Source organism: Periophthalmus magnuspinnatus, chromosome 9 (genome assembly GCF_009829125.3).
Source record: "Periophthalmus magnuspinnatus isolate fPerMag1 chromosome 9, fPerMag1.2.pri, whole genome shotgun sequence".
Taxonomy (NCBI): domain Eukaryota; kingdom Metazoa; phylum Chordata; class Actinopteri; order Gobiiformes; family Gobiidae; genus Periophthalmus; species Periophthalmus magnuspinnatus.
This window is the reverse complement of record NC_047134.1, coordinates 27,891,367-28,115,402: the sequence shown is the minus strand read 5'-3', so window position 1 is coordinate 28,115,402 and position 224,036 is coordinate 27,891,367. Positions and strand designations below refer to the sequence as shown.

Below are 224,036 nucleotides of genomic sequence, written 5' to 3'. Positions count from 1 at the left end.
GTTATTTAAATTCAAATTTCACAGGAAGTAGTGACGCTAACAGTGAGGTTGCTGGGAGCTACTGTGCACAGAACCACTTGGCATTAAAAGTATCTCCAAGAAAACAAGCGTGTGACACAACCAGACGCAGTTACAGGTAAGATCTATGTAGAAGCTACTCTGCCACGGTGAGAAGGGATGATTTTCCAGGTATTTTAGAACAACAACACCTGTAATAAAGTAAATGTGCCATAGATATGTTTAATGCCATACTGCGGAACATTGCTGGCAAAATATTACATCACCATGGAAAAGTTACATAGTGAAGCAGAACTCTGTAACTTTTTATTTAACTGCCTGGGAGTTCCTTACCATCTGTGTGTAAAAATCACACTTAAAAATATAAGCTTGCATTGCATTAAGTATTAGAAAGTATTCTATTTTGGTTAGCATGCTAGCAGTGGCTTTATTTTGGAAAACAAATATAAAATTGAGCAGGAAATTATGCTGGAGCCAACTGGGTAATTTGATATTGTTGACTGATATGTATTTTTATTGCACTATTATTCTGAAACATAGGGGGCGCTCCACTGAGGAAATTATAGCTAAAAAAAAGGACGTTTCCAAGATCGGCTTATCTAATTGTTGAATAAAACAATAATTTAACGCGATGTAAACAAAGTACTTTAGATCTTTAAGTGCCCAGTCCTCAGAACAGTGTAGATAGATAGATCATTTGAGTGCATTAAGTACATTATATCAATATCAAAAGCAAATGAGTAAGTATATAACATTTAATTAGTGAAAAATCTATTTTTTTCTACCAAAGACACATTGATTTTGTGCAGTGACTGGATTATATTGCACAGTATTCTTCCAGAACCATTATTTAGTGAGTACAGGGACACTCACAGCATCTGAAGGATGTTAGAGTGAGGTCAGATCCAGTTTTTCTTGTGGCTCGAAAGTCATAATAAAATTCATGCAATATAATTAGGATAGTTTTGTCTGTACGCTCCAACTTGATCACAATTTTGGCAATGAGCACAAATGTCTGTCAGTGGTGTAGTTCTTGCCTGGGATCCAGAATAGTCCCCGAGTTCAGACGGGCTCGATTGACAGGTGGATTAGGGACATGCATGGTCTGTCAGTATCAAAACAAATATAGCTGCTTACGAGGAGGAAAAAGGGGAAAACATAACACAGAGGACTGAAAAGCATTGCGGATTTCTGCAGAATCAAGAGAAACGGCATTTTATTAGACATGATGGGTGACCAATGGAATAAACAAATCTGATTGGATGGCCATGTTTGGTTCTGGCTCGAGGTGCGGCAGGATTGGTGACCAGACTGATATCCCTCTGCATAAAAAGTACAGGGATATCATTCTGGATTTGCCAGGCAAGTTCAGCTCCATAAGCAGCATATATTGATTGGTAAAAACAGTTTAAAAGGCCTATATTATGCTTTTTTTTTTAAAATTTGTGTCTATGTTATAATGTTGTTTCCTCATCAAAACATACCTGGTTTTGTGTTTTGCCCTGCACATTTAGGGTTAGATCCTCTCTGAAACTGAAAACACTCTGTTCCACCTGGTGATGTCATTACGTGCCAATACAGGAAGTGCTCCACTGTGTTTTTTTTTACGACATACACCTTCACTGGGATCATTTGAATAATTTGCAGCCCTGGAATTGCCAAACTTTGAAGCTGCAGCAATTGGTTTAGTCTCGTTAAAACTTCTTCGCATCTCGGTGCACCAGAAGATATTGTAGACTTTCTCTGGCAATCTCATCTGAAAAAGTTACACAAACATTTTCAAAACTGCAACAACTCATGCTTATTCTAGGGTATTGTAGAGTAAAGACGTTCAATTAAGCCTAAAAATAGCTATTAACTTTAAAACTATCACTAATGACATCACAAGGTGGACTTTGGAGATGTAGACTGTCCAATAAGTTACTCGAATGAAGCAAAACACAACTCCGGGTGTGTTCTTGAGGATGTAACAACTTCCTAACATGGTTTAAAGCTCGCAGGAGTCCATTTTGCGTAATATAGGACCTTTAATCTGGCTGTTTGGTGTAGATTGTGCAGTAGTCCCAGAGCAGTTGTATCATTGGGGGTATATTTAGGAGGGCACACACAGAGGCGGTTGTGTGTGTGACTGGAGCGTGCTCTTTGTGTGTGTGGGCGTAAGCACATCCAAACTGTCAGCGTGACAAAGACGTAGGAGTTCAGATCGACGGGTGAGTGCCATTTGGTGCAAACAGACTGATGTGCACTTACAAATAAATATACGTTTAAGAGAGGAAGAGTGGAGTGTACTGTAAAAAAAACACTGCAAATGACATGGATTGAGAAGAGCTGTCGACTTAATGAGTTTAAAGGTGGACTGTGTAACTTTTAAGGGTGAACGGTACGACATTTGACATTTGTCTTCAAGGAGATATTGTTACTTTGCCCAGAATGTTCTACGGTATGGCATTAAATATATCCATTTCGACGGGACAAACATCTGCAGAGAGGTGATCCAGCTTGACTGACTTTTTTTCTTTTTCTTTTTTTTTGGCAATGATACATCTGTAATTAAATGAAAAACAAAATAATGGATAAATAAGCAATGCCATACTGTGAAATATTCCAGACAAAGTAAAAACCTCTCCATGGATGCAAGCAAGATGTCATTATCCTACCAGAAACATTACATAGTACACCTTAGTAGTAGTTTGGACTAGTTTAGATCACGTCAGTTGGTCTAGTTAGTTGCTGATACAAACGAGGGTCATACGTCATAAATTGAAAGTTTTAAGGGAAATCAGCCATCTATATTGCAAGCAGCCTGTGGTACAGCCTTGTTAACTGTTGGGTCACTACTTGCGAATGTATATTTATCACACAATTGGAGTAAAATCAAGTAGTTCAAGTGCAGCATCTTAAATATCTTCTGGTTAATGATTAGATTTTGTGGGAATCCTGTGTTTTCAATCTAATCTAGCAATCTATGCCGCCGAAGTAATTCGATCCAAACAGTGGTGGAGCGTAATGAAGTAAAAGTACTTTACATACTGTACTTAAGTAGAAAATTTGAGGTATCTGTACTTTACTTGAGTACATTTTGACGTGGATGTGTTTTACTTTCACTTCACTACATTTGAGAGCAGATATCTGTACTTTCTACACTAAATTTTTGAGCAGGACAGAAAAGTAAAAGCGTTTTTCATTATTGTCTGAGACCTGCTGAAAAGGCTGAGTTTTTTTTTTTATCCAGTTCATAAATTGATCAAACAAAAAATAACACAAAGAGAAAAAAAAAAATCGATTCAATTGTTTCAGTTGAACAAAATTCAACTCAAATCTGTATCAACATCATCGCATTTGAGGCTTTATTAGATCTTAAAAAACTGAGCGAAATACTTGTACTTTTTATTCTTTAAGTACATTTTTAAACAGGTACGAATACTTTTACTAGATTTTTTCATGTGATATGTGTGACATGTGTTTATTTTTACTTTTTCGCTCCGGTATTTCTACTTTTAAGTAACAAAACTGCGTACTTCTTCCGCCGCTGGATCTAAAATCGTCCAAATTACTCAAGATTGATACAGCTAATCAACTACGCAAGACAGTTATTCTCAATTGTCAAGGTCGTTCTAGCTGATGCAGATAAAGTATTCGTTTCTTACAGCGCTCAGACTCTTAACTCCTCCCCTAAAGTATGATTGTATACGCATGGGGCTGACACAACCAGCAGCACTTTTTACTTGACACTTAAAAAGTCGGCGTTGGTTTGGCTAAACTACATCTGATCCGGCGTTTCCTCAACTGTCTCTCTGCGTCAGCGCCTGCAGTTCGGACGTCTGCAGAGAGTGTTGGAGGAAAACATTTTTGCGACTATAACTGTGCAGCGAGAGGGGGCCGCGGGGGGGCTGTCCTAATCGCCCGGTGAACGAGGATGAGGAGGAGGATGAAGAGGAGGGGGTGGGAGGAGGCGGGGAGCTATGGTCAGATGATGAAACGCTCCCTCGGCTGTGTAGACTGTGGAGGCTAGAGGAAGCGCTAGATCCGACCGCCCGTGGGATTTGGGATACCGGGGGGTGGGAGTCGGCTCTTCTCGCCCCGACGGAAAGGGAGGCGCTTTGGGTTAAAGATTCCACGGAGGAAGACACCACCTCCAGCGGTCGACCGCGCGAAAGCTGCGAAGGGGGAAACGTTGACGTGAGCATAGCGGCGTTTGAGGTGTGATTCCGGGTTGAAGGGGCGGCCAGGTGGTGGCGCTCTTCTCTGGCAGTGTTGGTGCGCCCGTGCGGAGGGTGGTGAGGTGCATGCTGGTTAACGTGGTCCCCTGCGTGTAGTGCTGCCATAGCTCGTGCCGCTCTTCGTTCCCTTGGGCCCAGGCTGCTGCTGTTGCTGCTGCTGCTGCCTGTTCCTGACCACCGGCCTGGAGGATTGGTCTGAAAAAAAGACAAGAAAAAAAGAAACGCAATTTAAAGACGCTGTACCTGATTTAAAAACAAAACAAAAAAACATAAAAACAGAATTAGTTCATTTTAAACGGTTTGGTTATTCCACAGTTACATTATGCATTCCAAGCATCCTGATTAGTTAGTTTCTAAGTGCTTTTCACAAATTTCAGAGGCCAGAGTCTTGCCAACATGCTAATGCTGTCACAACTAGCATGCAAACAGTGCACTTCCTCATTGTCGGACAGTAAAACGCTTAATAATTGCATGCCTATGTCTCACAACGGTGTCATTTTTACCTCAAGAGCTGCTTATACAATATCCACTGCCTGGCCAAAAAAAAGGTCACACACTCTAATATTTCGTTGGTCCACCTTTAGCTTTAATTACGTCACACATTCGCTGTCACATTGTTTTGATTTCGCTTCTGCAATGTCACAAGATTTATTTCCATCCAGTGTTGCAATAATTTTTCACTGAGATGTTGCACTGATGATGTTAGAGTCTGACGCTGCACAAAGCCTTTTCCAGCACATCCCAAAGATTCTCAATGGGGTTAAGGTCTGGACTCTGTGGTGGACAATCCATGTGTGAAAATGATGTCTCATGCTTCTGAACCACTCTTTCACAATCTGACCCCGATGGATCCTGGCATTGTCATCTTGGAATATGCCCGTGCCATCAGGGAAGAAAAAATCCATTGATGGAATAACCTGGTCATTCAGTATATTCAGGTGTCAGCTGACCTCATTCTTTGAGCACAGACTCTTACTGAACCTAGACCTGACCAACTGCAGCAACCCCAGTACCTTAGCTTAGTTAAATCCAGGTGGCAACTTTTTTTTTGGCCAGGCCGTGTATCTGTACTGGGATAAGACACATTTTGCTCAAATACATGGGGGAAAAAATGGATACATAAGTAGGTCTCTTGCCTGTCAGTGTTTTATTTATATCACCTGTTTTTCCAGATCCCTTTAGAGAGAAAGCTTGTCTTTGGGGAACAAGAGCGTAGTGCTGTCATGATACTAAGATTTCAAACTACATTTCGATACTGAGGAATAGACTCGATACTTGATACCGATTCCAATACCACAATGATATTAAGTCTTTCTTTAGACAACAGAATCGTCCACGTCCACGCTCAAAATCATCCAAAACTATTCAGAAAAAGTTCATTTCTGTGACACAAATGCAACTATTTTAGTATCGATACCAGCTCAAATGAGTATCTAGTTTCGTTACTAGTTTTAGTTTCGATTAAGTACTGATTTTTAACACTTTTGACAACCCCACAAGAGAGAAAGAAAAGAAAGGCAGGTGAAATAGCCACAGCTCGGATGAGGGGAGAGAGCAGCTGTGTAGTCAGTTTACGTTGTTAATTGCGTGACATTTGGAGAGTGATCTTTCCCAGCTCCTGCAGCTTGTTTTAATTGTTTCTAAACCAAGCAGAACCTGCTCTCTAACAAATACAGCTCTGCATATGCACTCAGACAGAAGACTACAAAGTTAGAGGAGGTAAGTGAACAAATGTACAGTTTATGGGTGGAAGATATTGAACAAAATCATATCTTGGTATATTTTATCCTGATGAGAATAATCAAATATTAGTTTTGTCCTCCAGAATATTGGGGTAAATGACTTGGTTCAGTTTAATGTACATGTCCAGCAGAGTATATTTGTGTGTATATCAGAATCATATGCTGCAAATTAAAAAATTAAAACTGAGCATTGATATTTCCAGCTTAATTAACTAAATAAAACCGCTAAAATGTAACTATTATATAATGACGATTTGATGTTTCTTAAAGCAGACCTATTCCGCAAAATCAACTTTTCATAGCTTTTAAACATGTTATAGTTGTTTCTTTCTCATTTATCCTCTTGAAGTTGTATGTGGAGTGATTCGTGCATGTTCGAGCAATCTTTAATCGCTTATTTTCTAGACGCCATATTGCCGATCAGTCCCCGCTTTCACCGCCACTGCTCTGTTCTTACTTCGTTCTCCAGTTTTATTTTCTTATTTTTGGTGATAGGCGTAGGATTCGGCAGCATCACTTAATCATTTGTTTCTTTTATGAAGTTGTTTTAGATAAACAATACATTAAAATCTGCAAATTAAAACATAATAATCCACGGGTGACATGGATTGTAACTATATAGCAGACACAAGCACAAAATGTCTTCTTTAAGCAACAAACTCAATGTTCAAACTCTGCACATTTTCTATATAAAACTATGACATTATCTGGTGTACCTCTGACAGCGTGTATGTATAAAGCCTGAATCCAACACCAAAGTCTGTGTCTCTCTCAGCACAGAACAGACTGAATGGGGAGGAGGCAGGAACAGAAGCCACCTGTTTCCTTTCACACTCCACTACACTGCCTTATGCAACATCTCCACTGTCCCCACGCGCTACACTGCTCCTCTCAACTACAGCACTACAACCAGATCCGCTCCCAAACCGCACCATTTGATCAAACACTAAATTTTACACAGAGGAGGCTTCGGTGACATTTGCAGATGTATTACGCAGAACAATATCGGCGAGAACTGGTAAAGTCAACAGGAGATGTCTGTATATGTAGCAAGGCGTTTTATAATTGGAGGGTTTCAGATGACTGCTCAGTGTTATACAGGTTTATATGGAGCTCAGCTGTGAACGCCAACTCGGAGGTTATGAAAGTACATCTTCCATTCATTTTTCCCCATAGACTTAAATGTAAATAAAAAGTTGGAACACTTGCTATGGTTTACACATTCAAAAGGCTCATATTACGCCATTTTCTGATCTGTTATAATGTTGTTTCCTCGTCACAAACAGAACTGGAGTTGTGTTTTGTTTGGTTCACACATGTTTAACGCACAAACCATGCATATTAAGTTCTTTTCTCAAACTCAAAACACTCTGTTCCACCTTGTGATGTCATGTGGTGATACAGGAAGTGCTCTACTGTGTTTTTAAACTCCATAAACCTTCACGAGAATCATTTGGGTGAATTTAGCGCTGGAATTACCTATCTCTACTGAACTAAAGGTAAAAAGTAGCTGTTAACTTGAAATCTACTGCTTCATGACATCACAATGTGGAACAGAGCATTTTGAGCTTTGAAGATGTAGAAAAACTAATAATAAAGGGTCTCTCAAACATGTGTGAATGAAACAAAACACAACTCCAGGTATGTTTTTTTTAATGAGATAGCAACATTACAACATCGCCTAAAGCTCATACAAGTCAACTTCGTGTAATATAGGACCTTTAATTTAAAGGTGTACTAGGGAACCTTTTTGTGGTGGAAAGTCTGCCACCTGCTTGTCTCTATGGAAATGTAATAGCTTTTCCTGGAAAGTCTCAGTGTGGCATTAAAACTTTGCTATCACGATATAGACGTGCATGTATTGTCATCAGGTCAAGGCACTGTTTAGATCTGCAGAAAGATGACCTGTTTTTAATGTATTTCAAAGCAATTGATAGATAATGTTAATGCCATACTGTGGAACATTCCAGGCAAGGCAATCATATCTCGGGCCTCCTCCAAGAAAAGTTACAAAGTGCACCTTTAAAATCTGTTATTATGTGTTGGAAGCTCAGCGTGCTACAAAGTGGGCGTTATTGTAGACATCCAGGTTTAAACGGCATTGGGGGAAAATTTCGATTATTCTGATTCTATCGTTATGGGAGGCAGCGGCTCAGTGGTTAGAGGGTTCGCCCACTAATAAAAAGGTTGGCAGTTGAATTTGAAAATAGACTGGATAAGTTATGAAGTTCTACAGCGAATGTATTGCAATTATTATTATTGTTTGTATTTTTTTCAATATATTTTACTGAGCATGTTTTGATATTCTATACAGTCAGGAGTGGAACGTAACTAAGTAAAAGTAGTAAAGTACTGCACTTAAGTAGAATTTTTTAGGTATCTGTACGTTACTTAAGTACATTTTACAGTGGATACTTTTTACTTCACCACATTTGAGAGCAGGTATGTGTACTTTCTACTCCACAATATTTTTGAACTGGACTGAACAGTAAAAAGTACTTTTCATATGAATTGAGCGATTATTTTTATGTTCCTGGTAACAGCGTGACTAAAGTTTTCGAGTTCAAGCTTTGGCTCAGAGTAAACAAAAATAAATGCACAACTTACAGGTACTTTAATACCTTTACTCAACCAAATATTTTCATGTGATACTTGTACTTTTTACCTCTGTATCTGTACTTTTACTTAACAAAATTGAGTGTTTCGTCCATCACTGCAAACAGTTATCACTTGAACAAAAAGATAGCATATATATATGTACTTAGAAACCTTCTACACCAGATAAAGAGTACCTTGCTCGTGTCCCTCACCACACACTGCAGCACTATAGACTGTTGTGATCTTATTTGCAACCGCGCGATATAGCAAAGATGTAATCATGCTCCTGTGTGTTTGTGTTGGCAAATTGATTTTAAAAGTAATGTTATTATACTGTTAAAGCCGTCAGCAGTCATTTACGTCCTTTCAAGATTATGGGATGTAATTATCCATAGCTGTACTGAATGAATGAGAGCTATCTATGAAAGAAAATGCTAATTTCATAAAATGCCGTGTTTTATGAGGTAACCCCATCAGGCAGAGATCAGGTTTAATATGAGAAGAAAGACAAGATGGAGGGATCGCCGACACCAAGAAAAACAATATGTGACTAATTATCCTTCATGTATATGGATGTGGCATAGTAACAGTACAAAAATACCCACAACAACGCCATATGCAGCACATTACTTGGGCTTTTAAAAACTTTTCGACAAGTTTGCAGTGATATTTTCAGGTCAATTAAAGGTTAGTTGTCATTAGCTTTTCTGTCTTGGCAAAACTCTACACTGGTCTGTGAGAGTTGTGAAATGCATATAAACTCATCGTGGTGAATAATTAGGATGCAATGAACGCATAAGGTAAGTGAGGAATAACTTTGCACCACCGCAAACTGTTTAAAATGAGAATCAACACAAGGCTAACAGATATGTGCCAAACAAACTGAAGAATGAATGTGAATGGTTGATATAATTTAGATTAGTGGGAGAATACATGCGTTATAAACATAATAGTTTTGCAAAAATTGAAAGAAAACTTTGAGAACATTGTTGACGTCAGACGGAAGGGTGTGTTCAAATTATAGGGGAATCACACTCCTCAGCATTCCCGATAAGATCTACTCCAGAGGAATGGAGAGGAGAATCCAACCGAGAGTCGAACGTCGGTTCTGGAGAAGGCATTCAACCGACATGAACATTATTAACAGACAAATCTCGCACTCTTACTGTATATTTCAAACATTACCAATTATTTATACATTCTATTTACTTACAAAACCTGTGAACACTGCCTCGTATTACCTGTTTTAATCCTGTTTTTTGCATTTCGAAGTGACAGAAGACACTACATGGGTTTAGATGTTGGCTCTATGCTAAGTTGCTAAGAACCAGAGAAAAACAAGGGAGCAATTTTGACCTTGTATTGATCGAACAACACATAAATTTGCAGGTGTTTTTTTTACAAGGAAGGTAACAAAGATAAATTGTGTAAAGTCATATAAATGAACCAGAGAAGAGGACGTTGTATTACAGGGCCAGGGGGTCTGGGACGGCAGGGACGAGGGGATGAGTGAGGAGGAGTGCTGGCCATGAAAGATCTCAGCACTGTAGAGAACTAGCACCGCTGACTATAGTAGCATGCTGTTACGTCCATTATGATTATTATTTGGAGGAAGAAATGTTATTATTTTTGTGATATATAGCTCAGAATAAAAGCCGAAATTATTTTTATGTTACAAAATGACAAAATAAAATAAAAAATTAAAATCAATATGAGACAAAAATTGAGCGCAAAGGCAACACAGATTAGGTCAAGTACAGAACAGTATTTTTCGGGCACATTCTTGTATCCTTGTGCAAGACACATAACCTGGAATGAATGTCATGTGTGGTATTTAGTCGACAGTGGGGTCTATAAATGGCACAGATTGGCAGCCTTGCTTCCATCAGTCTACCCCGGGGCAGCTGCGGTTATAGAAGTAACTATCAAAGCGCTTTACATCAAGAAACCACTAACACATTCACGCACACATTCATACAACAGTGTACGCAGATACAAGGGGCGAGGTGGGTTAAGAGTCCTGCCCAAGGACAGCATTCATCTGTGGGAACTGGAATCGCACTGCCAACCTGTGGGCCAGTGAATCTGACCGCTCAACCAACGATGTTTATGTCGAGAGCGGGATTCGAACCGCTAATCTTCGGATCAGTGGACAAACATTGAGCAAGCGTAACTCATATTCATAATCAGTGCATTTTTCTTATAGTACAGTGTTTTGTTTTGTTTTTTTATCAAAAGGAGATTTGGGTAATGTTTGCAGAGTTGAAGATGTTTTGTCATACAGCAGTAAACCCATAATCTGTCTAAAAGCACATAAGTAACGTTCCAGTCAATCCCCACACAGAGAGCACGCAGCACAGTTGTGTTGTCTGAAGCTTGTTTTTCCAATCTGTTCTTTTCAAACACGACCACACGAAGAGCCAAAAGTTCACAGCTTTGGAGCCAGCATGTCGTCTGCATCTTACTTAAGGAGCCGGGGAGGGCGGTGTGCTTCTAATGGCCCTAATCACTGAATCAACACTACACGAGCTCATGGAGATGTTTGACAATTAAAGAAGACATATTGTGCTTTTGTCTGCTGTCTAGTTATAATCTATGACACCCGTGGATCACCGTGTTGTATTTCAGACATTTTAAATCGCAGTATTGATCTAAAACAACTTAATAAAAGAAACAAGTTCACTGATTTCTGTGTTGCAGTTCCCAATGAGGCCACATAGACGAGTATATGCCCATGGACCACTACGCCTGGACGACTGAGGGATTACACAGATATAAGGCCACACTGTAATATAAAACACTACAATTTAATGCTGAAAATCACATTCCATTGTCTAAATAAAGACTCATGGTATGGACTTTGCTAAGGGCTGTCCGGTCCCTGTATGACCGGAGCAGGAGCTGTGTTCGCATTGCCGGCAGTAAGTCAGACCTGTTCCCAGTGCATGTTGGACTCCGCCAGGGCTGCCCTTTGTCACCGGTTCTGTTCATTATATTTATGGACAGAATTTCTAGGCGCAGCCAGGGGCCGGAGGGGGCCTGGTTTGGGAACCACAGGATTTCATCTCTGCTGTTTGCAGATGATGTTGTCTTGATGGCTTCTTCGAGCCAGGACCTGCAGCTGGCACTGGGGCGGTTTGCAGCCGAGTGTGAAGCGGCTGGGATGAGAATCAGCTCCTCCAAATCCGAGGCCATGGTTCTCGACCGGAAAAAGGTGGTTTGCTCTCTCCGGGTGGGTGGTGAGTCTCTGCCCCAAGTGGAGGAGTTCAAGTATCTCGGGGTCTTGTTCACGAGTGAGGGAAGGATGGAGCGTGAGATTGACAGGCGGATCGGTGCAGCGTCTGCAGTGATGCGGTCGCTGTATCGGTCCGTTGTGGTAAAGAAGGAGCTGAGCCGGAAGGCGAAGCTCTCGATTTACCGGTCAATCTACGTTCCTACCCTCACCTATGGTCATGAGCTTTGGGTAATGACCGAAAGGACAAGATCGCGGATACAAGCGGCTGAAATGGGCTTCCTCCGCAGAGTGGCCGGGCGCACCCTTAGGGATAGGGTGAGGAGCTCGGTCACACGGGAGGAGCTCGGAGTAGAGCCGCTGCTCCTACACGTTGAGAGGAACCAGCTGAGGTGGCTCGGGCATCTGCTCAGGATGCCTCCTGGACGCCTCCCTAGGGAGGTGTTCTGGGCATGTCCCACCGGGAGGAGGCCCCGGGGAAGACCCAGGACACGCTGGAGGGACTATGTCTCTCGGCTGGCCTGGGAACGCCTTGGGGTCCCACCGGAGGAGCTGGAGGACGTGTCCGGGGTGAGGGAAGTCTGGGAGTCCCTGCTTAGACTGCTGCCCCCGCGACCCGGCCCCGGATAAGCGGAAGAAAATGGATGGATGGATGGATGGTATGGAAATCCACATCGAGTATTGAGTATATTCCTTAGTATCAAAGTAAAGTCTGAATTATAGTATAACATTAACACAAACATGCATGAATCAGTCCAAATGAACCAGAAAACAGTTATAACATGAAAAAAAAGCTTTGAAAACTCAATTTTGCACAATATGTCTCTGTTTAAGAAACATATGCCAATATTCTTTCGCTTTTTTTCCTTTCGCCGCTAGGGATGGAGAAAGATTTGCTACTGTATTCATTTGTGTGGGTTAATTAGACCTAACTGAGCGAACTCGCAAATGGCTTTACTTTGCACCTCCAAACTACTGAGAAAAGAACAGAAGGTGTGGCAACAAAACGAAAACAAGCAAATAGTTTTTGGCAAGCGATGGAACTTTGAACGCGATAACGGGACGGCAGCTACAAAGAGACGTTTGAGGAGACATATGCCGGGAATCGAAGGGGCAGTGCTCACTAAACAGAGCAACAAATATTTGGAAGATGTATGCAAATGTAATGAATCAAACGAGAGGGAAAGTAGGGCAGATCTGGCAACAAGAGGACGTGTGAAACAGGTCAAGTACAGCGCTACTATGAAGTAAAACAAATACAGAGGAATGAGGGGATGGGGGATAAAGGAGGGAGAGAAAGAGGTGGAGAGGGAAAAGCATGTCCTCATTTACAAAGTCAGCAGTCCTTCCTCAAGTACAGAGGGAGGGATGAGGGAGGGAGAGAAAGGAGAAAAAGAGGGGAGAATGGAGAGAGAGAGAGGAGTCGTGAGAGAGAGAAAGATATGGGTTGGGTAGAGAGAGGGAGATGAGAGAGGTAGAGAGATAAGGGAACATGGAGATAGACAGAAAATAGAAGAGAGGGGTAGATAGAGAGACAGTGTAATAGAAGGGTGAAATAGTTCAAGGGAGTAGGGGAAGAGGGGAATACGAGATAGATAGGGAGAAGAGAAAGAGGGGCACAGAACGGGAAGACGTAGAGAGAAAATGAAAAGAGGGGGTAAAAGAAAGAGCATGGAAAGGGGGGATTAAATAAAAGAGGGTAAGGAGGAGGGTATAGAGGGAAAAAGAGAGTAGTGAATGAGAGAGGGAAGGAGGGAGGGTGAGAGGGGAGAGAGAGAACAGAAAGCGACGGTAAGCGTAAAATAGAGAGAGTAGGGAAAAAGGAAGATGAGCTAGACTGATCAGAGGAAGGGAAAGTAAGAAAGAGAGCAGTGAATGAGTCAGAGGGAGGGAAAGAGAGAGAGGGGAGAAGGGTGAGAACAGAAAGAGGCGACAGTAAGGGGAAAAGAAGGGGAATGAAAGGGAGAGAACGAGAAAGTAAGGAAGAAAGTACATAGTATAAGAGAAAATGAGAGTGTGAGAGAGAGGCAGAGGAGGGAGAGAGAGGAAGGGAAGGGAAAGTAAATATGTGTGAGAGAGAGGGATATTGAGAGAAGGAGGGAGGGGGAGAGTGCAAGAGAGGGAGAGGAAAAGATAGAGGAAGGAAGGAGGTACGAGTTACAGAGAAAGTAGAGAGGGATGAAGGGACAGAAGTGAAATATAGAGCAAGGGAGTATGGAAAAAGGAAGATGAGCTAGATCGATCAGAGGCAGAGAAAGCAAGAAAGACAGCAGTGAATGAGTCAGAGGAAGGGAGAGAGAGAGGGAAGGAGGGTGTATGAAGGGAGAGAGAGAACAAAAAGAGGCAACAGTAAAGAGAAAAGAGGGGGAATGAAAGGGGGAGAACGAGAAAGTAAGGAAGAACGTAAGTATAAGAGTAAGAGAAAGGAGAGTGGGAGAGAGAGGAGGGGGAAAGAGCAATACTGAGAGAAGGAGAGAGAGTGCAAGAGAGGGAGAGGGAAAGATAGAGGAAAGAAAGAGGTGTGAGTTAGAGAGAGGTAGAGAGTCTGTATAAGCACACACCTCAATCCAGGTAAACCACAATGATTTATTCTGCAGACACAGCCTTTATGAGCCAATGAAAACACGGCAAAGTAATAGACGAGTTTGCATAAAAGAGACACTAAAAAGCCCGAAACGTCCCCTTTAAAGTTTACTATGAACTGTCCCAGACTTTTGAACAGAGAGAAAAGAGAGGAGAGGAACGAGGGAGGGAGGGAGAAAGAGAGGGAGGTAGATTTATTTCATTATGTTGTCTGACCTCGGAGCAGCTCGTAATATGCAGCTAAACTGGAGGTGCTTATAGTCGGCCTATTCGTGTCACTGCCACTTCTTTAAGCCATCAGTCAGACCACATTCAAGTGTTGGCTGAGTTTTTACCTTGTGTTACAGAAGGAAAATTCACTTTGTATCACTATGGAAACAAAGCAAAACTCTACTGGATGAAATATAAATACATTTCAGCATCAACACCGAAAGTAAACAACGAAAAAGGGGGAAAAATGCATCACTTTCAAGGGCCTATGTTAAGCTATTTTCTGATTTATGTTATAATGTTGCTTTCTCATCAAAAACAGACCTGCAAACACACATTTAACACACAAATCCTGCATATTTAGGCTGAGTTCTTCTCTCAAAACACTCCACACTTCCACCTTGTGATGTCATGTGGTAATATAGGAAGTGCTTCACTGTGTTTCGAAACTCCATACACCTTCACTAGAATCATTTGGATAATTTCAGCCCTGGAATTGCCAATCTCTGCTGAACTAAAGATAAACAGTAGCTGTTAACTTAAAAACTGCCACTTCATGACATCACAAAATGGAACACAGCATTTTGATTTTTGGAGGTACTGATTGTGAATTAAATAAAACACAACTTCAGATATGTTTTTGAGGAGGTAACAACATTATAACACTATCTAAAGCTCACAAGAGTCTGTTTTCCCATACTATAGAACCTTTAAGATATTTGCAGAAAACGTTTTTTAGTTTGTTTTCATGTTGGTTTCTTTATTTTGCACTAAAAAACATGCATCCTTACTCTGTGTGGGCTTGCATCCCCACAAACATGACTCATACTCATCTCCAGAATGTTCCAAAGAGTAGTTTTTAATTTTCTGTCTAGATAGAATCATGCCAGTGACATCCCCTCTCCAGAATGTACCTTTAAGCACTTAAAAATCATCATTGCAAAGAAAGGATGCTAGCAGCCCTACATCCCTGCCTATTTCCTGTTACGTTACCACAATAATATAAGTAAAAAAACATTGAAAATCTTGCTTGCGAAGCTTAACACCATAAAAAAGAGAGTTTAAACATCTCAAATCTTGTGTTTCTCTGTCCTCTGAAGCAGTCATTAAATATTTACCAGCAGTGGGCGCTGGCTGGGCTCTCCTACATGAAGCGCTGTGCTAAGTCTTGTGCACACAATCAAACGCTCTGCTGTCTCAAGGCCAATGGTACACCTCAGCTTTCATCAGAACACTGGGCTCTTGTACTGCCTCCAGCCCCGTCCTCTGTTCCATATCTGATGTCTGCATCTGTCAAACACCACACGCTTTATTTTCAGGTCGTCCTCCGAGTCTTTCTAATGGGGTTGTATGATTTTGGAAAAAAAAAGGTAGTTTTAGAATTCAACAATTTAATGGCGTCATAGTTTCAGATGGACGTATATTAGAATAGCCATATATGTTTCAAAAGTAGGATTCTGTTCATGGTAAAATGGACAAAATGCGCTTCCGGCTCCACTGACTCACTTTCTCCTGAAAAAGTGTCGCCCATCTTTTCATAACTGCTGCCGTCATTGATGCTCATTGTTTTGGTCTTAAGATGTTCGTATTAACCCGCTCTACATGATCCTGGTGTTTTTATTTCACTATTGTGTCTGTAAATAAAGATATGAACATTAATAACGGACCAGTCCCAGTAGTGTTAGAAAAAAGTTTGATTGACAGCATTGCTAAGCGTCTGCCCCGGATTGGCTCTTTGGTTGCCATGATACTCACGATTGGGAATTCTAAATATGGAACTCAGCTCTAAATTCGCTCCTATAACTGCTAGCCTCAACGAGCTTCATTTGACTGGAGCTAAACACTTAGTCCGCGTCTTTATACAGTCTACGGCAAGGGTCTATCCATAGGTTTCAGAATGATGAAAAATTAGGCCTGTTGTCATAGCAATGCACAGTTTAAAACAAAATATTTTATCTTTTGAATGCGAAAAAGTCCTCAAATTGCTGTATATATAAAAATATCCAAATTAGAAAACCACAAAACTTGTCATTTAATCTAAAGGCTTTAAGTCCTTTCAACTGACAAGAATGACGTCTTTAGAGTTGCACCACTTTCTGAAACTACTGTGATAAAACCATTTGACTTTTGCTACTTTACACTGACAGAGAAGACGATGAACTTTGTGCCAGTTTTTGTTTCATGTGGACAGGCCCAGTAATTGCAGAGATATTAACCATAAACCATAAAGTCGACAAATCTGCAATCTGAATCAATAAAGAATCTAGAAGAATCTTGTTACGTCCGAAACTCAGCAATTGTGTTTTCTCTGAGGAGCGGCAATAGCTATTAGATTGGCCATATATGTTTCAAAAGTAGGATTCTGTTCAGAGCGGACATGGCAAACAACTCCAGGAGCATTAAGAGAAAACTGAAATATGAGCTGATAAACTAATAGAAGAAACTCATGCATTTTAGAAGATGTTTGTCTAAACTACAAATACAGCTAAAGTTTTCCATTACGGCGTTTCAGATGACATCACACTGGGCCAATGATATTTAATACATCTAAAATGGAGGGCAGCTAAAACGGATATTGTTAAAACAGAAATAATCAGGTTAAATATTTGCGAATTTACTTTACTTTTAGATAATGTACAGTGTAATCAATTGGCTCTGTGCACAATAGCGATCGGCAGCTACACTGTTAGCGTCACTACTTCCTGTCCAATTTGATCTCTATGAGTTTTTTGCTAAGTCGTGTAAAAATGAATACATATTTAAAGATCAGAAAGTAGACAGTGGACAGTTTGTTTATTTTATGTTTCCCGATTTTAATAAAAGTAACTGTTAGCTTTGAGACGCATTGAACTAGCTAGCGTGCTTCTGTCTCTTGCGCCCCACCTGGGAGTATGACATCATCACATTCCCGAATCGGAAAAAACAGCATTAAACACACTAGATATTTTGTTCTCTAGATTAATAATCAAAGCCTTTGTGCTTTGATAATGGCATCAACTCAAATCATAATTTTTATTTGATTACAATGTCTTCTTGAGCCTTTCTTTCTCCCTTTGTCTTCTGCCCGTGGACCTATGCATGAAAGTACAAATACACCCTCTGGAACTCATCATCTTAATCCTGGATGTTATTTTGGGGACAATGGGCGAGATACATGGGAACACTAGCAGCATATGTATGAGCAGATTTCAGCAAGAACAAAACTAAACACAACCAAGTCAGTTCATCTGTTTTCTCTCATTGTCGTGTCTTCAGTCATGAATTAATGAAGCTTTAGCCTAAATTCAACCAACGTGCATTTCTGTATTTCGCGATATTTGAACTCCTCTCCAGCAGCGAGCAAAGTGCCAGGAGGGTGTCAAGATGGCTGTACTTCACGTAGACTAATGCTGGTTGTTAGTTTCAACAAATGATGGTTTTCAGATTTTAAAATGTGGTGATGTCATACTCCCAGGTGGGGGTAAGAGCCAAATTTGATTATATTGTAAGAAGTATGTAAAAGTAAAATTTAGAAATGCTGAACCTGTGTTATGGTGTCATTTCAAGATCCAAGAACTCACAGTATTACAATGAAAATCTGCATTTTAAAGGTTTTATATTACACAAAACTGACTCTTGTGAGCTTTAAGTCATGTTATAATGTTGTTACCCATTTTGTTTCATTCACTCATGTATGTCTAACCCTTTATTATTAGTCTGTCTACATCTCCAAAGCTCAAAATGCCCTGTTCCACCTTGTGATGTCATGAAGGTGTACTTTTCAAGTTAACTGCTTCCTTTTACTTTTTGTTGAGTAGAGATTGGCAATTCCGGGGCTGAAATGATCCAAATGATTCTAGTGAAAGTGTATGGAGTTTAAAAACACAGCGAAGCACTTCCATGACATCACAAGGTGGAACAAAGTGTTTTCTGTTGAGAGAAGAACTAAATATGCAGGGTTTGTGTGTTAAACATGTGTGAATGAAACAAAACATAACTTCAGGTATGTTTGTGACAAAGAAACAACATTATAACAGAGATCAGAGAATAGTGTAAAATTGGACCTTTTACAGTTATTATTTAGCTGTTCTTCATCTGTATCAAATATTCTAGGCCTATAGAACGTTGTGGTGTCGCCTGAAACGCAGCAATAAAGCTGAAAGCACTGATTTGGCCCCGAGCCACTTTAAGGGCAAACATGTTTTATCCACAGGCTGTGTTCAAGGGTTGGTTCATGACATTGTAGAATTTGATGGTGTAGTATTAGGGGCAGTGCCCTACACAAATACATGAGTGATTCACTGTTTTTGAGAGACATTATCAAACAAAAAAGGTTTAGTTGATTGATAATAATTTTTACGGGTCACATAATTTTCGTTTAAAAAATTCAGAAAAATAATTGTGAGAATAATAGAAGCCAAAAGAAGTCATTTCAATTCAATCTGTGTTCAAAAAATTTGAATTACTGTATTTTCCGGAGTATAACTCGCACCGGACTATAAGTTGCACCAACCAAAAAAAATGCATAAAAATGAAGAAAAACACCTATATATTCCACATATAAATCGCATCTGAGTATAAGTCGCACCCCCGGCCAAACTATGAAAAAAAGTATGGTAAATGTGTATTGTTTTATGTAGCTGTCACTTTACTTTATCATTCAGAAAGTTTCACAAACGGGACACATAAGGGAGTGCAAAAGCAAAAATTCAATTCTGTCAACTGGACAAAAGTTTTAGAGTGAAGATGTTTCACTGCTCATCCAAGCTGCTTCTTCGGGTCTGGTCAGATTTTTGGTGGACACTGCCTTATATCTGTCTGAAGAGAGGAACTAACTACACTGGAAGTAAAAACACCAGTTTGTTTACAGTTTCTGTTTATTGGCTAGGTCTGTTGTTCTGCAGTAAGTGTGACCTGTGCCTGAGTTTTTACATAATCGTTCAGGCCCCTAATTTCTTTTGCTGTGGATCACACCTGGACAACTGAGGGTTACACAAACACAGACAGGAACGATTTTCAATTCGACCACGTGAATGAGGATTTCTGTGTTGTTTGGTCACAGTGTCAATAATCTTGAGAAACTGAAAAATCGTGGTATTACTTCTCAAAATAACTGTAACACAAAAAATTCATCTTGTGTCAACTCTAATAGGTGACTCACTGTTTTTGAGAGGCATAACTAAACAAGAAATCCACGTTTATTCACACTGGACTCGGGGGTTTCACCGACCAGTCATATGAATTTTAAGTTTTAAGTCATTTCAATAGATGTAATGGAAAAGAAAAAAAAATTTCCATCCACTTTCTTCCGTGTATCCGGGGCTGGGTCGCAGGAGCAGCAGGGGTTCCCAGACTTCCTCCCTCAAAATAGTCCACTTTAGTTAATTTAATGTGTTAATTGGATGTGGATAGGCCTAGTAATTACAGAGAAATTAACCATAAACCAGGTCAACAAAACTACAATCTGACAGATACACAGAAGTTTGACTCCTCCAGCTTAAAATGTGGTGACGTCATGTGAGCACAGCCCCTTCAGTTATTCACTTTTGGATGTCGAACCGATCAAACTGAGTCACTGCAACTTCTAAGATCAATTGTTCGAGCCAAATCCCGAAAAGTAAATATGATTTGTTTCTTTGACTGAGAGCGGAGATGGAGAAACAAAGAGATTTGACAGAGAAAATCAGTGACTCATAACCTCACTTCTCATAAATGCTAAAGTTTGGATTTTTGAAATGAAAAGTCAATATTTGCTTTCTTCTAAAAGGTTACAGGATAAAATTGCTCTGACAGATTGGAACTTAAAGTGCTCGATAGAAGTCTTAAGACGCAGAAGAAACGGTTTGCCATGAGAGGATTTCAGGTTTGAATCGATTCTACAGATTATTGTGATGATAGCTGGCGTAGTAATTGTGAGCATTTTACAAGCAACTGAGACAAACTATAGAAGCAAGATGAAAACACCAAATGTAAAAATCTGATTGTAAAATGATTGTTTTCTGAAAGTTTGAACAAATACAACTTTCCACATTGTGAGTTATCAAAAGAGTTTGTTTGCGGCGTCAACAATCATGGTATTCATAAATGTGCTGCTTTTTGGCTGCTTTTTTTCTTGTAAAGATGTCTTGTGTAACTTTTTTCTGGTTGGGCGTCTTGCCTTTATGGAAATGTTATGTTATGTAAATGTTCCCCTTTATGGCATTAAGCGTATCTATCGTCCATTTATTCAATAACAGGAGTTTTAATTGTAGTACCTTGAATTGTAGTAGTGTTTTAAGTGTAGTACCTTGAATTGTAGTAGTGTTTTAAGTGTAGTACCTTGAATTGTAGTAGTGTTTTAATTGCAGTACCTTGAATTGTAGTAGTGTTTTAATTGCAGTACCTTGAATTGTAGTAGTGTTTTAATTGCAGTACCTTGAATTGTAGTAGTGTTTTAATTGCAGTACCTTGAATTGTAGTAGTGTTTTAATTGTAGTACCTTGAATTGTAGTAGTGTTTTAAGTGTAGTACCTTGAATTGTAGTAGTGTTTTAATTGCAGTACCTTGAATTGTAGTAGTGTTTTAATTGTAGTACCATGAATTGTAGTAGTGTTTTAAGTGTAGTACCTTGAATTGTAGTAGTGTTTTAAGTGTAGTACCTTGAATTGTAGTAGTGTTTTAAGTGTAGTACCTTGAACTGTAGTAGTGTTTTAAGTGTAGTACCTTGAATTGTAGTAGTGTTTTAAGTGTAGTACCTTGAATTGTAGTAGTGTTTTAATTGTAGTACCTTGAATTGTAGTAGTGTTTTAATTGTAGTACCTTGAATTGTAGTAGTGTTTTAAGTGTAGTACCTTGAATTGTAGTAGTGTTTTAATTGTAGTACCTTGAAAAACATACATACAGTTAACTGTCAGTGAGGCTGCCTCTCCACAGATCTGACCTATAACTAGATCTGGTGACATACTGAGACAAGTTTAATGCAATAACATCTTTAAGGAAACGAAACATTCACTCCGAAGAATGTTTGTCCACTTTTACAGATTTCAATTTTTTCTTTTGCGTTGGAACATACCTGGACGACTAGTGGATACCCAGACATCTCCATGGAGACAAGCAGAGGCCAGAAAAGTTACATGACGCACCTTTAATTATTGTAACTCTCACAAATATGTCATTGTAGTGACCAAAAATGAAGGGCAAATGTTATCCAACCAGGAATTATCCAAAGAATGGGTGGCCAGATCCTACGACAAAGACCAGTTTGTAAAATAATACAATGTTTTTAAAGCAGTAGAAGCGCATGTTACTACTATTACCTTTAAAAACAGCAAGAAATACGTCCAACTGCGATCATATTAATATATTTATAAAGAACCCATTGGAGGGTGTTCATGTTTTCTGTCTAATGTTCTGACCCCGCCCACCGCTCGTACCCCTGACCCTCCATTCCCGCTCTGTACTTGAGCTTGTCCGTGTTGAGGAGTGTAACGCCACAGGACCTCTCGTTCTCAGCACGACTACGGCAATCCTGGCACCGGGCACGGCCAACGCCACGCTGTGACCGGGAAGCCTAACCAGCCCTTTCCGAGCACTTCTGATGACCCAATCTGCAATCTACAGGCCAACCAACAGGTCCGAGTGCACGGCCGTACACAGTGTTAGCTAGCTTGTATGCGCGTGGAGGCTAATCACGGCCAAACTCATCGACCACCAGCCTGGGCCAATATGGCGCCCGATCAGTGCCCAGAACGGAGCAGGGGAGAGGAAGGAGGAGGAGGAAGAGAAAATGGAGAAAGTGAAAAGCAGCAGAGAGAAAAGAATGAAGATGAGAAATTGAATCCTGTCAGTCAAGATTTGAGTAGAATTAAAACTGTCCAAATAGGAAGTGAGCTCGGGCGTGCTTCCAGCTCCATCGACTCCAGTTTGGCTCCAATTGGCATTCTATTGATAAACTGTCATCCCTCTTTCCGTAACTGCTGCTGTCAGACTTTTCATTTTGGTGTTAAAGTTTTTTGTATTAACCAGCTCTACATGATCCTGGGGTTTTTATTTCTCTATTTTGTCAGTAAATCAAGATCCCAACACTCCTTTCCCTGAGGACGCTCCCGCTGGCGTTAGCAACAGGATTGATTGACAGCGTTAGCTCTGTGCTAAACCAGTGTTCCGGGCAGGAAGAGGCGTTAACTTCAACAGCCTCGCTCCGGATTGGCTCTTTGGTTGCTATGATACTCGGACTTCCAAATATGGAACACAATGGGTGACGTCACACTCACTTAGTCCACTTCTTTACACAGTCTAAGGGTGTAACCGTGCCAAGTTACAGGTCCAGTCACATCCCCTGCATTAGGTGAGCTCACTCATAAGGGTTTTTTATAACTGAATAAATTAATGATGGATAATTTAAATGCCATAGTGTGGAGCATTCCAGGCAAAGCAATAACACACGAACTGGTGGTATTTAAAATCACTGCATGAGGCTGAGCAGATTCATAGAAGAAAAGACAACACAGCTCAGGTAAAATAAAAGAGCAAGAGTGAGAAAGTAACAGAGAGAGTGAAAGAGTGAGAGAGACAGAGAGAGAGAGAGAGTGGGTGAAGTGAGAAAAGATTAAAACAGAGAAGAGAAAGAGAATAAGCAATAAGGATGTGGGGATAGAGATAAAGACTGGGAGGAGAGAGAGAAATGGAAGGCAGGAGAGAGAGAGAGAGGCAGAATGAGTGAGAAAAGAAGAGAATAAGAGAGAGAAATGGAAGGCAGGAGACAGAGAGAAAGAGAAAGAGAGAGAATGAGTGAGAAAAGAAGAGAATAAGAGAGAGAAATGGAAGGTAGGAGACAGACAGCGAGAGAGAGAATGAGAGAGAAAAGAAGAGAATAAGAGAGAGAGAAATGGAAGGCAGGAGACAGACACAGAGAGAGAGAACGTGTGAGAAAAGAAGAGAATAAGAGAGAGAAATGGAAGGCAGGAGACAGAGAGAGAGAGAACGAGTGAGAAAAGAAGAGAATAAGAGAGAAATGGAAGGCAGGAGAGAGAGAGAAAGAGGCAGAACAAGTGAGAAAAGAAGAGAATAAGAGAGAGAAATGGAAGGTAGGAGACAGAGAGAGAGAGAGAAAGAAGAGAATAAGAGAGAAATGGAAGGCAGGAGACAGAGAGAGAGAGAGAACGAGTGAGAAAAGAAGAGAATAAGAGAGAGAAATGGAAGGTAGGAGACAGACAGCGAGAGAGAGAATGAGAGAGAAAAGAAGAGAATAAGAGAGAGAGAAATGGAAGGCAGGAGACAGACACAGAGAGAGAGAACGTGTGAGAAAAGAAGAGAATAAGAGAGAGAAATGGAAGGCAGGAGACAGAGAGAGAGAGAACGAGTGAGAAAAGAAGAGAATAAGAGAGAAATGGAAGGCAGGAGAGAGAGAGAAAGAGGCAGAACAAGTGAGAAAAGAAGAGAATAAGAGAGAGAAATGGAAGGTAGGAGACAGAGAGAGAGAGAGAAAGAAGAGAATAAGAGAGAAATGGAAGGCAGGAGACAGAGAGAGAGAGAGAACGAGTGAGAAAAGAAGAGAATAAGAGAGAGAAATGGAAGGCAGGAGACACAGTGAGAGAGAGAAGAAGAGAATAAGAGTGAGAGAAATGGAAGACAGGAGACAGACAACGAGTAAGAAAAGAAGAAAATAAGAGAAAAAGAGAGAGCGAGAGAGAGAAAGAGGGAGAGAGGGGTGTATAATTGAGAGATAAAGCGAGACAGAGAAGGCAGGTGAGGGAGAAAGAAGGAGAGAGGAGTGCAGTGACAGAGAGAGGGGGGCAAGATAGAGGGATGGGCGATTAGAAAGAGAGGAGAGAGAGGGAAGCGATGATTAAAGGCTGTGTGAGGAGGAGGAGATCACAGGAGAAGTACCTATCCTCAGACAGGTACGGGGGTGGGGGAGGGGGGGGGGGGGGGGGGGCACAGGTGCTGATGTAACCCACAGCCCATCCAAAAGTCCCACCAATCTGCCTCAAATATCAGCCAACATCCGCTCCCGTCTCCGATCCAACTTAATAAAACATGATGGCGTCCACATTACACGCTTGTTTCGGTCGCTGTGGCTCCATTGGTTCGGCCGTCGCGTTTAATGTCTGCTTTATCTAATGAAAACTTAATTATCCACAGCAGAATCATGTGGTTATTAGCTGACAATCCTCTGCCTGCGTATAAAAACTGACAATTCTTACTTAATGTTCGGACATAAAATGAGATGGGATTCTGTAAAGCTACTCCGGATCATTACATACTAGTTTGCACCGGGGGGCGTCAAGTGCCAACTTTACCTATTGATTTTACATTGTACGCTCATGAAACATCAAGAAAAATAATGGTGATTTTTTTTTCCCCTAATGTCTAGATCTCAGAACCCACTGCTTTACTACAAAAAAAATCTGGATTTTAACTATTTTATTATTATACTATGATAGTTTAGCTGCTTCATCTGTATTAAAATGATTGGCCTGTAGAATGTTGTGATGTCAAGTGAAACCATAGACTGTATATAGAAGTGGACTAAGTGAATGTGACGTCACCCACAGTGTTCAGCTCCTGTCAAACGTAGCTCATCGTGGATAGAGCAGTTATAGCGGTGAATTTGGAGCCAAGATCCATATTTGAAATTCCAACCGCAAGTATCATAGCAAAAGAGCCAATCCAGAGCGAGGCTGTTGAAGGTAACACATCTTCCTGCCTGCCTGGTTTAGCAGGAAGGAGGCGCTTAGCAACATTTGGGTTGTTGTTAATGTTCATATCTTGTTCTACTGACACAATAGCAAAAATAAAGGATACCAGGATAATGTAGAGCGGGTTAATATGAATATTTTAAGACTAAAATGACAAGTCTATCAGCAGTAGAGAGAGGAGCGACAGTTTTCAATAGAAAGTGAATGTTCAATTCCTATTTGTAATGCAGCGGCCAAAATAGCTATGTCCATTTATATATACAGTCTATGTGTGAAATCCAGCAAAACATAATTGAATAGTGATCATTTGAGTTTGTTCCATCCAAGTTACCCATATATTCAGTTGACATGGCAAAATTAGGTTTCTATATAAAAATGGTTATGCAACTCGCTCAACTTTTTATAGTCCAAACTGAGAAGAAAGCAGAAATGGTTCAAGACTGATTTATATTTTCCACAATGAAGGTTTATTTAATACTATATATAATGGTACTACTACTTAAATTAGCAGAATCTGGCAACTTCTCTATTTTATTTATTAACTATGCAACCAATGACACAAATTTGTAATATTCACGAAATGTTTAACAAAACGTTATACTAACTTAGGACAGATTAAATATATTATTAAGTTAGAGACAGATTTTGGATTCAGGGTAGCTTCAGAAAAACACGCAAAGTTCACGAGGCTCACGCCAAAGGTCCAGTGTGGTTAGAACAGAGCTGAGATGCTAGGAGGAAGTAGCTTAAGTTTAGAACAAACTTTTTATTTTAATACTAGGAAAAGCCTCCACAACCAATACTGACTTCAATACCATCATAGTGATTAAAATACGCTACTTTTTGGACAGTACAAGTAGCAGTAATAGCAGTGTCTTTAAAGTGCATATGACAGGTTTTCATGTTTTTCTATTTGTTCCTTGGTTTGATGGGATATAACCTGTGCTAAATATTTATCACAGACTCACATTTAGCTGGCAGTTTGTGGACAACAGTTTGTAAAAAAGTAGCGCTAAGTTCTAAAACACAATCCCTCCATCTATGTCACCAGCACTGCAAACTCTGTCCAAAATTCAGTGGCAATTAACACACAAAGAAAACAGTTCTAAAAGAAAATACATGTATAGTCTTACCTACGCAGTATAATATTACAATGTAGTCTAATACTGCTTATACAGAACATTCATCTACTCAGGAAAGGACCAGATTTTTCCCATTTATGGATGTTTTTCTCACTATCAATACTTGTTCAAGTAAGTATCTCATTTCAATAGTAGTTTTAAAGGTGCTATATTTTGCAAAACTGACTCTTGTGAGCTGTAAGCCATGTTGTAAAGCCGTTATGTCTTCAAAAACACACCTGGAGTTTGTTTTTCTTCATTCACACATATTTGAGTAATCCTTTATTATTAGACTGTGAGATCTCCAAAGCTCAAAATGCCCTGTTCCACCTTGTGATGTCATGAAGCTATAATTTTTCAAGTTAAGAGCGAACTTTAACCTTTTGTTCAGTAGTGATTGGTAATTCCAGGGTCGAACTCATCCAAATGATTCTAGTGAAGGTGTATGGAGTTTAAAAACAGAGTAGAGCACTTCCTGTATTACCACATGACATCACAAGGTGGAACAGACTGTTTTCAGTTTGAGAGAAAAACGTAGCGTAAAAATGCAGGGTTTGTGTGTTAAACGTGTGAATGAAACAAAACACAACTCCAGGTCTGTTTGTGATGAGGAAACAACATTATAAAGCACCGTAATATGGGCACTCGGAAATGGGAACATTCCGGTACATCTTGTTACACTAAAGATAAGAAAAACAATAACTCTTTGCACTTAAAAAAATAAACTAAATCTTATATTGTTTGAACAAGAGAGAAAGACTTATTCCATTGGTAGATAATTGTACTCGTCAAGTAAACATATTACTTTTTGCAGTGTTCCTCCTGCTCTGTCCCCAGGTGAGCGCATGGTCCCGGTTGGTGCTGTCCCATTAAAGGGCGGCTCTGCTGGGTCTCGTCTGGGCCTGTGCTACACACTGTACAAAAGCAGCACTCCCCACAGCACGCATAGAGATGGTTTATTTGTCTCCGACTGTATTTAATCACCAAATGAATGTGAGGAGACAGGAGGCACGCGGGAGGTACAGGTACGGTCCTTAGCACTGTCGGAGAAGTCTGTTTACAATTAGTCAAGCGTTCAAGTGAAACAGAGCTTATCTGGGTAGTACGCCCCATTCACACATAGATCCCAGTGAATGTTCAGCAGTAACCTCCATTCACACAAGTCCTCAGAATGTTATCAATATACACGAAGCTGAAACAAACGAATAGCTGGACATTGGTATTGCGCTAGCCGGCATGTTCCAAATAGGTAATGATCATGGGTGCGCTTTTTGGCTCCAAATTCACTTTCTCTTAAAAAACTGTTGAACCTCTCTCGTCCTGTTCATATTAACCCGCTCTACATGAACCTGGTGTTTTTATTTGGCTATTTTATCTGTAAATCAAAATATGAACATTAATAACAGCATTGCTAAGCGCACGCCCCCCGTTAAACTCGTGGTGTTGGCAAAAAGGGGCGTTACCGTCAACAGCCTCGCTCCAGATTGGTTCGTTGGTGTTACGGCCCTGGGCCTTAAGTCCTTTTCTGTTGTGCATTATGTTTCTAGTGTGTGTCCCCGAGTCATCTTCCTCCCAGTAATCATGGCTATTGGATCCCTTGGCCGTGATTGGAGGACAATCTTCCAGCCTGGCCCACCTTCAGCCGCCTCCCACCCTATTTGAGAGGACTGGGGACACCTGTTTGGGGCTGCTGACCTGGAGTGGCCACTATGCCATTGTGTATGTGTCTCCTTTGGTTTAGTCACTACAGGGGTAGTGGCTTTGTGCTACGAGACACTGTGTTTGTCATCAAGATTCTGTTACTTATTGTGAATTTCATGTTTTAGTTACTTTACCTTTGTTTTTTGGTTTAAATCCTTGCAAGAAACCAGTGTATGTTTAGTCCCTTTTTGTTTAGTTTACCCCTACATTCCTGTTAATTAAATGACTTCTTATCTGACCATTTTTCCATCTTGTTTTTTCTTTTTGTTACTTCCCCTTCCCACATGAGCTGGGTCGTAACAGTTAGTTGCTATGATACTCGTGGTCAGAATTCCAAATATGGAACTCAGCTTCAAATTCGCCGCTATAACTGTCAGCCTTGACGAGCTTCATTTGACTGGAGACAAACACTATGGATGACGTCACATTCACTTAGGTCACTTCTTTTATACCTTGTGATGTCATGCGCTAAAACAGGAAGTGCTCTGCTATGTTTTTAAACTCCATACATCTTCACTAGAATCATTCGATAATTTCTCTACTGAACTAAAGTTTGCAAATTGCATAAGTCATCATCAAGTTTTTTTTTTTTTTAATAACTTTCACCAACAAAAACAGTATGATGGACAAATGAACATATCTTAGCAACACTGTGACAGCAAAGTTCTTCTTGTCCCGGCTGCCACTCGTCCTTCTTTTACAGATTTGCTGTCAACACTCAAAAATGCACCATTCTTTTAGATGTGTCACTTTTCTAAGCCTGTCGCAAATGCTTCATTTTCTCCCATCTCTCTCTCTTTCTACTAAAGTTGTCAAAAGTATCGAAAATCAGGTACTAATCGATACAAAAACTAGTATCGAGACTAGATACTCATTTTTGCAGGTATCCATACTAAAAAAGTCACATTCACAGGGCAGAATTGAACCTTTTCTGAATAGCTTTAGAATTAATTTAAGCTGTATCACAGCAAGTATAAGACCACAGAGACTCGTATACGACCATGGACCACTATGGAACTTGGAATTGGTATTCAGTAACAAGTCTCTTCCTTAGTATCAAAATCAAGCTTGAAATTTTCGTATCATGACAACACTACTTTCTACCATCACGGCTCCTCCCATAACCTGCCCCAAACTCCGCTCACTCTCCATCTCGAGCCGCTCAGCAGTCTGATATATTTCTCAATTATTTAAACTGCGTGGTTACATACATTTTTGTGCAGACTACAAAGTGCAGGACTCATCTCTCATCTAAACGGCTGTAGCCTGTCTATGTGCCCGGGTTTGCTCAGTGAGGAGACGGAGAGGCCTGGTGCAAAAGCAATACGAGTCCACACATTAACATTGTAATGGATCAACGCTATTACAGCAACCAGACATCTGTTCAAAGTGTTCTTTTCTGTGATGACAACACAGCCATGTAGAGTCAGACACCATGAAGTAAACACTTTGTAATTCGTATAGTGCTGGGATACAGACGTAGAATTATAGATGTGTTGACACTTGCATGCGCCGCACATCAAAAGTGGTGTTAAAACGTGACTAGACCGTGACTAGGACCAAGTCAACGTCCAGAATAAAGCCAGGAGTAAAGCCAGGACTAAAGCCAGGACTAAAGCCAAGACTAAAGCCAGGACTAAAACCAGGACTGGACCAAACTAGGACAAACATATAGTGTATTTTTCAAGAGTTGTCTACCACGCTATAATGTTGTTCCCTCATCAAAAACATGCCTGAAGAGGTTTTATTATGTCGTCCCTGCATGATTCAGTCGTCTAGCACAAGCTCTACCTGACAGTTTTCCATAAATATACAAAAGCAGGATATAAAACAATACACTGTTACTTCACAAACCTGCAGATTTTAATGTGATAGCGCTCTGAAGGGGGAGTGGCTTAGCTTAAAAATGAAAGTGAAACATATTCAACATGTTAATAGGTTGGCGAATATAGCATTTTCAAATTGATAAAAGGTAATATCCACTCTTTAAAATAAAAACTGTCAAAACATTGTGGAGTTTTTGGGGTTTATATCCAAAAATATAATTCAACACTGTATGGAAAAATGAGAAAAAATGACTTACCCAAAAACACAACAACAGTATGCACTCAGTTTTGAACCAGCTACCCTTTGGCTACCTGATAACATAACATTTTCAAGCAATAAAACTACAGTATATACAGTACATGGCAAGGCTTCATTATACACATATTTCTCCACACATAAAGAGTGGGGCTCATTACTCTACAGTCGTGTGGTTTTACTGTGATTTGTGTTTTCTCATTATGACAACACGGACATGTCGACGTGGGATTTACCATGTGGGCAAACCTTTACTATTATCTCTGGTAGCACTTTAAAATAGGGTGTGGGACTTACTAGGTACTTACAGTGGTAAATAGCATATACTTGACTGGTAGTTTGTGGTCGTTCTTGTGATACTTTGGCTGGGACTTATGCAGTATAACTAATAGTGGTACTTTGTGGTACTTAAAGCAGTACTTAAAGTGGTACAAGAAGTGGTACTTACACTAATAGTTATTGGTACTAGTACTGGTACTTACAGTAATATGTCGTATTAAGCGAATGGTTAATTATAGTGTTAGTTACAATGGCATCTACTGAGGGGTATAGTGATATGGTTTAGTGGTGGTGATATTGCAGTTAGAAAAAAGATTTAATACACAATATTAAAGAATATGCTATAATTAGACATATGGCAAGCAAAAGTACCACCGCAAGTACCACAGTAACTACCACAGTAACTACCGTAAGTCCCTAGTAAGTCCCTAGTAAGTCTGGAACCTATTTTAATCTCTGAAAGTCATGATTTGCGCTTATAAACTCATTGATGTGAATAACTAGGATGCTCTGAATGCATAAGGTAAGTGAGGAATAACTTTGGACCACTGCAAATTGTTTAAAAATGCAGTAGAGATCAGGGCCAGCGTCCCGTGGCTTTATCTTGTCACACTCAGATACACATCGGTGAAGAGGTCAATTTTCCATCCAGGACAACTTTTGAGCCAAATGCTTCTTTCATCGAAGAGAATGACCTGGGCAGATGGTTGGACATGGACATGGACAACTTCAAAACGAGTACCTCAGTCACAGCTGTCGTCTGCTCACACCAATATTTGATGAAGTAACATTAAAAAAACAAGGCTCTGAGGGGAGGAGGAAGCAGATGTTAAGAAAACATTCAGGGCCACGGCTGTATTTTTAGACTGTACGACTGGGCAATGGGGAGAGAGAGATGTAGTAAAATGCATGTTTCACAAGCTTGGAAGAATTAATTGCATGTAATCAAATTCTACATTCAAAACAACTGGGGCTGTGTCTGAAAGTCCACGGTATTCCCTAGTTAGGGCGGGATTTAGGGTCAGGCTGTTTTTAGTGCGGTTTGAAAGTCCAGCTGGTGAGAAAATAATGCACTCAAAATTTCCCATATCTTGAAAAGTAGTGGGCATCACAATTTTGGGATACATTGAGCAAAGAAATGGGGGAATTATTTGGGTATACACTTGCAAAACATGCATAATGATGTATTTTGGGGCTACTCACTGATGCATACATCCCAAAAAAAGCACCATTATTTAATCAAAAAAAGCCATTAAACGCAAATGGAATAAGGAAGACGCCCCTATGCTTGGCAACTGGAAGGACATTGTAGAAGAAAATCACGTTATGGGGAGACTTACACATATTCTAAGGTTACAAAAAGAAAAACAGGAAGAACACTGGGAAAAATGGAAATTGTATTTAAATGACAGCTGACTGATTGTTCATTGTTCTATTGTAATGTCTTTTGTAAACAATAAAACATAAGTTAAAAAAAAGAAAAAAAGAAAGAAAAGTAGGTAAGTAGACTGAGCAATGTAGACCACAATGCCTTGCGAGAGTTGGAAAAACGTCAGCGTGACAACAGGTCTTTAACTGGACACAACACTACTGAATGAAAGCAGGTAAAAGCGCTGGTTTATCGCACTGTTGAACCCTGATTATGAATAAAACACTCTCAAATAAGCCATTGCTGTATAAAGTTGCTAGCATTAGCCGCATACCTTGGCTTGAGCGATAATTTCCACATCTCAAATGAAAAAAAAAAAAGAATAATCCAATCGTTTTACGTGAGATCCAGCTTGACAAAAACATGTACGATTATTATAAGTCTATAAATATCTGTGTGTCTGTCCCATCTGATCATTTATGACAGAAATCAAGCTGTATCAGAGTCAAACGCACTAAATAGTCCAACTAAAAAGGGTTGAGGGCGATGTAGTGAACGAGGGGTTAGGGGTTGGGGTGGACATCCAGACAAAGCCGCAGTCACATGCATATAAAACAGTCAGATGGCCACAAAACCAGTGCTGTAGTCAAGGACGCACTAATCGAGACCTGTCTGAGTCCGCAGGGTTCAGAGACAGAGACAAAACTAATAACAAGACCCGTCGAGACCAAATCAAGACCATCTTTGACAAGTACAAAAGGACTTGCTCACTTTTATTAGCAGTATTTTTGCGCAGTGTGAGTTTGGATTTAGTCTATTTCTGAGTTTCGTTACTATAACAGCAACTAACGATTAATTATCATCATTATCAACCGAATAAAGAGAAAATATGGAGACGTAAAGTTTCAAAATAGAAAAGTTATAATTATTCTTTTATGTTTTGATTTGATAACTGCTGTCTTTGTTAAAAGAAGTTGTTTTCATGTGTGCTTTAGAGTCTGTATCGTCCAGTAAACGATAACAATGATCAAAAATATGACTACATTTATTTTATTTTGATTAGGGACTGTCCAAATGTCAGATTTTAAGTCCGAGACAAGAATCCAAATGGGCTTGAGTCCGAGACCAAACAAAACTACGACCATAAAAAATGTGTTTGCTGTAAAAATGCACTTAAATCTAACCAAAATGAATCTGAAGGTAAGAAAAAAAGTGTGGTATTCTACAGAAACTGACGGATAAGTACAGGATAGAGACAGTACTGTACATCCACTCAGATCAGAAAGATACAAGACTTTTCCCTGTCAAAAACCTCACACTGAAACAGCTCCAAAACACTGCACTTTTCTACAAACATGTCTACCCTACACCTGTGATTATGCTTCCAGTGTGAAGCAAAAAACCCACCTATACAAACCTCCCCTCTCCTCTTTTCTCCTCTCTCCTTTTCTCTCCCTCCTCTCCTCTCCTCTGTCAAGCCAGCGCAGCCCATAAGCCTCTCTCCCATTCCTCATCATGTGCGCTGTGACAGGGCAGGAGAGCTAAACATTACAGCAGTGAAGGAGGCCGCGGGATGGAGAGAGAGAGAGAGAAAGAGAAGGAGAGATTTTTCATCTGATGTCTGGAAGGCCTGATGAGAATAGTGTGGAGCTGCCACCTGTGTCAGCGCACTGCAACCCACACTCTGCTCGGTGACACAGAGGAGATGGGACGGAGAGGAGGAGGAGAGAGAGATAGAGAGAAAAGAGACAGAGAGAAACAGAGAGGGAGAAGGAGAGGGAGAGATATATCTAGTCTGGTACAAGTGGTCAAGATGTTAAAACTCACAACACAATAGCAACTGAAAGAAGGTTTTTTAACTTCATAAACTTCCCGACTATGTTATTTCCCACAAAAAACACATAATTGGTGACTGAAATATATGCAAAAATGACAGTATCCAATATATTGTTTATTGTACGAAACTAAAGTTGGGCGATATGACAATAATATCGTATACTGTATTGAAAAAGCATGATGTGTCTCCTTCAATACCGTCTGTTTCAAAAATACACTCTTTAAGTTTATATTTAACACTGCAGCCCATAAATGACTCCATTAAATCACATTCTCAGCCATTTGACAGATACTTAACCTTAATTATAATAAAAACTAGTTCACAACCGTGGAAAACATATAGCTAAGCGGTGCTGTAGTTTAAAAAGTTACGCAGCGTGCCTGAACTCATCATCACACCGGTAGCACACAGGGCTCCTTCTGCCTGTCAAAACAACTGTTGGGGCTCAAAAAGTGCTGTCTAAAAGAAAGAAGAATAGCACTTTTTTACAGGAGGATTTAGAGCAGTGTACAGGATGTATGGAGATATGTGCAGGATGTATGGATATGTCGTAGTTTCACGTCTGAATGTCTTTTTATTACAAGAAAAAGGTGATTGAACTTAAGCATCAGACGAGTCCTGGACAGATACGGTCCAGACTCAGCTTTGTGGGATTCCATAGAGGCACAGACCCCACTCAGACCCCACACAGACCCCACACACGCTGACCCCACACACGCTGTTGTAGGAGTAGAGGGGTTATTACTCAAATAAATACTGCAAGCATTTAATTTCTCTGAAATTGTGTGCACCTCACGTAAGAAAATCTGATTGCACATGTATGAGTGCTTGAAAAAAATACTCACACAGACTCCACAAATAGGGTCAAAATGTGACCCGGGCCAGATCAGATGGTACGATCCCCTTTAACTGAATGCACCGTCAGTTTACAAACAGTAGTCGCTGCAGATTTGTAGTTAGAACACGGATTATTCTCATGATTAGATGAAGGTCACTCCCTCAATGGACTAAAGGGAATGCTGAGTGGCCCAGTCAATACAAATGAGCTGGCTGCATTGTTATAAAGAGGTGCGAGACTTCATCTGGTCGTATCTACTCCCAGTTTCTGTTTGAATATCAACACCTGCAGCTCAAAGGACTTTATTAACCATCATTTGTGATTCTTCAGATCTCGAAATAATTGTAGCTATTAAAAAATAACTGCAGGGCTGTCGTCGACTAAACAAATTCTTGGTTGACTAAAGACATGTTCTACCAATGGATTAGTCTATTTAAAGGGGGCGCGGCAAAAGCAAAAAGATATATTAAACTTGTCAATCATGAGTTTAATGAGTCTTTTTACATGTAAATACCAAAAAATATCAAATCTTCAATGAACTCATTCACTCACTAGCTTCTCCTTTCTGCTGTTGTCCCATATAAATCCTTAACAGCCTTAAATAACATTCATTCATTTTTTATCATCATCACTCTCTTAAAATCTACATACATTTAAAGGTGCACTCTGTAACTTTTCTAGTGGAGGTCTGTGAAATGCTTCAGTTGTCCGGGTAGGTTCCATTTCAAAATAAATACAAGTTTTGGAACATCTGAGAGGCTTCTTTAGTTCTGAACTGAAGAAGTGAAGAAGCCTCTTGCTTTATATTGATTCCCTGGAAGGTTCCGGGGTATGGCATTACAAGTACATCTTGCATTTATGATTGTACAGGTGTTACTGCTACACAAACATCTTACTTTGAGAGGGCTTGTCTCTCTACAGATCCTATAACGTGGCCTGGGGTTGTCAACAGTTGGTTGTCTCCATGATAGATAAGTTTAATGCCGTACTGTGGAACATTCTAAACAAGCAGGAAACAAGCAAGCGGCGTACTTTCCACTTATTAGCATAGACTGTATAAAGAAGTGGACTAAGTGAGTGTGATGTCATCCATAGCGTTCGACTCCAGTTAAATGAAGCTCATCGAGGCTAGAAGTTATAGTGTTGAATTTGTAGTATCATAGCAACCAATGAGCCAGAGTGATTGTTATTGTGTTCACATCTTGATTTACAAAGAAAATAGCAAAATAAAAATACCAGGATCATGTAGAGCGGGTTGATACGAACATTTTCAGACCAAAATGACGAGCCTGACAGCAGTAGTTACAGAGGGAGAGGCGACAGTTTTTCAATAAAAAGTGAATTGGAGCCAAAAAAGCACCCATGCTCACTTCCTATTTGGAACACGGCAGCTAGCGGGTTAGCTCAGTCCATTTATATATACAGACTGTGTGTATAACCGTGGAACATGCTAGATAAACGGGAGACAAGGAGGCAGCGTACATTCCACTTGTTACATAGCCCCTTTAAATTATGCAAACTGACACGACTACAGCGCACGTTTCACACTATATACGTAATCTTTGTGTGTTTTTGATCAAAGAAGTGTATTGATGCTTCCCACAGTTCAGATATTCTCCATCGGCAATCCTGACACTTTTGATGTGGATGCCTGGCAGAAATATCCAATGACGTAGAGCTTAAGAGCAATATCGGAATAACGAACACTGCAGTCTGACTAGCCCAGCTCACTCAATTCAGAAGTAATTTCAAAAGCCAACGCGCGTGCTAACAGATGATACATGTAGACAGATGTCAGATATTATTATGGCTTCCTGCTTCACATGATGTCGATATTGTTCTAGTTTGAAGAACATGGAAAAGACATGTTTAATGCAGACAGTGAACCAGTCCCAAAGGCCCCATTATAATGCCAAGGCAAAACAGCGACGAGCATGTGAACAAAGTGTGTTTAGAGGCACCGCTCTGCAGTCTGCATGTTATATTTAGTTAGAACACAAGAATAAACATGTATATTTGAACAAGTGTAGCATCCCCCAAAGCATGAATAAGAAAAGCAATCCATCATTTCGAAAGGAGACATAACGCAAAATCGACTTTTTGGAGCTTTGATTCATGTTTTTAATTGTTCAACAGTTTTCTTATTTACCCACTCGAAGTATTTTAAAATAGACAGTCATCAAAACTAACAAAAAAGCTCCCCTTTATCTGAAATGTCCCTGACCTGTGGGGTGCCCCAGTGGTCAATCCTGGGACCCCTGTTGTTCTATCTCTACATGCTGCCATTAGGCCAGTTACTGAGCAGTAATAATGTGTCCTACCACAACTATGCAGATGACATTCAGATCTATGTCTCACTGCAGCAGGTGAATATGGACCAGTGGATTCACTCTGTCACTGCATCCAACAGATCAGTGTGTGGATGCAAAACAACTTTCTTCAGCTAAACTCAGACTGAAATCATCATCTTTGGCCACAGAAACATAGAGAAAGTGTTAGCAGTCACCTCCAGTCTCTCTAAAAACTTCAAATCAGGCTAGAAATCTAGAGGTAATAATGGACTCAGACTTGAACTTCAACAGCCACATCAAATCAATAACATCTGCAGCTTTTTACCATCTAAAAACATTGCAAAGATCAAATGTCTACTATCAAAGCCAGACTTAGAGAGAATTATCCATGCATTTGTCTCTAGTAGGTTAGACTACTTTAACCGCCTGCTCACTGGCCTCTCCAAATGTGCATTAAAACAGCTGCAGTACATCCAGAACACTGCTGCTCGGGTCCTGACTAGAACCAGGAAGTACGAGCACATGCATCCTGTGCTCAGGTCTCTGCACTGGCTCCTGTGGCTCAGAGAATAGACTTTAAAGCAGCTCTGCTTGTGAACAAGTCTCTCCATGGCCTAGCACCAAAGTACATCTCCAACATGTGCCATATGAACCATCTCACACTCTGAGGACTTCAGGGACCGGCCTCCTGCTGGTGCCCAGAGTCAGGACTAAACATGGAGAATCAGTGTTTCAGTTTGTGTGATTTTAATGTCCTTCTTATTCTGTAAAGTACTTTGAAATACTCTGTGTATGAATTGTGCTATACAAATAAACTTGCCTTGCCTTTACTGCAAAGAAAACATACAAATGATAAATACTGAGCCCCAAAATATATCTTTCTCGCTGTCATGTATTGAACGTTAAGTTGATATAGTAATTATCTTGACACGCCTAGACGCTGGCTCCCAATGGACTCGTTTCTTATATTAAGTCGTTTTAACTCAATATTGCAATTAAAAATATCCAAAATACAACATAATGATCCACATGTGTCATAGATTATAACTATATAGCTGAAAAAAGCACAATACGTCTTCTTTAAGCGGAGATTGATGGTAGAACTGCGCTTGGTTGACACAATCTGGGATAAGCTGTAGAAAAGGCTTTACACTGTTAGCTTGGAAAACCGCCAGCACCATTTTTCCAAACTAGACTAGACTCTTTCCAAAATGAGGTTGGGTAAAACGAGGGAATGAAAATGAGTTTGCACAAGTTATTTTGTTCTAATTACGCCTTAATGAACTATTTTTGCTGGGAATAATTGAATCTTTTCTCATATAAAAGCCACCGGGATCATTAGCCTACATTCTACATTGGTATTGTCATTGTTTCTATGGCCCATTTTAGCCTTTCTCTTATCAGCAGCTATGTTGAAAGCTGTGTTTAAACTCCGAGGGTGGACACATATGAGTAAACCTGAGCTTTATCTGCACAGACCAGCTGGCTGCAAACACAGACTACGAAAAAGGAAAAATACATTTATCTGAAATGTCAACTAATTCCTTATAGCCAATATGAGTTCACATAACATCACGACACTCTATAAAGCCTACAGTTTAAAATGTACACTATGGAACTTGGTGAGGGGTATCTGCCACCGGCTTGTCCCCATGGAGATGTTATTACGTTGGCTGGAATGTTCCACAATATGGCATTGCACATATCTATCAAAAAGGCAATGATAAACATGCTTTCTAACTAAGAGTGGGGTCACCTCCACATAGATCTGACCTGTAACTTGCCCTGGTGCTGTCTCTTCCTTGTCTCCACAAAGATAGGCAAGTTTAATGCTATACTGTGAAACATTCCAGGTAAAATAAGGACACAAGCAGTTTGCAGAACCTGTTTAACAGATCTGTTGATGATCTGGTTTATGTCTAATATCTCTGTAGTTACTGGGTCTATCCAAAAGAAACAAAAACTGTCACAAAGTTAAAAGTCTTCTCTGTCAGTATAAATAAACAAAAGTGAAATCATTTTTTTACAATAGCTTCAGAAAGTAGGGTCATCATTAAACTCCAAAAGACGTGATTGTTGTCCATTGAAAGGACTCCACGCCATAAGATTAATATGGCCAACACATATCTCAAACACATAATGATAAGGTTCAACATTTGTGGATCATAAGTTTTAAAAATAAGTGAATCCCCCATAAATTTACATAGGCCCTAGCCCTCCATATGAAATTATGTCATCATCTAATTCTAAAATATGAATGTAACCTATGGGTGTTAATGATTTTGGGCCAGAGACGGAGAGGTCACGTGGCCGTTTACATGGAGAGAGAATATACTGACTATTAGATCTGCATATTGTATAAAATCACTGTTAAAGCAACAGGAAACAAGGAAGACACACTTTAGAGTATATTTATGAAATTTTACCAGATTGAGGTAAAAGTAATATTTATAAACAAAATCACATGTCCATTCTTGTACCGTTTTGACCCAGTAACATCAAACTGTTCACCCCGCACACCTTTGTTTACTATTGTACTATTACTGATTTAAGCCCAGTTTTATAAAATTCATAAGAAAACACAATGTCATTTAATTAATAGAGGAAACCGTCTCTTCCCCCCATCTGGCAATCTGACATCATCACACTGTAGAATCTGAAAACCAACAATTGATACTTGCAGCTGATGTCATCAACATTCTCTGGGGGAGTGAAGCTAACTAACTAGAGGCACTGCTCTGTCTGAAGCTCTGTTAAAGACTTTAATCTGGCCTTTGTTTTAACACTGACCATACAGCTCTGACTTGGCAGGAAGTACAACACGATTTTGTACTGTCAAGCAACTCCCTTTCAAATTGACATCACAGTCACAAGCTAGCTAGTGTTAGCCAACAGTTTTTCAGTTAGTCACCCTCATCTTTTTTGTTGAAAACCAAACACCTTAACCTACCGTGAACACTTGTATCGATCACAGGTTGATGGTTTTCAGACCATCTAAAAACCTATTGCACATGCATTGTGTCGCTATAGTAACTGCTGAACATTCCGCCATAGACATACATGCAGTCCCCCAAAACGTCATGTCACTGCAAAGTATTACTAGAAGCCATTTTACTGTCCTTGTAAAAGAAAAAAAAACAAAAAAACTCTGTACGCTGTAAGCTTTAGTACTCCGTGTGTCTCTGGTACCTCACACTCGAGCAGAGAACAAAGATGAGAGGAAGTGAAAAAGCAACGCCAGACAGAGCGCTGAATGGATCCATATTCACACACAGAGATGGGGCACTATAGGCCTACATTGATTGTATGATTAATTATACTTATTGTAGCATCAAGACAGTGCAGGGAAAGACAGTGACAAATGTTCAATGGAAAAGCCCACTGAAGAAGCACCACCATCTAATTCTGAGCAAAGAAGTTTCATAAAACAGAACTAGTTCATTTTAAAAGGACTGCAGAGGCCCAAAGTTATTCCTCACTTACTTTATGCATTCTGAGTATCACAATTATTCACCGTGATGAGTTTATATGAGATTTCCACAGCTTTCAGAGGCCAAAGCAGGGTTTTAACGTCACTGTAATGCTAACGGCAACTAGCATGCTAGGGCACACTTCCTGATTCTTGGACAATGAAGTGCTTTATAATTAGACGCAAAAAGTACATCAGATTTATTTTGACAAGAGCTGCTTATACAATATATTTGTACTGGGGTAACACACATTGGACTCAAATATATGAAAAAAAACAGGTACAAGCCCTTTAAACATGCACTGCGTAACTTTTCTGGTGGATGGTGATGTTATTGCTTAGTCTAGAATGTTCCACAGTGCGGCATTAAACTTATCTATCCTGCATTTATTCAATTACAAGTGTTTTCATTGTTTATGTGAATGGGGTCACCGTTCCACAGATCTGAGTTTGTCTCCATGGAGATAACCAAGTTTAACGCCATGCTACGGAACATTCTAAGCAAAGCAATAAGATATTTATGGAGACACGCAGGTCGCATATCCTCCAGCAAAGTTAAAGAATTCACTGTTAAGGTTCATTAAGCAAAGCAAAGTTTTAAAAAATATACGGTGCCACAAAGGTCACTTCACTCTCTAGGACATAGACGGTACAACACAGGGGAAAGATCGGCTTAGTTACAAGTTTAGACGGTTAGAAATAAGAAAAAGGAAGACAATTTTTAGGTTCATTTACATCAAAGTAATTAGGTTGAATTGATCAATTTGTACCAGATGTCCCAAAAATGGTACATCTTTCATGCTGGGAAATTTATGAAGAGGTGATTATCAATGGAAAGTAAAGTAGAAAGGCTAACTAATTACCAACTATTAAAGCATGAATAAGGAATCCTGTCCAGCTGTCCTGACTCAATACAAAATTAAGAATGTCTACTTATTTTCATGATTATAACCCATTTAAATCCCGCAGTGAATCAAAGTCCTGAATCATGGTTAAGAAATTGCACTTCAAATTTGCCTCTAGTAAATTAGTCGAAGTGAATAGTCCTGTGGTGATTTGGCAACCCCGCCCCCCCTCTCCCAAAAAGCAAAACAATACAAAAAAAACCAAAAACCCAAACAAAACACCAGCAGAGGGCGCAAGGACTGCATCTGCTGGCACACTGAAAAGGGAAGTGTGCTAAAAATTGTTATTTAAAGTTAAACACCTTCATTTATTTTCATAATTATGGCCCATTTTTAACCCAACATTGAATCAAAGTACTTAAAAAATATAAGTACACACTAATGAACTGCGGTAAGGATATTGCACTTCAAATTTGCTTCTAATCAGTGAATGAGAGTGAATAGTTTTGTTATTCCATGATAATTTGTCTAAAAAAAAAAAAAAAAAACACCAGCAGAGGGCGCAAGGACTGCATCTGCTGGGACATAGAAAAATGAAGTAGTTTGTAGAATGTTAAAAACTCCTAAAAAAAAGTGCATTTATTGTTAAATAAAAATAAATAAAGCAAAATCTAAATAGTTTTGAAGAAAGTCAATGACTAAGAGACTAAATGTGCAGGATTATTAAAAGTTGCACCACTGCTTTAGGTGAGGTATAAGGTTAAAGGCTCAGTTTAGCATAACAGAGTTTTTTTTAGCCTATAGGGCAAAGCATTTGTCGAGGCAGTTAAATACATCCATGAAAGTGTTATTTCTGAAAGCAAATCCTAATATTTAACTTGAAAACTTCTCAATTGTGCCTGATATGACCACATAAGGTCTCCATTATGAGTCTGTCGGGTTGCGTAAATGGGCGAAGTTCGGTCGCTTAGAGGCGTAAATGCGAGGAGCCCTGACAATTTCAGATTTCATGTCGTCGATGAATATTCATAAGCAATATTTGTCAGTGAAATATTCCATCTTTGTTTTGCGTACTTGTATGTGTGTGTGTGTGTGTGTGTGTGTGTATGTGTGCGTACGTGTGTCTCGTATGTGAGTTTTGCCTGTGGGCTTTCCGCAATGTGCAGATTCCGAAAAAAAATGTCTCATCAATATTCATAAGAGTTGATGCTTTCATTAATGTTGCAGCAAATTGTCTGAGATCAAACTCACAAGCTCGTATCTCACACGGCGGAGGAGAGAGAATAAAAGAGGGAGGGAGGAGGGTCCTGTGAATCAGAAAGAGGCTAGAAAGTGGTTTAAGTGTAATAACTTAGGGTGCAACTCTGTCAGAATACTACTACTTTTATCAATATGATTATTTAAACAATATATGGTTTTATTGAAAATTGGTTAAGAAAATTGTTTATTTGCTTTCATAACTCTATAGTCCTATCCATTGATAAAAAAGCAGGATTGTTGCCATATATGCAAAATGAAAATGACACTTCAGGAAAGCTGTGTGGTGTTTGATATGTGTATAGTACGTGGGGTTGCACAAAACATATTATATACCAGAACTTAATGAACCTGGGACTAAACCAGGTCTAACAGAATTAAACAAAACCAGGACCTAAAGTAAAACTAATCCAGAAACAGGTTTAAACCAAGACTAACTATAGTAGATAAGAGAACATATTTGAAGATTTGGAAGGTGGGTCTTGGGCTGGATTATATAACTCAACTTGTATAGGACTAACTGTAAAGGTCACACAGATGATAGGGAGAAGTGGAGCTGTGAAGGTGCTACTTTTGTCCTACTTTGGTTTGACTAATGAAGCCACCATGCCCCGGCTCCCTCCTGAGGCCTGGAGGACCATAGTGCACGCCTGCGCCCGTCTGGACTCTGCCATTAAACCTGCGTCTGCTCTATATTTTAGCTGACTGAAAGTTTTTTTTTTTATTCTGCACTATTCTCTTTTAATGTTTTATTTGTCTGGATTGTGATTTTAATGTATTTCTTAATCTCTGCGTACGGATTATGCCTGACTCCTTGGCTGTTCTGTGTGGAGTTTGCATGTTCTCCCTGTGTCTGGGTGTGTTTCCTCCATTCACTCTGGTTTCCCCGATCAACCCAAAACATGCACAATAGGTAAATTATGTTTTAGTCCTGGTTTTGACATGGTCTAGTCCGGATTTAGTTCCAGGATTAGACCCTACAGTTTAGCCCCAAGTGGATACAACCTTATTGGTGGTTTTCAGATTCAAGAATATGATGATGTCATACTCCCAGATGAGCAGCAAGAGGCAGATTTCCCTATTTTTTCCCAATTTCCCGATTACACTATACATTGCCATGAAATATCCAAAAAATAACACAACTGCTGATCATTTCTATTAGTGACAAGGCCCAAGAACTCACTGTATTACAGCAAAAATCTTCAGTTTAACAATATTAATATATCTGCCCTGTGCTGTATTAAATATTCTTGGCCTATTGACCTTATTCTGCCCGCCCATGTTCACCTCTAAATGTTCCAAACTGTGCTTTCTTTGTGGTAGGACTTTCGGAGAATTTGGGAAATGTTTTGCCGCTAAAATCTGATATAGGGTAGGTCAATTTGTATAAACTGTTCAACGGCTTTGTAGTCTCCAGAGAACTTATTAGCTGTCAAGATCGGCAGCTCCATGAAAAAAACCCAACCCAAATGACAATGCGTCGCCCACGGCAACGTCCAGAATAAGGTGAATAGGATGTAGTGACGTCATCTGAAACCCAGCAACTGGACCAGGAAGCAGAAGTGATATTGTTATATTCGATTGATGAGAATCCCCAAAGGATATTTTTATGATAAACAGATAAACATAAAAAGGCATGTATTAAAATGTATGAAATTATAAGCAGTCTCTTCCCATAGACAAGCCTCATTCGCATTCACACTGCATAGGTTCTGTGAGAGTCATTTGACAATTTGAGTTGAAGCCAAAATCTTCGTTGTTGTTGTTGAGTAAACGCACCTTTTCGGAAAACATTGCCCTCTAGGGGTTGGAACTGACAGTCGTGCCAAATTTACTGACGCATTATAAGTATGTGGGCTGTGACAATCCTAATTAAACTCAGAATTATAGGGCTCCAAATGGATAGATCTATTTTGGCACATGAAAGCAGAGCACATGGGCCCTTAGTCACTCGGGTTGACATAAAAAAATGACTTGGAAACCCAAAACACACATTTACACCTCTGGACTTCATTTTGAAATATATCATGTTGTTTGGAAAAAGTGTAAAATGATGCCTGGGGAGCTGCAAATTCACAATGCGGGATTAAAATAGCTGGATCATCAGAAGTCACATCCGCAAACAGAAAGGAAAAAGCAGGGCCTCGAAAATCTTTAGAGCAGCAGTGTGTGGAATAAACATGGAGACTTTGGAACGTCCAAGACAATCAAGAATCTCAAATCTTATTCCTTTTGTTTACGGTAAAGCTGGTGCACGGTGTAACATTTCTGAGGTTCGAGGGTCCGACGCCTGCTTTTCCATCGAGGTTTTATTGGTGTGGAGGAGTTTATCACATTGTGGGGAGCAAAAACTGTATACACACTCCCTTATGAGGACAAAAATCAGGTCCCCATAATGCAAATCCTTTATTATTAGATTTACAACATGGTTTAAAGTTCAGATATGGGTTAAAATAGGTTAATGTTAGAGTTTAGGTTAAGTGCATACAGGTAGTGAGTATGGCCAAGTTTAGGATCTGGCACTAGAAAATAAATCTAAGTCGATGTAATGCCCCACAAAGCACGGAAACCTGACTTGTGTGTTTGCGTGTTTTGATGTGTGTCTTGGTATAATACATGATTAACAAGGTTTTAATGGGGAAGACGCATGTAATTAGCCTCATGTGCGAAAGAGGAAAATATGTGTCAAAACGCTGGATTTCATATGTTATGATCCAGACACTAATGTTATTCTCATTTATAAAGAATGTATTTGATTAGCTTTAGAGACTAACAAGTCATAATGTTTGCAGAAGGTAATGGGGACATATGCTAACACTACATTTTGTTTTTTTTATTTTTAATTTATTTGATGCTGTAACCGTGAAGGAAGAGATTGCAGACCAGGTAGAGAGTTGAACGAAGTTTATCTCATGAGATGAATGAAGTTACAGGCACATGCGTGTGTGTCTGTACGTATGTGAGTGTGTACGTGTGTATGTAAGAGTTTGTGTGTTTCCCCAGTTGAGTGTGTGTTGATTGTGTGCCGAGGGTGTGTTGAGAGTGTGTGTAGGTGTGTCCGTACAAAGAAGCCATCCAGTACTTATACACGAAGAAAGGTACTATCTATCTTATAAGGACTTAAACTAAATTTACACACTGTCCGTACAAGGTCATAAATGGATGTATAGGTAAAATACGTTGCTAAGAGATGCTTGCAGTCACAAAATAGATGAAAAAAAAGATGAATACCCGTATCATGTTACTGAAGTAACAGATTCCAGTGCCAGTGTCCATTCTTACAATTAGCATGTTTCACATTCATACAAACAAACAAGTTCACCTCAATGTTGTAACACACAGTATTCAACACCAGGTTTAAGAGTAAAAGAAGCAAAAAAAATCATGCTTTCAGATGTACTATTGTTTGAGCTGCTTGAATGTAAGAGGAAGAATGTAATGCCAAGTTACAGGTTAAATCTATGGAGAGACAGTAAGAAGGCGTGTTTTTCAAGAGATTTTCTAGCAATAAACAACAATAAATACAAGATGTATTTCCAGGTACAACCATAACATCTCTATGGAAGGAGCTGGCACATCCTCCATCAGAAAAGTTCCATAGTGCACAATTAAACTTAAACTAAACTATGTTATAACTATGTATGTATAAACTTGTTTTCCCCATAGCTAACGTATACATATAGCAAGGAAATATTTAAATAGCACAAAAAGTTAAATGTAAAATAAAAGTGCGTGTCAGAGTTTGGCTGGTATTTGAATGACCTGCATCAGTCTGTACAGCTCAGAACTCAACTCAGACTCACATCCGGTTGTGTGGTGTCAGCGGGTGCACTCCTATCTGCGTCAACGTTGTCATGTCAGTGAGATGAAATATATAGATTTTTGTGGATGCTGTAATCTCAAGACTATAGACGCATTCACTAACTCCACTTTCCTATTCGGTCTACAACATTAGGCCTAGAGGGCACAAACACGTATGCAAACGCAACCATTGTTTCCATATATTTGTGTAGCACATTTCTATAGAGCTTCGCCGGCAGTTTAAAAGGTTGTGTCCCCCCTCGCCGCTACTCTGCGCTACGTCTATCTCCCATGGCCCCATCCTGCTCAAAAACGAACCTGAAAACTAATTGCTTTTTTAATAGCTTGTAACATGGCTTATTGTGCGGCAGTTCGTCCCGTGTGGATAGGACTATATGAGGCCGCGTATGCTCTGCTGTTATGTGATTACAAAGGCTGCGCTCGCAATCCCTCCATTTTGTATTATGTTTATGTGTCTTACTGCAATGTCACACAGTGCAAATATGGGAATACGGTGTGCACAGACTTAACATAAACAAGCTACTGCAACGCCTACATTGGGTCACTGTTATAAAGGGAAGTTGTAGCTAAACTTTTGTAGCATTTTAAATTGTTATTTTATGAATCGCTTTTCACCGCAGCTAAACATGGAGGACAGTATAGACCGACTTAAACAGGCTAATATGCAAATGCAACACCTACATGATGTTAAAGAAGACATATGGTGCTTGTGTCTGCCATATCGTTATAATCTACGACACCCGTGGATCATTATGGTTTAATTTGACACCTGTGGATCATTATGTTTTAATTATTGGCAGTATTGGTCCAAAAAGACTTAATAAAAGAAAAAGAAAAATGTCCGCTGACTTACACGTTAGAAAACTGCAGTGCCCCAGGGAAGATGATGTCGCCGTGACAACAAAGAGCTGTGAAGTTCTCGGCGACTCCGATGTATAGCTGCACATCATGTTAGCAAGCAGAGGATTCTTCATTTGAGCCAAAATGAGTACACGACACTGCCAAATCGTTATCAATGTGTATCACCGATTAAGAAAATAAGATTGTAGAACGAAGCAAGTACAGAGCAGTGGGCGTGCGCTGATGGCGGTGAAAACGGAGGCTGATTGGCAATATGACGTCGTGAAAATAAGCGATTAAAGATTGCTCAAATATGCACCAATCACTCCAAATACAACTAGAGCGCATGTGTCAAACTCAAGGTCCGTGGGTCAAATGTGGCCCGCCATGTCATTTTATGTGGCCTGCGATAAAGTAAATTAAAAGGTATGACAGAGAGATACACAGTTACATAGCCTTTTTTCATATCTATGCAAATTCATGTGCAATATTTGTAACTTGAATAAGTAATAAATATATAAACGGTTAATTAACAAGATTAAAAAGGAGCTGCATTTATTTTACATTACATTTGGTTACATTTAGTTACATTTATCTTATAGTTACATCTGGCCCTTTGAGAGCAACTATTTTATTGATGTGGCCCTCTGTGAAAATGAGTCTGACACCCATGAACTAGAAGGTAAATTAGAAGGAAACAACAATAACATGGTTAAAAGCTTTGAAAAGTACATTTTGCATAATAGGACTGCCTACCTTAATGTTATAAACGAAAACAATATTTGCACATTACTAAAGTTGTAAATTGATAAAGCTCACATGCTTGTTTCCATGGAGATGTTTGTTCGACGTAGCGTGACATTAAACTTCTATATCGCCATGGAGACAAGCATGTATTGGCATCAGATCAAGTTACAGATCTGTGGAGATGCATGGCGACTCACAGCGACAACACTAGGTAACTTTGGAGAAGGGGTTGCCTCTTGAACTTGAATAAATGCAAGATAGATATGTTTAATGCCATACTGTGGAACATTACAGAGAAAGTAATAAAATCTCCGTGGAGACAAGCATGCAGGTGGCAGATACTTCACCGGAAATTTGCACCTTTATGTGATTTTAATGAGTTTTGAAAAAGGCTGAAAGAGAAAATTTATAGGTAGATATTAAAAAACAGAAGATGATTTTCAATAGTGATTTATAAAGGACGATAAACACCTGCTAAACCACAGCGCTGTGTTATTGTCTTATAACTCAAATGGAATATTCCCAGTGTAGCCCATTAGAAGATGCAGGGAAACGTGTTGGTTGTGTTGCTTGTTTCTTTACCTCAAATGTTCCACAGTATGGCATTAAAATATCTCCCTCCCAGGCCATATTTCTGGTCAGATCTGTGGAGGAGTGAGCTCACACACAGTAAGAATTAATGTTTTTTTTCTCTGTATTTTGGATGAATGAAAATACCTGTGACTGACTAAAGGCACGGTAATGTTCCATGGTATGCCACGTTTAATGCCATACCATGGAACATTACAGAGCAATCAAATCTCCATGAAGACAAGCAGAAAGTTACACACTGCACTTTTTATAAATATGCAGGTTTTATAACTCAAACGGTAAATCCCCAGTGTGTAACGGCCATTAGAAGATGCAGGGAAATGTGTTAAGTTATTGCTTGTTTCCACGGAGATGTTTGCTTTGCCTCAAATTCCCCACAGTCAAGCATTAAACTTACACTGCATGTCGACAAGCAGTAGACCAAGTTACAAGTCAGATCTGTGAAGGGGCAAGCCCACTTACACGAAGAATGATTTTTTTTTTCTTTTTTCGATGTATTCTGGAGCGATAGAAAAATAAGATAAGAGGTAAGATAAGGTAGGATAAGTTTAATGTCATATCTTGAAAGATTACTGACAAAGGAATAAGATCTCCATGGCAACACGAAGAAAGCTACACAGTGGATGTTTAGGTAATTTTAATGTATTTTGGTAGAGTATAAAAACTGAGAATTTATATTGATTTGTAAAGGAAAGTAAACATCTGGTAGACCATAGCATTGTGTTATTATTTTATAACTCAAATGGGATATTCCCAGTGTACCAGAGCCCATTAGAAGATGCAGAGAAATGTGTTAGGAGTGTTCCATAATGCAGTAAAATTGACTGGTTTGGAGTGTTTACATAATGCATTGCACAAAGCAGCACTAGCATGTCTGGGAGGTGAGATAATCCTTGGCTTTCTCATCTTTTAAAACCTCCTCAAATGTAACTCGGGGGATGGCTGTGTGCTCAGGTGGGACAAACATGATAATAAGATGGATTTTTCTGTTTTTCTACTGCTCTGTGGGGCAACATAAAATCTGATATTTGCAATAATGGACCTGCCGATATTTTCACAAAAGAACGGAAAGGAGAAAGCCTGTTCCGAATCAACATTTCCAAATGTCACATAAAAACAGCAGGATTTTCACTGGCAGCTTTTAATGTGTATTTAGAAGTCTGCATCAGAAACACACAACTTCACAAATAATCTGTTTAGTTTTTAGTTTAAAGGTGCACTATGCAGCTTTTTCTGGTTGAGGGTACGCCACCTGCTTGTCTCAATGTTCCACAATATGCCATCAGATGTAGCTTCGTGGTGAAGAAAAAGAAAAACATGCATGGGCTTCCCTCTCCATAGATGTGATCTGTAACTTGGCCATTTCATCTGATTGTCTGCATTACGGTAGAAATGTTTATTGCCTTACTGTGGAAAAGTTCTAAGCAAAGCAATATGATTTCTATGGAGACACACAGGTTCCAAAAAAGTTGCATAATGCATCTTTAATCCAAGTTTGAATGAAAAATTTTAACTCATTGACCATTGGCTTTGGTTCAAATTGTTGATATACTGGAGTTGTGCCTTCAAGCAAGACACTTCACCCACATTGTCTAAGTACAGTGGAAACCAGAAGTTTACATGCACAGTATAGAGACACATATGCTTTTTTTTTTCTCACTGTCTGACATGAAATCTTACTAAACTTTTCTTGTTTTAGGTCAATTATGATTACCATAATTATTTCTATTTGCTAAATGCCAGAATAATGAGAGAGGGATTTATTTTTTAAGACAATTTTTCATTACTTTCTTCAAAGTCAGAAGTTTACATACATTTCATTAGTATTTGGTTGCATTGCCTTAAATTGACTTGGGTCAAACATCTGGATATCCTTCCACAAGCTTCTCCCAATAGCAGGAATTTTGTCCCATTCCTCCTGACAGAACTGGTGTAACTGAGCCACATGTGTAGGCCGCCTTGCTCGCACATGCCTTTCCAGGTCTGCCCTTAAGAGGCCCCTGAGATCAGGGCTTTGTGATAGCCACTCCAAAACATTGACTTTGGTATCCTTAAGCCACTTTGTGACCAGTTTGGCATGTAATCTTAGTGTATGTAAACTTCTGACTCTGAAGCTTGAAAAATTGTTTTAAAAATTCTTCCCTCGTTAATCTGGCATTAAGTACATAGAAATAATTTTGGCTAACATCAATCAATCGTTAACCTAAAACAGGAAAAGTTTGTCTGATTTCATGTCAGATAGTTAGAAAAAAAAAAAGCGCATGTTTCTTTATATAGTGTATGTAAACTTCTGGTGTCAACTGTATACATAAGCAAACCATATAAGCAGAAAAACTATAACATATACCATAGAATGTGTTAACTCTTCCCTGTAAACTGCACAAAACAACACCTATAAAAAGTACTGATCTCCACTAGACCATTTCTACTGTTAGACTGGAAATAAACAGGGGACGAAATCGCAGCAGACACAATTAGTTTTGCACTGCTAATGAAACTATTTGGTGTCCAAGGAAAACACATGACTATTTAAAAGTGCAAATATAAAAAATAATATTGTTATTTTGACATACGATGGTAAGTCTATTCTAGCTGCTTAAGAACTTTCCATTCTGTTCTATGGGCGATCTTTTTAACAACAGCTTCAGAAAGTGATGCCATTATTCAACACCAAAGACGCGATGGTTGTCGGTTGTTTTACTGTCCGGAAGTCAGGAAGTGCACGTTAGTTTGCTAGTCGTTGTTAGCTTTACTCTGAAAAAGAAGCCGTAAACTTATCGCGGTGAATATTTACAATGCTCTGAATGCATAAGGTAAGTGAGGGATAGTTTTTCACATTTGTAATATAGTAAAAATCACATACAGAGCCTTTCCAAAAAGTGTAATCCTATATCAGTGTTTGTCAAACTGTGGTATGAGCTCCCTGCCATTTTAGACCTGGTTTGGCCCTAGATTAGCTCTAGATTAGCCCTGGAATAGTCTTGTTATAGTCCTGGTCTAGATCTGGTGGACGTCAACTCTTTTCTTTGGTGATATTTGGTGTGAAAAGTTCAAGAACCATTGTCCTAGAACATAAATTCTCTGAAACTAGATCACAGTGTATTGAGCGTCTATGCAATGCTTATGAAATCCCAACGAACCGCACATTAAACAGACGGCAGCTTGTCACTTTAGTATGTGACAAATGGCTCCTATGATCCATCATCAGTATAAACAAACAGCGGTTGCCAATAGCGATAGTTCAAAGGCAGAGTAAACATGCTAACAGAGGAGCAGAGATAGAGCAGGGAGAGTCCTTCGGGGCAGGCATAGTTAAACTGCTGTGGCTGCTCCCTGCTCTCTCTCTCCTCTGGGAAAGTTCATTATTTTCCCGCTGCATGTGTACAAACAGGGCCAATACCAATCTGGCAACATATACAAGAATAACTGTGATTGCTGGGAGAGGGTGAAGGGCGAAGCAGTGAATGAGCAGTTTTGGTTTGTCTATTTAAATGTATTGTTTAAAGGAATTGCATGTAGCCTGTGCTGAACTGAACTTGGGTTGCCAGGGCCTTAATCTGCAGCTAGAGGACACAAACAAGTTTTTCTCACTCTCAGTATATGGACGGTATATACTCCAGCAGCAGAGGCTTCATTAGCGCTGAATAATGATTGGCTGCAGGTGCTGGGGTTTAGGTAGTGAGGATTTAGATCAGAGAGAGGCATTTTAGATTTAAACCACCTGGATTTCAACATTGGAAGTGGCAACCCAATGAGAGATGCAAGTGAGGCTCATTCTGCTTTCTGATTGGCTAATGACAACTTCATGTTTTTTTGTGAATAAGAATAAATCAGCATTGTAATTAACCCAAATACATTTATTTTGTCTACTTTAATACATTAGCAATGTTCTTTTTAAAGGCCCTATATTGGCAAAATTGACTCCTGTGAGCTTTAAGCCATGTTTTAATGCCGTTACCTCATCAAAAACATACCTGGAGTTGTATTTTGTTTCATTTACACGTGTTTGAGTAATGCTTTATCATTAGTCCAAAGCTCAACATGCTCTGTTCCACCTTGTGATGTCATGAAGCAGTGGTTTTCAATTTAACAACTACCTTTTTCCTTAAATTCAGTACCGAAGAAATATGCAGGAAAGAAGAAATATGCAGTGTTGATATGTTAAATATGTGTGAATGAAAAAAAACAACAACTCCGGGTGTGTTTTTGATGAGTAAACAACATGACATAGATCAGAAAATAATATAATATGGGCCGTTTAAAGATAATACAGTAAGAGATGTATTGACATGTTTGGGCTGCCAGCTGTGTGCCACCTTCAGAACTGTCACTGGTCTTGGTGGTAACGTGTCTTCTGTCAACTGTTGTTACTTCCTGTGGGCGTGGTCACTCAGACTGACCACGCCTCCTGTCGCCCTGTGGTCCATGTTAAAGGGTGTCCCGTGAACACTCTGAACATGATTGTTTCTTTTACGGTGATCTGATATGGCTGATTTTAGATTGTGCTGCTCTGCTTTGTCTTTTTCAGTTCTGGTGAGTCACCCTGATGTTTACTATAGTACAAATCCTGCAATAAATCATACATTAGGGAAACAGGACAGGCGTTCCATATTCAAAGAAAAGAGCAGGAAAAGGAATATGACAAGGAAAACATCTCCTGTATTGTCTTCAAAAAGAACCCAAGTTGCTACGGCACTATAATTGTTATCAGCAAAATCTATATTTGATGTAAACATGTTTTATCTCGTATCTGGGAAAACAGATATGAAATTTTAAATCAAAATCTTACATAATTTTCCTTTGAACTGATTGCTGACAAGTGCTTGGCTGAGTAAACTGCACCCGTAGTCCTATCCAAATATATTCGATGTTGTGGTGTGTGTTATAAGAGGTTTTGCAGTGAGTTTACAGGATGGCTACACCCTGGGGAGTGGTACCAGCAGTGATCCAACAGGGACCCATGTGGAGCCTAAGGACAGCACTGTGGGCTCTGTGGGCTCTGTGGCAGCTGACCCATTTCTTAAGCTTTTTCTAAATATAACAAATTTGTCACATCCTTACAAACTTTGTGCCCTAAATATTCACTGTAGTAAACTCATTTTGGTTACAGGACTGAGATCTGACTGTAGGAAATAACTTAAAGGCAAAGTTACGCTATAGTCGACTCTCATGGTACATTTCACATGGCCAGAAGAAACCAGATAACTAGACTAATCAGATAACGCAACAATTAGATCTGATCTGGTTACTCATGAGATATAGTGTCACAATGCAAAAATTTTGAATGAAATAGACCGATTCCAACATTAAATCATAGTACGTTCCGTTATATTACCACGTGGCCTTATATCCATGTAATAGTCGTCCAGGTAGTTTCCATAGCGATCCACTAATCTATGTGGTCTTATACTTTGTTCTGAAGGTGTTTCTAAAGCTATTCAGGAAACATTCATTTCTGTTCTGTGAATGTGACTTTTTTTTAGCATCGATACTGACTCAAATGACTGGTTTGGATATTTGTTTTAGTATTGATTTGCCTTAGACTTTCAATACTTTTCACATTCCTCTGATAGATTGACTCTGACTTTATAATTGCCAATTTCTTAACGGTATTAGCTTAACAACATTCACAGCTTTATTCATATTTATGCATTCGTCTTCTTTATTCCATTTCTTGGCCGTGTCTACAGCTCTGTGAGTCATTTACATTACATTACAGTTGTTATAACAGCAACATCAGGGTCTATGCAAACACGTTCTGTATAATCAGTTCCACAAACCATGCTCAGAAAAAGTCAAAGATGAGACTAATTACTGTCACTTTCTCTCTCGTCAAGATGATCATTTCATACTTGGATTCCCTATAGCTGATGAGTGGATGTTACAGCTGTGTCCTTTGAAAAGCTTAAGATCAGAAACAGCACTTCGAATGTTGTACTGACAAACACAATAAAGCTTATGTTTTATGTCTAATAAGCCCTCTTGTATTAACTCATAGAAATAATTGAAGGTTAAGGTTGTGTTCAAGAGACATCACCACATTCTGAAATACACATAGTTTAAAATCACGACAAAACACTTGGAGTTTGTTTAAAGAGCCCACAGATCTATGTTATAATGTTGTTTCCTCATCAAAAACATACATGAAGTTGTGTTTTGTTTCATTCAAACATGTTTAACACACAAACCCTGCACATTTAGGCTGAGTTCTTCTCTCAAACTGAAAACACTCAGTTCCACCTTGTGATGTCATGTGGTAATACAGGAAGTGCTCCACTGTGCTTTTAAACTCCATACAACTTCAGTAGAATCATTTGGATGATTTCAGCCCTAGCATTGCCAACCTCTACTGAACTAAAGGTAAAAAAAAGTCGCTGTTAACTTGAAAACTACCACTTCATGACGTCACAAGGTGGAACAGAGCAACTCCAGGTATGTTTTTGAGGAAGCAACAGTATTATAACATGACTTAAAGCTCACAAGAGTCAATTTTGCATAATATAGGACCTCTCTGTAAATGAAACAAAAACTGAGATAGAGCTTAATGCCTTTTCTGTCAGTATATAAATGAACTGGTAATTCTCGTATAATAGAATAGAAAGAATTTTTGGATCAGTTGAAAAGATATTTAATTAAAATGGGAATTTGTGGACCCACTGTCAAATACTAATCTAGTAGTTGAACATTTGTGGATTATCTATTTGGAAAGTTCATTCAAAAAAGCTTGCCTCTCCCATAATAGTAACATTATAATATACCAAATACGGCCTCTGTCTCAAATGATTTATACTCTAGAATGCAAACATAACATAACTTATTCCCACTTCCTGCATTTCCCTGTTAGCCAATCAGAGACTACTACAACAGCCAATCATCTCTCAAGCAAAAGCACTTTCTCTCCAAACCTCCTTCCTGTCATTTTAGCTACACAGTACAACCTTCTTTACAGCATCTTAACTGCAGCAGTAGAACCATCAGCCACCGCAGCCTCTCCATCTCCTCCTCGTTACCACCATCAGTGTCTATGCTCTAAAGATCTACCTTAACAAAAACTTTATTCTTTCTGTACAATACATTGCAGACATATCTACATATCGTAAGAGCCAAAGTGTTTATTCAATAAACGATCTGAACTCATTTGTTGTACCACACTAAAATTGGGACTAACCCAGAATAAACCTGGACAACACAAAGACTAAACCAGGACTAGAACAGGACCAAATCGACATCCGGACTAAACTGGGCTCAAACCAGGATGAAATGTGAACACAGCTTACATATCTCTAAGTGCCAAAGTGAAGACTATCTATTCAATAAACTACCTGAACTAATTTGTTGCATCACATGGAAATTGGTACTAGCCCAGAACTGAACCTGGACTAGACCTAACCAGTACTAGAACAGGGCTAAACTAAATCTACATCAGGACCAAACTGGGACCAAACCGGGACCAAACCGGGACCAAACCGGGACCAAACCGGGACCAAACCGGGACCAAACCGGGACCAAACCGGGACCAAACCGGGACCAAACCGGGACCAAACCGGGACCAAACCGGGACCAAACTAGCACCAACCATAAACACTAAGTGCCAAAGTTTATCTATTTATCTTCAACAAATTATCTGAAAAAAACATTTGTAAATAAACATGGACTAAACCAAGACTAAACATGGACTAGAACAGGACTGAACCACATCAGGACTAAACTGGGCTCAAACTAGAAACAAATGTGAAAGCAGCCTTCATGTCTCTAAGTGCCAAAGTTTATCTGAGTGAACCAACTCTACATTAGGACTAAACCAGGACTAGACGAGGACTAAACCAGAACTAAACCAGGACTAAACCAGGACCAAACCGGGACCAAACCGGGACCAAACCGGGACCAAACCGGGACCAAACCGGGACCAAACGGGGACCAAACCGGGACCAAACCGGGACCAAAACAGGACCAAACCAGGACCAACCGTGAACACAGCCTACATATGTCTAAGTGCCAGAGTTTATCTGACTGAACCAACTCTCCACCAGGACTAAATCTGGCTCAAACCAGGACCAATCCAGGACCAAACTTGGACCAAACAAGGACGAAACCAGGACCAAACGCAAACTCGTGCCAAGTCTCTCCTTCTGGCAGAAATGATATGAATTGCCCTCACGTATCACCAGTTCTATATTACAGCAAAGTCCAATAAACGACAGCAGCGCACAAAGCGTCTTTAATTAGAAAAACTAACACTCCACCTCCACCGTGCACCCATTAATTAAATTGAAGAGTGACAATAAACGCACGCCATAAAGCTTTAAAAAGGTACTTATCTGAGGGGCTGGAGTTTTCAAACAGACTATCGGACAGGATCTGACCTTTTGAAATCATTTTTCATCAGCCCAGGAACAATAAAAAACTCATTAAAGCTGCCAAAGTATTTTTAGGTGAAATAATTGAATAAAGGTCTAAGGCAGAGGCGCTCGCCGCTTGTTGCCTTTGATAGCTGATTCACAAACAACATTAGCCCTATAAGCTAAAGTGAAGTGATCTCATTAAATGGCAGCAGCAGTGGTTCCATGGAGGAGGCTGGAGCGTAGTGTAAAAGCATATGCATGTGGTATTTACATGTGTGAGCACGGTTAACGGTGCTAAACCAGATTTTTACCGTCTTAAAAACATGAAAAACACACCTTGCGCATTTAAAGGTTTCATCTAAAGTTATTTCTCACTGATCTTATGCATTCTGATCATCCTAAATATTCACCACCATGAGTTTATAAGCACTTTCCACAACTTTCAGAGCCTGAATTTTGCCGTGGCGATAATGCTAAGAACAACTAGCATGTACACGGTAGAGATGCGTGGGTCGGGCTTTTTTTACGTTCCAGAAATCAACCCGTGCATCTCTAGGACCCCGTGAACCTATTTTGACCTCAAGAGTTTCCTGTGGAGACAGAGAAGTTTAATGCCATAATATGACATCTCCATAGAAACGAAGCGTACAAGTTCTGTCAGAAAAGAAAACATGAATTTTCGATCACTAAATCAGTAATAATGACCTCTTAAGATCAGTTCAAAGTGATCTGCTGCTTATCTATCAATACCTATACACCAAACTGCATTAAATCAATTCAATTCAATAATAACTATTTACAGCTGAGCCCTTTTACATGGCACTTTTGCTTATTTCCAAACACCCTGCATATGCTAGCTGCCGCAATATTACACGTGATACAAACCTGGATGTAAGTTTATTATCTTTATATAAAAATCTGCGCGACACACTTTTATTATACTGATGCTAGTTTTATCAACACAGATTTCATAGACTTCATTTCTGTTTTGGCATAGATAGAGGGCTGTATTATGTTAGCACTGGCTGATAAAACAGCTCCCGGCATAACACGAGATACCCAGGTTTATATCAAGTTATTACAACAAGGCTGAGGGCTCCTTATGATCTTTCTGTTATCTGTTTGCCACTGAAATAAAATAAGTATTAGTCATATTTTTGCCCTAAAAGTGAAAAGGATAAGGTGCCATGCAAACGGTTCAGGACTATATTAATTATACAGCATTCTATCAGGAAGAGTGTGTTAGTATCCTACTTGTTGTAAGCTTTTCTATGCTAAAATAGTAAAAATAGATGAATTCCTATGCACAATATCCCATCACATTCCTTTAACAATTCCTACAGCAAATATTAATTACATAATCATTAGGATGCTCAGAATGCGTAAGACAAATGAGGAATAATGTCACAACTGTTTAAAATGAGCTAGTTCTGTTTTTCATCTTTTTAAGGCAGTAAAAAACTGTTTTTAGTGCAGTTAGGATCAGTTGTGCAGTTTTGAATGGGAGGCCAATGAACGTGTGTCTACTATGTTGTTTAGATCAATACTGTGGTTCAAAAATGCAAAATACATAATGCTATATAGATGGTCAAAACAGTTTAAATCCAAGTGTAAATCCTGTCTTAATAAGCTTAATTTTGTATACAATTCTATCTTTCTGACTGAAGGTGTTGGAACTAAACATTGTGGACATAATTATCTCCCTGTCCAGACTGCATGGCATATTTGTATGAACAATTCCAAATCTTACTCAAAGTTTTGGCTGGTGCGTTCCATGTTCTACAGATCTCAGCTCTGATGGTCTGTCTTGGCACGAGTGAGTATTTACACATATTAATATCTGAATTTAAGAGATATTCGCTAACAAAATGCTAGTACAGAAGGACAAAGGGTGAAGTCTGTCTTATATGGCTGCAAACTGCTCAATTCACTGCCCACAGAAGGAAGACGGCATCAGTGCTAGTGATTAAAGCGGCAATGTGGAACTTTCGGGAGATGGCAAGTCACCTGTATGAGTTTTATGTCATACTATAGAATATTATAAAGAGTCAGGTTTGTGGAGATGCGAGCCTGCTCAGAGTAAGGACGCATGTTTTTCTGATTCTGATAATGGCAATGCTTGTTAGACAAATTATTGGGAAGACCAATTAAAAATATTTACACAAATCGAATTATTTCATAGTTTTAACTGTGCAGTTTTAACTATGCACTTTGTTTATCGGTGTATCTGTAATTTATATGCAGAGGCCAACAAAAACAAGTTAAAACTAGGTCAAAATAAAAGTATTCCCATGCACATATCCCATCACATTCCTTCAATAAACTGAATCATCCGCTCCTCCTCCTGGAATGTGTAATGTGCCTTAAATCTTTACAGATGAAGGAGACATACTGTATAACGTAACAAACCATTTTATTGTATGTAAAATAGGAAATGGATAATGGAAATGAGGATAAGGGAGGCCAGAAGCTCAGGTGGTAGAGTGTTAGTCCACAGATCCTACGGTTGATGATGCGATTCTAGAGACCACAGATGAATGCTGCTGTTGTGTCCTTGGGCAAGACACTTAAGCCCCTCCCCCTTCACCCCCAGTGTCTGTGTACACCGGTGTATGAACGTGTGTGTGAACGGGTGAGTGGTTCCTTGATGTAAAGCACTTTGGCTGCCTTGAAGGTGGAAAAATGCTATATAAAAATGGGACTATTTACCATAAAAGGCCCAGAAAAAACACGGAACATTCCATTTGTCAAGTATCAGAAACATTTGAAATCCACGGGGCAGGAGATGGATTTTCTGCCACAAAGGCCTTTAGTAAAAATACATACATCATAAACGTACCGCTGCATGTGTGCAATCAAATAAATGTCTACTGTACCGACCGATACTGCTCTGGACAATTCATAAAGGGATGTGTGGTGTTCGCTTTGACAAATGCATCCATTATGTCATTTTCTATCGTAGCACAGAGCTGGCTTTCTCTGCACTGTAAAAATGTTTGTTGTATTTCAATTTGTTAAAGGCGCTGGGTTTTAAAGATTATTACTGCCTTAAAAGCGTGAAAAACAAAACTGGTTCATTTTAACTGTTTTGCAATGGTCTGAATGCTTTTGTAATTGTTCGCCATGATGAGTTTATAAGTGCTTTTCATGACTTTTAGAGGTGAGAGCGTCATGGTAATGCTAACAACAACTAGCATGCTATCGACACACTCCCTGTTTCACAAAGAGTAAAATGCTCTGTAATTAGAGGCAGGCAGCAGAGATCAGACTCAAAAACTGAAAATCAGTCAAAAACTGATTTTCCTTAATTATATGAAAAAATGTGGGTGCTTATATGAATAAATGTGGGCCCTTTAAATACTAGCCTGGCCAGTGTGGAGTAGGAGTATGGCTCTGGGATTTTGGAAACATATCAAACTGCAGTTTTTCTGACAAGCATTGCAATTAGATTGGATTCTGTTCAAAGTTCACATTTTAAACTCATCCAGAAGAATTGGCCAAAAGACAGAAATATGAACTGAAAAACTAATACAAAAATTACATTTCAAAACATATTTGTACGGATCTAAACTACAGGGTGAGGTGTTTTAAAGCAGAATAAGACCAGTTTGTTGCTTGTGGAGCAAAAGAAAATTCAATTCTGTCAACTGGACAAATGTTTTAGAGTGAAAACGTTTCGCCGCTTACCCATTCAGTTCTTGTTTTTTTCATTTTGATCTGAGGATGGGGTTATAAATAGGAGATAAATGATGTTTAAAACCCCCATTCCTGTTCAAAAATGGATTGTCTTTCCTAACAAAAGTTGCTTCTAACTTCCCTATCAAACCATTTATTTTCTTTGGCTAAGATTTGTTTGTGGAGGAAAAACAGCTGCCTTTATTAATTTCTAATTGTGTTCATTCAATTGTGATTTGATAGCAATTAATCCTGCAGCACTATTGGTAAAGACTACACACCTTTCCTGTACTATCCATCTTATTTCTCCCCACCCACTTTAAATCCTGACTGCTGCTAACCCGGACTTCTATTATTATTCACACTTCCAGTTAATTCCATTAATTTCTATTTAGAACAAGAGAAAAATCTTGTTGCTAAACTACGGCATGAAGTACGTTGATTTGTGTAAAATGTTCATGTGCACCAACCACAGACTGTGCATATAAAAATGGACATAGCTAACCTGCTAGCCACCGTGCTCCAAACAGAAAGCGAGCACGGGCACGCATTGGCTCCAGTTGAATTTCTATTGAAAAACCGTCAGTCCTCAGCTGCTGCCAGGCTCATCATTTTACTCTTAAAATGTTCGCATTAAACTCTACATGATTTTTATTTGGCTATTGTGTCTGCAAATCAAGATATGAACATTGTCTTCTTTCACTGATGTTGCTCCAACTTGTATTAATGACAGGTTTGATTGACAGTCTTGCTAAGCACCTGTTCTCTGCAAAATCAGCGGTGCGGGCGGGAAGGGGCCTTACCTTCAACAGCCTCGCTCCGGCTCTTTGGTTGCTATGATACTCGTGGTCAGAATTCAAAATATGGAACTCGACTCCAAATCCGCTCCTATAACTGCAAGACTCGATGAGCTTCATTTGACCGGAGCTGAACGTTATGGGTGACGCCCCACTCACTCAGTCCACTTCTCTATACAGTCTATGGAACCAGCGAGTCAACAATGCACTCTGAATGATTCTCTGAGTGATTATAAAATAGCTTTGTAGTCTGTATAGAACTTATTTTGCTGATGAGACGAGCAGCTCTGTGCAAAATCGTATAATCGGAATGAAAATAGAAATCCCAGAAAAAGGTCAAAACAAAAGATGTTTACTCTCAGACTCCCTATGGGCGTGACTGTCAGGGGAAAAGACCAATTAGAGAAACACAAGGTCCATTCGTATCTAAGCAAACATGGAGGAAAAGAATAACACAGGCGACGGAAAAACAACCTGGACTTCTGTGAAATCAATGAGTGAAGCGGTAAACATGGTTAATCTGAGGTGACAAAAGTGTGATTTTGTTCTAAAGTAGATGACCAAAGAGCTCCTCCTGTCCTCCCCTACACGGAAAATTCATAATATTAATCCAAAATTAGACAACTTTTAGCTACAAAGTTTTGGGATTTACTTGTTTCAATACATTTCTGTTTTCTTTCTTATTACAAAAAAAATTATATCGAGTGGTGTCATTTCATTTCAAAGTTCAATTCCAATATTGTATTTGTATCTGACCTATTTTTCAATATCGCTAGGTAAATCAATATTTGATATGTCAGAATGCAGCCATATTCTACATAATTTATGTAATTCAATTTAAAGTGAAAATTACTCAAATTCACTTCAATATTCTGAAGTCATTTTTGCCAAACCTAGAAATTCATTTTTTGCAATGTGTTGATGGTTTTACTTAACTGATTTGTGCCATTAAACAAGTCTCTCTCACATAAAATAAACTAGCATTAGTCAAAAATGTTTCAGTTAGTCCAGGGGTGTCCAAATGCAGCCCTCAGTTTTTATTGGCCCTCACGCCTCCTGCTGAACCGGCCCAATTGATCATAAGCAGCACTTTTAACAGCAACTTAAACTATTTCTACCACTATAACCTCAAACATCACATTGCATTGTGATATAGACCTAAAATGAAAGTGTTTCAGGCCTTATTAATATGCAGCAGCTCTGTCAAAGCTATGTATAAAGCACCGCACTGCATTGACCACCGTTCTGTGGCCCTCTGCTTCGAATATGTTTTGAGATGTGGCCCTCGATAAAAAAAGTTTGGTCACCTCTGAGTTAGTCACAGTTTAACATCACACCTAAACTGGACCATGAACGCTCATATTGATCATAAGCTCATGAAAATGTGTTGTTTAAATCTTTTTTTTTTTCTTTTTTCTTAAGTTTCCAGACTTGTCACCATGGTAACTGCTGAACTTTCCGCCATAGACATGCATGGAGAAACCCCACAGCATGATGTCCCTGCAAAGTATGAGTTGTGTGTGTCAGAATTGTCCTCATATATTCCTTGCTCTTTTAAGCCATGTGCTTCCAAAAACATGTCATATGAAATGGGGGTGTTTGGCTCACAGGAGGCATGTGGCGATGGAGAATCAGGCTGCAGACAGACGCTGGCGAGGGTTTGGAAAAATTAAAGCTGGTGGTTTTTATCAATGTCTCAAATGGTCAATTAAACGCTGTGGCATGTTCATGTTTTAGTCAGTGACCAAATTATATGTAAAATTGAACAAATTTGGTGCATCTCTACTTGATTTCGAAATCAGATGAAGTCGTATTGGCATGTTTGTGAGCTGGGTTTTACAAATTTCAAATGTGCCGAGTTTGATTTACAAATTTCAAGGAATTTTAATGGAATTTTTCCATATTTTTCCCCCAGTGGATGAATGTCTACTATCTGATCTCCGAATATAAGTAGGGCCAGGTCTGGTTAGTACTTGGATGGGAGACTGTAGGGAATACCAGACACCACAGTGCAGCAGTAGTGGCTCTAGTTTCAAACTATTGTTGTGTCCTTAGGCAAGACACTTCACCCACCTTAGTATGAATACAGTATGTCAGTGAGTGGTAATCATAGGGGCCAATAAGTCAGGTTGCCAGCCTTGCTTTGTTAGTTGACCCCAAGTCAGCTATAATAGCGGCTTACCACCACCGAGTGTGGAGTAAATGAATAATGAAATTTCTTGAGAGTCCCGAAAGCACTATATAAACCTAAATGAACTTTTTATAAAGCAAAGTTAATCATTACTTATTTGTAAGTCTCACAAAGTTGAAATTTAAAGGTCCTATATTATGCAAAATTAACTTTTGTGAGGTGAGGTTTTAGCTATGTTTTTACCTCCACAAAAACATCTCTGGAGTTGTGTTTTGTTTCATTCACTCAACCCTTTATTTATCTGTCTACATCTCCGAAGCTCAAATGCTCTGTTCCACCTTGTCATGAAATGGTAATTTTCAAGTTAACAGCTACCTTTTATCTTTTGTTTCGTAGAGACCGATGATTCCAAGGCTGAAATCATCCAAATGATTCTAGTGAAGGTGTATGGCATTTAAAAACACAGCGGAGCACTTCCTGTAGTACATCATGACATCACAATGTGGAACAGAGTGTTTTCTGTTTGCGAAGCTCAGCCTATTTATGCAGGGTTTGTGTGTTAAACGTGTGTGAATGAAAGCAAATACAGCCAGCTATGTTTTTGATGATGAAACAACATAACAGATCAGAAGACAGTGCAATATGGGCGCTTTAAATCGATTTTAAATGCAGCACTATTGACGTTTGAGTCGAACACAGAGAACATATCACTGGTATGAACAGTAAAATTGACTTTAACCTTGATGGCTGCCCTGAGTGTCTCGTCTCTTCCGCTCCTCAACCTCTCTGGGCTGTGGTTCAGGTCATTACAGTGCGCTGTAATGTGGTGATGTCTTTGTGTGTCTCATTAGTCTAATTCTGGCTGTCAGTTATAAGAGGCAGGTCTGGAGGGATCCTGACCTCAGCACATGGCCGACCTCTACTCTGCCTGAACCCGATTACATGCACATCTGCAGATTGGTTTGGATGGGTTTTGCGTTTCATTTTCTTTATATTGTAATGATATGATATTTTGCTTTTAGTTCAGAGTTGACACCTTTTGTTGTTCTTGTAACTGCTTATGTGTTGTTGTCATAGACTGTATAAAGAAGTGGACTAAATGAGTGTGACGTCAACCACAGCGTTCGTCTCAAGTCGGATGAAGCTTGTCGAAGCTAGCGGTTATAGGGGGCGAATTTGGAGCCGAGATCCATATTTGGAATTCCAACCATGAGAATAATAGCAACCAAGGACCCTATCTGGAGCAAACCTGTTGAAGGTTGAAGACGCTCGTATGTGTCATGAGTCCTGTCTGCCCTTGTGTTTCTGTGCTGTTTTCCCCCTCCATTCTGTGTCTATGCCTGGAGCTGGACGGAGACTCCGGCACCACCTCCTCACACCTGCACGTCGTCAAGCAATCAAGCCTTCACCTGGGGAGTATTAAGAGGCTGTGGGTCTCTAAACTGGCCTCCAGATCGTCAGTGTATCCTCGTGGTACTGTCAGCTTGGCTCAGTCTCATTTTTTGTATTTTGCTTCTCATGCTCAGTCAGACTTTCTTGTCTTTTTTGACAGATCTTGCCCCCTGGAGTACTCGTGCACTGCCGCCTCTGATCCAGCTCATCTTGTCCCGTGCCAGAGAGTCACCCGCTGACCCAGCCCTTCACCACCTGCTCCGCTAACTACCTTTCACATTTATGTTGTAAATAAACTCTGTTGAACTGTTCTTCGAGTCTGCATCTTTGGTCCGTCCGGACGTTCCGACAGAATGTGACACTTGGTTGCTATGCCGACAAGCTGATATGAAGATTCTTTTTATCAGTTACTGGTCTGTTTTGGAGACTGGCTCTAGTGAGTGGAGATTGCTGTTGTTTTGCTCTTGTTTTGGAGTGTGTTACGGCCTACAGTAGCCCTTGTGTTCAGAACATTAAAATTTGGCATCTTTCCTTACACCAGAATGCTACTATAATAAAGTTGCAATATGTAACATTCCAGGGTCATTCCAGAGTCAACCACATGCTTATTCATGTTCACTTTCACATTTGAGTACTCCTAGAAAAGTAGTAAAACTTATACAAAGTCGTTTCAGATTACATTGCTATTGTTCACTAGCCGTCCAAGCAAAACTCTTCTGTCTTATTCAGTTTTGAAACAAACGTGGCGTTATTCATAGCCAACTTTAGCCAATTTAGCTTATATTTTTAGTATTACCTCGCTGTAACCTTGGTCTAAACTCTTTTGCGAGACAGAATTGGCTGGTTGGTTTGTTTTTGGGTTGTTTTAAAGTTTGGTTAAGTTCCTTGTTTACACCGCTCTCTCGCAGGCTTCTTTCTGCTTTAATGAGGCAGATGTCCCTTCATTAATAAAGACCAGGTCTGAGTGAGCGGCTCGTCTGTAGAGTGCTGTGGACTACACTCACCCCTTTGTGATAGCTTAAGGCGCTCGCATATGTACCACTGTCCCAGAATGCACTTGCACAGCCCAATGAAAGTGAATAGTATTGTTTGGATACAGACGCCAGGCTTTGTTGTAATATAAATGTGTTATTGGTACAGATTGTGCATGGAGGAACAGGTTTTAATATTTCATGGTCATCTGACTCATGGACCAAATGGAAAACAGTAGTATCACTCCACAGTTCACGAGGAGGATGCATATGCTAACACAATTTTTCATTTAAAGTAGCAAAGTAGAAGAGACACAATACAAAAATCCATTGGTTTGAATTGAAAGAGGGGGTATTATGTGAAATCGACTTTTTGGAGCTTTTTACCTTTGTTAATACACTGTTTTTGGCAAATACAGCTTTTTAAAAACAATAAAAAGTAACACGGTAATCTAAATATGTTATGTTTTAGCAATTAATACCCCATAGAAGCGTAATACCCCCTGTTTAAATGTAGACAGCCTAATAATGCACGATAACTCAAACATGTGTGAATGAAACAACTTCGTGCATGTTTTTGATGAGGTAACAAAAACATGCTTAAATCTTACAAAAGTCAATTCTGCGTAATATAGGACCTTTAAATACTTTCATCACTTAGCATGACTGGTTTCGCATTAACAGAAATGTAGACCAACTATTAACTTTTCAAGAACCATGGCTGCCCAACACATCACAAATCAAATCTAAATTACAATGATCAAATTCCAAAGGCTGCAATTATGTGCAATAAACCTACCCAGTCTTGTATGTGAAAAACTTGTGGAGAATTCATCAAAAATTTTATATTTCAGTCCATTCTCAGACATAAATGCTCCTGGACATTTTAGATTGTGAATTGTGAACCTGATCCTGAACATGAATTAATATAATCTAGACAGGCTATCTTGGCGTTTTACTGTTGATTTCCTATGTATCGTGTGTATATTTGCTTTTTGTTGACTTTTATGTGAAGCACTTTGGTCAGCACTTTAAAAAAAATGTAGCATATAAATCTCAAATCTAATCGCAAAAGCAATACTTCACTCAAAAAAACAAAAAAACAAAAAAAGATCGTAAAAGATGAAGTTAAATCTGTCAACTGGACAAAAAGTTGTAGGAATGAAGACGTTTCGCTGCTTGAACTTTTTGTCCAGTTGACAGATTCAACTTCAGCTTTTACAGTGGATCAGACCTGGACGACTGAGGGATTACAGAGATTAAAAAACTTTTCTATACAAGGACGTTAAATATAGACCAAAGCAATTATAATGTAACTAGACCAGGACTAAAGTAGGTCTACACCGAACACTGAACCAATCTAAGACACGGACTTCAACTTTCTGTTTATAGTCTGCAATTTGAGGACTTTTGGCCATTAAGTTTTGAATTGTTAGTTGCTATGACAATGAAAACCATGGATAACCAAAATAATGTGACAAGCAGGTAGCCTTCCTTCTACTAGACACATTCCATACTGACTGCACCTTTAACAAACACTGCATTATTGTAAAAGCATCACAAAACTACACAACTCTTTATGTAGTCAAAGTTAAATTATTCCCATAGCGTATCTGTTTTGTGTAGTGAATTTTACATAAAAGCACAAAAGCATTTCACTAGATTAAGGGTGAAATGGGGGATAAATAAACAAACACGATGAGCCCCCTGCAGTCATGGGAAGAAGTTCTCGGTTAGTTTCAAGGAGGTTTAAGCGGTTTCCTGTCGCGCTCTGAGAAAAATCCCATGTCTTTTCCCTGGAGAGCGCCCCCTGCTGAGATTCACCAGCTGTTCCTGCTCCATCACAAAATGCTGGATTACTAAACACACACACACACACACACAAACACACACACATCTAAGCTAAACCAACACAATGAATCAAAATGACAACTGCTCTCAGCCCGGACCACAAAGCGTGCAGTAAACAAGACTTGTGAGTTTTCTGCATAATTATAGTGCTACTTACGGATTTTAAAGATATATTCAAATATTCATAAGACTTTATAATACTAAGCAACTGTTACCCCAATTTGATTATTATGATTATTTATTTAGGCTAATTAAGGTGTAGTTATTATAAAGTGTAACTCAAATATTGTTAAAATCCAAACTTAAAATATTAAAGTAACACAAAAATTATGCTAATGTTTACCTGCATGTGAACATTGATGAACTCTTATTAAAGCTGGGGAACTTGATTTTCAGATTTTCAGCCTGTATTTAAATCTAACTCATCCCCAGCTCTCATAAACTGTTTGCCACATCACTAGAATTCACATGCATACTTTTTTGAGACTGCAGTGAAACGAGTAAAAGGCCAACATCGCATGCCCCAGCATATTTTTTGTGAATTTCCAGATCTGCTATCAATAATTCTGCAGTGGTTTTATTTTGTCATAAAGTACTGATTTTGAAATATATTGTAATGATCTGATATTGTGTGCTTAGTTCAGAGTTGGCATCTTGTTTTGTTTTTATAAGCGTGTCATGTGTTGTTGTCAATGTTACTGCTTTTGTATGTAATACTTGGTTGCTATGCTGAGAAGTTGATGTGAAGTTTCGTCAGTTACTGGTCTGTTTTGGAGACAGGCTCTAGTGAGTTGAGACTGCTGTTGTTTTGCTGTTGTATTGGTTTGGGTTACGGCCTACAGTAACCCTTGTGTTCAGAAAACTACCAGAAAAAATGAAAAAATGTGACCTGTCTTTTCCACCAGAACACTACATTGGTGTCAGAAGTGGGATAAAGGGGAAAAAATGACTTTACTTTGCTTTAATGCTACTTCCAGGGCTGTGTTCGACTAAATTCTTTTGTCGAATGCTTTGAGTAATACCTACTGTCAAATTAAAAAGAAATCTAATGTTTTAAGATTAATATTGTTTAAATAAACCAATGAATTCATGTCAGTTTAACGCCTAAAACTGTCACTAAATCACCAAAACTGTGAGACCTTTCATCGTCTGTTCTGTAATACAGCCACAGCAAACTAGGGCCATTTGCAGGTTTTAAACTGGATGCCCTACCTGTCACAGCCTATGACAGCAATAATAAATAGCATGGAGAAAATGGAAGAAGAGTCTCTCTCTCAGGGACACAACAATAATTCTGATTTGTTTTAAGTATGTGATGTTTGAATGTGAGTAGACTGCACTGGATTAATAAAGTATTTATTTATCTAACCATTAAGTACACATCTACCTGTAGTACATGGATTTATGACAAATTTACACAGACTAGGGAAAGGAATATTTTGACTGGCGCTAATCCAAAAGAAATCTCTGAAAGTCTTTTTGACAGTATTATCTTGTTCCTGTCAGATTCTAAGGCCGATCTGAGAGGAAATGTCTTCGAGAGGAACAGTTTTGTCTCATTAAGAGGGTCTGTCATGAACCACGCTATTCTCAACAGATTACACCAATGATAACTGCTTTTTCACTTCATTAAAAAACATTGGTCCAACACTGTTCTGTGTCCTCACTGGTCAATTCAAAATAGTGCAATTTCCACGAGCAGCGCCAATTTAGCTTGGGGTAAGATTGAAATTAGAGATCATTTCCAGCCAATACGCTATCTAATATTCGTCTTGCTGCTGTAGTCGATAACAATACTTCTCTATATTACTTTAAAATCTATGGCCCACAAATCAGTGTATTTTTTTCATGTAATAAAGTCAAATCTGGTTTTCCCCAGTAAAGATATATTGTAAAGGTGCTCTTAGAGTCAAACTTAGTGACCACTCTGTACTGTCAGTAACTCAATATAGAGCATTTCATTCTCAGCGAAACAGGAAGTGCACCATTAGAATGAAAATGTTTGTTAGTAACACTTTAGAATAATTACAACTAATTAGACATGATGTTCATGTCTATGATGTTTATTTTGAGAGTGGGATTCAAACCGCTAACCTTTGGATTAGTGGACGGACACTCTACCAACATTATGTGGAAATACTGAAGCAACATCTCAAGACACCAGCCAGAAAATTAAAGCTTGGGCACAAATGGGTCTTCCAAATGGACAATAACCTGAAGCATACTGCCAAACAACTGCCTAACAAAGTGACTTAAGGATAACAATGTCAATGTTTTGGAGCAGCCACCACAAAGCCCTGATCTCAGTCCTACTGAAAATTTATGGGCAGACCTGAAAAGGCATGTGTGAGCAAGGCGGCCTACAAATGTGGCTCAGTTACACCAAGTTATGTCATGAGGAATGGGCCAAATTTCCTGCCAACTATTTTGAGAAGCTTGTGGAAGAATATTCAGTCATACAGTTCAAAAGCAATGGTACCAAATACTAATGAAATGTATGTAAACTTCTGACTTTGAAGGAAGTAATGAAAAACTGTCTAAAAAATTCCTCTCTCATTTTTCTGGCATTTAGCAAATAGAAATAATTTTGGTAACCCTAATTGACCTAAAATAGTTGATTTCATGTTAGACAGTGAGGAAAAAAACTAGGTGTAATGTATATAAACTTCTGGTTTCAACTGTATTTACTCATGGTAACAAAACACATGTGCCATTATGTTACTTCATGATAATACACTAAATGAAAACTAAAATACCAGTAAACAGTATTTTCTTGGCGATAAAACTGAAACAAGGCGGCTAAATTAATTATCCCATTCCCCATGCCTATATCATGCTATTATTGTGCTGTGAAGTAAAGTGCATCAGTATTTTCTTTACAAAAAAATTATGTTTGGAGGATATAATTATGTGTTCAAACTCAGACTGAGCTGATAGCACCACACTGTCTCAGAATCTCTTACACAGTGTTTATGAAAGTGGCATTTGCTAAAGTGCCACCGACACACCATGACCTTTATGTGAGGAGCCAACCATAACAGCTACATCTGCATTATAAAACCACTTAAACATAAACAGGGTCAGAATGTAATATAATACACAAGGAAAGAGAAAAGTTTTTGAAATGGCTAAAATATTACGCATTATTTTAATAGATGCAATAGGTTGAATGCGTTCACATGACATCACGACACGCTAGAATCCATATAAGTTAAAAGTGGGCTGGACGACAGGTCAGAGATATGGTAGAATTGGCAGTTTAACATTCAAATTACAGATTTTTTTACATTATGGTTAAACGTCTTGTACCAGATTTTCCACGTACTTGAACCAAATCTGTCTTGCCCCAGTACCACTGACTGTATAAAGAAGTGGATTAAAGGAAGAGTGACATCATCCACAGCTTTCAGCTTGAGTTAAATGAAGCTCATCGGGGCTAGAGCAGTTATAGGGGTGAACTTGGGGCTGGGTTTCCATATTTGGAATTCCGACTGCAAGTATTATAGCAACCAAAGAGCCAACCTGGAGCGAGGCTATTGAAGGTAATGCCCCTTCCCGTCTGCACTGCTGGTTTAACACAGGTCAGAGACCTTGGGGAAAGGAGGCGCCTGATTTGTTTGTTATTAAAGTTCACATCTTGATTTACAGACACAATAGCAAAATAAAAATGTTAAGAGCAAAATCATGAACCTGACAGCAGCAGTTACAGAGAGAGGGACAACAGTTTTTCAAAAGAAAGTGAATTGGAGTCAGAGCTGATTAAGCCGGAAGAGTGCCCATACTCACTTCGTATTTGGAACGCAGCTGTGAGCAGGTTAACTATGTCCATTTATATATACAGTGTGTTCCCAGACCAGATATATTGCATCAGCAGCTCTTGAGAAGTCAGCTGTTTACTGTCTGCATCCAATTATACAACATTTTATTGTTAGATAACCAGAATGGGTGTTAGCACGCTAGCTGTTGTTGTTAGCTTTGCCCTCATCGCAAAAAACCTCTGGTCTTTGAATACTGTGAAAAGAGCATATAAACTCATTGCGGTGAAAAATTAGGACGCTCAGAATGGGCTTTTATTATCTCCGTAGTTCTGTCAACATATCCTTAGTATTTCACAATAGTTTCAGAAAGTTGTGCTATTATTCAACTCCAAAGATTTGATTGTCAGTTGAGAGGCTTAAAAATTATGTGGCAAGTTTGTGGAGCCAATCGCAAACAAATAATGATAAGGTTTGACATTTGTGGATCATAACTTTGCATAGTTAAGTTGTATAGCTGCAAGTTTGCATTTTTCAGAAACAATGATTCTTCCATAGAGTTATATTGGCCCCTATAATAAACCCAGCCTCCCTCTGCTTGTCAGATCATCTCAGTCTACAGGACTGCAGAACAAGAACCAAGCTGGGCAAATTTCCCAATGCAGACAATAAAATGTACCTTAAACTGAATTACTTTTTCTTACTCTCTTGTAGTATTACGCTTATAGGATAACATTTGCGATGTAGTTGGTTGAATATTTAACATCAATGACACATTATAGATGCTAAAATTAATACTAAAGGGTTTAATTGTGCCAAAAATGTATTACTGGCCACATTTTTACATTAAGGTTAGAAAAAGATTGACTGAGATTATCCTGCTTTGGGGTTATTATGTCAGTGATATAAAGCAGTTTCAATATTATTGTTTATCGTGATATGTTTTTGGAGCGATATAGCTTTATTCAAAATGTGTTATCGATAATCACTATATCGACTTATCGTTCAATATATGGAAGCTGCAACAATATTTTTTGGGGTCTTTTTCTTTGCACAACTGGAATATTTTTGGGTTTTTTTTGGTTATATGATAAGATTTAAAGCATAAAAAAGGTTGAATAAATCACTTCTATGACTCATTACAGATGGAAACTAAGTGCGCTAAAGTGTTTTATTTTGCCGTTTCTTCATTGCAGCTCATGTTTTTTAACAATATTGTACATTTAGAATAGTTTTTAGGGGATAATTCTACTTTAGGGTTATTGTGTCAGTGGCATGAATGAATTTCAATATTATCGTTTATAGTGATGTTTTTGTAGCGATATCTTTATTCAAAATTTGTTATCGATAAACACTATAGCGACTTATCGTTCAATATATGGAAGATGGAACAATATTTTTTGGAGATCAGTATTTACCGCATGGACTTTTTCTTTGCACAACTGGTGAATTTTTGTTTAGTTTTTTGGTTATATGATAAGTTTTAAAGCGTAAAAGGTTGAATAAATCACTTGTATGACTCATTACAGATGCAAACTAAGTGCGCTAAAGTGTTTTATTTTGCTGTTTCTTTATTGCAGCACATAATTTTTAATAATATTGCACATTTAGAATCGTTTTTTGGGGATAATTCTACTTGTTTTTGTGTCAGGGGCATGAATGCGTTTCAATATTATCGTTTATCGTCTATACTTCATCAATGTATCACACATAAAAATTTCCCTACATGCATATGGCAAATCATATTGTATCTAAAATTGAAAAATGTTCTATATCAAAACCTGACATGCACCTATAATCCATACCAACAAGTTTTCTCCTTTACTCCGTTACCCGCTGTACCTGAACGCCTCACACCGCATCATTTATGTCTAGATTAATAATCCCTGCACACCTGATACTACTGTATGAAACCTGCTTATGTCCGCAGAGCAGCTACACAACGCATTCAGAAAAGGATACGGTGACAAATTAGAGTTGAAATAAGATATGACATCGCTCTCTGCCAAGCGCCCCATGTAATCACAGCTATGCAAATCAGCAGCCATCACTCAAAGCAACGCAACCTGCGGAGCCAGTCTATGGGAATATAAGATTTGCAAATGGCGGCAGCAAAAACAAATTGGTCTGTACAAATCAGACCGGACTCATAGATTATAGCCATTAATGTTAATTAGGAGAGCGTGGTAAATGATTCATGTTGATTATTGGGACTATTTTCGAGTAAATCAAAAGTGACATAATCAAATGACCGTTGTATCACTTTTACGCAGCGCAGCGGGAGGAGCGACGAGGCTATTTGTCAAGTAGGAACCCACACGCTCATTTCTTACTGTTATATTTATGTGTTACCTGCAGAAATCAGTGCTGTGGACTTTGAATCAGTTTATAAAATGGCTTTTTGCCTATGATCAGTCCTTTCAGGCAATAAACAGGCAAGGGTAGTCAACTTTTTTGCTGATTTTAGGTAATTTACAAAATATTCTAATATTGCATCCTTTAAAAACAACAATTTCATTTTTTATTGCTGATAGCTAAATACTAATCAATGCTAAAAATGCTTCTAAAAACTTCTGCAAACTCCTTCGAAGAGGTATAAATAATAAAATAAAATAAATAATAAAAAAATAATAATGATAATAATAATAATGACTCACATCAGATTTGGGCTGTGCACAGTTTTTTTCTATACCAGTACCTTAACGATACCTGTTTTTTGATACCTGTTCCTGAATGGTTCTTTTTCCAGTGCCTGTATTTTTACCATGTAAATTAATGCCATTATCATCAAGCAAATACTTTTCAGTCCTTGAATTACATTATAACTATTAGGTCATATTTAAAAAAATTTTTTACTTGACTATATGATGTTTACTTAAAACAAAATATGCACTTTGTTTTGGATGAGGAGGATTATGACAAACTTTACACAGATTTGACTGGCTGCATCTTTACCCTTACGCTATCCTTATCCTTTATCCTTTACTGCACAACTTTTATTTGTGAATTACTCTTTTATCAGGACTGAGAAGGTGCAGGATTTAGGTGGCATTTTGGTTCATGTTTTCTGTTTGGCTTCAACTTGATGCAGACTCATTTGGCTGGATCTTTACGCACACACGCTCCACACTGGATATTTATTACACCACATTTAATTGTGAATTACGCTTTCACCGGGACAGAGGAGGAGGATGATTTTGGTTCATATTATGCGTTTGGCTTCAGCTTTACGTGGGAACTGCAGACTGTGACTGAATGTGGATTTATTATAACACGCTTTGACTTTGAGACTCTGTAAAAGCCCCGCACTGGAGATTTGACGTGTTTTTGTGTGGAGACACGTTGAATATCTGGACATGCTGTTTCTTGAGGTGTTTTGTTTCATCAGTAAGACAATACACTGCACTTTGTTTGGACACATGTAGGCTGAGTGCTGTTTGTGTCATTCTTTTGTGCAGAGTGGAATCTGCTGTTGAATAAATCAGTTTGGTGTATGTATTGGCCCACTGACGCTGGCATTTAAACCCAAGGAACGGAAAGTTGGCAGCGAATGAGAGTTTTCCGGTGCTGGTACTTACCGGACATTTTCGATCGGTGCTTAATCAAAACTGAATTTCGGTAATTACATAAAATATAACTGTTTACGTTCCAATAATCTGTTAACTCCAGTAAGCAGACAACAATCAGACTGCCCACTGCCCAAGACCCACCTCTATCCCAGATGCATTTTCACTTCTATGTTAAGACTTGTAAAGTAGAAGACAAACCATGCACTGGATTTGGCACAGATATGGAGAGCCACTTTAGCACTGGGTCCTTTTGTAGAATCAAACTGCTTTAAAACGTGGCCATGAGGTCAAATTAAGCACAGCCAAAGTAAATCAGATGTTCTGCTCTTCTTGATTGGAGAGAGAGCAGTGAAATGGTGAATGATAGATGACAGATGGCACACACTTCCAAACCTGGGCCAGTTGTTGGGCTTTAGAGGGCGAAGCGACCATTACGGCTCCTGTGGCCTGCCAGACCTCAGCCATAAATTACAGAGAATTAATTGCCAAGAATTTAACAGCAAATCATTAAAAGGATTTTATTCATCAAGTCAATTTTAAAATGTCAATTAGGAGCTGTATATCATAAAAGTGCATATGACAAGTTATATTACGGATTTCACTAAACCCATAATTTTAAAGATTTATATTTAAGATTGGCTAAAAACCTCACCTAGTTTGACTTAATTTGACCATTTTGGTGAAGGTTATAATGTGACTCCCTGGTTAGACAGGAGAAGCCATTGTGACATAATAAGAGGTAATTTGATAACTGTCACCATAGCAACTGCATTTTACGTAAGAGCTGAGCAATGGACCCTGGGAAAAAACTTGTTTATGTTACAAAATAACTATTATTTGGTTAATAATTTTTATTTTTTTTTGTTAAATAAATGTTTAAATGTTCAGAAAATGAGTTACTTGTCTACCTCCTTAACTTTATATATTTCCTGTAGATTTTCAAATACTTTCTTCAAATATTATCACTTGACTAATGTAAGATTTATTTCTATCACATGTATTATCCCATCAAAACTAAAAAAAGATGAAAACCTGTCATACACACTTTAAACGAAATATAGGCATCACTCTATAATAAGTGCATCTTAATTAGCCTTAAAGCACGAACAAAGACTTAAATTATAGGCAATCACAGTTTAAGAATGATTCAAGCTTAGAAACTACTCACCAAGATATTTTTTCCATGTAGTTGAGCAAAATTTGTTTCGTCTCAGCACTGACATATATGTCTTAGTGTCACAATGAGACAGGTTTTTGTTGTCCACCTATAATTATTAAGCATTTTATCCTCTAAAAATCAGGCCGTTAGCATGATAGTTGTTGTAAGGTTTACTTATGTGTATGTTTTTGATGAGATAACAAAATTCTAACATGGCTAAAAGCTCACAAAAGTCTTAAAGTATTTACTAAGCCTAAATCATACTATTTGTTCATTCAAGTCTTTGTTCACACTTTATAAGAACTCCATTTTAAATCATCTTAATGAAGTGTTAGTGAAATAGACCCTGCCCTGGGTTTGAAGCGCGGTTGGACATAGATGGATACTGTACCTGGTTTGCTTGGGTTTATCAGACCATGGTGCTTACTGCGTCGTCAGCACACGCAGAGGGGACATGCATGGACATATGAAGAGACACAAGAGACATGGCTTAGTGGCATGACATGAGAACACAGTAAACACACAGGTGATGGACATGAGCAGATGGAATTCACACAGACACGGACATGTAAATACAGCTGCAGCCAGCAATATGGCAGAGACACAAGACCAGACACAGCACGGAAAAGGAGGGAGGAAATACACACTGTTGCTAATGAAAGGTTTGGTAAGGGGAGTTAAAATGGTTTCTTAAATGTAATAGTAATGATACAAAAAGAAAATAATACAATAATAATAATAATATAATATCAGTGAAACAAAAGTAACATTATGTTTTTATCGCACTAAAATAGATCTGGTGGTTAAAGCTACCATCACCACCATTTTTCAGTAGATGGCACATGTTCAAAACTCCCCCATCCTCTCACCTGACCTGGAACTTCCTCTCACCTGACCTGGTTCCTCCTCTCACCTGGCTCTTCCTCTCATCTAGTCCCTCCTTTCACCTGACCCCTCTTCTCACCTGACTCCAACTCTCATCTGGCTCCAACTATCATCTGGCCCCTCCCCTCACCTAGCACATCCTCTCACCTGGCCCCTCCTCTCACCTGACCCCTCCTCTCACCTGACCCCTCCTCTCACCTGACCCCTCCTCTCACCTGACCCCTCCTCTCACCTGACCCCTCCTCTCACCTGGCCCCTTCTCTCACCTGGCCCCTCCTCTCACCTGGCCCCTCCTCTCACCTGGCCCCTCCTCTCACCTGGCCCCTCCTCTCACCTGGCCCCTCCTCTCACCTGGCCCCTCTTCTCACCTGACCCCTCCTCTCACCTGACCCCTCCTCTCACCTGGCCCCTTCTCTCACCTGGCCCCTCCTCTCACCTGACGCCTCCTCTCACCTGGCCCCTCCTCTCACCTGGCCCCTCCTCTCACCTGGCCCCTCCTCTCACCTGGCACCTCCTCTCAGCTGGCCCCTCCTCTCAGCTGGCCCCTCCTCTCAGTTGGCCCCTCCTCTCAGTTGGCCCCTCCTCTCACCTGGCCCATACTCTCACCTGGCCCCTCCTCTCACATGGCACCTCCCCTAACCCGGCCCTTCGTTCAGGCTCACCTCTCCTCTTTTTCTCAAAAAATCTGGCACACTGTTAGACAGCAGTAACATAGATAGCATCTAGTGGTGATATGTGAAAATACAAGAGGGGCATAATCCAAATCAAATATTGAGCTAATATTTTTTGTCAATATTGCCCAATTCAGTCTGCTGGTGTCACAGTCAGAGTCACTGAGAGAAATCGCTTAAATCCATTATAGCTGCTGTTAAATCCATTTCAGGTAAAGACAGATGCCCTCTCACCGGATGCAGGGCCCCATCCTTAGAGATCCTGCATGCAGCGATAACTCATGTAATTCACAGCAGTGGCAGAGAAACAGAAGTAACACAGAAGCCTAAGAGCAGATGAAGAGAGGGGGCGCCAACGCGGAAGGAGGTCTGGACCACGGACAGAAGAAGAGGAGGATCAAAGCGCGCCACGACAACACAAAAACAAGAAATTACACTTTGATTTTCACAAGGACGATTCAGGTGAAGAGAAGAGTCTCTATAGTCTTATAAAGTAGAGGTTTGGAGGGATTACTTGTTTGGCAAATCCAGAATGATATCTCTGTATTTTTTATACAGATGGATATCAGTCTGGTCACCACGCCTACGTTGCATCTCGAGACAGAACCAAACATGATCATGCCATTGAACTTGTTTATTTCAGCAGTGCATGTGAAACGAAGGAGCTCATTGGTCACTCATTGTTTTGAAAAAAAAAAAGACATTTCTCTCACCTCAGGTTGAAAAAGTTTTGTGCTTTGTCTATGCGTTTATCCTTTATTTTTTATTTTTTTGCCGCATATTTGTTTTGATACAGATGGACTATGCATGGCTCTGATTGGCTAATCCACCTGTCAATCACGCCCGTGTGAGCTCTATTGAAGAAGTGCATATTCTAGATCTCAGAAACAAATACTGTCTTTTAAGGAGGCAACACGAAACCTCAATATGAGATTCATGTTAACAATTATGAAGTGCTGAAGAATTAGGACTACTGACATAGTCCTCAACATGGCGTCCATAACACAAAACTTAAACCCACATCCAAAGCAGAGCACAACTCAATTGAAAGTCAAATATAATGAGATCAACTGAGACAGAACAGTATTTTGAAGTGTATTGTATTGTAAACTGCATATTCAATTGTAGCCAGTATATTGCTTTGGTAATGCTATTTGTCTCCAAGAGGTAGATATAACTTTAAAGGAGTGCAATAGACCAGCAGATATACAGGGACCAGCTGTTAAAAGTTTTGTGTTAGGAAAATCAATGTTGTTTTTTTTTGTTTGTTTTTTTGCAACTACACCTTGATTACCGTCAATAAATCATGAACAAAGACTTCATAATGAACAAATGGTTTATTAAGAATCATTTCAGCTTAGTTCGGTTAGGTGTTAGGGGGTTAGGGGGTTTATTAAGAACAATTTAAGGCTTAGGAATGTCGTAACGGTGCGGATAGGACCAAAGGATGCAGACCAGAGCAGTCTTAACAGTGTTTATTTACAGCGGTGAAAATGCAGTCTTTAAACAGGTCACAAGAGCAGGTACAGGAACCGGGGAGCGGGAGACGGGTCAGGCGGGTGCGGTGCAGGTAGAGGCGGGCAGGACAGGACCAGGACGGGGATAGAAGCAGGTGCGGTACCAGGGCGGGCGGAGCAGACGAAGACCAGAGCGGGGAGCGGGTGGCAAACCAGAGACCAGGACCGGACAGGAGACGAGACGAGCAGGAGACGAGACGAGCAGGAGACAAGACGAGCTGGAAGCGATACCGGGACTGGAACGTGGCGGCAGGAGCTGGGCGAGTAGAGGCAGGAATCTGGAGGGTGCATAAATCCAAATGAGCATTTGCCGGAAAGTACCATATAACAAAGCTTAGCAAGAAACATTCACGTTTTACACGCGGACGGTCTGGCACCGAGTGTAGACTGCCAAGCCTTCTTGTACTCAGCAGCAGGTGGTGGTGATTAGGCTGATGCACCCCAGGTGTGCACGGGAGGAGTCAGGCACTCCACCCAGCTCCAGACACACAGGTAGGGGAGGGGGAGAGAGCACGGGAGGACAGGGAAACTGACATCATGACAGTACCCCCCCCCTAAGGTCCACCTCCTGGTGGACCCCCAGGCTTGTCAGGATGAGCGCGGTGGAAGTCTCTCACCATGTCGGGGTCCAGAATGCGTGCCCTGGGCACCCAGGATCGCTCCTCCGGACCGTAACCCTCCCAATCGACGAGGTACTGGAGGCCCCTACCACGGCGACGAACGTCAATCAGGCGGCGGACGGTGAACGCCGGGTGGCCGTCAATGACTCGGGCGGGCGGTGGGGGATCGGCCGGAGGGCACAGGTCGCTGGTCCGGACTGGTTTAACCTGGGAGACGTGAAAGGTCGGATGAATCCGGAGAGACGGGGGTAACTGGAGGCGCACCGCCGATGGATTTATGATCCTCATGATCTTAAACGGTCCCAGGAATCGGGGGGACAGCTTACGGGAGTCCGTCTTCAGCGGGACCGTCTTGGCGGAGAGCCAAACCATCTGGCCAGGTTGGTATACGGGCGCCGGGACACGGTGGCGATCGGCCGTCGCCTTAGTGCGCGCTCCAGCCCGAAGAAGGGCCGCCCTGGCCTTCTTCCAGATCCGGCGACAGCGCTGGAGATGGCGCTGAACAGACGGGACGGCGAGGTCCCTCTCCTCCGTGGGAAAGAGAGGGGGTTGATATCCCAGCGATGCCTCGAAGGGGGACATACCAGTGGCGGAACTCACGAGGGAGTTGTGAGCGTACTCTATCCAGGGTAGGTGAGTACTCCAGGTCGCGGGGTTGGCGGAGGCTGTGCACCGTAGGGCCGACTCCAGGTCTTGGTTGGCCCGCTCCGTCTGCCCATTAGATTGTGGATGGAACCCGGACGTGAGGCTAACCGTGGCCCCCAAACTGTCGCAGAAAGACCGCCATACCTGAGAGGTGAATTGGGTCCCTCTGTCGGACACGATGTCCACCGGGATGCCGTGGAGTCGGAAGACATGACTGGTCAGCTGGTCGGCAGTTTCTTTGGCTGTGGGGAGCTTAGGCAGGGCAACGAAATGGGCGGCCTTGGAGAAGCGGTCCACAATGGTGAGAACCACCGTGTTCCCCTGGGAAGGGGGAAGGCCCGTCACGAAGTCCAAGGCGATGTGGGACCAAGGGCGACGAGGAACTGGGAGAGGATGCAAGAGACCAGAAGGGGGTGAGTGGGAGGCCTTGGCCCGAGCACATACCTGGCAGGCGGCGACATAAGCCCGGGTGTCTGTGTCCATCGTGGGCCACCAGAAGCGTCTCCTGAGGAGGGAGAGAGAGCGACCGGCACCAGGATGGCAGGCGAAACGGGAGGCATGGACCCACTGGAGCACCTGAGACCGGACAGAATCGGGAACAAACAGTTTATCTGGAGGGCCGTTACCTGGGTCGGGGTCGTTGGTCTGGGCCTCTCGGACGGTGTCCTCGATATCCCAATGGACCGCGGCCACCACACACGAGGAGGGGATAATTGTTTCTGCGGTGACCGGGCTATCCTCCAGGGCGAACTGGCGGGAGAGGGCATCTGGTTTGACGTTCCGAGATCCGGGGCGGTAGGTGAGGAGAAAGTTGAAGCGGCTGAAGAAGAGGGACCAACGAGCTTGACGGGGATTGAGGCGCCTGGCGGACTGGATGTACTCCAAGTTTTTATGGTCGGTCCAGACGATGAATGGTTGCTCCGCCCCTTCGAGCCAGTGGCGCCACTCCTCCAAGGCCAGCTTTACGGCAAGGAGCTCCCGATCCCCCACATCATAATTGACCTCGGCCGAGGACAATCGCCGGGAAAAGAAGGCGCAGGGACAGAGGCGGTTGTGGGGGTCGAACCTCTGCGAAAGCACGGCCCCCACTCCCGAGTCGGAGGCGTCGACCTCCACGATGAATTGCCGTGAAGGGTCGGGCTGGTGCAGGATGGGAGCGGAGGTAAATAGTCTCTTAAGCTTCTCGAAGGCTGTCTGCGCCTCAGGAGACCAGGCAAACGGCAAAGCAGGAGAGGTGAGTTTAGTTAAGGGCGAGATAACCCTACTAAAATCCCGGATGAAACGTCTATAAAAATTGGCAAAGCCGATAAATCTCTGGAGCTGTCTCCGGCTGGTAGGAACGGGCCACTCAGTGACAGCCTGGATCTTTTCAGGGTCAGCTCTTACTTGGCCCCGCCCCACAATGAAGCCCAAAAAGCTGACCTCCTCTGCGTGAAACTCGCATTTCTCAGCTTTCACGAACAGTTTATTTTCGAGGAGGCGCTGGAGAACCTGGCGAACGTGCTGATGATGCTCCTGGGGGGACCGCGAGAAAATCAAGATGTCATCCAAGTAAACAAAGACGAATCGGTTAAGGAAATCACGGAGCACATCGTTGATGAGGGCTTGGAATACGGCAGGGGCGTTGGTGAGACCGAAGGGCATAACCAAGTATTCGAAATGTCCCAGGGGTGTCTTGAAGGCCGTCTTCCATTCGTCTCCCTCCCTGATGCGCACCAGGTGGTACGCATTCCGCAAATCCAACTTTGAGAAGATGGTCGCACCGTGGAGGGGCGTAAATGCCGAGTCCAGTAAGGGAAGCGGGTATTTATTCTTTACGGTTATATTGTTCAGACCCCGGTAATCAATGCAAGGCCGCAGGGATTTGTCCTTCTTAGCCACAAAGAAGAACCCCGCTCCCACGGGTGAAGTGGACGGGCGGATGATTCCGGCAGCCAGGGACCCACGGATATAGTCCTCCATTGACTCGCGTTCAGGTTTAGACAGGTTATATAGCCTGCTAGATGGTAGTGGGGCACCCGGCAGGAGGTCAATGGCGCAGTCATATGGACGGTGGGGCGGTAAAGAGAGGGCCTTGCTCTTGCTAAAAACCTCCCCCAGGTCGTGATATTCAGCAGGCACCGAGGACAGATTGGGGGTGTCTGGGGACGGATCAGCGACAGGAACGGACCTCCCGGCCGGAGGGAGGGCGGACCGAAGGCACTTGGCGTGGCAATCGGGACTCCAGCCCGAAACTCCGCCCCTGGCCCAATCGAAAACAGGGTTGTGGGCGCGTAGCCAGGGGTAACCAAGGACCAGAGGAGAAGCGGAGGAGGACAGGACATGAAACTGACGGTTCTCTTGGTGGTTGCCGGACAGAATCACGGTGACAGGTTCTGTGATGTGAGTGATGTGCCCCAGAAAACGTCCATTGAGCCCCTGGGCATTTAAGGGGCGTTCGAGGGGCTCCAGGTAGACCCCGAGCTGCTCCGCGACTTGGGCATCAATAAAGTCCCTCTCAGCCCCGGAGTCGATAAGGGCGGAAACGCATAAGGTCTCTGTGCGAACGCACAGGGTGGCGCTGAGCCGCAGTCTATTAGAAGAGTCCAGGATGTGTTGCTCGCCCACCAGTACTCCCAGTGCTACTGGTGGGCCCCCCCTTTTGGCCGAACTGGGCAAGTGACCACATAATGTCCGCGCTCACCGCAGTAGAGGCAAGCCCCGGCCAGACGACGCCTCCGTTGACGCTCCTCGGTCGACACAAGGGTCCTGTCGAGTTGCATGGGCTCATCCGGCGGGGGCGGGGCAGCGCGTGGCTCCGGCGGGACCGGTGACCGGCGTCTCTCTCGGCGACGAGCCCGTAGGCGGTTGTCTATACGGTGAGTGAGGGAGATGAGGGTCCGCAGGTCGGGGGGTTCGTCCCGGGAAACCAATTCATCTTTCAAAGTCTCGTTCAGGCCCCGCACAAACACAGCCCGCAGCGCGCTGTCCGTCCAGTCCAGCTCCGCCGCATGTGTCCAGAATTCAATGGAATAATCCGCTACCGTCCTGGAGCCCTGGCTGAGAGTCAATAACCGGGAGGCAGCATTGTCCTGGTAGTGCGGGTGGTCAAACACCAGCTTAAACGTGGACACAAATTCATTAAAATCCAGGCTATCCACAGACGTCTTCATTAGGCGCGCCTCTGCCCACTGGAGAGCTCTGCCCCGGAGTAATCCACATATATATCGGATCTTGGTGGCCCCCGAGCTGAAACGAGAAGGGCATTGCTGGAACATGAACTCGCACTGGAACAGGAATCCGCGACAGAGGTGAGGTTGTCCAGCATACGGCTCCGGATCCGTGCCTCTCGGCTCCGGGAGGCATGGTGGCGCTCCAGCTGCAGCAGGCGGGGTGACGAGGAGCGCGGCCACCTGGTGGTTAAGCTGTGCCACCTGCTGGGACAATGTCTGATTTAGCTCCAATAGAGTTCGAATGGATTGTTCGTGCTGACCCAGCACCGCCTCGGGGTGAGAGTGCGTGAGGCGGCGCATCTGGTCCGGATCTGAGCCTGCTTGGTCCATAGTGGCCAGACCGTTCTGTCGTAACGGTGCGGATAGGACCAAAGGATGCAGACCAGAGCAGTCTTAACAGTGTTTATTTACAGCGGTGAAAATGCAGTCTTTAAACAGGTCACAAGAGCAGGTACAGGAACCGGGGAGCGGGAGACGGGTCAGGCGGGTGCGGTGCAGGTAGAGGCGGGCAGGACAGGACCAGGACGGGGATAGAAGCAGGTGCGGTACCAGGGCGGGCGGAGCAGACGAAGACCAGAGCGGGGAGCGGGTGGCAAACCAGAGACCAGGACCGGACAGGAGACGAGACGAGCAGGAGACGAGACGAGCAGGAGACAAGACGAGCTGGAAGCGATACCGGGACTGGAACGTGGCGGCAGGAGCTGGGCGAGTAGAGGCAGGAATCTGGAGGGTGCATAAATCCAAATGAGCATTTGCCGGAAAGTACCATATAACAAAGCTTAGCAAGAAACATTCACGTTTTACACGCGGACGGTCTGGCACCGAGTGTAGACTGCCAAGCCTTCTTGTACTCAGCAGCAGGTGGTGGTGATTAGGCTGATGCACCCCAGGTGTGCACGGGAGGAGTCAGGCACTCCACCCAGCTCCAGACACACAGGTAGGGGAGGGGGAGAGAGCACGGGAGGACAGGGAAACTGACATCATGACAAGGAACTACTTAATTAACCATTTGTTCAGTATGAATTAAGTCTCTCTTCATGCTTTATTAAAGGTACATTAACGATACAGGCAAAGATTATAGGCAAAAGGACATTTACACGGAAACAAGCAGGGGAGAGTCAAGTTTGTAGAGATGCACATCTGCTCAGAGTGAAACAAAATGAAAACAAAAACAACTTTTTCTTTGCCAAAAAGTTACATATTGCAGCTTTATGGCTAATTATAAATAGTTATTATAGTGTTACCTGTTATTTTTAATTTAATCGGGCACAATTTGAACTCACCTCACCAAAATGTCTGTAAGAAACTTTGAGATATTTTTTGCTAATACTGTATTATGCAGTTTAATAATCTGATGGTAAACATTTATACTCATACATGCACCTGTTTTGAATGTTTTAAATGTTTTAAAAGGACTTGTATATTTATTTAGTTTCTATTTTTGTGTATTTTTCTGTATGTAATGCCCATGAAAAGGAGACTCCGACTGCTCTCATTGGGCTCTCCCGGTGTAAGTAGAGAAAAATGAAATGGAAAAAATGAAATTATATGATGGTAAAACCCCATACAGTAAGTAGATTAAGTCCAATATCTGCCTTTTAATGTGCAGAGGGCTCGCCTGCACACAGAGGGGACCTTCCCTACTCCATTCTAATAGGATCATTTACAAGTGGGTCAGACCATGACGCAGGAGCTGTACTTTCTCCCAGAGACATGTGTGTAAGGAGACAGCTCTGGAGATGGGCTTTGAACATCTCACTATTCATTATACCAGGCCCAGTCTTTACACAGCGTAACTCTGCTTTAGTGCCATCTCTATTCTCCCTTTTATAAATCCAATCCTCCAAATCAAATATGTGTGTAACTATTTCAGAGCTATGGGCAGAATCACAATTGTGACACTGCAGCAGGAAAATTGGTGTCAGTAAAGAAATCAGACTCATAAACATTTGAACATGTTAAAGTCATTTGGATTTTGCTGAATCAATCCCATTTTAAACTGATCAGTGAAGAATTTGTAGGATTTTAAAGACACAAAACATTTTTTCTGAACTGTATTTTTAGTAGATAAATGAATTAGAAATCTGTCTTTAAGTTTTTATGGCAAAACTGATTGTGATTGCATCTTTAGTCTTATTTAAAAAGGTAAATGGTCACATATTTATAGAGTGCTTTTCCACATTCAATGCACTCAAAGCTTTACATCAAGAAATCACCGATTCACACACAAATTCACACACCAGTGGATGCAGACAATGGGGGCGAGGCAGGTTTAAAAGTCTTGCCTAAGAACACAACAACAGTATTCATCTGTGGGAGCTGGAATCACACCGCCAACCTGCACCATTTTAAAAAAAAAGTTACAGTATGTCATTTTCTGAAAGTGGCACATCACTTAAATCATTCCATGGAAATAGAAAGTCACAACCATACTTTGGAACATGCTCCAAGGAGACAGACACATTTTATGCCATACTGTGGAAGATTATAGCCAAGGGAACATTTCCAGGAAGATGCAACGGGAGGATTGTGGAGATGGAAGCCCATTCATATTTTCCCCGTGCAATACACACAACAAAAAGGGGGAAAAAAAGCTTTTACCTAAATATATTTTCGGTTAAAACTTGACATACTGTAGCTTTAAGTAAATAAGATAACAATTATTTTATTTACTAGGAATCTGTGTTTAACTGTTGTGATTTGGGAACCCATACAAGCTACTTTCTGTTTTAAAAGTAGGTCATCTTTTGGAGCTGGAAGCATGTTCCGGCATGTGTGGAGTGGACTGTGGTATCGTTGGAAATTCACTTTTACAGTACGCTGCTGGTGTCTTATTTCTCTTTCCCTCGCCTTTTCCATCTCTGTTGTACATACGGCTGTACAATATATCGCAATCAAGTCCAATCAATTCACCAAGGCTGCAATTTTACCAGATCATAGAATGTCTGCTTTAGAAACATCTTACACTTGTAGAAATAACCTCTACAAACATGTTCTGAACGCGTGGGATATTTCAGTCTTTGCTCAAATGTGAATGCTGCTTTTAAATGAATACATGATACAAAACAATACGCTACAACTTCACAAACTTGATAAGATGTGATAAGAAGCTCTTTGAAGGGGGAGTTACTTAGCACAGAGAGCAATGGGAGGTGGGAATAGGTATGATCCATAGCCAAAGAAATATTCAAATCTGTCAACTGTGCAAAAAGTTTTTGGCAAACCAAAACAATAAATGGTAACACGGTGATCTCAATATGTTATGTGTTAGCAATTAAATCCCCCTTGGAAGTCTAATACCCCCTCTTTAATAATAACCCCTCCGTCCTGTAGTTTACATAGTTCCACCTCTTCTGGTTCCTAACTTCCTCTGCCCTCTGTCTTGTCCGCTTCTCCCACCTTCCCTCGGCCCCCACCCGCTGTCCTCCTGTCCACGGTCTCTTTGTTGGGATAATTATTTCTTAACATGTTTACGTCGGCACCGTTGCCCCGGTCTGTCGGCTGGTGCCATCTGTGCCCAGTGAGGTGCCCGCCTCCCTGCGCCGAGCTGCCCTGCCCGCGGGGGACACTGGGCCCAAGCCTGTCCTCCTACGCCAGGACTCTACACTGCAAAAAAGGTTAAGGCGCTGTACCTGATTTTCACCATCTTAAAACGTGAAAAACAGAACTAGTTCATTTTAAAGGGTTTGTAGTGGTCCTAAGTTATTCCTCGCTTACTTTACGTATTCTGTGCAGCTTAATTATTCACCATGATGAGTTTATAAGCTCTTTTCACAACTCTCAGAGACCAGGGCGAACTTTTGCCATTACAGTAATAGTAACAACTAGCATGCCAACACTGCACTTCCTTGTTCATGGGCAATAAAACGCTTTGTAATTAGAAGCAGACAGTACACAGCAGCAAGAAATATTTTCTTCAGAAACATGGGAAAAACGGGTACAGGACCTTAAATGACGTAATATATAAAGTGACCAAAACAATAATGTGTTAAGGAGTGAGGAATATATTTGTGAAGCAGCTAAAAGTTCAAAATTAACTAGCTTACAAAATACACGGTCAAGATAACTATTCTGAGTGAAGTTATTTTACAGATAGAGACATCCTCTGTTTTTTGCAGTGTTTGGACGCAGAAGCCCCCTCCCACACAGTGCGCCCTTGTCCTCCTCGCCGCGGTACTGCCCCGGGGCCAGGTGGGGTTATAGTGGGATGGAAGATGCGCAGTAGGGGGCGCAGCGGTCCCTTCTGTCCTCCTCTAATGCCTTCTTCTGTCCACTCAGCACACAGACTCAAGATGGCACAGAGGAGGAAGAGTTACTGTTGTAAAGTTGTTTGGAGGACAGGGGAAAGACGACGCACTTAAGGCATATTATAAACCCGATTATGGATGGACCCGGATCAGCCTTAAAGCTGCACAAGGCCTCTGGGATTAAGCGAAATCATGTCACTGCAATAAAGAGCAAACACCTACACTGTCACATTACAACTAACAAAAGGTGAATGGAAAAGAGATAAGGGTAATTTAAATACAAAACACTATAGGAGTTATTTCCACCTCAAAAGTTCCTTAAAGGGGACATATTACGCAAAAAAAAAAATTATGAGGAGCCATATTTGGAATTTTGACTGCTAGTATCAACCTCGGGGAAAGAGGGCACCTAATTTCTCTGTTATTAATGTTCATCTTCATGATCTTGACAATAGCGAAATAGAAACATTAGGATCATGCAGAGCGCGTTAATATGAACATTTTAAGACAAACATGAATGCTAACTTTCTATTTGGAAAGTAGCGGCTAGCAGGACCCATTGACTGTATATATAAATGGACATGGCTAACCCACTAGCCACCGCGTTCCAAATAGGTAGTGAGTATATGCGTGCTTCCGGCTCCATCAACTTTGGCTCTAATCCACTTTCTATTGAAAAACTGTTAGCCCATTTTTTCGTAACTGCTGCCGTTAGACTTGTCATTTTGGTTTTAAAATGTTCGTATTACCCCGCTCTATAGGATGCTGGTATTTGTATTTCATTACAAGAGAAATCAGGCACCTTCTTTCCCCCGAGATCGCTCCTGCTATACCAACAGTGCAGGGAAGGGAAGGGGCGTTACCTTCAACAGCCTGGCTTCGGATTGGCTGTTGGTTGGTTGCTATGACACTCGCGCTTAGAATTCCAGATACAGAACTCGGCTCCAAGTTCGCCCCCGCAACCACTAACCTCGACGAGCTTCATTTGACTGGACCCGAACGCTGTGGATGACGTCACACTGACTTAGTCCACTTCTTTACGGCCAGACCCCTCACCAGAAATGTTACATAGCACATCTTAAACCTCTAAAAACAAGACTTCTTTAGAGGCGAGTTTGACGCAGAGAATTAAATTATGCTCCATTGCCATATTAGGTAATTACTTATGTTCCATTGCCATATTAGGTAATTACTTATGTTCCATTGCCATATTAGGCAATTACTCTCATTTGTGTTGGCTTACCAAAATCCATGTTGTTTTCTTACCTAATTACATGAGAGCTCTTCCCTCAGACGATTGAATAACAGTTACAGTGGTACATTATGCAAATAAGTCCATATGCTCCACGTTCCTGTGAGCCGTAGATCGTCACGCGTGTACAACATAAAGCATTCTTACAGCCATTTGACAAAGTGCCACCAAAAACATTCTGAGAGCAGTGAGGGAAAACAGGGGACGAATATCTGGGAATAATGTATTTTGTTTGGAGTTTGTTTAGATTGATTTACTGATGTGGAGTAGAGTTGTCGAAAATGGAAAATCAGATGCTAAGCGATACTAAAACTGGTATCAAAACTAGATATTTGAACATGTACTGATACTGAAAACGTCACATTCACAGGATGGAAGTGAACCTTTCCTGAATAGCTTTAGAATAATCTTGAGCTGTTACAGAACAAGGATAAGATCTCTTGTGGTGATGTGATGTCGTAATTGGTATAAAGTATTGAGCGAATGCCTTAGTATCAAAATCGAGTTTGAAATAGTAGTATCGTGACAACTACGCACTATGTAACTTTTGAGGTGGAGGGTCTACCATCTGGTCGTCTCTATGCTCGGCCTGGAATGTTTCCCAGTATATCTCTATCGATGGAGACAAATGAGTGATGCAACAAGGACAAGTTACAAGTCAAATCTGTGGAGAGGCGCCCCTACTGACTTTTATAAGCCTTATTTCAAGTACATACATTTAAAGTACATGCTAATCTTATTCTTCTCTCTTGGGTTTGACTCCAACTTGTATTCGCAGTCCTCAACAGCGACATAGAATTAGTAGATGCGACATTCAATGCTAATGCCATCATCCACTCAGGAACTCGGCTAGTCCGGAAAGTCCCAGTCCCTTGTATTTTTCCTATAGCCATTAGCATTAGCCTGCAAAAATCACAAATTACGAATAATCAAGAGAGCGTCAGCTGGTACCAACCTATTATGCACATTTAGGTGAGGACAAAGAGTTGTTTAAAGACATTGTTGAGTGTGTAAATGTTTTGGTGCTTTAATTTTGACAATAATGTGTGAAAGTAGCAACTGAGCTAACGGCTAAACGACTTGCGTGGTTCTGGTAAACATCTAGTGACCACTAAACCTCCTCTTTCACGACATAAAATACATAAATATCGTGAAATAAACATTCGATATACTGTACTATACTATACGATAGGGACTGCACCTTCACATTCATTTGTATGTAGGAGCACTTGTATTGACGTAACTCCGGGTGGTAGCGGCTAGTCAAGTGATCGAGCTGTAGCAACAAGCAGACATACAAAATTTCACGTCTATGAATGTCTATGAATGCCTGTGATTAAAATGATGCTAGCCTCTATGAAGACAGAGAGTGGAGTGTGGCTAGTTCCTAGAGCAGAGAACCTCATTACTGTGAATGGCCCTGAGATGGAGCGGCACATGTGTGTGTTTGAGTGCCTCTGTCCGTAATTAGAGGCACAGGCAGAAGCCCCAAGCAGCAGACCCAGATAAGTGCTCTGGCAGAGGGCCAAAAGCATCACTCTCTCTCCTCTGTAACTATCTGTCCATCTATCCATCAAGACAGTATCCATTAATTCATCTCTGCCTTTTTAAGATAGAGATCCAGTACAGTCCATTGCCATTAGGAGGACCCCACATCACAGTCTGTAGTAGTGGTCTGATAGCAGCTATGCCGGCACGCGGTCAGTCTAAGGAGTGGAGTGAGCTCTGAAGGATATGTGTGTAATCAATATTAGCCTACGCCAATCACGATAACACATTCTTAAGTGTGATATATTGCTACAGAAATGAACAATAATATTAAAACTAACTTATGCCACTGGGTCAATATTTCTAAAGCAAGATGATCTAAGTAAACATATTTTTGTAACACAAATCAGACATGTTCTGCAAAATTGACTTTTTAGAGCTTTTAACCATGTTGTAATTGACATGCAGTTTTTTTTTTTTTGTAATTAAACAGCAACTCTTACCATAGTATTTTCACAACCCTCCAACCTCAATTTTGAAATATGCTAGAACATCATGTAAACCAAGCCTATTGCTCCATCTATTTTTAAAGCAGAGATCCAGTCCATTGGCATAGGACGACCCCACCAGACGCAGCACAGTCAGTACACGCTGTCATCCTCTGATATAGAGTTTTTGCTGTAGTGAGTATATGGGGAATCAGCATTAGCATATTGTGTATTACTTAGTTTTGGATCTTTTGTGCTAATAAAAATTCCATCTGCCTGGTAAAAAGAGATGTCATAGGAGCTCGGCGCTGTCCTCAAATCCCAGAGCCAGATTTTCATTAGACTTATGCACTTTTTACACAGGGGTAGGAGATGTTTTGGCTTAATTAAAAAGGTCCATCTCTTTGAGCATGGCAGTTATGTAAGCAGCACCTGCAGATGCCTGGGTCCGGGCCAGTGTTGTGTTCTGCAGTCACCTTGACTTGTAGCTCCTGTTTAAAGGATTGCTCTGTGCTCACAAAGGAAAACCGCATTCTTGTCTTATAGTGAAAATGCCTGCACTTATCACAGGGGACAGCTGGCACTCATTCTGTTAATATGATGTTATAGACTAAAACTTTCTCGCTGAGGGCTGTAGTGAAGGTCCACAGACTGACCACTACAGTTGGTCATTCAGATGGATAATTTCACGTTGTTTTGAGAGACGACATAGCTTAAATAAACCTGGAAACATCTCAAGTCTGAATCAGAATTGAATGTGATGTTATCGAGGTTAAAATGGTAGAATTAATTCAATTCTCTTTAAAATGACTGCGTATTATTGAGCCAGTTCAGCAGAAGTATTAAAAAAATGATTTGAGGATACCCCTATTATAGACTGCCTGCTACTGATATTAACGTTCTATATGATTTTTGATGTATGTCGTCAGCGCAGACAAATGTTTAGTTTATATGTATCTGGCAACGAGTAATAGTAGCCTCATATCCGGGTCATATCCAGCATTTTTCAACAGTTGGATTTGTGTTTCTTGCTGAAATAAAGCTAAAATACCATTGTCAAACTGGCACAATACTGTCCATCATAATGTTAGACTTAAGAAATACGTCTGCACCTATAAATTACACAAAACAATGCTACATGTGGTAATATTTTCTATACCGAGGCTCTGATGTTAATCGTGTGGTGAAAACAAGTATTGAATATATAGTGTTTTAACGCATTTGTATCAGCTTTATTTTTGATTCAGTGCTGATACAATTTCAACAACCTGAATTCACATCGGAGGAAACAAAACCAGATATTAGTCATTTGTGCTTTCATATTGTGAGAGGCAGGTACATGACTCTCATGTGGGGCTGCTGTTGGCCTGGTTTACCCCAGAAGGCAGCATAGCGTTGGGCCCACACAGAGCAGAGTACTAGGGGCACGTAGTCTCCACCTGGGTGATGGAGGCCTTTATCTCGGTGGGACGGCCTCGGGGTGGGCTTATATCACCCCTCTCCACCCACGCCATCTGCACACCGCTGCTGTTATTCTACCCCCACCTGCTCTCTCCTGACGCAGTACATGTGTCTCAGGATTCAACAAAAATATATGAAGGACACCGCTTGACATATGTGGTTAAAATGCAGCGTATGGGTAAATTTAGAAGGCTCCTGTCACCTGTCAATCTAATTTAAATAGTAGGTGTTGTGGAAATTTTTACTTTTTTGGAGCTTTCTACCAGGTTATAAAGTTGTTCCGTCATTAGAAATGTGCCAGAAGTTGTTTTATAAGTCTGCCATGTATGTTTTTGTATTTGCCCACACCTGTTGTAAAGCCCATAAGCCTACATAATCATAAATGTACAACAACAGGATACAAAACAATATACTACAACTTCACAAACCTGATGCAATGTACAGTAGTTTCATTATAAGGATGCATGTTGATTGTATTGTGACAGTGCACTGAAGGGGGAGTGACTTAGCGTGGAGAGCAAAGGGAGAGGGGAAAGAGTGTGTCAAAAAAAAGAAAGTGTTGTTTTCAGCATTTCAGCATTTCACCATTTTCAAGATGATAAATGTAACATGGTGATTTAAATATGTTATATGCTAAAAACGAATACCCCATATAAGTGAAATACTCCCTCTTTAATCCTACACTGTGTGTTTGGAGTATGCGTTTGCCTGAACCAGAAGAAATGAAAGTGACTTAAAATGGCATCATATACGTGTTCCAAATTATTATGCAAATGATATTTTCCTCTGATTTTGCCAAATTATCAGTATAAATGACAGTCATCATAATTTTCAACTCATCAACCGTTAGGGTATAATTCAAATGTTACTGACTGAACCCCTCAATGATAAATTTTTTCAAAAATAAAAACTTAAAATGCACTGTTCCAAATTATTATGCACAACAGAGTTTCAAACCATGTTATTGTTGTAAAGAACTGAAAATGCTAATTTCTTTATTTTTCAATTAGAAGCATTAGCATATTACTCAAATCAAAAGCTATTTCAGTCAAAACATCTTAACACATCTAAACAGCCTCCTAGAGCGGCGGTTTAGATCCCCATAGCAGCCGGTGATGCAGATGTATTCCTTTCAGCATGAGATGGTGCATTGTCCTGCATGAAGATGATTTTGTTACAGAAAACACAGTTCTTCTTTTTGTACCATAGAAGAACGTGGTCAGTCAGAAACTCCACATACTTTACAGAGGTCGTTTTCACACCTTCAGGGACTCTACAGGGGCAACCTCTCTCCCCATGATTCGGTCCCACAACATGACTTTGCCACCTCCTTGCTGATGTCGCAGCCTTGTTGGGACATGGTGGCCGTCCACCAACCATCCACCACTCCATCCACCACTTCATCCACCACTCCATCCACCACTCCATCCAGTACTCCATCCATCTGGACCATCCAGGGTTGCACGGCACTCATCAGTGAACAAGAAAATTAGTCTTCATGTATTTCTGGGGCCACTGGAGCCTACACCTTGATGATCATGAAACTCCAGAGGCACCGGCAGCTTCAAATACCTGGCATTTTAGCAGCTGCTTTGTTAATCCCATGTATATGTCTGTCTTCCTCATCGTGCCTTTATCTGCACAAATCCGTGTGTGCTCTGAATCAGCTACAAATCTCTTAATAGTACAATGATCACGCTTAAGTTTTCGTGAGGTTTTGATACCTTGTCCAAGGTACTCAACCCTTTCACGCTTTTCGGCACTAGAGAGATCCTTTTTCTTCCCCATATTGATTGAAAATGGTGGTCTTCTTAATAATGTGAAACGTCCTTCTTTAGTAGTTTTCCCTTTAATTGGACTTACCTGGCAAACTAATTGGCAGAGGTGTCTGAGATTGATTTCACTGACCCAAAGAGCCCTGAGACACAGCACTGTTTCAATTTCACTGAAAACTCATGGATTTTACTTTTGTGGCACAATTTGCATAATAATTTGGAACGAGGTGTACTATCTTATTATGTAACCTCCAAACAAGTTCTGAAAAGTTTCTGAAAAGTTGTTTCTTGTATTAGTTTAGCAATTTAAAATAACAATTCAGCCTTCTCTATAAAATCTTAATTCTTCTGAGACTTAAAATGCACTCTGAACAGAATCCTGATTATAAAGCATAAAATGCAGACATTTTGCTACAGAGATATTTTTTTCTTTCAGTCCCAGTCTCTCTCATTTACAGCTCCAATTATGGTGCAACAATCCTTAACATTACATCTCCATCGTACCGGCAAAATCAACAGCCTCCTCAGCCTCTCCATCTCCTCTAGGCCCAAGCCCATCACTCTCTCCTTTATTGGCTAGCATCCCTACCTTCTGGGATCTCATCTTACCCACTCCATTTACATAGTGAGGTAGAAGGTAGAGGTACTATCACTTGGATCTTCTAGGAACTAACTTTTCAATTACAATTCCACATTCCCATAAATAAACAAGCCTATTTGCCTCCACTTAATAGCGTGTCTACAATTTGTTTTGGACAGCACTTAGTCATGAGGAATGCACCCGTACTCACCTTGGCACCAACTCTGTCTCATTAAAGTGGCTGCCCCCGGTGGCTGAACCAGAAATGACTCATAATTTAACACTGCCACATTACTGTCAGTCGGTGAGAAGCTTAATGAGCAAAAAGAGACAAATCTGAATGTTCGTGTGGAAAAATTCTCCATCTGAAAACAGGCGAGCGCAGGTATGGAGGTGCGTAGGTGCCCTTTGCAAATGGAGCAAATAAATGAGGCTCTAATGGCTCTTAGCGTCTACTTTGTGCGCTGACCTTCAAATACGAGGGTTATTTCCCAAAGTGCACGTGGGCTCCGACGCACTACTCAAAAATACAAAAAAGTACGTACTCTTATTTTTGTATCTACACGATTATTCAATTATTTGTGAGTATTCAGAACATGTGGTTGCGCCATGTCGAGGTCGCTGGGCACAGTTTTTCCGGTCACCTGCTTTGTTGTCACGGAGATGTTATCACTTTGCCTGGAATGTCCCACACTATGGCATTAAAGTACCAGTTTTTACAGTCTTTGTGTTTTATGTTTTGCAGTGGTCCAAAGTTATTCTAAGTTATTCGAAGTTAATCTATGCTAAGCACTTTTCACAACTCTCAGAGACCAGAGTGGAGTTTTGTCATCAGGGTAAAGCTAGAAACTAAAACTAGCATGCTAAGTGTGCACTTCCTGATTATCAGACAGTAAAACACTTTATAATTAGATTCTGACAGCAAACAGAGGACTTATTTTGACCTCAAGAGCTACTTATATAATATATTTTGTACTGGGACAAATACTCAAGTGCTCAAGTACTTTAAACTTTAAGTAAACAAACCTATCTCCATGGAAACAAGCAGGTGTACCAGTAAAGTGAGACAGGCCTCTACTTTGACAATGTTTAAATCCAGGCTCAAAACAGTTCTGTTCAGCTGTGCATATGACTGAAAGGTTTTTATTCTGCACTTTTCTGTTTTAATGTTAATTTTATGATGATTATTTGTGATTATTTATGTTTTGATTTATGTGATTTCAATGTCTTTCTTATTCTGTAAAGCACTTTGAATTACTTTGTGTACCAATTGTGTTATACAAATAAACTTGCCTTGCCTTACAGTTTCAAGCTATTCAGAGGTACAGTCCAGGTAAAACAATGCCATGGAGACAAGACGGTTACAAATCCTCGACCAGAAAAGTTACATAATGAGCCTTTGAATGCCTTTAAATTGAGACATTTCATTTTTTCAACTGTTATAGAATAAAATATATAACTACAGACATTAAAATGAGATGTTTGAGGGATTGGTGAACATTTATACTGATGTTATTCAATGATGGTGTGTGTGCGTGTGTGTGTAGAATATAAAATTCATCTGTTTGCAGGTAGGGGGCAGGCCAACGGGGCAGTATCCGGTGAACAGTGCAGTGTCAGGTAGAGTAAATATAAGACTATAGTTTATAACAGTGTTGACAGGCAGGGCAGGGTTCACACCAAACAAGCACAGCATTCTCACACTGGCTCTGAATGTTAACGCATGCTTCAGAATAGGGCAGTGCAGTGGGTATGGGGCAGAGGACAAGTGATTTACACAAAGGGGATTTTAATATTACATGTTCAAATGGACATTTATAGCTATTCAGTGCTGTACACCCACGAGTCATAACTATACGCTCATGAGTTATTCAGCTCATTTTAAGTTCATCTTGGGTTACACTTGAGGAAACTGTACTTTTGTGTTTTGCGTTTTTTTTTTCTTTTTCTACTATTAAAACATTAGGTCAAAAATATTCAACTTTAAAATACAAAACTGAAGTAGCGACACTCTTACAATGAGTAACATAGGCGTCATGGTGAAAATATTGGATGATTCAAAAATGTGTATGTTTTGTGTATTTTTGTTTGTTAAATTATTCTGAAGATTTGTAAAAGTTGGCAGGTATTTTTTTTAAACACTAAAACTTAAATTAGATGTGATACTGTGTGTTAAAGTAGTACTTAAGATACACATTATTATTATTATTCTTTATTTCATTTCATTTCATTATTATTTTTAAATATTATTTTTAAATGTCTACTTTAAACTGTTACTTCAGTAATAGTATTAAGAAGAAATGGTACTCTTTTAGATACTCTGCCCCCGTCTGGTTAGATGGTGGTATATTTGTGCGTAACCTGGTTCTGAATGAGATTAATACACTGGAATGTGCATATTTTTGATAGATTATTTGGTACATAATTATAAACTTGCCTTAACTTAAACTGGTTATATGATAATAATTAAGAACTTTTCTACCATGGACCACTCCTGGATGAATACATTACATCTACTTAATATTTAGGAACCTGTATGTGTAATATTCCGTGCTCCTTATCACCAACTGAATGTAAAAGTGTAAATTGTACTATTTGTCATGAATAAAATAAAAAGTAGAAATAGGTGTCTAGGAGTATGGACACTACGGTGTAAACTCAAAAGTCATAGAAATTGGTGGTTTTCAGATTCAAGAGTATGATGATGTCATACTCCCAGATGGGGACAAGAGCCAGATTTCTCTGTCTATAGTTTCATTTCCATCCTCCTATTTTCAAAGCGCATTTTGAAAATTTGCATAAGTAACAGGAAGTGGAAACGCCAGATATCTCATTTTGAACCCTTAATTCGCATAAAAGTTTATTGGCTCGCTTCAGGTGGATTTTGATTCAAGCGCAGAAAAGTTAAAGCCCATTTTGGAAGGTGGCGATGTACTTGACCGTCGGACTACGTACCTACAGTGGACGCAGATGAACAAAGCTAAAATAATCCCATTATACCGGCTGCTGTTTGCCGCTAACATCGCCGCGCAGCACTAGCTCAACACTTGAAATTCGAGCTAAATTTTGGAGACGACAGAAATGCATGCAAAAAACAGCTAAAAAAAAACAGAGAACCAAACCAATCAGACTGTGCACGATGCGCCCTCTGTAGGATTGGCGGTGTCATGACACAGAATAGACGGGCAGCTCCAGTAACTAGGTAACCAACACCCGCTTAGCCGCACAAAAGCTTCAATGGAAACAGGGATAAACTTGTATGTGTTATGCGCTTTTCTGATGCTAATTTTGGAAATATGCATGGAAACCCTCGATATATTACATTGTATTTTGCCACAGGTAAATTTAACCTCATGAATTGTAATAGTGCGTAGACTGTAATCTGCATTTGAACTATATTAATTTTACTTGCCCCCATCTGTATTGAATATCTTTGGCCCGTATAGTGTTGTGATGTAATCTGAAAGCCAGAAATACGTTTTTTGCTGGATATATATATATTTACAAATACAAATGAAAAACCCGTAGGGCACATATCTATCTAATAAACAGTGCATATCTTATTGAACAGTGTTAAAGGGAGACATTGGGAGCTACAGGCAGCATTCCTCTGAACTACACTGAGGGACTGGACTCGGGCAGTGCGGGTATAAGCATGCCTCACTGCGGAGCTCTTTTCACTGACTCTTGATTTGAACATGGCAACTTCATTCAACCATTTACTTCACATAACCATCTGTACAACACGCTGAATTAGTTTAAAGAGCCCATATTACGCTGTTTTATGATCTATGTTATAATGTTGTTTCCTCGTTAAAAAACATAAACCGAGTTGTGTTTTGTTCAATTCACACATTTAACACACAAATCCTGCACATTTAGGCTGAGTTCTTGTCTCAAACAGAAAACACTCTGTTCCACCTTATGATGTCATGTGGCAATACAGGAAGTGCCCAACTATGTTTTTAAAATCCATGCACCTTCATTACAATCATTTGAATCATTTCAGTCCTTGAATTGCCAATCTCTAAAGGTAAAAGGTAGCCGTTAACTTGAAATTTACTCCTTCATGACATCAAAATGTGGAACAAAGCATTTTGAGCTTGGAATAATAATGCAGGATGACTCAAACATGCGTGAATGAAACACAACACATCTCCAGGTATGTTTTTGAGGGGGTAACAGCATCATAACAAGGCCTCAAGTGCACATGAGTCAATTTTGTGTAATATAGGGCCTTTAATCAAAGATGTTGATAGCATATGAGAATGTGCGACTTTTATCACTGAGAAAGGTCTCGGCTGCAAAATGGAATCGCTACCCAAGTTAAAATGACTTCACTGTTACTAGATTCACTCTTTACTATATTAATCTTGTCGAAATCATTTTGAGAAGTTGAAATGTATTTAGTTAATTGGTCTAGATTTTTGGAACTGATTTCTGTACATTTCATATAAAATTGCACTTGTGTCAAGGTTGGGCTAGTGAGTTTTGTAAAATACTGATAATAGTGACTGGGTGGTATTTAAAATAATAGGTACAGTACGCAATTTTCTGCATGATTCCATGGAAACGGAAATCCAAACCATACTTCGGAACATTCTCCATGGAAATAGATACATTTTGTGACAAACTGTGGAAAATTATAGCCAAAGGAACAACATTTCCATGGAAACAAGCAGAAGAAGACGTTCTTCCAGGCCAAGTAAGAGTCAGGTTTGTGGAAATGCAATCCTGCTCACAGTGAGGACACATGTTTTTCAGTCCAGTAAACATAGCCAAAATGAAAAACATGCATTGGGGGGGTTATAAAATTACACACTGTGGCTTTAAGGTGAAGTTATGATTAAGTGTTACCATATTTTTTTATTTGACACAAAATTTAAATGAATCAAATATCGTTTGAAACAAGTTCAAAATTCTAGACTCACTAACTAAATAAAACTAAACTAGTCCGAACTATTCAAACCATCAAAGTCATTTTAACTGTTGTACAATTCCAGTTTCTGCAGTTTTGTGATTCACTGGTTGGATGTGAAGTAAAAGACGTTATTAGCCATATAGACAAACCAAGCCTCAGTAGAAAGAGCGCCCCACACTGGTACAGACTAGAGCACATCACGTCGATCAGGTGAGAGCAGAACAGACACTCACTCAGCTGTCTCCGTGATGATAAAATGGCGCTTCCGTGCGCCCTGACGCCCTGAAAACAGAAGACATTTTGATTTACAGAAAAAAACAAGAGAGAAAGATAGAGATGGTTGTATATGTAAGAAAAGGAGGCACATGCACAACGCCTCATGTCCACTAGGGGCGCTCAAACAGAGATATTTTCCAGTAGCAAACACTTATAAGAAGGTATCTCATGTAGCATATAAATAAATAAATAAATAATAAAAGGAAAGAGATTTTTTAAAAAATTTTTATGAAACCAGTGAGATTTACGATTATGCCATGTTTAGGCACACAGACTTGAAAACATTTAAAGATTATCGGATGAAAAGAGCCAGTCAACTCGCTTAAAAAACAATGCAAAAACTACTGTTCAAACATTCATTCCAATTCACATACGTCAGCATATTGTACGCTCTCATGAACAAAACAATTACAACAATAATATTTACAATAAACCTTCCAGCAAAAAGATCCTGAGTTCAAATCCCAGACCTGGCACAAATATAACACATGCAACTGGCTAAATCATCAGCCAATCTATCGTTACCTACCAAAGGATATAAGACAAGAGAAGATAAAGACAAGAGTAAACAGAAGGACACCACGCTTGGCAAATTTTGAGTAAAACAGCTGCGCTCCAAACTGTTAGATGGAAAACACACCAAAAACATCAACAACTTGTCATGACCAACGAGCTCAGTGGCCAGCATCTCAATGAAGCTGACCACTGAACCAGATCGAATCACCCACACAAGTGTTCGTTCTTAACTCCCAAGATCACCCAGTATAAAAATGTGTTTTTCCATGCACTGTCCCAGAATGGAATCACTACCAACTGAAGTATTTTTCAGCCAAAAACCTGTAAAAATCAGCTGGCAAAAAATCCAAACCTCACACACTCTCTCACTACATCGACGTAACATGCATTTTGGAGTTTATGGATTAACTAACTAGAACCAGAATCAGCTGGGTAGACCAAGCCTTTAGCAGCATTTAAGGATGGGTCAAATACAGAGAACAAATCATTTATACACACCACATATTATTGCTTTGCTTGGAATGTTCCACAGCATGGCATTAAACTCATCTATCTTCTATGTATTCAGTTACGGGTGTTTTATTGCTCAAAAATTCTTTGAAAAACATGCGTTCTCACTGTGAGCAGGGTTGCCACTCCACAGGTCTAACCCGTAACTTGGCCTGGTGAAGTTCCCTGCTTATCTCCATGGTGTTAGATGAGGTTAATGTCTTACGGTGGAACATTCTTGTCAAAGCAATAATGGAGAACCAATGAGAGCGCTCAGACTCTGTTTTTCATAGGCGCTCAGTTCAAATTATAGAAAAAATACAAACCACAAACAAACAAAACAAATAAGTATATAAGTTCATTTAAAACACTAAAAATAGGTTAACTTGAGATTTTGGCACCAACTTTGCCTATCCTTGAAATATATTCCATTCTGGGAAGCAAATTCAGTCATGTGATCTTGTATTTAATATTCCCGTATCAAGGATTAACAAGCAAGTGAGATATTCCGGCAGTTTATGAAGTAGTCCCTTATAAATAGATTATATTCAGTGTTGTTCTCTTCTAACAGACAGCACTGCCGCTCTCGAAATAATTGGAGCAATTCCAGCTCCCAAGATGGATACTGTCGTTGTGTCCTTGGGCAAGACACTTAAACCCCCTCCGTGCCTTAAGTGCCTGCGTACACTGGTGTATGAATGTGTGCATGAATGGGTGAGTCATTCCTTGATGTAAGCTTTCCTTGATGTAAGCTTTGTGAGCTTTCAGTGCCTTGAAGCACTATATAAAAATATGACCGTTTACCATTACCATAGCGATGTCCTGCTTTTCCATAGAGAATACAGTGAGTTACACAGTGAACTTTTTACTGTATCTTTTTGAGTATATACTTGACAAAGAGGGAACACGTTTAACATTAGACTCTCAACGAAGCTAGACACGCCCCTGCAAACAGAGTTGAACAGAAATAAAGTGTTTCAGGTACAATGTTACAGTTTTCATAAATCAGCTGCTGACACCACCTGCCCTCCAAACGTGTAATTATCAGACTCATTTTTCACTGCCTCAAGAACACAATGAAATGACTACGCAGCGTCAAATGGCGCCATAGAGATGTACACGCATTTAGACAAAGACGCACTCCATCATGTGTGCTGCTGTTTATATCAACTCATCACTTGTCACTCATTCTCACATAATGAATTCTTCCACCTCCAGCTACAACATGGTCTGAAACTAACTCATCAAATTCAATACATGCTGCTGTTCTCTTTATTGATTTGATGTTTTTAAAGCTCTGGTGATCAGGATAAAGCGTATAGTTAAGTAAAGTGTAAACAAACAGTGGGACATGTTGCTTAAAACTAGCATAGTTTGACCAGTAAATTAAATGTCCTATATTACACAAAATTGACTCTTGTGAGGTTTTAGCCATGTTATAATATTGTTATCTCATCACTAACATACCTGGAGTTGGGTTTTGTTTCATTCACACATTTGAGTATCCTTTTTTATTAGACTTGTCTACATCTTCAAAGCTCAAAATTCTCCATTCCACCTTGTGATGTCATGATGTGGTATTTCTGTAGAGATGGGCAATTCCAGGGCTGACATTATCCATGGTGTTGGAGTTTAAAAACACAGTGGAGCACTTCCTGTATTACCACATGACATCACAAGGTGGAACAGAGTATTTTCTGTGAGAAGAACTTAGCCTAAACATGGAGAATCAGCGTTTCAGTTTTATGCAGCTAAAACTTGGAACAGTCTTCCTGAAGATGTGAGACAGGCCTGTACTTTGACAATATTTAAATCCAGGCTCAAAACGGTTCTGTTTAGCTGTGCATACGACTGAAAGGTTTTTATTCTGCACTCTTCTCCTTTAATGGTAATTTTATGATGACAAAAGAAACATGGACTGATGGACTTTTATTAGACATAGTAAAGTGACAGGAAAGTATTTGAGAAGTGACAGGAAAGTTTTTTGTAAAGTAATGGGAAAGTTCTTAAACTGAGCAGACAGCGTTTAAAGAGTGAGAGAGAGAGTTTTTAAAGGGGCAAACGAGTGGGTGAGAGAGTTGCAGATTGGGTGATTATTTATGTTTTGATTTGTGTGATTTTAATGTCTTTCTTATTCTGTAAAGCACTTTGAATTACCTTGTGTACAAATTGTGCTATACAAATAAACTTGCCTTGCCTTGCCTAGCCTAAATTTGCAGGGTTTGTGTGAATGACAACTCCACAGATCTGACTTGTAACTTAGTCCTGTGGAATCTCCTGCTCATCCCCATTGATATAGATAAAGCCATATTGTAGAACATCCCAGGCAAAGCAAAAACATCTCCATGGATACAAGCAGGTGGCAAACCTCCATCAAAACAGTTACACATTTACAAAGTTACACACCTTTAACTGTTGAAATGTAGCAAATTTAGCATCACTACTTCCTGTCCTATTGAGTTTTTTGCTGGGTTGTGCTCTGACAACATGTTAAAGACTAAACAAATGAGGTGAAAACGTTTGTATTTAGCCAGGCAGGTGTTTGTGTCCTAATGCTAATGCTACTTAATTAAAAAGTATTAAAATAACAGCACAAACTGAAATAACCTACATATAAAAATAATCAGAAAGTCATTACATTAATCAATTTCACTTTCATTAGGTTGTTTATTTTATATTTTATGCTTTTAATAAGTGCACAGAACCTATTCAAGGGTTTCAGTTTCCTGTTCTACGCAACATTTTGAGGACTTTTTTCCTTTCAAAAGATATAATTTGTTTCGTAGACTTGTCAGTTGCACAACTTTTCATCATTACAGATCCATGCATATAAAACATTGTGATTCTCATCGTATGCGCCCCTATACATAAGTGTGTTTTCTATACAGTGCTGTTTTCCCCCCAATTTTCATTCTTTGATAGAACAATTCCCTGCCTCTTTGTAAAAATACTAAAGAGATATGAGTCACCGGAACAGCTCTTTAACTAGGAGGGAAAATGAGGCGAGTGGGTGACACAGCGGGAGAGGTTTATAAATACAGGTGGCCTATACCCACACTGTGTTAATACAATGTGATAAGAGCAACATGAGGGCAAACAAGCACGGCTGCATGTGGGTAGAATAATGGAGTTTATTTATAGCAGTGGTTACCAGCCTTTTGTTTTGTTAAGCCATTGGGAGTTTTGGTCATACCATAGTGGTCGCTTATTCATGTGTGGTTAGAATTACCTTTCAAAAAGTGACCATGTAAAAAAGTTATGATAAAAATACTTTGTTTGCTATTATTGTGCTGTCTGCCTTACACAGTATAACGATTCTCTTATACATTCAGACTGAAAACGTATAGTCTGGTCATCATAGTGTTTCCCATCTGGCTGGTGATATCGCCCTGCTTTGCAACCATAAGGTATTACCATAGACTGTATAAAGAAGTGGCATCATCCATAGCGTTCGGCTCCAGTCAAATGCAGCTCATCGAGGCTAGCAGTATCATAGCAACCAAAGACCAAATCTGGAGCGAGGCTGTTGAAGGTAACAGACAGGACAGTGATTGAAGCCAGAGTCGATTGAGCCGGAAGCGTGCCCATGCTCACCTCTTATTTAGAATGCAGTGGCTAGCAGGTTAGCTATGTCCATTTATATATACAGACTATGGGTATCCCTTTTCAAAATCACAATTTAAATGAACACAATGAGCATAATGGAAAGAATGCACATTTTAAACCAACATAATTCTCCACTTCGAGAACCTGCCAACCCTGTAGTTTAGACGTCTGTGATGCCTCTGAAATAGCAAAAGATGAAACTGGACAAACCGTAGCTGATCTAAGCCGTTTCTTCAGTTCTGGTCAGATTGCTGGTGGACACTGACTTATATCAATCTGAAGGGAGGAGCTAACTACACTGAAACTGTAAACAGCTATTGTCTCCAGTTTCAGCCTTAATGACCCTATTCAACCTGTAATGGCCACCTATTGTTCTCTTTGTTCCTGTCCTAACAAAAATACCTTCTTGAACTCCCTTCTCAACCATTTCTTTTCTCTGGCTCAGATCTGAACTTCACTGTCTTCAAAGGAGTGGTTAGTGACTGAGATGGAGATGTACAACAGACTGGGGTCCAGAGGAAGCTCCCACGCCGGTGTTGGTACATTCTCATATTCTAAAATGCATGGGATTATTTCATTAGTTTAGCAGTAGAGATTTCATACTTCTATTAATTAGGCCTGTAGCTGTTTAGATACTTAGTCGATCAATCAGTTAATAGTTACATTTTTACAACACAGATCAAAAGTCTAATCGCAGCTAGAATGCTTGTTAGGGAAAAAAACTGACTTAAATATATTTTCTAAATCGTGCAGTTCTACCATCACTTCCTCAGAATTGCACACAATAATCTATGAAGTGCTCCCCATTACTGCCTATTCACATTTTAGACCATTATTTATTCTTTTATACATTTGAATAGATTTTAGATGTATTTATGTAAAGGGCCAGTGCATAGTAATGAACATAGAATATAAATACGGCACAATTAGACTTGCTATTGTGCACTTACTATTGTCTCTGGGAGGTCAGGGCAAGAGACATTATTAAACACTGTACACACAAACACTCTACCAGCTCAGTTAGTAGAGACCAAGGACCTAGCTTACAAACAGAAACAAACATTTGTGTTAGTTTCAGTGTAGTTAGCTCCTCCCTTAAGACAGATATAAGACAGTGTCCACCAGTAATCTGACCAGAACTGAAGAAGCGGCTTGGATCAGCAGCGAAACGTCTTCACTCCTACAACTTTTTGAATTTTTCTTCTATTAATGTGTGTGTGAATGTGTGTGAATTTCTAGTTTTTTTAAAGAAAGTCTTTCAAAAACATTGTCATAAGAAAATAGAATCAACCACCAACTGAAGTAGTTCCAAGCCAGATGTTCGATACCTTTAAAATACTTTATGTGAATCCACCGACTCAAACTACTCACTGGACTGAAGAGCGCTAGGGGAAAGCAGACAGGTTCATGAGCAGGCCGACAGGTGCGGTGCGACAGGTGCGGTGCAAGACGGCAGGTGAAATCCAAGGTGACACTACTTCCTGGTCTCATCAGCGCACACTTCAGGCAGTTTGGGGACAGACCAAGTTTTATCAGGGTCAAAAAACAAAAACTAGTGATTCCGACAGGGAGTTCTGGGGAGTTGGTGAAATGGTTTGGAAGGGTATCCTGACATACCATCTGGTACACACATGTGACTTGGTGAATGTCACTGGATGAAGTATTTGTACAAACTTAAACACAAACATCAGCTAAATGTTCTGTCCATACGTTTTTCACCCTTTCATTTTGATTTATCAGCACAAATGCAGTTTTTTGTGTCATACTGGAGTTTTTTTTCAGGTAAAAATCGTGCATTTGTCTAAGGATCTGCCACCTGCTCATATCCATACAGACATTAATGCTTTGCCTGGAATCTTCCCAAGTATGGCCCTAAACATAATCTATCCTGCATTTATTTGATTACAGGTGTTTTTTAGTGTTGAAAAGACATGTATTGTTACTGTAAATGGGATAGCCTCTCCACAGATCTGACTTGTAACATGGTCCTGTGGCATTGTTGCTCGTCTCCATGGAGATAGATAAAAACCAAGTTGCACAGTGGCCCCTTAAACAAGAAAAGTTTAAATAGAAATCCCTAATAAGACAAATTCAACATTTAATTCTAATAGGACTGTAAGATTAATCATAATCAAAGTAATTTAAATGGGCGCAATTAGCATATATCGCAAAGACAGTAATTTTTAAACACCATAATTCGCTCCACAAACAATAAAATAGAGGAGTTGGGTTCCAGAGGCAAAGCTGAGTCGAAAGGCAAAGTTTTTGATTTACCGGTCAATCTACGTTCCTACCCTCACCGATGGTCAGGAGCTTTGGGTAATGACCGAAAGGACAAGATCGCGGATACAAGCGGTCGAAATGTGCTCCCTTAGAGATGGGGTGAGGAGCTCAGTCACACGGGAAGAGCTTGGAGTAGAGTCGCTGCTCCTCACGTCAAGAGGAACCAGCTGAGATAAACAAAATCTGTCTTATTCTGCGTAAAACTGCTAACACTATAGTTTAGATCTGTACAAACATCTTCTGCAAATTAGCTTGTCAGTTTATATTTTAGTCTTTTTGTCAATTCTTCTGGATGCCTTTAAATTCTGAACTTTGAACAGAATCCAATTATTAAAGCAAATATAATCACAATGGCAATGCTTGTTTTAAAAAAAAAAAAAAAAATCACAGTTAAATATTTTCCCAAACAGTGCTGCCCTAGATTCAAGTATTATGAACAAACTAAATATTTGGGGTGGCATATAAATGAGATTGCTATTCATCTGAACCAAGGGACCTCATTCAAAATGGGGTTTGATTTTCTGGAAAACCGCACTGAAAAGACAGGGATTGAAAAAAATGGGAGAATGAATGAGACCGGAGGACAATGGAGGACAAAGTACAAAGTTACACCGAACGAAAAGGGACAAAGTAAAAAGAAGAAATATAGAGACGGCCCCAGACATCACAAGAGAGAAAATGATCCGCTACAAAGGAACGGGAGAGGAAGGATTAGGAAAATGTAGTATGGAGGGACAGGGCGACTGGCACATACGGAGATGGTGTCAAAAAAAGTCTAAGTAGGACAGAAAAGTGCTGCTCTCAAACCTATCTCTGCCTTATCCAGCTCCACTGTCTCCAGGGATTTTCAATATCGACTATTTATATTTAGTGCCCGTGAACCATAGTTATGCAAAATGCTAAGTGTGCTTGTAGTAGTTTTGCGGTTCAGGTTTCTATTCTTTTTTCATTTTTATCAATGCGTGGCACTCTTTATAATAAACAGAATACTTAAAGAGGCGGTATTGCACTTCTGTGAGGTATTTTTAGATTACCATGTTACCTTTTACTGTTTTGAAAATGCTATATTCACTGAAAACAATGTATTAACACATTTAATACATTTCATTTTAGTTTCTGAAGCTCTGAGTCTTCCCCTTTGCTCTCTGTGCTACGTCGTTCCCCGTTCAGAGTGATGTCACGTTAAAATCGATGTGTATTCCGCTAATTAAACTACTGCACCTCAGGTTTATGGTTTATATTTATGTGAAACTTTTGTGCATTGGTGATGTAGCCTTGTGGGCGGAGCTTTGAACAGAATCGTACTGCTAACCATACGGAGGGTTCAAATAGGGCCCTGGAGAGATCGTAAGACTCCTCAAACATGCATGGATGATATACATACCACTTCAGGCATGTTTCTGATGAAAGAACAATGTCAACATGGTAAAATACTCCAAAGAGTTCATTTTGCGTGAAACCCCATTTTTTAATATTCATATTTTTTGCATATTCCTTCAAAATATGATTGCAGAGTTGAGCAAATTTAAATAAATAAATGTTAAATGGACACATTTATAGAGCTTGTTTCTACCTTCAAGGCATTCGAAGCGTTTTACATCAAGGAACTACTCACCCATTCACACACACATTCACGCACCATTGTACACAGAAACTAAAGGGGCCGAGAGGGGCAGAGAGTCCTGTCCAAAAACACAATGGCAGTATTCATCTGTAGCAGCTGTGGCCGAACTGCAAATCTGCTCCTCCAACACTGTTTATGTCAAGAGTGGGATTCGAACTCGCGTATTTTATCAACTGAGCTACTGTCACCCCCATTTTAAATTGAATCATCCTCAGAAATTGTGTCGATACAAGGATAACAAGCTCACTTTTTATATATCACCTAGAACTAGCTCAAAAACAGAAATTGTAATATTATCTTACAGCCATCAGAAAATATCGGCCCATTTTAAACCATCCACAGAAACGCCAAGCCACAAAGAGGTCTACTCCATTCGGCGTAGCGCAGATTCCACAGAATAGAGGCTATATTGATTAGAAAAAAAAGAATCTTTGAACAGCAATGGAGGTCTAAGGCACAACCTGTCGCTCATTAACCACTCCATCCTCAGACCCAAACCAAAACAAAGAAAACAATAGGCTAAACAGAGTGTGCTAATGGGAGCATGCTAATAGAACCATTAGGGCAGAAACAATTATGCAAAATATGACTCAAGAGACAGCTCACACCTTAGGGTAGTTCAACGGGCTTAACTCCTTACTGTAAACAACTAGAGTGTGTTAGTTTTAGAACTGCTAGCTCCTCCCTTCAGACGAGTATATATTAGCCAGTCCTTTACCAGAGTTACATCTGAACTGAAAAAAGCTACAAAATACTCTAAAAACATTTGTTTGGTTGATAGAATTTAAAACCCCTGTATTTTTTCCCACATATTTGAGCAGTATTTGTCTTTCCCCAGTACAGATATGTTGTATAAGCAGCTCTTGAAGTCATAATAAGTCAGAATTTTATTGTTCGAGAACCTGGAAGTGCATTGTTAGCATGCTACTTGGTGCTAGCTCATGGCAAATCTCCGCTCTGACATGTGAAAGTTGTGAAAAAACCTAATTGCTGTGAATAATTATGATGGTCAGAATGTAGGGTAAGGTAAAATAAGTGAGGAATAATTTTGGACCTCTACAAACGCTTTAAAATTAACAGATTTTCATGTTTTTAAGTCCGTTAAACTTCTTTTGCAATCATATTATATACAATATTTCGCCAACCTCCAGTATGACACAAAAAATACTGTGACATAAGTCTAAGTAGGACAGAAAAGCGCTTGTCTTCCACCCCTCCTCTTTATCTCCCCGTCCTCTGTTTCATTCTCTCTATCCCTCACAGTGCATTACTCAGTGTGGGACTGCACATGATCTAGTTTACAGGAATAGGAGCAGGAGACCTACATAGTGTCCATCACAGGAGCTGCCTAAAGGGGCGTGGCCACAAAGAGCCTCAAGAAACATGTGGTTTATGTGAACTAGTCTTGTCACGTTACTAAAATTTCTAACTTGATTTTGATACTAAGGCATAAACTTGATACTTGATACCAATTCCGATACGACAGTGTTTAAAAAAAGCACTTATTTAGACAAAAGAATGTGATTGGGTCTTTTTAACCATGAGATCTACAGCCCGTCGTCTTTCTGTGGTTTAAAGAGCAAATCTGTAATTTGCGAATTGCTGTATAAAAACTTTGGATCGAAATCTAAATAGCACTTTTGGCAAACTAGCCAAAATGATTACCAGGATGCCATAATAGGCCGTTTTATGTTATTGATTGCTACTTTTGCAAATTTGCTAATATTTTTTAAAGAAAATGTGCCTATATCTGCAAAGAATGAGGCTCTGGTTATTTAAAGTGCATAAGTTTTCATGCTTTCCTACTTAGGACTTGATTAGTGAGATGGTACAGTTATGGAATTACCTCTATATAAACAGTAAATGGTCACGTTTTTATATAACGCTTTACATCAAGGAAACACTCACCCATTTACACAGACATGCAAACACTGGGGGGAGGTGGAAGTAAAAACTATAAACTTCAGCGAAATAAAAAATTAGATTAATAAGTATAAGTCGCACCAGCCAAAAAAAGCATAATAATGAAGAAAAAAACACATATTTCACATATAATTCACATCTGAGTATAAGTCGCACTCTCGGCCAAACTATGAAAAAAGTGGAACTTATACTCCAGAAAATATGGTACTCACAAGCTCATTTCCTGTTTACAGATAATGTGAAAAGTGTGAAAACTCCACAGAGGCAGGGACAGGGACATTTTAAGAAAGGCGTTCGACCGTGTGAGACACTGCTTAACTGTATTACATAAACTTGAATTTTAAAGGGATTACACAAAACTGACTCTTGTGAGCTTTAAGCCATGTTAGAAAAATGTTATCTCCTCAAAAACATACCTGGAGTTGTGTTTTGTTTCATTCATATATGTCAGAATAATCCTTTATTATTTGTCTACATCTCCGAAGCTCAAAATATTCTGTTCCACCTTGTCATGTCATGTAGTGGTAGTGTTTTTTCCAAATTAACAGCTACATTTGACCTTTTCTTCAGTAGAGATTGGCAATTCCAGGGCTGAAATTATCCAAACTGTTCTAGTGAAGGTGTATAGAGTTTAAAAACACAGTGGAGCACTTCCTGTATTGCCACATGACATCACAAGGTGGAACAGAGCTACAAAATGTGCTGTGTGAAATCCACAAAATAATAGTTGCACTGTATAGTAAACTACTGAATAAAGTGCAATCATCAATAAATCCAAAAACCCAAAATCAAAGTTCATTTCCATAACCAAAGTCTCCCTAAGACTGAGGCTGTGTAGAAGTATTCAGGGCGCCGCGTGCATGTATCAGTAACAGAAGCATTCCCCTGACCCCTGGATCGATACTAAAGGACCAAACACACCTCCAGCAAAAGCAAAGACAAAGAATCAATGGTGCTCTGCTTTAGTTTGGACAAGTGTTAGGCCATCACTTTCACAGCACTGCAGGGGACACCACCCACATCACTGCACAAACTTTTACAGCAGGATTTAGGAGAGAGGGGGAAAAAAAAGAAGAAGAGTTAAAGCCAAACACAACGCACAACTTTTTGGAGGCGTCACTTTGTCTGCAGGATTCCATGGAGACAAAGTTGAAAACATACTTTGGCATAATGGATTTCCCACATACTTTTTACTCTTAGTTTAGTAATTCCTTGGGCCACTGCTACTTTATACTATTGTGTAGTATTATTTTGAAGTAACTGTACTCTCATTTGAGAACATAGGCTTCATCTACACACGTCACATTTATGCAGTGTGGAATTGGTTCACTGTACCAACCGGTCTTCAAAAGAAAGTGACGTTTTTATAATTTTACGTTACGTTTTTAAAGCTACCATTTGTAATTACACTGGCCACCCTGCCCCTGTTGTATTCTCACATACAAAGTCCAGGTGAGGGGAAGAAGGGAACCATTTTCTGGCTTCTACTTTTGAAAAAAAAATATCAAGAAACTTTCTACACAATAAGAAAACAGTAGAAGAAGAGTGGAAATCAATGGGGGAACGCCAAATTGAACAGGTGACTTTTTAGTAGTAATGTGAAGTGCTGCAGTGACTCCGAGTCCCTGATTGGTTGTGGGAGAGAGATCCGGAAGTTGTGGGCAGCGGCAGCAAAGGTCCGGTCCCCCAAGGTCCAGTGTTTAGTCCTGATGAGGGGACTGAGGAGGTTGGTGTCGGGTGGGACGGTGGTGCTGATGGAGGAGGTCGGTGAGAAAGGGAGGGACCAGGTTGATGAGTAGGACCTTGTACTAGATGTGGTATTGTAACGGAGAGCCAGTGGAGTTCTTTGAGGACAAGGGTGATGCGGTGTTTGGCTAAAAAGTTACGTGATGGAGCTTTAAGTTAGTGGATTATAGTTTATAAGTGTAGAGATGCAACTGCAACAACACATTTAGATAAATTTACTCAACCTACCATCATTTGACTTGTTTTAAGGATGTTTTTGAGTTTATTTGTTTCATTATTTCAAGCAGCTCAGTCCGATTCAAACACTGCGTCTGTAACAGTGCGTGTGAAAGATTCTGCAGACGAGTCAATATAAAGTAAAGATAACAGATTAGCGAGTATAGTGGAACAAATGCTCCCACATCCAGATGAGTGATGTGAGCAGAGTTCTGTTTTCCACCTGTGCATGGCAGAGGCTGCACTCCCATTGTTATCTTGATAAATGGCTTTTTCCACAGAACCATTAAGGGATCACTGTCTGCAAAAGGAGGCATCAGCAGACAAACCCAGGGCTTCAGGGGAGTCCAAGACGGCAGCGAAAGCACGAGTCAAGCCAGGACAAAGCAACACGTGGGCAAAAAAAAACTCACGACTTTGCATACATTAAAAGTACTGTACTACACAAAATGGACTCTTTGAGCTTGAAGCCATGTTATAATGCAGTTACCTCCTTAAACCTTTAAACATAATTCCATAGATCTTGCTTCATGCCTGCAGTATCTAAAGTGTAGAAGGTAGTAAACATAAAGCAAGAACACTGAATGAGAAGGTGTGTCCAAACTTTTGACAGATAGTGAATAAGTGCTAAGATTTTGTGATTTTTGTATTGGTTCAATAATGAAAACCTACACAAAGGTCTCGATCCTCCATCTGAGATCAAATACTAAAATGTCCAGTCCAAGTTATAAAGTTAACTTGACTGAAATCAGATTCCGTCTTAAACCAGTCCACTCCCTGTTGCTTAGTCAATAGTTAGAATGAGAGAATCCACTTTTTGTACAGGGCTTATAGTCTCTGCTGAATGTTCTCTCTTCACAGATGGCCACATTATGAATTACACTGTGCCGGAGCAATGCATCCAAACAAATACAACCAATTATGCAGTGATTTGGTGTTTTTCAGAGCTAAAAGCAGCACTCACATTGTTTACATGCTGATTATGGGACCTATATGGAAATTCTCCAAATGTCCACTGCTTTTGAGAGAAAGTTTTAGGTCTGTCTGATGATAAGGGAGCATAAATCTGTGATGTAGTGTGTACACATGTAAACAGAAAATACTCCACTATTTAGGGATCGGCGATACAGGGGGAAAAGAATCATGATTTTTTCCTCCATATTTGGATTCGATCATCTTCTATCTGACTGTAAACAGACAGGTGGACTTCAGATATAGTGAGCAGGGTCAGGATCACTACAGTTTGTACTTTGGACCAATAATTCCAGATAAATCCACATTTAAATATGAAATACATTTGTACAATATATTAATCCTAAAAGCATATGTGTGCTGCCACTATCAGCAGAGACACTTGCCACGTCCAAGCGTTAAATTAGGTTTCACTCATAAATAGCGAGAAATTAGTCATTTACTTACATAATTTGGATTATAATGATAAGAAGCGAAGGAGAGAAAGAGAAGAGAAAAGGTGAGGATCAGAGAGCGGGAGGGGGAGCGAGGGCAGATGGCACCGGGAAGGAGACACTGGACTTTTACTCAAATTGTGCAGATCTAAGTCAAACGTTGTGAAACGCGAGGGCACATAAGGAGACAAAGAGACGCCCTGACTCAGAGCGTTAACAAAAGAGCGGTAACTCCTCTTCAGTACCACACACACTCACTGCCGCAGGGTTGGCTGTCCATTAAAAGGTGCTTGTCTTATCATCGAGATGGAACGAAGTTTAGATCATGATCTATTGATCTTTCAATTTCTGGCACAGGCGTAGCACTATGAGGCAAAAGCTAAAGGGTGTAGTCAAGTAAGAACACTGTTATATTTACCTGTTACTTATATTTTAGTGGTAAATGCTGAATGAGCCTCACGTGAATCTTTAATTTGGCAGTTTAAATGCTGAAATCGAGTTGGTTTAAACGTAAAAGGACTCTCTCTGATTCGAATCCTCACAACCTAAACCCGAGCCCCTGCAGCCAATCATTAATCAGTGCTGATCAGGTTCTTTCACACGAGGCACAGATTGTCCATATACTTAAGGCTCTGGACATAAAGGTTCAGTTATGACTGCAAAACACAAAAAGCTGTAAGAGTAGGCTATACAGTTTCTTAAATTAAGGGTACTAGGGTCTGTATACCTGTAATTATTAAACCAGGTCCAAGACTACACTAGGTCTAAACTGCTACGAAAACAGAATTAAACCAGGTCTCAACTGGGACAAAACCTGTAGGATTAATCCAGGGCTGATACTGGTCTACTTATATAAATGGGCAAATCAAGACATTTAACTAAACTATTTTGCTCTTACTAAATCTTTGCTGCAGAACTACTGAGTTGAGAGGCAGTGTTCCACCTGGCTGATGAACTAGACAACTGTGATAATAGCTAATATAATAAAAGGCAATCAGACAAAACATGTCCTTAAATTTGAATTTCTGTTCAACGTTACTGACAGACTAAAAGTATTGTTTCTGTTCCCCAGTCTTCACCAATTCACTGGACATAAAAGTAAAGCGCTTTGGGACTGAAGGGAGGAGACTACAAACTAAATCATACCTGAAAGTGCGGTGGAAGAAACATAAAAGCGCAAATCAGTGAATGCTGTCGACACAAAGAGTTTTTTTCAATTTTAGACTTACGCACAATGGAAAAAGTAACCAAAACTTTTACTTAAGTGAGAATACTGTTACATTTGAGAGACAAGTTTTCCACCTGTGTTTGTAATGTGTAGGTATAAATGAGAAAATAAACCACTATGTCTAAATATAAGATGAAAATCAGGAAGTGTGGATTAGCATGCTAGTTGCTGTGAGCTTTAACGTGACGACAAAATCCCGTCTGGTCTCTGAAAGTTGAAAAGCACTTACAAACTTAATAATTGGGACGTTCTAAATGCATAAGGTAAGTGCTGAGTCACTTTGGACCAACGCAAAGACGTTAAAAATCAGGTACAGCGCCTTTAAATTTGCCGCTCTGTTCAAAAGTAAGCATAGACCAAAGAATTATTAATATTCTAAAACTATTCTTTCTGTTCCCCAGTCTTCACCGATTCAGTGGACATAAAAGTAGAGTGCTTTGGGGCCGGAGGGAGGAGACTAAAAAAAGTTGTTGAAATCTGCCGAGGATAGAGAGAGACGGTTAAACTGTGCGGAAGAAAGGAACAGCAAGCTAACCATCAGTACTGTTTGATTGTGCTATAAAAACACCACTTTTAAGAATACCCATGAAATTAGCTCACTGAAAAAAGCCAACCTCCAGTTCCTAAGCATCTCCACAGACATAAAGAGATTTTGCCTGTTTTTGCTAACCCTCTTATTTTGCCTTTCTTCTGCAGTTTTCACACTTTGGCGTATACCTGCCATTGTCATCCACGCTACATAACGGGGTTCACAGGGGGCGCTGTCTCCGTTGCACGCCTAACTACACCCATAGTAAAGGGAACAAGAGTAATATTTGTTCAAATCTACGGAAAAGAAAACACCAAAACAAACTCAGAAATCAATTGATACTTTGCAGCTGATCATCAACTGTGTGCGGTTGTGATGCTAACTGTAGGCACTGCTTTATCTGAGGTTTGTTAGACTTTGATTTGAGCTTTATTTTAACATAATCTGACCAGAAAGAGCTAGTTTAGTTTGAACTACTACAGGTGAGCTCATTTGTGCTATTAAACAAGTCACACATAAAATTACAGTCACAAGCTAGCTAGCATTAGTCAACAGTGTTTCAATTAGCTCCTCACCTTTTTGTTGAAAATCAAAAGCCTAAACAGGACCAACAATGGGCTCCCAAAAATGTGTTGATTAAATCCATGTAGTCGATCATTATTATTATTGTTGTTGTCAAAGTCGTTGTCGTTATTATTAGTTGTATTTGTGCTTGTTCTTGTATTTGTATTTTGATTATTGGAGGTAGCCAAAAAGAAAGTAGGGTTATAAGTTATGACTTGTTACCCTGCTAAAAACATGTTTTGTTTTTTATCTAAGAAGGGGTATGTATTTATATTTCTTCTGCCTACTCCTGTCTGGTGTCATCTCTGTTGATAGAGGAAAAAGTTGAGTTGCCCAAATGAAATTATCATATTTTTGCGGACTATAAGTTGCACTTTTTTTTCATAGTTTGGCCGGGGGTGCAACTCAATTTCAATTTCAATTTCAATTTCAATTTCAATTTATTTGTAGTCATTGTCACAGAAGAACAACGAAATTGCGTTTGGAGCATCCCATAAAGTGCAAACCCATAAATAATAAATACCCCTTAAACCCAAGTGTAAACATTAACCCAGTGTGGCTTCAGTACAACATGAGACAGTTCTTGTAGCAGCATGATGGTGTCAGGTAAGGTGCACAAATCAGGGACATACAGACAGGGACCTGAGAATGATGACAAAATGCAACAATGCAACCAGTTCAATGTTATTAAGAGTTGGATGTGATTTTTGTCTGTGAGAGGGGGGCAGATGCGATTTACATGTGAAATATATGTTTTGTTCTTCATTATTATGCATTTTTTGGCTGGTGGACTCATACTCCAGTGCGATTTACACTCTGGAAAATCAATGAAAAACAAAGAAAAAAATTAGTTTTCAGATTATCATAAAACTTTTAGGGCAGTGTTTGCAAATGTGTTCATTGTGTCTCCATGGTAACTGCTAGAACATTCTACCATAGAGCTACATGTAGAACACCCCAGCATGATGTTCCTGCAAAGCATCAATAGGACACTGATAAAGGGGTGGTGTCGATATATATTTTATGCACAAAATGTATGTTTTGCCTACTCATGTGTACTTGTGTATTACTTTTAGAATCAAATGTATTTTCATTATTGTATCAGACTCAATTCATATGCAGTGCTATGCTGGTACAACGAACCAATGGCATGATGGCTAAGTGCAGTAACATAACAGCAGGAAGGTTATGGGTTAGATTTCTACTTCTGATTTGCATGTTCTCTGTGTGTCTGGGTGGGCTTCCTCCATGTTCTCCGGTTTCCCCCATCAACCCAAAATATGCACAAAAGGTCAAATCCTTCAGCTAAGGTAGTCCTGACCAAGACGAGCTCAAGATAAGGAGATGGGTCCACAGCTCCTGACAGGTTGACCCAGTTTCATTGAAGGATGGGTCAAATGCATAGGACAAAATTTTCCTATGGGGACTATAAACTGTAACTTAAAATATCCTTGGTAAAAAAAACCCAACCCTCATAATAGTTCCCATGAGCCCTTTGGGTACAGACAGTATAGCATTCCCTTCTTCCTGGCACACTTTGACAACGTAACCCTGTTAAAGTTGGTACATAACTTTGAAGTAAGTCCTAGAGTTGTACTTATGGGACAGGATAGACTTTGTGTCCGGGGAAATCAGAGCAGGGCGATGTCTGCTGCTTTTCAAAATGGAGACGAAAACCTGCAGTGAGAAAAGAGGAAGGAGAACCTAAAGACAGGGAATAAATAGAACCTCCAGGCTCACTTTAGAGTCCTGAACGAGCGAAGGATGAGAAGGGGAGGAGAAGAAGAAGAAGAAACAGAAGAGAGGTAAATGTACAGAGAGGAGAGCAGGCGTGACCTCTGAAGCAGTAGAAATAGCTGTCCCACTTGTAGACACACTTTCTGTTGCTATCAGAGTGTCCTGGATGCAGTGGGGTGGCTAACCTACATAGCCACTCACGCTCTGTGCAGGAGGAGGGCCCAAACCAGGCCGCACATGCTGCACGCCACGGCTGAGCTACGTCACCTGTGCAGCTATAGCATCGCTCGCTAGCAAGGAACCAGCTGGTCCTATAATTAAGCTCTGCACTCGGCCAGCAGCATATGGGGCTCGCTATAGCCACACACTGGTCTTGTATTAGACAGTAGCAACATAAGGACAGAGCACGGGCCAGGTCCTCTCCACTTACGTACTGGTATAAATAAAGGCGCAGCAGGGTTAGCTCTGTTTACCTCATATTAAATATGTCTCTAGACAGGCATGTTTTAAAGGGATGGCGGACTCGTAATCAGCCCAATTTTGTACTAGTCGACTAACTATTTTATTAGGATTTTAAGGATTTATATGAACCACTGAAAGGAGAAGGCAAGGGCTGAGTTACTTGGAGTTCTGGGAGTTTGCCTTTTACAAGTTTTTCAGTGTAAATACAGAGATTTTTCAAGGTTCAAGGTTACTTTATTGGTAGCAACAGGTAAATTTAATTTGGCAGTGAGTCAGCTCATTCATTCAATTTTGCATTAGGTCGAAATAATAATAAATAAGATTATAATTTTCAGATCTTTTTGCCGGTGCCACGCCCCCTTTTAGTTGATTATCTATATATAGACAGGGCATGTCTTTAATCGAGACATGCCCTGTCTGTTTTTATCCCAACGGCTGGTGATACAAGCACAAATCCTCTCAAAGATGAATATATTCCTTCTGCTGTATTCACTCCACTCACTGTACAGGGAGCCTTCAAGTCATTTGTAATGTGAACTTTAATCAAACTGCATAATACTTGGGCTACTGAAAGCAGTTTTCTGATGCTGCTAGCTCTAATTACACATTACTTATTATGGCCGTAAAGAGACTCCTATAGTCTGCTAGCATAACACATTTGTCAGTGATTTTTCTTATAGTTATATCTTAGCTTACCTGGGGTATAATAGCATTTGATTAATACATTGCTGACTTGTAGAGAACCTAGTTAAAGGTATGTTCTGTAACCTTCTGGTGGTGGCATGTCACCTCTATGAATGCATGGAAATAGAAAGTTAAAACTATAAATATAGAGCTTTTCTACCTTCACTCAAAGCGGGTTACATCAAAGAACTACTCACCCATCTACACAAACATTCATCCAACAATCGCACCACCAACCTGTGAGTCAGTGGATCTGACCGTTCTACAAATGGTGAGAACGGGATTTGAACCGCCAACCTTCGGATCAGAGGACCAACACTCCACACTACCAACTGAGCTACCATCGCCCCCAGTTTTATGCCATACTGTGGAATATTAAAGCCAAAGGAAAAAGATTTCCATGGAAACAAGCAGAAAAAGGCCCTCTTCCAGGTCAAATAAGAGTCAGGTTTGTGGAGATGCAAGCCCGCTCACAGTAACAATGGATGTTTTAACACATTTTCAGCATACACAACCAAACACAACTGAAAAAAAAATAAACATAAAAAAAACCCCAAAACAAACAAATAACTGTTATTTTTAAAATCATTTTTGCTGTCCTATGCCCTTAAATAAATCCTCATTAGTTTGTGTTATTTCCATTAACACAGATAACAACACATGTTTTTAGAGTTTTCAATACAAGTCCATATAAAGATTTGAAAAACAAAGCCCTCCACCTACAATACTGACATAATAGAGAGAGCACTCACATTAAACTCACCACACTTTGTATAAAACAGCACTCTGGCTCTCCACGACGACTGGTGTGGAAATGAGTGTAATTATCGTCAGGATATTACTTCAAATTAACTTAATTATAATTATTCCGGGTGTCTGGGAATAAACTCAGCTTTGAATAGTAATGAAGAAATTTGAGACTGCTGCGTGTGCGACTATTGATTTTCATAAAAGATCTCTTGATGTAATAAACAAATCAGAAATAAGGGCCATTTACTGTTTACGCTTTAGTGCTTAAAACATTTGAATCACGCATTTACTTATAGTTTCATATTTTAGGAGTAGATTAAGGAACATGCGTGTGGAACATCTTTTTGAAAATTACAATACACTCATAAATGAACCAAGGATGTCTGACATTTAAGGAAACATTATAGAGTGTTTTAGGTTTATTTCCAGCTGGTTTTAGTTGTAGTGAGGAGCTCAGTCTGCTTTCTGATTGGATAATTGCCTTTCATTTTGAATATATTAGGTTTGCAATTCTTATCTTTGAAATTGAACATGTCTAGGTCTATTATAAGACACAGATAAGTCAAACAAGTTTAAAATGTGCAGATACAAAATTCTGACTTAAAAACACCAATCGTAAAGTTACTCAAATATATATACTTGAGTAACTTCTTTAAATAACATTGTACTTCTCATACTCGTATTCTTATTTGAGTAATATATTTGACAGTGTAACAGTACTCTTACTTGAGTAGATATTTTTTAATTACTCTTCCCACTGAGTCTAGTCTATAAAGGATCAAAACTTCATGTCAACAATATGAAATGATTTGAACATGTGTGATTCTTGCCGCGTTCGTTCAGATATTTAGTTTTTTTGTCAGTTTTGTGTTGTTTTGTTTAGACTTTCTGATAATTAAACTTAATCAACTTAAAATTATAAATGAGATACTATGCCCAGACAGTTAAAGACGCTGTACCTGAGTTTCACCGTCTTAAAAACGTGCAAAACAGAACTAGTTTATTTTACATAATTTGCAGAGGTCCAAAGCTTTTCCTCACTTACTTTATGCATTCAGAACACCTATTGATTCACGGTGATGAGTTTATAAGCATTTTTCACAACTTTCAGAGGCTAGTGTGAAGTTGTATCATGATGGTGAAGCTAAGAATAACTACAAATGCTTTCTAATTGGATGCAGACAGCACTCAGGGGACATATTTTGACCTCAAGAGCAGCTTATACAATAAATCTGGGGGCAAGACACATTTTGGGTGAAAAATCTGCTGTGTTTAATGTTAAAAATACTATTACTTGAATAGTACTTTCCCCAAACAGCTACTTCCCCGCCCACCTCTGATGCCAAATAATGCTAAATGCCAGCTTTTGCCAACAAAACAGCTACAACAATGTTTTTTTTTTTCTTGTAAATGTGTTCAAACAGTGACAAAGCTGAAAAAATATTGCAAAAGACAAATGAAGAAGGATAGCCCAAACCACGTCCCCATTTCCGCTACAGGTCCCATTTTTAGACAGTCATCCATTAGGACTGCTGCGCTCCCAAACTGTCAGCAGAGGGCGGGAGACAGCACAAACTCCGCCGCACTCAAAGCAAGAAAAGAGCGAGCTGTAGTTTATAATGTGAACGTCTGCGCAGCAAAACAGCTTTAAGAAGAGGAAGATGGATTACACACGATTCTGCTCAGATACAGAAGAAATGGTAGAAATGTAATAAACACTGCAAACATAAGAAGATCTAGCTTAGTTAAAGGTTCACCGTGTAACTTTTCTGGGAGGGGCATGCCACCTGCTTGTCTCCATGGAGATGTTTAGTTTAATGCCTTACCGCAACATTCTAAGCAAAGCAATAGTGTCTCCATGGATACAAGCACGTGACGATAACATGAATTCCATACATTAAAGTGCACAATGTAACTTTTCTATTGGATGGTGTGCCGCTTGACTCTTGGAGATGATACTGTTTAGCCTGGAATGTTCCACAGTATGACATTAAACTTATCTACCTGGTATTTGTTCAGTTAAGCGTTTTTACTGTTGGAAAATACCTCGAAAAACACAGCAGAGTTGCCTCTCCATGGATCTGACCTTAACCTTGGCCCGTTGTCACAAACCGTTCGTCTCCATGGAGCTAGATTAGTTTAATCCCATACAAGCAAAGCAATAGCATTTCCACAGAGACCAGCAAGTGGGAAATAGTTGCATCGTACAGCTTTAAAATAACTTGAATTCAGGATATGATTCTTAGCTTATGAGATATTGACAAGTAAATATATATTTAACTGATTTAACTACATCATCTGACTAGTTTCAATGCATTATTCCTTATTTTAAGATCATTTGGATAATTAGAATGTCTAATTATTACTTGACTTGGTGGGATAGTGGTAAATGTTGATCATATTTTTACACCTGTCAAGTGGCATTTAATGAAAAAAGCTGAAAAATTCGATTCAGTCAGCTGGGCAAACATTTTAGAGAAGGACTCTCAAACCAATTGGCCTGGGGACCAATTGAGGCCCACGAGATGATATTGTGTGGCCCGCAAGACAATATGAAAGTTAATGTGGCATTACCAGGTTGCGTGTAGAAAGTTCGGCCAAATCGGTAGTAAACCCCGAGCACATGTGTCACTCGCGCTGTGTCCTCCCATCACAAAAGATTCAACAAATAACAATGTATATCGATAAAATCCACAAGAATTGGCATATTTCTTCATGTATGTTTAAAAAGCTTTTCTTGTGGAATACCCAGCCTCATCCTAAGGCCCCCAGATAATTTGAGTTCTTCAGTTTTGGTCAGATTCCTGGTGGTGCACTGCCTTATATCTATCTGAAGGGAGGAGCTGACTACACTGAAACTAACACCTATTGTTTACAGTTGCATAATAATTCAGGCGCTCTCACAACTTTTAACATACTGGTTAGCACTGTTGTTCCTTGTTTAAATTTAGGTCTGAGGATGGAGTTATAAATAGGAGAAATTATGCCTAAGGTGCCCATTCCTGTTCAAAGATAGATTGTCTTTCCTAACAAAAGTTGCTTCTTTAACTCCCATCTCACACTATTTCTTTTCTTTGGCCAAAATCTGGCTCCCTTCAGATAAATATAAGTCAGTGTCCACCAGAAATCAGACCAGAACTGAAGAAGCGGCTTGGATGAGCGGTGAAACATCTTCAGTCTAAAACCTTTGTTCAGCTGACAGAAATTTTTCTTTTGTTATGGATCATACTTGAACAACTGAAGGATTACACAGACAAAAACCTAGGCAAAACTGTTATATATTTTAGTGAAATGTGTAGTGTAACCTGCACTTAAAATATTCTACATAATAAATACTGAAATCCACATAACAGATATTGCTTTTTTGCAGCGCAGACGAGAAAAGCATTGTCCCGCACAGATTCCAAAGAGGATTTCCGCAGATCCACGTTGGCTCTGTGTGTACATATAATCTGAGTGCTTCCATAACACACATTTTCATAAACAGTCAGTGGCTATAGCGGCTTTGAACAGTAGTGAGCGGGTCCATTTTGTCAGCGCACACTCACCTCTGGCCCTGTGTGTTCGGTCTGCGTGGTTCGGTCGCTCATTTGGCAGTCTTTCATCTTCAGGGCAGCTCTGGAGCTCTCCTGCATACAAAGCAAACCCAAACGCATCCGTCACGGCCACATTCGGCACAACAAATGAAAAAGGAAATACATTAGAAGACCAACAAAATGCTTAGACAACAAAACACAAAAAAGTACAACTTGCTCAACCAAGTAAAGAAACAAGAGAAAGAGGAGAGCAGTTTGAAGAGGTGTGCGTCAGTGTGTGCATTTACATGGCCAGTTAAAATGACTCCTTATGTAATAAAGGGCTTTTAATATAATCAGTCTGTGTGCCTCGAGGTTGTACCTTGCCAGTTTTTTCCACTATTAAGTGAAGGGCCACATTTTCTAAGATTTGAACGTAACCCTCGAAGAGCGCCTCAGATTTTATATTTGCGTATACATATTTTTATGACCCTACCTCTCTTCTAAATCTGCTAAATAATAATCTGATAACCCACTAATTAGATGCACAAGAGATGCACTCATCAATTAGATGCACTCATCATCAAAAAATGGTGATGTGAATGTCGTGAAACTTATATCTTGATGAATAATAATCCATTTGTGAAGCCTGGTGAGTTATGAAATACAAAAAAGGTTTATTCTTTATTACAACAGATAGGACAGGGCCTTCTTGCTAGTCTTTCCTCAGTCTCTCCCACAGTTTTTCCCCCCAAGCATCTAAGCTTTGAATATTTATGCCAGAATTACAAAGCTACATACATATCAAAGCAGAGTGACTTTTGTTTGACAGCCATGAGTTAATCAGCTTTTACACTTAGACAGGTAAAACAACCTAGAGTGTCCTGTGTGATGGGGACAGAGCCTTCACACAAGTTAATGCCTGGTCTGGGTCTGATATAGAATTTAATTTATATCTTGAGTTACGGACACAATAGCGAAATAAAAATCCCAGGATCATGTAGAGCGGGTTAATACAAACATTTTAAGACAGAAATGACAAGCCTGACAGCAGCAGTTACAGAGAGAGAGGCCACAGTTTTCCAATGTAAAGTGAATTGGAGACAGAGTCAATGGAGCCAGAAGTGCGCCCATGATCACTTCCTATTTGGAACGCAGCAGCTAGCAGGTTAGCTATGTTCATTTATATATACAGTCTATGATGTAAACATTGCCGCTGTTATACAATGAGGAATATTGCAAACAACTAAGGTCTATACGTCTTGGTTTCTGTTGACACGTTCATAAGCAAACATTTGAAAAACAGAGCTAATGTTCACTCTACTGTTGCAATATAAAGGCTTAGAACAGGCATGTCCAAACTGTGGCCCGAGGACCAAATGCGGCCCTCAGAGCAATTTTTCTTGGCCCTCACGTTTCCAGGTGAATTAGCCCATATTACTTTAAACAGTACTTTTTACCGTATATTTCTGAAAATGTACTTTAACAAGCCCATATCAAATATTGAATGTGTCCCACTGAGGATGTAAGCACGAATAAAGGTTTAGTGGTTCAGTCTAACTTGTAATAATAACACAGATTTGAAGTATTCACTGTATTGGCGACCAGTCTATGGTCCTCAATCGGCCCTCAGCTTTGTCTGTGTTTTTATATGTGGCCCTTAATGAGAAAAGTTTGGACGCGCCTGGCTTAAAAAATTGTCGTCAGTCGAACTCAGGACATTCTTGCTGTAAGGTGAGAGCGCTAACCCCTCTGTCACAAACACCATGATGTCATCAATGTGCGTCACGTGCTATCAGGTTGTGTTCATTTAATATAGTCTTGATTTGAGCCCAGTTTAGACCCGGATGTAACAACAGTGCACTTCCCTATTTGCAGATAATAAAAACCCATCAGATACAGAGAACATACAGCTGTCTCATTTTGACCTCAAGAGTTGATTTTACAATATATCAGTACAGGGGCAAGATAAATGTACACTTTATTATTACATGAAAAAAAAAAAGTGAGACAGCTAACAACCATGAAAGGAAAGGGTATGAAGGGTATGCTGCCTGCTTGTTTCCACGGAGATGCCATCGCTTCGCCTGGAATAGTCCACAGTGTTTCATTAAACTATCCACCTTGCATTTATTCAATTGGAGGTGTTTTCATGGCTCACAAACACTTGATAGATATCTGCACACGTGAGCTCGAACGTGTCGCCTGTTTGTCTCCACGGAGTTTAAATTAATCTATCTCCATGGAGACAAACAGGCGAGCAGGCGGCAGACCATCCATCAGAAAAGTTACAGGGTCCACCTTTAAAACTGGCATATTAAGTTTAGCTGAAATGTCTACGGTATACACTCTCTGATCTTGATGAATTGACTTTGACTATCTTCAGAGGTCTTAAACCTGGACCAAAACATTTTCTCCTGACGCACTTTGGAGCAGGATGCATCCACAAAGTATAAGAGCGGGGAAAGATTTATAAAAGGTGACAGCTGCTGGGTCTGGACAGCACATAGAAGGTCCAGAGGAGATAACTCATGGTTTACCAGTGTCAGAGAGGAGAGATGGCTCCTCGCGTTCACAACACACTGTAACCCAAACAACTGACAACTCCTGATTTCCTCGTCTGATGGTGAAGGCAAATGAAGAGCAATTAGATCTAACAAAAGCGATAAAGGAAGTTATATGTCTTTAAAAATGCTGTACCTGATTTATACTGTCTTAAAGGCCCTGTACCTCATTTTTTTCCCCATGTTTTTGTTCAAAATACGTCCTGCCCAGTACAAATATATTATTGTATAAGTAGTTTTTGAGGTCAAAATAAGTCCGCAGCGTTCACCTACTTTTACAAATGTGAAAAACAAAACTGATGCATTATAAATTGTTTGCAGCAGTTCAAACTTATTGCTGACTTTTCTATCTCTTCCTTGCATCTGATGAGTGTATATGCACGTTTCACAGCAAGACTAACAACTAGCATGCTAACAGAGCACCACTTGTTGTTTCGCAACCTATTAAAACATTTGTAATTACACACAGACATAGTGATCTCATTTTAACCTTAAGAGCGGATTTTATAATTCCAAATAACAACTGTAATGTAATGTAAGTGTACGGTACACTTTATTGTCTCCATAGGGAAACTGGTACTAAAAAAGTAAGTAAGTAATTTTAATTCAGCCAATAGTCTGAAAACAATAGCAATGGAAAAATGCCCGTGTTTCTATTTCCATGTTTCCCTGCTGTCACCACCTTACCCCCTACAAAATCACGGAAATGTCACACGCACAGATACACACACACATACACACACACACACACACGCACAGACACAACACAGACTTGTCACATACAATTGTTACGTCTACAAATGATGTTATGTCTTGGTATGTCTTATCACCACTTGTCACTACTGTATATGTATTGTCACTATGTTTTATTTTCTAAACATGCAGCTATTCATCCCGTGTTGACTGTGTGTCGGTGCTGTACTGCCGATTTTCAGACACAGTTTGAAAAAAAAAAGCATTTCTTAAATTAGAACTCAAAAAAAAAAACTCAGTGTACTGTCTTTCTGTGTAAATATCTAATCTTACAACATATTTGTAACATGCGGCTTATATTCGAGTATGGCTTATATATGTACAAAATTTATTTTCTTTTAAAATGTATCTGCTGGGGCCTATATTCAGGTGCACTCAATAGTCCTCAATTTATGGTAATATCTGTCAACCGAACCAAGAATGGTTGGCTTTTTGAGAAAACATCCCAATCCCCATCCTGTCTCTGGTCCATATGGAAAAGGGACATGATCATATTCTAGACTCTATGAAAAATTATCTATTCTTTTGCAGCTAACAACATCACTCCCCCAGTTATTTTAACAGTCTGGAAAAGAACTGATGAACTACAACAGGTGAGCTGACTTGTCACACATAAAATTACACACACAAGCTAGTTAGCATTAGCCAGCTGTTTTTCAGTTAGTCACTTGTAGCTTTTTGTTTCACGCTCATTGATTACACGCTGCTGAAAATGCACTCTTTAAATCAATTTTGTGTTTTTTCTTGAGTTTTCAGCCTCTTTTTTGGCCGTGTTTGCTAATCCGCACATTGCGTCACCACGGTAACAGCTGACACATACGTGCATACATCAAATAGTCAAAAAAAAAAAAAAAAAATGCTGAAATGCTGAAAATTGAAAAGCATTATCTGCACAACCAACTGAGAATGTTTTGCTTTTTGACAAAGTTACATCCTATCACTTTGGCCCATATGGGAGAGTGACGTAATTCTGATCTATTGTGTTATTTTGTTCTTCCCAGGGTGAGATTAAAACCTGAACTTCAAATCAGTTTCAGTGAGTCATGCTGATGTCTACATGAAAGCCCAATGGAGGTTATCCACAGTTAAAATGTAGCAGAGAAAGCACAGTCCTTCAGAATACAGCAGCAAAGAGAAGAGAGGAAAGAGGGACAGGAGGGAGGAGAGAGACGAGGAGGAAGAGAGAAGAGTGAGAGAGGAAGGAGGAGGGAGAGAGGGCGTGTGTGGGAGAGAGAGCAAGAGAGAAAGGGGGGGCAAATAAGGAGAAAGAGGGAGAGAAAAGGAGATAGAGATGGGGAGATAGAGAGAGATTGAGAGAAAGAGTGTGTGTGTGTGTGTGTGGGTGTGTGTGGGAGGGAGTCAGAGAGAGGGAGAGAGAGAAAACTCATAAAAAGTGACAGGCAGTGATGGCCAGCCAGCAAGCAGGTCCTTCTAGGAGATAATTAATAGGTTTTCACTGGCAGATTTACAGAGGGAGGCAGAGAGAGAGAGAGAGAGAGAAAGAGAGACTGAGAGAAAGAGAGAAGGGGAGGAGAGTAAAAAAATAGAAGGAAAGAGAGCATGAGAGCAGGAGAGAGAGAGAGAAAGAGAGGATAGGAGAGGGAGAGACGGGACGAGGGGTGAGTGGGGAGAAAGAGGAAAATGAGAATGGAGGGAGGAGGAGATAGAGGAGGGAGAGACAGAGAGAGAGAGAGAAAGACTTGGCTATGAAGTGCCCTTTCCGTCAGAATGCTGCAGCTGCCAAGGTGTTCTTTAGCCCGGCTCAGATAACTGATGTGGATGTCTATAGTACTCCTGATAACTAACGCAGTACATATGCAAGGAGCAAAATGTACAGGGTGGCACTCGGGCAGAGAGGTTAGCGTCCCACTGAAAAAAGCATCGGAGCCAACTTATAAAACAGCACCAGTCTTTACAACATATATTTTATTAAGATTGTGCTAAAATACTTTTTCCTAGTTTGAAAGTTTTGGTGAAGTTTATGATGCTACTTCTCAGTTGGACACGGGCAGCAGATAGAGGTATAGCTGTTACCGATAGCAACCATAAAGTTAACAAGGGCAAAGACATCTCTAAATTAGACAATAGGTAAGATTTGACAAATAAAAATAGGCTTTTATTACACTTACATGTTCAAGTAGGGCCCAGGAGAGATTGCTAGATTACTCAAATATACATGGATGGCATCTAAAACTACTTCAGCCAGGTTTTTGATGAGATAACGGTATTATGAGATAACATGTTAGATCGATTTCACACTTTTTTTTTTTCTTTAAACGCTCAGAAAAATGTGTTTACCTGCATAAATTTTCCCTGAAGTTTTGATGACATGGGCTGTGTCTGAATGTCCACACTATTCTCTAGTTAGGGCACTATTCAAGGGTCATGCCATTTTTAGTGGTGTCCAAATGTCCGGTTTGTGAGAAAATAGTGCACTCATAATTTCCCACAACGAAGTAGCAGGCATCAGTCGTCACTAGACCAATCGATGTAGACCACGATGCATTGCGAGAGTTGGACAAACAGCAGCGCAGCAACAGGTCTGGACATTTAACTGGACATAACACGACTGAATGAAGCAGACAGAAGCGCTGCTGAACCATGATTATGAATAAAACTCTTAAATAAATTGTTGCTATGTAAAGTGGAGCATTGACCGATTACTAGAGCTTGAGCTGTAAACTGAGAGATCCTTTCCACAGTTCAGACAAAAACTTATATTTGTGTGCCAGTCCAATCTGCTCATTATTTATGACAGAAATCAGATTTTAGCCTTTAGACTTTTTTCACCCAGACCCAGATCAATCATGTGACCTGAGTGTAGTGAGTTGTGTGTCCTAAAGAGGGCACTATATAGTCTGCTATATACTGAGGCTATGTAGTGAGTGAGGGGTTAGGGGCTACGGTGGACATTCACACACAGCCAAAGGTAGAGGAATCCATTTCGAGGACAAAAAAAATAACTTTATTCGCCACTTAACTGGTGTAAAACTATGATGTTTTGGCCACAGGTACTACTCAACCAAACCAATCATGAGAGAAACTTCTGTCATATGCAGTTTAAGTCTCAAAAAAGTGTTTTCTTTAAATTCAAACCCCCGTCTCATCATCTGTGCGTGTTCACCACCACCTGTCCGTTCGTGATGGGTTGATCCAAGTGTGACAGGAAGACAAAATAAATAAATAAACAAAATGGCGGCTTCACTAACTCGACATATGGGAGGTATTTTATAACAGTTGTTCAGAATAATGACGGAAAAGTTATGCAAGAACGCGCGACGACGGGAGACTCGAGACTAAACAAAGCAGCTATGCTAAGTAGATACTAGATTGGATTGTGTTTCAAATTATAATTATTGTCTCCATGTTTCTTCATTCTCAGAATGAATCGTGCAAAAAAATAAAATTATGGGGAAGTAAAACAGATGCGTTATGAGAAAGTGCTACCTGAACTTGAGCAATATTTAAAATGTCAGAGAGAAAGAAAGAGAATGCCAGAGGGATAGAGAGATGGTGGGGTGGGGAGAGGAAAGGGAGGAGAGAGAGAGTGCTAGAAAAAAAAAGATCAGGTAGGGGGGTGAAAAGAGGGGAGAGACACAGAGAAATGAAGGGGGAGAAAGAGAGCAAGAAAGAGAGAGAGGAAAGAGAAGGGAGAACAGAGTTAGTGAGAGAGGAGAGAGAAGAGGAGGGAGGGAGAGAGAGAGAGAGAGAGAGAGAGAGAAAGTTATGAGAAAGTGCTATGTCTGAGCCCAAAGTTGTATTTAAAATGTCAGAGACAGAGTGGAGAGTGAGAGAGAGACTGATGGAGAAAGAGAAAGAGAGAGGGAGGGAGGAAAGAGAGGAGAAGAAAAAGGGAAGGAGCTCGAGAGAGAGAGAAAGGGAAGGAGAGCGATGGAGGAAAAGAAAGCGAGGGAGAAAGCCGAGAGGGAAAGAGGTGAAGAGAGAGGATAGAGGGGGAATGAAGAGAGATGAGAGAAGGCAATGAGAGAACATGAGAGAGGAATACAGAGAGAGAGAGAAATACAGAAAGAGAGAGAGATACAAAGAGAGAGAGAAAGAGAACTTAGACACTAGAGAGAGGAGTGCATTTCAGGATATAGTTGAAGCAGAGGAGAGAAACAGAAGAAAGGGAGGGTGAGGTGAAAGAGAGAAAGAGAAGAGAGAGAGAGGCATATTACATATTTTCATTGTGTTTCAAATTATAATTATCCATCCATTTTCTTCCCCTTTATCCGTCGGGTCGCGGAATTATAATTATTGTCTCGTAATTTCGTCAGTTTTCAAAAAAAGATTCTTGATTCTATACCTGAGTCTGAAGCAGGAGAGGAGGGGAGAGAGAGAAGGAGGGGTGAGATGAGAGAGAGTGTGAGGGAGGGTAGCGCATGAGAGACTAGAGGGAAGAGAGAGAATGAGGGAAGAGAGGAAGAGAATAGAAAGGAGATAGAAGTTTAAAGAAGAGATAGGGGAGAGAGAGGGGGAAAGAGGAGAGACGGAGGGTGAGGAGAAATAGAGAGAGAGGGGGGAGAGAAAGAAGGCTAGAGAGAGCAGGAGAGAGGGAAAGAGAAAGGATAGAGAAAGACAAGGCGAGAGAGGAAAGCGGGAAAGAGACTAGAGAGACAGAAAACAGAGACAAGATTCTTTAAAAAAAAGAGATAAGTCGGGGGCACATGATAGAGAGAAGATAGAGGGAACAAATTGATAAAAGAGATAGTGATGAGAGGGGAGAGAGAACAGAAAGAGAGGAGAGAGACCACAGAGACGAGAGAGAGAGAGAGAGACATAGATAGGATAGAGAGAAAGGGGGATAAAACAGGTAATTGAGAGAGGATAGAGAGGGAACAATTTGAGAAGAGAGATGGTGATGAGAGGGGAGAGAGAACAGAAAGAGAGGAGAGAGAAGACAGAAACAAGAGAGGAGAGGGAGTACATATGACATAAATTGTGATTCAAATTATAATTATTGTCTCGTAAGTCCTTCTTTCTCAGAGCGAATCGTGGAAAGTAAAACAGCTGTGTTATGAGAAAGTGTTACTTGAGCCCAGAGCAATATTTAAGACGTCAGAGAGAAAGAGAGAGAGCGAGGGGGGGAAGGGTGGATAGAGAGGAGATGGAGGTTAAGATAGGGACAGTGAAAGAGAAGAGAGGAGAGAGGGAGAGAAGCGAAGAGAAGCAGGAGGTATAAGGAGGAGGGATAGACGAAGACAGGGGAGGAAGAGAAAGAAAGAAGACAAGAAAAACACAAGGGAGAGAAAGAGAGGACAGGATCGATATAGAAAGGAGAAAAAAGGTGAAGAGAATAGAGACGAGACAGGAGTTAAGAAAGGGACAGTGAGAGAGAAGAGAGAGAAGAGGGAGAGAACTGAAGAGAAGCAGGAGGCATAAGGAGGAGGGATGGAAAAAGACAGCGCAGGGAGGAAAAAAGGGAAAAGAGAAGAGGAGAAGAGAATAGAGAGGAGGCAGGTTAAGAGAGGGACAGAGAGAAGAGCGAGGGGAGGGAGAGAAGTGAAGAAAAGAGAAGCCGGAGGAAGAAGGATGAGGGATAGAAAAAGACAGGGAAGGCTGCAAAAAAGAGGGGAGAGAGAAGGCAGAATCGAGAAAAAAGAGGAGAGAGAGAAGAGAGGAGGGGGAGAGAATTGAGAGGAGGTAGATTAAGAGAGAGACAGTGAGAGAGAACAGAGGGGGGAGGTAGAAAAGTGAAAAGAAGTAGGAGTTCTAAGGAGGAGGGATAGAAAAAGACAGGGGAGGCAGCAAAAAAGAGGAGAGAGAGAACGCAGAAGAGAAAAGAGGAGGGAAAAGAGGGAGAGAATAGCGATTAAGGTGGATTAAGAGAGCGAGAGTGAAAGAGAAAAGAGAGAAGTGACGGGATAAAGAAACAGGAGGGATAAAGACAGGGGGAGGAGAGAGAAGACACAAAGGTGAGAGAGAAGGAGAGAAGAGATGGAGGGACAGAGAGAGAAAGGGTAGAGAGAGAGGAGATATTACACATGCTTTATTGTTTTTTCTTCATTCTTCGAAAAAAGATTCTCGTAGTAAAACAGCTGCGTTATGAGGAAGTGCTGCCTGAGCCTGGAGCTGTGTTTAAGACGCCAGTTCATATGGAGAGAAAAACACAAATGATTCTTTTTTGTTTTGGATTAGATCAATATTACACCTGTACAGCTGTGCAAGGCCCACGGAGAGAGAGGGAGAGAGGGAAGAGGGGTGGGGGTGATTGGAAGAGAAAGGGAGCAGAGGCAGAGAGAGGAAAAAGACAATGAGACAGAAGAGAGAGGAGAGGAAATAGAGAAAGAGAAGAGAGGACAGAAAATGAAAGAAGAGAAAGGGGAAGATAAAGGGGGTTATGAGAGGGAGGGTGAGAGAGAAGAGAAAAAGACAAGAGAGTAGAGAGAAGATGGAGAAAAGTGGGACAGAGAGAGAGAAGAGATGGAGACAGGGGAGGTGAAAGAGGTTGAGAGAGAAAGAAGGAAGAGATAGGATAAACGGAGAGGAGAGAGGGTGAAGAGAGAAATGAAATGGAATGAGGGAGGAACAGAGAGGGAGAGAGAAAGAGAGAGTAGAGAGAGGGAAAAACTGAGGAACAGAGAGGGAGAATAGAGAGAGGAAGATACAGGGGGTTATGAGAAGGGGTGAGAGAGAGGAGAAAAAGATGAGAGAGAGAAAGAAGATAGAGAAAGGCGGGACAGAGAGAGAGAAGAGATGGAGAGAGGGGAGGTGAAAAAGGACAGAGAGAGAAAGAAGGAAGACAGAGAGGAAAAATGAGAGGAGAGAGGGTGAAGAGAGAAATGAAATGAAATGAGGGAGGAGAGGGTAAAGAGAGAAGAGGGGCAAGAGAAGCAAAGTGAGTGAGACGATGGGAGGAAAAAGCGAGGAACAGAGAGGGAGAGAGAAAGTAGAGAGAGGAGACAAAAGAGAGGGGGGAAAAGGAGAAAGCTGAGTGGGGATAGAGAAAGAAAGGGAGGAGAAAAAGAGAGGGAGAGAGAAGAGAAGATAGAGAGGGAGAGAACAGAGAGAACTGAGAAAGAGAGGAGAAAAAGGGAAAGAGAAGAGGGGTGAAGAGAGGGACAGAAGAGAAAAAGAAGAGAGAAGACGGAGAAAGACGAGACAGGGAGCGAGAAAAGATGGGGAGAGGGGAAATGAAAGAGGAGAGAAAGAGAAGGAAGACAGAGAGAATAAATGGAGGGGAGACAGAAGGTGAGGAGAGAAATAAAAAAGAAGGGCAAGCAGAAGTGCGAAAAACAAAGTGACTGAGACAATGAGAGGAAATAGAGAGAGAACACAGGGAGAGGGAGAGAGGGAGAGAGAGAGAGAGAGAGAGAGAGAGAGAGAGAGAGTGAGATGAGAGGGAAGAGTGACAAAAATGTGCTACTAGATCCAGAAAGCATGAAACAAACAGATGCCAAATGAGACAGTAGTCAGCGGGTTGGACTGGCACCACAGAGCTGTCTCATGACTGGCACATTACACTGCTCACGACTGGCATCATCTGGGCATTATCCCACTCTGATGGACCAAGATAAATACACACAGGTACACACACACGGGCACACACAGACACACAAGTACACAGATGTTGGGCTTGCGTGCTTCTGGGGGACATCACACTGACTTACATTCAGTTCATTTATTCAACTGGCAATGTTTTTGTTTTTTTTTTTATGCTAGAACATACTCTGAAAAGCAAGCACTGTTCTTACTTTGAGTACTCATTTCTTTACAGATCTGAGCTGCCATATGCTCGTCACCATGGAGATATAGGTTTAATGCAATACCATGGAACATTCTGGACGTAGCAATAACATATCCTCTACCAAAAGAGTTCCACAGTACGCCTTTACACCATGCTGTTGCTCTAATAATGAAGGATTTACGCCGTGAAGACCTGGTTTTTGTCCCTATAAGAGACACAGGTCCCCATGACATGAGTTTGTACGCAGATTTTAGTCTCCGCAATGTGATAAAGATCTGCCCACGGGTGCTTAGGTACACAAAGTACAAGTGTCAAAGGAGACAGGACAAAACTGAGGGGGGGTTTTCTAAGAACGAGCTGGAATTCTATACAAATGTAGATCTCTGCTGTAAAATTTCACAATAAAATGTATTAAAAAACACATAGGCGTGTCATGATAATTGCTATATATACTTTTTTTGGGAAGGGGGAGGGCAATATTTATCGCAGGGACTTTTCCCCCCCCTTTGTACGATTGGGAATCTTGTTATTAGGGCTGGGACAAAAAGAGAGAGAGGAATGGGGAGAAGACAGGGGAAAGGAAGAGAGAGAATAGAGAGGAGACACATGGGATTAAGAGAGGGACACCAAGGGAGAAGACAGAAGGGAAGAAATGTGCAAAACCATATCATACAGCCGGGGAGAAAGAAGAGGGGAGAGAGAAGAAAGAGGGAAAGAACAGAGATAAAAGAGGGTGAGGTGAAAAAGAGAAAGAGAGAGACAGAACACAGATGTAAGAGAAATGAGAGAGAGTGGTGGGAAGCTTATTATTTTTTTGTACCATGGTAAGATTTGAGCTGAAGAGGCTTAAATAAATCACTTCTATGACTCATTAAAAGATGCAAAATAAAATAAAATATTCTGTTATTCATTACAGCACATATATTGTACTTTTAGGATACACATATTTTTTGATAATCCTGCTTTATAAAATAGGTTCAATTTTATCATTTATCATCTATATTTTCTTCATCAATATCGGGACACACATTCAAAATGGCCTTTTCTGAGCTCAAAAGTATACCTGGAGTGGCAATTGTATTTTGCATCATTCATGCATTAATGAATCTTGTGCTCCTTCTAAGCACTCAAAAAACAAGCCATTTTGAATTTCCCAGGATTGTTATGTCATAGTCATAGTCTGGAGTTGCACAATTTTGAGTTCTAAAAGTTCAAATGCCAAAGCAAAACTGCACAAAAGCATGTTTTAAAGGTCAATAACAATACAAATAATGCATAATATTTACTGTTTAAAATAAAGGTTGAAACTATGCCTTTTGTAGCTGTGAAATATAGTGTAATGGTGAGCAAATCCAAACGATTCTTTGGTTTGGTCCTGATTTGATCTTCGTTTATTCCTGCTCTAGTTCAAGTGCACTTCTGTTATGGTGTGTGTCCAAAAGTAATACAAAAAAGCCTCTATATTATATTGTGAATGAGGAGAAGAACTTGAGAAGTCCTTTAATTTGGTCCAATGAGGTTCATCTAATCTTCCCATAATTTATTATAACAAATTATTTTTTCAGACCAAGGTTTAGTTTGTTTTCATACCTAACCGTTTCAACTGCACTCTAGAGCTCTTCCTCAGTGGTCACGTGATGTTGCTGTGACGTGTCCGGTCAGCCCAGGTGTGTGAGAGTAAAAAAAAAATGGGATGATGGAGCGTTTTTATTCTTACACACCTGAGAGACTGTCCTGAAAAAGTCGGTAGGAAGACGGCACCAAAATATTTAAATAAGCTGACCGGACACTTCACAGCAACATCAGGTGACCACCAAACTGTCAGGTATGAAAATAAACTAAACATTGGTCCGAAAAAAGAATCTATTACAATAAAAAAAAAAAAAAAAAAGTTATTGAATTTAAATTTTAGGATCTCTGAATGCTTCCAGTTTATAGGTGTTACCGCAACCCACTTTGCCAATGTTATGTCCTTCAATTACTGAATATGAAAAAGAATAATACAAACATACCAATTCGGCCTGCAGTTTGAGGATCAGCTCGTCCTTCTCTCTCAGCTGCTGCAGCAAGGCCTCTTCTCTACCGGAGTCCTGAACAAAACACAAAACGATCCAATGCTATAAATGACTCTGGACAAAAGGTGGAACAAAACAGACAGACTAATAATACAGGATTACTCAAACATGTGTGAATGAAACAAAACAACTCCAGGTATGTTTTTGAGAAGGCAACAGCATTATAACACGGCTTAAAGCTAAAGAATCCATTTTGTGTAATTTAGGATCTTTAAGTATCGCACAAAAGGGATTGGACTGTAAGATGTAACACAAGTGCAGAGATATCACTTCATAAGATGCTTTTTAATTCATAACACTGCAAGTTTCTGTCCTTTTTAACCAACCTTTTATTTTCAGATTTTACAATTTTGAGGTGTTTGTTTTGGTAGATTCTGTTCAAAGTGCATATTTCAAACACATCTAGTTTAGCAATTCAGGCAAAAAAACAAAAAAAACCAAAAACTGCTCCACTTGTAATAATCAAGTGCAATACTGTAATATGTTCTTTATATATATAGAGAGAGCCCAATGAGAGCTCTCAGGGTCTCCTTTTCATGAGTAACCTGTTCAAGTAGAGAAAAATATGAACAAAAAAACAAAGCAAAGGAAAATAACCAAACGCTTTTTTCCCCATCTCAGTTCTAGCGCAGCCAGTTTTTATACACTGTTTAAAAATGTTCTTGTATCAATGATTAACAAGTGAGATATTCAGGCAGTGTATCAAGTCGACCCTTATAAATACATTTTATACAGTGTTGTTCTCTTCTGACAGATCGCGATGGCCAACCTACTTTTTCATAGAGTGCACAGTGATGGGTTTTAAATTCATCACCTGCTATGAAACAAAGGGCTGAGTGAAAGAATGTTTCTATAGGGTTCAAAGTCGAGGCTGAAATCTGTTTATTATGTTATGTTATGTATTATGTTATGTTTATTATATCTCCATAAACTAATACAGAAAGAAAGGTTGCTTGAGCAATTTCTTTTCTATAATTCAACAGGATAGAAGATTTGTTTCTATAATAAAATGATAACATGATAATGATACCGTGATGTACAGAAGCTTACATACACTATATGTATGTCTGACATGAAATCAGACTAAACTTTTCCTGTTTTAGGTCAATTAGGATTACCAAAATTATTTCTATTTGCTAAATGCCAGAATCTTGAGAGAAGAGTTTATTAGACGATTTTTAATTACTTTCTTCATAGTCAGAAGTTTACATACAGCAAGATCACTATGCATTTAAACAATTTAGGAAACCCCTTTGGAAACTTCTGAGGTTTATTGACACACACCTCTGGATGTATTTGAAGGCATTTTCCAGATGCCACGCAAGTGCATGGGAATGTCCAGCCATCATACTTCTCAGGAAGGAGACGTGTTCTGTGTCCCAGAGATGAATGTGATTTGGTCTGATATATCAGCATATCAGCCCAAGAACAAAAGTGAAAGACCTTATGAAGGTGCAGGCGAGTAGTAATAATAATAATAATGGCTTACACTTGTAATGCGCTTTTTCAAAGCCTCTCAAAGCGCTACACTATAGTCATTATTCATTCATTTCCACACTTGGTGATGGTAAGCTACTATTGTAGCCACAGCTGCCCTGGGGCAGACTGACGGAAGCAAGGCTGCCAATCTGCGCCATCAGCCCCTCCGACCACCACCTATCATTCGCACACATAAAAAAGCCAGATTACAGTTTGCAAGAAACTTGTAGAAGAATATCCAAAACATTTGATCCAAGTCAATTTAAAGGCAATGCAATCAAATACTAATAAAATGCATGTAAACTTTGAAGAAAGTAATGAAAAATTATTCTGGCATTTAGCAAATAGAAATAATTTTGATAATCATAATTTACCTAAACATGAAAAGTTTAGTCTGATTTCATGTCAGACAGTGAGAAAAAAAACCTGCATGTGCCTTTTTTATATAGTATATACCAGGGGTGGCGAACACTGCCAATAGGAATGCATCATATTTTCAATATACTATGGTTCTTTGCATCGTTTCATGTTTCACTTATTTTTTCTCTTTTAATTTTTTCTCTTTTAAACCACATTCAAATCCACCAGGGCTTTTTAAAACAAACAATAAACAATATATAAAAACTGATTTATCATCTTTTTTTACGCTGCGTCTGACACGTGACCGCTCGTCATCTGCGTGGGTCACGTCTAATGCCGCGAAAATAAGTAAACATTTCATGCGCGTGCAGACTCTTACCCTCGAGTCAAAATGGCAAAATGCAAAACTAAACGAAAATATGAGGATGAACATGGGACATTTCTGGAAGAATGGGAAGATGCTTACTTTTTTATTTAACGGAATGGCACATCACTCTGTTTAATCTGCAATACTACAATATCACATTTCAAGGCTTCAAATCTTCAGCGTCATTTTAGCCTCTCCAGGCTCATGGGCAAGGAATTCCCCAAAGGTTCTGAACTACACAAGCACAAACTGAGCACCTTGAAAAGCCAGGTAAAAAGACAGTCTCAAATGTTTCAGCAATTGAACAAGCATGGAGAAACTGTGACACTTGCATCCTATAAAGTGGCCTGGAAGATTGCCCCTGCTAAAAAAACGTACAACGAAGGAGAGTTTTTAAAACAGTGTTTTGTGGATGTAATTGAAACCTTGGCTCCAGATAATAAAAAAAATCCCACTGAGATTATCATCCCATCACTCCAACAAGGTAAGAAAATCTGTGATGTGGTTTGGAAATAACACCTGATTTATGCTTGTGTTAATATTTTAATAAGATAAGATAAGATAAGCCTTTATTAGTCCCACAGTGGGGAAATTCCAGTATTGCACCGCACAGTTAAAGAACAGAAGGAAAATGGTACATGCAATAAAACAAAAATAATAGATAAATAGCTTAGAATAATAAAGAAAATAGACTTAAAAAATAAACTAAAAATATTCCATCGGTTTACATTATGTGTGTGTTTACATGTGTTTCTGAAGTGTGTTCAGTAGTTGTGTGTGTCAGAGAGAGACAGAGATGAAGATAAAGAGAAAATGTGTGTGTGTGTGTTTGATTGAGCGAGAGAAAGAGAGAGAGGAAGAGATGCCTGTGTGTGTGTGTTTATGTGTGTATGTGTGTATGTGGGGGGTATCTGACCTCTGGGTAGGTGCTATGTTCACTCTGGCTAAGCTGCATTTGATGTGTGTGTTGAGGCTGGACACTTATCTTGAAATGAACAGAAGTACAATGCTTGCTGTTGTTTTGTAAGGAGAGGAGTGTTTTATGGGAAGTAATGTGTGTGTGTGTGTGGGGGTGTGTGTGTGGGGGTGTCTGTGTGGGGGGGGGGGGGGGTGCGTGTGCTTGTGTGTGTGTCTGTCTTGGCAGGTCAGTGTGTCATGTGGCTCTTTGACTCTTACGGTTGAAAATTTTGGCTCTTTGTACCTAACTTGTTCGCCACCCCTGGTCTATACAAACATGGTTTCAACTGTATAATACAATGAAATCACTTTAGATGCTGTTTCCTGTTCATATGTTGCTAGTCTGAACCTAATAGTGCTGTAGCCCTTTATTTTATTTTTATTATACTGCAATCCTGTTGTGTTTGTCTATTTTCTTTTATTTTTAAGTGCCTAATTCTGTTCTCTTTCTGTTCTTAAACTGCCCGTTGCAACACTGGAATTTCCCCATTGTCGGACTAATAAATGTTCTTGTATATTAAATATTACTTCAGCAGTTCATAACTTAGCCTACTGTTAACTTAATGAATTTGAGAGTAGTGGAAATTTCCTTGAATCCCATGCATCTCAGAACATGTTTGTAGAGGTCAAGCCCACAGGGTTAACCGGCTTTATACATAATAAGACCCAATATTTGAATGTTTGCAGACGAAATAGAATTATTGAATAGTTGTGATGTTTGTCAATTCACAATTAAGACATTGAACTTTGTGCCAGTTTTTGTTTCATGCAGATCGGCCCAGTAATTACAGAGATATTAACCATAAACCAGGTCAACAAATCTGCAATCTACAAAGCAGCAAGGACATGGAATTCTGACCTGTCCTCCAGCTCTGTTTTAAATTATTTATGGGTTTCAGCTTCCTGTTATACCATATCATTTTGAGGATGATTGACCATTAAAAAAATATACTATTAAGTTTTGAATTGTTAATTACTATGGCCATTAGGGTTGTCAAGACTATCAGAAATCAGATACTAGTCAATGTTAAAACTAGTATAAAAACTAGATATTCATTTGAGCAGGTACTGATAATAAAAAAGACACATTCACTGGACAGAAATGACCTTTTCCTGCATAGCTTTAGAATGGTCTTGAGCTGTATCAAAACAAGTATAATATCATAGAGACTAGTATTCTGGAAACCATGGATAAGGTTTCAAGAATGTGATGATACCTTTTCTAATTTCACATACCTTCAAAACAACAATCCCAATATTACCTTGTAGACACATTATATCGCCCACCTCCACCTAGGACAACAGCCACATTAATGATTTATTTAAGGCTTCCTATTCCCGCAAAAGCAATACATCCAGCCCAAAAGGACGGCGGGCGTAGGATGGTTGTTTGGCAGAGCCGTTTCCATAAATGTTTACGTGTGTTCTATGTGCTTTTATGAGCGGGTCTGTTACTGCGTGTATGTGTGCGGGACTAATAAAGTTGTCATATGGAGCAGGCTGGAGGGACTCGGATCTGCTCTCCTCTCAGTGAGCAGTGATAAACTTGTACTGTCCTTTAGCGCTAGCCTCAAGCACGTGCCACTTTAATACGACCTTGTGATTTTACACATTTTATGGCAGAAACGAGAGTGCGAGAACCACGAGACATGTAACAGACAGAATTTGAACGATCTTATTGTATAAGAACAACATACTGAACCATAGTTACCCAGAATTATGAAAAGTTACCATAGCGATTGACAATTCAAAATATCATATCTATTGAATGGTCAATCATCCTCAAAATGGCAGCGTACACAAAAATACAAAATACCAGAAAGCCAAAACCTGTAAATTGGTGATACCAGACTGTATGTGTTCTTGTGTAATTTTTTTTTTTTTTTATAATTATGTAAAAAAAATGCTAATGTGACTTTTGGAGTTTCTAGCCATGTTGTAATTCAGTTCAATTAATAAAATGTTATGTATACCTGAGAGGCAATCCTGTTTGCGGTCAAAGTCTGTTTAAAGAGCCTAAATTATGCTATTTTCTGATCTATATTATAATGTTGTTTCCTCATCAAAAACACACCCGGGGTTGTGTTTTTTTTCTTTCACATATTTAACACACAAATCCTGCATGTTTAGGGTTCTTAGAGCTCTTCTCTCAACAAAACACTTTATTCCACCTTGTGATGTCATCTGGTAATACAGGTGCTCCACTATATTTTTAAACTCCACACATCTTCACTTGAATCATTTGGATAATTTTAGCCCTGGAATTTCAAATCTCTACTGACGTAAAGGTAAAAGGCAGCTGTTAACTTGAAAACTACCGCTTCATGACATCACAAGGTAGAATAGAGCATTTTGAGATTTGGAGATGTAGACAGACTAATAATAAAGGGTTACTCAAACGTGTGAATGAAACAAAACACAACTCCAGGTATGTTTTTGACCAGATAACGTTAGCATTATAACATGGCTAAAAGCTCAAAGGAGTAGATTTTGCCTAATATATGTAATGTATGTTTTTTACACCCGAGAGGTCATCCTGTTTGCAATCGATTTCCAAAAATGTATCTATACTTTCACCTTTTCATTCTATACTCTAGAAGTTTCATCTTAGTGCCTATAGATGGTACTCTGAGTACATTTTTGTCCATTAACAATGCTATTTCTTCTCAAACTAATGGACATGTACTTGTTGTATTCAGACTGTAAAATGTATCCTTCTATCTATTACAAGCCACTTATATTTTTTCCTATATCTGAAAAGCCTCCATTGTCATGATGAAGTCCTTTTGTGTGCACCTGATTTAGGGAGTTTGGCTCTTATTAGTGAATGCAACCATGAAGCAGGTGGAGGGAATATTGATAGTTTAATATAAAAGAAAATTTTACTTTAAATGTTTACTTACTGTTTATCCATCGTGGTCATCGATTATATATACGACTGAACTCAGAAGTTAACACTACATAAAAAGACACATATATTTTGTTTTTGTTTTTTTCCCTCACTGTCCGACATAAAATCAGACTAAGCTTTTCCTGTTTTAGGTTAATTAGGATTACCAAAATTATTTCTATTTGCTAAATGCCAGATTAATGAGAGAATGTTTTTTTTAAGTTTTTTTTTTTTCATTACTTTCTTCAAAGTCAGACATATACATACATTTCATTTGGTACCATTGCCTTCAAACTCTTGGGTCAAACGTTTTGAATATCCTTCCACAAACTTCCACATAATAGTTGGCAGAACTTTTGGCTCATTCCTCCTGACAGAACTGGTGTAGCTGAGCCAAGTGTGTAGGCCGCCTTTCTCCCACATGCCTTTTCAGATCTAACAAAACATCAACTTTGTTATCCTTAAGTCACTTTGTAACCAGTTTGGCAGTATGCTTCGGGGCATTGTCCATTTGGAAGACGATCCAGGTAGTACTGATATCGGCTGAAATTATTATGTAGTTTTGACACTAGTTTTAGTCTCTGATTTTCAATACGTTTAAGAACCCGAGACCAAATAAATATCGTATGCTAGTACATGGTCACTTTGAAACATAGGAGAAGTCCATTAGTGGTGGGCAACAGTGAGTTAAAGAGGGCAAAAGAGGCTATTTGTGGGAGCAAGTCTAAATTTAAAAAAGAATCCCATCTGGACTGGTTTGTACAAAGTGACCAATCACAGAGGCACGGAGAGAGAAGAGAGGGACAAGAGAGAGGAGTGGAATATTAACATCACAGAAGATGGAGAAAAGGCAATGGCAGCATTAACTCCTCAAGGACGGCTAAATGGGGAAGAGATAAGGCAAGAACAATCGGGAGGGAAGAGGAGAGGAGAGAGGGAGAAAACAGGGAGAGAAGAGAGAGAGCGAAGAGAGAACGAGAATACAGAAAGAGTGGGAGAGTAGAGGGACAACAAGGAGGAGTGGGGGACAGAGGAGAAAGGACCGGAGGAGAGAAGGAGAGGAGGAGAGAGGGCAGGAGAGGGAGAGAGAGGAGAGGACATCAGGAGATAGGGAGAGATGGCGTGTAAAGAGGGAGAGATAGAGGGAAGAGGAGAGTAGAGGGAGAAAAGAGGGAGAGAAGAGAAGAGAGAGAGGGAGCGGAGAGAGAAGAGAAGCAGAGGAGAGGGAGAATAGGGAGGAGAGGGGGACAGAGGAGAGAGGACCGGAGGAGAGAAGGGGAGGAGGAGAGAGAGGGAGAAAGGAGAGGAGGTCAGGAGATAGGGAGAGATGGAGTGTAAAGAGGGAGAGATAGAGGGGAGAGGATCAAGGGAGAGGAGAGTGGGTACAGGAGAGGAGAAGAGAGAGAAGAGGGAAAGAGGAGAATGTGAGATGGAAAGGAGAGAAATTAGGAGAGGGAAAGAGAGGAGCAGAGGACAGGAGAGGGGGAAATGAGAAAAGGAGAGGAAAGAGGGACTGGAGAGAGGAAAGAGAGAGGACAGAGAGAGAGAGAGATAGGGACAAAGACGATAGGAGAAGGCAGAGGACACACTGTGCCTTAGGCTGATGCTTAGAAACCACAGGGAGCCATAGAGCCAAGGACATACACACACACACAGACACACACCGACACAGACACACACAGACACACACAGACACACACACACAGTACACGTTAGTACATCCTCACTTTGACCTGCAGGACACCACTGTACATTTTTCTTCTTTCAGAATAAGATATTAAGGCAATAATTCTCATGGATTCAGACAGGTATGAATAAAAATACACTACAGATTGCGGTAAAATAATTTTCAAAAAGTTCAGATTTATAGCCGAACTTCAGACAGAGCAGTGCCTCCAGTTAGCTTCACCACCAGGGAATGTTACTAAAATGGCAATCTCAATTACAAAATCCAATTAGGAGAGTTAGAAACAATTAACGTCACAATTAATTTATGAGCCACGAATGCGATTCCTGGGCCAAAACAAAGAGCCATCGGTTTGTCGAGGCAAAAGGGGGTGAGGAAAATAAGATAAAAACATATTTAGAAGAATGCAAAGTACAGTGAATATATGAACACGAGACACAGCATTAGTCATTAGTCATTAGTCTAAAATTAATCTGTCAGGAACACAGCTATGATGAGCAGCCTGACACATGTTCTCTGCCCTCTGTGTGTGTGAGCTGAAAAACACAAACCATAAAGAAACATACAGGGTGAGCGGAATAGGACAAATGATGAAGTAATTAGACGTTTTTGATAATGACAAAAAATAATATATTGCTTATCTAATTTATATTCTGATAAAGACGATCCATTTTATTTCTAGAATCCATCAGAAAAAAAGGTTTGGTTGAGTTTCCAGTATCGCACAAATATTGATGTAAGTTTAGCTGTAAAATGAATCAGACTTCTTCTTCTTCTTTTCTACTGTATACGTTTCAGCTTCCTGTATATAGATGTTATTTTGAATACATTTTTGTCCATTAACAATGCTATTTCATCATGACCCTCAAACTAATGGATATGTACTTGTTGTATTCAGATCATAGAACACTTTCTTCGTGTTTCTTTGAGAATTTTCGTTTTTGAAAGCTTGGTTTATTTCCATTAAAATCAGCCTTTTTAACAATAATTTCATATATCACTCTATACTGTACGTATTCTATTTTTGTCACTATAAATCAAACCAAAAAATCAAACCAATTACCAAAAAATAAAGTACTCAAGAACTCAAACAGATATTTTGAAGATTTTTGCTGAGCTTACGATTGTACTTTGAATAATGAGATACTAATAAAGCAGTCAATTTATGAAAACACTAGTAATATACTGTGTTAAATATTTCAATATTTAAGTCAATGTAGATTGGAATTCGGATTCGAACCGCCAACTTTTGGGTCAGTGGAGAACGCTGTACAAACTGAGCTACTGTCTTTGTAAAGTATTGGAGAAGTGAGTATTCTAAAACCATATTCTCCTAACGGGAGACACTAAATCTTCTATCTGAATGTACAATGCATCGTACAAGCCATGCATCCCAATGTAAACGCACACAATCTGAATAATCACTGTGAGGCCTTACAATGCATAAACGAAGGACGCGGCCTAATTGGAGAGGCTGGTCGCGTTCATGGCGGTATTCCGAGCTATTTTTCAAGGCTGTGCGAATGAAAAAGGCAGAAGGAAGGATGCATGCCGTGTGAATCCAGTCCTAATTTGATTGGAATGGTTTTGGTGGGGACAAATCTGATCAAATCCACTGGAGTGAGAATACTTCATGTGATTTCGAACAGAGGCCCGGTTAACTGTATTCTGCAATCAGGGGCCAGAGCTGAAGAGGGCAGAGATAGAAGGTTACAGTCCACTTATAGCCCGAAATGGATCAATTTGTTCGCGTTAAAAATATGCGAGAAAAATGTAAGAGAAAGTGTAGTCATTATCTGAATAGTCCTCAAGTAGTTTTAAGAATTGAACTTAAAAGTATGTTTCAAAGTAGAGGATTGGACTACTGTGGTGAACTTTGAGTCAGCGTATAGCGGGGTATCTGTTCTTGTGAATGTGCGAATATTGTAAAAGCAGGACTAACTGAGCATTTAATTGTCCGATAATTGACAAGTTTGTGTTAGCATGCTAGTTGTTGTCAGCATTACCATCCTTGCAAACGCCGCTCTGGTCGCTGAAAGCTGCGAAAACTCTTATAAATTCATTGCAGGATGCTCAGAACACATAAGGTAAGCGAGGAATAACAGTGGCTTTAACTCTCCACAGATCTGACCTGTAACTTGCTTGGGTGGGACGGCTTGTCTCCACGGAGGTTGCCGCATTGTGAAATATTTCATGCAAAGCAATAACATCTCCATGGGGACAAGCAGGTCTACAAGATAAGTTACATCGCGCTTGTTTAATGTACATCGATATGTCTTTTTGCGGTGCCTTGAAAGCCCCAGCAGCCTGAGTATATTTGCAGAACGGGGGTAGCATAAGAGAGACATCACCTGTCTGTAGAGTGTGAGCCAGGAAAACCTCTGATCCCTTATGGAATTATCAAATATAGCCCAAGTGCTGATGATAATGATAATATTATTCAGAGGCGCCTTGTGCAGTTTGAATTCATTTTCCCTCCACAGAATCAGGTCCCAAACTCATCTGTTTTCATAGACGGCTGCTTGGTCTAATGGGGTTTTGGGAAGCCAACCCCAGAGATGACACAATGTTAGCATAATGAAAGCCCTGAGATGTATAAGGCCTAATCAAATGTGACTTTTCGGCTTGGTAAAGCTTTAGATTCAGATCACAAATACATCCATTTTGGAAGGTGCACAGGGACTTCAATGTATGCAAGAAGGGGGCAGCAAACAGGTGCATTTGCTTGACTTACTTGTACTTTTTTTTAATTTTGTTTCCATTAACAGTTCAATTATTTCAGCAGATGTTTGTGGTGGAGGATGGGAGAGGCAGGGGGGCTGGTGTGGTGCTTATTGTCCCATAAGTTTGAGTTCACCATGCCGTCAGGTCGGGGACAGTTCTCTCTGTTGTGTCGGCCTATGGACCAAACAGTGTACTCTACCTTTTTAAAGTCCCTGAGAGAGGTACTAGACAGTGCATCGAGCGGGGACTTTGTTCTACTGGGCGATTGAACATGAGCGGCGTTCTGTTACTGGACTTTTGTGTTAGTCATATTTTGTCCACACTGGAAGTAAGGGATGACGTCAGGCTAAAGAAAGAGTCCTACTGAGCTTTGTTGGCTTGTGGGACTCCTGAGGTATCGGTAGGCCAAGTGTAGTACAGCTCGAGCAGTCCCAGAGGTAAAAACTCAGGACTGGGAAGAGTTCAGGGAGGCCATGGAGGACGACTATTGTTCAGCCTCCAGGAAATGTTGTAGAAAATACTTCATTTTGCTTTGACCTATTATTTTTGTATTGTATTATTTTGTGACCTGAATACACATGATTATCGATTAAGCTAATTATCTTGACCTCACCTCTTTCTCCCACAGGTATCATGGTGTGGGGCTATGCTGTGTGTTTGCAGATTATGAGAGCAGCTCATAAACAGCAGAGGCCCAGAGCAGAGTGGCAGTTTTACACTGTCCAAAACCACATTCATCACTCTGTTTATTTTTATCCATCTTTATTACTGCCTCTAATACACTCCCTTTACCGCCTCTCTCTGTGTCCTTGACAATGCGTTGCTCCAATAATACACAGCACAAAACAATGTCCACACCAGATGAAACAAAAACAATGTGAAATGTGTTTCTAATATCAAGAAAAACGATATCTGGGTTAAACAACAAGTTAAAGGTGCTCCAAATGGCTTTTCTGGTGAAGGGTCCACCACTTGCTTTTCTCTATGGAGATGTTATTGCTTTGCCTGAAATGTTCCACACTGTGGTATTAAACCCATATATTTTCAAGCAGAAGATGTTACAAGGCCAAGTTACAGGTGAGATCTATGGAGAGGCAAGCCAGCTCACAGTATGAAAGCATGTTTTCCAAGGTATTTTTAAGCAGTAAACAAATAGAAAAAAGCAAGATGGAGTTTAATGCCATAGCGTAAAACTTTTTAAGCAAAGTACCAAAAGCACCAAACAAGAAGAGAACCATTATTTGTCTCACAATGTGCGAGTGAATCTACAAAAAAACACTAAAATAACAAAACTAAAATGTACATCATAGGGAAGGGACTTTCTGTGTCCCAAGTGTCCGCACTTCAACATGGAATAATTTACAAAAAGTCTTGAAATTACAAGAACTGACTTCAATAGTTCAGTTTAAATCTATGTTGAAAGGTTTGGAAATTAAGTCTATGATTTGTAATTGCTTTTAAGAATCCATTTTATGATGTGTTGAAATGTGTGTGTAATGTAACTGTGCTGCTGTCTTGGCCAGGACTCCCTTGAAAAAGAGATTAGTAATCTCCATGGGACTTTCCTGGTTAAATAAACGTTAAATAAAAAAATAAAAAAATAAACAATAATATTGTTTATCATGAGATCAAAATAATGGCTTGTGGGACATTTTATATACAGTGGTCCCTCGTTTATCACCGGGTTACGTTTTAAAAATAACCCACAATAGGCAAAATCCACAGTATAGTCAGTCCGCAGTAGTCAGTTTTGTTTTTTTTACAATAATTATATATGTTTTGCAGCTGTAAAACCCCTCACCACACACTTTATACACTTTTCTCAGACAGGCATTAACATTTTCTCACATTTGTCTCAAGTTCAGTGTGGGTTTTGTCAGGGAGAAAACTCGCAAACATACAGCACTTCGGAGTCACACTGCGATAGAACGTTTATGTAAATTTGGCTGAACACATTCTGTACTGTACAGGAGACACGGCACAGAGGAGAATGATGGACAATGGTCTATAGCCCCTTAGCCAATCAGGACGCAGAACACAATACACCTTCATACACCATAAAAAAAACATGCAAAACTGCACTTAAAAAATCCATGAAACAGCGAGGCCACGAAAGGTGAACCGAGTTATAGTGAGGGACAACTGTAAGTGTGATAAACATCAACAATGATAATATCTATTATGTGACCAGAATGTGCAGAAAAAAATACTTCTCCATAAGAGTCTATTGTCTATTGTTTGGAACTGGACCCCTCTTCCTTTCATTTAGAGGTGGAGGCCCCTCTAAATGATGTTTAGAGGCCCCTCAAATTTCTGTTGAGGGCCTTGCTCCTTCATAACGTTCTCCACTAGATTGTAATTATTTTCACTGATAACAAAGTACAATTATATAAAAGTTGTTTACATTTACTCATAACATTACAATTATAATTATTCATATCCAGAACATTTTTAAACAGCACTTTCAATCATTATTGTGATATTATCGTTAATCACAATAATTTTGGCCATGATAATCACAACACAAAATTTCAATATCGTCTCATGCCTAGTACCTAACAGTCAAAACTACTTTACTTACTTTCTTAGATAAAATTAAAGAAATCCTTAAGCTGTTCCACTAAAGTTGGATTTCATTGCTGCAACACAGGGCAGTAGCTAAAGAATAATATAAATTACAAAATTAAAAAAAAAAAAACATCAACGACAAATAAGGCTCCAAATAGGCGTTTTACATAAAAACACTGCATCGCTTATTGTGTGTGCTTGTTTTTAAAATATAATGGACAACCCTATAATTATAGAATTTGCTGCCATTATAACCACACATTACTCATTCCCAATTGTGCAGTTTTGACACAATGACGGATGTTTTAAGTATGAAAAGTTACGGGGGTGAATGTACACACAATGTCAACGGCGTAAAGTGAAAGTAGCTGCTCTTGTTCTAAATACACCTATAGAAGGAGAAGCAGGGGGGTATTTGAATCTTGTAGTAGCTTAAACTGGGACAGATGGAGCTAAAACGTGTCATGTGCGTTGGATGTGAGTGAAAGTAGGGCGCGCTGTGACACTGCAGTCTCTCAGGTGGCTGCGGGTGGAGTATTTTTACACCAGTGGAGTCGATTTGTGGAGGGCCAGGACAAACCCCCGCTCATAATACATCCTCTTACCCTTCTTCTTAAACTAGTCCCCGGCTTTGAGTCTCCTGAAGTTCCCAGTCATCCAGGTCAAATGCTAACTTTATCCAAACGCAACAGCCTGCAAGTGTATTTTTTATACAAAATTGACTTGTGAGCTTTAAGCCATGTTATAATGCTCTGACCTCAGCAAAAACAAATCTGGAGTTGTGTTCGGTGTCATTCACATACGTTTGAGTAACCCTTTATTATTAGTCTGTCTACGTCTCCCAAGCTCAAAATCCTCTGTTCCACCTTGCGATGTCATGAAGTGGTAGTCCTCAAGTTGCCTTTTACCTCTGGTTCAGAAGAGATTGGAAATTCCAGGGTTGACATCTTCCAAATGATTCTAGTGAAGGTGTATGGAGTTTAAAAACACAATGGAGCACTTCCTGTATTACCACATGACATCACAAGGTGGAATAGAGTGTTTTCTGTTTGAGAGAAAAACTCAAACAGTAGAACTCGGACTAAATATGCAGGCTCCATATCCTCTGTATGTTTGATTCAGAAACAACATTGTAATATAGAACAGAAAACAGTGTAATATGGGCCTTTTAAAGCTGCACTGTGTAATTTCTCTGGTGGGAGCTCTGCCGCCAAACCTGGCTCATGTCAGATTGACAATGTGTGTCACTCTGAATTGAGTTCTACACTTCATCAATCTGGGATGGCTCTCGCTGAAAGTGATCGGAAAACGTGGAATGTCATGATGATTATTTCAGTCTGATTGGTGGAATTGTCACAACAGCAGAACAAGGCGAAAAATCTAACTTTAGTTACATCTAGTTGAGAGAAAAGCACAGACATCTCTGTCCACAAATGCACAAAGCTCTTACCTTCTGTACATTTTTCACAAAATAGTCTGTACTGACGCTATAATAGGCCGTTTTAGTTTGCTTGAGCGCTTTGCCTTTGGCTTCTGAATAAACCTCAGTGCTGCTCTGTGACTGGTCGGCCAACCACCTGTCGAGGCCTATCGCACCAGCAGAGACATGACAAGATGGATTCTCGTGAGTTTGTGAACTCACAAATATCGCGAGAATCCATCTTGCTGTGCAAGGTTATCTGCCACCTGTTTGTCTCCATGATATGTTATAGCCATTTATTGACTTGCTGGTGTTTTTATTGCAGAACAGACCTTGAAAAACATGCCTTCTCACTGTGAGCAGGGTCACCTCTCAGCAAATCGGACTTGTAACTTTGCCTGCTAGTTTCCCTGGAGATAGATAGGATTAATGTAATACTGTGAAACATTCTTGGCCAACAAATAACATCTCCATGTAAACAAGTGGGTGGGGACCCTCCACCGGAAAATCCATACAGTGCACCTTTAAGGCTGTACAAAATGAGTAGGGTGACAGTAGCCTGCTATTCTGCTCCCAACATGAACATCACTGATAGAGCGGCCAGATCCACTGACTCACAGGCTGGTGGTGCGAGTCCATCTCCCACAGATGAATGCTGTGGTTGTGTCCTTGGGCAAGACAAACCCTAAAGGCCTTAAAATTGAAATATTAAAATATTATTGTTGTCCTGATTGGGATGATTCTTGTGTTCATCCTGGATGACTCTTTAAAGGTAGACTATGTCATTTGTCTAGAGGACAGTCTGTGACCTGCTCCTTCACATGGAGTTGTTGTTAATGCTTTTCTTCAAATGTTCCCTAGTATGGCATTAAACCTATTCACATGAAGACAAGCAGATAATGTCAGCAGACTTGTCATTTTATTGTATTTTTCCTATGTGTCATTTTAATTGTGTATTTGTTTTTTGTTGTTAATTTTTATGTGAAGCACTTCGTTCAGCTGAAGTTGTTTTAAATGTGCTGTATGAATAAAAATTGAATTGAACTGAATAAAAAAACGGTAAGAAAAGTTACATAGTGAGCTTTCAGTTTTGGTTGTATGCAATTTGACAATAAACTGAAATTTGTGTGTCAAAATAATATGTATAATTATTGCAATAGTCAAAATTCAAATGCCAGCTTTTGTCATGTTGGTCTCTTCTTAAACAGTGTGTCTAGGTCTCATACTGAAAACACTGAACCATATACTTTTCCTCAAACTATAACACTACTGTCGTACTTGAGTGCTACGCTGTTATCATTGTAATTTTATGATGGAGATATGCCGGCTGATCTTCTGATAGTTGCTTCCACTTCTCTTTTCTCACAATTTTCTTTTTGATAGTTCTGCTGTTAAAATCACGCCCCCCGAACTTACAAAAAAGCTTACAGACTGACTTTCCGCATTGTAGCTGCATTGTATAGAAGAAATAAACTGTCTAAAAGGATATACACTACTGCACACTTGACTCCATAGCAACAAGACGCAGTTTCAGTGTCGGAGTAATAGTATATAATCTGATGCATTTTCAAATGTCAATGTAGGAGTGTGAATTCTACAAAATTGGAGTTAGTTATAAGCAGTGACATTTATATATGACAAATGTAAAAAGCTGGCAAAGAGAGCTTATAAACTCATCTCTGTGAATTATTAGGATGCTCTGAATGCATAAGGTAAGTGCGGAATAACTTTGGACCACTGCAAAACACAGGACTGTCCGGATAATTACTATAATACAATCATTTTGGGGGGTCAGACTCATTATGGATGCAAGATAACTACTTTTATTATTTATTCTGTTATATTTTACATTTAGAAGACTTTTTATTGAAGGTTTGGTTTCAAAATGTGTTATCGTGACAGGCCTAGCAAACCGTATGGTCAGTGGCAGTGAAAACGGTTGTTGGCGTCTCGAACACAGGAGAATAAAGATGACTCACACTTGCACGTATCACTCTAAATATGACAGAGGGTAAATGGGAAGGAGAAAAAATATGGCATGGGAAAAAGCTTTGGAAAGCCGATTTTGCACAATATGTCTCCTTTAACGCTTTCAATCATTTACATTCCATCTGTAGTCTTTATTTTTGCTATGTTAGTTCTTCTTTTATGCTGTAATTAGCGCATTAAAACACTCTGCTGTTTACATGTGATGTATAATTTGCACTATAAACATGTAAAAACTACACCGTCTTATTTCCACAATTCCTCATGTGTCCTCCTCCTAACACAGTCTTCTGCTCTCTCCTTCCCCCCTTTCATGTCCCTTTATCCTCTCTCCATTTGCTTGCATGCCATGTCCATAACTTGTCGTTTTAATTTCCCCTTATCATGCGGCCACAACTGATCCTTCATGTAGGTCAGTAATGAGGGCACGCACGCTCATGCAAACGACACCAGCGAGTCCTGTGGAGCCTCACGGAAATGCATTGTACATACACATACGAGATTTACTGCAAAAACAGTGTATTCTTAACGACTTTAGATCAATTATAGAAAGTTTAGATCTTTTAGATATTGTAAATTAATAAGAAAAAACAATACAATTTCAGATTTGTATTCAATGTTTGTGTCATGTCATGTGGTGTATTCAGGTAATAGCAGCAGCTGTATAATAAAAGGTGCACTATGTCATTACAGCTACAGGTTTTAGCGTTTATCTCTTTTGTTGCAAGACGCCATCTCCTCTTACATTGGAAATCAAGAAATTCCCCATCCAGCACTCAATGGATCAATGAGGTTATGTCCTTTTTGAAGGCGGAGAAGATTAGATATTCCAAGAAGGGTATTGTAAACAAATTTTAGAGTAAGTGGCAACCATTTATTGACTTTTTTGAAACTGTCTAAGCTAACCTCCATCCCCCGCTCCCCTTTTTTTTGTGTGCGTATTTATTTATATATATATATATATATATATATATATATATATATATATATATATATATATATATATATATATATGTTTTTATTATTTACTATGTGACGCTCTTATTTATTTAAGATTTTATTTATTCAAGATTTCTGTGATTTCATTTATTTATTTTTGTATTATTATTGTCATCATTATTTTATATTATTTATTTATTTATTTACTTTTTAAGTTTTAGTTCTTGTTATATAAAAATTAAAAGGTGTGTATGCGTTTGTTGTTTTAAATGACAGTATACTGTAATATTTGTTCACACATCAATAAAAACGTGAAAAAATAAAAAGGTGCACTATGTCACATTCTTGTCTCTATGGAAATGCATTGATTTCTTTGCCATGAAGGTTCCAGAGTATATCATTAAACGTATTAAATCTATTTCACATTTAGTCACTTACAGAAGTCGTTATAGCGAAAAAAATAAAAAATCTTGAAAACATACATTCTTACTGAGAGTCGGCTCACCTCTCCACAGGTCTGACCTGTAACATGGCCAACCCGCATCATCTGCTCTTTTCCTCTGAGATAAGTTTAATGCCATATTGTGGAGCATTCTAGCAATAACATCTCAGTGGCGACAAGCAGGCGACAATTAGCTTGCGCTAGAATATGTAGAGTTGATTCTATAACTGTTACCTAGCAACCATAATGTGAAACTGCACAATAGTTGTAATTAAACTAATACAAATAAATTACAACCCTTTTATTTTGTTTAATGAAGGTTTAAGCCAGAAAAATGCCTTACTTTTTTGTAAATTGTCTGTTTTTTGGATGGGACTTTCCATTTTGATGACATACGTAGAGGGATTGCGTTTTATAACTCAGCACTATTATTTTGTACTTTTTTGTACTCGTTCTTTTCAATTTTTTTTTTTTTCCCACAAACTGCCACTTAACTGAAGTAAAACTATGATAAATATTTAGCACAAGTACTATGCCGCCAAACCAAGCCAAAATTGGAAAAACACAAAAACCTGTCATATTCACTTTTCGTCACAAACAACATTATACCACAGCTAAAAGCTCAAACGTCTCTTGAGCATAAAACGTCTCCTTGAAACGATCCCCCTCTGAAGTGAATATACAGTCACCGCGCTTTAAGTGTACCACATACAGGTAATGTAGTCCGCCATTGTCCTTGAGCTCAGGCACAAGGCAACACCATTTATTTTAGCTCCACCCAAGGACAAAATCTGAGTCGCTGTAATGGTGATGGCCTGGATGAGGAGCAGCACAGGTCCTGCTCTCATCACCAAAGGACATTATTTAACTCATAAAGACGTCTGTTCTGTAGGTAAAGGTGCACTACGTAACTCAGGTGAGCGTCTGTCAGCTGCTTGTCTCTGTGGAGATGTCATTCTTTGCCTAGAGACAGCAGGTCAGATATGTGGAACGGTGACCCAGCTTAAAATAACAATGCATGTTTTGTTTTTTTTCTCCCCCAAGTTATGTATGAGCGAAGTAAAAAAAATGATTCTGTCAACTGGACGAAAAGTTTCATTGCTTATCCAAGTCGCTTCTTCAATTCTGGTCAGATTACTGGTGGACACTGCCTTATATCTGTCTGAAGGAGCTAACTACACTGAAACAAACACACCTTAAACGGGAGTCACATTCATTTTAATGGGGGACTCCAGAGAGGTTTGCTGCTAGCCTGCTACAATATAAAGTAGGTTTATTTGTGTAAAATATTCAATGTTCCTGTGCAAGAATAAGTGTGGACAAACTTTTTGTGCGATTGTTGTGCGGGGGCTGCTTGGGGGACTTAAACTAACTGCTGGGTGGGTTTGACATGTACTCTGAACGGGTTACTTCACTGGATCTTACCAGAGCTACTCATCTGCTCAACAGCTTCCTGCCCTGCAGTGAGGCAGTTAGATCAGAGACTCTGGACTTCATATTATTTTTACTATATCTACTGTTGCACAAAATAGTGGTGCTGTGTGTAACAAAATTATGTTTTTTTTACATAAAACTGATAAACTAATCTTTCTCTGTGTGTCTTGAAATTACTTTGTAGTCTGTATAGAACTTTAAGAAATGGAATATATTGGAATATATTTCAAGTAAACAAAACTGAATACCTTGATGCTACAAAAGCAATTTAATAATCTGGTGACAAACTTTCATAATCACACTTGCTCCTGTTTTAAATGGACCTATGTACTAATTTGTTTTGTTTGTTTTTTGCATGTACATTTTTTCTATATTTTGAACACAACGTCCATGAAAAAGAGAGTCAAAGTGCTCTCATTGGGTCACCCTGTATAAATAAATATAAATATTATAAAAAGAAAAAAGGCGTTAGCCCTATTTAAAATCAACAAAATTATAGTAGGTCAATATGCAAAATGGATAAAAATTTAATGTCATACTGTGGAACATTTCAAACTAAGCAATATGCAGACAGGCAAGTGGTGGACCCTCTGCATACATGTTATGTAAATGTATAGACTTGTATAGGCCCATGGACCACTGTGGAAAGAAAGTAATACCATTTAATGTTGAAAATCATTTTAGTATCATAACACTAGTACAACTATTTTTGTTCACTCATTCAAATTAGAGACATTACATTTGCTTTAATAATGAAAGTAGACTCCCTCTCACACACACACACACACACACAAATAATTGTGCTCTTGATGGACGAGGCCACAGTGAGGGTCTGTCAGAACTAGCCCCCTTTCATTCAATTTACTCTCTCCCTTCAAACATTTTATTTCCGCTTTCCTAGAACCTCTTCATCCTCTTCATCCTCTATCTCCCCCTCTCCCCCTCCTCCTCTTCTTCATTAAGCCTGGATACTGAAAAGCCATTTTATTGTTCTCATAAGGCTAAAAACTGGAGGTGACAAAGAGAGAGACGATATCTCCAGCAGGATAGGTGTTTGCTCGCTGCCTGTCTGATTACACTAAAGCACCAATGCGGAACTTTAATTGCAGAGGCAGGGTGAGCGATGTGCGGTTTACCTTAAAGGGAAGGGACTTCTCGCTGCAGGGGCTGATGGGTAGAGACTGGAGGCTGCTGGCAGGACTGGTCTCTGTGCTCTGGAACAGATAACGAGGAACAAATGTAATGAGAGAGACTAATGTACAGCTTTGTCTGATTAAAATATTTCAGAGGAAAACACATCATTGGTTTTCTGTTTGTAATATACTTAAAAGAAGAACAGCGGCAGCTCATTCAAAACGGAAATGCTTTTTGTCGCCATGGAGATGTTGAATGTTCTGCAGTACAGCATTAAACCCATCAATGTCCATGGGGATGAGCTCTAGGCAAAATTACAGGTCAGATCTATGTAGGGGCGACTCTGCTCACTGTATGAATGCATGTTTTTCAATGTTTTTTAGCACAATAAAGATATCTGCAATCAAATTAAAGCACGACAGACAAGTTTAATGTCATACTGTGGAACATTCCAAGCAAAACGGACAGACTTTCAAGTTTTCCACCAGAAAAGTTACTTGGTACACAGTGAAATATTTAAATTTTTATTGTTGAACATCTTCTCACTCCTTTTTGAACAAAACATTAATGGTATGTACTTTATGTAGGCTTATGTTGTTGTTGTTGTTGGGGTTTTTTTCTCTGCAGTGTTCAAAATAAATGATCAAATGAAATGGAAAATAAAATAAATAAATGGAAGAAGGTGAGATAATATATGTAAGGTGAAAATATTGTATTTAACAGTAGATGTGCATAAACTGGCCAAGCAAATTTACAAAGATAATTGTCAATAAACACACTGTCCAATACAATTTCTAGGCCAAAACAGCAAGGAATATTGTAGCATGTGATTCAAATAGGCATTTCAATCAAAGTTTATTTATATAGCACATTTAAAAAACAATTTCAGCTACCAAAACCAAAATGTAATAGGAAAAGAACAATAAAACACCAAGATATCCCGTCTAGCTAGTATTAAATACCAGGGAGAAGAGGTGGATTTTCAGTCTAGTCTTAAACTGTGTTAAAGACTGCACATGTCTTCTCTGTTTCCATGGAAGTTTCCTCTATAAATAAAAATCATATACAATACTTATCCACTGAAACACCATGACCGTGAACCGAACTCTTGAAGAAGTGTCTCTGAGCGCAGCACTATAGTCGCCCACTGCTCCTGACAGCTTTCCCTGTACCATAATGGACGGTTCAAATGCCAAGGACAAGTATAACCACTACTCCACAATAAACATTAACATTGACATGATAAGAGTTAAAGGTGCTGTACCTGATTTTGACTCTATTAAAACGTGAAAAACAAAACTACTTTATTTGAAACAGTCTGCAGTGGTCCAAAGTTATTCCTCGTTTAGCTTATGCATTCCGAGCATCCTAAGTATTCACCACGATGACTTTATAACCGCCTTTCACAACTTTCAGAGGCCAGAGGTGTAAAGCTAATAGCAGCTAGCATGCTAAGCACTCACTTCCTGGTTATAAGACAATAAAAAGCTTTACAATTAGATGCAGACAGCGCACAGCAGATGTTTTTGATCAGGAGAGCTGCTTGTTAAATATATCTGTACTGGCACAAAATCTACTTAAATACATGGATAAAATGAGTACACAACCTTTAAAAAAAAAAAAAAAAAAAGTTTAAAACCATAGACATTTTACCACAATTTTGCATCTAGTAATTGAAGATGTCATGCTGTGTCATTAGTTTTACTTTTATTTTTTGGTCAACAAAACTTTAACTTTGACAATTACTGTTTTAAAACTGAAATTGAAAGTTAGGAGGAATAACTTTGGACCACTGCAAACTGTTTTAAACGAATTAGTGATGTAACATTCACGAACGAGTCAGCTCTTTTGAACAGAACCGGAAAAGAACCAAATCTTTTTCTAATTTGTATGCATTTTTACACTGATTGATGCTGAACCAACACAAAAATCAGCGCAGAAGCAAAGCAGGTGACAAGAGTGAGAGCTTTGGGCACAAAAAAAAAACATATTTGAGATCATAATGACAGTTGTTTTCTGATAATTATTACTGTAGGGTAATGTTTTATTTGGATGCTGCATAATTTCAAACAGTAAACACACCAACAGTCTCAGTTTGAACCATTTTAAGCAGATCTGAGCCTTGGTCATTTCTCTCTGTGATTAGTTTGTTGTTAATTGAGTTAAGTCACATTGGCTTCTGTCGTATAAATAAATATATAAAGAGTGAGTCTTTTGAACAGCTCTTTGAACAGGTCCAAAAGATTTAGATCCCATAAACAAAAGAAATCACTATTAAAATGAACTAGCTCTGTTGCTCATGTTTTTAGACCATAAAAATCAGGTACAGCTCCTTTAACACTGATGTTCTGAAAGTCACTGTATAACGCTAACCAAGACGTACTTCCACCTATTTGTCTTGTGAAAGCTCAGAGCGGCTGGGCGCCAGCTGTGTCCACACCGCCTCTCTGCGCACAGGTGTCTAATGGCCCCAAAAGGAGGAGCCAGAGGGGGTCCTACGCTAACAGAACAGAGCCGGGCATAAATCCAGCACATATCAATGCACGAACGTAAGCACAAACCTTCAGAGGAGCAGCGCCCTCTGGAGGTCACCTGTGAAAGCGCCGACAGATGGAGCAGCGGGGGAGGAGGGCACCGTGTCTTTAGTGAAGGCTACGGTTATTTACATAATGCAGCAGAAAGACATGACAGTTCACACAGGCAGGGCGAGCTGGGCTAACAGTGTCAGGCAGATGGAAAAGAGAGAATCAGTGAATGAGTACATATGTTAGTACTGGGGAATGGTACACAGGAGGCGTCCTTAGAGTCTCTGTAACGGATTTTTACTGTCTTTAAATGGTTTGCAGAGGTCGGAATTATATAGCATAATATAAGCGCTGGTGCAACAGTATGTCTAACTAAAACTAGCATGGTAACACACACCTCACACTGATTATCGCGCAATTAAAGGCTCAAAGCTGCTGCACCAGGGGACCCATCTCCAGATCTTGAGCTACTCTTGGTCAGGACTACCTTACCTGGAGGATTTGACCTGTTGTATGTGCTTTGGGTTGATGGAGGAAGCCAGAGCGCCCTGAGGAAACCCAGGAAGACACATGGAGAACATGTTAACTCAAAGGATACCGCTACTCTTACAGTACATACATTGACTGATATATTGGGCTGAACGGCCTTAAATCGCCAGCGAGGGTCAATATGTTGTCGGCGGGGTGACCTGCTGCTTAAAGCGTACACATAAAGTACACTTTAAAGGGCCTATATTACTCTATTTTCTCATCTTTTTATATTTGCTTATAATTTTTTTGTTTCCTCATCACAAACACACCTGGAGTTGTGTTTTGTTTCATTCACAACACACAAACCCTGCACATTTTGGCTGAGTTCTCGAACTGAAAACTGTTACACCTTGTGATGTCATGTGTTAATACAGGAAGTGCTCCACTATGTTTTTAAACTCCATACACCTTCACTAGAATCAGTCGGATAATTTCAGCCCTGGAATTGCTCATTTCTACTGAACTAAACGTAAAATGTAGCTGTTAACCTGAAAACTGTTACTTCGTGACATCACAAGGTGGAACAGAGCATTTCAAGCTTTGGAGATGTAGACAGACAAAAATAAAGGATTACTCAAACATGTGTGAATGAAGCAAAACGCAGCTCCAGGTGTGTTTTTCAGGAGGTAACAGCATTAGAAGATGGCCCAAAGCTCACAAGAGTCCATTTTGTGTGATAAAGGACCATACATGCTAAAAAAGTACTGCACAATAGTCAAAACTGGCCCAATATATCAGCCTAAAAATATTGTTGTTTGATTTCTATGTCTCTCTCCATCTCTGTGTAACAACAACTGACTAGAAAAGGATGGTAAATCCCTTCCATCATCCATCTAGAGATACCAGTAGTCACTTTTGTAGCGCGCATCATCTGTCAATATAAGCAAACAGCAAACCTGCAGAAGCCAGACTGATGTGAGCCGCTCTGAGTGGAGTTCTACACATGATCAATCTGGAATGGCTCATTGAAATCTTTCGGGAAAAGCAGAAGTCAGTTTAATACTTTAAACTGATGGAGCAGAGTGAGCAGATACATCAACTATAACCAGATCCAACAGAGACGTCTTTCCCATCCACAAATTCACAAAGTGGTTCCTGCTGTTCCTTTTTTTCCCAAAATAATCTGGATCCAAAAGCAGTGTTCTTGGCATCACTGTGTTTGTTTTGGTTTGTTAGGGTTCTTCCTGGTATCATGTCTGAATAGCCGGCCTCAAAACCACAATACCGCCTTGTTACTGGACCGGTTCACCATTACACTACAAGCAAAAAAATAAAATGAAAGTACCAAAAAAAGGCTTGATACCACACATTTTAATAAAAACACTTATTTGTCAGGCATTCTTCCTGATTTGAAGGATTTGGCATGGCAACAATTGTTAACGCAATAACACAATTCAAACCCAAATGTATTTTTAGAATGGGGAAGGTCCTCACAAATCATTCAAATCAAAAAGAAATAATTTGCAAGAAATCCATATGTACTAGTTCTGACATCAAGCCAATTCTAAAACTATTCAGAAAAGGTAAACATTTGTGCTGGTTAAGTGATTTTTCTCAATATCAATACATTTTCAAATGATTATCTACAGTTTCGATATTAGTTTTAACATCCAATAGTATCTGGATATGGAACTTGACAACCCTAATACAAACTCATTGATCCAAAACAAAGCTAATTCACTCCATCTACACAATTGTGCTGCATAAGTGAAAACTGACATAGCTTGGTCATGTTGTGGGCACCGTGACAAAGACCCCAAGCCAATAATCTGTCAGCACAAAGTTGGCCGACCTTTATGGCGTTATACCTTCCAATCAGAATTATAGGTGTACTGTGGCATCAGGCCCTCCATGTGTCGATGGTGATCAATGCCTCACCCCATGTAAAGAAACACAACTCCTCTCAGTGCTCACCCTCATGTTGTCTTTAAACCGAATATGACAGGTTACACTACCTCATTTTAGTAAAACGCAGTGAACATAACATTTATTTAAACAGTGTTGGTGTAGGTTATAATTTTACTTTCTGCGTGGCAACAGTAAAGTGTTTGGATTGCCCCTGAGTGCCCCTGGGCCCCCTGTTGTTCAATCTGTACATGTTGCCATTAGGCCAGTTACTGCACAGCAATGTGTCCTCCCACAACTGTGCAGATGACACTAAGATCTATGTCTCACTGCAGCAGGTGAATATGGACCAGTGGATTCACTCTGTCACTGCATCCAACAGATCAGTGTGTGGATGCAAAACAACTTTGTTTCAAACCTTCAAATCCGGCTAAAAATCTAATCTAAAACCAGACTCAGAGAGACTTATCCATACATTTATCTCCAGTAGGTTAGACTACTGTAAGGTCCTGCTCACTGGCCTCTGCAAACGAGCCTTAAGACAAATGCAGTACATCCAGAACACTGCTGCTCGGGTCCTGACTAGAACCAGGAAATACGAGCACATGCGCCCTGTGCTCAGGTCTCTGCACTGGCTCCTGTGGCTCAGAGAATAGACTTTAAGCAGCTCTGCTTGTGAACAAGTCTCTCTAAGGCCTAGCTCTAAAGTACATCTCCAACATGTTAGTGCCACATGAACCATCTCACACTCTGAGGACTTCAGGGACCGGCCTCCTGCTGGAGCCCAGAGTCAGGACTAAACATGGAGAATCAGTGTTTCAGTTTTATGCAGCTAAAACCTGGAACAATCTTCCTGAAAATGTGAGACAGGCCTCTACTTTGACAATGTTTAAATCCAGGCTCAAAACGGTTCTGTTTAGCTGTGCATATGACTGAAAGGTTTTATTCTGCTCTCTTCTTTTTTAATGGTAATTTTCTGATTATTATTTGTGACTATGTTTTGATTTGTTGTCTTGTGATTTTAATGTCCTTCTTAATCTGTAAAGCACTTTGTATTACTTTGTGTACGAATTGTGCTATACAAATGACCTTGCCTTGCCTTTGTTCACTGAGTCAAAGTTTCCGAAGGTTGGTGGTGCGATTCCAGCTCCCAAAGATAAATGCTGTCGTTGTGTCTTTGGCCAAGACAGTAAACCCTCCTCAGCCCTAGTCTGCGTACACTGGTTTATGGATATATATGTGTTAATGGGTGAGTGGTTTCTTGCTGTAAAGAGTTTTGAGTGCCTAAACGGTGGAAAAGCAGTATATAAAAATGTGACCATAATCATGTCCATACCATTAGAAGTAATTCCATAACTGTTACTTAGCAACCATAATGTTTGCAAGGCTCAAAAGTAGTTATTAATTTAATGTATTTATTTATAACTAGAACAGTGCATTTTGACCAACAGTACAGCTGTATAAAAGAGGCTAGTTTCCTTCTGTAGACTTTTGTCAGATGTACAGAAGGACAGAAGGAACCCTGAAAAGAGGGATCACAAAAAGATACATTTCATAAATCTAAATTACTTACGCTTGTGTCTTAACTCCATTCTAGTTGTAATTAGACCAACACAAATAAATGATAAATAACACTTCCTGTATTTTTGCACTTTTCTTTACATGTTTTTTTGTCATATGCACTTTTAGCTTCAGCGTACACCTTTTCGTTCTTGTTAAATGTTATTGTTTCCGAAATAATGTCCAAATATACCTGTGCCCAAAATAAGCAACAGCACTACCACGATATTCTCTTTAAGGTCACCCTGTCCCATAGGCCTTTGCATGTAAGAGTCCCAACAATTAGATGTGCTTGAGTAAAAACCCTTTCAGATTTAAACATGGCCGAAGGTGCTGACAGCCCTGGATTTAATGACTAGCACTTCCCACAAGCTAAGCTTCTAAGGATGATGAATGGAATAAGAAAAGAAAGCAGTGTTTGAGGTCTGGTACGCCCCAATAATCACCTTCAAGTATTAGTTAAAGGTGCATTACATAACTTTTCTGGTGGAGAGTCCGCAAACTGTTTCTCATCATGGAGTGACTACTTACATTTTTGATAGAATTTTATTTTGTCTAATTAATATGTCCTAAACTTAAACAATCCACCAAGTCTTCTGTTTGCTCCAATGATTGTAAATATAAATGGACATAGCTAACCTGCTAGCCCCTGTGGTCCAAATAAGCATTTCTATTGAAAAACTGTGTTGCTAAGGACCCGCTCCCCGCTAAACCAGCAGTGCTGACGGGAAGGGGCGTTTCCTTCAACTGCCTCACTCAAAATTGGCTCTTTGGTTGCTATGGTAATTGCGGTCGAATTCCAAATATAGAACTCAGGTCCAAACTCGCCCCGTAACTGCTCTAGCCTCGATGGGTGACGTCAGACTCACTGAATCCAAATCTCAATTAAAAGTCCTTTAGTTTCAGAGTCCTATGATGTTGTTTTACCTGGAATGTTCCACAGTATAACGGTAAACTATACTATCTCCATGGAAACAAGCAGATCGGCACCACCACGTCAAGTTACGGGCCAAATCTGTGGAGAGTCGATCCCGCGCACGATAAGAATGCATGTTTACAGGAAAATTTCACTCTCATTGATGCGTCTGTCAAAATCTGTATGCACTCAGACTTCTCAGGCAAACACAAGCTGATCTGATGTATGTCTCCAAATGCCAGTGCTAGTGTGAAATAATGGCTTTTTGTTTGTTTAAAAGCTCAGTCGAAGGCTTTTTGGGAGAAATAATAATATCAGTGAGTGCTTTGCTGCTAATAAAAAGTGAGAGACAGTGAATGCTAAAACCCGTGTGAAGACTTTTAAAAGGTTGTTTTTGAAAACTTTGCACAAAGCATGTCGAGAGATTTATCCAAGTCATAAAAATGATAAAAGAGGACACTCGGGACTAAGGACAAGTACTTTAACGGTACACATTTAGTTTGACTCGGTCTATTGCACTGGGAGGTGTCTCTGCTGCCCTCTGCTGGCAACAGTCAGTATTAATGAAAGTCAAACTAGCAGCACGGCTATTTTCAACATGACAATGGCAGACGGAAGCTTTGGAGTGATAGCAGTAAGAGTCAGTATCTGTGTGTGTGTGTGTATGGTGGGTGTCTCTCTGTGTGTATTTGTGTGTATAATTTGTGTGTGTGTGTGTTAATGGGTGAGTGGTTCCTTGATGTAAATGCTTCGAGTGTCTTTAAAGTAGAAAAGCAAGGTATAAAATGAAGTAGTTAAGTGTTAGTGTTAAGGAAAGGAAACATGTCTGTCCACAAAGAGTGTCAGATGCACTGATCCGAAGCGACATAAACATCATCGGTAGTTCGCTCAGATCCACTGACCCACAGGTTGGTGGTGCTATTCCAGCTCCCACAGATGACTGCTATTATTGTGTCCTTGGGCAAGACACCTAATCCACCTCGTCCCCCGTGTCTGCATACATTGGTCTATGAAAGGGTGAGTGGTTCCTTGATGTAAAGTGCTTCGAGCGCTGTATAAAAATGTGACCATTTACCATTTTACCGTCTTGCTCTGAGGCGCTATTCGTAGCCACTCAGCCAAAGTGCCCTACCATTTATTTAGAGGTACTGTTGTATTTGGAAGAAGTACAATGAATTTTAAAATAACTCGTTTAATCTTTAACATTTTCAGTGTCAGTTTTGTCGTTGCCTCATTAGTTTGCCTTTTTTGCATAATTTTCCTTGTCAACACCTGCACAAGAGTGAATAATCAGAGAGAAATCAGATTACTCACATCAGATATCCTGTCTTGTTTCTGTGTGGAACTACAGAGACGTGTGCATGCAACAGTGTAAACTCTATGTCCAGGCCAATATGCTGCCCATACGCTCCACATGTGATCGAGCGATGTAAAAATTGCACTTTTCAAAGATTTCTGCTCACCCTTGTATGTCGCACACCTCACCTGCGTAACGACTGTCATGATTAGATACTGCATTTATTCATTTCTGTGTAGAGCCATGAATTTGGATAATCTGATCAGTCAACCGCTGTCAGATTCACCTCTAAGACATGGAGACAATGGCGTCCGCGTCTCTATACATTATAAAGGTGCAATGTAATCCTTATTTATCTTTTGTACTATTCACTATGAACCAGATATTCTATGTTCATAATAAAGATTGAATTTACTTGAATGAACTGATATAACTATTTACATGATATTTCCAAACTGATTACTCCAGAAATCAGGTAACAATCAGCTTTTTGGTGTGCATGTGAACGTAGCCACTGCCTCTAAATCTACACAGACACTTGCATAATTCCTCGTTTACTCTTCCTAACAAGCCCATGATTGGACTCTGTAAAACTACTTGCCAAAAAGTTGCTGAGATATGAACTCCCAACAAGACGAATCGCACTTTCTCAAATGCAATAACAAACCACATTTAACCATATGCAATTACGGCCTGAAATCACGCCTTCAACAATGCTACTCCGCGAAAAGTGATGGGTCTGGGGCCGCGAGAATAAGCTATAAGTCAACAAGCTAGCCCAGAGGAAGGAGAATGGATAGCGACGCAAGTTAGCCAACTCTGTACGTGTGGGTACAGCACAAACATGGTCGCCACGATTGTGAATATAAGCGGTGACAAATGAGGCGGGCGCGGTTCTGCTTGGATCTCTCCTCTGACAGTGACAAATGTAGATTACCATGTTCGGGATCATTAATACACACGGACACTGGTGCTAAGAAAGTTTTAGAGTGACCAACACAAGCAATGACTCGAGGGAAATAAATCAAGTGTAAATGGGGAACTCATAGCTGTTAAAACGTGCTTACTTATAGGGATATTGTTTTGGTTAAAGGAGCACTGTGTAACTTTTCTGGTGGAAGGTACGTCGCCAGCTTGTCACCATAAACATGTTGTCGTTTTGTCTGAAATGCTCCACAGCATAGCATTAAAAGTATCAGTCTTGCATTTATTCAATTACAGGTGTTTTAATTGTTCAGAAATACCTTGGAAAACATTTATAATAAGTAGGGTCGTCCTCTTCGCAGATCTGACCTGTAACTTGGACTGGTGGCAGCCCCTACTCATGTGCAAGGAGATAGACAAGTTAAATGTCATACTGTGGAACATATAAAAAAAGTAAAGACATCTCCATGGAGACAAGCAGATGGCAGATCCTTCAAGTTACAAAGAGCACCGCTACGTTCATAGATATTACGCATACTACACCTTCATTTGGTATTCATTTTTATATAACTTAAAGGTCAATCATGCCCATCTGGTGTCGGGGAGATTCACCGAGAGTCACAGGTTTTGAAGAAGTGTGGATTCTGCATCTCAGATAAGGAAAGTTCCATAGTTTGTCATTCAAAGGGCCCATTTTACTCTACTTTCTGATCTATGTTATAATGTTGTTTCCTCATCACAAACAGACCTGGAGTTGTGTTTTGTTTCATTCACACATGTTTAACACACACATATTTAGACTGAGTTCTCTCAAACAGAAAACACTTTGCTCCACCTCCGCTGTATTTTTAAACTCTGTACAACTTAACTATAATCATTTGGATATTTCAGCCCTGGAGTTGCCAATCTCTCGCTGTTAACTTGAAAACTACAACTTCGTGACATCATCAGGTGTTTTTTGAGGAGGATTATGACATGTCTTAAAGCTCCCAAGAGTCAATTTTGTGAAATCTAGACAGGTGACGCCACCAGGCCAGGTCAGATCTGTGGAGATGGAGCCTGCCGACATTAGGACTGCAGCTTTTTCAAGGTTATTTTTGTTCACCTTTAATATAGCAACATGTATCTGAGCATGTTTTAATCGCCCTTACAGTCAGTGTAGTTGGTGACGTCCGTTGTACTTTATATTTATCAAGTGACAGCATAAATAAAGAGTTTGGTGCTTTGAAATCTTCACTGTTTCTTATTCAGTTCAACATTTTCATTTTCATATATTACCAAGTAACATTTCGATCTCCTCTTTCCTTCTCCCGACTCCGGTTATGCGTCTGTGATATTACTGATGTATGAGAAGAAAGGGAAAGACCCGGAGTGCACAGCTCAATAGCAGAAGGTCACAGAAATAAAATGCAAAGTGGACACACATGCAGAGTCACCCTGTTGGCCCGCACTACATTATGGATCACTAGCGCTCGAAGAACAGGCTGAGCCAAATGTGCAAGTTAATGACACAAAACAAAGTAAAAAGGCTCGAAACTATCCTATTACATATTCAGGTTGTGTTTCTACCACTGTCTGCCTGCGTCTTGTAGGACTGAAGACCTGTCCTGTCGATCGATTCGTTAACTAAAAAGGGGGCACGGCAAAAGCTCTTACATATCTTTATGTATCAGACCCAAACTGCACTCAGAAGACGACACCTGCAGGGGGAGTTCATGCAAAAACAACTATTTATGCAGAAAAAGTACTACATGAAACAGTGTATTTACATAAAGAAAGATTAAACTTGTGAACCATGAGATTTATCTGCCTTTTTAAAATATAAATACCAAAAATGTATAACAATTCTTTAGATAATTCCCTCTCACTCACTACTTTCTTTCACAATGTGGTGCAAAAATCAATATCTAAGATAAAAGTACCCAAGTTCCACCATCTGGTTGTCTTCATGGAGATGTTACTTTTCCTGGAACATTCCACTGTATGGCATTAAACGTATCAATCTTGTATTTGTTCAGTTACAAGTCTTTTTATTGCTTATTGAAAAACATGCTTACAGTGAGTGGGGTTCACTCTCTCCACAGATCTGACCAGTATCTTGGCTTGTTGCTGTCATTTGTCTCCATGGAAATAGATAAGTTTAATGCCATATTATGCAACCATTTGCCTAAAGGATCATAAACATCCTCCTGGTATCCCTATGGCAGTCAAATATATCAACTCTAAGGACAGAAAAACAATTACTTAGACTTAAATGATTGAAACTTGGCAGAAAATTCCTTTGTGTCATTCTGCTTGAGAACGTCAATGAGACCTATGTGATCCTACAGGCGAAAGGCCAAAAACAAGACAAACATCTCCAATTATAATCCTATAAGAACCAAAGCCAGCATCACTTTGGAAAGATATTCAAACGCTTTCGCTGTCTGATCATCATGCTGAGTCTTTCTTCATTTTACGCATGTAGATATTCAGTTTTTGCCATCTACGAAAACCAGAGACAAAGGGAACGCCGCACCGCTCGCTCACTCAGTGCTGTAATACAGGTCCAGCTTTGATCTGAGTTTAGAGGCACTAATGGAGCTCTCGGTACATTTAGACACCTTTTTGTGCGCTCATGTGTGTTTATGCGTATGTGTGTGCAAGCATGTGTGTGTGTGGGTGGGTGTGTGGGGGTGTGTGTGTGTGTGTGTGTGTGTGTGTGCGTGGGAGGGAGAATGCCCCTGTATTTGAGGAGGTCGTACACTCATGCAGATTACAAGAAAACAGCCAGCAGACAGCGCTAATGGATGCTCTTTGGGTCCAGTCTTGGAATTTGTAGAATGTTCCTCTTTGGTATGTTAATGCAAAAAAAGCTTTTCAAATCATGCAGTGTGCAAATCAGTACAAATATGTTAAGAATTAGAAGTATCAGCATGGCTAGCTATATGACTTTCATTGTATTCCTCATGAAAAGTAGCCGGCTTAGTTTGAATGTAATTTCAAGGAGACTGTAGTGAGTCAATTCAATGTAAAGAAATGAATGGCTCTTTAATATTTGCTCTATTGTTACACATTTAAACAGGAAAGCATAGCAAAAAGTTCAACATAAAATATAGTGATGATTTATTATTTAGCACAGTGTCAAGGGACTTGTCAAATATTGTTAATGTAAATAGGTTAAAGTTGAGTTTCAAATATCATCTTTTATAATTAAATATACTCTTACCTTCCTGAAACACACTTATTTACTCTGATTATCAACTATCCCCAGATATTTGGGGTTTTAACCAATGTGTTTCATACTTATATGACCTGGAGTTTACATTTTTGAAGAACAACTAAAAGATTTTTCCGATATTGCAGGTATAGAAATCAAAATTGAACCTGTGTTGCCAGAGCCTTAACCTTCAGATAGACGACACACAAGTTTTTCTAATTCTCAGTATATGGACAGACCTCATGTGAAAGCTCAGAACCTCCAGAATTCGCTCACTGAACTGCAGAGAGCCCTTTTAGGTTTAAACAACTGGATTTAAGCATCCTCGTTTTCAAATAGGAGTGACTGACAGGTGGATTAGCCAATTGGGGGCACACACGCTTCTTCGTTTCATGTCATTGAAAAAAAAAATTCTGATTACACGATCACATTTGACCGAGCTTGAAAGGCGACGGAGGACGTGAGGACCAGACTGATCATCTGCATAAAAAATACAGAGATATCATTCTGAATTTGCCAGGCAAGATTTAAACATTACCCTTAACCAAAAGTCAAGTGCGTTCTTACCTCTTGCAGCGTGCGCTTGAGTCGGAGCAGTAGTGTTTTGACAGCAGTACAGTCCTGCTGCATCAGTCTCAGAGGCAGACTCTCCATTCCCACGGCTAGAGGCTCGTCTTCTCTCCCCACAGCCGGCCCCGAGCTCCCCTCAGCGGCCAGCAGACTAGAGGGTCGACTGGTCTCCCTGGAGAAGAAGCAGATCTAATGTTACCGGGAGTGGACTCAAACGGAAAATATTCAATCCACAGGCAGCCACAGGGATCGGTTGTTTTTTACTCCAGAGAGTTTTATACAGGAATACACAGATATCAGATATATAAGCGATTCAAACGTCCCTCCCTGAAGTTATGCATTAATATTATGGGCCAATATGGACGGGAGATGGAAAGAATGGGTAAGCTACTGCCTTCCATAAAGTACCTGTTTACATGCCAACGAGAGCAGCAAAATGAATCACAATAGAATCAAACTTGGAAAAAACAGCTACACTAAGATTTCTGCAAACAAAATATCCCTTGTTATGTACAAATCCTGCCAAAACACATGTTAAGATGACTACAAACATGTTCTAACAGTTTATCAGTTCTTATCTGATTGTTTTTTGAAATTTTAACGCTCCTTGAAATGGTCCAAAAGGTGCAAAATGGAATTCTGTATATAAAAAAAATGATCCAGGCCTTAAGAAGAAAGTTAAAGGTTAGGTTAGCCTTTTTCTTCCCCATAGGGAAATTTGCCCTCCGTATTTGATCCATCCTTCAAACCCACTGGGGCAACCTGTGAGAAGCAGTGGGACCCATCTTCAGATCTTGAGCTAGACTTGGTCAGGACTACGTTAGCTGGGGGATTTAAAGACTTTTCAGAGCTTTTAACCATGTTATAGTTGTTTTCCCTTCTCATTTACCCTCTCTAAGTTGTATTAGGAGCAATTTGTGCATGTTTGATCAATCTTTAATCACTTATTTTCAAGACGCCATATTGATCTATCTCCATTTTCACCTTCACCGGCATAGACTCACTGTGACCTAATTACTTCGTTCTCCAATTTTATTTTCTTAATTGAAGATATGCGTAGTTTTTTTTTTGGAACAAATGAAAAATTTTTTATCTGCTACTCGCTGGTGTGATCTGCATGTATCCATAGGAGGGGTTGACAGCTACACAGCTCTTTGTTATGATGACGTTTACGGCGATGTCAGCTCCCATTGGGCACCACGGTTTTCTAACGCGGAAGTCGGCGGACATGTTTCTTTTGTTAAGTCCTTTTTTGATGAATTATGAGATTTAAAATGTGCACATTTTAACATACAGATCTGCAGGTGTCATAGGTTATAACTACAGAACAGACACAAGCACACAGTCTTCTTCTGTTTTGAGTTGATGGATGAACCAGACACAAGGAGAACATGCAAACTCCATACAGAAAGATCCGGGAGCCAACCCAGAACTTTCTTGGCATGAGGTGAGAAGGCAAAAGGCTAGCCACCCAGCCACCGTGCTGTAGGCGATTTAGCAAGGCTTATAGACAACTTGTTTTTGTTTGCGCACTGTGTTCCAGGCCGTTTGGGTTATTGCTTATATTGATTGGCTGCGTGTGTGCAGAGTGCAAGCAAGACTATTACTGTTATTATCCTTTGTAAATAATATTCATTGTTCTCAGTTTCTAACCGGTGGTTTAGAAATAAAAACACGGCCGAACTCAGCACAAAGCCGCTGAAATCTGCAAATAAACCAAAAGTGAGCGCAGATAAGAAGCTCATTACACCGAATACCATTTTGTCCAAGACATTTATTATGAACTGTGGAGAGGGGCTGAACAATGGTGGAACGAAATCCATTTACTAATATGGCTATTTAATTGAGATGTATTTTTTATTTATAAAGTGGATATTTTGAGGAAAATTAATACCTCACAGCAACCAAAACAGGCAACAAAAAGGCAACTTCTACAGCTAAAGTAGCCCTGACCAAGCCTAGCTCATGATCTGGAGATAGGTTCCTGCCAACTAGGACTGCAACATGACCGCAATTTGAATAAACGCAATTAGCAAATCGCAAAGGCTGCAATTTTTTAAGTATCATAATTTCCTCCACAAACAACAAAATCTTATTCTGCATAAAAACAGCTAACCCTGTTGTTTAGATCTGTACAAACATGTTCTGAAATGTGATTCTTGTATTAGTTTGTCAGTTTATTTTTCAGTCCTTTTGTTGATTCTTCTGGATGTGTTTAAAATTTGTACAGAATCTTATTATTAAAACATAAATCACAAAACTAATTGGCTTAAGACTACACCAATATTACGTTTTATACTGACAAAAATAAATAAATCAAAAGCATCAAAAGTTAGCAGCTTTTAACTAAACCTAATGGAGAAAATATATGTTGCACTCTGTATTACTTAAACATGCGCAATCTTTCAAATTATATTTTTAATTCAAAGATGCACTATGTAACTTTTCTGGTTGTGCTTCCATCACCTGCTTGTCTCTATGGATGTTATTGCTTTGCCTGGAATGTTCCACATGGTGTTAAACTTATCTATCTGGCACATATTCAGTTAAAAGTGTTCTTATTGGTGAAAAACACCTTGAAAAACTGCATTCTAACTCTCGTCCCTCTTCACAGACCTCTAATGTCGCCTGCTAATATCACCTACTTGTCTCTGTAGAGGTTTAATTCGTTCATTCATTCAACATTCCAGTAATAACATCTATGTGGACACCAGCAGCTGACAAACTCACTACAATGAAAAGGTTACATAGGGCACCTTTAGCATTTTTCCATAATTCAAACACACTCAGGTAGCACTGGTACTCAACTACTCCTGAAGAACAGAAAAAAGTCAATAAAAAGTTCATTTATATTTGTGGGCCATTTACCAAGAAGTAAATCAATAGGAATGAGTGTCACTTTTGTACACGGACAGAAGATTCAACCTGTGTGCTCTTTAACTGAACTGTCCTATTTATCCATATGTAGCTGTGTACACTCGTGTGGTGTAGATGTAAGCAGACACTGATAATTGATTTCTCTTTGTTTTTAGGCTGATTGAGACCTGATGAGCGTAAATACAAAACATTTTCATTTTACATTATGTACTTTCTGAGCTGTAAAAGGAATGTCCTCATATGTGGACATTGTAATCATTTTGATAAAACATTTGAATAATGATTTGCAAAAACTATTTAAGTGCCTGAACACAGCAACATTTGTCCTGAATGTAAAAACAAAATGAGAAACAACAATTGTGCCTCTTGGAACAACGTGTCTCACGTGAAGTGCTGCTGACAGGAGCAGGAAGACATATACCTTATATATCTAAATATTCTAAATTGAACATATTAGCTTTATCGTCGCAGTAAAACTCCACTCTGGCCTGTGAGAGTTGCTTATAAACTCATTGTGGTCAATAATTCGGATTCGATAAGGTATGTAAGGCATAACTTTGGACCATTGCAAATGTTGCTAGTTGTTTTTCACATTTTTAAGACAGTAAAAATCCGGCACAGCGTCTTAAATATCACATTATCGTATATATACAGTAATAAGATAGGATTCAGTCTTGCTTTTGGCCAAACCCTAAACAAGAGACAATAGATTTTGAGAAGATCTGTCAACAAGAAGATATGGAGGTGCATTCACAGTCACGCCATAATTCTCGTACCTTAGAGCACTACACACATCCAGCACAAACACCAACCGTAAACACTGACCTTATCTGTAAAAACTTCAGCCGCAGAGCCAGTCATTACCAGCAACCTTTACTTTAGTTTACTACAGCTACAAGGCAGACACATTAGCAGCTGATTTCTATTAGTGGTTCAATCCCCTCTAAGTCTGTAGCAGCAAAGCACTTCACCTCGCCTATAATAATGTGTCAGTCTGATTGAGTTATTGGTTGAGGTTTATTTTAAGCGGAACTAAACACTAAATCCACGTTTTCACTACTAAACCGCGTGTAAGGTAACATCACGAAATTACAGCAGGTATTTCTGATTACAAACACCTGGCTGCAGAGATGGAGTTTGAAATATGGATACCTTTGTTTCTTATAGACCCCACCCTTCCTCTGCTCTTCAGGACTGCCACACTTCTGTCAATCTGCCCCAAGGCACATGCGACTAACAACTGAATGAATAAAAATGTAAGGCACTACTAAATAAAACCATTGGCTAAATGATTTGGGGGGAAAAATATCCAACTGTGACAAATATGGGCTATTAACAGTTTGTACAGATCTACACTACAGAGTTAGCAGTTTTTAGGCAGAGTAATTCAGGACATTTTGTTATTTGAGGAGGAAATTATGGTACTTAAAAACACAGCCTTTGTGACTTGCCAATTGAGTCCATTCAAATTTTGTTTTTGATTCGATTGTGATTAAACTCGCAGCTCTACATTGGATTTTACTTTCTAGAGCACAGAATTTCAGACAGCAGGACATACTGATCTTAATAATTCACAATTCCTTGCTAATTATAGACTCGTGCCAGTGACTAAATACGTACTCTCACTTTGTCCAAATCCCCTTAATCCTAAATACAACATGTTAAGTGGTTTTATAGAGGAATATAAAGCCACTAAGGCCCGGGCTGTTACATTCCTCGAAGTATAACATATTCTATTTGAAATGTGTCAGAAACTACAGTGAATGTGAACTTGTAAGTCTGATAGGAAAAAGGTTAAAAATGTGGATTCAAAAATACTATGAATTAATTGGATTGGCCTTTATTTCCGTGAAGAAGACGGCCCTTATTAACTGGAAGCGGCAAAGACAGAAATGTTGGAAATGTTTTGTTTTTTCCCCTACTATCCCTATTTTCAATATGATTATTCTTATTATTACTTTGACTTTTTTTATTTTATTTTTAACTATTTAATATACTTTCTTTTGCTGTTTTGTTGAGATCTCCAGTGGAAAATATTTGTCTGTCTAGAGTTGAAAATAATAATGATTAAAAAAAAAAAAAAAGTTAGTTAGAAATATGTATAAAAAATCTTGTTCTAGAGATGATATTGTAAATGCAGCAATCTGAGCATAAATGTGACAACTGTGTGATTTCTGCTGCATTATTAACCATTTTTATCAATCAACAACGTGGAAGTAGGTTTTAGGATAAATGGCGAGTTGATATTTGCCTGGGATCCAGAATACACACTTGTTCAATACTTCATGTACTTTAATACTTTAAGATGTGTCTGATCTCCGAAGAATCTCCCCGTTTTCAAATGGCCGTGATTGACAGGTGGATTAGCCAATCAGGGACAAGCATGGTACATCGATCATTGGAAAAAATATCACAGGGGGCACTAAATTCTGTTAATCTGAGGTGAAATAAATTAGCTTTTATTTGTAAATTGCAGGTGACCAATGAGCTCTTTCGTTTCACATGTGTCAGTGGAAAAAAAAAACAAATCTGATTGGACGATCACATTTGACCGAGCTTGAGGCGCCAACGGAGGACGTGGGGATCAGACAGATATCAATATGAATAAAAAATACAGAGAGATGTTATTCTGGATTTGCCATGTAAGTGCAGTCTTTTTATTATATTTTATCTCCAAACCACTGCTTTTACTGTAGCCCTCCCCATTAAAAAGACCCAAGCTGATCATTCACTATTTGAACTATTTAATTATAATTGGATTAAATGGTGCCTATGGTTAAACTTCTATTTTCATGTCGAAAAGATAAGAATTTTCACACTGTAGGAATTAAACACATTTCCTGGTATTTTTTTGCGATGCTGAGGGATACATTGGGTTTGTTGGCCTTTCTGCTGTTTGTTTTTTCCACTGACTTTTAGAGCTAAATGTGAGTTTTACATTGCTATTATGTGCAGCACTGGAAACTATTGTGTCAATAAAATGTGCTATACAAATAAAGTTGGATTGGATTGGAAACTTCACTTACTTCTCATTCAGAAAGTTGTAAAAAGGGAATATTTAATTAATGCACGTAAACAATTAAAGGAACTGTACTGTTTTTCCCCACATATTTGAGGGAGATTTGTCTTGTTCCAGTACAGATATTTGAAAAAACACTTATAAATTCATTGCAGTGAATAATTTGGATGTTCTGAACGCATAAATTAAGTGAGGAATAACTTGGACCACTGCAAACCATTGAACTAGGTCAGTTTTTCATGTTTTTAAGATGGGTAAAATCAGGTACGGCGCCTTTAAGATGAGGAAAAAGTGTTTGTGAGGTAGATGCGAGGTGTGCTTGTGGCTAATAGTCAATTTGAACTTCCTCCTTCTGTCGCTGTTTGAGAACGGGACATGACCTGTAACGTATTTGTTCTTGAGTCAAATGAGGGAAACTTCACTTCCAATATCCTCCAACAGCCACTAAAGACGCAAAGTTAATCGAATGTTTGTCAATGAACCAAAGCATATGCCACTTTTCTGTCAAGTATCTCGAATTTAACATAATAGCTTAAAAGGACGGCCGGGCTCACCTTCTTAATAACATTCCTGAAAGGTGAGCTAGCTTCATCTGCGCGCTGCATAGTCACGCTAGAACCATTGTCTGAATACATAAGGACAGTGCTGAACCGAATTCAAATCGTCTTTGACCTCGAACCCGTCAGACCTCTCTTGTCCCGGTCTACATGTAGGTCAAAGATCCAAATAAGTGCGAAAGGGGGCGATGAGGGGTTGACAGAAGCTCAGCTGGTAGAGATCTCGACTTACAAACGTCATCGGTAAAGCGTCAGACGAAACGGTGGAGTCACAAACGAAGACGAAGACTGGCGTTGTATCCTTGGGCAAGAGACTTAATCCACCTCGCCCCCCAGTGTCTGCGTACTCCGGTGTATGAATGTGTGCGCGAATGGGTGAGTGGTTCCTTTGAGTGCCTTGAAGGTGGAAAAGCGCTATATAAAAATGTGACTGTTTGCCATGAGGCGTTCAGAGGTGTCTCGCAATTTTACCTTAGAACTAATACTTTGCAGCTATAATTACTAATAAAAACGAGAGATAGACGGATAAGTGGCATCGCATTTACGTTAAGCATTTGATTTTTAAACCTGCTCACAAGTTATTTCCTCTCTGGAGTGTAAATATAGGCAACATTGAAGCTCTGGCAGTTTTCCCTTTCACTTTAAGATCGCAAACCAAAACAAAACAACGTGCTCGGTGGTGAGGCTATATTTTGTCGCTGCTGCTGATTTAAAACAAGTAAGTACACGTCCAAACATGTCAAATATTTGCCTGGCTGTTTTCTTACCCAGTGCAGTTGAACGTCTCTTCTAGCGTACACTTGATGTAAATTGGTGGTTACAATGCAGTAGGTATCACAGTACGTATCGGCTTTATCAGATGTGTTCTTGAGATTCCATTCACAACATCTCGGGTTTACATGCACTTTGGTACATCGGTTTAAATTGGGGTAGGCCAGTTATCCAGTTTTCCTGCCGCATATGTAAGCATAGTGAGTGTCTTTGTACGTAAGAACAGAGCTGAGGGCAGAGACACAGATGGAGGAGTCTTCTATCACTCAGAGACTACGTTCACTTAGACTTGGGGCCATTTAAAACAGGCGGCCAGAGCAAATGTGATTTTGTCCCATTGCCTTAGAAAAATCACAGCGTAAACAGCATCGGGAGGCATTAAGTTAGACAAGCAGATTCTTCAAAAATAGTGTTTTTAGCGGAAACGACTTTGTGTCACTTAAATATGAATCAACATAATCCAAGCTGTCGACCAAAAGGTGAAATTTAAAGGACGTGATATATAGTTTTTTTCTCAACCGCAAAACAACTATGACCATTAAAATGACTTGATTTCAGAACTTAATCTTGATTATTTGGCTTGTTTAAGTGATACATGATCAGATTTATACACAGGGCTTTTCGATTTTGAAGGCACAAAGAGCTTTACATCAAGGGACCACTCACCCATTCACACACACATTCACACACACATTCATACACTACTGTCCGCAGACACTAGGGACAAGGGGAGTTAAGTGTCTTGTCCGAGGACACAACAACAGCGGGAGTTGGGATTGAGTCACCAATTTTAGAGGACGAACACCAACTGAGATGCATGATCAAGCAGTTTCAGACATAAATTGCTTCATAGTTTATGCATGTCGTTCAACAAGATTCCCCTGATAAAGAAAAAATTAAAACAAATTACATAAGCTGCTTGTTTCCATGAAGATGTTATTGTTTTGCCTGGAAAGTTACAGTATTGACCTAAACTATAATCCACCTCGCACTTTTTCCAGTTGTTCTGATGTTTTATTCCACAAAAATACTCCTGACTGTGCGGTCACCTCTCCACAGATCTGACCTGCAACTTGTCCTGCTCTCCATGGAGATAATTAAGAAACTTCACAGCCAAACTATGTAAATTGTCTGCAATCTGTTATGTGCCCTTCTTATTTCTCAAAAACACCTTAAAAACATTCATTCTTAGTGTAAGAATCTGTACACGCTCCACAGATCTGACCTGTAGCTTGTCCCTGTAGCTTGAGATATTTAAGTTTGAAAGCAAACTGGGGAACTATCTAGTTTAAGAAATACATTTTCCATGAAGACAAGCAAGTGGCAGAGTAACAAAGCGAGACATTTTTGTATAGTGTATCTCTTTTATCTTCTGGTGAGTTCATGTTATCCGTCTATTTTTTAGCCTGTCCTCTCCTGCCCTCCTCCTCCTCCTCTTCCTCCTCCTCCTCCTCCTCATCCCCCCCTCTCCTCATCCGCTCCTCTCTTGTCTTCTCCTCTATCACTCTGACAAGCCCCACACTGCACTGACGCTGTATCAAAGCCCGAGGTGGTCCCAACGGAGTTTTCTAGACAAATGTCAATGAAGCGTCTGCCTTTTGAGGACAGGTGAGCTCAGCACTGCAAAAAACAATATATAGGTAAGTTCAGATACTTCAGACAAATAAAATCATCTACCAGTGGAACAAATCTTTCTGTCTTGATTGTGTCTGTTATATAGTTATAATCTATGTCCCATGGATCATTATGTTATCATTTGGACTTTTAATTTGATTGATCTAAAGTGAGTTAAAAGGGCAATCTTGCGCTATTTTCTGATCTATGTTATTATTTCTTGAGTTGTGCTTTGTTTCATTCACAAACTTTTCTTTTCTCCACTGGAAAACACTCCACTTTGTGATGTCATGGGACAACACAGGAAGTGATCCACACCTTCACTAGAATCATTTGGATAATTTCAGCCCTGGAACTACCAATATCTACAGAGCAAAATTTAAAAAGTAGTCATTAACTTGAAAACTACGGCGACATGACATCACGAGGTGGAACAGAGAATTTTGAGGTTTGGAGATACAGACAGTCTAATAATAAAGTGTTACTCAAACATGTGTGAATGAAACAAAACACAACTCCAGGTCTGTTTTTGATGAGGTAACGACATTACAACATCACTTAATGCTCACATAAGTCAGTTTTGTGTAATATAGGATGTTTAATTAAAAAAAAACAAGTGCGCTGACATCTGCGTTAGAAAATTACGGTGCTTTTTAAAAAATTGTACCAAAATGACATGCAATGTTGCCAAATCCCACACGCATCACCAAATGAAATGGAAGAAAGAAGTAAGTAGAGAGCAGTGGCAGTGAAAACAGGGGTAAACCGGAGCAAAAATGTCTTGAATTCAGGAGAATAAAGATTACTCAAATATGCATGAATCACTCTAAATACAACTTCTACAGATTAAATGAGGAGGTGAAACAACTGCGTATTTAAAAGCTCTAGTCAATTTTGCCAAATAGGTGCGCTTTAAGTTCAAGTTCAGAGTACATGTATTTCCCTAAGGCTTGTTTTATTGGTAGACGATTTGACTTTTGCAAATTTACTCAACTCAAGATAAGATTTTTTTAATTCTAGTCATTTTAACTTGGCAGGATTTTATTTTTTGCAGTGTGTCTGTCACGTTGCAACTTTTCCGCCCTCAAAACTGTATTCTTTTTAGCTTTTGTTCTCGCCCAGCACCGCGACTTGAACTGAACTTTCTCCTGGAGTCGAAGTGTTGCGATCCAGGAGACGTGAAAGAGGCAACACAAATGACATGTGATCAATCCTTCACTTTTCTGACAGCTGGTGTCAAGTGGTGCAGCCCTCTCTGTCACAAACTCATTTTTACTGCAGTATTTTTCTCAGATGTTTTTAAGGTTTATGCTATCTTATAGTGCACTTCGGGTTTACAGGGTTGTGCTACAATAACGATCGGTAAAGCAATAGAAAACACAAGTGATTTGTCCTCAATCGGCCTTAAATCTCCAGCACAGACTGATATATATTTTGGCTGATCTATTATAGAATACACACAAAAGCATTATTTGAACATTTAAGTGCTAAGAAATAACTGCACAGAACGTGACTACTAGGCTCTCTTAAAGGTTTGTGGTAAAAAAAATATTAAATGGCATAATTTGGGTAAAATAATCAAAATGGGACGAAAAATATAGGCAGAGCTCATCAGCCATTAGTTACTCTTGTGATGGAGTTCATTTTCTTTGAGTTATTTTATTATCCTAAACCTGGTTGCTACTGGTTGATTCTAAACGATCGGCACAGGTAGAAATAATCAACATGTGCACTTACTGTAACATTATCACATTTTTGTTTCAAGTTATACAATTGTATGATAATAAAAAAATATAGTCTTATGATTAAAAATACATATACAGTGGTCCCTCGCTGTATGGTGGTTTACCTTTCGTGGTCTCGCTGTTTCGCAGATTTTTTAATGCAATTTTGAATGCTTTTTTTTACAGCGTATGAACGTGCATTGTGTTCTGCGTCCTGATTGGCTAAGAGACTGTAGACCATTGTCAATCAGTCTCCTCTGTGCCGTGTCTCCTGTACAGTACAGAATGCGTTCAGCTTGTCAAATTTACATAAATGTTTGATCGACACTACAGCGGAGCGGCGCCAGGACGAAGAGGAACTGTAAAATACACGTGAGTCATTATTAATGAATTAAACAAGAGAGAAATGTGAGAAAATGTTAACGCCTGTCTGAGAAAAGTGTATAAAGTGTGTGGTGAGGGGTTTTACAGCCTTAAAACATACACAATAACTGTAAAAACTAAAGCCGACTACTTCGCCTATTGTGGTTTATTTTTAGAAAGTAACCCCACGCGGTAAATGAGGGACTACTGTGTACATTCACTCCAATTATCTAACAGAATAAATAGATCACCATATACTGTGACCAGGTCTAAAGTAGCCTTAAGTTATTTTTTTTATCCTTTTGTGAATAAATTTAATGTTGGTTAGATTATGTTGTTTGTTTTTTTTAATTAACATGTCTTTATTTTTGGCCATGACAGATTGGAGGCCAGCATGGTGGCTTAGGGGCTAGTTTCTCCCATAAAATCCAGTCCTGACCAAGAAACTCAAGATCTGGACATGGGTCTTCCTGCTGCTCCTGACAGGTTGCCCCGAGAGGCATTGAAGGATGGGTCAAATGCAGAGGACAAATCTCTCTATGGGGGACAACAGAGCGTATCTTAACCTTAAATCTTATCTACTTCCTGCAGCTTAGTCAAACAGAGGCAACCACACTTTTATTTCATCACTTCAAACTAACAAACTAAACACAGTAAAAATCTGTCTATATCAGAATCGAACAAAATCTGCCCCTGACCTAAAAGTATTAAGTTGAATTCTCGAACGTATTAATCAAAAATGACCTTAACCAAATGCCACTTTCCAACTCTCCCACGCTAAATTTACAAAGGTCATTCCAGTCCTGCAGTGCGGTCTTTTGACAACTAAATAAAACAGACAGTATATCAGAGCGTCCGTTTAAAGCGTCTGTGTAAGTGATTAACATTTACTGCGGCGGCGACGGACACACTATTAAACTGTCGTAGTATTGACACAGGTGAGGACGCGCCGCGGTCTATGGACAGACTTGGGGCTCATCTGCTGCTAATTACGTCCACTTCCTGAGAACAGAGGAGTGGCGAGAGTAGGAATGTCACGATAGCATATTTCGCAGTTCGATATATTGCGTAAGAAAATATAGACGATAAAAGATAACACTGAAACTAATTTATGCCACTGACAAATAACTCTGAAGTAGAATTATCCCCCAAAAAACACAAAGTTTGCAGTTATAATCGCTAATAAAAATGACTAGCGTATAGCACTTGCACATTGACGCACCAGTAGTTTTTGCTTTCACTTTCACGTAGCGCTTTAAAAACAAACAACACGTGCGAGTCAATGTTGGAAGTGACTGTAGATTTATTAACAGAGCTCATTGAGATTCAAACTACGACGCTTCGATTGTAGTTCCCGGGCTTCTATGCATTTTCATGAACTGGTTTAAATTGAACTGGCGAGTTATACAGTTGTCCTGGTATGCGTGTAAACGTATTGATCTATGGACAGGTTCAGGGCTCATCCAGCTGGTAATTACTTCTACTACTTATACTACCTACTGAGAACATTGAGTGGAGACAGTGGGAGCTAGACAGACATGGAGGAACCAAAGACAAGTGCGTTCGGTGGTGATGGATGTTAAAGAGGCAGAGATGAGAGGTGAGAGGTCAGGGGCGTTGAGTTTATAAGGATATGAGGGATGTGAATCTAGGCTTGTCCGACAAAAGTGGCTGCACGTCAACGTTGTTAAGCAATTCCATCACAAATAAAGGATACAATCTATGGACCTCAACAGTGACCGCCCACCCTCTGGTTTCGGAACTAAAATTCTCATTCATTTTTCCAATGGACTTCCTGAAAAAAAAATATATATTAAAAGTTCAAAAGCTTGCTCGGGGATAATCAGCTCTGCGGTAACTAATGACAACTATATTTTATGTAAAAGCTGTTTCTGAAACTTTATAAATCGCAAAGTTGCATTTTAAACTGCCTTTTTAGACTTAAAACAGCTGCGTTATGGATATTAGTTAGCATGTAGCTGGTTAGCCTCCACGATGCCTTCGAACTCCTAATATTAATATACTTGTTTTCTTTTCTTTTTTTAAGTCTATGGGAAAAATGAATGGAACTTTTACTTCTAGAACCTGGGCTGGCTGTCACCGTTGAGCTCAAGTGCTCAACACTGCTTTATTCATTAGTTCCCCACATTCAACGCTTTAAGTTTCTTCCATAGACACAGCTGCCCTGTCTAAAGTGAGGCTGTCAGTCTGTGCCATCTCCCCCTCCAACCACCACATAACATTCATTATGTCAAGGTGGAAGTGTCGTTTCTGAGGAGACAAAGACCGTTTCGACAAGAGCCACCGCTGCCCCACTGTGACACCTGGTATTCCCAGCGGTCTCCCATCCAAGCGCTAACCAGGCATGGCCCTGCTTAGCTTCAGAGATCAGACAAGAGTGGGCACTGGTAAGCAGGAAGGCCCACAATACCTGCTTACCAATGAATAATGAATACTACACAAAATTTGAAAGCGACTTTGAGTGTCTGGAAAAAGTGCTATATAACAGTGGTCCCCAACCACCGGTCCGTGGACCGGTACCGGTCTGTGGATCAATTGGTACCGGGCCACCGGCCGTCCAAGAAATAATTATTTCCGTTGTATTTATTATCTGAGTCTGAAATATAGTTTATTTTGAAACATCTTTTATCTTGAAAAATGACCAGATTCTCTCGGTTACATTTCCGTCACTTGAGCGCCGACAACTTAACCACTTAGCGTTCCGACGGCCCGCAGACGGCCCGCAGACGAGACTGGATATAAAGATCCGCGCGCGTATTGCGTAATTTTACGCAGCAGTTTTGCATTTGTGGATGTTTGTACAAGTTAAACTAGAGGCATCTCGGACCCGGAGCGGTTCGTGAAGATCTCATGGTGGACTCAGGAGCAGAGGGACCTTATGTTTTGATGGACTGGATGCTGTTCCTGATCGGTAAGCGTGGTTTATTCTGCTATTAACTTAATTGTGGGTCAAATGTGTATTATGTGTAATCATTAGCATTAGCCCCCCCTCAAATTTGAAATGTAAGTGGTCAACAATCTTGTCAGTTGAGATATAGTGTATTTTTGGCCCCAGCTACCTACTGCAGCTTCCTACACCTTCATTTTCACAAACATTTTTTGGTGAGGATGAGAAAAAAATTTTTTTATGTGTGTTCCAAAGTGTATAAATGCTCAGCAGACAAACTTACAGTGATTCTGACACCTGTGGGTAAAACTATAGGGTGTTACCTTTACAAAGACCCCAAACTAGTGCAGTTACTAGTGAGGGTTCAATAATGGTGATTATTTTTATTTGGAGAGGTCAGAACAAAGGCAATTTCACCAAAATGACCCGGAATACGAAGGGGTTTTTAACTCACAAATTAGCAAAATGAGTAAGAAGTACATTTCAGAAGATGTTTGTACAGATCTAAACTACAGGATTAGTTGCCTGGGATCCAGAATACGCACTTCTTCAGTTCGGTACACCAGTGAATTTCCTCGTTTTCAAATTGGTGTGATGGACAAGTGGATTCGCCAATCAGAGACACACATGGTCCACCATACCGGAAAAAAATTTAGGAAAAAAAATATCACATTGAGCTGAAAAACATGGCGAATTTCTGCAGAATCAATGAGCGAAGCACTAAAATCTGTTAATCTGAGGTGAGAGAATTTAGATTTTATTTGTAAATCGTAAGTGACCAGTGAGCTCCTTCATTTCACCCAATCCACTACACAAACACACATAGAAAACCCAGGTTCCTCTGACGTGACACGTGATCGTTCATCGTGACACACACATGCTCGTCTCATCTGCATTCACCACCTGAGGCCTCCCATGTTATAACTCTGTCATTAAACTCCTCTGCCACATAAAGTACATCTGTGAGTAAAGAGCGCGCACAACCCGCCTCCAGGCTGCCGGGTAATGGCCAATTCCACCGTCTGACACCAAATGGGACACAGCATCAAACTAATGTTATACACAATGCAGCTAAATGCGCTCTGTGTTTTGCTGTTCACTTAGGCACTGCATCTCGACTCATTTTCAAGTCCATTTGTCTAAAACTCCTATTTTCTTGTTTTAAAACGGGTTTCTGTTTGGTGGCTTTAGTAACCCTTTGAGCATGGCAGACTAGTTATGTTGGCAAAACTGAAGATATACCGAGTTAAAAGGAGTGAGAAATAAGGCAGGTTTGGATTTTAAATATTAATACTGGTACCGATATCGGCATTAATATTAAGGTAGATTTTATTGTCCCCCGAGGGATAATAATCTGTATTTGACCCACTGTTCAACCAGTCAACAGGCACCACAGAGAAATGCCCAGAACCTCATCTCCAGATCTTGAGCTAGTCTTGGTCAGGACAACTTTAGAGGGACGGTTTTAGCTGTTGTGCATGTTTTAGTTGCTTTCATTGTGCAATAATTATGCGTACATGTTAAACGATTTTAATAGTGTAGTATGTGAATTTGTGGAAGTGGCCCATCGCCTTCAGGATTCCATGGAAACAGAGTTAAAACCATACATAAACAGACACGTTTTATGCCATACTGTCGAACAGGGGTGTCCAAACTTTTTGCACAGAGGGCCAGATTTGGTGAGATGAAAATGTGTGAGGGCCAACCATTCGCCCTGATCATTCTTTGAACCATTAACATTAAATGCAAATGAACTATTTAAGTATTTTTAACGTTTTATTGCAGAAGGCTTTCACTTTTCAAAAACAAAATTAATGATATACAGAAAAAGTAAAAATTTAAACTGTGGTTTTGATAATCACAATAAACAGAGGCTGCGGGCCAGTGGAAATTTGTACACGGGTCACAATTTGCCCCTGGGCCGGACTTTGGGTATGCATGCTGTAGAAGATTATAGAAAAAACATGCACAGGATGGAACAACACGCAAGTTTTTAGTGTGACAAATACAAACTGAAAATACATGCTTTTATTTCACTGTATTTTTTGGTTAAAGTTTCACACTGTGGCTTTAAATGTAAACTAGTAAAAACTCAAAATAATATACATATATATTCCAAATCAATGTAACAAGGGTGGTATTATGCAAAATCAACTTTTAGGAGCTTTCGATCATGTTATAACCTTGTTCCTTCATCAAAAACATGAAGTGGTTTTATATGTCATCCATGCATGTTTGAGTAATTTAGTGATCTTTCCTGGGGACTATTCCCTAATTGAACTCTCCTTACCATTAGCAGTACATAAATATACAAAACTTCACAAACCAAACCAAATGTGTAGAGATAACAGTCTGAAGGGGGCGTGAAACATAGTAAACATGTTTTTTTTCTGGGAATATAACATTTTAAAAGCAATAAAAGGTAACCTGATGATCTAAATATGTTATGTGTTAGCAGTTAACAGCACATATAAGTGTAATACACCCTCTTTAACTCCTGTAGATAATCTTTTACATGCTTGCACACTTCCTTCACACAGGCTCTCTTCACATTGTTGCACTAATTACCAGCACAACTTTTCCAGGAGTCTCTCACTAAAGTCCCACGTGTGACATTACATTTCCTGTTTCACGGAACTACGGCAAGCCCCAGTGCCCAAAAATGTTCTGTTGTATCAAACGCCCCCCAGCGCTACTAGATCAGTATTATAACAAAGATGTCTTCCATAGATCACAGACACCACAGAGATTTGGGGAAATGTATCTGACAAATTTGCAGTTTATGAATCTAATAAACTGCAAAGGAGAAGAAAAAGTTTAAGGAAAAAAAGACTTTATCAGCATGTAATTAAAGAGCTGATACAGAAATTCACCTAAATCAATTAACCTGGGACATAATCTATAAATTACATCCGGGGTCCATGGGTGATTTAATTATTCAGAAGTGAATTATCTTCCTACAGAGATGTGGTGAAGAAGAGTCTAAGAAAAGTGTGTTATTTCAGAAGAAAACATTATATACTAACGCTCAAAAGTTTGCACATGCTTTTCCATTTATTTTTCTTCTTTATTTCTATGATTATTTGCAATGTAGATGTAGAATAAACACATTTAAGAGACTTCATCAAGGAGGTCATTGAGAGAAGAAGGGTTTGCAGCTCTGTCAACAAAGCAAGACCAGCTACTTTGAGGATTTGAATATAAAGATCATTTCGGGTAACTAGTTTTAGTCGTAGGATCTGGCAACCCAAAGTGAGGAGCTCTCTGCATCTTTGTATCAAAATCAAATCTGTGAAAATGAATCACTGACTGCAAACATAAACTGCAGCCCTACTTGATCATTTTTTAGCATTTCTGTTTCAAAGTTTTCTTACAATAGATATTCAAACTCTATAGATCTTGAAAGCAACGACCGGTACTTAGAAAACTGCCCTATATACATAATGTTTCCTCCATAATCAGCACACAGCCTTCTGTTCTCAGCATTGGAAAGGTAATGGTTTAGACTAAAGCCATGGGAACAATACAACACTAAACACACTTTTATCGCAGCGTGTAGCTTCAAAAAGTGATGAACACGGCGGGATACCACACACACACACACACACAGACGTACACAGAGATGGAAGACGGAACAACGCTAAGAAGTCTGAAAAGCCCGATGAACCAAATGGGAGGCCGTCTTTGGTCCATATGCTGCAAAACCTGTATTACGCGTTTTACAATCTGCCAACAAAGAGACTAGAACAAAACAGCATGAAATATGATGAAATGGCTTTAATAAAGACGTTTTGATTAGAGTTTGACTAGTGACTTTCCAAGAGAATACTTTTGTTTGCTTCAAGTGCAACATGGCAGTTTTTTAAGTTAAATCATGCATATTTTTGGTGTGTAATATCAAACAGGGCTGTAGGATGAAAAGAATCGAAATCGCTATAAGAAAATAGCAAAGGCAGCACTTGTTTAAGTTCCATAATTTCCTCCACAAACAACTAAATATCCTGTTTAATTCTGCATAAAAACTGCTAACCCTGTAGTTTAGATCTGTACAAACATGTGCTGAAATACATGTTGTTCTTTTATTAGTTTTGAATCTTAGTCTGTCAGTTCATCTGGACGTATTTACTTCCAAATGTGAACTTTGAACAGAAAGCCATTATTAAACAAATATCACAATTCGATATTTTTCCCAAATCATTCAGTTCTAATATCGAGATTATCAGAGTACTTTTCTAACCGTGAGAGGAGGGCTGTCACGGTTTGAAAAGGTCTGACAAACACTACAAATTGAGCTACTGTTGCCATGGAGAAACTTGCACAAGCAGACCTGGTCCATAGTTTGCGAAAAATAAACAAGTGGTTTTACAATATATGCTATGGAGAAAAACAAAAACTTATTCTTTGTTGAGCACCCCAGTTTTGATTCAAACAACTAACTTGTTTGGGATCATTGTTTTTGCAGTGAAACAACCTACAGCACCTCTCAAATGTTTTCCTCAGCGCAGCAGACCACTGAAAAATATGCATTCTTAGTATAAGTGGGCTCGCATTTCCTCTGATCTGACCTGTAACTTGATCTATTGAAGTATTTCTGTAGCTCTCACAACTCCTTCGGCGCATCATTAGTATTCACATGCACGAATCAACTCTTTGGGGCTCCCCGCGTTTTAATTCGAGCTATTCCAACTTATTTCCGATCAGCGTTTTTGCAGTGAACAAGGGTACGCCTCTCAAAAACTCTTTTCATTACCGGAGCAGGCCACTTGGTGTGAGGAGTATTTTATTTACAAATGAGAATCCGGCGTTCCCAGTGAAAGCAGAGGAGGAGCGGTGGAAGCCAGAGCTAATTAGTCTCTCTGTGTTCAACATTTAATAAACCCAAAAAAATGATGTAAATGAGGTGCCCAAACTGAGTACTGTACAAACGCAGTGTGTTAGACGGCACATGTGGAAACCATTAGACCCTCTCAAAAAACATGAAGTAAAAACACCTCAAAGAATCATTTTGTGTGATTTAAAGTGCTTTTTGTTGATAGTGGGCATTAGGAAAATAAAATTATATGTGAAATTATTATGAAAATGTAAGTGGTCGCAATTTTATATATAGCGGTTTTTCCACCTTCAAGGCTCTCAAAGCACGTTACATCAAGAAACCACTCACCCATTCGCGCACACATTCACCCACCAGTGTACACAGACACTGGGGGTGGGGTGGGTTAAGTGTTTTGCTCAAGGACACAACAATAGCATACATCTGAGAGCTAGAATTGCTCCGCCAACTGCCAATCTCTGGATCAGTGGACACTCTACCAACTAAGCTACTATCACCCATTTAGGTAACTTTATTACCCATTATACAGGATTTTTAAATGACTTTTTGACATTTGAAGCGCTGTTCCTGACTTTTACGGTCTTAAAAACTTTTTTAAAAAACAGAACTAGTTCATTTTAAACAGTTTGCAGTGGTTCAAATTTGCTCCTCACTTACCTTATGCCTTTTGGAGCATCCTAATTATTCACCATGATGAGTTTATTGGCACTTTTCACAACTCAGAGGCCAGCGGTGGTTTGTAATACAGTAATGTTAAAAACAACTAGCATGCTAACAGCGCATCAGCTTTACTTCCTGGTTTGCGGATGATAAAAATGCTTTATTATTATTAGCTGCAGAAAGAACACAGTGGCCTCATTTTGACTTTAAGCTGCTTTTACAATATCTCTGTACTGGGGTAAGATAAATGTTACTTTATTACATGTCAACAATCAGGTGTTGATACTTCACATTGGATGACTTAAAATAAAGTTCATACAACATAGGGCTGTCATCGACTACACTAATTCTTGTTGGACCAAAGAGCTGCCCGATTAGTGGACAAAAGGGGGCGAGGCAAAAGCTCTTAAAACTGTTACGTATCTCTATGGATCTGACCCAAACTGCACTCACAAGACCACACCTGCAGAAGGACTTCATGCAAAAACTATTATTTATGCAGAAAAAGTACTACATGAAATAATGTACTGATAGACAGATTTAACTTGTGAATCTGTGTTTTTACAGATAAATACCAAAAAACATCAAATCTTCAGCTAACTCACTGACTAACCTCTCTTTTCTGCTGTCGTCCCATATAAATCTAAATAAAATGATTAGTCGGCTAATGCAAATTTTGATCGATTAAGACACCTTCAACCGATTAATCGATTAAACGACTAAAGGCCTACAGCAAAAACAAAACATAAAACAAATTATTTAATGCTGGGGTACTTTTTCTTTTAAGTATATTGTAAATGCTGACTGCTGTGCACTGCTGTCTGCATCGAATTATGCAAGAAGATAATATTAAAATGTAAGCAGCAAGCTTTTTGAGTTAACAAGAGGGAGACAGCCCCCAAAAAAATTAAATATGCATGAGCTCTAGATATGTTTTAGATGTAGAAATAACATTAGGACATGGCTAAAAGCTACTGGAAAATAATGCACAATTTATATCCAAAACACACAAATTGGAATATTATACAAAAATGGCTAATGTAGGGATTAATGTTGCACTAAGTGAGTTCTCTGGTGGAGGTTCAGGTACCTGCTCGTCTCCATGGACATGTTAATGCTTTGTTTGGAATGTCCCACAGTATGGTATTAAAATTATATGGAGAGGAGACCGAATGTGTCTTTTTCCAGGTATTTTTGAACAATAAAAAAATATGTAATTGAATAAATGCGAATCAGATAAGTTTAATGCCACACTACAAAACATTCCTGGCAAAGCAGTTACATCTCCATGGCGCCAGAAAAGCTAGAAAGTAATACAAAATCATTTGAATTGGAGGCACCTGCCAAATTGCATGCCACTCTAATTTCTGAGTTCATAGGTTGGACCAAATTGGACCCATTTACTAAAGATGATTTTTCCTGTGACTCTTTGTGTTTAACAGCAGGGGGCGCTCTTTGGACAATTATCCTCCAGTCACTCACAACACCAGGAGCGATCACTAACTAAAGCCCATGAACCTGAACACGAACCTCACGGAGCGATGTTTCATTCATTAAATCTGCGTTTAGCATAAAAACAAACCGGTAAAAGTGAGAAGCGAAAGAACAACAAATTGATTTTGAGTCACTATGGTAACGAGGCAGTACCCTGTAATTTCCGTGTTTTCCAAAGGCACAAAATGATTATCAAATGTATACATAAAATCAGATCTGCTCCTTTCATTACAATAAAGATCTTTATTAAAAAATTTATGTAGAAAGTTGTTGCACGAGAGATGTTAATTTAAACATTTAAAGCTCCAACGTGTAACATTTTCTGTAGCGAGGATGCATACTCAATAGCGATAGACAAGTTTTATACAGTGGTGTGTCATGAAAACAAACAGGTAGAGTCAGGTCTGTGGAGAGGTAAGCCCACTCAGACGTAGAATGCATGTTACAAAACAGCCAAAATCTGAAATGAATACTTTTATAGCAGTCTAATGTTACATGATGGGGCATTAATATTATTGTGAATGACTAGTGAAGCGTTATCAATTGTAATTATGCACCTTAACAATCCAGGACATTCAACTGGAGTCTAGACTAGACGTTTGAAGAGTTGAAGATATTTTGCCTCTGAACCGAGGGTTTGATCTCAAGTCAGTAACAGTAACAGGAATAATACGGAAAATTGATACGAAAAGAATCAATTTTTACTGCAGAAAGAAAAATGCACAGCCCTTGACTCATTTTAGAAAACTGAAATTGGAGATAAAGCATCCTTTGATGTGTGCATTTTGTGAACTGATTAGAAAACATAAATTGTAAATCGATTTGGATCTGCAGTACTTCTAAGAAAAATCACAAATGGATTTTTTTCCCCAAAATCATGCAGCCCTTAAAGCCTCGCTGCACAACTTTTTCGCAAAAAAATAGACGAAAGTAAAAGTGTCTTATTTTAAATTGCACTGAAAACTTGCATCCTTACCATGAGCATGCTTGCATCTCCACAAACCTGACTCCTGACTATAAAATTCAACAGTATGGCTCAAAAATGTATCTACAGTGCCATCTCGAGAAGGTTACGCAGTGTTACTTTAAAATAATTATCATAAATGGACTTCCTGGCTACTCTGAGCTGTTCCAAAGTGCGACACGTTTACTAAAAGCTAAACTAGCATCAAAACCGCTAGCTTTTATAGCATTAAGAGCTGCTAGGACAATCTGCCTAACAGCATTCTCTCGCCTTAATGATTAATGCACAATCACGTCTAAAACAATAGATATACTGGGCAGCCCCACATCTGATAAAAGCTAATGTAGTGAACAGTTTCGTGGTAGGCAGGACACAGGGACAGTAGTTGCTAGGCGACCGGTGGACTCCCAGAAGTTTTTGCTTTGAGGCACAGAATGACAGGAGTGTATTGTCTGCGCTGACAGATCACACATTCTCACTGGTACAAGGCGCTCTTTGTTCTACAGCCCCATAAGTGTGCAGAGATGTTACAAGAGGCATTGTTTTTCCCATAGTCTTTGTAATAATAGTGGTTTAATAGCTTTGTGGCGTATTCAGTTGTATGCAGAATATGTTTAAAGAGAGGGGATTATGCAACAACAACTTTCTACAATGTTATAATGTTGTTCCTTCCTCAAAAACATGCCTGAACTGATTTTATATGTCATCCATGCATGTTTGAGTGATCTTGTGATCTCTATCTTAATCTCTAGTTGAACCCTCCTTGAGATTAGCTGTACAGTCCTATCCAAGACCCATAAGTTTATGTCACCACAATTTTTCATAAATATACAAAAGCATGATATACAACGATATACTACAACTTCACAACCCTGATGTTTGAAAGGGTTCGCTCAAACTGCAAACACAAATAGACAACAATAACATGACTTTTTTATGATTCTCTGTCCAACATGCAGATCCAGGAGGATTATGAGAGTTTAAGATTGTATACACTTTCTGGACTAGAACGTGGTCGTTGTAAACATATGTTTCTGTTGTGCTTTATATGAAATTAAGATTTCAAGTTATTGCTTCCACAAAGTCTGCAAAAACAGAGTGATATCCAGGGCACTGCCGTTGCTGCTGGAAGGCTAACCATTACTATAGTAAATATTTTTTTGTTTTGTGATTTTTGCACCAACATGCTGCTAATTAATATCAGTTAAAATAAAAAAGGGTGATGATAAAATCCATGTATCTTTCAGAAGAAGACAGGACCTCAGAGAACCACCAACACAGGGCATGGATGGTACACATAAGTGAACCAACTAAAACCATTTTAACAAATTTAGTTTTACAACATTCATCACTTTTATCTACAGAGTGCTGTGGCAGTATGAGGACTTTGTACCAGATGCCTGACCTGTTACTGAATGAAAAGAAGATGAAGTAAAGCAGCACATGGCATGATGAGTATTCTTTGTGCATGTACATTTCTGCATTGTTGCCTGATTCCAGGTAAATTATTGTATTGTAGTAAAATAATAAAATGTAATGGTAATTATGTACAACACAAAGTAGATAATCATAGCCTGTGTCCACAGGCTAAGACTATGTCTTCACACTGTCCAGCTCCAAACTGCTGGACAGCTGTGCTCTCTCTGTGTGTTTGATTCATTTAAGACAATACAGAAGTGTGGAAAACTACACTGTTTTTGTGTACTTGTTTTAGTTCAAATTGTTCTAAGGACATTTGATGTTGTGTGTAGATGTATTTGTAAGGACTGAATTAAATGACATTGAAAAAATAAAAATAATTTAAAAGGTTCCATTTTGATGATTAGGTAAAATAAGATAAATATGTGCATTCAGCATGAAGTTATGTTTGAAAAGTGATGTTTGTGTTGTGAAAATATATGCATAAAGAGTTACATACTCTTTATGCATATTTTATGAAGTTTCAAAACCTAAACATAATTTTAAAGGGTAAAGGATTAAAGTAAAGAGTAAAGAGTAAAGAGTTAAAGTAAAGGGTAAAGGGTTAAAGTAAAGGGTAAGTAATTAAGCTTCAAGCCTAAACATCATTTTATTACACAACAGCTTTCAATATTATTTTTAAGCAAATCCAGCAACTTGTTTCTTTCAGTGTGCAGGAGAAACCTGCTTCGCCTGCAGCAGATCAGTGTCCCCTCGAGGGAGAGACAACACAGAGAGAGGGAGACAGGGCAACCCTTGGGCGACGCACTTTGGTCTCTATCCTCTGCTAAATCCAAATTATACCTTTCCTCATGCATTATAATTGTTGTGTTCAAAATCTATATGAGAATTAAATTAAAAGACTAGAGCTGGAGGGATCACAATCTACATTACAATTTGAATAGACACTGTTTAAAAATTACAAAGGTTGCTTTGAAAACAAAATGTTCCTTCTTTTTATTTATAAAGCCTTCTAGCACTGTAATAATGATAATAGACTTACACTTGTAATGCGCTTTGTCAAAGCCTCTCAAAGCGCTATCGTGTAATCATTACTCATTCACTACACACTCGGTGGTGGTAAGCTACTTCTGCAGCCACAGGTGCCCTGAGTTAGACTGACCGAAGCAAGGCTGCCAATCTGCGCCATCGGCCCCTCCAAACACCACCTATCTCTCAGGCACACATACCACAGTCATATTAGGTAATGTGTCTTGCCTAAGGACACAACGACATAGCTTAGTCACAGACCTCTACACACGTCCTGAAATACATGAGATTCTTACATAAGCTTTGCAGTTCAGTATTTTCTCATTATGTATTTAACCATAAATTGCAAATGGGACCAAATGTAGGGAAAACACACTTGCTATAGGCCAGTGGTTCTTAACCTTGTTGGAGGTACTGAACCCCACCAATTTCATACGCACATTCACCGAACCCTTGTTTATTGAAAATTTTTATTTTTCAAATTCAAGACATATGTATGTTTTACTGGTGCACAAAATGAACCGTGCATTGACATCACTGTGTTCAAAGAATAAAACCAGTACAATGCATAAACTCACAACAAATTACATACATACCTTTTCACAAAGACATGACCTTTTTTAATACTACCACACTGAAATTATTTTAATTTTTAACCTTATGTATTTCAATAATGAACTTACTGTATTTATGCTATTTATTATTTTTAACATTTTAACACACCCATCACCTAATTTCCATCAGGCTAGAATAATAATGAATATTTACTGCAAATCAGTGTGACTTCTGCTGTTGCCTTTGAGAGACCAGTTCAGAAATGCATGGCTTCACCTTGGCAAGTGCCACCAAAGTCTGTTCCTTTTCTTCGTTTTTATGTTGTTTTATGTTTTTATGCCATTCAAACGGCTCATTTAAGTTGGGCAGGTACTTCGATAGACGCATCAAAGGGTGCATTTGTTGAATTGGGCCAACGTCTGAAGACACTCGCAGTCCGCTAATCATATGAGTCGGGTGTGTGTCTTGACCTCCGCCGAACCCCTGAGACTGACTCACCGAACCCCTAGGGTTCGATCGAACCCAGGTTAAGAACCACTGCTATAGGCCAAGATTAAAGAGACCAAAGACCAAAGGGGATAAAATAATAAAAAAGGTAAGTTCCAAAGTCTGTATAGATATTTTGAATTTCTCACCTAGATTATGAGCAGACGCTGGGTAAAATGTGCCTCCTGTTCATAACAGCGTCGCAGTGAGTTTGGTGGGGAGTTAATCTGACGGACATAGAGATTATCAGAGCCCTGTGACAAATCCTCTTCCGTACTGTGCAAACAATGGATTTATCAAGAAGCATGCAGAGCGCACACCTCTGGACACTGTAAACATCAAAGCAACGGTTTGACAAGGCCTGAACCACGTGGGAAAGATGTCATATTCGATAACTGTGTTTTGCCCTGCACTAACAATGTAGGTGCGATATTTTGATGTTCTTCTTTTTGACAATTAATGCATAAAATAAACCTAACTCATAATCTGTATTTTTTTTTTTTTGTATTTTTTTCTATCATTTTCCCCAAATAATGTGCACTGAACAGCTCAAATAAAGTATCATTTCTATTATTTAGGCAGCAGGTAGGCCAAAACAAAATATCCTCAGCTTGAAAGTGCAAATATCAGCCCAATATATCTCAGTCTACAGCTATAATAAAGCATGAACAAAGACTTAATTCATAATGAGGCTTATTAACTACTTAAATGTTAGACGTTAATTAACTAGTTACAAAACTGAGTCATTATGAATTAAGTCTTTGTTGACGTTTTCTTGAGGCTAATTCATGTGTACTTATCATAAAACCTTACCAAAATAACAGAGCTTCATATTTCATTCAGTATTGCCCGCTCCATGACCACCTTGAGTCAATTTTCGAGAAACTTGCAGCTATAGTGTACGCGTTAAGAACACCATTCAGGCAGATGGCTTCAATACTCCAATCCAGAGTGCAGTTTTATACAAATGAAATAAAGTGTCAGACAAAAGTTTGCCTCTTCTCTCGCTTGATTCACAGACACTGTCTAGACACTCCAAATGTATTTCTATTCAGGAGCACACTTTAAAAACAGATTGAGCAAAATGTCAGGGCTTACAGCAGTGTAGTACAAGTCACCCAACGTCCCATTCACACAAGAAACAGCACAGCTCAAAGTACACACCTTACTTCTATTTCTACCTGCGTTATTTTTTTAGTTACTACGCATTTTAATAGCACTGTACCTGCTAGAAAATGTCAAAAAAACTATTTCATTTTAAACAGTCTGCAGTGGTCCAAAGTTATTCCTTTCTCAACTTATGCATTCAGAGTATTCTAATCAAGATGAGTTTAACAGCACTTTTTACAACTTTCAGAGATGTCACGGTAATGTTAACAGCAAGTAGCATGACAACAGACTTACGTCCTGGTTCGTGGATGATAAAAAACGCTTCAGAATTAGATGCAGGCAACACACAGCGGGCTCAGTTTGACCCATTGAACTGCTTTTATAATAAACAGTGGCAACACACATGAAAAAAATCAGCTTTAACTTGTACTTACTTGCATAATAAGATTTTTGAAGTAACAGTACTTTACTCTTCTCACTGTGAGTAAGTGACAAAAGCTTTATGCTGACAGTATTCAATTGTATGAACATTTGTTTGCACCAGTCCCTCAGATAATGAATAGCTCTTCTCATACAGTCCGTTCTTTGGAAATACCAAAATCTGTGCAATATGTATCCATTTCTCTGTCCAACTGCATAAACGCTGTTACGTCTAAACAGCTGCTCTGTACTTGAATAATATGCTAAAATGATTCCCCGGGTCTTCCGTCAACAAAGGTGGATGATCCAAAAATGAATTAAATTATAATTCTTGGCTTGCGCATATATTGTAGACTATAATGTTTTTTTAAAAGCCTGAATTAAAAAAGAACAAAAACTTTTACCATTTATTTCAACAAAGACATTTACAAGCACATCTATGATTGTGGTAAATTATCTGAATATTGTGATCAGGGTCATTCGTTGCTTTCCTACTAAATCACATGCACACACTTTCTGAAACTCTTCTCTTAACATTTGGAAATTTTGACCAACTAAAAAGTGCATGTGTAGTTCAAAGGATGCAAGTTAAGCACCGTAGAATACACAGAGGAGGGGCGCTTTTGTCCTGAGGGATGCTATTCACCTCAAACTGCCCTGACACTGGGTTTGATTACTCTACCTGTTGAGCTTTTGTTTGAGCTTTCTACTATTATTGTATATTAGAGCTCAATGTGCTTAAATAGCCTCTCAGGGACAAATAAAGTGATATTGATCGATCTGATTTCTGGATGTTTAAGATTATTTAAATGGCAAGTAAACCACAAAATCTGATGTGAGTATTCAGAGGGAGCGTGACTTAGCTGTTTATATGTCATTTTAATAGTCTTACAACTCCAAAAATCTGAAAAGAAGCTAATTTCTGAATGCGTGAGTAACCGCAGCCAGTGTCTCTACAAATAAGGAGGATCAGAGGTGGAGCATTCTGGGATAAAGAACAAGTTTATCCATCATAGTGAGGATAAATCAGTAAGTAATTCAAGCCACAGAGAGAGTCTGAGGTAATAATGACCTGCTGACAATAGACCTGCTAATACAAGGGCTTTATTACCCTCTGGCTCCATAAAATCAAATAAGCTTCATCCACAGAGCAGACAGAGGACTGCGCACTCTAGGTCCTCAAGATGTCCACCAAGATTTACATTAAATTAGGCCAATGAATTATTATTTTTTTGACTAACTGTCCTATTCACATTAGGAATTTAGGATTTTTATGATAGGCATTGTGATTAGATTTGCGATTCCTGTTTTAAAAAATTGACTCAAAGTTCACATTGTATTTCGTGAACGCAACCTCTTGATAATTTTGAATGTTTAGTCGATAAATACAGTGAGATTTTTACTGCAGGAGAAGCAGTGTTTACCTGTGGCTGTGGTCTCTTCCCAGGATGCGCTCTCCGGTCGGGTCCAGAGGTGAATGGAGCAGGTTTAAACAGGAGGTCAAGGACTGACTCGAGTTTTCCCGGGACACTGCACAAACAAAAAGAACAACGTGAAGATTAGATTTCAATATAAATCAATATTGTAATGTAGTCACGTTTTTTATAGTAGAACAGATAGTATGTGTAATCTTATATTGCAAAAGTGGGTAGAATGGCCAAAATAAGTCATAGGATCTGGAAACCCAAAGTAAAAACCAAATCAATCTATCCATCTATCAACCTATCAATCTATCCATTTATCTATTTATCTATTTATCTATGTATGTATTTGTTTATTTAATTTTATTTATTTATTTTTTTAGAGTTGTTTCCTTATTTTATTTCTTTATTTACAATGAGCTAATGTTTTATTATTACTGAGCGGGTAAAATGAATGAATGAGTCATGAAGATAAAACTACTTTTGACATTCACTTTCAGGGTTGAGTCTCCATTCTCTTTTATTTATTTTTTTCCTTTTCCTTTCTTCCCTTATTATCTTCTATATTCTATATAATCTATTAATTTTTACACACATGTATTTTTATTTTAAATATCTGAATGTGATTTTAACATGTTAACATCAAACTAGTGCTACTGTTAAAATACTAAAAATACTAAATAATACTGACTAATTCTGTTACAATAGTACTGCGATACTTCAGATTTCGATTTCACTACTAAGGAAAAGACTCAACACCAATTTTGACACCACTGTGAATTTAAATGAATGAATGTAGTTTTTTTGTTTTAGTTTTTTTTTTTCCCCATAACATCTAGCTCTGTTATAGACCCAGATTATTCCAAAACAGTTGAGGAAAGCTCCAAGTTTGTCCTGCGGAGTTTGTCCAGGTGAGACATATCAGTGCTTTGACATTTCCTCAAACGTGTGTAAAGGTCCCAGTGTCTGCCTGTGTCCTGTCTGCTCCTCTGTTCACAGACATGAGTCACAGATCAGAGGAGCACCATCACACAGAGAGGGCTATGATACTACAGTAGTGATGACAGCTTTAGTCAGGAGTTTAATAGCCAAGTGATTTTATATGGCCTTTTACTTTTAAACCACTTTATGTTTTCATGTTTATTCGACAGGGATAAGTTTGGAAGGAAATGTGACTCTATCCAGCCTAGTAATAATAGGAAAATACTGTAGGGAACCAATCAGAGCCAGGCAGAATTGGCTTAATCAAAAAAAAAAAAATCTCCTTGATTCTTTAACTGTAAACTCTGCAACAGGAAACAGACTCTAACCTTCTAACTCAACACACAATCGATTGATTATGCCTTGGTAACTTATTATTTCGTTGCAAATTTTACTCTCTGAATTTAGACTGTTGAGTTTGGGGATTTGAAAATGTGCTGAATATTTAAAAGGTGAACTTTTCATTTTGAATTTTTTTTAACTTAGAAAAACAGCAACTGGAACTTAAAAATTTCAAAGTGAAAAATTCTTCTGACGAAATAAATCATTTTCCATGGACGAGTTTGTTTCAGCAAATAAATTTAGGTGACATTAGCTTTCAATTAGGGATGCAACGCTACTGATGCCGGTAGGATATGGGATATCGGCACCAATCCAGAAAAATTCGCTGGATCAAACAGATTGTAAAAATCAGTTCAGCCGATATTCTGGATGGATCTACAAACTGAAATAAAACTGTCTGTTGTTGACACAGAACATCTTATAATGTCTGAGTTACTTACAGGATAAGTAACAGCTGCACAACACTGTCATAGGTTATTTTTTCTGCAGTAAATTTGTAGATAATAACACTGTAACCCATGCAAAAAAACGCAAAACAACCACAGTCTCAACTCACTAGAGAGTCTCCAAAACAGACCAGTAACTGAGGATAATAGAACATTTACAAGAACAACAAAATGTGTCAACTCTGAGCTGAACACAAAGTACCAGATCATTACAATATAGTTCGAATAGTAAATGTAAAAGCTGAAAATATAGACGACATTCTCATAGTGGTTTAAATGAGCCATTCAAAGTTGCCTGAACAAGTGAATTCTTTTGCCATTCTCAGATAATGCTCTATACAGATCTATGGCCGTGTGCAGTGAGTCAGTGTGAGTGCAGAAGTCTTTTAATTAGCAGCGTTCAAATTGAGCGAGAGGCAGAACCCCACTGTTTCTCTCTCAGCTCTGAGTCCAGTCCCCAGACCTTATGAGGGCAGTCCATCAAAGCTTTAATTTCAGCTACGGTTTACACGGCGCAATCCTGATATGAAAAGGTGAGCCAAACTGTTACAGGGAGTATTACTGTGCATATATTAATGTGAGAGAGAGTGTAAAGAGTCCGCCACCTGTTTGTCTCCATGGAAAAGTTATTGCTATGACTAAAATGCTCCACAGTATTGCATTAAACTTATCTATATTAAGACAATAATTTGAGACATGGCCTGTGGAGAGATGACTTCACACAGAGTAAAAATACATGCTTTTCAAGGTATATTCTAGCCATAAAAACATTGATTTTGTCTTTATTTAAGAGCAGATAACTTTAATGCCATACTGCGTTAAAGCAAAGCATCGCCATGGAGTTAAGCAGGATCAGCAGACCCATACCCAAAAAGCTACACAGTGCACCTTTAATTGAGCAAAATCTGAACTTGAAGCCACAATGTTATATGTTCTAATGTTATAATTTGGATATTCTCAATCGCAATATTGATCTAAAACAAAACTGGTCCGCTAACTTTCACAACTGTCCTTTCATGCTACACAAACACCTCGCTGAATCCTAGAAGTACCATTGTTTATAAAAAATTAAAAAAAAGCGACAATGAAGTCAGTACAGAGCACAGACTGTATAAAGACGTGGACTAAGGGAGTGTGACGTTACCCGTAGCGTTCGGCTCCCGTCAAATGAAGCTCATCGAGACTAGCAGTGAAAGGGGTGAATTTGGAGCTGAGTTCCAAACCAAAGAGTCAATCTGGAGTGAGGCTGTTGGAGGTAATGGCCCTTCCCGCCCGGAGCACTGGTTTAGCAGTAAGTGAGCGCTTTGCAACGCTGTCAATTAAACCTGTTGCTAAGGATAGCAGGAGTGACCTCAGGGAAAGATGGTGCCTGATTTGTCTGTTATTAATGTTCATATCTTACGTACAGACACAATAAATAAATAAAAAAAACAGGATCATGTAGAGTGGGTTAATACAGACATTTTAAGACCAAAATGACGAGTCTGACAGCAGCAGCTACAGAGACGGTTTTTCAATGTAAAATGAATTAGAGCCAGAGTCGATGGAGATGGAAGTGCGCCCATGCTCACTTCCTATTTGGAACGCAGTGGCTAGCAGGTTAGCTATTTTCATTTATACAAACAGTCTATGGTACAGAGCTTTAGGAGCATGTCGGTGGTGGTAAAAACTGGGGTAGATCGACACAATGACGTCTTGAATACAGGGAAAAAAAAAAAAAGATTACTCAAACATGCACAAATCACTCCAAATACAACTTTGAGAGAGTAAATTGGGAAGGGAAATAATTATAATATGGTTAAAAGCAAGATTTTGTATAATATGTTTCCTTTAATTCCTTAGTATTAAAAACATACCATGCCGATGCCTCTGATCATCTGACAGCTCCAGGTCCAACATCAAATCGTCCTCATCGAGCTCTGACGAACCAAGATTGTTCAGAACATCCTGGAAAAACACAAACCAAATGTGCTTTTAGATTTCAGAAAACAAAGTAAAAGGAATTGTTCAGCATTTGCAAATTTTACTAAAAGTCTCTGCTCACAATAGTAACATTTTAAACTTGATTTCAATACTAAGGAGTAGACTTGATATTCAATACCAATCTGATACCACAATATTTTAAATTACTCTTTATTTAGACAGTAGAATATGAACGTTAAATGGTAGTACTTTCTTTTGTATTACCATGTGGCCTTATATCTGTGTATTCCCTCTGTAGTCCAGGTAGTTTCCATAGTGGTCCATGGGCGTATACTAGTCTATGTGTCTTATAATTGTTCTGATACAGCTCAAAATCATTCTAAAGCTATTCAGGAAAGGTTAATTGCTGTCCCATGAATGTGACTTTTTTAGTATCGATACCTGCTCAAATGAGTATCAAGTTTTGATACTAGTTTCAGTATCTGTTAGTATCTGATTTTCGATACTTTTGACAACCCTACAAAGTTCTAGATAAAACATAATTTTACATTTTATCAGAAGAGAATCTGAAATGAGCATGTAAGTGAAATAGCTGTGATAGTTCAATGTCTAATGGTTCGTCTGAGAGGATAAAATGAGACAGTTTTTCAGACCACCCTGATGTAACTGTGATTCATAGAGTACTGCTGCCATCTAGCGGTCACAGTAAAAAAAAAAAAAAAAAAAAAAAAATGAAGGCGTTTTGAGAAAGTGCAGTTTTGTGGGGTGATTTATTGAACATGCACTAATGTAGATGAATGGTTCAGCTGTCAAAACACAACAGTAGTTTGTGTTCAGTTGATGATTCTGAACAAAAGAAAGTTTTCTATAAAGTGTTTTACAAAAATCCAAATGGTTTATTGTTTATATTCCTGTCCACATAAACAGAGGTTATTTTCTTCAGTAAAGCCAATAAATATGTAATTTTTCAGAATAGAATTGTCAGTAGACGGTGCATAAAGGTGCACTATGCGATTTTTCTGGAGGGGAGGGGACAGGAGGGTGCCACCTGCTTGCCTCCAAGCTATTGCATTACATGAAACTTTCCACAGTATGGCATTATCACATGTTTTCAATTACATACCAGGCAAAGCAATAACATTTCCATGGAGACGAGCAGGTGGCAGACCCTTCCACCAGAAAAGCTGCATTGTGTATCTTTACCACTAACAAAATACGGTAACGCTTAGCCTTAATAAAGCATGAACAAAGACTTAAAGGTCCTATATTATGCAAGATTTACTTTTGTGAGCTTTAAGCCGTGTTATAATGGCGTTACCTCCTCAAAAACAAACCTGAAGGTGTGTTTTGTTTCATTCACACACAACTCCAGGTATATTTGTGATGAAGAAACAGCATTACAACATAGATGAGAAAATAGTGTAAAATGGTTCCTTTAAGGATGATTCAGGATTAGTAACTACCTAATAAAAACCCCTATTAACCCCTATTAAATAGTTACTAAGCCTCAATCATGAGTTAAGTCTGTTTATGCTTTAAGGTTAATTAAGGTGTAATTATTATAAAACTACGAGGAACTATATTAGTCACCAAAGTTTAACCTAAATGTTGTACTAGTCTGTAGATATTGGTGGATGAACATGTCTCTAAAAACTAAAAATTTGGGGAAAATCTATAGTGATTTGTATAGTGATCTGATGAGCTTTGTAATTGGGATTATATTTGCGATTTATGTTGTAGGAACAGGATTCTGTTCAAAGTTCATTTTAAACGCATCCAGAAGAATTGACAAAAAGACTGAAATATGAACTGACAAACTAATACAAGAATCATATTTCAGAAGATGTTTGTACAGATATAAACTACAGGTGTTAGCAGATTTATGCAGAATAAAACAGAAGATTTTGTTGTTTGTGGAGTAAATACTAAAAAAAGTACTTAAAAAATCACTGCCTTTGCCCCGATTTGCTAAAAATGTCCATTTGATTGCGGTTAATCTTGCAGCCCTATGAGAAACTACAGTATTCATCATAATTCACCCTAAAAGCCATACTAGTCCTGGAGGTTGTCATAACACTAAAATTTCAAAGTTGATTTCAATACTAAGGAGTAGGCTTGACACTTAATACCAATTTTGATACCACAAAAGTAATTCAACTAGTTTTATTTCCAAAACAATATAATAGTTTTTATATGTAGGCCTGTCATAATAATCACTAAGCCCCTTTTAAGGCTAATTATTGGTACATTCTGCTATTTTTTTGTTGCAGCTCATGTCTTTTAATGAAATGGGATTATTTTCATTATTTAAATCTTAATTAGGATGTTTCAATATTATCGTTTATCGCAATACTAGTCTGTAGCGATACAAAGTGCTTTAAAATTTGTTCTTGTGACAGAATGATCTTGAGCTGTATCAGAACTAGTAGAATATCATATAGTAACATAAAAAAAGAAAAAAAGTATAAATAGACCTAAAATTGTTGAGGAAGGGTCAGATTTTGCCCTGTTAATGTGATTTTATTTTTTATTAATACGTCTTCAGATGAGTATATAGTTTTGATTTCGAGTTTGTAGTTTTAGCATTGATAAGCTTCTGATTTTTGAAACTTTAGACTGGGTTCACCTGACATCACAACACTGTAAAATACGTATACGCCGTAGACGCAGATGCCTCAACAAACCCAATGTCGTCTCTGTTCTCGTCACTGTTGTTTGGAGATAAATAGACTCAGTGCAGCATTGATCTCCTCTGAGAACAAGAGTCTCAATGTTCAGTGACCTCCGCTTATTCACCTCACAGCATCTGCGTGTGGGAGCGTGAGAGTGCAGCCATCTACAGCTAAATCAATGGGTTTCAAGGTTTAGCTTCAGCTCAGCCTCTAATGGAAAGTCACTGCCTTTGTGTTGTGTACAGAGACGCTCTATTGTGTTTTACGGCGCAAACAACACGCTGTCTAAGAGAATAAACATAAAGAAAGTATCAGCGATTAACCCTGCCATTAAAGGGAGGGTGTTACCGTTACTTTTATGGGGTGTTCATTACGGTAGCACATAACAAATTTAGATCACCATGTTACTTTTTATCGTTTTGAAAATGCTATATCCGCCAAAAACAACATATTCAAATATATTCAAATGTAGTCACTCCCCCTTCAGAGCGCTATCACGACACAACAATGAAACTACTGCACATCGCATCAGGTTTGTGAAGTCGTAGTGTACTGTTTTTGTATCATGCTTCTGTATATTTACCAAAAATGGCCGTGAAGTAGTATATGTGACGTAGACTTGTTTTTAATAAGGGAATGTTATAAAATGGTAGAAAGCATAGACAGAATTTTGCATAATATACCCTCTTTAAAAAAAATAACTTTCTAAATAATATTAAATGGTAAATGGTCAGCTTTTGTTTATAGTAGAGGACAGCAGATTTAAGCGAAATATAGGTCATATGATTAAGTCAAATGGGGCGACAGGCACTACAAACTCTGAGATTTTGTATATTGTATTGAGTCAAGAAGTAGACGGTTATTTTCATGTTTTGCAGCTAATGTTAACTTAAAAGGCGCCGTTTATTATGTTTGTAGATCTTGAAGCATTCTCAAGAGTCTCTCAAAAAAAAAACCCAAAAAGAGTAAATAAATGGTTTAAAATAACAGTGTTTAGTTTCATTTTGCACTCTGCAGCACTCACAGCTTTGGGCACTAAATGCATTATAGCAGAAAGGATTGGTAATAGTCAGGACGTGTTGCCGCTGGCGACGACAAACAGACAAACAAACAAATGACTTTAATTCCATGTGAGCAGGAGCATCTTAAACTGTGGCATTTAGGTTTTTCACTGCGGATGAAAGCAACAAACTACAGCTAACAAAGGCTAACTGCTAACTGTAAGGAGGGTTTGAACAGTGACCAGGAGAGATCGCTAGATTACTCAAACATGCATGGATGACAAATTAAACCATTAAACCACAATTAAACCATTTTGGGAATGTTTTGATGAGAGAACAGTAGAAAGCTCCAAAAAAAATCGATTTTGCATAATACCCCCTCTTTAAAGGTACACTATGTAAATTTTCTACAGGACTTTCTACTGGTCCATGACTTTTTTGTCTCCATGGAGATGTTATTGTTCTCCTTGGAATGTTCCACAGTATGGCATTTAACTCTCTATAATGCATCTACTTAATTAGGGATGTTTTTATTGCTCATAAATACCTTGAAAATGGCATACCTTGGCCTGAGGCAGTCGCCTTCATATCACCATGGAGATAGAGATTACTAGTGCTATATTGAGGAACATTTCAGGCAAATCAGTAACATCTAGACCAGCAGGTGGGTGACCTCTGTACCAGAAAAGTTACACAGTGGTGTAGCAATTCTTCTATAGTAGTAGAATAAATTTGGATGCACCGATCCAGCTTTTTCAGGTTCGATACCGATTTCGATACTGTGGCTTTAAGTATCTGCCAATGCCCAATATTAACAGATACCGTTGTAGGGATTAATAACAGCATTTATTTCCTTTTAAACTAAAATAAAATAAGACAAAACTGATCTAAATAACAGTTATTTATCTCTCAGCTAACTACAGAACACATTTGTACAAACTATGACCAGTAAATAGTAATATCACATCAATTTATATGTCTAAACAGGATATCGGCTGAATAGCTATCTGGAGGCCGATATCCAATTCAGGTAGTTTTTCGGTATCAGATCAGTGCAACATTGTAGTTTACCAAAGGCCAATCAAAATAACAACAGCCACTGAAAAAAGACAATAAAACAAAACCATTTGAAGTGGAAAGCCTCCTTCTGTCTCTTGTAAGTGCAACAAATATAGAAATCATTTGCATTATTACTACACAGCACCTGACCTCTATCTCCTGCACCGCGACAGACAATCATCTTCATTTTATATTATTATGATTCAAGATGAGCCTCGCAGTGTCCTCTCAGCTGCATCGTGTTAGCATAAATAAAAAGACCATTAGGGGTACAGCCTCGCTATTATAAGTTATGGGGCGCTAATGCTATCTGTCTGGTTTGTATTCTGCAAATTAGCTCATATTGTAAACAGGTAAAATGCAGTGGTATATGAATGTGTGGTTTCAGAAGTGGACTAGAAATGGCATTTTCTGAAGACAGTAAAAATCAGGTACAGCACCTTTAAAGACTCTTAAATGTGCACTACGTATCTTCACTGGAGGGGGGTCAGTTACCTCCTTGTCTCCCTAGAGATGGTATGGCTATGGATAGAATGTTCCACGGTATTGTATTAAACTTGTATTCATCCACGTCACAGACATTTTCACAGTTTGAAATCTTTTTGGGGAAAAAACAGTATTAGTGACTGACCAGACTGCCCAGTTTGGAGGATGACGAGTTGTGCCTGTGTTTGATCAGTCCGCATCCCTCCAGGCCCGGGACGTCTCGCAGGTTTCCATGGAGATGAGGTCCCCCCGCCCCCTCCGAAGACGAGCGCAGACGCCGCTCCAGCCTCATGACACCATGGTACGGGCTCACACTGCTGCACAACGAGCCTGGGGAGAGAAGAAGAAGAGAGGGAGAGATAGTCAGACTTAGGGTTGCTATTCATTTTGGAAATAGAAATACAAAAGTTTCATGCCATACTGTGGAACACCCTCCACCAGAAAAGTTGCATAGCGCACCTTTAAGTTAGATAATGACTCTTATAACTCATTGGCAAATGTTGCAAAGATATAATGAACAACCATTTGTCTGCGCTGTCTCCAAATGTCAAGATTCAAGTTATTATTTTGCTGCCTTATTAAAATGAATGGGACAGAATGTTTACATCAGCACCAGACGATGTGAGTTGTTACACGTCCCTTCAGGAAGGGTCTATTACTGTAATTACTGGGCCTATCCAAATGAAACAAACACTAGCACAAAGTTTGACATTTGTCTGGAAATAAAATTAACATGACAAGTTTACAGACGCAAAGCAAAACAAATAATCATAAGAGGCAACATTTATAATGCGTCCATGGGAGTGGATCTCTCTACTGTGCTTCTCCTCAAGATTCTTCTGATTCTTCTCAATGATTCATCTTCTTCTCCCCACTAGGTTTTTTTAAGGTTTTTTCTTGCTGAGAAGTGTCTAAGGACAGGGGGCACTCTGGGGCAGTTATCCATTTGCTTGTTTTCTGTTAATCTACTCGTCTATTATTGACCAATGAAGGTTTCACTGTTTAATTTTCCAAGTTTCTGTTGGTTAAAGCCCTGCGGGTTGACTGCTGCTGCGATTCTGAACTCAAGCAAGCAAATATAAACTTAATTGAATTGATTTTCCACCTGAATATTTTATAGTCTACATCTCTCCCTGTTCTTCTTTCCTCCAAATAAGAGTCAGATCTGTGAAGATGCAAGCCCACCCTGAGTAAGTACACATGTTTTTTCCCAGTTTTTGAATGCAATAAAACAACCAAAATGAAAAAAAAAATGCTTTTAATTTAGTCTATTTTTTGCTAAAAAGTTGCATACTGGGGCGACAGTGGCTCAGTAGTTAGAGTGTTGGTCCCCCAACCCGAAGGTCGGAGGATCAAGTCCCGCTCGGACCAAGTTCTGTCGTTGTGTCCTTAGGCAAGACACTTCACCCACGTTGCCTAGTATGAAAGTGGTGTGTGGAGGTCGGAGGGGCCGATGGTGCAGATTGGCAGCCTCGCTTCCGTCAGTCTGCCCCAGGGCAGCTGTGGCTACAATAGTAGCTTACCATCACCAAGTGTGGAAATGAATGAATAATGACTATAGTGTAGCGCTTTGAGAGGCTTTGAAAAGCGCATTACAAGTGTAAGCCATTATTATTACTGTGGCTTTTAAGCTATCATCCACAAGCTTATGTGTTTAGATGACAGCTCACCTCCCCTCACCTGTGCTCTCTGGTCTTTTTCTGTTGGGCCAAAGTTGTCACACTATCAGACAGAAGCAGCTCGGCCAATCTAATTACAAGTGGTAGCTTTAAAATACTTTCCTGGAGACTGAAATGACTATAGCAACTTCTGGAACATTGTGAACATTATCGATAAGCCATATTTCCCCAAATTTCTGGCTCTTACCTGCCTCCCCCTCCCCCTTCTCTCTCCCTCCCTGTCTCACCTGCATGCTTCCTGAGGTGGGCTTGTCTGGGCTCTTGGCAGCCGCAGTAGCTTCCTCTGGACTCCTGAAACGATCTGGTGGTCCTGGTCCTCCGCTCTGGCCCCGCCCCCTCGCTGCGGACCACGCACGGCTCACTCTCACTGGTCTCTGTGAGGTACGCCAGCCTCCTCCCTCTGCTCACCTCCCTCCTCTCCTCCACCGAAGCCTGTCAAAAGAACACATTTTAAAGTATATAATATTGATAACATCGACAGTGACTTTAGTTGACTGAAAACAAATAGAGCATGAACAATAAGGACAATATATATGTCAATGAAACAGTAGTGTCTGTAATAGTAGATGTTAATTATCCACAGAAGAGTGTTTCACAAATTATCAGGTCGGGAACCAAAACAAAACTAACAAGAATAACAACCCAGAACAACTAAGGTAGTCCTGACCAAGACTAGATCAAGGTCTGAAGATGAGTCTCTGAGCACTGTAGAACACTAGCTCACTCCTTCTTCCTCTCCTCCTTCTTCCTCTCTTCCTTCTTCCTCTCTTCCTTCTTCCTCTCTTCCTTCTTCCTCTCTTCCTTCTTCCTCTCTTCCTTCTTCCTCTCCTCCTTCTTCCTCTCCTCCTTCTTCCTCTCCTCCTTCTTCCTCTCCTCCTTCTTCCTCTCCTCCTTCTTCCTCTCCTGCATCTTCCTCTCCTGCATCTTCCTCTCCTGCATCTTCCTCTCCTGCATCTTCCTCTCCTCCATCTTCCTCTCCTTCATCTTCCTCTCCTTCATCTTCCTCTCCTCCATCTTCCTCTCCTCCATCTTCCTCTCCTCCATCTTCCTCTCCTCCATCTTCCTCTCCTCCATCTTCCCTCCTCCTCTCCTCTCTCCTTACCTCCTCATTCACCACCCCCTCTCTCTCCTTACCTCCTTTCTGGCCTCTTTCCTCTCTTCCTCCCTCTCTCTCCTCTCCTCTGCGCTCTGTTCTTTCAGGGGCAGACATGGCACCGCGGTCTCTGGTTCGGAGAGGGACACCGCGGTCTCGTAGTCTGTGTTGTTGGCTGTGCTGGTGTCTGCAGGTAGAACCTTCTCAGTGCAGGATTCGACTGGACTGAAGAAAACCTGCAATGAGACAATTTGGAAGATTGTTTTGAATATGTCCACAGTCTCAGCAGCGAGAGAAGCCCTGGTGAGTATTTGGATGGGAGAACGCTGGGAATAAGTACGAGTGGGGCAGCAGAGTCATTGTTTCTGTATATAGAAGTTGAATAAGGGAGTTCTTGCATTCAGCTCTAGCCAAAGGAAGCTCATCGAGGCTAGAAGTTATAGGGGCGAATTTGGAGTCTAGTTCCATATTTCGAATTTCAACCGCAAGTATCATAGCAACCAAAGAGACAATCAGGGCCTGCACTGCTGGTTTAACGGGAGGCAGGCACTTAGCAACAGGTTTGATTGACAGCATTACTAATGGAAAGTGGTGTTTGGGTATTGGTGGTGGTCAGGGAGAACGATGGCGGAGATTGGCAGCCTTCCTTCTTTCAGTCATTGTAATAGCAACTTATCGAGTATGGAGTGAATGAATAATGCAATATAAAGCACTTTGCGTATTTTGAAAGGAGCTCTGTATATCCAATGCATTATTATCATCATCCCACTTGTTTTATTCACTAATGTCTTATTATAGTTTGCGTAGATCTAAAGCAACAATCCTAATATATTTTTAACACCCGCCTCTACTTTGCATTGATATTACACCTTTGATAGAAAATGGGATGTATTTCATATCTGATTTCTGTGCAAATAAAATAAAAACTGTTGTTACCAGCTGAATGGATAAAAGCTTTCTGATTACAGTATGCATAGTGGTTTGTTTATGAGTAAGATATGCAGTTCAAATCAGGTTAAAAGTAGTAGCTGCTAACTGAAGTGAAGTCAGTGCTGAAATAGTCAAATGCTCTGACAACTTTTATTATTCAGTAAAGTAACATCTAAAAACATCTGCAGAAACAACTTGAGTAAAGTACTTTGATAGCTCCGGCTAAACCTGTTAAATCTGGGAAGGAGTCCAGACATGAGTAAACGGCACATATATCCAATGCTTTCTTGCCCTGCCCACCTCTCCATACATTATGCATTTGCACATGCCTAAACTTGTAGAGTCAATTTGAAATGTACTTCACACAAATGTTGTTTTAAGGAACAGTTAAGCTCCAGTTAAATCACACTTGAACATGTTACACCCCATTTGAAAACTCAGAGCCACCCACAATGTTGTACTGTGATCATATCCTATCATGAGTTTCAGTTACAATAGAGGTGAGTGATCGTAGTTCAATGACGTTCATCTGGTCTTCTGTTAATTTATTTAATAGATTCTTTTTTTTATTCTTTTAGTTTGTTTTCATATATGTCATTCATCTGCTCACTAGCGGTCTCCCTCAGAGGGGTCACGTGATGTTGCTGTGAAGTGTCCGGTCAGGTGATTTTAAAAAGTTTTGGCATCGTCTTTCTACCATCTACATACTACAGCGCCATCTGCAGTCTGACTTCTTTGGGACAGTATCCCAGGTGTGTGAAAATAAAATTGCCCCCTTGTCCCTTTTTAAAGTCCCGTGGGCACGTTTCTGTATTTCTACTGCCTCCTTAATCCACCAATGGTGTTTGTTGTCCTCTGTCCCAATGATGTTTGCTCCGTCCTAGTCTGTAATGTGGTTCTCTCTTTTACAATGATCAGACATGACTGATTTGAGTTGTTCCTGTTCTGCTTTGTGTTTTGTTGCTTATGTGCACACCTTCTCTGTTTCCTGAATGTCCTCTCTGTTTCTCCAATGTATGTTTTATTGTAAGACATGCAGGGTATTTCATATATGACTTTACATTTGTGCTCTGGTTCTATATTATTTGCGTGATATCGTTCAAATGGAAACTATCAAAAAGCAGCACCAAGATCTGACAGAATTATAAGGGAAAACTGGCACTGAAAACCTTTTACAGCTCATTCACATTTGTGCGACACTTGAATCTCAACCAAATTACATTTTGGCACATTTTTAATAGAATTTCAAAAACCACATCCATCTATTTGGCTCCATATTAAATAACATAAGAGAAGCTTAACAAGTCCCCCACTGGGCAAATTTCAATGCTGCAGTTCTAAAGTACAAGAACAAAGTAAAGATGCAATATGTAACATTTCTGGCTGCCAGTTTGTCTCCATTTTTGGTGCTTTGTCTAGAATGTTCCACAGTATGGCAATAAACTTTCCAGGAAACAAGTACCATATTTTACTGACTATACGTCGCTCTGGAGTTTAAGTCGCACCAGTGAAAAAATTTGTAATAAAGAAGAAAAAAACATATATAAGTTGCAATGGACTATAATTTTTTGGGGAAATGTATTTTACAAAATCCAAGACCAACAGACATGTTATCTTTAAAGGCAAGTTATAACAATAAACTAGAGAACAACACCTTTAATTTAAAATGAAATAACATACTTGGGAGGTAGTGATGGCCGTGTTATTGTTCTCTGGAGCAGATGGAGGGTCTAGGGCAGTATCGGTCTCATCTTGCACAGGGACGTCAGCAGTTATAGGGGTCGGGGCTGGTACAGGGCTGGGCGTCGGCAGGGCATCCACAGAATCAGACACAGAATCCTCTGTTATTGGGTGAAACTCGGACGGGGTTATTGCAGTGGTACGGTCTTCAGAAATCATGGGAGACTGCACCGAGCTCTCCCCTCCAGCACTAGGGAAGTTAAGATTATTAGGTTAATCAAAAATCATGATTATTCAGGCCACAATATAATCAGAAGAGCTTAATAATAATAAGGCAGCACAATACATCACAAAAATATCAATATCGTAATATTGTGACACAAGTATCTATATCGTAAAGCCTACCACACACTACAGGAAGATTCAGTCTTAAATTATGTTTAACTGCACAAAAGGCTGCACAAAAGTAGAATAATGTTTACTGTAGCACCCCGATCCATACAGCGTGGATTTATAAACAGAACAAAGTTCTCTTGCCTTTTTATTTTTAAAGAACTCTTCAAACTGGATTGATAGCGCTGTTTTGTGGACTGGATGTCAAATTCTAAAAATGGTGCAGTTTAACTTTACAACTTGACGATAGGTGAGTAATAAAGTCGCCTTATATTCGATATTTCCTGAGTTTGTATCTTGCACGTCTGTGTCCGTCACTCCGTCTGCTCCTGGTGCTGTTTTATTGGCTGGTGCAGTAGCAATGATGTTTTGTGGTTAATATATGACTGAGCAGTTCAGAATCGTACAAACACCACACACATGAGGAATGCAGCGGATTAAAAATTGCTTAAGAAGATCTAAAGTCGAGTCACACCTCCCTGAAGTCGGAGAGAAGCAAAGCAGTCTTATCCTGTATTGTGTGGCGGGCTTAAGAAAATAAATATGTTGCAATATATTGTAGTATTTTTTCTAGCACTGCATGATTTTGGAAAAAAGCGTAACTGATTTTTCTGTAATGTTGCAATTGTGATTAAATTTGTCATATGATTAAAAAGCAGGATTCTCTTCAGACTGCACATTGTAAAAAAGATTTGAGGGAAATATGACTGAAATATGAACAGATAAACTCATACACGTGGCCCATGCATTTCAGAACATGTTTGTAGCAGTCTAAACTACAAGATTTTTCTATTTATTTGCTAATTGGTTCAACTCAAACGGCAATTTCCATTCAACTGCAAGCTAGTTCTTTCTCACAATAATCATAAAACTAAAACACTTGATACGTTGACATTCCTACCCAGCACCCATCAGCTCTCCAGGCCAGGACCCAGGGGTGACGGTGGTGGAGGAGGGGGGCTCTAGCGCCACTTCGGGGGGTCTGTGGTGGTCCGAGGACTTGGAGAAGCGGTGGTGGGCGGAGAAGGACTTGGGGAGGAGCTGTTTCTTCTGACGAGAGGAGGAGGAGCGCTTGTTGTTGTTACTGGCGCCGCTGAAGTCGTCCAGAAAACCGGAGTCATCGCCTTCGTTCACCCCAGAGCCACTGATGCAGTTTATGAAGGGGTTTCGGTTTCCTGTGGAGAGAGACGTCATAATGGGAAATATTAGAGCTGCACTTGTGAGAAGAAATATTGCCCCTTTACGTATTGTAATTATCTGATATTTTGTATTTAGTTCAGAGTTGACACCTTTTGTTTTAAGTGTTTATGTGTTATTGTTAATGTAACTGCTTTTGTATGTGACACTTGGTTGCTATGCCGACAAACTGATTTCAAGTTTCTATTGGTCAGTTACGCGTCTGTTTTGGAGACTGGCTCAAGTGAGTTGAGGATGCTGTTGTTTTTCTCTTGTTTTGGCGTAGGTTACCGCTTACAGTAGCACTTGTGTTCAGAAAATAAACAACTAGAAGAAAATCTGTGTGTTTCCTTAAACATTTTTGAGATAGGCGCTCAGGAGCATTAAAAACAATTTGAGGAAACACATATGAACTGCTAAACTCGAATCACGTGAAATTTATGTTTGTGTAGTTCTAAGCTACAAGGTGGGAGTTTTTTGGGGGTTTTTTTGGCATTTTTATAGCAATCTTTGTGATATATCAGTTGCTACCATACCATTCAATAATATAGGAAGGACATTGAGAATTAACTTTGGCTAAAATGCTAATCTTTATCAATATCTGGCTTTAATGTCCGAGAATCCACTGCTGCTTCCCTGTAAAAAAAAAAAAAAAAAAAAAAAAGGAGCAGGAGTCTGTGCATGATCAACTGGGGTGAAGAGGTACAGGCATTTTACATGGACTGTTCACTCAAAAGGGTCTTAACACAAGTCTTTACTCACGGCACTGCAAGATAATTTTATTGCAAACTCTAAAGTAGATTCCAAACATTTCTACCTGCTGATGAGGAAGACGACGACGCTTTGTCAAAATCCTCTGTCTGGGAGCGTGTGATTTTCTTCTGTTTGTGACTCCCAAACCCGAACGAATGCCGATTCTTGGACCTCCCGCCTCCCTCGCTGAACCCCGTAGTGGACACTGAAGTGGTAATGCTGCTCTGACTGTTCCCATTGGCGTCTGTGGCCTGCGCATTCGCTGGAGAAGCAGAGTTGAGGTTTATGTTAACGTTCTGGTCTCGGGGGTCGCTATTCCTTTTGGAGCTGAATCCGAGGGAAGGGGCCCGGAAGAGGCTGCGTCGCTTCCCGGTGCTTCCCGAGCTGGAGTTGGTGCTGGAAGGGGAGGAGGTGTGGACCCCGTTGGTCAGACCCCCGGAGGACGGAGAGGAGGGGAGGGAGTCCTGTCTCTTACTGTTGCTGCGTCTGAAGATGGGCAGACGGGAGACGAGGGTGGAGCGCCGACCCGACTCACCCATTGGGAATCTAAGGGAACAAAAACACAGATATAATTCAAAATAGGGTTGGGAATTCAAGCATGTGACATTTGCCAAAGGGTTAGTGGGAGCTAGAAACAAACCAAAATAAACGAAGATGTAGTTTTCTCCCAATGACATTTAACTAAAGTTTTGTTGTGGCGCGTCAACTAATCAGATTCAAATATTTGTCATGATGTTCCTCCTTTTCATGATTGCAGATTCAAATTATATTCAAAGTGCCATGCATATCAATCTAGCCAGGACATATCCACAAGACAACTGAAATCTTTACTGCTAAACTGATGCATCAATCCCGTGCATTTCTGAACATCTTTGTAGAAGTTAAAACTACAGTACACGACACAGCACGACAATTTGAAACACAATATATTGGTACAAAGAAATACTGTGATAAGTGATAATACTGAAACTACTTTATGCCACTGACACAGTAACAATAATGGAAGATAATTCCAGTAAACCATCTTTTACTGATGGTATCATTAAAAGGCCTGAGCTGCAACATATGTACAGTGTATTATTATTTGTCCATAATTAGCCATAGTCCAAATCAATTTATTTTTGTAAAGTCCAAAATCACCAGAGCAGTTGCCTCTTAGAACTGAACATGAGAATTGATTTAACCAACACGAACAAGCAAAGTAATCAACTAAAACAAGCAAATGGAAAACTGTCCCAGAACATCCCCTGTGCTTAGACCCTCCTCCTCAGCAAGGAAAAGTCACTTATTCAATTTTTTATAGCTTAAATCTTATTGTTTTACAACAGAAATACCCTAAATCTCCCCACTTCTACAAAGAAAATATACACACCATAAATACTGATCCCCAAAATATATTATTCCAGCTTTCATATACAGAACGCTAAGTCGATATAGTATTTATTGTGACAGGTCTAACTACACGGTAAGCAGGATATTTTGTTAATTGCAGAGTGAAGTAAACGTTTACCTCTACACTGACATATGAGCATATGAAATCAAAACATTAAGCTAAAAGGAATTTAAAAGAAGAAAAAAAAAAAAGGTTTGAAAGTGCCTTCTGCATTTCTTTCAAAATAGCGTCTTCTCTACTGGTCATGTTAATATGTCACTTATGAATCAGAGAATTGACCAAAGTTCCACACAGAAATCTGTTGCTGAAAGCATGTTTCTCTTCCCTAATCAAATGAGGGCTCTGTCTGCTCTCTCTCTATCCACTCTCTGTCCCTCTGTCCACTCTCATTCTCTCTCTCTCTGCCCGCGCTCGCTCTCTCTGTCCACTCTCTGTCCACTCTCTGTCCACTCTCTGTCCACTCTCTGTCCACTCTCTGTCCACTCTCTGTCCACTCCCTCTGTCCACTCTCTGTCCACTCTCTGTCCACTCTCTGTCCACTCTCTGTCCACTCTCTGTCCACTCTCTCTGTCCACTCTCTCTGTCCGCTCTCTGTCCGCTCTCTCTGTCCGCTCTCTCTGTCCGCTCTCTCTGTCCACTCTCTCTGTCAGTCACAGCTGATGCAGAGTCAGAGGGTGTTTGCAGTCTTTAGCTTGTCTCTATGTAATAAGCAGATTACATTAACACCCTTTAGGATTGGCTTAGGGCTGTGCCGCCTCCTAAAAAGTGAATGAGACTATAAACTTATTAGTGATTCTAGTTTTGAATGAGCCTGAAGTTTAAATAATATTAGTAAAAAGAAAGAGCTAATTAGTCCACAATCACAATCAGCTGATGTTAGCACGATACTAAAACGTTAAACTCTATTTGGATACTAAGAAAAAGCTTGGGTCTGATTATCACTATGCCTCTTTTTATACATTATAATGTTTTTGTTGTTTGTTTGTTTTTTTTAATGACATAATAATTGCAGTTTCTCTCAAATTACCAAGTTGTCTTATACTTCTTTAAAGAAAAGAAGACCTACTGTGTTTGGACCTGCTATATAATCTATGACATGTGGATCATTATTTTATCATTTCCACATTTGAAATCTCAATATTCATCTAAAATAACTTTATAAAAGAAACAAGTCTGCTGCCTTTCGTGCTAGAAAATTGCGGTGCCCAGTGGAAGCTCAGGTCATCGTAAATGGCATCACAATAAAGACCCGTGGAATTGTCTGTACCTCCAATGGACAGCTGCACATCACATTAGAGAATAACAGATTTTTTTTCATTTATACTAAAATGACTATGCAACGCGAATCCTACACATATCACTGATAGAAACTGAGGAAAATACAATTGGAGAAGGACATAAGTACAGGGCAGTGGGCGTATGCCGGTGGCAGTGAAAACGAGAGTTGACAGTCAATATGGTGTCTTGAAAATAAGCAATTAAAGAGGGTGAGGGAAAACAACTACAACATGATTTAAAGCTGTAAAGAGTCAATTTTACATAATAGGTCTGCTTTAAATACCTATAAAAAAAAATTTTTAAACATTCAGAAACGGGCAGTGTTTTTTGTTCAAATCCCTCTTCTTCTGTTGTTTGTATGTGACCAGGCCATGGCTCAGACTGCATTAGGACACATCCTCAGACTAATTAAAAACAGATTAGACAGAGCCCCACTGTTTCGGTATTTACCAAACAGCTCTCAGGTCCACATGCAGAGGATTTTAAATGAAAATAAACAATATTGTTTTAGTGATAAGGCTTGGTGCATTACAGTTACATTAACATTGTTCTGGGTTTCCCATTATATATTGAGACTATGATGCAGAAACAACCATACAAATTTTGGATAATCCATATCACTCATAACCTCTACTAGTGAAAAAAACACAGATTACAGATAAAATATAGTTACTTCTCCATGTTCTAGTCAATACCACAAGTGTAAAGGTTTTGTTTTTAGAGTGTGGACATTATTATTTTTACACTGCATTTTTTGTGGAAGCTTTCAGTTCAGCTTCACCTGTTCCTCTTTCAATTATTAGGAAATTAGGCCTATTGTATTTATAGCTTATCTAAAGTTACATCTGCAAGTCACACATTCAGACCAAAGGATGTCGTGAGCTGCGTACATCACAAACAAACTAATGTTCAATTGTTTTAATATTGTTGACAAAAATTATACAAATTCAGTGTTATCAACAGCACAAACAATACAATACTTTTTTGAGTATTACCATATGGCATCAAAAGGCTTAACAGAGTGTTTTCAGTTTGAGAGAAGAACTCAATTAAGCATGTGTGAATGAAACAAAACACAACTCCAAGAATGTTTGTGATGGGGAAACAGCATTATAACAGATCAATAAATAGCATAATATGGGCACTTTAAGTTAAACATATTGTCAACAAACTGCATCGGGTATAACAAGCAAACATAATAAGGGAAGTTTGGAATAGAGCACCAAAGACAATAACTGTTATCTGGACAATAGACTCGTTCATGTGCTGAGTGAAGAGGTTTTATTACTAGGAGAGAGTCCATAAAAAGGTAAGACAATGATGGAAAGAAAAACTCCTGGTCTGTGATTATGATCCACAGAGTCTTCAGCCATACTTGTTTCATGTGGTTCAAATTTGGCAATACAAAAAATAAAAATAGAACAGACTGATTAAAAAACATGTTATGTGGTTAGGTGCTGTCAAGAGAATTCATACGACACATCAACCTTCAAACATTTTCTGAATCACTAATAACAGGTCGATTGATGATGTCATCTAGGCTAGTTGTTGTATGGACGCTTGATACTAAATATGAGGTGTGTAGGGAGTTTCCCATTTTACAGGTTTCAAGTTTCACAAATCAGATTCATTGCAACATGCAGAAGGAGCAAACTAATATATTTTAATCAGTGGTGGAAGGTAACGAAGTACAAGTACTGTACTGTACTGTGTATACAACTGAAAGGTTTTTATTCTGCACTTTTCTGTTTTAATGTTAATTTTATGATGATTATTTGTGATATTTATGTTTTGATTTGTGTGATTTGAATGTCCTTCTTATTCTGTAAAGCACTTTGAATTACTTTGTGTACAAATTGTGCAATATAAATAAACTTGCCTTGCCTTACTTAAGTAGATTTTTAGGTATCTGCACTTTCCTTATGTAAATTTTACAGTGGATGCTTCACTTCATTTGAGAGCATGTATCTGTACTTTTTACTCTACTACATTTTTTAACTGGACTGAAAAGTAAAAAGTTCTTCTCTTATGATTTGAGGGGTTATATTGTACCATGTTCATGGTAAAATCCTGAGTAAAGTTTTTTAGTTCAAGCTTTGGCTTTGAGCAAACAAAAATAAATAAATAAATCCAAATATATATACACAAAATTCATAAGAAAAGTTAAGAAATTGATTAATCTTGTTACTGTTGACCAAACTAAGTATCAATTTTTTAAATCAATATCACTACATTAAACACTGTGTGAAATACTTTTACTTTTTTACACTGTAGTACATTTTTAAACGGGCACTTTAGTCGATTTTTTTATCTGATACTTTTACTCAACTAACTTTTTTCCTCTGTATCTGTATCTGTACTTTTACTTAAGTAACAACATGGAGTACTTCATCCATTATGGCTTTTTATGGACTTCAAATCGGACCTAATATTAGTCAGCGCTCTCTTAGAAGAACAGGGAAGTAACACAGTAAAAAAAAATGAATTAAATTATAACATCAGTGCAAAAACTCAGCATTTAATGAGAATATAGAAACAACAGCATGCTTCTAACAAAGTAGGCCAAATAACTGTATTTTTAGGAATAAACTTCAGTGGTGCCAATATATGCATAAATCAATGACATCTTCACATCTCATTACTATTGTTGTGGAGAAAGTCAAATATTATACAAATCCAGGATCTTGTTCTATGCAAAGTACATCCTAATCTTATAGCCTACCCTATACTTAAGGAAACATAAAAGTTTTATTTAGAATAGGACAATAGCGTGAAATGTTAATGTTTTTATAGCGTAAAAAAATATCCTGGGGCATGCACTAAACAGCAAGTGTCAGTGATGTCAACAAACGAGCCCATCCTCTCCCAATGCAGCCTGCTTAGCTAGCTCATATCAATGCATTATACTTCCAGCGAAAATAATCTAATAAAAATGGGTTGCCCTATTGATATTTTAGTCATTTTAAAAATAAAGGTCACTTGTGTTGCGATTGAGACCGCAGGAAGATAGTAGCAGAGCCGGGTAGCTAGCAGACGGACGCAGAGAGCCCTTACCTGATCCGTAACGCTGAGTGTACAGTGTATTACCTTTTACAGTGTCTCCAACGAGGAATCAAGACAGAAAGACTATGAAGATTTCTGTTATTTGTCCATAAACCAATCCAAAATTAAATCCAGGTGGTATTTTAGGAGCTGTGTTGAGGTACAGTGGCAGGTAGCGCCTCGGTGGCACTGACGCCGATTACACCTTCATGACGCACGGTGGCGTTTCGAACCACTTCCGCGTTACGGCAGGTCGTGAGCGTGAACGGCGTGACGTAGTGCCCCGCCTCCCCCAGTCTCCCTGCATCTTATTGCAGCAGGTGAACGAACCACTTTATATTTATAGAAAAAAAGAACAAGGGATTTATGCAATCAAAAGTAATAACAAAACATTACATAGGATTTTATTTAAGGTTGGCATTCAAAGTCACACTGTGTAATTTTTCTGATGTGGGGTCTCCTGCTTGTCTCCATGGTGATGTTATTGCTTTCCCTGGAAGGTTCCACAGTGTGGACACACTATTTTGCTTTTATTACATTGCTTGAGTTTTGTTGGTTAAAAGTACGTTGAAAAATATGAACTCAAACTGGGAGAGGGGATACTTCTCCACAGATGTGACCTGTAATTTTAACTACTTGTCACCACAGTGATAGAGAAGTTTAATGCTATATTCTGGAATATTACACAGTAAGTATGTAAAGATCTCAATTGAGGCAAGCAGGTGTCTCTCTTTCGGAAAGGTTACATTTTGCACCTTTAAGAAAAACAATATTCAGTAGCAATGGTGGAAGAGGAACTCAGTTTTGTTACTTAAGTAAAAATACAGATACTGGGGCAAAAAATACTGAAGTATAAGTATGACATGAAAAAATGTACTTAAGTAAAAGTATTAAAGTACTTATAGATTACAAAGTAAAAATATTTCACGCATATTTTGAGATCTTATAAGACTTCAAATGTATTGATTTTGACAAAGATTTGTGCTAAATTTCATTCCGTAAAATCATTTTTGTTTACTCAAACTACAAACGTGTTAAAAATAATTTCAAAAATACTTTTCAGTCCTGTTCCAAAAGGCAGTGGAGTAGAAAGTACAGATACATGTTTTCAAATGTAGTGAAGTAGAAGTAAAAGTAGTAGTAGTAGCAGTAATAAGAAAAGTACTATACTTAAAATGTATAAAAGTTCGTAAGTAGAGCACTTTATTACTTTTACTTTGTTATGTTCCACCACTGTTCAGTAATCAACCATTTTTAAGGCTATATATTCCATATGCATCTCACTACTCAAAACTAAATAGGTCTATGATGAGTAAATGGTTTTTCAAATGAATATTACTGAAGTAGTCTGATTTCAGCTATCCAATAACAAACTTGCCTTGCTGCTTTGTTTCCTGTTTTCTTTGAGGATGACATCATGCAGTGTTATATAATACTAGTGGAGTGGACAGTCTATATCTTTGGCCTTCATTACTTCCACTCTGCTGCTCATGAGAAAGCATCCAATGACAGAACAGTGTGTGACGTTACATAAGCACTGCACAGCTCTCTGCTCTCATCAAACTGCATGTTCATGGTAGTATATATGTACAATTGTTCTGTAATATTTGCTAAATATTTTGTGATTTCATGATGTCGTTTTTCATGTTCATATCAAATACTGATTTATTTATGTTTAATGAATTGTAATACTATAATATAATTGCAATACTGAAAATCTAACTAATATTTGGCAACACCATTTTTTTCTAAACTCACGAGAAAAAAATCAACTTAAGTAAAAGTATTAAAGCACCTGTTTAAAAATGCATCTAAAGAGTAAAAAGTTAAGTATTTCACACAGATTTTGAGATCTTACAAGGCTTCAAATGTAGTGATTGTGATAGAGATTTGTGCTGAAGCTTGTTCAACAGAAACACATTTTTTAGCTGTTTTTATTTGTATATTTTTTGTTTGCTCAAATTATGAACGTGTTAAAAATAAACCCTCAGCCTTTTCAGCAGGTCTCAAACAATAAGGAAAACTACTTTTACGTTTCAGGCCAGTTAAAAAATGTAGTGGAGTAGAAAGTACAGATAACTGCTCTGAAATGTAAAGTGAAAATCGACTAAAGTACAAATTTTAGGTATCTGTACTTTACTTAACTACAGGACTTTACTACTTTTACTTTGTTACCTGCCACCACTGGTTATATCAAATGAATGAGTAAAATGTAAAACGAAAAGACTAAATAATATATGTCTGCGCTCATGCAAACATGCTACAAACTATTTTAAATCGCAGATAAATACAAGTTTAAATGGGCTTTGCTATGGATTTTAGACTCTGGTAAAGTCAAGTATCGGTACACAGCCACAGCAATAACACAAATATTAGAAATCAGACCACTCCTAGTTCCAAGCCTGTAGTTATTACCAAAATAAACACAATGGGTTTGAAGCAGTTTTTATTAAAAGAAATTCACAGCAATTAAAAAGTGTAGCGCTTTGAAGAACCAGGTAATATTTCACATCTTTATGTACAGTTACACCGTTACATCCATAAGCTCCACTTTGCCTCCAGACGTCAGTAAGAAAATTAAACTGTTTATTTGCTCAGCCTTTATCAGTTTTAACAGCAGTGCATTTTATATACCCTCGTTTCCATCATTCGCATACAACAGTCGACATGCAGCAACTCTAAAGTGCAATGCAAACTTTGAACTGGTGCAGAGTTGTCGTGGTACATTTTGGTTTACTTTATGATGGCAAGTACTTGGCTGAAGGAATTGTATGATAAACTACAAAATATAGCACACATTTGAATATGTTATAATTACAAAGAGGTGGGCGATAGCGTTTACGTACAAGAGAAGGTAGAAGTGATAGGAAAAAATATGTAGTGCGTTGTGGAAAGCTGCAAAAAGTTGATCAAAATGTTAAAAAGAACTTGTAATTTTCCCAAAAAGGGGTATCGCTATTAAAATATCTGCATGTTTGTGGTTGATATGGTCCATGTGTTCAAAATAGTTATGGGGAGACAAAAGAGCAAAGACATTTTTTGTGATAATCTCGCACCACAGAAGTGAATTTCACATTTTTCCAATAGACTTTCCAAAAAAATAAAAAATTAGCTCACTCAGGACTAATCAATGTGGTAACTAATGACAATAAAAACCTATAGTTTCATTTCAAATCTGCAACTTTTACGTCAACAAATTTAAGTTTCTATGTTTAAAACACACTGCATTATAGATATTAGTTAGCATGTAGCTGGTTTGCCTCTGTAATGCGGTTAAACTCTTCATTTTTCCCAGAGACTTCAAAATATTCAAATATTAACTTAAAAAATACAAAGATACCTTCAG

The 224,036-nt window shown here is 39.4% G+C and overlaps 1 protein-coding gene across 1 annotated transcript; it reads right to left on the bottom strand.

Annotated features, from left to right (window-relative positions):
- Positions 1 to 1,439: 1,439 nt before the first annotated feature.
- On the bottom strand, positions 1,440 to 220,935 carry ccser1 (coiled-coil serine-rich protein 1). The gene is made up of 14 exons (XM_055223972.1): positions 220,736 to 220,935; positions 215,042 to 215,523; positions 213,950 to 214,223; positions 212,656 to 212,905; positions 210,087 to 210,281; positions 209,180 to 209,384; positions 207,419 to 207,603; positions 201,989 to 202,079; positions 198,367 to 198,472; positions 170,139 to 170,313; positions 156,777 to 156,854; positions 136,325 to 136,402; positions 123,342 to 123,422; positions 1,440 to 4,433 (listed from the first exon to the last, which is right to left on the bottom strand). The coding sequence occupies exons 2-14, from the start codon at positions 215,514 to 215,516 to the stop codon at positions 3,801 to 3,803; spliced, it is 2,826 nt and encodes a 941-aa protein (XP_055079947.1). The 5' UTR covers positions 215,517 to 215,523; positions 220,736 to 220,935; the 3' UTR covers positions 1,440 to 3,800.
- Between the last annotated feature and the right edge of the window lie 3,101 nt (positions 220,936 to 224,036).

Bases quoted from the DNA above. Each gene is read 5' to 3' on its own strand.
- ccser1 (XM_055223972.1), bottom strand. From the start codon at position 215,516: ATGGGTGAGTCGGGTCGGCGCTCCACCCTCGTCTCCCGTCTGCCCATC. The intron at 209,385-210,086 runs GTAAGGAGAGAG...TTCTTTTGACAG, and splicing joins GGAAAGAGGCCAGAAAGGAG to GCTTCGGTGGAGGAGAGGAG. The intron at 123,423-136,324 runs GTATGTTTGTAT...CTTTGTATGCAG, and splicing joins TCAAACTGCAGGCCGAATTG to GAGAGCTCCAGAGCTGCCCT.